This window comes from Oncorhynchus mykiss, chromosome 15, assembly GCF_057628025.1.
Source record: "Oncorhynchus mykiss isolate SJ-2025 chromosome 15, ASM5762802v1, whole genome shotgun sequence".
In the NCBI taxonomy this organism is placed as follows: domain Eukaryota; kingdom Metazoa; phylum Chordata; class Actinopteri; order Salmoniformes; family Salmonidae; genus Oncorhynchus; species Oncorhynchus mykiss.
In genome coordinates, this window is record NC_143036.1 from 43,716,142 (window position 1) to 44,004,499 (window position 288,358).

General features: G+C 42.4%; 5 protein-coding genes across 49 annotated transcripts; 3 read left to right on the forward strand and 2 right to left on the reverse strand.

Moving 5' to 3' along the window:
* Window positions 1-55,529: 55,529 nt before the first annotated feature.
* On the forward strand, window positions 55,530-115,787 carry tfdp2 (transcription factor Dp-2). 36 transcript variants are annotated; one of them, XR_016486690.1, is made up of 13 exons: window positions 55,544-55,683; window positions 76,964-77,052; window positions 87,440-87,561; window positions 87,806-87,853; window positions 89,755-89,787; window positions 106,354-106,513; window positions 108,595-108,741; window positions 109,018-109,289; window positions 110,635-110,703; window positions 111,498-111,649; window positions 114,010-114,176; window positions 114,281-114,308; window positions 114,650-115,787. XR_016486690.1 is itself a non-coding variant. In XM_021563197.3 (12 exons), the coding sequence occupies exons 2-12, from the start codon at window positions 76,981-76,983 to the stop codon at window positions 114,801-114,803; spliced, it is 1,149 nt and encodes a 382-aa protein (XP_021418872.2). In that variant the 5' UTR covers window positions 55,530-55,683; window positions 76,964-76,980; the 3' UTR covers window positions 114,804-115,787. The 36 variants fall into 36 exon arrangements, 30 of the variants coding, with proteins under 30 accessions (XP_021418872.2, XP_021418871.2, XP_090056252.1 ...); XR_016486691.1 differs by having other exon boundaries at window positions 108,598-108,741; XR_016486692.1 differs by having other exon boundaries at window positions 108,598-108,741; window positions 114,661-115,787.
* A 4,732-nt stretch (window positions 115,788-120,519) lies between these two features.
* On the forward strand, window positions 120,520-183,935 carry LOC110490065 (sodium/potassium-transporting ATPase subunit beta-3). The gene is made up of 7 exons (XM_021563201.3): window positions 120,520-121,034; window positions 174,841-174,969; window positions 179,329-179,427; window positions 179,975-180,162; window positions 180,964-181,014; window positions 182,787-182,873; window positions 183,140-183,935. Exons 1-7 carry the CDS (start codon window positions 120,914-120,916, stop codon window positions 183,305-183,307), a joined length of 843 nt encoding a protein of 280 aa, XP_021418876.2. The 5' UTR covers window positions 120,520-120,913; the 3' UTR covers window positions 183,308-183,935.
* An 8,010-nt stretch (window positions 183,936-191,945) lies between these two features.
* LOC149977465 (E3 ubiquitin-protein ligase TRIM50-like) lies at window positions 191,946-192,389 on the forward strand. The gene has a single exon (XM_090199019.1). The coding sequence runs from the start codon at window positions 191,946-191,948 to the stop codon at window positions 192,387-192,389; it is 444 nt and encodes a 147-aa protein (XP_090055145.1).
* A 5,658-nt stretch (window positions 192,390-198,047) lies between these two features.
* Window positions 198,048-222,793, reverse strand: LOC110490066 (E3 ubiquitin-protein ligase rififylin). 7 transcript variants are annotated; one of them, XM_090199094.1, is made up of 7 exons: window positions 222,682-222,793; window positions 211,295-211,515; window positions 208,611-209,012; window positions 208,305-208,391; window positions 203,452-203,665; window positions 201,501-201,524; window positions 198,048-201,356 (listed from the first exon to the last, which is right to left on the reverse strand). In XM_090199094.1, the coding sequence occupies exons 2-7, from the start codon at window positions 211,469-211,471 to the stop codon at window positions 201,175-201,177; spliced, it is 1,086 nt and encodes a 361-aa protein (XP_090055220.1). In that variant the 5' UTR covers window positions 211,472-211,515; window positions 222,682-222,793; the 3' UTR covers window positions 198,048-201,174. The 7 variants fall into 7 exon arrangements, with proteins under 7 accessions (XP_090055220.1, XP_021418877.1, XP_021418878.1 ...); XM_021563202.3 differs by lacking the exon at window positions 222,682-222,793 and adding an exon at window positions 218,174-218,417 and having other exon boundaries at window positions 211,295-211,480; XM_021563203.3 differs by lacking the exon at window positions 222,682-222,793 and adding an exon at window positions 218,174-218,376.
* A 4,787-nt stretch (window positions 222,794-227,580) lies between these two features.
* eif4h (eukaryotic translation initiation factor 4h) lies at window positions 227,581-237,687 on the reverse strand. 4 transcript variants are annotated; one of them, XM_021563208.3, is made up of 8 exons: window positions 237,308-237,687; window positions 234,826-235,007; window positions 234,676-234,740; window positions 233,793-233,889; window positions 232,911-232,970; window positions 231,599-231,754; window positions 229,819-229,934; window positions 227,581-228,789 (listed from the first exon to the last, which is right to left on the reverse strand). In XM_021563208.3, exons 1-8 carry the CDS (start codon window positions 237,370-237,372, stop codon window positions 228,763-228,765), a joined length of 768 nt encoding a protein of 255 aa, XP_021418883.1. In that variant the 5' UTR covers window positions 237,373-237,687; the 3' UTR covers window positions 227,581-228,762. The 4 variants fall into 4 exon arrangements, with proteins under 4 accessions (XP_021418883.1, XP_021418882.1, XP_090055225.1 ...); XM_021563207.3 differs by having other exon boundaries at window positions 234,826-235,013; window positions 237,308-237,686; XM_090199099.1 differs by lacking the exon at window positions 232,911-232,970 and having other exon boundaries at window positions 237,308-237,483.
* Between the last annotated feature and the right edge of the window lie 50,671 nt (window positions 237,688-288,358).

Sequence of the window (288,358 nt, forward strand, 5' to 3'; positions counted from 1 at the left end):
TGTTTGCCTGCCCCCTCGTGTTTTTAATACACTTTTGTGAATTAGAAACTGTCTGGGTCTTCTCCTGAGCCTTGACAGTACGAACTGGCCATGACGGACACAGCAAACTCGGACCAGCTCCGCAACGCCATCTCCTCCCAAGGAGCCACCATTGGAAGGCATGGAGTTGCTTTGTGGTCTTATGGAAGGGTTCCAGACCTTGGCCGAACACCATGACCGCGCATTGAACACTTTACCGGAGCAATTCCGTGGGTTGTCTGTCAGACAGCCTACCATGACAGTAACCTCCCAGCCTCTCAGTAACCCTGCTGTTAGCAGCGCGGCCTCCTTGATTTTTCAAGAGCCACGCTTACTTCCCCCGGAACACTTCGCTGGAGAGTCAGGAACCTGTTGGGCAATTCTCGTGTAGTGTTCTCTCATCGAGCTGCAGCCCTGCTCCTTCCCCTCGGACAGGTCGACGATAGCGTACCTCATCACGCTGATGTCCAGGAGGGCCCGGAGCCCGGAACTTACTGACGGATCTCGACTCGCTCATTGCCTTAACCCCGGGGAAGACTGTACTCTCTGTCGGGTCCGGAGACCAAGGCTATGGAGACCGACATCGACAACACCCTAGCTACAGGGTGTATCCATCCTTCCGCCTCCCCTGCCATTGCAGGGTTCTTTTGTGGAGGACAAAACCTTCTCCACAGCTTGGGATTGGGTCCTGGTGGAGGCACGAAGAAGAGCAGCCCGGGCCCTCCTCGAGGTGCAATGAAAACGGCGCATGTGGTCCTGGACCGAGGGCACTGCTACCTCGGTCATGAGGTAGTGGTGACTGACTGAACGGAGATTACGATCTGACCGAGTGGGAGCGGCAAGACTGAGTATTTGTAGAGGTCTTGATTATGGAACGGATTGCAGCTGGTGGGGATCTGCTCTGACTCCAGCACACCTTTCTCCAATCACATGCACAGAGGGAGAGAGAGAGTGTACTGGGGGAATGGTTGCAGGTCAAGGATACACCAGATGTCCACTATGGGGTGTGGCAGGAGCAGATTTGACATAATGACAGTGTTATGACCAATGACAAATTATGCCAGCTGTTATGACATATTATGACCGTGTCATAATGTGTTATGACACTGGGGGTCAAGTAAAGTGTTACCAGTGATGGTAAGGTTACTGGCTGATAAGACAATTATAAATGACAGTATCAAGAATCAATGAGTAATATATATCATCAATCGAAACAACGATTGAGCAGCTGTAAATCGTACATACTGTGCCTACAATATATCACTGATCTATGTCCTGTAAGGGACCCCTGCCCTCAACTTCCGGATTTGTCTCCATGCTGTTGTGATATTTGTTGCTACATGGCTAACTTTTCAGTTTTTACTTTTAATACATTTACCAACGTCTTAGTTTTTTCCTCGCTCAACTTTTTCACCCCGGATGCTTTATCTGGACATGGTTCCACAGGATCTCCACCAGCCAAAAAAGCTAAGCAGTAACATTAACACTATGCCATCTAATTACAGTCGCTGTACTCATAATTTACAGGAGAACTATTGCCTAATGGTGAGGATAGTCGTGTTGCAAGCAGCGTCTGTGCCACCAGTTAGTACAGATAGTAGTATGAATTCCCCCTGCACAGTCCCCACAGACAGACAATTTTTCTTAAGGCTTCTGGAAAGAAATGCTGTCAGCATGCTCAACCGGTGTCGCTCGTTCAGCCTACAGACACTTTCATCCAGTTCTCCCCATTAAGCAACGAGTCGGAGTCAGAGGCCGAGCCTTCTCAGGTCTCTCCTCTGCCCGTTACAGGGTATGAGCCGCCGAAGCCTCACAATATTAGCTCTGACAAATTGAATACCCTAGTCATTGGCGACTCCATTGCTCACAATATTAGAGTTAAAAAGACTCATCCAGCAATCATACTGTTTACCTGGGGGCAGGGCTACGTAAAGGCTGATCTGAAGATGGTGCTGGGTAAGGCTAAAACTGGCACGTGTAGAGAGTATAGGGATGTTGTTATCCACGTCAGCACCAACGATGTTAGGATGAAACAGTCAGAGGTCACCAAGCGCAACATAGCTTCAGCGTAAATCAGCTACAAAGATGTGTCAGCATCAAGTAATTGTCTTTGGCCCCCTCCCAGTTAAGGGGAGTGATGAGCTCTATAGCAGTCTCACAACTCAATCGCTGGTTAAACTGCACCTCCCAAAATAATTTGTAGATAATTGACCCTCTTTCTGGGACTCACCCACAAACAAGACCAAGCCTGGCCTGCTGAGGAGTGACGGACTCCATCCTAGCTGGAGGGGTGCTCTCATCTTATCTATAAACATAGACAGGGCTCTAACTCCTCTAGCTCCACAATGATATAGGGTGCAGGCCAGGCAGCAGGCTGTTAGCCAGCCTGACAGCTCGGTGGAGTGTGCCACTAGTACAGTCAATGTAGTCAGCTCAGGTATCCCCATTGAGTCCGTGTCTGTACCTCGATCTAGGTTGACAAAACAAATCATGGTGTTCACTTTAGCAATCTCACTGGAATAAAGACATCCTCCATTCCTGTCATTATTGAAAAAGATTGTGATATCTCAAAATAGGGTTAGTTGACATTAGATCCCTCACTTCCAAGGCAGTCATTGTCAATGAACTAATCACTGATCATAATCTTGATGTGATTGACCTGACTGAAACATGGCTCAAGCCTGATACATTTGTGTTAATTCTTAGGGATAGGGGGCAGTATTTTCACGCCCGGATGAAAAGTGTGTCCAAAGTAAACTGCCCAGAAGCTAGGATATGCATATTATTAGTAGATCTGGATAGAAAACACTGAAGTTTCTAAAACCGTTTGAATAATGTCTGTGAGTATAACAGAACTGATTTGGCAGGCGAAACCCAGAGCACAATCCATCCAGGAAAAACATTTGAGGACAATCTGTTTTCCATTAGTTTTATATGGTATTCCCTTTTTAATAGGAATCTGGTTGCAGTTCCTATGGCTACCACTAGATGTCAACAGTCTTAGAAATTGGTTGATGTTTTTCTTTTGAGAAATGAAGTAGCCTTGTTCTTTCCATGTGTCACTCCAGGTGGACCGCGCTTCACTTTGTTTCCGTCCGGTATTGAACACAGTTTATCCCGTCTTAAATTGTATCGATTATTTATGTTTTACAATGCCTACATTTGGATTACGTTGTTTGAAATGTTTGGACCAAGTTTACAGGAAATGTATTAGATACTTTGTAGTCATGTTGGGCGATTTGGAACCACTGTATTTTCTGAATCAAATGCACCAAATAAATTGACATTTTGGGGATATAAAGAAGAAATTTATCGAACAAAAGGACCATTTGTGATGTTTCTGGGACATTTTTGGAGTGCCAACAGAAGGAGATCTTCAAAGGTAAGGCATGAATTATATAGTTACTTCTGAGTTCTGTGTCGCACCTGGCTGGTTGAAATCTGATTTTCATGTGTATGTATACTGTCACAGTTTTCTGTACGTGAAAGAGAGTCAGACCAAAATGCGGCGTGGCTATTGCGATCCATGTTTAATAAAACAAGGTAAACACGAATCAAATACAAAAACAATAAACGAAACACGAAAACCTAAACAGCCTAATACTGGTGCAAAGTAACACAGAGACAGGAACATGGACAATCACCCACAAAACCCAACACCAAACAGGCTACCTAAATATGGTTCCCAATCAGAGACAATGACGAACACCTGCCTCTGATTGAGAACCATATCAGGCCAAACATAGAACTAGACAAACTAGACATGTAACATAGAATGCCCACTCAGCTCACACCCTGACCAACCAAAACATAGAAACATACAAAGCAAAACATGGTCAGGGTGTGACATATACGGTGTGCTGTCCTCAGATAATCGCATGGTCTGCTTTCGCCATAAAGCCTTTTTGAAATCTGACACTGTGGCTTGGTTAACAAGAAGTTAAGCTTTATATTTATGTATTATACATGTATGTTTTATGAATTTTTACTATGAGTATTTTTGTTTTTGAATTTGGCACGCTGCAATTTCACTGGATGTTGTCAAATCAATTACCGGGGTCTGAGCGGAAAGGGATCACTAAGAAGGTAAATGAGGCATCTCCTCCAGGTTACAGTAGTGGCCATATTCCATGCACATTCCGCAAATGCGGAGGTGTTGCTTACATTTATGACAGCAAATTTCAATTTATAATATATTGAATCTCCCATTCCTCTCAAATATTTTATAAAAAGCTGTTGCTCAGCAACCCACTGCCTTCCTGAAGACAAATGATGTATATGAAATGATTCAGTCTGGTTTTAGACCCCATCATAGCACTGAGACTGCACTCATGAAGGTGGTAAATTACCTTTTAATGGTGTCAGACCAAGGCTGCATCTGTCCTCGTGCTCCTTGACCTTAGATCTGCTTTTGACACCATCGATTACCACATTCTTTTGGAAAGATTAGAAACCCTAATTGGTCTTATCTGTCGGGAAGATATCAATTCGTCTCTGTGGATGGTTTGTCCTCTGACAAATCAATTGTAAGTTTCGGCATTCCTCAAGTTTCCGTGTTAGGACCAGTATTGTTTTCACTATATATTCTACCTCTTGGGGATGTCATTCGGAAACACAATGTCAACTTTCACTGCTATGCGAACGACACACAGCTGTACATTTCGATGAAACATGGTGAAGCCCCCAAATTGCCTACCCTGGAAGTCTGTGTTTCAGACATAAAGAAGTGGATGGGTGCTAGTGTTTTACTTTTAAACTTGGACAAAACAGAGATGCTAGTTCTTGGTCCCAAGAAACAAAGAGATCTGCTGTTGGATCTGCCAATGAATCCTGATGGTTGTACAGTCGTCTCCAATAAAACTGTGATGAACCTACTGCGTTACTCTGGAGCCTGACCTCTCTTGACGAGGCCAGCTTTTTTTCCATCTTCGTAACATTGCAAAAATGTGAAACCTTTTGCCCAAAAATGATGCAGAAAAGTTAATCCATGCTTTTGTCACTTCTAGATTAGACTACTGCAATGCTCTACTCTCCGGCTACCTGGATAAAGTGTTTAAGTAAATGTTACGTTCCCCAGTTTCTGCGTTGTTTGGGGGTTGTATGTGTGTATTTCAGGAAATGGCTTCCTGGATTCTAAGCAGCTGATTGGTCGGCCCCATCAACGATTGGAGCTCTGAACCCTCCCTCTCGTCAGGGGAAACAGCTGTTTTCAATTACAAACTCCTTCTACAGCTTGACAAGCCAGTGTTTCTTTGAGGAAGAGAGAGCTTCTTTGATGTCCTGTGTTGGTTGTTGCGCAGAGACAGTTTTTGTCAAGTATTTTGTAGCTGGTCCTGCTGAGGTATGTGTATGCTAAAAGGACTGTGTTTGGGGTTATTGAAATTGTTCACTTGAAGTTAGTAATTAGTCAGTTTTTGTTCCCAGGGGGGAAGGGGAAGGCACCTTGGGAGTGTTTAGGCAAGAGGCCTGCAGGCATACATATACCCGTAGTATGTACTCTGTCTATGCACACTAGGGAAGACCTGGGTGGATCACCCCCTGCATTTGTTTAGCGCGCCAGGTGGCGTTACAAATAAGTAAGCATTGGGTAGGTAAGGTAGGAGAGGGGGCTCTTTAACTTTTACGTTCTTTGCTTTGGTTCCGTCCAGACCCTTTTCCCCAAATTACCATGTAAAGGAAAAATAAATTCCCTGTTAAAGGTAATATTCTCTGCAACTGTCATCCTTACCCTCACCTACAGTCACATACCCTTTTCACTCCACGGGGAGTTGAGTGTAGCAGGGTGTTGCATTCACTCCAAGAGGCAGGCCTAACAAACTTCAGTTAGTGCTAAACACAGCTGATAGAATCCTGACTAGAACCCAAAAATGTGTCTTCTTGTTAAGGCAAGGGCTGATTTCAAGGTTTTACTGCTAACCTACAAAACATTACATGAGCTTGCTACTACCTAGCTCTCCGACTTAGTCCTGCCATACATACATACATACATACATACACGTATGCTACGGTCACGATGCAGGCCTCCTTATTGACCCTAGAATTTCTAAGCAAACAGTTGGAGGCAGGGCTTTCTCCTATAGAGATCCATTTTTATGGAATGATCTGTATATCCATGTGAGAGACGCAGACTCAGTCTTGACCTTTAAGTCCATACTGAAGACTCAAGTGAACGGTAAGGCACTGGAGTGGTGAACTGTCCTTGCTGTTTCTGCCTGGCCGGCTCCCCTCTCTCCACTGACATTCTCTGCCTCTGACCCTATTTAGGGGGCTGAGTTACTGGCTTCCTGGTGCTCTTCCATACTGTCCCTAGTTTTATGCCCCCACAGGCTCGTGCAGTGGAGGAGATCTTTGTGGGCTAAACTCAGCCTTGTCTCAGGGTAGTAAGTTGGTGGTCTGTTGATATCCCTCTAGTTGTGTGGGGGCTGTGCTTTGACAAAGTGGGTGGGGTCATATCCTAAATGGCTGGCCCTGTCCAGGGGTATCGTCGGACAGGGTCAGAGTGTCCCCTGACCCACCCCTGTCTCAGTCTCCAGTATCTATACTGCAGTGGTCTATGTGCCGGGGGTCTAGGGTCAATTTTATATCTGGAGTAATTCTTCTGTCTTCTCTGGTGTCCTGTGTGAATCTAAGTACGCTCCCTCTAATTCTCTTTCTCCCTCCCCTCCCGGAGGACCTGAGCCCTAGGATCATGCCTCGGGACTACCTGGCCTGATGACTCCTGGCTGTCCCCAGTCCACCTGGTCGTGCTGCTGCTCCAGTTTCAACTGTTCTGCTTGTGGCTAGGGAACCCTGACCTGTTCACCAGATGTGCTACCTTGTCTCAGACCTGTTTTCAACTCTCTCCCTACCGCACCTGCTGTCTCGACCTCTGAATGCTCGGCTATGAGGAGCCAACTGACATTTACTCCTGAGTTACTGACCTGTTGCAGCCTCTACAACCACTGATTATTATTTGACCCTGCTGGTCCTCGATGACTGTATGAACATCTTGAAGATCAATCTGGCATTAAATGGTCATGTACTCTTATAATCTCCACCCAGCATAGCCAGAAGAGTGGCCAACCCTCAGAGCCTGTTTCTTCCTAGATCCTGCCTTTGAAGGAGTTCTTCCTAGCCACTGTGTTTCTACATCTGCATTGCTTGTGGTTTGGGGTTTTAGACTGGGTTTCTGTATAGCACTGTGTGACATCTGCTGATGTGAAAAGAGCTTTATAAATACATTTGATTGACTACTTGAATGCAATTCAATATAATGTGGTGAGCCTACATTCAATGTTTTTAAAACACATTTTTTGTTTATTTATTCATATAAAGGCTCTCTCCTGTAAGGCTACTGCTCTCTGTAATTTCTTGGGGTTTACAGTAAAGTATTGAAGCCAACCTTTGCCAGCAGCCAAACCCAAATGTCACAAATTGCAGTCCTGTCAATCATTCAGCCTCCATGGCTTTGCGTGTTCTATTATTAAAAACACAGACAAGCCTTAAGTGCCATAAACTACTGCGGAAAACAAAATAATGGTTTTACCTCTGATATATAATTGACCTACCTATACCATGACCTATATTTGAGTTTGGTTGGTGGCGAAGTTTAACATTATTGCATGTATGTTTTAAGGTACTGTACAATCTATAGTGAGAAAAACAAAACATTTTTATAGGTCTACATATAAAATAACCTCATCTTGAGGGTATATACATTTCTGTTGTAAAACATTCATGGCTAAACTAGTACGTCAATTTATTATACAATTTTATACTACATGCAACTTCCTCAACAGTCTGCAGTATGATACAGCCATATTCCATTCACACTTCTTGTTCAAGTTGATGATCAATTTGCTTATCAGTGGTAAAAATAATTTAAAAAATCATATTTTATTGGTCATATACACATGGTTAGCAGATGTTATTGGGAGTGTAGTGAAATGCTTGTGCTTGTAGTTCCGACAGTGCGGCAATTTCTAACAATTCCGCAACAAATACCTACTACACACATGTAAAGGAATGGAATAAGAATATCTAAATACAGAGCACTGTCAGGCTAAGATGCAAAAGATAGGATAGAATACAGTATATACATATGAGATGAGTAATGCAAGACATGCAAACATTAAGGTGACTAATGTTGCATTTATGTACGCAGCAGTATCTCTGAGCTAGTGATGGCTGTTTAACAGTCTGATGGCTTTCAGATAGAAGCTGTTTTCAGTCTCTCAGTCCCAGCTTTGATGCACTTGTACTGACCTCGCCTTCTGGATGGTAGCAGGGTGAACAGGCAATCTAAGTTAGATGCCCTCAATCTACCAGGTACAACCCTAAATCCGTAACCATGGGCACCCTCTTAGATATCATCCAGACCAACTTGCCCTCTAAATACACCTCTGATGTCTTCAACCAGGATCTCAGCGATCACGGACTCATTGCCTGCGTGTGTAATGGGTCCGTGGTCAAACGACCACCCCTCATCACTGTCAAACGCTCCTTAAAACACTTCAGATATCAGGCCTTTCTAATCGACCTGGCCCATGTATCCTGGAAGAATATTGACATCATCCCGTCAGTACAAGATGACTGTTTGCTCTTCAAAGTGCTTTCCTCTCCATCTTAAATAAGCATGCCCCATTCAAAAAATGTTCAACTAAGAACAGATTTAGCCCTTGGTTCACCCCAGACTTGACTGGCCTTGACCAGCACAAAAACATCATGTGGCGTTCCGCATTAGCATCAAATAGCCCCCGTGATATGCAACTTTTCAGGGAAGTCAGGAACCAATATACTCCGTCAGTTAGGAAAGCTAAGGCTAGCTTTTTCGAACAGAAATGTGCTTCCTGTAGCACTATCCCCCCCCCCCCCCCCCCCTCCAACCAATTCCCCTTCTCCCAAATCCTGACAGCTGATGTTCTGAAAGAGGTGCAAAATCTGGATCCCTACAAATCAGCTGGGCTAGACAATCTGGACCATCTCTTTCTAAAATTATCCATTGAAATTGTTGTGACCCCTATTACTAGCCTATTCAACCTCTCTTTCTGAGATACCCAAAGAATGGAAAGCTGCCGCGGTCATTCCCCTGTTCAAAAGGGGAGACACTCTAGGCCCAAACTGTTATAGACCTACATCCATTCTGCCCTGCCTTTCTAAAATCTTCAAAAGCCAAGTTAATAAACAGGTCACCGACCATTTCGAATCCCACTGTACCTTCTGAACTATGCAATCTGGTTTCCGAGCTGGTCATGGATGCACCTCAGCCACGCTCAAGGTCCTAAATGATATCAAAACAGCCATCGATAAAAGACAGTACTGTGCAGCCGTCTTCATCAACCTGGCCAAGGCTTTCAACTTTGTCAATCACCGCATTCTTATCGGTAGACTCAATAGCCTTCGCTTCTCAATTGACTGCCTCGCCTGGTTCACCAACTACTTCTCAGATAGAGTTCAGTGTGTCAAATCAGAGGGCCTGTTGTCCGGACCTCTGGCAGTCTCTATGGGAGTGCCACAGTGTTTAATTTTCGGGCCGACTCTTTTCTCGGTATATATCAATGATGTCACTCTTGCAGCAGCAAGGCGCTGGTGATTCTCTAATCCGACAAAACCATTCTGTATACATCTGGCCCTACTTTGGACACTGTGCTAACAAACCTCCAAGCGAGCTTCAACGCCATACAACCCTTTTTCCGTGGGCTCCAACTGCTTTTAAATGCTAGTAAAACTAAGTACATGCTCTTCAACCGATTGCTGCCCGCACCCACCCTAGACTGTAACCACACCTTCAAAACTCACATTAAGTATCTCCAATCCAAAATTAAATTTAGAATTGGCTTCCTATTTCGCAACAAAGACTCCTGCACTCATGCCACCAAACATATCCTCGTAAAACTGACAATCCTATTGATCCTTGACTTTGGTGATGTCATTTACCAAATAGCCCCCAACACTCTACTCAGCAAGCTGGATGTAGTCTATAACAGTGTCATCCGTTTTATCACCAAAGCCCCATATACTACCCACCACTGTGACCTGTATGCTCTCGTTGGATGGCCCTCACTACATATCCGTCGCCAAACCCACTGGCTCCAGGTCACCTATAAGTCTTTGCTAGGTAAAGCCCCGCCTTATCTAGGCTCACTGGTCACCATAGCAACACCCACCCATAGCATGCGCTCCAGCAGGTATATTGTACTGGTCATCCCCAAAGCCAACACTTGCTTTGGCCGCCTTTCCTTCCAGTTCTCTGCTGCGAATGATTGGAACGAATTACAAAAATCTCTGAAGCTGGAGTCTTATATCTCCCTCTCTAACTTTAAGCATCAGCTGTCAGAGCAGCTTACCGATCACTGTACCTGTACACAGCCTATCTGTAAATAGCACACCCGACTACCTCGTCCTCATATTATTACTTACCTTCTTGCTCTTTTGCTCCCCGGTATCTCTACTTGCACATCATCTATCAATCTATGGCATATATATTGCCTACCCCCCTACTCTTCTACATTTGCACACACTGTACATATATTTTTAGAAAAAAATATATATTTTTATTTTGTGTTATTGACTGTATGTTTGTTTTTGTGTAACTCTGTGTTGTTGTTTTTGTCACACTGCTTTGATCTTGGCCAGGTCTCAGTTGTAAATGAGAACTTGTTCTCAACTGGCCTACCTGGTTAAGTAAAGGTGAAATAAAAATAAATAAATTGAATATGTCCGTAAATACACCAGCCAGCTGGTCTGCGAATGCTCTGAGGACGCGGCTAGGAATATTGTCTGGGCCGGCAGCCTTACGAGGGTTAACACGTTTAAATGTCTTACTCACTTTGGCCACGGAGAAGGAGAGCCCACAGTCCTTGGGAGCTGGCCGCGTCACTGTCACTGTGTTATCCTCGAAGTGGGAAAAGAACGTGTTTAGCTTGTTTGGCAGCAAGACGCAGGTGTCCACGACATGGCTGGTTTTCCTTTTGTAGTCCATGATTGTCTGTAAACCCTGCCAAATACGTCTTGAATCTGAGCCGTTGAATTGCGACTCCACTTCGTCTCACTATTGACGTTTTGCCTGTTTGATTGCCTTGCAGAGGGAACGACTACTCTGATTTTATCCTGCCATATTCCCTGTCCCTTTGCCATGGTTAAATGCGGTGCTTCGTGCTTTCAGTTTTGCGTGAGTCTGTCCACAGTCCACCCTCTCTATTTAGCTCGGGCTGACTAGACAGTGGTTGTCTGGGCTCCCGAATGGTGAAGTTGTTTAAGGCAATGCATCTCAGTGCTAGAGGTGTCACTCTAGACATCCTGGTTCAAATCCAGGCTGTATCACAACTGGTTTTAATTGGTAGTCCCATAGGGCGTGCACAATTGACCCAGAGTTGTCTGGATATGGCCGGTATAGTCCTTCATTGTAGATAGGAAGTTGTTATTAACTGATTTACCTAGTTAAATATATACATATTTTAAACTGTTGATATTGGCAAAGAGCAATCTCTAGTGGATATCAATGTGTATTCTTTTTCATTCCCACCCCCTTCACCTTTACAATGAAAAGAGTCCTGAACATGCCATGAGACCTCGTAATAGGGTTAAACCGTGGATTCTTTCCCAGCATTCCCTCACAGAAAATATTACAGTAGTGCAGTAACTGCAGTGTACTGTGTTATTTTGGATGCAGTACTTGCTGAATAACTTCAGAAAACGGCATTGTACTGCATAGTTATTAGTGCACTACAAATAACTGTTGTTTTGTCCGCCGTACTTGGAGCCTAACTACAGTTATACTGTACTGTGTACTACAGCTATGCTGCACTGTAACCGCAATCCTCTTTTGTAAACTGCCGCTGCATTATGTCATTATGTGTGCAGAAACTCGCCACAATGCTTTTTCAAATAAGTCCTTATTGATCCTTCATAATTCTGGTGAAGGTAAATGGCTGGCCTTTGATGCTAGATTTGATATTGAGAATTGAAAATGTCACTCTGAACGTGGGTTCACTCAACAAAGATAGGTATCTTAAGCTTTTCTGCTAAAATGTTATTATGCAAGACTGTAATTGGGTAAAAGTTTAAAGACTGTCAGTCAGTTAAGACCATTGTGATACAGACTAACCCAGCTGCGAAGCCTTTTTTTAGCACTGTTATTGATTCGTTGTATATTTTTTTGGTCTTTGCTGGTTTTTTCTTTCCTCTGTTTTGAAAAGTGCTATACAAATTAAATGTATTATTATTATTATTATTAATCAAAGTGATGCTACAGAGGCTTTGTATAATTTCAGCCAGTGGTTTCGAAAGCAGCGCTCATGAGCAAAAACGGGCAGTAGGACTCTGACCACAAATCTATCACACTGGTGACCAACTAATCTCTTGGACAACAAGGCAAGAGTAAACATGTCATCCCACACAACTGATGCAGCGAGGAATTTACAGAGGCATAAATATCATACCACCCCAAAAATGCTATCGTCCCCTGTTTTTGTAATGCTGAAAGGTTTGAATGTCTTGGAGGTAAGATATTTGTGCGTCTGTAACTTTCTCACCTCATCATTATTCACAATTCATTCAGGACTATCCATGATCATGGTAGCATACACAATAATCTAGAATTGTTTAGAAACATATTCTATTCTTATTTACAATAAAAATGACTCCAAAATGACTAGCCGCGTCCTCAGAGCATGCGCAGACCAGCTGGCTGGTGTGTTTTACGGACATATTCAATCAAACCTTATCCCAGTCCCCATATGCTTCAAGAGGGCCACCATTGTTCCTGTTCTCAAGAAAGCTAAGGTAACTGAGCTAAACGACTCACTTCCGTCATCATGAAGTGCTTTGAGAGACTAGTCAAGGACCATATCACCTCCACCCTACCTGACACCCTAGACCCACTCAAATTTGCTTACCGCCCCAATAGGTCCACAGACGACGCAATCGCAACCACACTGCACACTGCCCTAACCCATCTGGGCAAGAGGAATTCCTATGCGAATGCTGTTCATCGACTACAGCTCAGTATTTAACACCATAGTACCCTCCAAACTCGTCATCAAGCTCGAGACCCTGGGTCTCGACCCTGCCCTGTGTAACTGGGTACTGGACTTCCTTACGGGCCACCCCCAGGTGGTGAGGGTAGTGAGGTCTGCACAACGCATCACCGGGGGCAAACTACCTGCCCTCCAGGACACCTACACCACCCGATGTCACAGGAATGCCATAAAGATCATCAAGGACAACAACTATCCGAGCCACTGCCTGTTCACCCCGCTATCATCCAGAAGGCGAGGTCAGTACAGGTGCATCAAAGCAGGGACCGAGAGACTGAAAAACAGCTTCTGTCTCAAGGCCATCAGACTGTTAAACAGTCACCACTGTTGCTGCCAACATACTGACTCAACTCCAGCCACTTGAACAATGTACAAATTGATGAAAATAATATATCACTAGCCACTTTAAACAATGCCACTTTATATAATGTTTACATACCCTACATTACTCATCTCATATGTATATACTGTACTCGATACCATCTACTGCATGTTGCTGTTCTGTACCATAACTAATTCATATATTTTTATGTACATATTCTTCATTCCTTTACACTTGTGTGTATAAGGTAGTTGTTGTGAAATTGGTAGGTTAGATTACTCGTTGGTTATTACTGCATTGTCGGAACTAGAAGCACAAGCATTTCGCTACACTCGCATTAACATCTGCTAACCATGTGTATGTGACAAATAACATTTGATTTGATTTGATGTCTGCAACCATATCTACAATAAGCACAACACAGATTGTTTTAAGGTCTCCACAACATAAAAAGCAATCATCAAAGTTCTTCACTTTTATAAAGAGACTTCCAGGGACATATTTTAACAAATGCAACTGATGTTAGGATTTACTCCACTTCAGTACATTCAGGAGATCTATCAATCTATCAATTGATTCTTACTGTGGAGAACCTATGTGCCTCTGGGTAGCAGATGCTGTTTAACAGACTCTTGGATGAGTTGTTAGTATCATTACTGACTTCAGTTTGGAGGCAGTGGTGTTCCTGACTTGCTGTTTTGGACTTGGACTGGCTTCTTGTCTCCTCTAGTGAATTGATTTTGTTTTCAGTAATTTAGTTTAGTTTATCCGACAAGTAATTTAGATTGCTAGCTAGCGTTTGTTTTTATTTGAAACTGGAGATGGCACAGGCTTGGACATCACAGAGGTTTGTTGGAGTTTTGAGTGGATCTCTCACTCCAAAGTGGACTATCCTAATAATTGATTTGTAGTGAACCTCTGTCACCCTAGCGAAATCTAGCGAACGCCAGCTCAGCCTCTGTTGAAGACCATTGTCCAACCCAAGAACTGCATGTACTTGCGTCTTTGAGATGATCTGTATAATGAAAAGCGCTATATAAAATAAATCTATTGTTATTATATTGTGCACAACCGATGTTATAGGTTGTCGACAGTAGTAGAGTCATCAACTGCACAGCCCATAATGGAGGGTGGAAGTGCTTCTGTTGTTGACTTGGGCACAAAGCCTGTGTAATGTAGGCCTACATTTTATCACGTTATCGTATGTAATCCATGAATTCTGGCCTCAAAGCGGAACATATCAAATGCTTGCTGTTGCATTTTTGACAATTAGAATGGGCAAATATATCTACTAGGGACAAAGTTCAATTAAGAATAATAAAGCAATGATTTTTGGAGCATTTTGTTTGAGATTGTTTTATTAGTAATTTTGTTCTGTCATCTACTCACAACAGATAGATATTCAGGGATGATGTTGCCTGCTCCATTGTACAACCTGCCTGGTTCATCCTCCTCTTCTTAACATTTGCTGAGAAATTGATGTGCTGGTATTGGGCTACTGGTAACTGTGGATAGTAGGGGTGCAACTTTCACTGGGGACATTTACATGTTTTATTTGACCTTTATTTAACTAGGCAAATCAGTTAATCAGTTATTTAAAATGACCTACGACACTGGGCCAATTGTGCACCGCCCTATGGGACTCCCAATCACAGCTGGATGTGATGCAGCCTGGACTCGAACCTGGGACCTCTTGCACTGAGATGCAGTGACTTAGACAGCTGCGCCACTCCGGTGTCCTGACATGCCCCTTCCACATTCTGAAATTGTATTTTTGTCCCCACCAGTTTTATCATTGCACTGTGATACGAAATGCTTTATGGCTTGAGTACAATAATAAGGTGGTAAATTGCTGCGTGCTGCTTCGGGCCGCCCAGAACGGCTCACTTGTGAGCATGCTAGGAGCATATGGCTGGATATAGCAGCAGTCTGGTTGTGCATCAAGAATTCAGCATAGGAAGTGTGTGTGAAGGAAATGGGTAAATAGTTTGATCCATTCTCTATTTCATGAATTTATTCACAGGTAAATAGTAATATGCTCGAAACCGCTCTGGTGACAAACAAACGTTGCTGCCCTGTTTCCAATCGTCCACATGGCTGCGAGAACCTACTGTATTCAAGTAAGTACATTTTGAAAATGTAAAAAAAAAAACATGTTTTATTATTAGCTAACTAGCTACAGTGCAGGCTAACTCAAATGAGCTGCTAACGTAGCTAGCTAGCTATCTAGCCAACTGTACATACTTATAGCTAGCTAGCTAAGTTAATTAAATATCACCAGCTACCTAACTTCATATTAGCTAGCTATCTTTATGTATTTATCACTGTAAAAAAAAACTCTAAACTCAAAACTGTCAAAGAAGGGAGAGAGTAGGCTATCATGGACAGGGCAGGTTGTTTTGTGTAGTTCCAGTCCCTAAAACGTGAGGACAGAGATAATAGTAACATAATATACAGTGCTGTCTAATTTGAGTATAATGAAGTCTGTTTCTAGTGATGTTTAATGTACTCAGATACAGAGAGCTGTGAAAGCAGATACAGCTGAAGATCAGTGGTTCTCAGTCCTGGTCCTGGGGACTCAAAGGGGTGCCATTTTTGTTTTTGCCTTAGCTGATTCAGATTATCAACTCATCATCAAGTTTCAAGTGGTATTTATGTATTAATTTGTGATGCTATCCTTGATATGATCCTGCTGTTGTCACATAATACACATTAACACGCATCTATCTATCAAATGTTATCATTATTTGTTCCAAGAGATATTATACTTTAGTAATCCACAATGACCTGGTGATGTAAAAGTCTTCATTTTAGTTTTGCAGAACACTGACAAGCAGCTTTTGATTGCGGTCACCAGCACAGATCCACAGATGATGCATTCTCTATTGTACTCCACACTGCCCTTTCCCACCTGTACAAAAGGAACACCTATGTGAGAGTGCTGTTTATTGACTACAGCTCAGCGTTCAACACATAAGTGCCCTCCAAGATCATCACTAAGCTAACAACCCTGGGACTGAAGACTTCCCTCTGCAACTGGATCCTGGACTTCCTGACGGGCCGTCCTCAGGTGATAAGGGTAGGTAACAGCACTTCTCCCACGCTGACCCCCAACAAGGGCCCGTCAGGGGTGCATGCTCAGTCCCCTCCTGTACTCCTTGTTCACCCATGACTGCGTGGCAGCGCATTAATCCAATACCTCCATTAAGTTTACCAACGATGATGATACAGCCAATAGGAAGGTACCAGGACCACAACCTCTCCCTCAGCGTGGGCAAGACGAAGGAGCTTATCGTGGACTACAGGAAATGGAGGGCCAAACACGTTGCCATTCACATCGACGGAGCTTCAAGTTCCTCGGTGTCCATATCACTAAGGACCTATTATGGTCAAACACACCAACACAGTTGTGAAGAGGGCACGACAATGCCTCTTCCCCCTCAGGAGGCTGAAAAGATTTGGCATGGGCCCTCAGATCCTCAAACGGTTGTACAGCTGCACCGATGAGAGCATCTTGACTGGCTGCATCACCGCTTGTTATGGCAACTGCCTGCCATCCAGGACCTCAATACAAGGCAGTGTCAGAGGAAGGCAAAGGTGTCAAACACTCCAGCCATGACCATTTTCTTTTTTATTTAGCAAATCTTTTTCTTACTTTTTAACTCTTCATTATTGGGAACGGGCTCGTAGGTAAGCATTTCACTGTAAAATCTACACCTGTTGTATTCGTAAAATTATTTTTGATTCAAGTGAGGCGCCAAGGGTTGAGGAATTGAACCTCTCCAAAGTCCTCTCCAAATACCCTCCGCATAAGCATTAAAACCATCTGTCCTTCTAAAGTACTATCCTTACATTGACTTGTCAAGGTGCGGACTCCCGGCCGCACACCTAAACCCATAGGGGAGGGTCCGGGTGGGCGTCTGTCCACGGTGGCGGCCCCGGCGCGGGACGTGGACCCCACTCCAACAAAGTCTTAGTCCGCTTAATTCGCATCCTTAGATTGGCGACCCTCGCCGCCAACCTTGGCCTAGTAACCCTAACATAGGGCCCCACTGGACTGAGGGGCAGCTCTGGGCTCAGGACTGAGAGGAAGCTCAGGAAGGTTGATGGCTCTGGTAGATCCTGGCTGACTGGTGGTTTTGGCAGATCCTGGCTGACTGGCGGTTCTGGCAGACCCTGGCTGACTGGCAGTTCTGGCAGATCCTGGCTGACTAGCGGATCCTGGCTGAATGGCGGATCCTGGCTGAATGGCGGATCCTGGCTGACTGGCGGATCCTGGCAGACTGGCGGCTCTGGCGGCTCTGGCGGATCCTGGCAGACTGGCGGCTCTGGCGGATCCTGGCAGACTGGCGGCTCTGGCGGATCCTTGCAGACTGGCGGCTCTGGCGGATCCTGGCAGACTGGCGGCTCTGGCGGATCCTGGCAGACTGGCGGCTCTAAGGCGGATCCTGGCAGATCCTGGCAGACTGGCGGATCTGGCGGATCCTGACTGACTGGCGGCTCTGGCTGCTCCATGCTGACTGGCGGCTCTGGCTGCTCCATGCTGACTGGCGGCTCTGGCTGCTCCATGCTGACTGGCGGCTCTGACTGCTCCATGCTGACTGGCGGCTCTGGCGGCTCCTTGCAGACTGGCAGCTCTGGCGGCTCCTTGCAGACTGGCAGCTCTGGCGGCTCCTTGCAGACTGGCAGCTCTGGCGGCTCCTTGCAGACTGGCAGCTCTGGCGGCTCCTTGCAGACTGGCAGCTCTGGCGGCTCCTTGCAGACTGGCAGCTCTGGCGGCTCCTTGCAGACTGGCAGCTCTGGCGGCTCCTTGCAGACTGGCAGCTCTGGCGGCTCCTTGCAGACTGGCAGCTCTGGCGGCTCCTTGCAGACTGGCAGCTCTGGCGGCTCCTTGCAGACTGGCAGCTCTGGCAGCGCTGAACAGGCGGGAGACTCCGGCAGCGCTGTAGAGGAGGAAGGCTCTGACTGCGCTGGACAGGAGAACACGCTCCACAGCATAACACGGTGCCTGCCCGGTCTCTCTAGCCCCCCGGTAAGCACAGGAAGTTGGCGCAGGTCTCCTACCTGGCTTCGCCATACTCCCTGTGTGCCTCCCCAATACATTTTTGGGGCTGACTCTCGGGCTTCCATCTGCGTCGCCGTGCTGCCTCTTCATACCAGCGCCTCTCCGCCTTCGCCGCCTCCAGCTCTTCTTTGGGGCGGCGATATTCTCCTGGCTGTGCCCAGGGTCCTTTACCGTCCAAGATTTCCTCCCATGTCCAGAAATCTGGATTTCACTGCTCCTGCTGCCGCTGCCTGTCACCACGCCGCTTGGTCCTGTTGTGGTGTGTGATTATGTTAAGGATTTCTTCTTCCTCTTCCTCTGAAGAGGGGGTGTAGCAGGGATCAGACCAAAATGCAGCGTGGTTATCTTCATATATCTTTAATAAAGATAATGATGATACAATACAAAACAATAAACGTAACGTGAAAAAACCTAAACAGCCTTATCTAGTGCAAACAAACACAGAGACAGGAACAATCACCCACGAAACACTCAAAGAATATGGCTGCCTAAATATGGTTCCCAATCAGAGACAACGATAAACACCTGCCTCTGATTGAGAACCACTCTAGGCAACCATAGACTTACCTAGACAACTATACTACACCACAATCCCATAACCTACAAAAACCCCAATACAAAACACACCACATAAATAACCCATGTCACATCCTGGCCTGACCAAAATAATAAAGAAAACACAAAATACTAAGACCAGGGCGTGACAGCATCAGCTATTACTCAGGAGGTGGTTGTGGATACTATGCTCCTGGCAGAGCCCTTTGACCTTTGTGATACATGCAAAACACTGTTGTACATCTTCAGGGAACTCAGTAGGAATAAAACCTGCCGATTTCCATGTATGTACAGGACATATTCGAGAATGAATGTGACCTCTCCATTTTAGGCTCATACCAATCAGCATGGTCATTAAACTTTTCCTCTTCAGAAAATAGCATTTGCACAGAATTATGAAACTCTGAATTTGTTATTTATTTGTGCATTTTGTCCACTTGGCCAACACACTCCACCCTTGTTAATTGATTTCATTCATTTTTCTTGTCAATACACCAAGCTCAGTTCTTCGAGAGCCAATCAGCTTTGTACATTTTTGTTCAGCAATCATGACATCATCAATTTCGTTTTCCACAGCCTTAACTGGCTCAACATCAGTTTGTCCACTCTCAGATCACGCTTTTCGCCTGTTTTGTCTGCCATTCCGATAGACGGGGGCACTTCAGTGCAATAGGTGGCATTAATGCACAGCCGATAAAACCCACAGAAGAAGGGGCGGGGAAGGGCGGGGGCGACAACTAGCTAACTGGCCTATTGTAGAGAATGGAACCACTATCAGCCCAAGCCTGTGTGCATTCCATGTTGCTGAGCACCGCACCTCCTGCTGGGTGGACCTGACAGGTAATCCTTTACCTGATGATTCCTGAGATGGCTCTGTGGAAAGATCAGGTCTCAGGTGGATGCCTTATAATTCGTTTTTTTCTTGATTTTGTTTTGAAACTATTAAAGTTATTCGAACCATACCATTATTGATGTAGTTTTGAAATTATCAAAGGTATTTTAAAATGTTACTTTCATTTTTTTTTACAATTAGTGTTTTATTGCCTGTTGGCCTAACAAATCACCATCAGCTATTGTGTCCAGAATAGTGAATAATGGCCTTTATTGGGTCAAGAGTTTGAGTTTGGTCAAGAGTTTGAGTCTCTTATTACTGAATGGAGACTGGCTTAGAAAAGTGGTATGATTGTTTTAAAAGAAAATCTAAGTGTAAAATGTATATTCATGATATCTTCTATAAAATTTTACTGAATAAGATGCTACAGTAAGCCTACATTTGATGCTGCTTTGAATTCTCATGTGTCTGAACATCTTCCCAGGGGCAGGAGTGCAGGTGTGTCGACTACATCTGCCTGTATGTTCTGTGAATCTTCTTTCCTCTCTGCTTACTTATCAGAGTGCATGATCTGTCCAGAAAGAGCTTAGAGTTGAACAATACATTCTCATATAATTATAGTAGAGCAGACTTTGAGCGAAGGAACAAATCCAAATATAATTTTGTGCCATTTGCATTTTAAGTGAGTATTTCCGCTCACTGACACAGCTTTAGATGTTTTTTAGTAAGCCTATTCAAATACAGGAAATGAATCACTGGAAACCATTTTTTTTACAGGGCATTAGAAAAGTATTCCGACCCCTTCACTTTTTCCAAAATCCTTATTCTAAAATGGGTTGACATTGTTTTGTCCCCTCATCAATCTACACACAATACCCCTTAATGACAAAGCAAAAACAGTTTTTTAGAAAATGTTCACATTTACATATCACATTTACGAAATTATTCAGCCCCTTTACTCAGTACTTTGTCGAAGCACCTCAAGTCTTCTTGGCACACCTGTATTTGGTGAGTTTCTCCCTTCTTCTCTGCAGATTCTCTCAAGCTCTGTCAGCTTGGATGGGGAGCGTCGCTGCACAGCTATTTTTAGGTTTCTCCAGAGATGTTCGATTGGGTTCAAGTACGGGTTCTGGATTGGACATTAAGGGACTTGTCCCAAAGACAAGCCTGCATTGTCTTGGCTGCGTGCTTAGGTTCATTGTCCTGTTGGAAGGTGAACCTTCGCTCACGTCTGAGGTCCTGAGCTCTCTGGGGTAGGTTTTCATCAACGATCTCTCTTTACTTTTCTCCGTTAATCTTTCCCTCAATCCTGACTAGTCCGCTGAAAAACATCCCCACAGCATGATGCTGCCACCACCATGATTCACCATAGGGATGGTGCCAGGTTTTCTCCAGAAGTGACGCTTGGCATTCAGGCCAAAGAGTTCACTCTTCGCTTCATCAGACCAGAGAATCTTGTTGCCCATGGTCTGAGAGTCTTTAGGTGCTTTTTGGCAAACTCCAAGCGGGATGTCACTAGCCTTTTACTGAGGAGTGGCTTCTGCCTGGCCATTACCATAAAGGCCAGATTGGTGGAGCGCTGCATGGCTGGTTGTCCTCTGGAAGGTTATTTTTCCTCCACAGAGGAACTCTGGAGATCTGTCAGAGTGATCATCGGGTTCTTGGTTACACTCCTGACCAAGGCCCTTCTCCAGCTCTAGGAAGAGTCTTGGTGGTTCCAAACTTCTTCCATTTAAGAATGATGGAAGCCACTGTGTTCTTGGGGACCTTCAATGCTGGAGAAATGTTTTGGTACCCTTCCTCAGATCTGTGCATCGACAAAACCCTGTCTCGGAGCTCTAGGGACAATTCCTTCTACCTCATAGCTTAGTTTTTTGCTCAGACATGCACTGTTAATCGTGGGACCTAATATGTGGCTGACTGGCTCGATTCGCTCACTTATAGTGAAATTTGAAATGGTGTTTTTTACTCTGGATAAAAGTAGAGACTGGGAGCTAGAACATAATATATATTACACTACAGTTGAGGAACAATGGAATAGTAATTCTGCATTGAAAGTTGATAAACTTGGAACCTCATTTTTTAGAAAATGGCTCTTGAATGTTTCGGTAAACCTACTTGAGAGCTCTTCTTTGTCTACACCCATTCAGCATTGTTCACACCCTCATAACTCTTAGCCCCACCCATCTCTTTAAGGATTCACGTGAGGCCATGTACTAAACAACCAAAGATTTCAAGACTAAAGGCTGGTTTGTACTACGTCTATCGACAGTTGTCGCAGAAACATCATGAACATTCTATTTTCGTCCAACATCAAACTAATCATTATGAAAAAGTATAAAGGCAAAATACACAGGCAGCATGACATCAGTAGCCTGGTGGTCCAAAATAACATAACTACTGTATTTTAATTAAAGAGGCTGCGAATTTTTGCAGCTTTTTGTTAAAAATCACGCAACATTTCAACGTCCTGCTACTCATGCCAGGAATATAGTATATGCATATGATTAGTATGTGTGGATAGAAAACACTCTGAAGTTTAACAAACTTTTTAAATCATGTCTGTGACTATAACAGAACGTGTTTAGCAGGAAAAATTCCAAGGAAAACTGTTCACAAAAAAAAAATATATCCCTCCGCCAGTCTCTGTATTGTCTATGGCAAGGGAAAATAGATAGGGCCCAGTGTAATGCCTACAGCTTCCACACGATGTCGCCAGTACTGTCAATTGATTTTAAATTTATCCTTGGTAAAATGAGGAATAGGCACTTCCTGTCGTTGAGTACACCAGAGGAAGTTATGAGAGAGAGAATGTGGACCATGGTTTCAAAACGTGCTGCTATTGAATACAGATTGCCCCGTGATCAATTTGATCGATTATTAATGTTTACTAATACCTAAAGTTGGATTACAAAAGTAGTTTGAAGTGTTTTGTCAAAGTTTATAGGTAACTTTTTTAATTTAAAAAAATGACTGTGCGTTTTGGAATGGTGCTTTTTTTTTTCACGGATCAGACGGGCTTCATAAATGGACATTTTGGGTATACATGGACGGATTTAATCGAAAAAAAGACCCAATTGTGATGTTTATGGGACATATAGGAGAGCCAACAAAGAAGCTCGTCAAAGGTAATGAATGTTTTATATTTTATTTCTGTGTTTTGTGTAGCGCCGGCTACACTGATTATTTTGTTTACTTTGGGTATTTCGGGGGTTGCATGCTATCAGATAATAGCTTCTCATGCTTTTGCCGAAAAGCATTTTAAAAATCTGACATGTTGGCTAGATTCACAACGAGTGTAGCTTTAATTGAGTACCCTGCATGTGTGTTTTAATGAAAGTTTGAGTTGTATCGAGTACTATTAGTTGTCACTCTGAAATTTCCGCTGATGTTGATCCCTGTACAGGGACAGCAGCCTTAAAAGGTTTTAACACCAATAAACCCACCTGTTTAAAAATGAATTCAGCATGTGTCAATCTAGCAAACCAGGCAACTAAAATAAACTTTCTAAACAATGTTTTGGTTAGTTTCTAGCTTGTTAGCTAGCTAATGTTAAATTAACTGGCTAGCGGGTTCAAATAATGACCATATCATATAGCTGACAACGTCTTCACTTTAGCTAATTTTTCATTATTACAAGAAAGTAACAAGATCATTATTTACAATTTAATGTTGGACCAATTACAGAAAATAGCCTATGGTTTTGAGTGTAACGAAATTAAAGCAGGGCAATCTACCGGAGAATTTTAGAACTCGTACCCTGTACCATTGGCCTAGTGTTATATCCTATATTACCGTCTCTGGTAAACACATATAATACACACATAATATATCATATAAAACAGTTCATTTGTCACAGGCACAGGATACATAAAAAGTAGTGAAATGGTTACTTGCATAGTGGAGTCTTGTTTAGACATGTAATCTTGCTAGCTAGCTAGCTAGCTAAACCATAATCGCAACTCATAGCATTACCACTGTCAATCTGCAGCTAACCAACCTGGTTCAATGTTAGCTAGCTAGCTAACATTTGGGAATAACTAGCAAATCAAATGGCTCTGAGATACTAATAATAATACTAGATAGATCATACACGTAAACGTTAGCTAGCGAGCTAGCCAGATAATGTTAGCTAGCTATCTAACAGTACGATTTCATTTACAATGAAAACAACTTTCTGACAAAATTTGAAATGTTTAATATCTGAAAATGTAGTTAGCTAGACTATCTCACCTCTATATATGGATGGATGCTTTTCCTTCTCTGTCACGGATGCCATGGTTGCCCTTAGTTTGAAGATGTATCCCGGAGACAGGTGTTTTATACAACAGCCTTCTCTGTGTTCTCTTTTTGACTCCCTCTGCATATTTGCAATCAAACGCCAGAAATGTATACATCTGCTTAAGCTATCATACTCTAATTCCACCGGGCATTCCACTGATTTCAAAACACGGTCCTCCAGAAAGTGGAGAGTAACTCTTTTGCAGTTCTACTACATGATATCTTTCATAAAAGCCACGTTAGAAAGGATTTCCTACACATACTGACCAGCTCATGTTATAGACAGATGCGTGCTACATGACAGACCAATCTGAACTCATCTCTCGGCATGTCCAGCCTACCCATTATCCTAGCCAATCATGGCTAACGGGAAGGTTCCTACCTTTTTCCGTGGCAAAACAAACTAGGCTTGTAATTTAACAATTGTATTTGTATTTAAAGATGACATACACATTTGTTATTATGAATGTTCACATGTCCCAGAAGGCATTTCTGCCAAAAGTTTTGATTTAAAAAAAGTTTATGTTCAAAATGTTTTTTTTTTTTTGCAACAATTTCAAAAACCTATTTTCAAATTTTTCACGTGCGCCGAATACAACAGGACCTTACTTACAGGCTCTAACCAATAGTGCAAAAAAGGTAATAGGTGAACAATAGGTAGGTAAAGAAATTAAACAACAGAAAAAAAAGACAGGATATATACAGTAGCTAGGCTATAAAAGTAGTGATGCAACATACAGACACCGGTTAGTCAGGCTGATTGAGGTAGTATGTACATGTAGATATGGTTAACGTGACTTTGCATATACAGTATAATGAACAGAGAGTAGCAGTAGCATAAAAGAGGGGGTGGTGGGTGGGACACAATGCAGATAGCTTGGTTAGCCAATGTGCGGGAGCACTGGTTGGTCAGCCCAATTGAGGTAGTATGTACAAGAATGTATAGTTAAAATGACTATGCATATATGATGAACAGAGAGTAGCAGCAGTGTAAAAAATAGGGGTTGGGGGGGGGGACACAACGCAAATAGTCCGGGTAGCCATTTGATTACCTGTTCAGGAGTCTTATGGCTTGGGGGTAAAAACTGTTGAGAAGCCTTTTTGTCCTAGAGTTCGCACTCCGGTAGCGCTTGCCATGAGGTAGTAGAGAGAACATTCTATGACTGGGGTGGCTGGGATCTTTGACCATTTTTAGGGCCTTCCTCTGACACCGCCTGGTGTAGAGGTCCTGGATGGCAGGTAGCTTAGCCCCAGCAATATACTGGGCCGCACGCACTACCCCCTGTAGTGCCTTGAGGTCAGAGGCTGAGCAATTGCCATACCAGGCAGTGATGCAACCTTTCAGGATGCTCTCGATGTTGCAGGTGTAGAACCTTTTGAGGATCTCAGAACCCATGCCAAATCTTTTTAGTCTCCTGAGTGGGAATAGGCTTTGTCGTACCCTCTTCACAACTGTCTTGGTGTGTTTGGACCATTCTAGTTTGTTGTTGATGTGGACACCAAGGAACCTGAAGCTCTCAACCTGCTCCATTACAGCCCCGTCGATGAGAATGGAGGTGTGCTCGGTCCTCCTTTTCCTATTGTCCACAATCATCTCCTTAGTCTTGGTTACATTGAGGGATAGGTTGTTATTCTGGCACCACCTGACCAGGTCTCTGACCTCCTCCCTATAGCCTGTCTCGTCGTTGTCGGTGATCAGGCCTACCACTGTTGTGTCGTCTGCAAACTTAATGATGGTGTTGGAGTCGTGCCTGTCCATGCAGTTGTGGGTGAACAGGGTGTACAAGAGGGGACTGAGCACGCACCCCTAAGGAGCTCCAGTGTTGAGGATCAGTGTGGCAGATGTGTTGCTACCTACCCTCACCATCTGGGTGAGGCCCGTCAGGAAGTCCAGGATCCAGTTGCAGAGGGAGGTGTTTAGTCCCAGAATCCTTAGCTTAGTGATGAGGTTTGAGGGTACTATGGTGTTGAACGCTGAGCTGTGTTCAATGAATAGCATTCTCACATAAGTGTTCCTTTTGTCCAGATGAGAAAGGGCAGTGTGGAGTGCAACAGAGATTGCATCATCTGTGGATCTGTTGGGGCGGTTTGCAAATTGGAGTGGGCCTAGGGTTTTTGGGATAATGGTGTTGATGTGAGCCATTACCAACCTTTCAAAGCACTTCATGGCTACGGATCTGTGTGCTACGGGTCGGTAGTCATTTAGGCAGGTTGCCTTTGTATTCTTGAGCTCAGGGACTATAGTGGTCTGCTTGAAACATGTTGGTATTACAGACTCAATCAGGGACATGTTGAAAATGTCAGTGAAGACACCTGTCAGTTGGTCAGCACTTGCCCGGAGCACACGTCCTGGTAATCCATCTGGCCCCGCAGCCTTGTCTATGTTGAACTGTTTAAAGGTCTTACTCACGTCGGCTACGGAGAGCATGATCACACAGTCGTCCGGAACAACTGATGCTCTCAAGTATGCCTCAGTGTTGCTTGCCTCGAAGAGAGCATAGAACTGATTTAGCTCGTCTGGTAGGCTATTGTCACTGGGCAGCTCGCGGCTGTGCTTCCCTTTGTAGTCTGTAATAGTTTGCACGCCCTGCCACATAAGATGAGCGTCAGAGCCGGTGTAGTATGATTCAATCTTAGTCCTGTATTGACGCTTTGGCTGTTTGATGGTTCATCGCAGGGCATAGCAGAATTTCTTGTAAGCTTTCGGGTTAGAGTCCCGCACCTTGAAAGCGGCAGCTCTGCCCTTTAGCTCATTGCGAATGTTGCCTGTAATACATGGCTTCTGGTTTGGGTTTGTACGTACAGTCACTGTGGGGACAATGTCCTCGATGCACTTATTGATGAAGCCAGTGACTGATGTTGTGTACTCCTCAATGCCATCGGAAGAATCCCGGAACATGTTCCAGTCTGTGATAGCAAAAATGTCCTGTAGTTTATCATCTGCTTCATCTGACCACTTTTTTATAGAGTCACTGGTGCTTCCTGCTTTAATTTTAGCTTGTAAGCAGGAATCAAGAGGATAGAGTTGTGGTCTGATTTCCAAATGGAAGGTGAGGGAGAGCATTGTACTCGTCTCTGTGTGTGGAGTACTGGTGGTCTAGAATTTATTTTCCCTCTGGTTGCACATTTAACATGTTGATGGAAATTTGGTAGAACTGATTTAAGTTTCCCTGCATTTCACTTTGTTATTATGGGCTACTTTGTGTAGATTGATGAGAAAAAGGTAATTAATACATTTTAGAATATGGCTTTAATGTAACAAAATGTACAAAAATGTACAGGTCTGTATACTTTCTGAATGCAATGAATGCAATGTATGTATACACTAGATGACTGACAGGGGGCGCTGTTTTGAAGCCACCACAGTAGCCGGTGGGTGAACCCTGATACACAATGCCTTCGGAAAGCATTCACACCCTTTTACTTTTTTCACATGTACAAATTGATCTTTTTTTTGTCACTGGCCTACACACACTACCCTATCATGTCAAAGTGGAATTATATTTGTCCTTTCTTTTTTAAATTACAAAAGAATGTCAACCTGATTTGAGTAAATAAGTACTCAAACTATTTCTTATAAATAAAAATTCTAAATAAGGTCAGCAGTAAACAATACGTTGCATGGACTTACTCTGTGTGCAATAATAGATTTTAACCAGATTTTTGAATGACAACCTCATGTCTGTACCCCACACATACAATTATCTGTTAGATCCCTCAGTCGAGCAATGAATTTCAAACACAAATTCAATGACAAAGACCAGGGAGTTTATCCAATGCCTTGCAAAGAAGGGCACGTATTGGTAGATACATTCATATTTAAAGCAGATATTGAATATCCCTTTGAGCATATTGAAGTTATTAATTACACTTTGAATGGTCTATCAATGCACCCAGTCACTAAAGACAGTGGGGCAAAAAAGTATTTAGTCAGCCACCAATTGTGCAAGTTCTCCCACTTAAAAAGATGAGAGAGGCCTGTAATTTTCATCATAGGTACACTTCAACTATGACAGACAAAATGAGAAAAAAAATCCAGAAAATCACATTGTAGGATTTTTAATGAATTTATTTGCAAATTATGGTGGAAAATAAGTATTTGGTCACCTACAAACAAGCAAGATGTATGGCTCTCACAGACCTGTAACTTCTTCTTTAAGAGGCTCCTCTGTCCTCCGCTCGTTACCTGTATTAATGGCACCTGTTTGAACTTGTTATCAGTATAAAAGACACCTGTCCACAACCTCAAACAGTCACACTCCAAACTCCACTATGGCCAAGACCAAAGAGCTGTCAAAGGACACCAGAAACAAAATTGTAGACCTGCACCCGGCTGGGAAGACTAAATCTGCAATAGGCAGCTTGGTTTGAAGTAAGCAGTAAGCAGCTTGGTTTGAAGAAATCAACTGTGGGAGCAATTATTAGGAAATGGAAGACATACAAGACCATTGATAATCTCCCTCGATCTTTGGCTCCACGCAAGATCTCACCCCGTGGGGTCAAAATGATCACAAGAACGGTCAGCAAAAATCCCAGAACCACACGGGGGGACCTAGTGAATGACCTGCAGAGAGCTGGGACCAAAGTAACAAAGCCTATCATCAGTAACACACTACGCCGCCAGGGACTCAAATCCTGCAGTGCCAGATGTGTCCCCCTGCTTTAGCCAGTACATGTCCAGGCCCGTCTGAAGTTTGCTAGAGAGCATTTGGATGATCCACAAGAAGATTGGGAGAATGTCATATGGTCAGATGAAACCAAAATATAACTTTTTGGTAAAAACTCGTCGTGTTTGGAGGACAAAGAATGCTGAGTTGCATCCAAAGAACACCATACCTACTGTGAAGCATGGGGGTGGAAACATCATGCGTTGGGGCTGTTTTTCTGCAAAGGGACCAGGACGACTGATCCGTGTAAAGGAAAGAATGAATGGGGCCATGTATCGTGAGATTTTGAGTGAAAACCTCCTTCCATCAGCAAGGACATTGAAGATGAAACGTGGCTGGCTCTTTCAGCATGACAATGATCCCAAACACACCACCCGGGCAACGAAGTTAAAGGAGCTCCTTTAGCACCTTGGACTCAGTGACTGCCTGCAGGCAGAAACTTTGTAGCAGCGCAGGGGAAAAAGAGGGAGGAGCATTGGGGCTAGTCACGTTAGAAGGGGTGGGAGATGAGGAAATGTTGGACGGTCAAGGAGGCATGGCTGAGTCAAATAGGAATCCTGACTTAATGAAGTGGTGATTAAAAACCTCAGCCATGTGCTTCTTGTCAGTAACAACCACATCATCAACTTTAAGGGACATGGGCTGCTGTGAGGAGGAGGGTTTATTATCCAGGTCTTTAACCGTTTTATAGAACTTCTTAGGGTTAGACACACAGAGAGAGAACTTCTCCTTCAAGTAACTACCTTTGGCCTTCTGGATAGCCTGCGTGCACTTATTTCTCATTTGCCTGAAGGAGAACCAGTCACAGGCTGTAAAACAGTTATCACTAAGGTCATTGCAGAAAACACCAGACTGATACCTATCAGAATTATTTGTGAGGAGAGAGCTTAGGGCAGGTAAGGTACAGGCCGGTGCTGATGAAGGACGATAACACCCAGTTACACAGTCGACAAAGAGCTATTTGAAAGTGTAATGGTTACAACCAGCAAATCAAATTGTATGGGGACAGACTTGGTGGAGAACACTGAGCACTGAAGGTGATCCTTGGTAAAGATTGCCACTCCCCCACCTTTGGAAGATCTGTCTTGCCGAAAAAGGTTATAACCAGAAAGGTTAACATCAGAATTCAAAACACTCTTTCTTAACCACATCTTCGCAGTGATAAACACATCTGGATTGGAGCTGTGAACCCACACATTCAATTGATCCATTTTAGGTAATAAGCTTCTAGTGTTAACGTGCAGAAAACCCTGGCTTTTACGAGAGCAGAAATGAGTGAAACAGAAATCAGAGCACAAATCAGAATTTGGGCTAGCAACAGCAGATGGGCCAGGGTGTACATGCACATTTCCAGATATCATCAACAGTAATACAATCAATGCACGTTAGAGGACAGGGAGAGAGCTCTGCTGTGTTGATTTATGACATTTGAATGTGCATTAGATGGCAACAAGATCATATTTCATCAGGTAACATGAATACAAAGCCGGCGAGTGGTGGTTTGAATAGGATGGGAGGCCAAGAGTCTGTGTAACCAGTAGAGAGAGAGTCAGAGTCCCGAGTGTGTGAACAAACATAGACTGTCCCACGGTTGGGTAAACAAGAAGGTTCATAGTCAACAAAGCACTCAAGAGTCATGAGTCAAATAGGAAAATGCACAAGAACAAAATGTAACTACCTGGGGCTAGCCATTGTAAGTTCAGAGTCACTCGCCCCAACAGTGCCTGTGTGCTGGAGGTGAGTGAAAAGCTTGGGAGAGAGGGGGGAGTGTGGTGGTACTGTACCAGACAGGGGGAGAAAACCAGGGCAGACGGTCATACTATTGTCACACTATCCAGGTCTGTGCTCAAACAATTTGAGATTTTACTTTTAAAAATCCACCTTTCCAGAAACAAGTCTCTCACCGTTGCCGCTTGTTATGGACCCCGTCAGCCCCCAGCTGTGCCCATATGTGAATTGATCGCCCCACATCTATCTGCAGAATTTGTACTGTTAGGTGACCTAAACTGGGACATGCTTAACACCCCGGCCGTCCTACAATCTAAGTTAGATGCCCTCAATCTCACACAAATTATCAGAGAACCTACCAGGTACAACCCTAAATCGGTAACCATGGGCACCCTCTTAGATATCATCCTGACCAACTTGCCCTCTAAATACACCTCTGATGTCTTCAACCAGGATCTCAGCGATCACTGACTCATTGCCTGCGTGTGTACTGGGTCAGTGGTCAAACGACCACCCCCTCATCACTGTCAAACGCTCCTTAAAACACTTCAGAGAGCAGACCTTTCTAATCAACCTGGCCCATGTATCCTGGAAGGATATTGACCTCATCCCGTCAGTAGAAGATGACTGGTTGCTCTTCAAAAGTGCCTTTCTCTCCATCTTAAATAAGCATGCCCCATTCAAAAAATGTAGAACTAAGAATAGATATAGACCTTGGGTCACCCCAGACTTGACTGACCAGCACAAAAACATCATGTGGCGTTCTGCATTAGCATCGAATAGCCCACGCGATATGCAACTTTTCAGGGAAGTCAGGAACCAATATGCTCAGTCAGTTAGGAAAGCTAAGGCTAGCTTTTTCAAACATAAATTTGCTTCCTGTAGCACTAATTCCAAAAAGTTTTGGGACACTCTAAAGTCAATGGAGAATAAGCACACCTCCTCCGAGCTGCCCACTGCACTGAGGATAGGAAACACTGTCACTACAGATAAATCTGCAATAATCGATCATTTCAACAAGCGTTTTTCTACGGCTGGCCGTGCTTTCCACCTGTCTACCTTTACCCCGGCCAACATCTCAGAACCCCCTGCAGCAACTTGTAAGTGCATGTAAGTGCAGAAGTAAGTGCATGTTCTTCAACCGATTGCTGCCCGCACTCTCTAACATCACTAATCTGGACGGTTCTGACCTAGAATACGTGGACGACTACAAATACCTAGGTGTCTGGTTAGACTGTAAACTCTCCTTCCAAACTCACATCAAGCATCTCCAATCTAAAATTAAATCTAGAATTGGCTCCCTATTTCCCAACAAAGCCTCCTTCACTCACGCTGCCAAACATACCCTCGTAAAATTGAATATCCTGCCGATCCTTGACTTCGGCGATGTCATTTACAAAATAGCCCCCAACACTCTACTCAGCAAACTGGATGTAGTCTACCACAGTGCCATCTGTTTTGTCACCAAAGCCCAATATACTACCCCCCACTGCGACCTGTATGCTCTCGTTGGATGGCCCTCACTACATATCCGTCGCCAAACTCACTGGCTCCAGGTCATCTATAAGTCTTTGCTAGGTAAAGCCCCGCCTTATCTCAGCTCACTGGTCACCATAGTAACACCCACCTGTAGCACATTCTCCAGCAGGTATATTGTACTGGTCATCCCCAAAACCAACACTTGCTTTGGCCACCTTTCCTTCCAGTTCTCTGCTGCTTCTATTTTTATTTTATTTTGTGTTATTGACTGTACAGTACGTTTGTTTATGTGTAACTCTGTGTTGTTGTTTTTGTCGCACTGCTTTGCTTTATATTGGCCAGGTCGCAGTTGTAAATGAGAACTGGCCTACCTGGTTAAATAAAGGTGAAATTAAATAAAATTTATAAAAGACGGTGAACTGATCACCAGATGAAATCCAAGCAGCAGTGCAGCAGGCAACTGGAGTTGGTGTCACCCACTTGGGATAAGCTTTTTTCTGGAGACAGATTTCTTGTAGAGTAGAATGTCTCTGAACAGCAGGAGGGGGCTTCAAGGCCTCTGGATTTGGGTGAGGTAGTCTGCCGTTTGTTGAGCTCAAAGGCTTCGACACCTTTCACTTCACAAGTCAGTGCTAATTGATGTTGTATCTGGTCTGTCTGGTCTGTCTCAGTTCCAGGTTGGATGGTGTCCTTGCTAGTAAAAATCATCCAAGGACATTTTGTCCAAAAGGATTCTATAAGGAAATAAATTATAAAGTGCAAAACTGGAGGGATGAGAGTTGCAGGCTCATGTCTATCAGACCAGAGAGATCTTAGAAAGTGAATCTCATTCTAGTTGTGTGAGAGATACAGGAGCACTTCTCACACAGCCATGGTCACCAGTTTGTCTCTCACATACAGGTGGTTACAATGTTGCGCAAACGATTAACCAGGCCGGTCCAATCCCAATCAACTCTTAGAATATAGGCCCAGGTTGAAATCTACTTTTTCACATGATGTTTTTTGTGGGGGCAGGAGAATTAAGAGGCAACTCGAATGAACTTTATTAAGAATTTTTACATTGCAAAAATTGAAAACAATGTTCATGCCATGCAGTGGCGATTTTAGCATGTAAATCTTTGTGGGGCAAATAAAATATATGAAAGTAGGATGCATGCCAGCAAAGCCACTACACAACACAAGACAAAACAATACAGGAATTGCACTATAATGCCCCGTGTTCACTAGTACGTAGTGTCACCAGGTAAAACACCGCTTCCCATTCATTTCAATGGACGGAAAGCGGAGAGGGTGGAGACCTTTGTGGGAGGCGGTGAAACTTTTGACCAAAGGTTGGGCGATGACCAATCATATAAAGTGTATCCCTTGACGAATTTGACGGGATGGGACCCAACGCTGGAGACATTCTTCAGCAAAGATGGCTGTCAAAAATACTAGGGTGGAGGCAAATGTATGTAATTATCACGTCATAACAAATCATGCAACACTTTACAGTAGAGATGAATATGTTAGTTAATGTAGAGACAAATGATTATGCATATTATTTTGTCATGAAGTTAATTTCCGAAAATCGATATTTACCAAGCTAGCTGACTAGCTAACATGCGGCCAGCTTTATGGGTGTTGTGACATGAGTATGAAATTGTTAAACTGGTTGTTTAATTTTTTTAGGGACTCCTGAAACAACCAGCAAACCAGGCTGTCATTTTGTGAAACAGTGGATGTAAAGAATATAGCCAGCTAATGTATAATTTTGTAAGCTTGCCTTGCTGATATTTGCCATGCAATGCAGATGAAGCAATGTAAAGTAACGTTAGCTAGCTAACTATTTTCTTGCTTATTGTGCAGCGGAGGGTAAAAAGACCCGTATACCTATGGATGTGTAGCTAGCTATGTAGCTGATCTTTGTATGTACCCGAAAACATTTGGTATACATATTAATTCAGAATCTAGCTATGAACCTCAACTATCATAGCCAGCAACTTCAAAACAGTATGAATTACATTAATGAAACCTATGGATTGAGTAGAATATAATTTAACTTTGTGCTAAGGATGCAAGTTGTATATACATGTAGTTATTACCATGCATGAGATCCCCACATTGTAGCCTGTACTGTACATTTAATAAACTCAACAAAAAAATAAATGTCCCTTTATCAGGACCTTGTCTTTCAAAGATAATTAGTAAAAATCAAAATAACTTCACATCTTCATTGTCAAGGGTTTAAACACTGTTTCCCATCCTTATTCAATGAACCATAAACAATTAATGAACATGCACGGTCGTTAAGACACTAACAACTTAGAGATGGTAGGCAATTAAAGTCACAGTTATGAAAACCTAGGACACTAAAAAGAGGCCTTTCTACTGACTCTGAAAAACACCAAAAGAAAGATGCCCAGGGTCCCTGCTCATCTCTGTGAATGTGCCTTAGGCATGCTGCAAGGACGCATGAGGACTGCAGATGTGGCCAGGGCAATAAATTGCAATGTCCGTACTGTGAGATGCCTAAGACAGAGCTACAGGGAGACAGGACGGACAGCTGATCGTCATCGAAGTGGCAGACCACGTGTAACAACACCTGCACAGGATCGGTACGTCCAAACATCACACTTGCAGGACAGGTACAGGATGGCAACAACAACTGCCCGAGTTACACCAGGAACGCACAATCCCTCCATCAGTGCTCAGACTGTCCACAATAGGCTTAGAGAGGCTGGACTGAGGGCTTGTAGGCCTGTTGTAATGCAGGTCCTCACCAGACATCGCCAGCAACAACGTCGCATATGGGCACAAACCCACCGTCCCTGAAACAGACGGGACTGGCAAAAAGTGCTCTTCACTGACGAGTCACGGTTATGTCTCACCAGGGGTGATGGTCGGATTCACGTTTATTGTCAAAGGAATTAGCGTTACACCGAGGTCTGTACTCTGGACCAGGATCGATTTGGAGGTGGAGGGTCCGTCATGGTCTGGGACGATGTGTCACAGCATTATCGGACCTAGCTTGTTGTCATTGCAGGAAATCTCAATGCTGTGCGTTACAGGGAAAACATCCTCCCTCATGTGGTACCCTTCCTGCAGGTTCATCCTGACATGACCCTCCATCATGACAATGCTACCAGCCATACTGCTCGTTCTGTGCGTGATTTCTTGCAAGACAGAAATATCAGTGTTCTGCCATGGCCAGCGAAGAGCCCAGATCTCAATCCCATTGAGCATGCCTGAGACCTATTCCCCCCAGAAATGTCTGGGTACTTGCAGGTGCCTTGGTGGAAGAGTGGGGTAACATCTCACAGCAAGAACTGGCAAATCTGGTGCAGTCCATGAGGAGAAGATGCACTGCAGTACTTAATGCAGCTGGTTAATGCAGCAGCTTAATGCAGCCACACCGTATACTAACTGTTACTTTAGATTTTTGACCCCCCTCTTGTTCAGGGATACATTATTCAATTTCTGTTAGTCACATGTCTATGAACTTGTTCAGTTTATGTGTCAGTTGTTGAATCTTTTTATATTCATACAAATATTTACACATGTTAAGTTGCTGTAAATAAATGCAGTTGCCAGTGAGAGGACATTTATTTTTTTGCTGAGTTTAGAATCACTGATAATGTACTCTACCGTGGCAAATAAAGGTGTAGTTTAAGGTATGTCTTTGAGATAATTTTTCAGTCATATCCAATACCAGGAGTATCAAATTCCAGTCTTTGAATGATGCTGTGTCAGCATGTACAATTATACACTTCAATAGTGTATCACGTTTTGGGGAAGACCCAGATGCAGACAGTGTTGAAGTAACAAAGGTTTATTACTAGAACAAGGGGCAGGCAAAATTACAGGTCAAGGGCAGGCAGTCATCAGTAATCCAGATCAGAGTCCAAAAGGTACAGAACAGAAGGCAGTCTAATGGTCAGGGCAGGTAGAGGTCAATAATCCAGTGTAGTGGTGCAACGTACAGGACAGCAGGCAGGCAGAATGGTCAAAACGGGAAAACAGGAACTATAGAAAAGACAGGAGCAAGGGGAAAACCGCTGGAAGTCTTGACGAACAAAATTAACTGGCAACAGACAGAGAACCCAGGTATAAATACACAGGTGATAATGAGGAGAGATGGGAGACAGCTGGTGGGGGGTGGAGACCAACACAAAGACAGGTGAAACAGATCAGAGTGTGACTGTGTTTACCAATCTTGGTCCTGGGACATCAATCGTAGTAACACATTGTGACTATGCAGTAGACTAGATACATGCTTTATCTAGTTAAAGGCGGATTTGTAATTCATATATACAGAAATATAATTTAAAAACAGTACACTACACTTCCTATGCATGTAAATACCCTAAAACCGGTTCATCTCAATATCTAATTTCCTTCATCTGCATTGATCTGATAAACACAGGATAGGTGTAGTATTTCATTAAATGAGAGACTTAATTTCAACCAGTAGATAATGTGAAACACTTTGTTGAAAGAAGTTCATTATCCAAGTGCTATAAATACATAATACATGCATTATAATATTGTAATTGTAATCTGCACTTCACTGCACATTTGGTGAGTATTATAAAAACAGAGGAAGAAAGAGGTGGCGAGAGGTGTTAAAGACAAAAAAGGAAAGAGGTAAGAACAGGAGCAGGGAAGACAGCATATGATTAATGAATCACAGTGCTATGCTAATATTCTCTCAGTTCATCAGAATTACATAGTGTCTCTAATGGTGTCGTCTAACCAGCCTTGGGCTGCCAGTCGGCCCGAAGGTTATCTTAAGAGCGGGTGAGGTGGAGAAGAGGAGACTTGGGTTGGCATCCTCTCTCACATCAAAATATACCTGCAGACAAAAGACAGATACCATGTTTAAACCTATTTTTTTTTATTCTAACACTGTCAGTCATCATAATCATCAGGAGATGAAATGCATAACTGATCTTGGATCATTAACTTGTTATGGCTGCAATCCCGATATCGGGATAAGTGTCACCAACAACCGCTGAATAGCATAGCGCTACATTCAATAAATATTACTATACATATTTATATTCATCAAATCACAAGTGCAATATAGGAAAACACAGCTTAGCCTTTTGTTAATCCACCTGTCATGTCAGATTTTGAAATTATGCTTTACAGTGAAAGCAATCCAAGCGTTTGTGTAAGTTTATCGATCGCACGATAAAACATTAAGTACACTTAGCATCAGGTAGCTCACTCAAAAATTAGAAAAGCAATCAAATTAATAGTTTACCTTTGATGATCTTCGGATGATTTCACTCACGAGACTCCCAGTTACACAACAAATGTTCATTTTGTTCCATAAAGATTATTTTTAGATCCAAAATACCTCTGTTTGCTTGTCGCGTTATGTTCAGAAATCCACAGGAAAGAGCGGTCACGACAATGTAGACAAATTCCAAATAGTTTCCATAATGTCCACAGAAACATGTAAAACATTTTTTATAATCAATCTTCAGGTTGTTTTTAAAATATATAATCGATAATATATGAACTGCAAATGTCTTTCACAGTAGGAGAGGGAAAAGCAATACCTACCCAAACTCTGTTGCGCAAGCAAAACTCATGTGACCACTTGACGCGATGTTATCGTTCTGGCTCATTTTTCAAAATAAAAGCCTGAAACTATGTCTGAAGACTGTTGACACCTTGAGGAAGCGATAGGAAAGGGAATCTGGTTCATATCCCTTTAAATGGACAAAGGGAGGCTATGGAACATGGAGTTTTCAAAATAGAAGCCACTTCCTGGTTTGATTTTCCTCAGGGTTTCACCTGCAATATCAGTTATGTTATACTCACAGACAATATTTTGACAGTTTTGGAAACTTTAGAGTGTTTTCTATCCAATACTAATAATAATATATTAGCAACTGCGACTGAGGAGCTGGCCGTTTACAATGGGCACCTTTTCATCCAAGCTACTCAATACTCCCCCTGCAGCCATAAAACAGCTGTGTAGTAATAAGGCAAAAACAAAAATGTGCACCCCTTTGAGTCCCCAGGACTGAGAACCACTGCTCTTCATTGGGACCTCTTCATCTGTAGAATGGCTTTCATAGTGCTCTTTATCTGAGGACAGAAAACCTCACAAGAAACGTACTTCATTATACTCAAATTAGACCACACTGAATATTATGTTACTATTATCTCTGTTCTCATTTCCTAGGGAATGGAACTACACAAAAGTACCTGGCCTATCCAGAATAGCTTTCTCTCTCACTTTGACAGTTGGGGCTATCCTTTCACCCTCCTCTATGGCTGTTAGCTAGCTACCTACTGTAATGAACACTAGGGGAGACAGAGAGCTGGTTTCAAGCGCAGGGCACAGTAGGTGTTTATTGCAAAGCACCACAGGAGGAGGCAGGTAGCTGGATCCAGGGGCAGGCAGAAGGTCTTACACAGGGGGTCCAAAAGGGCAACAGTACAGACAGGAAGAAGGCTAGTAACATAGTCCAGGAGATCAGACAATAGGCTGAAGTTCAAGCAGGGAATATGCAAAAGGCGTCACTACAGAGGCAGGCAAAAACTATCATACGTGGGAGGAGTAAATTTAAAATATATATATATATATATATATATATATATATATATATATATATATATATATATATATATATATATATATATATATATATATATATATATCACATTTATTTAACCAGGTAGGCTCGTTGAGAACAAGTTCTCATTTGCAACTGCGACCTGGCCAAGATAAAGCAAAGCAGTTCGACACATACAACAACACAGTTACACATGGAACAAACAAACATACAATCAATTATACAGTAGAAAAAGTCTATATACAGCATGTGCAAATGAGGTAGGATAAGGTAGGTAAGGCAATAAATAGGCCATGGTGGCGAAGTAATTACAATATAGCAATTAAACACTGGAATGGTAGAATGTGCATGAGATGAATGTGCATGTAGAGATACTGGGGTGCAAAGGAGCAAGATAAATAAATAAATACATACAGTATGGGGATAAGGTAGTTGGATGGGCAATGACAGGTGCAGTGATCTGTGAGTTGCTCTGACATCTGGTGCTTAAAGCATGTGAGGGAGATAAGAGTCTCCAGCTTTAGTGATTTTTGCAGTACGTCCAGTCATTGGCAGCAGAGAACTGGAAGGAGAGGTGGCCAAAGGAAGAATTGGCTTTGGGGGTGACCAATGAGATATACCTGCTGGAGCGCGTGCTACGGGTGGGTGCTGCTATGGGACCAGTGAGCTGAGATAAGGCGTTTCTTTGCCAAGCAGAGACTTGAAGATGACCTGGAGCCAGTAGGTTTGGCGACGAGTATGAAGCCAGGGCCAGCCAACGAGAGCATACAGGTCTCAGTGGTGGGTAGTATATGGGGCTTTGGTGACAAAACGGATGGCGCTGTGATAGACTGCATCCAATTTGTTGAGTAGAGTGTTGGATTCTATTTTGTAAATGACATTGCCGAAGTCGAGGATTGGTAGGATGGTCGGTTTTACGAGGGTATGTTTGGCAGCATGAGTGAAGGATGCTTTGTTGCGAAATAGGAAGCCAATTCTAGATTTAACTTTGGATTGGAGTTGTTTGATGTGAGTTTGGAAGGAGAGTTTACAGTCTAGCCAGACACCTAAGTATTTGTATTTTTTTAGTCCACGTATTCTAAGTCAGAGCCGTCCAGAGTAGTGATGCTGGACGGGCGGGCAGGTGCAGGCAGTGATTGATTGAATAGCATGCATTTAGTTTTACTTGCATTTAAGAGCAGTTGGAGGCCACGGAAGGAGAGTTGTATGGCATTGAAGCTCGTCTGGAGGTTAGTTAACACAGTGTCCAAAGGGGGGCCAGAGGTATACAGAATGGTGTCATCTGCGTAGAGGTGGATCAGAGAATCACCAGCAGCAAGAGCGACATCATTGATATATACAGAGAAGAGAGTCGGTCCGAGATTTAAACCCTGTGGCACCTCCATAGAGACTGCCAGAGGCCCGGACAACAGGCCCTCCGATTTGACACACTGAATTCGATCAGAGAAGTAGTTGGTGATCCAGTCGAGGCAATCATTTGAGAAACCAAGGCTGTTGAGTCTGCCAATAAGAATGTTGTGATTGACAGTCGAAAGCCTTAGCCAGGTTGATGAATACGGCTGCACAGTAATGTCTCTTATCGATGGCGGTTATGATATTGTTTAGGACCTTGAGCGTGGCTGAGGTGCACCCATGCCAGCTCTGAAACCAGATTGCATAGTGGAGAAGGTACAGTGGGATTCGAAATGGTCCGAAATCTGTTTGTTATCAAATCAAATCAAATTTTATTTGTCACATACACATGGTTAGCAGATGTTAATGCGAGTGTAGCGAAATGCTTGTGCTTCTAGTTCCGACAATGCAGTAATAACCAGCAAGTAATCTAACTAACAATTCCAAAACTACTGTCTTGTACACAGTGTAAGGGGATAAAGAATATGTACATAAGGATATATGAATGAGTGATGGTACAGAGCTGCATAGGCAAGATACAGTAGATGGTATCGAGTACAGTATATACATATGAGATGAGTATGTAAACAAAGTGGCATAGTTAAAGTGGCTAGTGATACATGTATTACATAAGGATACAGTCGATGATATAGAGTACAGTATATACGTAAGCATATGAGATGAATAATGTAGGGTAAGTAACATTATATAAGGTAGCATTGTTTAAAGTGGCTAGTGATATATTTACATCATTTCCCATCAATTCCCATTATTAAAGTGGCTGGAGTTGAGTCAGTGTCAGTGTGTTGGCAGCAGCCAATGTTAGTGGTGGCTGTTTAACAGTCTGACGGCCTTGAGATAGAAGCTGTTTTTCAGTCTCTCGGTCCCAGCTTTGATGCACCTGTACTGACCTCGCCTTCTGGATGATAGCGGGGTGAACAGGCAGTGGCTCGGGTGGTTGATGTCCTTGATGATCTTTATGGCCTTCCTGTGACATCGGGTGGTGTAGGTGTCCTGGAGGGCAGGTAGTTTGCCCCCGGTGATGCGTTGTGCAGACCTCACTACCATCTGGAGAGCCTTACGGTTGAGGGCGGAGCAGTTGCCGTACCAGGCGGTGATACAGCCCGCCAGGATGCTCTCGATTGTCCATCTGTAGAAGTTTGTGAGTGCTTTTGGTGACAAGCCAAATTTCTTCAGCCTCCTGAGGTTGAAGAGGCGCTGCTGCGCCTTCTTCACAATGCTGTCTGTGTGAGTGGACCAATTCAGTTTGTCTGTGATGTGTATGCCGAGGAACTTAAAACTTGCTACCCTCTCCACTACTGTTCCATCGATGTGGATAGGGGGGTGTTCCCTCTGCTGTTTCCTGAAGTCCACAATCATCTCCTTAGTTTTGTTGACGTTGAGTGTGAGGTTATTTTCCTGACACCACACTCCGAGGGCCCTCACCTCCTCCCTGTAGGCCGTCTCGTCGTTGTTGGTAATCAAGCCTACCACTGTTGTGTCGTCCGCAAACTTGATGATTGAGTTGGAGGCGTGCGTGGCCACGCAGTCGTGGGTGAACAGGGAGTACAGGAGAGGGCTCAGAACGCACCCTTGTGGGGCCCCAGTGTTGAGGATCAGCGGGGAGGAGATGTTGTTGCCTACCCTCACCACCTGGGGGCGGCCCGTCAGGAAGTCCAGTACCCAGTTGCACAGGGCGGGGTCGAGACCCAGGGTCTCAATCTTGATGACGAGCTTGGAGGGTACTATGGTGTTAACTTGGCTTTCGAAGACCTTAGAAAGGCAGTGCAGGATAGATATAGGTTTGTAGCAGTTTTGGTCTAAAGTGTCTCCCCCTTTGAAGAGGGGATGACCGCAGCAGCTTTTCAATCTATGGGAATCTCAGATGATACGAAAGAGAGGTTGAACAGGCTAGTAATAGGGGTTGCAAGAATTTCTGCAGATAGTTTTAGAAATATAATGTCCAGATTGTCTATCCCAGCTGATTTGGGGGGGTTCACATTTTGCAGCTCTTTGAGAACATCAGCTGACTGGATTTGGTTGAAGGAGAAATGGGGGAGGCTGGAGCGAGTTGCTGTGGGGGGTGGAGGTGCTCTTATTCTTCATGGACTTTACAGTGTCCCAGAACTTTTTTGAGTTTGTGCTACAGGATGCAAATTTCTGTTTGAAAAAGCTAGCCTTAGCTGCCTGTGTATATTTGTTCCTAACTTCCCTCTAAAGTTGCATATCATGGTTCGATGCTAATGCAGGGCAAGTTGGTTATGATATCTTTGAGGGTGCCCGTGTTTATGATTTGAGGTTGTACCTGGTGGGTTCCTTGATCATTTGTGTGAGATTGAGGGTATCAAGTTTAGATTGTAGGATGGCCAGGGTGTTAAGCAGTTTAGGTCACCTAGCAGCACGAGCTCTGAAGATAGATGGGGGGCAATCAATTCACATATGGTATCCAGGGCACAGCTAGCGGCAGAGGGTGGTCTATAGCAAGCGGCAACAGTGAGAGACTTGTTTTTGAAAAGGTGGATTTTTAAAGTATATGCTCGAATTGCTTGGGTACCTGGATAGTAAGACAGAACTCTGCAGGCTATCTGCAGTAGATTGAAACCTTGCCTTTGGCAGGTCTATCTTATTGGAAAATGTTATAGTTAGGGATGGAAATTTCAGGGTTTTTGGTGGTCTTCCTAAGCCAGGATTCAGACATGGCTAGGACATCCGGGTTGGCAGAGAATAAAACAGCAGTGAATAAAACAAACTTAGGGAGGAGGCTTCTAACATTAACATGCATGAAACCAATGCTATTACGGTTACAGAAGTCATCAAATGAGAGCACCTGGGGAGTAGGAGTGGAGCTAGGCACTGCAGGGCCTGGATTAACCTCAACGTCACCAGAGGAACAGAGGAGGAGTAGGATACGGGTACGGCTAAAGGCTATCAGAACTGGTCGTCTATTACGTTCAGAACAGAGAGTAAAAGGAGCAGGTTTCTGGGCACGATAGAATAGATCAAGGCATAATGTATGGTAGGATGTGAGTACATTGGAAGTAAACCTAGGCATTGAGTAATGACAAGAGAGATATTGTCTCTAGAGACGTTTAAACCAGGTGAAGTCACCGCATATTGTTGGCTAGCGGGCCGTGGCTAGCAGATGGGCATTCAGGGGATTTTGCGATGTAGAGACCAGTTGAGTACTCCCTCGTAGTCCAGTCATGAAGGATTGGCGGGGTTCCATGCCCCATACCGGCAGTAGTGTTGGACTAGTAACCGGAAGGTTGCAAGTTCAAACCCCGAGCCGACAAGTTACAAATCTGTCGTTCTGCCCCTGAACAAGGCAGTTAACCCACTGTTCCTAGGCCGTAATTGAAAATAAGAATTTGTTCTTAACTGACTTGCCTGGTTAAATAAAGATTAAAAAACATTTTTTTTTTAAATATGTGGGAGGTGGAACTAAATGGTGGTTTAAGGCATATTGAGCAGGGCTAGAGGCTCTACAGTGAAATTAGACAGTAATCACTAACCAGGACAGTAATGGACAAGGCATATTGATATTAGAGAGAGGCATGCATAGCCGGGTGATCAATAGGGAACCAATTGGCAAAATAGGTATAGTGGCCCAAGAAATTGGCTGATGGATCTATACAACTAACAGTCCAATATGCTCTAGACAGCTAGCGGGCCACGGCTAGCGGCCCGTGGCTAGCAGATGGGCATTCAGGGGATTTCGCGATGTAGAGGCCAGTTGAGTACTCCCTCGTAGTCCAGTCATGAAGGATCGGCGGGGTTCCATGCCCCATACCGGCAGTAGAAGGGGTCCGGATATTGTAGCCCAGGAGTGGCTGATGGGCCTCTTTAGCTAGCCGGGAGAAAGAGCATAGCATGGGCTAGCTCTAGGCTAATTTGTGCTTGCATCGGGACCGACGTTAGCCGGAGTAGTCACTCAGATATCAGCTAGCTAGCTGCTATGATCCTTGACCTTAGTTATCTTTGTTTCCTTTATTATTTTGGTTAGGGCAGGGTGTGACGAGGGTGATAAATGTGTTTTTGGCCTGTCTAGGGTTTTTGTATATTTATGGGGTTTCCTGTCTAGGTGTTTTCATGTCTATGGTTGCCTAGATTGGTTCCCAATCAGAGGCAGCTGTTTATCGTTGTCTCTGATTGGGGACCATATTTAGGTAGCCATATTCCTTGGGTATTTTGTGGGTTATTGTCTATGTGTAGTTGCCTGTGTCTGCACTCATTGTTCATAGCGTCGCGTTCGTTTTGTTGTTTTGGTTAGTTTAAGTGTTCTTTGTGTTCTTCCTTCATTAAAAGGAGAATGTATTCTAGTCACGCTGCGCTTTGGTCTCCTCGACGAGACGGCCTACAGGGAGGAGGTGAGGGCCCTCGGAGTGTTGTGTCAGGAAAATAACCTCACACTCAACGTCACAAAACAAAGGAGATGATTGTGGACTTCAGGAAACAGCAGAGGGAGCACCCCCCTATCCACGTCGATGGGACAGTAGTGGAGAGGGTAGTAAGTTTTAAGTTCTCGGCGTACACATCATGGACAAACTGAATTGGTCCACCCACACAGACAGCGTTGTGAAGGCGCAGCAGCGTCTCTTCAACCCCAGGAGGCTGAAGAAATTTGGCTTGTCACCAAAAGCACTCACAAACTTCCTCAGATACACAATCGAGAGCATCCTGTCGGGCTGTATCACCGCCTGGTACGGCAACTGCTCTGCCCACAACCGTAAGGCTCTCCAGGGGGTAGTGAGGTCTGCACAACGCATCACCGGGGGCAAACTACCTGCCCTCCAGGACACCTACACCACCCAATGTCACAGGAAGGCCATAAAGATCATCAAGGACAACAACCACCCGAGGCACTGCCTGTTCACTTTCTATCATCCAGAAGGTGAGGTCAGTACAGGTGCATCAAAGCAGGGACCGAGAGACTGAAAAACAGCTTCTATCTCAAGGCAATCAGACTGTTAAACAGCCACCACTAACATTGAGTGGCTGCTGCCAACACAATGACTCAACTCCAGCCACTTTAATAATGGGAATTGATGGAAATTGATGTGTTCTTGATGTGCTACTTAATATAATGTTTACATACCCTACATTACTCATCTCATATGTATATGTATTTTCTGTACTCTATATCATCTTGTTACGGTGCGTGAATGAGGACCCAAAAGCGAATTAACGTAAACAGAGCTTCTTTAATAACAAAACAAAACTTAGGCTCAGATGGACCGGCAGGTTCCGACAGGACAGGACAAGGTTGCAGCAAACATGACGATAGTCTGGTTCAGGCATGAACAACACAAACAAGAATCCGACAAAGACAGGAGCAGAAACAGAGAGAGATATAGAGGACTAATCAGAGGGAAAAAGGGAACAGGTGGGAAAAGGGGTGACGAGGTAGTTAGGAGGAGACAAGGCACAGCTGGGGGAAAGAGGGGGAGAAAAGGTAACCTAACAACGACCAGCAGAGGGAGACAGGGTGAAGGGAAAGGACAGAAACAAGACACAACATGACAGTACATGACAGTACCCCCCCACTCACCGAGCGCCTCCTGGCGCACTCGAGGAGGAAACCTGGCGGCAACGGAGGAAATCATCGATCAGCGCACGGTCCAGCACGTCCCGAGAGGGAACCCAACTCCTCTCCTCAGGACCGTACCCCTCCCAATCTACTAGGTACTGATGACCACGGCCCCGAGGACGCATGTCCAAAATCCTACGGACCCTGTAGATGGGTGCGCCCTCGACAAGGATGGGGGGGGGGGGGGGGAAGACGAGCGGGGGCGCGAAGAACGGGCTTGACACAGGAGACATGGAAGACCGGGTGGACGCGACGAAGATATCGCGGAAGAAGAAGTTGAACTGCGACAGGATTAATGATCCGAGAAATACGGAACGGACCAATGAACCGCGGGGTCAACTTGCGAGAAGTGGTCTTAAGGGGAAGGTTCTGAGTGGAGAGCCAAACTCTCTGACCGCGACAATATCTAGGACTCTTAGTTCTACGCTTATTAGCAGCCCTCACAGTCTGCGCCCTATAACGGCAAAGTGCAGACCTGACCCTCTTCCAGGTGCGCTCGCAACGTTGGACAAAAGCCTGAGCGGAGGGGACGCTGGACTCGGCGAACTGAGATGAGAACAGCGGAGGCTGGTACCCGAGGCTACTCTGAAAAGGAGATAGCCCGGTCGCAGACGAAGGAAGCGAGTTGTGGGCGTATTCTGCCCAGGGGAGCTGTTCTGACCAAGACGCAGGGTTGCGAAAAGAAAGACTGCGTAAGATGCGACCAATAGTCTGATTGGCCCGTTCTGCTTGACCGTTAGACTGGGGGTGAAAGCCGGAAGAGAGACTGACGGAAGCCCCAATCAAACGGCAAAACTCCCTCCAAAATTGAGACGTGAATTGCGGACCTCTGTCCGAAACGACGTCTGACGGAAGGCCATGAATTCTGAAAACATTCTCGATGATGATTTGTGCCGTCTCTTTAGCAGAAGGAAGCTTAGCAAGGGGAATAAAATGAGCCGCCTTAGAGAACCTGTCGACAACCGTAAGAATAACAGTCTTCCCCGCTGACGAAGGCAGTCCGGTGACAAAATCTAAGGCGATGTGAGACCACGGTCGAGAGGGAATGGGAAGCGGCCTGAGACGGCCGGCAGGAGGAGAGTTACCGGACTTAGTCTGCGCGCAGACCGAACAAGCAGCCACGAAGCGACGCGTGTCATGCTCCCGGGTGGGCCACCAAAAGCGCTGGCGAATGGAAGCAAGCGTACCCCGAACGCCAGGGTGGCCGGCTAACTTGGCAGAGTGAGCCCACTGAAGAACGGCCAGACGAGTAGGAACGGGAACGAAAAGAAGGTTCCTGGGACAAGCGCGCGGCGACGGAGTTTGAGTGAGTGCTTGCTTTACCTGCCTCTCAATTCCCCAGACAGTCAACCCGACAACACGCCCCTCAGGGAGAATCCCCTCGGGGTCAGTGGAGGCTACTGAAGAACTGAAGAGACGAGATAAAGCATCAGGCTTGGTGTTCTTAGAGCCCGGACGATAAGAAATCACGAACTCGAAACGAGCGAAAAACAGCGCCCAGCGCGCCTGACGCGCATTAAGTCGTTTGGCAGAACGGATGTACTCAAGGTTCCTATGGTCAGTCCAAACGACAAAAGGAACGGTCGCCCCCTCCAACCACTGTCGCCATTCGCCTAGGGCTAAGCGGATGGCGAGCAGTTCGCGGTTTCCCACATCATAGTTACGTTCCGACGGCGACAGGCGATGAGAAAAATACGCGCAAGGGTGGACCTTGTCGTCAGAGAAGGAGCGCTGAGAAAGAATGGCTCCCACGCCCACCTCTGACGCGTCAACCTCGACAATGAACTGTCTAGAGACGTCAGGTGTAACAAGGATAGGTGCGGATGTAAAACGATTCTTGAGGAGATCAAAAGCTCCCTGGGCGGAAACGGACCACTTAAAGCACGTCTTGACAGAAGTAAGGGCTGTGAGAGGGGCTGCCACCTGACCGAAATTACGGATGAAACGACGATAGAAGTTCGCGAAGCCGAGAAAGCGCTGCAACTCGACGCGTGACTTAGGGACGGGCCAATCAATGACAGCTTGGACCTTAGCGGGATCCATCTTAATGCCTTCAGCGGAAATAACAGAACCGAGAAATGTGACGGAGGAGGCATGAAAAGAGCACTTCTCAGCCTTCACAAAAAGACAATTCTCTAAAAGGCGCTGGAGGACACGTCGAACGTGCTGAACATGAATCTGGAGTGACGGTGAAAAAATCAGGATATCGTCAAGGTAAACGAAAACAAAGATGTTCAGCATGTCTCTCAGGACATCATTGACTAATGCCTGAAAGACAGCTGGAGCGTTAGCGAGGCCGAAAGGAAGAACCCGGTATTCAAAGTGCCCTAACGGAGTGTTAAACGCCGTCTTCCACTCGTCCCCCTCCCTGATGCGCACGAGATGGTAAGCGTTACGAAGGTCCAACTTAGTGAAAAACCTGGCTCCCTGCAGGATCTCGAAGGCTGAAGACATAAGAGGAAGCGGATAACGATTCTTCACTGTTATGTCATTCAGCCCTCGATAATCTATGCAGGGGCGCAGGGACCCGTCCTTCTTCTTAACAAAAAAAAACCCCGCTCCGGCGGGAGAGGAGGAGGGGACTATGGTACCGGCGGCAAGAGCTACAGACAAATAATCTTCGAGAGCCTTACGTTCGGGAGCCGACAGAGAGTATAGTCTACCCCGGGGGGGGAGTGGTTCCCGGAAGGAGATCAATACTACAATCATACGACCGGTGTGGAGGAAGAGAGGTGGCCCTGGACCGACTGAACACCGTGCGCAGATCGTGATATTCCTCCGGCACCCCTGTCAAATCACCAGGCTCCTCCTGTGAAGAAGAGACAGAGGAAACAGGAGGGATAGCAGACATTAAACATTTCACATGACAAGAGACGTTCCAGGAGAGGATAGAATTACTAGACCAATTAATGGAATGATTATGACAAACTAGCCAGGGATGGCCCAAAACAACAGGTGTAAAAGGTGAACGAAAAATTAAAAAAGAAATGGTTTCGCTATGATTACCAGAAACAGTGAGGGTTAAAGGTAGCGTCTCACGCTGAATCCTGGGGAGAGGACTACCATCCAGGGCGAACAAGGCCGTGGACTCCCTTAACTGTCTGAGAGGAATGTCATGTTCCCGAGCCCAGGTCTCGTCCATAAAACAGCCCTCCGCCCCAGAGTCTATTAAGGCACTGCAGGAAGCTGACGAACCGGTCCAGCGTAGATGGACCGACAAGGTAGTACAGGATCTTGAAGGAGAGACAGGAGTAGTAGCGCTCACCAGTAGCCCTCCGCTTACTGATGAGCTCTGGCTTTTACTGGACATGAAGTGACAAAATGACCAGCAGAACCGCAATAGAGACAGAGGCGGTTGGTGATTCTCCGTTCCCTCTCCTTAGTCGAGATGCGGATACCTCCCAGCTGCATAGGCTCAGCACCCGAGCCGGCAGAGGAAGATGGTAGTGATGCGGAGAGGGGGGCAACGGAGAACGCGAGCTCCTTTCCACGAGCTCGGTGACGAAGATCAACCCGTCGCTCAATGCGAATAGCGAGTTCAATCAAGGAATCCACGCTGGAAGGAACCTCCCGGGAGAGAATCTCATCCTTTACCTCTGCGCGGAGACCCTCCAGAAAACGAGCGAGCAAAGCCGGCTCGTTCCAGCCACTGGAGGCAGCAAGAGTGCGAAACTCAATAGAGTAGTCTGTTATGGATCGATTACCCTGACATAGGGAAGACAGGGCCCTGGAAGCCTCCTCCCCAAAAACAGATCGATCAAAAACCCGTATCATCTCCTCCTTAAAGTCCTGATACTGGTTAGTACACTCAGCCCTTGCCTCCCAGATTGCCGTGCCCCACTCACGAGCCCGTCCAGTAAGGAGAGATATGACGTAGGCGACACGAGCAGTGCTCCTGGAGTAAGTGTTGGGCTGGAGAGAAAACACAATATCACACTGGGTGAGGAACGAGCGGCATTCAGTGGGCTCCCCAGAGTAACACGGCGGGTTATTGATTCTGGGCTCCGGAGATTCGAAAGCCCTGGAAGTGGCTGGTGGATCGAGGCGGAGATGGTGAACCTGTTCTGTGAGGTTGGAGACTTGGGTGGCCAGGGTCTCAACGGCATGTCGAGCAGCAGACAATTCCTGCTTGTGTCTGCCTAGCATCGCTCCCTGGATCTCGACGGCTGAGTGGAGAGGATCCGAAGTCGCTGGGTCCATTCTTGGTCGGATTCTTCTGTTACGGTGCGTGAATGAGGACCCAAAAGCGAATGAACGTAAACAGAGCTTCTTTAATAACAAAACAAAACTTAGGCTCAGATGGACCGGCAGGTTCCGACAGGACAGGACAAGGTTGCAGCAAACATGACGATAGTCTGGTTCAGGCATGAACAACACAAACAAGAATCCGACAAAGACAGGAGCAGAAACAGAGAGAGATATAGAGGACTAATCAGAGGGAAAAAGGGAACAGGTGGGAAAAGGGGTGACGAGGTAGTTAGGAGGAGACAAGGCACAGCTGGGGGAAAGAGGGGGAGAAAAGGTAACCTAACAACGACCAGCAGAGGGAGACAGGGTGAAGGGAAAGGACAGAAACAAGACACAACATGACAGTACATGACACATCTACTGCATCTTTATGTAATACATGTATCACTAGCCACTTTAAACTATGTCACTTTGTTTACATACCCTACATTACTCATCTCATATGTGTATATACTGTACTCGATACCATCTACTGCATCTTACCTATGCCATTCTGTACCATCACGCATTCATATATCTTTATGTACATATTCTTTATCCCTTTACACTTGTGTGTGTTTATAAGGTAGTAGTTTTGGAATTGTTAGGTTAGATTACTCGTTGGTTATTACTGCACTGTCGGAACTAGAAGCACAAGCATTTCGCTACACTCGCATTAACATCTGCTAACCATGTGTATGTGACAAATCAATTTGATTTGATTTTGACTATGACGAACGTGACATCCAGGTGAAAATGTCCAGAGCTTGTGGTAGGAATCCGGGGATATGGAGAGAAAATAGGTCCGGTATGCTCTGGTTTGAGTTGCGTTGTACAAACTGCCGTGAGCTTTCAGAGCTAAAGGTTAGCTGGTGACCGCTAGCAATGGTTAGCTGACTACTAATGGTTAGCTGATTCCAGATTCAAGGTAAATAAAAATACTTTCAAAAAAAACAGATCCACACCACATTTGGTGAGGCGTGTTGCAGGAGAGTATTTTGATATTTAGAAAAAAATATTTTTTAAAAGATGCGAAGAAAAATATATACATGGCACACGACAATTTGAAGGACAAAGACGTTTGACTGCTACACCATCTTGGAATCACAGGAAAAACAACACTCCAAAAGACGTGTCACAAATCAAACAATACCTCACGGTGATGGGGTGCAAAGAAATTAAATAAATAGTGTGTGATAATGACATACAGGTGTGTGAACAGGTGATTAGAATTCGGGTGATTGGGATCTGGAGAGTGAGCTGTATTCAGGGGATCTAGGTGTTTGAGAGTGTGAGTTGGAAAGTGGGCTAGAAAGTGAGCTGCGTTCAAGTTTTCTACGTGTTTGAGGGTGTGAGTTGGAAGCAGACATTACACCTACAAATGCATTTTTTTACATTGATAAATACATCAAGTTAGTTAGCCTCCCCATTATCCCCAACCCGCGTTTTTGTGTCTCAGCTAGGCTAGCGGTCACTACGAGTATCTGGTCATGCCTTACCAACGCACCTGCTGTGTTCCAGGCCCTGGTCAATTGATGTTCTCCGCAACATGTTGAACTGGTTCGTCTTTGTCTACATAGATGACATCCTCATAGTCTCCTGTTCCACCCAAGAACATGTGACCCACGTCCTGGAGAACCAACTGTTTGTAAAAGCAGAGAAGTGCGAGTTCCATCGTTCCACCATCCCTTTTCTGGGTTTCACCATCACCACAGGGAGTGTGCAAATGGATCCCGGGAAGGTGAGAGCGGTGGTGGATTGGCCCCAGCGCTTCCTGGGATTCGCCAACTTCTATCGCCGCTTTATCCGGGGTGACAGCACCCAGGCTTCCCCCCTGTCTACGCTCACCTCGCCCAAGGTTTCTTTCACGTGGTCTCCAGCTGCTGACCGGGCATTCCGGGACCTCAAACATCACTTCACCACAGTTCCCATCTTGGTTCATCCGGACCCTTCCCATCTGTTCGTGGTGGAGGTCGATGCTTCTGATGCCCGGGACCTCAAGCTACACCGCTGCGCCTTCTTCTCTCACCGCCTCAATGCGGAAAAGAACTATGATGTGGGGAATCGTGAGCTTCTCGCGGTGAAGATGGCGGAAGGGAAGCACTGGCTGGAGGGGGTGGAACACCCATTCATCGTGTGGACTGATGCACAGTTCCACCGCTATAGCCCCATGGGTACCACCCCGGAGCCCGAGATCATCCTTCCCACCTCGCAGAGGTCCCAGCCAAACCTTGGGGGGGGGGGGGGCTGATAATCGGATCCTTGTTTCCCGACACTGTCCACTCTGTGGTCTTGGAGTGGGTCCATTCCTCCAGGCTTGCATGCCACCCGGGCTCCTGTCGGACCCTGGCCTTCGTGCGACAACGCTTTTGGTGGCCTACAATGGTTCCGGATGTCGCCGCGTTTGTCTCCGCCTGCACGGTCTGTGCACAGAGTAAGACCTGTCCCTCACCGTCCCTGGTCCCACATATCTCTGAATTACGTCATGGGTCTTCCCCCCCATCTGAGGGCAACACTGCCATCCTGACTGTGGTCAACCAGTTTTCCAAGGCCACTCACTTCATTCCTCTTCCCAAACTAACCACAGTCAAGGAGACGGCCCAGCTCATGGTGTAGCACGTCTTCCGGATCCATGGACTGCCCATGGACATGATCTCCGACCGGGGGGCTCAGTTCTCGTCCCAGTTCTGGAAGGCGTTCTGCGCCCTCTTTGCGTCGTCAGCCAGCCTGTCCTCTGGGTTCCACCCCCAGTCCAATGGCCAGTCGGGGCGAGCAAACCAGGATCTTGAGACTACTTTGCGCAGCCTGGTCTCCGCCAACCCCACCTCCTGGACCTAGCAGCTGGTGTGGGTCGAGTACGCCCGCAACACCCTTCCCTGCCCAGCCAGGGGCCATTCTCTGTCTGAGTGTTCCCTGGGGTATCAGCCCCCACACTTCCCTGAGCAGGAGAAAGAGGTTGGCGTACCTTCTTCCCATGTCACACCCTGATCTGTTTCACCTGTCCTTGTTATTGTCTCCACCCTCTCCAGGTGTCACTTGTTTTCCCCAGTGTGTTTATCCCTGTGTTTCCTGTCTCTCTGTGCCAGTTCGTCTTGTATGTCCAAGTCAACCAGCGTGTTTTCCCGTTCTCCTGCTTTTGCTATTTTTCCTTTTTCTAGTCTTCCCGGATTTGAGTCTTGCCTGTTTCTAGACTCTGTACCCGGCTGCCTGACCATTCTGCATGCCTTGACATCGAGCCTGCCTGCCACTCTGTACCTGCTGGACTCTGATCTGGTTTTGACCTTTTGCCTGTCCATGACCATTCTCTTGCCTCCTTTTTGGATTATTAAACATCTAAGACTCCAACCATCTGCCTCCTGTGTCTGCATCTGGGTCTCGCCTTGAGTTATGATATCCCAGATGTTTGTACGGCGCTGTCGTCATACCTGGAGGAGAGCCCGGTCGGCCTTCCTCAAGACCCCCTCCATGTATCGACGACATGTGGATCGCCATCGGACCCCGGCATCATCATCAGGTGTCGCCCATCTTCCTCATTATCCTCTGTGCATTTATACCTGCGTTCTGTTTGTCCATTGCCAGTTCATCTTGTTTTTCAAGTCAACCAGTGTTTTTGTTATCAGCTCCTGCTTTTCCCAGGCTCCATTATTCTCGCCCTCCTGGTTTTGACCCTTGCCTGTCCTGAGTCTGAGCCCACCTGCATTACCATTCTGCCTGCCCTGAATTTACTGCCTCTTTAAAAAACATAGCTGATATGGCTGACTTGCATGAACAAATGTGGTTTCTAATAATAATGGAGATGTACAAACTATGGAACAAGGGGACGACAAGCGGATGAGAGGCAATCTGTGATTTCTATTAAAACATTAATGAGCAAGCTAGGACGGACGTAGTCAATATAACTATTTGTTTAGCACTTCTGAAATGTACAGAGACTGAATTCACAACATGGGCCATTCTTACAGTGTTCTCCCTGTACACCAAGTCAAAATAATGGGGGCATATAAGCAGACAATGAAAGCTCTTACAAAATTTGATGATTACATTTCTCTAAAACAGGTTATAAACTACATGTGCACCACCAAGTCAGAACATTGGGCGAAATTAAGAAGGGAAAATAGACCAAATTATTAGCGTGAGGCACATGGGCTACTAACAGCTTTCTACACAACATACACTTAGTATACATTTCTTAGCTACAGTATACATATCTACCTGGCATAGTACATTTTTTATGCAGCATACAAGAAATGTTTGGACTCACCTTGTTGTGTTGTGCTCACTTGAACAGGAAGGTGGCACGGCAGTCTTTCATGGGCAAATTTTGCCATCAAAGTCTGGCATTCTCTGGATTTATGGTGCTTTCAAGACAACTTGGGAACTCTGAAAAAAACAAGTTCCAGTCATGAGGACGTCATTGATCTTCAGGTCATAGCTCTAGAAAGAGGCCTGAGTTCCCGAGTTTGATGACCGGTCAAAACGTATTCCCAGTCAGAGCTCGTTTTTTTTATGGAATTCCCAGTTGTCTTGAACTCACTGAAGTCAAGTTTTCACAGTTCAGAGTTAAGTTGTTTTGAGTAAGGCACAAGTCACGCTTCATTGACAGCGTGGCCAATGTTGAATGTTTATCATTTTAAACTTGGAAAAGAGACACTTAATCCCAGATTTGCGACACACAGCCACTCCACTGAATAGCAGGCTAGTGATTGCTTTGCAATGCTTGCAGTTAGCCACTGTCACTGATTCCTTCCAAACCACTCATTGTTGAATTTGTGTATTGTGTAATGTTTATGTCCAATGGCCGATGAGCACCGATATGTTTTATCTATAATTTATATTCATTATTTCTCTACATATGACAAGGATTAAAAAGGATTTGCAGCCGGCCGCGACCGGGAGACTCATGGGGCGGTGCACAATTGGCCCAGCTTCGTCCGGGTTAGGGGAGTGTTTCTTCGGCAGGGATGTCCTTCTCCCATCGCGCACTAGTGACTCTTGTGGCGGGTCGGGCGCCAGGTGTGGTGTTTCCTCCAACACATTGGTGCAGCTGGCTTCCTGGTTAAGTGGGCATTGTGTCAAGAAGCAGTCCGGCTTGGTTGGGTTGTGTTTCTGAGGACGATCAGCTTTCGACCTACGCCTCTCCCGAGTCCGTACGGGAGTTACAGTGATGAGACAAGACTGTAACTACCAATTGGATACCACGAAATTGGGGAGAAAAAGGGGTAAAAAAAATTCAACAATCACAAATGGCACCCAGTTGTCAATGGTTTTAATGGAGCTGTGGGTCTCCTTGCTCCCCAGCAGGCAAATTGAACACTACACCTTATTGTGACGTTTTATTGAACACTATTGACTTAGGGGTGTGAATGCTTATGTATATGAGATATTTCTGTATTTCATTTTCAATAAATGTGCACCATTTGCAATAAATGTGCACCAGTCATGGGGTATTGTGTGTAGATGGGTAAGAAAAAAAATCGAATCCATTTTAAATTCAGGCTGTAACACAACAGAATGTGTAAAAAGTAAAACGGTATGAATACTTTGAGGGCAGTGCACTGTACATCATTGCTGGAGTGTGCATGGTTACTGGCTAATGAATTCGATGGGCTGTGCTAGACTTTAAGTAGCGCATAATAAGAAAATATATATGATTCCTCCTAAATACAGTTTTCATTGTAGACTCGTTTTTTTTTAGTGGCTTGCGTTTGCTGTTTACATCGGTCGGGGGACATCCAATCTGCTTCCATCTGGTGTCTCGCATCACAAGCGGGTGTAACCAATCAGAGACGACAGCTGGCTGCCGCCGCCAAGCTTGTGTACTGCGAAAAGGGGTCCGACTAGTTCTGTCGCTTCCATTGACAGAAAGTAGAGCGATTTTCGCTCGGTCCTGGTTATCTTTTTATTTTTTACTTTTTGTTCCCCGGCAGTACATGTAAAAGGTAAATACATATTTTGTTTTACACATTTCCCTAACGAAATTAGCTACTATAGATAAGACTTCGTGTACTTTCTATCTAGTTAGCCAGCTAATGTAATGGTAGCCAGTCAGCAGCTAGCTAGTAAGCTAACGTTAGGTAGCCTAGCTATTAGCCTAACGTTACTTTCTAGCCAACACTTGTTTTTTTAGCCAGTGTTTACGATAATTATACTGTAATTTATGATAAATGTATGAAGCCTCAACACTACGTAATATCTTAGCTCAATAGCCATGTACAATTTGCGTTGCGAATAAATAAATTGTACATAATTGCCTTCGAGGCTAAACAACGTTTAGCATTAACTCTATCTGCTATTTTGTATATAAATTATACTTTTGGTCATGTAGTGTATGTAACGTTATGTGGACACCTGCTCGTCGAACATCAAATTCCAAAATCATGTGCATTAATATGGAATTGGTCCACCCTTTGCGGCTATACCGATACCCCCGCTATTGTTAATTTACTGCTGCTCTTTAATTATGTTACTTTTTATTTATTTGTATTTTTTACTTATCTTTTATGTAACACATTTTTCTTAACTGCATTGTTGGTTAAGGGCTTGTAAGCATTTCACTGTAAGGTCTACTACACCTGTTGTATTCGGTGCATGTGACAAATATCATTTTATTTGATTTTGATGATAGCCTCCACTCTTTTGGGAAGGCTTTTCACTAGATGTTGAAACATTGCTGCAGGGACTTAGTGAGGTCGGATGATTAGGCATTTCAATTAATTCCAAAGGTGTTTAAAGGGGTTGAGGTCAGGGCTCTGTGCAGGCCAGTCAAGTTCTTCCACATCGATCCCGACAAACCATTTATGAATGGATCTGTCATTGTGCATGGGGGCATTGTCATGCTTAAAAGTGAAAGAGCCTTCCCCAAACTGTAGCCACAAACTTGGAATCACAGAATCATCTGGAATGTCGTTGTAAGATTTCCCTTCACTGGAACTAAGGGGCCTAGCCTGAACCATGAGAAACAAACCCAGATTCTTCGTCAGACTGCCAGATGGTGAAGCGTGATTCGTCACTGCTCCAGAGGCCAATAGCGGCGAGCTTTACATCACTCCAGCTGACACTTGGCATTGCGCATGGTGATATTAGGCATGTGTGCAGCTGCTCGGCCATGGAAACCCATTTCATGAATCTCGAGTCCCATTCTGTGAGCTTGTGTGGCCTACCACTTCACGGCTGAGCCGTTGTTGCTCCTAGACATTTCCACTTTACAATAACACCACTTGACCCGGGCAGCTCTAGCAGGGCAGAAATTTGACGAACTGACTTGTTGGAAGGATGGCATCCTATGATGGTGCCACGTTGAAAGTCACTGAGCTCTTCAGTAAGGCCATTCCACTGCCAATGTTTGTCTATGGTTGATTGCATGTCTGTGTGCTCGATTTTATACACCAGTCGGCAACTGGTGTGGCTGAAATAGTGAAATCCAGTAATTTGAAAGGGGTGTCCACACGATACCGATTATTGGAGGACCAAAAAAAGCCGATACCGATTAATCGGCCAATTTTATATGTATATATTTTTTTAAATTTTTGTGTATGTGTGTAATAGAGGTCGACCGATTAATCGGAATGGCCGATTTCAAGTTTTCATAACAATCGGAAGTCGGTATTTTTGGGTGCCGATTTTAATTTTTTAATTTATTTTAATTTTTAAATTTATTTTAATTTTTTATACCTTTAACTAGGCAAGTCAGTTAAGAACACATTCTTATTTTCAATGACGGCCTAGGAACGGTGGGTTAACTGCCTTGTTCAGGGGCAGAACGACAGATTTTCGACACGTCATGGCTGGTATAACCGAAGTGAAATGGCTAGCTAGTTAGCGCGCGCTAATAGAGTTTCAAACGTCACTCCCTCTGAGCCTTCTAGTAGTTGTTCCCCTTACTCTGCATGGGTAACGCTGCTTCGATGGTGGTAGTTGTCGTTGTGTTGCTGGTTCGAGCCCAGGGAAGAGCGAGGAGAGGGACGGAAGCTATACTGTTACACTGGCAATACTAAAGTGCCTATAAGAACATCCAATAGTCAAAGGTTAATGAAATACAAATGGTATAGAGGGAAATAGTCCTATAATTCCTATAATAACTACAACCTAAAACTTCTTACCTGGGAATATTCAAGACTCGTGTTAAAAGTAACCACCAGCTTTCATATGTTCTGAGCAAGGAACTGAAACGTTAGCTTTCTTACATAGCACATATTGCACTTTTACTTTCTTCTCCAACACTTTGTTTTTGCATTATTGAAACCAAATTGAACATGTTTCATTATTTACTTGAGGCTAAATTGATTTTATGATTTATGATTAATATGATTTAATGTATTAAGTTAAAATAAGTGTTCATTCAGTATTGTTGTAATTGTCATTATTAAAAAAATAAAAAAAACGGCCGATTTAATCGGTATCTCAAATAAATCATTAAACATGTTCGATTTGGTTGAAGTAATGCAAAAACAGTGTTGGAGAAAAAGTGAAAGTGCAATATGTGCCATGTAAAAAAATTAAATAAAAGCTAACATTTAAGTTTCTTGCTCATAACAAGAACATATGAAAGCTGGTGGTTCAATATTCCCAGTTAAGTTTTAGGTTGTAGTTATTATTGGAGTCATGACGCGTCGACTATTTCTCTCTCTACCATTTGTATTTCATATACTTTTGATTATTGGATGTTCTTATAGGCACTTTAGTATTGCCAGGCTAATCTCGGGAGTTGATTGGCTTGAAGTCATAAACAGCGCTGTGCTTCAAGCATTGCTAAGAGCTGCTGGCAAAATGCAGTAAAGTGCTGTTTGAATGAATGCTTACGAGTTTGCTGCTGCCTTCCACCACGCAGTCAGATTGCTCTATCAAATATCAAATCATAGAATTAATTATATAATTAACACAGAAATACGAGCCTTTGGTCATTAAAATGGTCAAATCTGGAAACTATCATTTGGAAAAGAAAACATTTATTCTTTCAGTGAAATACTGAACCGTTCCATATTTTGTCGAACGGGTGGCAACCCTATGTCTAAATATTGCTGTTACATTGCACAACCTTCAATGTTATGTCATAATTATGTAAAATTCTGGCAAATTTACTTACGGTCTTTGTTAGGAAGAAATGGTCGTCACACAGTTCGCAAAGAGCCAGGTGGCCCAAACTGCTGCATATACCCTGACTGCTTGTACACAACGCAAGAGAAGTGACACAATTTCCCTAGTTAATATTGCCTGCTAGCATGAATTTATTCTAACTAAATATGCCATTTTAAAAATATATACTTGTGTATTGATTTTAAAGGCATTGATTATGGTTAGGTACATTGGTGCAACGACAGTGCTTTTTTTTCACGAATGCGCTTGTTAAATCATCACCCGTTTGGCAAAGTAGGCTGTGATTCGATGATAAATTAACAGGCACCGCATTGATTATTTGCAACGCAGGACAAGCTAGTTAACTACACATGGTTGATGATATTACTAATTTAACTAGTGATCATGATAAGATTGATCGTTTTTTTTTATAAGCTAAGTTTAATGCTAGCTAGCAACTTACCATGGCTCTTGCTGCACTCGCGTAAAAGGTAGTCGGTCTGCCACGCAGTCTCCTCGTGGAGTGCAATGTAATTGGCCATAATCGGTGTCCAAAAATACCGATTGTTATGATAACTTGAAAACGGCCCTAATTAAATCGGCCATGCCGATTAATCAGTCAACCTCTAGTTGTAAATGACTATTGTAGCTGGAAACGGCAGATTTTTTAATGTTATATCTACATAGGCGTTGAGGCCCATTATCAGCGACCATCACTCCTGTTCCAATGGCACGTTGTGTTAGCTAATCCAAGTTGATCATTTTCAAAGGCTAATTGATCGTTAGAAAACCCTTTTGCAATTATGTTAGCACAGCTGAAAATTGTTGTTCTGATTTAAAGAAGCAATAAAACTGGCTGCCTTTAGACTAGTTGAGTATCTGGGGCATCAGCATTTGTGGGTTAGATTACAGGCTCAAAATGGCCAGAAACAAAATAACTTTCCTCTGAAACTTGTCAGTCTATTCTTGTTATGAGAAATGTAGGCTATTCCATTGGACTGGCCATCACAAAGCCCTGACCTCAATCCTATAGAACATGTGTGGGCAGAACTGAAGAAGTGTGTGCGAGCAAGGAGGCCTACAAACCTGACTCGGTTACACCAGCTCTGATCCTAACTGACCTAAAACAGGGAATGTTTACTAGGATTAAATGTCAGGAATTGTTTAAAACTGAGTTTAAATGTATTTGGCTAAGGTGTATGTAAAACTTCTGACTTCAACTGTATGTATGTATGTATTTATGTCTGTATGCATGTATATAATTTATAGACGTGTGTGTGTGTGTGTTTTGGGTCACTTAGAAATGACCTTGTTTTTGAAAGAAAATCACTTTTTGTCCATTACAATAACATCAAATTGATCAGAAATGTTGTAAATGACTATTGTAGCTGAAAACAGCTGATTTTAAAAAAAAAATGGAATATCTATATAGGTGTACAGAGGATTGATTTGCACTTTTTGCACCGAAGTACGTTCATCTCTAGGAGACAGAAAGAGTCTCCTTCCTGAGCAGTATGACGGCTGCGTGGTCCTATGGTGTTTATCCTTGAGTACTATTGTTTGTACAGATGAACGTGGTACCTTCAGGCGTTTGGAAATTGCTCCCATGGATGAACAATTTTTTTTCTGAGGTCTTGGCTGATTTATTTAGATTTTTCCCATGATGTCAAGCATAAAGGCACTATGTTTGAAGGTAGGCCTTGAAATACATCCACAGGTACACCTCCAATTGACTCAAATGATGTCAATTAGCCTATCAGAGGCTTCTAAAGCCATGACAATTTTATGGAATTTTCCAAGCTGTTTAAAGGAACAGTCAACTTAGTGTATGTAAACTTCTGACCCACTGGAATTATGATACAGTGAATTAATAGTTAAATTATCCATCTGTAAACAATTGTTGGAAAAATTACTTGTCATGCACAAAGTTGATAAAGTAGTCCTAACCTACTTGCCAAAACTATAGTTTGTTAACAAGACATTTGTGGATTGGTTGAAAAACTAGTTTTAATGACTCCAACCTAAGTGTATGTGAACTTCCGACTTCAGCTATATATATTATATCTCTATCTGGCTAGATGGATAACGTTGGTTAGCCTGCACACTTATACAAACCAATCAATTGTGTTCATTTGGTAGCCATGAAGAAGTTGACGTACATTCACGTGAAGTCAAAATAGCCCTTCACTAACAACAGTTGCTCATTTATGTCAGAGGGGCTAGTTGGACAGCAAAGTTGTCGTTTTGTTAGCCTGGGCCTACTCTACTGAGATTGAAGCGACAAGCTTTCAGATTTCAGTGTGACATCTGTTCCTGCACAAGCAGCCTGGACATTTCATCTTGTAGCAGAGGGGAGGGGGATAGGCGACTATCACCTGTGAGGTCGTCGCATGTGGGACAAGTATCACCTTTAATATTCAGGTCTTTGGGTAGTGCTGTTTGTCTGAGTTTACTACAGTGCTATATGAATTTCTGAGTGTGTTTATGCTTCTTTGTCACCAGACATGTTCTCTCGTCACAGACTGACGCTTGGTGCTCATTTGACTGTTTAACTTGCTTTGTTATTAAAATTAATATTAGGCCTTTATTTGATTATGGTTCCTTCCATGTGACTGGACTTAAAACTGAGGGCGCACCCACCCGCATTTGCTAATGACCCATCTGCAGCCTCTGTGAAAAAGTGAATCTGAGGCCCGCACCCAACCCTAACCCGCTAATAGAGAATTTGTGCTGTAGGCTACAGCCAGAGATGGGGGAATCATTTTTTTGACAGGGGATGCAGGATTTTCTTTGCCTGATTTAGATATGTTTCTGCTTATAATTTGGGACCCTTTGGTAGGATATTTGTAAAAAAAAAAAAAAAAAAAAAAAAAAAAATATATATATATATATATATATATATATATATATATATATATATATATATATATATATATAACTGCAAATATCACATTTACATAAGTATTCAGACCATTTACCTGTGGTGCAATTACATCCTCAGGTCTTCTTGGGTATGACGTTACAAGCTTGGCACTTGTATTTGGAGAGTTATTCTCTGCAGATCCTCTCAAGCTCTGTGAGGTTGGATAGGGAGCGTTACTGCACAGCTTTTCTCCGGTCTCTCCAGAGATGCTCGTCGCGTTCAAGTCCAGGCTCTGGCAGGGCCACTCAAGGATCTTCAGAGACTTGTCCCGAAACCACTCATTCATTGTCTTGGGTGTGTGCTTAGGGCCATTGTCCTGTTGGAAGGTCAACCTTCACCCCAGTCTGAGAACCAGCTCCAGAGCACTCAGGACTTCATCAGTGATCCCTCTGTACGTTGCTCCATTCATCTTTCCCTTGATCCTGACTAATCTCCCAGTTTCTTCCAAATGTTACACTTGACATTCAGGCCAAAGAGTTCAATCTTGGTTTCATCAGACCAGAGAATTTTGTTTCTCATGGTATGAGAGTCCTTTAGGTGCCTTTTGGCAAACTCCAAATGGGCTGTCGTGCCTTTTTACTGAGGAATGGCTTCTGTCTGACCACTCTGCCATAAAGGCCTGATTTGTGGAGTGCTGCAGAGATGGTTGTACTTCTGGAAGGTTCTCCCATCTCCACAGAGAAGTTCTAGAGCTCTGTCAGTGACCATTGGGTTCTTGCTTACCTCCCTGACCAAGGCCCTTCTCCCCCGATTGCTCAGTTTGGCTGGGGGGCCAGGTCCAGGAAGAGTCTTGGTGGTTCCAAACTACTTCCATTTAAGAATGATTGAGGCCACTGTTCTTGGGGACATACAATGCTGCAAAGTGTTTTGTTACCTTTTCCCAGATCTTTACATCAACACAATCCTGTCTTGGAGCTATATGGACAATTCCTTCGACCTCATTGCTTGGTTTTTGCTCTGACATGCGCTGTCAACTGTCGGACCTTAAATAGATAGTGTGCCTTTCCAAATCATGTCCAATCAATTTGAATTTACCACAGGTGGACTTTAATCAAGTTGTAGAAACATCTCAAGGATGATACATGGAAACAGGATCCACCTGAGCTCAATTTCGAGTCTCATAGCAAAGGGTCTGAATACTTATGGAAATAAGGTGTTTTGTTTTATTTTTTATGAATGTGCTAAAATGTCAACCTGTTTTCGCTTTAGATTGATATGGGGGGGAAAAAAAATATTGAATCAATTTTTGACTAAGGCTGTAATGTAACTATGTTGAAAAGGTAAAGGGGCCTGAATACTTTCCTAAGGCACTGTAAATATTGCAAGAGTTATCTTCAGTGTGTAATTGTATTTCTGCATTTCAAAAATTGTGTTCCATGTATGAAATACAGCCTGCCAGAGGTTTCACACAGTGCTCACTCCATGAAAATATTAACACACAAACAATACTTTTGAGAAAATGGTTGTTCAATCTGAAAATGCATTGCATATCATTCAAACGCGAGTTGCAGTATTCAAGTATCCAGACTCTCATTGGTGTATATTAGATATATTACAGTTAAGATGGGAAGTTTGCTAACTTTTTTTACACATGCAAATTGGAGCCCATAGGCGGTTAACATTCAAATATATGTTTAATAGAGATCCAGACTTTTATTTGATGTGAAAAATAAACAATGTCATTGTATATTAAGCAACATAAATGTGGTTTGCATCACTTAACACCCAATGTTAAATACTGTATTTGAAATGTGATGTTTTTTTCAAGTGGCAAAGAAAAATTGTAGAAAAATTACGTGTTTCTATACTGTGGCTTCTCTTGACATCTGCTAATTTTGCATCCATTGCATTTTGGAAATGCACCTTTTTTTCAAATCTTACGAGACTGTTTCGTAAGAGCAGAACTGCTGTGTTTACAAGCTGCGGAGGCGTGCCACTTACTGACGATTTCCGGTTTGGTAATTACAAAGATGGGCCACCAGATGGTATCAAGTGTTTAAAAATGTTTTTAAAAAATGATGATCTCATCTAGAAGAGTGGTGTTACTTTATGTTTTGATCGTGTACAGACTTACCAAGTGTTTAAAGACACTGTTACACTTTAATGCCTGATGTTGCATAAATCTAATGTTTCCATCATCTCATCAGAGGGAGAGGTGGGGGAGAGAGATGGAGAGTTGCAAGTGCAGAGAAAGTGAGAGAGACCTCCAGCCACTTTGGAGCTTCTCTGGTTCTTCTATAGGTTCTGTCCATGTTGGACAAAAGCCCATTATCTGAAGTGCCCTCTGGGGCCCACGGGGGAGCTATTGTTTGGCAGGAATGTGGGCGCCACCTCCTTTCTATCTGCCATTGATCCTTTGAATGGAATCTCCCTCTCCGGCCCTTCTAGGCTCACCAGCTGTTCGCTTCTTTGAGCCTCCCGGGGTCCTCAACAAGCTTTGAGCACAAAGGCTGAGGCACTCCCATTCCTGTACCATACAGGGGTTTACGGTATTACTGGCATTGCACACAGGGCCACTTGCTTTCCAAATGTAAAAAAACAAAAGGCTAACAAAGTACTAGGGAATTGCCTTAGTGGATGCTAGCTGAATGCTAAGAAGCAGAGGCGAACAAACTAATTGCAAGGACAGATACTAATTGCAAGGACAGATAGCCCAGCTCAAAATGTTTGCTGCATGCACAAATCAAATTTGAGATAACAGGGATCTTGACACAGGGGGGAATGGATTCTCTGCTGTAACCAAGAAGCTTGATCTTGCAATATAGCCACTAGCTAGCAAGTTAGCAAACCAAATGCATAGCTGGAGCCATGTGATGGGAAGAATGTATTTGGCACATCTTACATTTTTTAACTTATAAGATATTTAGCTGGCAAACAGTAGTGAATTTCAAGTCTAAGTTGATCACCTCTTGCACTGCACAACAGCGTATCGTCATGTCATGAAAGCTACGTTTACTCCGTGAGCTCTTTGAAAAAATACTAGGCCTTATACCGGGGTATTTGGAAAATGTCCACGGGATGGTTTTTCAATACAGTCGCTATTGCTGAAACTAGGTTAGATGCAACACATCTGAATCCAACCGACCCAAATCCTCCAACGTTGTTCAACTCCACAGAAGGGTGTGAAACTACTGTTGTGTGTGTGTGTTTTAACTATACTTGAGTGGAGCAGAAGTCAACACACTTTTGGGACATTCAGGGGAATGATGGATGCTACATATATGGATGGATGGATGATTGGTCGACTGATTTATGATTTTTCAACGCCGATACCGATTTATTTGAGGACCATAAAAAGCCGATGCCAATTTTTATATATATTTGCAATATTGACAATTATCACAATACTGAATGAACACTTATTTTAAGTTAATACATCAATGAAATCTATTTGGTCTCAAATAATGAAATATTCAATTTGGTTTAAATAATGCAAAAACAAAGTGTTGGAGTAGAAAGTTCAAGTGCAATATTTGCCATGTAAAAAAGCTAATGTTTAAGTTCCTGCTCAGAACATGAGAACATATGAAAGCTGGTGGTTCCTTTTAACATGAGTCTTCAATATTCCCAGCTAAGAACTTTTAGGTTGTAGTTATTATAGGAATTATAGGACTATTTCTCTCTATACTATTTGTATTTCATATATATTTGACTATTGTATGTTCTTATAGGCACTTTAGTATTGCCAGCCTAATCTCGGGAGTTGATAGGCTTGAAGTCATAAACAGCGCTGTGCTTGAAGCACAACGAAGAGCTGCTGGCAAATGCAGGAAAGGGCTGTTTGAATGAATGCTTACAAGCCTACTGCTGCCTACCACCGCTCAAGTCAGACTGCTCTATCAAATCATAGACTTAATTATAATATTACACACAGAAATACGAGCGTTACGTCATTAATATGGTCAAATCCGGAAACTATCATTTAGAAGAAAAAAAAAAGTTGATTCTTTCAGTGAAATACGGAACCGTTACGCATTTTCTAATGGGTGGCATCCCTAATTCTAAATATTGCTGTTACATTGCACAACCTTCAACGTTATGTCATAATTATTTACAATTTCGGCAAATTAATCACGGTCTTTGTTACGAAGAAATCGTCTTCACCCAGTTCGCTACGAGCCAGGCAGCCTGAACTGCTGCATATACCCTGACTCTGCTTGCACAGAATGCAAGAGAAATGACACAATTTCCCTAGTTAAAAGAAATTCATGTTAACAGGCAATATTAACTAAATTTGCAGGTTAAAAAATATATACATGTGTATTGATTTTAAGAAAGACTTTGTTTATGGTTAGGTACACATTGATGCTACGACAGTGCTTTTTTCGCAAATATGCTTGTTAAATCATCACCCGTTTTGGCGAAGTAGGCTATGATTCGATGATAAATTAACAGGTACCGCATCGATTATATACGCAGGACAAGCTAGATAAACTAGTAATATCAACCATGTGTAGTTAACTAGTGATTATGTTAAGATTGATCGTTTTTTTTACCAGATACGTTTAATGCTAGCTAGCAACTTACCTTGGCTCTTGCTGCACTCGCGTAAAAGGTAGTCGGTCTGCCGCGTAGTCTCCTCGTGGAGTGCAATGTAATTGGCCGTAATCGGTGTCCAAAAATGCTGATTACCGGTTGTTATGAAAACTTTAAAATCGGCCCTAATTAAATCGGCCATGCCGGTCGACCTCTAATATATAGATATATATATAGATTTCTCAGCGAAAAAATAAACGTCTCTTTTTTCAGGACCCCTGTTAATTCATAAAAATCCAAATTACTTCACAGATCTTCATTGTAAAGTTTTTAAACACTGTTTTCCATGCTTGTTCAATGAACCATAAACCATTAATGAGCATGCACTTGTGGTGCGGAACGGTCGTTAAGACACTAACAGCTTACAGACGGTAGGCAATTAGGGTCACAGTTATGAAAACTTAGGACACTAAAGAGGCCTTTCTATTGACTCTGAAAAACATGCCTTAGGCATGCTGCAAGGAGGCATGAAGACTGCAGATGTGGCCAGGGCAATAAATTGCAATGTCCGTACTGTGAGACAACTAAGACAGCGTTACAGGATGGACAGCTGATCGTCCTCGCAGTGGCAGACCACGTGTAACAACACTTGCACAGGATCGGTACATCCGAACACACCTGCGGGACAGGTACAGGATGGCAACAACAACTGCCTGAGTTACACCAAGAATGCACAATCCTTCCATCAGTGCTCAGACTGCCTGCAATAGGCTGAGAGAGGCTGGACTGAGGGTTTGTAGGCCTGTTGTAAGGCAGGACCTCACCAGACATCCCCGGCAACAACGTCGCCCAATCCCACCGTCAGACAGGACTGGCAAAAACTGCGCTTCTCTGACGAGTCGCGGTTTTGTCTCACCAGGGGTGATGGTCGGATTCACGTTTATCGTCGAAGGAATGAGCGTTACACCGAGGCCTGTACTCTGGAGCAGAATCGATTTGGAGGTGGAGGGTCTGTCATGGTCTGGAGCGGTGTATGACAGCATCATCGGACTGAGCTTGTTGTCATTGCAGGCAATCTCAACGCTGTGCGTTACAGGGAAGACATCCTCCTCCCTCATGTGGTACCCTTCCTGCAGGCTCATCCTGACATGACCCTCCAGAATGACAATGTCACCAGCCATACTGCTCGTTCTGTGCATGATTTCCTGCAAGACAGGAATGTCAGTGTTCTACCATGGCCAGCGACGAGCCCGGAGCTCAATCCCATTGAGCACATCTGGGACTTGTTGGATCGGAGGGTGAGGGCTAGGGCCGTTCCCACAGAAATGTCTGGGAACTTGCAGGTGCCTTGGTGAGAGTGGGGTAACATCTCACAGCAAATATGGTGCAGTCCATGAGGAGGAGATGCACTGCAGTACTTAATGCAGTGACCACACCAGATACTGACAGTTACTTTTGATTTTGACTAGAGGTCAACCGATTTTAATCAGAATGAATCAGAAATAGTCCTATAATTCCTATAATAACTACAACCTAAAACTTCTTACCTGGGAATATTGAAGAAGGAACCACCAGCTTTCATATGTTCTCATGTTCTGAGCAAGGAACTGAAACGTTAGCTTTCTTACATAGCACATATTGCACTTTTACTTTCTTCTCCAACACTTGCATTATTTAAACCAAATTGAACATGTTTCATTATTTACTTGAGGCTAAATGTATTATATTATATTAAGTTAAAATAAGTGTTAATTCAGTATTGTTGTAATTGTCATTATTACAAATAAAATATTACAAATTTAAATCGGCCGAATAATCGGTATCGGCTTTTTTGGTCTTCCAATAATCGGTATCGGTATTGGCGTTGAAAAATAATAATCGGTCGACCTCTATTTTTGACCCCCCCTCCCCTTTTGTTCAGGGACACATTATTCAATTTCTGTTCGTCACATGTCTGTGGCTCTTGCTCAGTTCATGTCTGTTGTTGAATCTTATGGTCATACAAATATTTACACATGTTAACTTTGCTGAAAATAAACGCAGTTGACAGTGAGAGGACATTTCTTTTTTTTTTTTTGCTGAGTTTAGTTAGCATATGGGAACAAGTTTATACAAATGTGTCCTACCCTGTCGGAAAACGGTATAATACAAAATTCTCCAGACTTTCAAGGGAGACGTGACAGTGACATGATTTTGGAGATATGGCAACGCAAGACTGTGCAAATGTTAACATTGCTTTCTTGTGCTAAAAACACATCAGCGGTGTATTCATTAGTGCAAACTGTAGAAAAACATTTTGGAACAGAATGCTGCAATGAAAACTGCAGTTTCTCATTAGACAAACTCAGGTGGGGCCCTCTCCATTTTGTCCCGTTTGCTTTTGTTTGGTTCCTAGTGAATACACTACTGGCAAAATGTTAGATTACAGGTGTAATATGGGTTAATTATGCAACTCAAATTCTGTGATTAGGTTTCAAAGTCAAACATTTCAGTATTCTGAACGACCTCTATTCAGGACTGAGGTCCTACTGTACTTTGGATTTGCATTGTGTAGATTTGAAGCTAGTGTGTGTAAATGCTCTGATTGGCCACAAAATGTGGAAATATACCTTTGGAAATGTGCACAGTATGACTCAATTCAATTAATTTAATATTGTGCAGCCTACATAGGCTATTATTTGCATCCACAGTTTGCCTGGTTTTAGTTTAGGTATTCTTTTGAACAGTGACTTATTTTTTTGTTAGCCTACATTTGATACAAGACAGACTACAGACGCTGACTGGAGGCGTTCTCTGTTCAACCCCCTTCCCAGACCAGGCAGGCTAGAACAAGCAATCACCCATCCACACAGTGTCTCTCCCTGTCAACCAGAGAGCAGCATTACATGGAGATGGTCATGCCTTTGGGGAGGGTGTGTGTGTGTGTATCGATGGCGGTCTTCCTAGGCCAGGCGTTCGCTCAGTGAAATGTGGTGTTCCCACATTGTCTGGAGGGAAGGCAGGTGGACTTCCTCTGCACTCGCCTGGCAGGGGCTTTCAAGTTTTCATTGGCTGGTAACAAAATAGGGAGAGCGCATTTGTGAGGGGGGCACTGGATCCCAGGCTACACGAGGTGCTGAGAGGCACGTGCTCTTCAAGTAAATGAATGTGCCTTTTTCCTTCTCTTCTCTCTACGTCTTGTTTAGACGTAATGGGATTGGTTGTGTGTCGCGGATTAGCCAACTTGCCAAGAGCAGGGGAAGGGGAGGGTCGAGACGCTGTTCTGGGCCAGTAAAGAGACTCAGTACCTCTCTCCTCTGTCCTACTGGAAGTTGCTCGCTAGCTTAATGTCTGTGGGGGTTAGGCAAGACTGGTCGGCACACTCGAGCTGGGACTGAGAAACGGGGAGAGGGAGCCATGGAGGTCTTGCTGGTTCCCTTCTGCAGAGAGACAGGTAAACAAGAGTTGCTGGTTCCAACGGTAATGGCAAGATGATTTTTAGCAACTTTTAGTGACTTAACGCACTTGCCTCCTGTTCTCCCAATTGTTAGTCTGGAGTCTTACACAAATATGTAGTTTGCTAGTTCTGCCGATGTGGTTAGGCTGTGTTCCTTTCTGAGTAAACAACGTGTTCATTTATCATAGCTTAATTTTAAGGTTTGATTGCGGTTATTGAGTTTTTTTCTGAATCTCTGATTACTGGGCACTTAATGTGATGTTTTATGTTTTGTTGCCCTCTGGGGTTTGCTTGAATGTAGTTGCACAAAGTGTGTGCATTTTTGTTTTTATATTAGTTTAGCCTGTAATGGCAGTTTTCTGTTGTATTAAAATGTGGATGTTGATTAAGGCAGCCCTTTCACCTCTGATTCAGAGGGGTTGGGTTAAATGCGGAAGACACATTTCAGTTGAAGGCATTCTGACTAGGTATTTCCCTTTATAATAACCAAAACAATTGAGTAATGTATCGCACGAGAAGGGACGGTGCACCAGCAAGAACGTCAATAATATTGAAGAAAAGCATGAGATCGTTGATTTAAAAATCCTCAGGAAAGTGGTGTTTTTGCATTTTGAGATACAAGCCCAAGTTCCAAAGATAACTCCCCTCTACATTTAATCTTTAAATGGACCTTGCATTCTACCTGGAAGCACCTTATCAGGTCATTATAATATACGAAGGCCTAAGTGACTCTAGGTGAGTCTGATGTTTCTCTCCTAGCACCACTGAAATCTGCTTTTTTTAAATTCATTTTAAAGCAATCCATGAAAACTCATGTTTTTAGTAAGTCTGTTGCGCGTGTGTTCCCAATCATTTTTTTAGTCAAAAAGGGGGAGAGTGACAGCTGCTCAGCTTTATTCTAATGAAGCAGCCCTTCCTCATTGTTGTGCCTTAAAGGAGAGAGTGGTGGCCACATTCCAGTGTTGAGACTGGGAGAGGTTGGGGCCCGCCTTTCTGTTGGGCCTGATGAAGGCACAAGGCACCACCGACACACTCTGACCCTGCTGCCTGGCACTGGACCAGCCCGCCTCCAGCCTGGACCTCACTGGATGAAGCTAGTAGGGCCTGGGGTGTTTCAAATATAATTGCCTATAACCAGGGGCCCAGAGTTGTTCCTTGTCAGGTGGTCAAATTTTATCGTTGCTTACATATATTTTGCAGATGTTATTGCAGTGCAGTGCAGTAATACCTAACAATACAAAAAAATACACGCAAACCCGAAAAGACAAAGAAGGGAATTAAGAAATATATAAATATTAGAACAAGCAATGTCGGAGTTCAGAACATAAATATATTGTATGTATATAATTTGTGTATATACAGTGCCTTGCGAAAGTATTCGGCCCCCTTGAACTTTGCGACCGTTTGCCACATTTCAGGCTTCAAACATAAAGATATAAAACTGTATTTTGTTGTGAAGAATCAACAACAAGTGGGACACAATCATGAAGTGGAACGACATTTATTGGATATTTCAAACTTTTTTAACAAATCAAAAACTGAAAAATTGGGCGTGCAAAATTATTCAGCCCCCTTACGTTAATACTTTGTAGCGCCACCTTTTGCTGCGATTACAGCTGTAAGTCGCTTGGGGTATGTCTCTATCAGTTTTGCACATCGAGAGACTGACATTTTTTCCCATTCCTCCTTGCAAAACAGCTCGAGCTCAGTGAGGTTGGATGGAGAGCATTTGTGAACAGCAGTTTTCAGTTCTTTCCACAGATTCTCGATTGGATTCAGGTCTGGACTTTGACTTGGCCATTCTAACACCTGGATATGTTTATTTTTGAACCATTCCATTGTAGATTTTGCTTTATGTTTTGGATCATTGTCTTGTTGGAAGACAAATCTCCGTCCCAGTCTCAGGTCTTTTGCAGACTCCATCAGGTTTTCTTCCAGAATGGTCCTGTATTTGGCTTCATCCATCTTCCCATAAATTTTAACCATCTTCCCTGTCCCTGCTGAAGAAAAGCAGGCCCGAACCATGATGCTGCCACCACCATGTTTGACAGTGGGGATGGTGTGTTCAGCTGTGTTGCTTTTACGCCAAACATAACGTTTTGCATTGTTGCCAAAAAGTTCAATTTTGGTTTCATCTGACCAGAGCACCTTCTTCCACATGTTTGGTGTGTCTCCCAGGTGGCTTGTGGCAAACTTTAAACAACACTTTTTATGGATATCTTTAAGAAATGGCTTTCTTCTTGCCACTCTTTCATAAAGGCCAGATTTGTGCAATATACGACTGATTGTTGTCCTATGGACAGAGTCTCCCACCTCAGCTGTAGATCTCTGCAGTTCATCCAGAGTGATCATGGGCCTCTTGGCTGCATCTCTGATCAGTCTTCTCCTTGTATGAGCTGAAAGTTTAGAGGGACGGCCAGGTCTTGGTAGATTTGCAGTGGTCTGATACTCCTTCCACTTCAATATTATCGCTTGCACAGTGGTCCTTGGGATGTTTAAAGCTTGGGAAATCTTTTTGTATCCAAATCCGGCTTTAAACTTCTTCACAACAGTATCTCGGACCTGCCTGGTGTGTTCCTTGTTCTTCATGATGCTCTCTGCGCTTTTAACGGACCTCTGAGACTATCACAGTGCAGGTGCATTTATACGGAGACTTGATTACACACAGGTGGATTGTAATTATCATCATTAGTCATTTAGGTCAACATTGGATCATTCAGAGATCCTCACTGAACTTCTGGAGAGAGTTTGCTGCACTGAAAGTAAAGGGGCTGAATAATTTTGCACGCCCAATTTTTCAGTTTTTGATTTGTTAAAAAAGTTTGAAATATCCAATAAATGTCGTTCCACTTCATGATTGTGTCCCACTTGTTGTTGATTCTTCACAAAAAAATACAGTTTTATATCTTTATGTTTGAAGCCTGAAATGTGGCAAAAGGTCGCAAAGTTCAAGGGGGCCGAATACTTTCGCAAGGCACTGTAGACATTATGGCCAGTATGTGGTCTTTCTATGACACTGGGTGCTATAGATGTCCTGTAGGGCAGGCAGTGTGCCCCCAGTGATGCGTTGGGCAAACCTCACCACCCTCTGGACTGCCCTGCGGTTGTGGACTGTGCAATTGCCGTACCAGGCAGTGATACAGCCCGACTGGATGCTCTCAGTGGTGCAGGTTGAAGAGACGCTTTGCGCCTTCGTCACCACACTGTCTGCGTGGATGGACCATTTTCATTTTGTCAGTGATGTGTACACCGAAGAACTTGAAGCTTTTCACCCTCCACTGTGGCCTCGTTGATGGGGTCATGCTCCCTCTGCTGTCTCCTGAATTCCATGATCAGCTCCTTTGTTTTGTTGACTTTAAGAGAGGTTATTTTCCCGGCACCACTCCGCCAGGACCTTCAACTTCTCCCTGTATGCGTTCTTGTCATTGTTGGTAATCAGGCCAACCACTGTTGTCGTCTGCAAACTTGATTGTGTTAGAGACGTGCGTGGCCATGCAGTCATGGGTGAACACTGAACAGGGAGTTCAGGAGGGAGCGGAGTACACACCCTTGTGAGGCCCCCGTGCTGAGGATCAGCGTGGTGGATTTGTTATTACCTCGCTTTTTCAGCACACCAGGAAGTCCAGGACCCAGTTGCACAGGGCGGGGTTCTGACCCAGTCCCCCGAGGTTAGCCCAAAGAATCAGGCCCTGCTCGATATCCCAGAAAAACAGAACCGCTCAAAGTCCTAGGCTGTAGTGCTAGCCCCACTTCTAATAATGGAAGGCTGTAGGTGGTGGGGCATTCACGGTGTACACTAGTTGAGGATTGTTTGTGTGGGTAGGAGTCGTATGATTGGGGAGGGGTTTCATCCACATCCTGCCAAAAATCTTCTCTACTTAGTGTGTTTGTTAATCTTTCTTTACTCTGTCATCAGTACAACCTTTGTGCACATGTACATACACATCATGACCAAAAATATGTGGACACCTGCTCATCGAACTTCTCATTACAAAATCATGGGCATTGACATGGAGTTACTGCTATAACAGCCTCCATTCTTCTGGGAAGGCTTTCCCTAGATGTTGGAACATTGCTACAGGGACTTGATTCCATCCAGTCACGAGCATTAGTGAGGTCAGACTCTGATGTTAGGCGATTAGGCCTGGCTCACAGTCGGGAGTTCCAATTCATCCCAAAAGGGTGTTGAGGTCACGGCTCTGTGCAGACCAGTCAAGTTCTTCCACACCGATCTCAATAAACCATTTCTGTATGGGTCTCGCTTTTTTGCATGAGGGCATTGTCATGCTTAAACAGGAAAGGGCCTTCCCCAAACTGATGCCACAAAGTTGGAAGCACAGAATAATCTAGAATGTCACTGTATGTTGTAGCATTAACAGTTCCCTTCACTGGAACTAAGGAGCCTAGCCCGAACCATGAAAAACTGGGCCAGACTATTATTCTTCCTCCACCAAAATTTACAGTTGGCACTATGCATTGGAGCAGGTAGTGTTCTCCTGGCGTCTGTCAGACTGCCAGTTGGTGAAGCGTGATTCGTCACTCCAGAGAACGCGTTTCCACTACCCCCATATCGAATGGCGGCGGGCTTTACACATCTCCAGCCGATGCTTGGCATTGTGCATGGTGACCTTAGGCTTGTGTGCGGCCGCGCGGCCATGGAAACCCGTTTCATGAAGCTCTCGAACAGTTCTTGTGCCGATATTGCTTCCAGAGGCAGTTTGGAACTCGGCAGTGAGTGTTGCAACCAAGAACAGATGATTTGAACACGCTGCGCGCTTCAGCAGTCGGCAGTCCCGTTCTGTTCTCTTGTGTGGCCTACCACTTCGCTACTGAGCCTTTTGCTGCACCTAGATGTTTCCACATCACAATAACAGCGCTTACAGTTGACCGGGGAAGCTCTAGCAGAGCAAAAATTTTACGAACTGACTTGTTGGAAAGGTGGCGTTATGACGGTGCCATGTTGAAAGTCACTGAGCTCTTCAGTAAGGCCATTCTACTGCAAATGTTTGTCTATGGAGATTGCATGGCTGTGTCCACGATTTTATACATCTGTCAACAGCGGGCGTGGCTCAAATAGCCGACTCCACTAATTTGAAGGGGCGTCCACATACTTTTGTATATACAGTGCATTCGGAAATTATTCAGACCCCTTGAGGTTTTTCAACATTTTGTTATGTTAACCTTACTCTAAAAAGCAATTGAATCAATCTGCACACACCACCTCATAATGACCAAGCAAAAATAGGTTTTTAGAAATTTTTGCATATGTATAAAACAGAAACTGATAACACATTTATTATTTAGACCCTTTACTCAGTACATTTGTTGAAACACCTTTTGGCAGAGATTACAGCCTCGAATCTTCTTGGCACACTTGTATTTGGGGAGTCTCTGCAGATCCTCTCAAGCTCTGTCAGGTTGGATGGGGAGCATCGCTGCTCTCTCCAGAGATGTTGAATCCGGTTTCAAGTCCGGGCTCTGGCTGGGCCACTCAAGGACATTCAGAGACTTGTCCTGAAGCCACTCCTGCATTGTCTTGGCTGTGTGCTTAGGGTTGTTGTCCTGTTGGAATGTGAACATTCTGGAGCAGGTTTTCATCAAGGATCTCTGTTTTTTGCTCTGTTTATCTTTCCCTCGATCCTGACTAGTCTCCCAGTCCCTGCCGCTATAAAACATTCCCACGGCATGATGCTGCCACCACCATGCCTCACCATGGGGATGGTGCCCGGTTTCCTTCAGACGCGATGCTTGGGATTCAGACCAAAGAGTTCAATCTTGGTTTCATCAGACCAGGGAATCTTGTTCTTCGTGGTCTGAGAGTGCTTTAGGTGCCTTTTGGCAAACTCCCAAGTGGTCTGTCGTGCCTTTTACGGAGGAGTGGCTTCTGTCTGGCAACTCTACCATAAAGGCCTGATGGGTGGAGTATTGCAGAGATGGTTGTCCTTCTGGAAGGTTCTCCCATCTCCACAGAGGAACTCTAGAGCTCTGTCAGTGACAACCGGGTTCTTGGTCACCTCCCTGACCAAGGCCCTTTTCCCCCGATTGCTGTTTGTCTGGGTGTCCAGCTCTAGGAAGAGTCTTGGTGGTTCCAAACTTCTACCGTTTAAGAATGATGGAGGCCACTGTGTTCTTGGCGACCTTCAATGCTGCAGAGATGTTTTGGTACCTTTCCCTAGATCTGTGCCTCAACACAATCCTGTCTCGGGGCTCTACAGACAATTCCTTCAACCTCATGGTGGGACCTTATATGGACAGGTGTGTGCCTTTCCAAATCATGTCCAATCAATTGATTTTTACCACAGGTGGACTTCAATTAAGTTATAAAAACAAGGACCATCAATGGAAACAGGATGCACGTGATCTCAATTTTGAATCTCATAGCAAAGTGTCTGAATACTTATGTAAATAAGGTACTTCTGTTTTTCTTTTCTTTCTTTTTATAATTTTGCTAAAATTTCTAACCTGTCATTATGGGATATTGTGTGTGTCTGTATATTGATGAGGAAATGCTTTATTTAATACATTTTAGAGTAAGGCTGCAAAGTAACACACTGCTTTTTCAACATTTTATGTCACGCTCCAAGTTATTAACATGTTAATTCAAATCACTGCCCTATGGAGAGAAAAAAAAGCTACATTTACCGATCAGGTCATGTGGTTAGGAACAACTCCTTACAACTGTGTGAATGTGCACTCTTCCGTTCACTTCCACGGCTCTGACTTTCAAGACCGTTGGGCCAGGTGTGAATGAAACCTACTAAACCAGTTTGAATTTAATTGCATTGGAAAGTGGCAACCATCCACAAAGTTCCATCAGTGGCTAATTTAAAGATACACTATACAGAAATCGACAAACAAGTGTAGTGTAGAGAATCATTGTACCGTCTAAACTTCTGTGAAACTTCCATAACCAAAAATATTGTATTTTCAGCAGTTTGAAGCTGGTGTACAAAACCACATTTTTGTGCATGCAGGAAGAGTCATGTATGTGGGTTTTTACATAATGTTGTAGGTTAACAGGAAGGACACCAATATCACAAATGCCTTGCTGATATTGATATAATAATATAATGATGCTTTTATCCAAAGCAACTTAGTCATGAATGCATAATTTTTTTCGTATGGTTGCCCTCAGTGGGAATGGAACCCACAAACCAGGCATAAAACAATGCTTCTTTAAAACCTTACTAAACCAATTAGAAAATATTTCTTTATCAATTGGTGAAATATACATTTGTGTAGGCAGACATTGGATATTTTTTGCCCAATGAGGAACACTTCAAATAGTTTATCCCTTTACCATGTTTTTCAGGCAATATATCACTTGTGATGCCGTCCGACTACAGCCCAGCAACAAATATCACACTAGGAGCAGTCAATGCCAATGTGAGGACCCAGATGGTGAGTGTTTTGTACAAATGTACAGTGCCTTGCGAAAGTATTCGGCCCCCTTGAACTTTGCGACCTTTTGCCACATTTCAGGCTTCAAACATAAAGATATAAAACTGTATTTTTTTTGTGAAGAATCAACGACAAGTGGGACACAATCATGAAGTGGAACGACATTTATTGGATATTTCAAACTTTTTTAACAAATCAAAAACTGAAAAATTGGGCGTGCAAAATTATTCAGCCCCCTTAAGTTAATACTTTGTAGCGCCACCTTTTGCTGCGATTACAGCTGTAAGTCGCTTGGGGTATGTCTCTATCAGTTTTGCACATCGAGAGACTGACATTTTTTCCCATTCCTCCTTGCAAAACAGCTCGAGCTCAGTGAGGTTGGATGGAGAGCATTTGTGAACAGCAGTTTTCAGTTCTTTCCACAGATTCTCAATTGGATTCAGGTCTGGACTTTGACTTGGCCATTCTAACACCTGGATATGTTTATTTTTGAACCATTCCATTGTAGATTTTGCTTTATGTTTTGGATCATTGTCTTGTTGGAAGACAAATCTCCGTCCCAGTCTCAGGTCTTTTGCAGACTCCATCAGGTTTTCTTCCAGAATGGTCCTGTATTTGGCTCCATCCATCTTCCCATCAATTTTAACCATCTTCCCTGTCCCTGCTGAAGAAAAGCAGGCCCAAACCATGATGCTGCCACCACCATGTTTGACAGTGGGGATGGTGTGTTCAGCTGTGTTGCTTTTACGCCAAACATAACGTTTTGCATTGTTGCCAAAAAGTTCAATTTTGGTTTCATCTGACCAGAGCACCTTCTTCCACATGTTTGGTGTGTCTCCCAGGTGGCTTGTGGCAAACTTTAAACGACACTTTTTATGGATATCTTTAAGAAATGGCTTTCTTCTTGCCACTCTTCCATAAAGGCCAGATTTGTGCAATATACGACTGATTGTTGTCCTATGGACAGAGTCTCCCACCTCAGCTGTAGATCTCTGCAGTTCATCCAGAGTGGTCATGGGCCTCTTGGCTGCATCTCTGATCAGTCTTCTCCTTGTATGAGCTGAAAGTTTAGAGGGACGGCCAGGTCTTGGTAGATTTGCAGTGGTCTGATACTCCTTCCATTTCAATATTATCGCTTGCACAGTGCTCCTTGGGATGTTTAAAGCTTGGGAAATCTTTTTGTATCCAAATCCGGCTTTAAACTTCTTCACAACAGTATCTCGGACCTGCCTGGTGTGTTCCTTGTTCTTCATGATGCTCTCTGCGCTTTTAACGGACCTCTGAGACTATCACAGTGCAGGTGCATTTATACGGAGACTTGATTACACACAGGTGGATTGTATTTATCATCATTAGTCATTTAGGTCAACATTGGATCATCCAGAGATCCTCACTGAACTTCTGGAGAGAGTTTGCTGCACTGAAAGTAAAGGGGCTGAATAATTTTGCACGCCCAATTTTTCAGTTTTTGATTTGTTAAAAAAGTTTGAAATATCCAATAAATGTCGTTCCACTTCATGATTGTGTCCCACTTGTTGTTGATTCTTCACAAAAAAAATACAGTTTTATATCTTTATGTTTGAAGCCTGAAATGTGGCAAAAGGTCGCAAAGTTCAAGGGGGCCGAACACTTTCGCAAGGCACTGTATTAATCAAATCTATTTTATAAAGCCCTTTTTTTTGTCTCAGCGCGTTAAGTATACCCAGCCTACACAGTCAAAAGTTTGGACACACCTACTCATTCCAGGGTTTTTCTTTATTTTGTACTATTTTCTACATTGTAGCATAGTTGTGAAGACATCAAAACTATGAAATAACACATGTGGAATCATGTAGTAACCAAAAAAGTGTTAAACAAATCAAAATATATTCGTCATTGAAGAGCACTTTTTCCCAGTCTGGTCCATCGACAGTGGGTTTGTGCCAATAGGTGACTTTGTTGCTGGTGATGTCTGGTGAGGACCTGCCTTACAACAAGCCCTCAGTCCAGCCTCTCTCAGCCTATTGCGGACAGTCTGAGCACTGATGGAAGGATTGTGCGTTCCTGGGGTAACTTGGGCAGTTGTTGTTGCCATCCTGTACCTGTCCTGCAGGTGTGATGTTCAGATGTACTGATCCTGTGCAGGTGTTAAATGTGGTCTGCCACTGCGAGGACGATAAGCTGTCTGTCCTGTCTCCCTGTAGCGTTGTCTTAGGGGTCTCACAGTACGGACATTGCAATTTATTGCCCTGGCCACATCTGCAGTCCTCATGCCTCCTTGCAGCATGCCTCAGGCATGTTCACGCAGATGAGCAGGGACCCTGGGCATCTTTCTTTTGGTGTTTTTCAGAGTCAGTAGAAAGGCCTCTTTAGTGTCCTAAGTTTTCATTACTGTGATATTTAATTGCTGTCTGGTACGCTAGCTTCCCACCTCGACAACAGCCAGTGAAATTGCAGGGCACCAAATTCAAAACAGAAATCCCATAATTAAAATTCCTCAAACATACAAGTATTATACACCATTTTAAAGATAAACTTCTTGTAAATCCAACCACAGTGTCCAATTTCAAAAAGGCTTTACGGAGAAAGCACACCATGCGATTAAGTCAGCGCCTAGTCACAGAAAACCATACAGCCATTTTCCAACCAAGGAGAGGTGTTTAACTAGTTAAGTCTATAGGGGCGCTATTTCATTATTGGATAAAAAAACGTTCCCGTTTTAAGCGCAATATTTTGTCACGAAAAGATGCTCGACTATGCATATTATTGATAGTTTTGGAAAGAAAACACTCTGACATTTCAGAATCTGCAAAGATATTGTCTGTGAGTGCCCCAGAACTCATTCTACAGGCGAAACCAAGATGAAACGTCAAACAGGAAATTAGCAGAATTTCTGAAGCTCTGTTTTCTTTTTTTTCAATTTAAAGTTTAAGTTTTCTTGTTTTTCAATCAACCAACAAAACACATTCCACATTCACAGATGTGACAGGCTTTAAAAAAAATAAAATAATAATAATACTTTTGAAAAAAATAAAAATACAATTAAAATGAATGATAAAGTCAAAATAAATAAATAATAAAAAAATATTTTTCTTAATCTATATATTTTCCTTGGTACATATATATATATATACGTACGTACGTACGTACGTACGTATACATACACACACACACACACACACATATACGCACACGTACTCAAAAACGAAATTAAAATAAAAACACAAAAAAAAAAAAAAAACATATAACACTTGCAGCAGCACTATCAAGGTTCTTATCAGCTATTTCAAGCATTCGCTGAGACGACGGGCCAATAATTCGTTTTTAGGTTTTACAGTACCTTACACAACATGTATCTGCGCATTTCCCTAGTCACCCCGTTCACTCTGTCCAGTTTGAAATATAGTTGAATAGTGGAGACCAGAGTCTATCAAACTTGGGCTGTCTCTTGTGGAGGTCATAAGTGAGCTTTTCAAGAGGAAGAAAGTCAACAATCTGGTCAATCCACATTTTAAATGTAGGAGGGGTATTAGAGGCCCACAATAGAAGAATACATTTCTTAGCAAAGTATGTAATAGTCATAAGCAAATTTTCTCTGTCAGGATCAAGAACAAAGTCCTGCTGGGCATTAAGAAGATAGATACACGGGGTCATATCAAACTGTACCTCTAGTATTTTCTGTGCAGCAGTATGTACAGATTGCCAGATTCTGGCAATCTCCCTACAGCTCCAAAATACATGCATATAGGTTCCGCTTTCAGAGGTACATCTTTTACAGTTAGGAGACATATCTGTTTTCATTCTATGGAGTCTCAAAGGAGTATAATACAATTTGTACAAAAATGTGTAATTAGATTATTTCATTTTTACACTGGTAGAGGAGCAGTATACCCTGTCGCAAACCTCCGCCCATAACTCATCACTGATAGTCAGACCAAGGTCCTTTTCCCAGATTATTTTCAAAGGAGTAAAGGAGGAGCTTCCTTTCTCAGAAAGGAGTCTATAGATGTAAGATATTTAGCCTTTAATGGATTGTGCTGTGACAAGAAGGGTTTCAACTTCATTCAACTGAGTTCTAAACCTCCTCTTGGAGGTAAATGAGGAAATTACATGTCTAATTTGAAGATATTTAAAAAAAATGGGATCTTGGCACATCGAATTCACTGCAGAGCTCTTGAAAGGATTTCAGTGTAGTGGTTTTCTGATGAAATAGGTCTGAAAAGGTCCTGATTCCTAGAGTATGCCAAAGATTAAAGTTGGCATCCCTCATGGCTTTTGGCAAGTCTGGGTTGCCTACTATAGGTGAGTGAGAACATATTTGGGAGGAAATGCCCAGGTATTTCTTAGTCCCTCCATGCTAGTAGGGTGCTGTAAATCGCAAAGGTTTTGGCTATGTTGCCCACTTCACTAAAGTTATTAATGAATATAATTGAGCTTAAGGGCAATGAACCACAGGATTGGGCTTATATCTGAATCCACGTTGACTCTTGTCTGTTTGTGATCCATGTTAGCATGTTGCGGATTTTGGCAGACCAGTAGTACAGTTGAAGGGAGGGAAGGGCAAGACCACCTTTAGATTCAGGTTTTGATAAAGTGGAAAACTTGATCCTAGGTTTTTTATTGCCCCATATAAATTTGGTGATGCTTTGGTTAGTTGTTTTGAAGAAGGAAACTTGGAGATAGCATGGGAGCATCTGAAATAAGTAGTTTAGTCTAGGGAGGACGTTCATACGGATTACATTAATTCTTCCTACTAAGCTAATTGGGAGGGAGATCCAGGTTTTCCATTGGAAAGGACAAAGTGTCTTCATAGAGCTGGTGAGTGTAATATTGAGAGGGCAGACAGTGGATTTGTTCAAATTGATCTTATAACCTGAAAACTTGCCATACTGAGCAATTGTGTCTAAAATGAGAGGGAGGGATTTCTCAGGGTTGGATATGTAGAGCAATCATCCGCGTAAAGCGAAATCTTGTGCTGCAGGCCACCTGCAGAAACACCCATAATACTTGGATTGCTCCTTATCAGCTCTGCCAGAGGCTCCGCCCCCAACAAGTAGAGCAGCGGGGACAGCGAGCACCCTTGTCTTGTGCCCCGTTCCAGAGGGAATCTGTCAGAGTTCAGTCCATTAGTAGTCACCATGGAATTTGGATGAGAGTATAGTGATTTGATCCATTTAATAAAATTTGGGCCCATATTGAACTTTTCTAAGACTGAAAACAGAAAGCTCCATCCTGTCAAACGCCTTCTCAGCATCCAGTGAAGCCAGCAGGACAAGGGTCTTTTGTGCATTTACTTGATCAATAATATCAAAAAGACGGCGAATGTTATCAGATTAGTATCTGTCTCTAATAAATCCAGTTTGGTCCGCTTTTATTATTTTGGGAAGAAGAGTGTTTAGTCTTTTGGCGAGCAATTTGGTAATTATTTTATAGTCGAAATCCAACAAGCTTATGGGCCGGAAGGACGAGCAGGATAGGGGGTCCTTGTCCTTTTTTAGCAACACTGTAATGCGAGCTGTGTGCATTGAGTCTGGGAGAACTCCGTTTTTGCAAAAATCCTCCAGCATTGGCATGAAGATAGGGCTGAGCTGGGGCCAAAAAGCTTTGTAGAACTCTCTGGGGAATCCATCTGGGATTGGATCTATTACCCCCCCCGCTCAGTCTCAATTCTGTGTTCCGATAAAACAAAAACCGGGAACAGTTAGCAACGCACAACGTCTCCCTCTCCCCACCAAAGAAATGCCTCATCCTCTCCACCCCGCATTGAGTAAATAACACAGTTGCCCTCGTCCAGACCACAGTAAAAGAGGGGGGAAAAATAAAATCAATAGCCCAGCCTACATATGCCTCCCCCAAGGGACATAGGGAACCCCAGGTAATAATAGCAACAACAAAAAAAACAGGGAAATAAAAGTAGGCTGAAACATTAGTAGGCCTAGGTTAGGCTATACAGCCCATCCCTCTCAGTTAAAGGACAATAAATATAAATTGGACGGCTATAATGACATTTAGGGGGTGGATCTCTGGATATCGGCTATATTTCGTCTTACCTCCTTTAGTAATGGCATTAATCGCATTTAGTCATTGGTCTGTTTCTCATTGGCCAGGATTGTCTTTCAAAAAACGTTTTGCCTCTTCGGGAGTTTTGAAGTGTCGCAAGGCTCCTTGGTGAAGAATCCTGAGCTCGTTTGGGTATTTGAATCCCCTGAAGATGCCTCGGTCAATGGAGTATTTCTTCACTTCGTCAAATTCTCGGCGCTTTCGGCGTATTCCAGCTGACAGGTCCTGGTGTAAAGCGAGTTTGGCGTTTCCCACTGTGATGGTGTTGTTTTTCGCCGCCTGTAGGACTCGTTCCTTGTCGGTGAATCTCAGGAAACGAATGGTGATTGGGCGCGCTGGTTGTCTGGCTGCTGGTGGGGGCCTCAGTGCTCGGTGAGCTCTCTCGAGTTCTATGGGCCTGTCGGTGGGCAGGTGGAGCCACTCGGGAAGTTTGTCTTGCAGGTAGCGGATCAGTGGCATGTTTCCCTCTTCTTTTTCGCCCAGATTGAATAGAACACAATTATTCCTTCGCCCCCTGTTTTCCAGGTCCTCTGTTTTCTCTTCCAGATGCTCGATTTTCTTTTTAGCATATGCTATTGTTTCCATGGCATCTATCAATAAGTTTTCCATGGATAGGATTCGCCCCTCTGCCTCGTCCAGGCGCCCCGCGTTTATGGTTATCTTGTTGTTGATGTCAGGCAAAGCGTTTTCCAGGATTGTCACCTTGCCCCCTATCGCACTGAGCTGAGAATTAATGGCATCTAATTTAGTGTTTAGTTCTGTACGTTGGGATCTCAACTCAGAAAGGATGTCTTCGACAGAGTGCGAGGTTGGCATTCGTTGTGCCTCGTGGGGGAGCGCGTTCTCTTGCTCCTGGCTAATGGCACTAGTTTTTTCTGAAGCTAGCTTCTTGTTGGAGGCCTTTTCCGTCGCTAATACTCGAGTCCGGGTAAAAATGTCACCTGTAGTGTCGCCTTTTGTAGCCGCCATGATTTTTTTCTTACTAAAGCTAAATGAGTGTGAACTTGGAGTGGAGGTAAGATTAGGAATTGGAAACTACTTGTGCGGAGCTCATAGTTCATGCGGCCATCTCGTTCAAGGGTCACGTGATCCCCCCCGAAGCTCTGTTTTCTAATGTCTCCTTATATGGCTGTGAATGCGACAGGAATAAGCTTAGACCTTCTGCCGTTTCCCCAAGATGTCGGCAGCATTGTGACGTATTTGTAGGCATATCATTGGAAGATTGACCATAAGAGACTACATTTTCCAAGTGTCCGCCTGGTGTCCTGCGTCGAAATTGGTGCGCAATAGCCAGGTGCAAGTATTTTTCCATTTGATAGAGAGGAGAAACCAGGCTTCCACTAACGATATATCATCGAAGAGATATGTGAAAAACACCTTGAGGATTGATTCTAAACAACGTTTGCCATGTTTCAGTCGATATTATGGAGTTCATTTGGAAAAAAGTTCGCGTTTTGAGGACTGAATTTTCAGGTTTTTTTGGTAGCCAAATGTGATGTACAAAACGGAGCTATTTCTAATACACAAAGAATCTTTTTTGGAAAAACTGAGCATTTGCTATCTAACTGAGAGTCTCCTCATTGAAAACATCCGAAGTTCTTCAAAGGTAAATTATTTTTCTTGTTTTTGTTGAAATGTTGCCTGCTGGATGCTAATGCTAACGCTAAATGCTACGCTAGCTAGCTACTGTTACACAAATGATTGTTTTCCTATGGTTGAGAAGCATATTTTGAAAATCTGAGCTGAAAGTGTTGTTTACAAAAGGCTAAGCTTGAGAGATGGCATATTTATTTTATTTCATTTGCGATTTTCATGAATAGTTAACGTTGCGTTATGGTAATGAGCTTGAGTCTGTATTCACGATCCCGGATCCGGGATGGGGAGATCAGAGAAGTTAAAGTCAGTAATAGCGTTAAAATTAATCACTTACCTTTGATCTTCATCTGGTGGCACTCCCAGATCTCCATGTTAGACTATAAATGTTTGTTTTGTTCGATAATGTCCCTCTTTATGTCCAAAAACCTCTGTGTTGTTGGTGCGTTTAGTTCAGAAATCTAAAGGCACTGATATGGCAGGAGAAAACCCGAGGAAAATCCAACCAGGAAGTACTATCAGGCTGCTTTTCCATTGAAAGCCTATCCACCATACAAAGTTCACGATCTCTGTGGCTTCCTCTACATGTGGCAAGTCTTTAGGCATTGTTTCAGGCTTTTACTCTGAGAAATGAGGGAGATACAGCCCTTTCAATGAGAGGCCAGTGGAAATTTCCAGACATGAGCCCAGCGTGTGATCGAGAGCGCGCATTTCTTGTTTACCTTTTCTATTGACAAAGCTTTTGTCCGGTTGAAATATTGATTATTTATGGGAAAAAAACAACCTGAGAATTGATTATGTTAGTGTCCAGACGGAAGCCACTCCTCAGTAAAAGGCACATGACAGCCCGCTTGGAGTTTGCCAAAAGATTCTCCGACCATGAGAAACCAAGATTGAACTCTTTGACCTGAATGCCAAGCGTCATGTCTGAAGGAAACCTGGCACCATCCCTACGGTCAAGCATGGTGGTGGCAGCATCATGCTGTGGGGATGTTTGTCAGCGGCAGGGAGACAAGTCAGGATCGAGGCAAAGATGAAAGGAGCATACCCCGAGAGATCCTTGATGAAAACCTGCTTCAGAGTGCTCAGAACCTCAGACTGTGTCGAAGGTTCACCTTGTAACAGGACAACGACCCTAAGCACATAGCCAAGACAATGTCATTGAATGGCCCAGCCAGAGTTCGGACTTGAACCCGATCAAACATCTCTGGAGAGACTTGAAAATAGCTGTGCAGCGACACTCTCATCCAACCTGACAGAGCTTGAGAGGATCTGCAGAGAAGAATGGGAGAAGCTCCCCAAATACAGGTGTACCAGGCTTGTAGCGTCATACTCAAGAAGACTTGAGGCTGTAATTGCTGTCAAAGGGGCTTCAATAAAGTACTGAGTGAAGGGTCTGAATAGTTATGTAAATGTGATATTGCCGTTTTTGCAACAAAAAAAATCTAAACCTAATTTTGCTTTGTCTTTATGGGATATAGTGTGTTGATTGATGAGGTGAGAAAAACTATTTAAGAATACGGCTGTAACGTAAAACAAAATGTATAAATATTCAATGGGTCTGGGCCTCCTGAGAGGTGTCACTACAGACCCAGGTTCGATCCCTGTGATGTCCTTGGTCCATTGCGCTCTAGCGACTGCTTGTGGCGGGCCGGGTGCATGCACGCTGACCAAGGTCCCCACTTGTATGGCGTTTCTTCTGACACATTGGTGCGGCTGGCTTCCGGGTTAAGCAAGCAGTGTGTCAAGAAATAATGCAGCTTGGCAGAGTCATGTTTCGGAGGACACATGACTCTAGACCTTCGCCACTCACGAGTCCGTACAGGAGTTGCAGCGATGAGGCAAGACTAACTACCAATTTGGATATAACGATATAGGGGAGAAAAAGGGGTAAAAACGAACAAAAGAAGAATACAACTAAATATTTAAGTCAAGGGGTCGGAATACTTTCCGAATGCACTGTAAGTGTGATTGAGTTGAGCCTTTAGACTAGTAAATTGGCCTTTTTCTTATCAACTTACTATAATTTTAAGTTCACGGAAATTGAGCCCTGCTGCAGGTTTTTTTATTCATGAAAGCCCTCTGTTGGGATTCTTTTTTTCTTCGTAGTTAAGAGTCGATGATCAGAGGTATATTCCCCAGGTACCAAAGAAAACATTTGTGCCGACTGTCTGAATTTGTCCAATTTCAAATTCTCGTTTTCAATTCAAAACGTTTTCCATTGCAAAGTGTTTTGCTACGGTGGGTGTTAATGAATACACCCCAGGTCTCCCATCCTCTTGCATTTGTGGCAGCCAGTGTGGTGAAGTGTAAAAGAAAGGCCTGGCCGGGAGGAGAAGAAGGAACGGTGTGTGGGGGGCTACAGACTGTGACTAGCTTGCTATATATATATAGCTTGCTATACTTCTGCATAGCAGGACTCTCAAATATTACACCCAACCTGCTCCATGCTCAGTCACCACACAAGAGAATCGCCCACTTCTTGGCAAAGAATCTGTTCTCAATGACTCACCTGGATAGTGTTCATTAGGGCGTCAAACAGAATATGTTTTGAAACTGAAAACGAAAATAAGCTCTTCAAATTGGATGAGTCCAGGTTGCCCTTTCCTTTTTTCTTTATTTGGTGCGTAATGAACAGTACCCTGGCTACCAATATTCTTTGAATCACCTGACATCCTTGCAACATTTTGCTACGATGTTCCCAAATGAACATGAGCCTGCAATCTTATGCACCCCTTATTTATTTTCTGTGTAGATCATCAGCACAGCAGAGAGAGTTTCTCACACAGGGAATGTCCTCATAGGTACCCCCTGCACACACACGCCAACTATGGTTGACCAGGGACGCAACCAGGATGCCAACAAGTGGACCCCAGGGTGAGCTGTTACACACACTTTTTTTCAGTTTGCTCAAGTACATACACATTTTCTCACACACACACAACTGCATTGTTTGCTCGAGTACACACACACCACTGCTCTGTTTTGTTGCACATTATCATTGTTGTAAAGAGGTATTTTATTTGATCTTTTTCCAGAACATGACAAGAATTTAAGTAAAGTACCATCCACTGTATTTATTTTTTATTAGCTAACATCACTTTTTGTTTTTTATTCCCAGGGTCAAGAAGCGAACGCATGATTTCATTGACTCATATTTCTCTGACCGGTGGGTTGATTCTGTTATTCTGGCTACTGTTGTTAATATTCACACACACACACACCCAGCAGGGATTGCTAGGTAGAGATTTCCAATCTAATGTATTTATTGCGGCCTGTAAGTTAGCCTATGGATTTACAGATAATATACACTGCATTCAGTAAGTATTCAGACCCATTGACTTTTTCCACATTTTGATACGTTTCAGCCTTATTTGAAAATTTATTACAAATAAATCCACATCAATCTACACACAACACTCCATAATGACAAAGCGAAAACATTTTTTTAAATGTTTGCTAATTTATAAAAACAGAAATACCTTATTGACATAAGTATTCAGGCCCTTTGATATGACACTGGAAATTGAGCTCAGGTTCATCCTGTTTTCATTGATCATCCTTGAAATGTTTCTACAACTTGATTGGAGTCCCACCTGTGGTACATTCAATTGATTGGAAATTATTTGGAAAGGCACAAACCTGTCTAAGGTCCCAGACTTGAAGAATGTCAGAAGCAAAACCAGGCCATGAGGTCGAAGGAATTGCCCGTAGAGCTCAGGGACAGGATTGTGTCGGGGTACAGATCTGGGGAAGGGTACCAAAAAAATTCTGCAACATTGAAACTTCCCAAAAACACAGTTGCCTCCATCATTCTTAAATGGGAGGTTTGAAACCACCAAGACTCTTCCTAGAGCCGGCCGCCAGGCCAAACTGAGCAATCGGGGGAGAAGGGCCTTGGTCAGAGAGGTGACCAAGAACCCGATGGTCACTCTGACAGAGCTCCAGAGTTCCTCTGGAGATGGGAGAACCTTCCAGAAGGACAACCATCTCTGCAACATTCCACCAATCAGGCCTTTATGGTAGAGTGGACAGACGAAAGCCACTCCTCAGTAAAAGGTACAACAGCCCGCTTTGAGTTTGCAAAAGGCACCTTCAAGGACTCTCACACCATGAGAAACAAGATTCTCTGGTCAATGAAACCAAGATTGAACTCTTTGGCATGAATGACAAGTGTCACGTCTGGAGGAAACAGGGCACCATCCCTACGGTTAAGCGTGGTGGCAGCATCATTATGTGGCAGGTACTAGGAGACTGGTCAGGATTGAGGGAAAGATGAACTGAGAAAAGTACAGAGATCCTTGATGAAAACCTGCTCCAGAGTGCTCAGGACCTCAGACTGGGCCAAATGTTCATCTTCCAACACGACATCAACCCTAAGCACACAGCCAAAACAATGCAGGAGTTTTATTTTACCTATTTAACTAGGCAAGTCAGTTAAGAACAAGTTCTTATTTTCAATGAAGGCTTAGGAACAGTGGGTTAACTGCCTTGTTCAGGGGCAGAACGACAGATTTTTACCTTGTACTGAGTATGATTACTTCCGTGTTTTTTTTAAAATGCATTCGCTAATATTTCTAAAAACCTGTTTTCACTTTGTCATTATGGGGTATTGTGTGTGTGTGTATATTGATGAATTGTTGTCATATCTTAATCTATTTTAGAATAAGGCTGTAACAAAATTTTGAAAAAGTTAAGGGGTCTGAATACTTTCCGAATACACTGTATAAAGTAACAGCATATAGAGGAATAATATAAAAATAGTAAATGACAGGAAGAGTGCAGGAAGACTATCCAGTCAAACAAGTCGCAGATAGTGAGATGGCGTTAGAAAGTGGGATAGAGGTAGGAGAATTGGCGAAAAAGGGAGTAACAGAGGGCGAGAGAAACTGAGTCAGAGAGACGCTTTGTCATTCTCTCACAGCATCTCATTGAGCTGAAGCGTCTCATTACTTCCAAAGCATACCAGTTCATTAGGCAATGGAATTAGTTTTAATCTAGGAGGACTGACTACTGACACACACACAGTAACATTGTCTTGTATATTGAATTAATCTGTCTGTGTTGCAGGGATGGGCTGTGCTCAGGAGACTCTTCAGCCAGGTAACTGCCTGGCTCAGAATGTAGATGGAGGTGAAATGGTGCAATTGTAGGAAGGGGGGGCTGCTGCTCAAGAGCTCAGCTGCAGTCTGGCATTTTTTTGTTGTTAGTCCAGAATGCATCTGTCTGACCCCCACACCCGAAAGATCACGCAACTGCTGACTCACTACAGCAGAACACTGACTCTCTCTCACCATGCCTACCCCTCTCTCCTGCCTTTTGTTCCCTTCCTGTCATCTCCTCTGGATACAATTTATATTTCATTGTCCCATTTTCTTCTCCTGTGCGGTCTCTTTTTCTCTCGTACATGCCCACCCAGAGCTCTTTTTTTTTTTTATCTTTCTCTCGTTTGCTTTCGCGCTCTCACAGTACAGTTTAGTAAGAACTGCAGTGGATTTGTGGAAGTAGCGACCATGACTGCCAATTCACTAGTGACTGCAGGTTTTTTGTGTGTGTTCAGGTGAGCAGATTATGTAACCATCAGAGACTGTGTAGGTACTGTATGTTTGTATGTACATGTGTAGTATGTACATTGCCAGTCAAGAGTTTGGACACAACTACTAATTTCAGAGTTTTATTTATTTTTACTGTTTTCTACATTGTCAAATAATAGTGAAGACATTAAAACTATGAAAAAACACAAATGGAATCATGTAGTAACCAAAAAAATGTTAAAACAAAATATATTTGAGATTCTTCAATGTAGCCACCTTCATGACAGGTTTGCACACTTGGAATTCTCTCAACCAGCTACATTAGGTAGTCACCTGGAATGCATTTCAATTAACAGTTATGCCTTGTTATTGGTATTGTGGAATTTCTTTCATTCTTAATGCATTTGAGACAATCAGTTGTGTTGTGACAAGGTAGGGATTTTATTACAAAAGATAATTTGGTAAAAGACCAAGTCCATATTATGGCGAGAACAGCTCAAATAACCAAAGAGAAACAACAGTCCAACATTTCAAGAACTTTGAAAGTTTCTTCAAGTGCAGTCGCAAAAACCAAGCGCTATGATGAAACTGGCTCTCATGAGGATTGCCACAGGAAAGGAAAACACAGAGTTACCTCTGCAGCAGAAGATAAGATCATTAGATTTAACTGCACCTCAGATTGCAGGCCAAATAAATGCTTCACAGAGTTCAAGTAACAGACACATCTCAACATCAACTGTTCAGAAGAGACGGCGTGAATCAGGCCTTCATGGTCGAATTTCTGAGAAGAAACCTCTACTAAAGGACACCAATAGTAACAAGAGACTTGCTTGGGCCAAGAAACACAAGCAGTGGACTTTAGACCAGTGGAAATATGTTCTTTGGTCTGTTTAGTCCAAATTTTTGATTTGTTTCCAACCACCATGTCTTTGTGAGACGCAGAGTAGGTGAGTGGATGATCTCCACATGTGTGGTTCCAAACTTGAAGCATGGAGGAGGTGTGGGGGTGCTTTGCTGGTGACACTGTCTGTGATTCATTTAGAATTCAAGGCACACTTAACCAGCATGGCTACCACAGCATTCTGCAGCGATACGCCAGGGTGAAGGATACACTGCAGAGTAAAGGAAAAGTAGCTAACAAGTGCTCAGCATATGTGGGAACTTCTTCAAGACTGTTGGAAAACCATTCCAGGTGAAGCTGGTTGAGAGAATGCCAAGAGTGTGCAAAGCTGTCATCAAGGCTGTATCGCAACAGGCTGTGATTGCGAGTCACATAGGGCGGCGCACAATTGACCCAGCGTCATCCGGGTTAGGGTTTGGCTGGGGTAGGCCGTCATTGTAAATAAGAATTTGTTCTTAACTAACCTGCCTCGTTAAATAAAAGGCAAAGGTTGGATACTTAGAATATAAAATATATTTAGATTGAACACTTTTTTTGGTTACTACATTGTTCCATGTGTTATTTCATAGTTTTGATGTATTCACTATTATTCTACAATGCAGAAAATAGTAAAAATAAAGTAAACCCCTTATGAGTATTTGTATCCAAATTTTTGACTGGAACTGTACGTGTGTCAGGGCCAGAGCGTGTTAGCGCCGCACCATTCATCGAATTCAGATTTGAAATTGTAATATTGACGTGCAATATCCATATTGCAAGAGGCTGCAATTTTCTCATTTCTTTGACACTGTTAATACAACAAAAACTGGACTACGGTACCTACTCCAATTAGAAGCGCTAGACTCCGTACATTCACTCTCTAGATGTACAGAGAATGCTGACGAATCACAAGCAGGCTCTCTCACTCTGCATGGCATGCACATGCTGGCCAATAAGTGTCCTCACTTAGTGTGCAGTTAGATGCTGGTGAGGAGAGAAAGGGTATTTAATCCTTTGAAGACTATCCATCCCCTTCTTTGACGATTGCATGGTAAAAAAAAATTAAAAAGCGCAGACAGCAGAAAAGCCCCTCAGTCACCTGCAACCAGCCATCAAGTGTAATGGCCTACGGAAAATAAATCCTGACCAGTGGAGGCTGCTGAAGGGTGGACGGCCCATAATGGTTGGAATGGAGCGAATGGCATGAAACCCATCGAAATCATGAATCAGCTGGCATCATTTGTATGGATATATACAGTGATGATTTTAGCATGTAAATCTAAAAAAAAGTGGGATGCTTGCCAGCAAAAAAAGTGGGATGCATGCCAGCAAAGCCACTACACAACACTAAACAATACATTATTGCACTATAACGGTGACAAATGGTGCCAACAAAATGTTAGGGCCTACATAAAGCTGTCCCAACAGCAGTCCCAACATCTTACCACTGCTACACTTGGCTATAAGCAGAGCCTTGTCTTGCAGTGAAACAGTTAATTCAGCCTCATGTACTGCCTTAAAAAAAAACAGCTGATATGGCTGACTTGCTTAAACAAATGTGGTTTCTAATGACAATTTAGATGTACAAACTATGGCATAAGGGAACGACAAGCGTATTAGGTGCAATCTGTAATTTCGATTAAGACATTAATGAGCGAGCTAGAACGGACATAATCAACTATTTGTTTAGCACTTTTGAAATATACAGCGACAGAACATTCAGAACATGGGCTGTTCTTACAGTATTCTCCCTGTACACCAAGTCAGAACCGTAGGATAAATAAAGGGGGCATACAAGCAGACAATGAAAGCTCTTACAATATTTAATGATTACATTTCTCTAAAACAGGTTATAGGCTACATGTGCACCACCATGTCAGAACAGTAGACAACATTTAAGAGGGGTAAATAGACTAAATTATTAGGGTGAGGCACATGGGCTACTAACATCGTATTACACAACATACACTTAGTATTACTTTCTTAGCTACAGTATGCATATCTCTCTGGCATATTACATAATTTATGCAGCAGCATATAATACATTTTTGGACTCCCCTTATGCTGTGCTGACTTGAACAGGAAGGTGGCGCGGCGGGCAAGTTTTGTCATCAAAGTCCGGCATTCTCTTGATTTATGGTGCTTTCAAAAGAACGGACAACTCGGGGGGGGGGGGGGGGGGGTTGAATCATGATGACGTCATTGATCTTCAGGTCGTAGCTATAGAAAGAGGCCAAATTTACAATTCTGAGTTGAATGACCGTTCAAAACATTTTCCCAGTGAGAGTTCATCCTGAACTCAACTCAGAACTGCGAAAACTTCTGTAAGTTGTTTTGATCGCTGCACAAATCATGCTTCATTGACAGCATGGTCAATGTTGAATGTTTATCATTTTAAAATTGGAAAAGAGACCCTTACTCCCAGATTTGGGACCACTGTTGAATTTGCGATTTCCAACTTGTCTAATGTTTATGGCCGATGAGCACCAGTACGTTTTATCTATAATTTCTCTTCATATGACAAGGATTAAAAAGGATTTGCAAGTAGATTGTCGACTTGATTCATGATTTTTAAAGTATGATGTTGACATGATCAGTTCAATCAAAGATGCTGTACATATAACTTGATTTGATGTAATTTTATCTGTGGCCAATGACCTTGAGCCTTCTTGGATGGGCACTTCTAATGTCACTCTATGGCAGCACCCAAGGGGCAGCACCCAAGGTTTACCTTTAGACTTGGTGGTGATGTCGTGTCCCCATGAGTGGCAGAACACTGAGCCAATCACGACATAACACTTCGTATTTTCTACTGGCCCCACCACTGAAAGCATTGAACCAGGCTGGAACACCTGCATTTTGGAGCTGCCTTACTCCAGAAAACAAAAAAGAGACCATGTTTGTATTAACTCAATTATGTATTTTTTTGTTGTTAGTGAAACTGATATGCTGGTATTAATCAAATCAAGTTATTCGTTACATGCGCCGAATACAACACAGTGAAATGCTTACTTACAAAGCCCATAACCTCTCTGGGATATGTGGGACGCTAGCATCCCACCTGGCCAAAAGCCAGTGAAAATGCAGAGCGCCAAAATCAAATAAATTACTATAAAAATCAAACTTTCGTGAAATCACACTTAAGATACCAAATTAAAGCTACACTTGTTGTGAATCCAGCCAACATGTCAGATTTCAAGAAGACTTTTCGTCGAAAGCAAACGATGCTATTATCTGAGGGTAGCACCTCCGTAAACAAAGAGAGAAAGCATATTTCAGAAATAAAAATATAAATCATGCCTTACCTTTGACAAGCTTCTTTTGTTGGCACTCCAATATGTCCCATAAACATCACAAATGGTCATTTTGTTCGATTAATTCTGTCGATATAATATATATATATATATCCAAAATGTCAATTTATTTGGTGCGTTTGATTCAGAAAAACACCGGTTCCAACTTGTGCAACGTGACTACAAAATATCTCAAAAGTTACCTGTAAGCTTTGCCAAAACATTTCAAACTACTTTTGTAATACAACTTTAGGTATCTTTTAACATGAATAATTGATACAATTGAAGACGGGATGATCTGTGTTCAATACAGGAGGAACACAAACTGAGGCTAGCTTTCTGGTCACGCACCTCTAACAGTACACTTGACGTGACCCTCGTTTTGAACAGGGCTACTTCTTCAGTACACAAAGGAAAAACCTCAACCAATTTCTAAAGACTGGTGACATCCAGTGGAAGCGGTATGAACTGGATTCCCAATGAAAACTCATTGAAAAGAGTGACCTAAAAAAGAAAAATGGTTTGTCCTCGGTTTCGCCTGCTAAATAAGTTCTGTTATACTCACAGACATGATTGAAACAGTTTTAGAAACGTCAGTGTTTTCTATCCAAATCTACTAATAATATGCATATCTTATCTTTTGGTGATGAGTAGCAGGCAGTTGAATTTGGGCATACATTTCATCTGGATGTAAAAATACTGCCCCCTGTCACCAAGAAGAGAATGTTTTATTTCAGCTTTTATTTATTTCATTACATTCCCAGTGGGTCAGAAGTTTACATTCACTCTATTAGTATTTGGTAGCATTGCCTTTAAATTGTTTAACTTGGGTCAAATGTTTTTGGTAGCCATCCACAAGCTTCCCACAATAAGTTGGGTGAATTTTGCCCCATTCCTCCTGACAGAGCTGGTGTAACTGAGTCAGGTTTGTAGGCCTCCTTACTCGCACATGCTTTTCCAGTTCTGCCCACACATTTTCTATAGGATTGAGGTCAGGGCTTTGTGATGGCCACTCCAATACCTCGATTTTGTTGTCCTTAAGCCATTTTGCGACAACTTTGGAAGTATGCTTGGGGTCAATGTCCATTTGGAAGACCCATTTGCAACCAATCTTTAACTTCCTGACTGATGTCTTGAGGTGTTTCGTCAATATATCCACATGATTTTCCGTTCTCATGATGCCATCTATTTTGTAAAGTGCACCAGGCCCTCCTGCAGCAAAGCACCCCCACAACATGATGCTGCCACCCCGTGCTTCACGGTTGGGATGATGTTCTTTGGCTTGCAAGCCTCCCCCTTTTTCCTCCAAACATAACAATGGTCATTATGGCCAAACAGTTCTATTTTTGTTTCATCAGACGAGAGGACATTTCTCCAAAAAGTACAATCTTTGTCCCAATGTGCAGTTGCGAACCGTAGTCTGGCTTTTTTATGGCGGTTTTGGAGCAGTGGCTTCTTCCTTGCTGAGAGGCCTTTCAGGTTATGTCGATATAGGACTCGTTTTACAGTGGATATAGATACTTTTGTAGCTGTGTCCTCCAGCATCTTCACAAGGTCCTTTGCTGTTTTTCTGGGATTGATTTGCGCTTTTTGCACCAAAGTATGTTCATCTCTAGGAGACAGAACGCGCCTCCTTCCTGAGCAGTATGGTCCAATGGTGTTTATACTTGTGTACTATTGATTGTACAGATGAACGTGGTACCTTCAGGTGTTTGGAAGTTGCTCCCAAGGATTTATTTTTATTTTCCCATGATGTCAAGCAAGGAGGCACTGAGTTTGAAGGTAGGCCTTGAAATACATCCACAGGTACACCTCCAATTGACTCAAACGATGTCAATTAGCCTATCAGAAGCTTCTAAAGCCATTACATAATTTTCTGGAGGTTTCCAAGCTGTTTAACCCCCCTACTTTGTGCAATTTCTGCCTGAAGACATACCCAAATCTAACAGCCTGTAGCTCAGGCACAGAACCAAGGATATGCATATTCTTGGCACCATTTTGAAAGAAAACACTCTGAAGTTTGTGTAAATGTGAATTGAATGTAGGAGGATATAACACAATATATCTGGTTTAGATACAAAAATAAAAAACATGTTTTTTTTCATTGTTTTATCATCTTTAAAATGAACAAGATAAAACAAACATTCAGATAGGATGATGGGGACAATTTCAGTGAAAAATATAAGAGGGCAACAGTACTTGTGCAAAGTTTCAGAATGATAACTTCCAAAATGAGTGTGCTACATGAAGTCACCCAGGTGTCCCACACAAGTAGCGCAAATGTACCCAAGTGACCAAATTGGTGAAGGTATACATTTTGAAACAAATAACTATATACAAAATGCCAAAATGGTATTCTAACACCCCCCCCCCCCCCCCCCCCAAAAAAAAATAATAAAAAAGAATGTTTAAAAAAAATTGGGGAAAAATATAATTATTGATTAAAAAAAATATATGAATAAATATATATACATTTACAAAATAACATGGGTAACTATTTGCACACTTTCAATATTTGGAAGACCCTCAGGCCTCTATCAAATATATATATATATATATATATATATAAGCAATGCAGGTGTAGAAGCACGGTGGCTAGGAAAAACTCCCTAGAAAGGCAAAAACCTAGGAAGAAACCTAGAGAGGGACCAGGCTATGAGGGGTGGCCAGTCCTCTTCTGGCTGTGCCGGGTGGAGATCAGTGGTTGTAGAGGGTGCAGCAGGACAGCACCTCGAGTAAAAATGAACAGTTTAGGGTTCCATAGCCGCAGACAGAACAGTTGAAACTGGAACAGCAGCAAGGCCGGTTGGACTAGGGACAGCAAGGAGTCATCATGGCTGGTAGTCCTGAAGCATGGTCCAAGGGCTCAGATCCTCTGAGAGAAAGAAGGAGAGAAAGAGAGCAGACTTAAATTCACACAGGACACCGGATAAGACAGAAGAAGTACTCCAGATATAACAAACTGACCCTAGCCCCCACCCACTTTGCCATATAACCCCACCAACTTTGCCAAAACTCTAGACAATATTCTGCTGCTGATGCCAGATGCCATAGCAGTATCTTTCTGATGTAAAGCAGAGGGTCACTGAGCATGTTGTGCATGTAAAGGGGGACTTCATCTTGCAAACAACACAGCAACGCCGCCATGCTGTGCCCTTTTGGCCCTTAGGCACATCCATGCCTGCACAAATATATTTGGGCAGATGAACACTTGTGGCAGGAGCAGAAGGGACAGGGCTTGGTGCAGTGGTGCTGTAGCCAGCAAGCTCCTTGATGCTCCCTCTAATGTAGACTGATTGGAGGAAGCATGCTGCCTGTGTTGAGATGTATGGGTTTACATTCTACACCATATATATACATACACACACACACACACACACACAGTGGGGCAAAAAACGATTTAGTCAGCCACCAATTGTGCAAGTTCTCCCACTTAAAAAGATGAGAGGCCTGTAATTTTCATCATAGGTACACTTCAACTATGACAGACAAAATGAGAATTTTTTTTAGGATTTTTTATTAATTTATTTGCAAATTATGGTGGAAAATAAGAATTTGGTCAATAACAAAAGTTTATCTCAATACTTTGTTATATACCCTTTGTTGGCAATGACGGAGGTGAAGACTTACAGAAAACGTTTGACAAGTTTTTCACACACTGTTGCTGATATTTTGGCCCATTCCTCCATGCAGATCTCCTCTAGAGCAGTAATGTTTTGGGACTGTTGCCTGGCAAAACGGACTTTCAACTCCCTCCAAAGATGTTCTATGGGGTTGAGATCTGGAGACTGGCAGTCGGGCCTGGACATGTACTGGCTTAAGCAGGGGGACACATCTGGCACTGCAGGATTTGAGTCCCTGGCGGTGTGGGGTGTTACTGATGATCGGCTTTGTTACTTTGGTCCCAGCTCTCTGCAGGTCATTCACTAGGTCCCCCCATGTGGTTCTGGGATTTTTGCTCACCGTTCTTGTGATCATTTTGACCCCACGGGGTGAGATCTTGCGTGGAGCCCCAGATCGAGGGAGATTATCAATGGTCTTGTATGTCTTCCATTTCCTAATAATTGCTCCCACAGTTGATTTCTTCAAACCAAGCTGCTTACCTATTGCAGATCTACAATTTTGTTTCTGGTGTCCTTTGACAGCTCTTTGGTCTTGGCCATAGTGGAGTTTGAAGTGTGAGCAGTGTATACACACACACACACACACACACACACACACACAGACATAGGCTATCGTCGTTCTCATACAAACAAACAGACCCTCACTCACTAGCTAACATGTACTTTACCCATTTTCATTACATCTTTATATATTGCAAATAAAATGTAAAAACAGGTATAATAAACTTTCACTGCTCAAAAAAATAAAGGGAACGCTAAAATAACACATCCTAGATCTGAATGAATGAAATATTCTTATTAAATACTTTTTTGAATGTGCTGACAACAAAATCACACAAAAATGATCAATGGAAACTTAAATTTATCAACCCATGGAGGTCTGGATTTCGAGTCACACTCAACAGACCTCCGGTTGTTGTATTCGGTCACAGTATGTTTGCATTTTTCTAAGGAGAAAAGGTGCCTCTGTGGTTTCGGCGTCACTGAGTGTGAGCGTGTTCCTCACACCATGACTACTCTCCCTGTACCCATTATCGCACATTCACCACCATTTTTCCAGCCTGTTTCTCGTCTTCTCTCTCTCTAATTCTTCCCAAATTATCCAAGCTACAGTAGCTGCGGTTCTGGAACTAATTTGTCCTGACAACTGTAACCCTAAGCTTCCACCACGCAGCGGCTTGCCATCCCCACCTCCTACCTCATACACTACACACATACACGGTCTTCCTATTTGCGTGTGTGTGTGCTCCAGTTATGTAATGAGCGGCTCTGCAGTCGCCTACTCTCTACTCTACTGCGTGTTAGAAGGAACTGTACTGTGCCTATAGTTTGAGGGTTGGGGGATGTTTGTGAATGGACATTTTGATTGCTCACTCACTTAGGCGCACACACGCAGCTATATCTTTACATGTCTCTGTCCTGTCCACTTACATAGTCTTCCTCGTCTTCATCTATATCTATTCTCTCGCTCTCCTCTTCTCTCTGTTCTTCTCTCTCTGTGTTCTCTTTCTCTCACGCCTACAGTACAAGTCAAAAGTTTGGACAGCTATTCATTCAAGGGTTTTTCTTTATTTTTACTATTTTCTACATTGTTGAATAATAGTGAAGACATCAAAGCTGAAATAACACATAGGGAATCATGTAGTAACCACAAGTGTTAAACGAGTCAAAATATTTTATAGATTCTTCCAAGTAGCCACCCTTTGCCTTGATGACAGCTTTGCACACTGTTGACATTCTCTCAACCAGCTTCATGAGGTAGTCAGTCGCCTGGAATGTTTTTCCAAAACTCTTAAAGGAGTTCCCACATATGCTGAGCACTTGTTGGCTGCTTTTCCTTCACTCTGCGGTCCATCTCATCCCAAACCATCTCAATTGGGTTGAGTTCAGGTGGTTGTGGAGGCCAGGTCATCTGATGCAGCACTCCATCACTCTCCTACTTGGTCAGATAGCCCTTACACAGCCTGGAGGTGTGTTTTGGGTCATTGTCCTATTGAAAAACAAATTATAGTCCCACTAAGTGCAACCAGATGGGATTGCGTATCGCTGCAGAATGGTGTGGTAGACATGCTGGTTGAATTCTAAATAAATCACTGATGGTGTCACCAGCAAAGCACCATCACACCACCACCACCATGCTTCGCGAATGGAACCACACATGCGGAGATCATCCGTTCGCCTACTTTGCGTCTCACAAAGACAGCGTTTGGATCCAAAAATCTCAAATTTGGACTAAACAGACCAAAGGACAGATTTCCACTGGTCTCATGTCCATTGCTCATGTTTCTTGGCCCAAGCAAGTGTCTTCTTATTGATGTCCTTTAGTAGTGGTTTCTTCTCAGCAATTTGACCGTGAAGGCCTGGCTTCGGAGTCTCATCTGAACAGTTGATGTTGAGATGTCTGTTACTTGAACTCTGAAGCATTTTTTTGGCCTGCTATTTCTGAGGCTGGTAACTCTAATGAAGTTATCCTCTGCAGCAGAGGTAACTCTTGGTATTTTTCTGTGGCGGTCCTCATGAGAGCCAGTTTCTTCATCAGCGCTTGATGGTGTTTGTGACTGCACTTGAAGACACTTTCAAAGTTCTTGACATTTTACTGATTGACTGACCTTCATATCTTTAAGTAATGATGGACTGTCATTTCTCTTTGCTTATTTGAGTTGTTCTTGCCATAATATGGACTTGGTCTTTTATCTATTAGGGCTATCTTCTGTTTACCAGCCCCACCTTGTCACAATAGACCTGATTGGCTCAAACGCATTAGGAAGGAAAGAAATTCCACAAATGTACATTTTAACAAGGCACACCTGTTGATTTGAAATGCATTCCAGGTGACTACCGCATGAATCTGGTTGAGAATGTCAATTGTGCAAAGCTGTCAAGGCAAAGGGTGGCTACTTTGAAGAATCTCAAATATAAAATATATTTTGATCTGTTTAACACTTTATGGTTACTACATGATTCCATATGTGTTGATGTCTTCACCATTATTCTGAAATGTATAAAATAGTAAAAATAAAGAAAAACACTGCAATGAGTAGGTGTGTCCAAACTTTTGACTTGACATGCGCTCATGCATATGCACATTCTGCCTGCGCCTCTTGCCCTGTGTGACATTTTCTACATCATAGTTGGTTTTACCAATTGCACGTTGCCAAATGTAACGCATCTGTGTTGTGCTCTACGACTAACAACCCTAATGTTACATAATCCACTCACCTGAACACACACACAAAATGTCTGTATATCAACCCCCCCCTCTCTCCCTCTGTTTTCTTTGTGGCGATATCTCTTTTTAGCCTGATTTCTCTTCTTTTTCTCCATGCCCCACTACCGCCCTTTCGGTTTCCCTTGGTGTGTAAATCACAGAGTGCGAGCCCCTGATTTAAACAAGCGATTTTTATCACTGCTGTGTGGGCGGAGCGTCATGCGTAGCTTAACGGTTCATCAGTCAATCATCCATTTTATCCCGTTTTGGATTCACATTCGCCAAAAGTTAACCATGTTTCTGCTGATTTGAGAATGAGATGACTATACGTGCGTGCATGCACACGCGCACACAGCGATCCTTGTGAAATGATAAACAATAGTGCTTCCCCTGCATGTGGAGGTGGTGGTTTGTAATGAAATGCAAGAATCCCTCTCTTCCCTCTCCCTGGGCTAGTGAGCTAGAGAAACCACATTACACTGGAACTGTTGTGAGAAAGAGGACATGTGTGCCTAAAACACAGCATATGCCAGAGGACTTGTGTGGCAGCATGCAATGACTCCTGACATAGAGCACATCAGCATTCGACAGACAGTGCTTTGTTTTTTGTACTGTCCTGAATGGCTGGGGCTATGAGCACATACATAGCTAATTCTTTCCATTGAGGTCTATCAGCAAGGTGTGTGTGTGTGCCTCGCTGATCCTCAACACGGGGGCACCTCAGGGGTGCCTGCTCAGTCCCCTCCTACTCCCTGTCACTCATCTCTGCACGGCCAGACATGACTCCAACACATCACGTTTTTGCCGATGAAACAGTGGTAGGCCTGATCACCAACGATGAGACGGCCTATAGGGAGAAAGTCAGAGACCTGGCCGTGTGGTGCCAGAACAACAACATATCCCTCAATGTGATCAAGACCAAGGAGATGATTGTGGAGTAGAGGAAAAGGAGGACAGAGCACGCCCCCAATTGCAATTGACGGGGCTGTAGTTGAGCAGGTTGAGAGCTTCAAGTTCCTTGGTGTCCACATCACCAACAAACTATCACGGTCCAAACATACCAAGACAGTCGTGAAGAGGGCACGACAATGGCTATTGCCCCTCAGGAAGTGGAAAAAGTTTCGTCATGGATCCTCTGATCCTCAAAATGTTCTACAGCTGCACCATCAAGAGCAGGTTGCATCACCACCTGGTATGGCAACTGTGCCGCCTCCGACCGCACTACAGAGTGTGTATGGCCCAGTACATCACCAAGCTTCCTGCCATCCAGGACCTCTACACCAGGCGGTGTCAGAGGAAGGCCCTAAAATTTGTCAGACTCCAGCCACCCTAGTCAGACTATTCTCACTGCTACCACACGACAAGCGGTGCCGGCGCACCAAGTCTAGGCCCAAAACGCTTCTTAACCTGTTGCGACGAGCAATCCCGTATCCGGGAGCGTAATTATAGCCTCAAGCTCATTACCATAACGCAACGTTAACTATTCATGAAAATCGCAAATGAAATGAAATAAAAATATTGGCTCACAAGCTTAGCCTTTTGTTAACAACGCTGTCATCTCAGATTTTCAAAAAAATGCTTTTCAACCATAGCTACACAAGCATTTGTGTAAGAGTATTGATAGCTAGCATAGCAAGAAAAAAAGAAAAGCATTCAAATAAAATAATTTACCTTTGAAGAACTTCGGATGTTTTCAATGAGGAGACTGTTAGATAGCAAATGTTCAGTTTTTCCAAAAATATTATTTGTGTAGGAGAAATCGCTCCGTTTTGTTCATCACATTTGGCTAAGAAAAAACCCAGAAAATTCAGTCATTACAACGCAAACTTTTTTCCAAATTAACTCCATAATATCGACAGAAACATGGCAAACGTTGTTTAGAATCAATCCTCAAGGTGTTTTTCACATACCTATTCGATGATAAATCACTCGTGGCAGTTTGGTTTCTCCTCTGTTCAAAATGGAAAAATGCACGCACCTGGAGATTACGCAGTAGTTTCGACGGAGGACACCGAGCGGACACCTGGTAAATGTAGTCTCTTATGGTCAATTTTCCAATGATATGCCTACAAATACGTCACAATGCTGCAAACACCTTGGGGAAACGACAGAAAGTGTAGGCTCATTCCTTGCGCATTGACAGCCATATAAGGAGACATTGGAACACAGCGCATTCAAAATCTGGCTCACTTCCTGTATGAAATGTAATCTTGGTTTCGCCTGTAGCAATAGTTCTGTGGCACTCACAGACAATATCTTTGCAGTTTTGGAAACGTCAGTGTTTTCTTTCCAAAGCTGTCAATTATATGCATAGTCGAGCATCTTTTCGTGACAAAATATCTTGTTTAAAACGGGAACGTTTTTCATCCAAAAATGAAATACTGCCCCCAGAGGTTCAAGAGGTTAACAGCTTCTACCCGCAAGCCATAAGACTCCTGAACAGCTAATCAAAGGGCTACCCAGACCCCTCTTTCACGCTGCTGCTACTCTGTTTATCTATTCATAGTCACTAAGTCTACCTACATGTACAGTTGAAGTCGGAAGTTTACATACATTTAGGTTGGAGTCATTAAAACTTGTTTTTCAACCACTCCACAAATTTCTTGTTAACAAACTATAGTTTTGGCATGTCTTTTAGGATATCTACTTTGTGCATGACACAAGTCATTTTTCCAACAATTGTATACAGACATTATTTCACTTATTCACTGTATCACAATTCCAGTGGGTCAGAAGTTTACATACACTAAGTTGACTGTGCCTTTAAACCGCTTGGAAAATTCCAGAAAATTATGTCATAGCTTATCAGAAGCTTCTAAAGCCAACTGATGTCATTTGAGTGAATTGGAGGTGTACCTGTGGATGTATTTCAAGGCCTTACCTTCAAACTCAGTGCCTCTTTGCTTGACATCATGGGAAAATCAAAAAGAAATCAGCCAAGACCTCAGAAATTAAATTGTAGACCCCCACACGTCTGGTTCATCCTTGGGAGCAATTTCCAAACCCCTGAAGGTACCACATTGATGTGTACTATTGTTTGTACAGAAGTATAAACACCATGGGACAACGCAGCCGTCATACCACTCAGGAAGGAGACGCTTTCTGTCTCCTAGAGATGAACGTACTTTGGTGCGAAAAGTGGGAATCAATCCCAGAACAACAGCAAAGGACCTTGTAAAGATGCTGGAGGAAACCGGTACAAAAGTACCTTTTTCCACAGTAAAACGAGTCCTATATTGACACAAACTGAAAGGCCGCTCAGCAAGGAAGTTGCCACTGCTCCAAAACTGCACATTGGGACAAAGATTGTACTTTTTGGAGAAATGTCCTCTCGCCTGCTTAAACAAAAATATAACTGTTTTGCCATACTGACCATCGTTATGTTTGGAGGAAAAAGGGGGAGGCTTGCAAGCCAAAGAACACCATCCCAACCGTGAAGCATGGGGGTGGCAGCATCATGTTGTGGGGGTGCTTTGCTGCAGGAGGGACTGGTGCACTTAACAAAATAGATGGCCTCATGAGGAAGGAAAATCATGTGGATATATTGAAGCAACATCTCAAAACATCAGTCAGGAAGTTAAAGCTTGGTCGCAAAAGGGTCTTCCAAATGGACAATGTCCCCAAGCATACTTCCAAAGTTGTGGCAAAATGGCTTAATGACAACAAAGTCAAGGTATTGGAGTGGCCATCACAAAGCCCTGACCTCAATCCCATAGAACATTTCTGGGCAGAACTGAAAAAACAAGTGCGAGCAAGGTGTCCTACAAAACTGACTCAGTTACACCAGCTCTTTCAGGAGGAATGGGCCAACATTCACCTAACATGCTGTGGGAAGCTTGAGGAAGGCTACCCAAAACATTTGACCCAAGTTAAACAATTTATAGGCAATGCTACCAAACACTCAATTAGTATATGTAAACTTCTGACCAACTGGGAATGTGATGAAAGAAATAAAAGCTGAAATCTCATTCTCTCTACTATTATTCTGACAGTTCACATTCTTAAAATAAAGTGCTGATCCTAACTGACCTAAGACAGGGAATGTTTACTAGGATTAAATGTCAGGAATTGTGAAACTGAGTTTAAATGTATTTGGCTAAGGTGTATGTAAACTTCCGACTTCAACCCGTACATATTACCTCGTCTAACCAGTGTCCCCAGACATTGACTCTGTACTGGTACTCCCAGAGAGAGAGAGAGACACACACACATTCTCAAGAATTGAGTCGGCCTTCAAATCTGCACTCATTTGATATAAATGTCTCACTGGAGGATAAAAATGTCTGGTGTGGGGGTTCTCGATGAAACCCAAGTCAATTCTTTAGGAGTGTAGGGGCAGAAAATGTTGCTCCAACCACAACCATGAATCTGTCCCAAATGGCACCATGTTCCCTGAATAGTGCACTACTTTTGATCCTCATGGGGTAGTGCACTATATAGGGAATAGGATGCCATTTGGAACGCAGATATTACTATTGTCTATTCCCAATAGTGCTATTACCCTTCTGCATTGTTTTAAATACACTTTAAATACACTTGAAATATAAGTACACATCGACAGAATTGCGCTGAATGTGTACCGAGTATAAAACCATACACTAATTTGAAGCATCAACGAGCAGTGCGTCTAATGAGCGCATGTCACGTGATTGTGTGACCGCACATTGGAGGAGAGCGTCAAAGCGTGCACTATGGTCTTCACATACATGCCAAGCTCCATCATGCATATGTTAATGTGTCATGGTTTTCACAAGTGTGCTTTTGCTTGTGAAAGTGTTGGAGAGAAATTAATCGTTTTACATTAGTATGGAATTATTGTATACATTGTTTTGTCTGATCCACTGAGTCCATTGAGTGTTTATATTGTTTGATTGTGAGGTGAGATTTGACAAGTAAGTGTGGAGTTGGAGGTGTAGCATGTGTGTATCGAGTTTAGAGTGTGTGTGTGCTTTTGCACAAGTTGTGTGTGCCGTGTCATCTTTTGTAAGCATTTCACTTTACTGTTTTACACCTACTGTATCCTGTACATGTGACAAATAAACTATTTAATTTGTGTAACAGCTAGTTCTAGATGTTGTGACCGTCTGGTCATTAATGTGTCGGTTGCTTCTTTGTGATCTCTCCACCACAGCAAGCGATTGAAGGGCGATAAGAACGGGAAGGGCCTGAGGCATTTCTCCATGAAGGTGTGTGAGAAGGTGCAGAAGAAAGGCACCACGTCCTACAACGAGGTGGCCGACGAACTGGTGGCTGAGTTCACCCACTCCACCAACGTCATGGCCACAGACTCGGTGAGTCCGTAAATAATATGGTAATTTAGCAGATGCTTTCATCCAAAACCACTTACGGTTGACAGTGACACATATTCAGTATATGTGGCCCATGCAGGAATCAAACATACATCCCTGGGTTGTGTTCATTAGGCACCAAACAGAAGAAAATGGAATGAAATGGGGGGGACTACCTGGACTTGTGCAATGAGAAACGGTGCTTGGCTTCAGTCTGGACTTGTGCAATGAGAAACGGTGCCAGGCTTCAGGCTCTGGAGCAACGAACCGCCCTTGCTGTCTCTGCCTGGCCGGTTCCCCTCTTTCCACTGGGATTCTCTGCCTCTAACCCTATTACAGGGGCTGAGTCACTGGCTTACTGGGGCTCTCTCATGCCGTCCCTGGAGGGGGTGCGTCACCTGAGTGGGTTGATTCACTGATGTGGTCATCCTGTCTGGGTTGGCGCCCAACCCCTTGGGTTGTGCCGTGGTGGAGGTCTTTGTGGGCTATACTCAGCCTTGTCTCAGGATGGTAAGTTGGTGGTTGAAGATATCCCTCTAGTGGTGTGGGGGCTGTGCTTTGGCAAAGTGGGTGGGGTTATATCCTTCCTGTTTGGCCCTGTCTGGGGGTGTCCTCGGATGGGGCCACAGTGTCTCCTGACCCATCCTGTCTCAGCCTCCAGTATTTATGCTGCAGTAGTTTATGTGTCGGGGGGCTAGGGTCAGTTTGTTATATCTGGAGTACTTCTCCTGTCCTATTCGGTGTCCTGTGTGAATCTAAGTGTGCGTTCTCTAATTCTCTCCTTCTCTCTTTCTTTCTCTCTCTCGGGGGACCTGAGCCCTAGGACCATGCCCCAGGAATACCTGACATGATGACTCCTTGCTGTCCCCAGTCCACCTGACTGTGCTGCTGCTCCAGTTTCAACTGTTCTGCCTTATTATTATTTGACCATGCTGGTCATTTATGAACATTTGAACATCTTGGCCATGTTCTGTTATAATCTCCACCCGGCACAGCCAGAAGAGGACTGGCCACCCCACATAGCCTGGTTCCTCTCTAGGTTTCTTCCTATGTTTTGGCCTTTCTAGGGAGTTTTTCCTAGCCACCGTGCTTCTACACCTGCATTGCTTGCTGTTTGGGGTTTTAGGCTGGGTTTCTGTACAGCACTTTGAGATATCAGCTGATGTACGAAGGGCTATATAAATAAATTTGATTTGATTTGATTCAGTTATATTTTCCATTGCGTGCCCTAATGAACATAACCCTGGTGTTGCTAGAACCGTGGTCATCTAACCCATTGTGCCAATAGAATGATAAAGTATTGTAGGGGGTTGTTGAGCGGATCAAGCCAGGTGGCCAGATTTCTGACTATACTTTAGCCAATGCCTCTAACGTCCCTTTTCATGCATAACTAAAGAACAAACCGATCTGGACAACAGGCTAGCCTGTTGGTTATTTTAATTCTTACATTTTTTATGTACATTTTTCTTTCTGTTTTTGAGAAAATTGTTGTACTCAGGGCACTATTGGGAATGAGACCCTGGTCTCAATTGGGCTACCCTGAATAAATAAGATAAGTTTGTTTTTCCATTCATAAACTGTTCAAGATAAGCAATTAACGAATTACACATTTGAGCTCGTAGAGACTATGGAATGTTGTTTATGTTGCAAACGGTTCCCTTGCGTCCTAAAGCATTGTGTTGGAGAAGTCCAACTGAAAGTTAGGCTGTTTTAATAGTGGGGAGGGGGCCAACCGCTGAATACTTTCCGGCATTAATAATGACATGGCCCCTTTAAAAATAGCTTGGCCCCAGACCTAATCTGCTTACTTCCTGTGGAATGTTAAACAGTATCATTCATTAAAAACAGATTAACCATGAGGGCTAGCAGTTAGTGCGCCGCAGGAGGGGTAGCGAGTAGTCCTGGCCAGGGACACACACACCATGGGACAGTTACTAATGAGATGCCCCTTGACCCCCCCAAGACAAGCTTAGAATCATAACCTCTTCTCTGCTATTATCTGTTTCCTTGCTCTTCTCTTATGTCATCTCTTTTCTTTACTCGCTTCTTTTCTCTTTCCTCACGCTATCCCTCTCCCTCCCCAGCAGGTGTATGACCAGAAGAACATCCGCAGGCGTGTGTATGATGCTCTCAACGTGCTGATGGCCATGAACATCATATCCAAGGAGAAGAAGGAGATCCGCTGGATCGGCCTGCCCACCAACTCGGCCCAGGAGTGTCAAAACCTGGAGGTGATCACACACACACACACAGACATACTTTAAACCAGCAGAGCTCTCTGGGAGCTGAACGTGAGCCTTGACAGCCACTCCTTGACATCTGTCACTGTCACCTCTCTAGATATACACACAATACCCTATAATTACAAAACTTTTTTTTCTCACATTTTTGTAGATTTATTAAAAATAAACAACTACCTTATTTATTCAGACCCTTTGCTATGTGACTTGATATTGAGCTCAGATGCATCCTGTTTCCATTGATCATCCTTGATGTTTCTCCCCAAGAACACAGTGGCCTCCATTCTTAGAAGGAAGATGTTTGGAACCACCAAGACTCTTCCTAGAGCTGGCCGCCCAGCTAAACTGAGCAATTGGGGGAGAAGGGCCAGGGTCAGGGTCAGGGAGGCAACCATGAACCAGATGGTTACTCTGACAGAGCTCCAGAGATCCTCTGTGGAGATGAGAGAACCTTCCAGAAGGACAACCATCTCTGCAACAATCCACCAATCAGGCCTTTATGGTAGAGTGGCCAGACGGAAGCCACTCCTCAGTAAAAGGTACATGACAGCCCATGAGAAACAAGATTATCTGATCTGATGAAACCAAGATTGAATTCTTTGGCCTGAATGCTAAGCGTCACGTCTGGAGGAAACCTGACACCATCCCTACGGTTAAGAATGCTGGTTGCAGCATCATGCTGTAGGGATGTTTTTCAGCGACAGGGACTGGGAGACTAGTCAGGATCAAGGGAAAGATGAACAGAGAAAAGTACTGAGAGATCCTTGAAGAAAACCTTCTCTATAGCGCTCAGGACCTCAGACTGGAGTGAAGGTTCACCTCCCAACAGGATAACGACCCTAAGCAAACAGCCAAGACAATGCAGGAGTAGCTTCGGGACAAGTCTCTGAATGTCCTTGAGTGACCCAGCCAGAGCCCGGACTTGAACCCAATCAAACTCTCTGATCTCTGGAGAGACCTGACAATAGCGGTGCACGCTCCCCATCCATCCTGACAGAGCTTGAGAGGATCTGCAGAGAAGAATGGGAGAAACTCCCCAAATACAGGTGTAATCCCTGTCAAAGGTGCTTCAACAAAGTACTGATTTAAAGGGTCTGAATATTTATGTAGATGTTATATTTCAGTTTATATATATAAAGAAATTTGCTAACACTTCTAAAAACCTGTTTTTGCTTTGGCAAATTGATGATGGGGGGGAAAAACCAATTGAATCCATTTTAGAATTTAGGTTGTGACGTAGCAAATTGTGGAAAAAGTCAAGGGGCCTGAATAATTTCCGAATGCACTATATATCATGTGTCAACTTTCTGCAGAGCATAGATTTGTACGATAAAACAGAGACCCATTCTGGTGGAGGACTGGGCATGATGGTGACAATGAGAAAGAGGGGTAGTGGGGAGACAGAGTGGAGTACTCCTACCGCTGGGCTCTTTTGACAGAAGAGCATTTTAGCATGCCATCACTACTGTCTGACAATACAAATAGTAATTGTCTTGCTTTACACTGGTCAGTTACTTAAATAACGATAGTCTGAGTGGTTGATATGGGTAGGGCTCTTTTGGAGCAAGGGGTGAAGTGGGGTTTGGATGGAAGAAGGGCAAAGACAGTACACCGACCACCACCCCCGCTGACCATCTACATCTAGTCATTAATTTCCAGACCATGTCATGACCGTGGCTGCCATCTGGAGCCTTCAAGAAGCACTCAAAAATAACTATATGCTGATCTAGATACTGTTGAAGCCGATGTTTCTTTTTAAATTGCTTGTTTGTTTTGCATTAGGAATGCTTTGAGATTCTTTATGTAATGTATTATTTTTATTACTGTTAGACAGTTATGTTATACCAGTCCTTTCTAAAATACTTCAACTGTTTCCCCAATCAGGTGGAGAAACAGAAACGCCTGAAGAGGATCAGACAGAAGAGAACTCAGCTGGAAGAACTCATACTGCAGGTACGGAGCAGTCTCTGGTGTGTGTGTGTGTTTTGAAGGCATTCGTGGGTGTGCACATGCTTATCTTTTTTCGGATACCTTGGTCGTGAGTGATAAGCTAGGCAGCTGTCCATCTATAAATCCATTGAAAAACACCACACTTGTTAGCATCTCATTAGCATATGACAGGGAACCTTTGTGTGACCCCGTGGAGTTCCCAGAAGGCCAGAGAGTGTGGGAGGGGTCGAAGATCTCTTGATTGATTACTTCTCCCTGAGAGAAGGACTCTGCGATCACCAAATTTTATTTGCAGTCTTTTTCTTTAAATGTACCGCACCACGGATAGTTTTCATTCATTCATTGTATCTCTGATTGATTGGTGTGTTGGCTCCCTACTGCTCTGACCTGGTGACGGTAATTTACTCTAAAGCTAGATTTAAGCTTCAACCTAAGCTCCGATTCCTCTGAGGTTTTCACTTAGCATTGATTTAGCCATGATATGCTACAGCCAGGCGTTTTTCCTGAACACATAACCTGACCAGGATAGACTTGTTGCCCCATGACGTATGATGATGGAGTTCCACTCATGAACCATACACTCTCAACCTTCAGAGAATGAAAATGTGTGTTTGTGTATGTGGGGATAGATGTTTTTAGAGTATGTATCGATAGGATTAGCTGTAGTTGTAGTGACAATGTGTCTGTGTGGATAGTTGTGTTCGAAAGTTCAGGACCAATGGAAGATTAATGAAATACCATAGCAAGACGAACTAAATCGATGTGTTTCTGAATATTGCTCATCTCTTCTCAAACAGCAAATCGCATTCAAGAACCTGGTGCAGAGAAACAAAGTCAGTGAGACTTCCTCCCTGGCCCCTCCCCCTTCCGGCTCTGTCATCCAGCTCCCCTTCATCATCCTCAACACAGACGTACGCACCGTCATAGACTGCTCCATCTCCAGTGACAAGTATGTGTCACTGCAATGTCTTCACCCTAATGCAAAGACAACTCTAGGTCACTCACTACTGAATTGCTACTCTAATTGCCACTGTAGTATAATACACATGTTCATTGCGCATTTATCATTGAAACGCCAACATTTCTCCTACAGTGCTGAAAGTAAATTCAGGTTGGATCACAAGGTTTTACCATGATTATCATTACATGTCATTTATACAGATGGCTACAATACAAACCTGCTTTCTCACAGTAATCCTCCAACTCTCTGTAGGTAACCAGTACAAACATATTGTCACAATTTCATCAAAATCAATGTCATTGCACGTTTTTACCTGATAAAGTAGAATCCTGTTGAACATTTTTAAAAGTACCATTTATATTCCTAAAACATAGATTGAAAATTATGCTTTTGCTGCCTTCCTGGCTTTTTGATTTATGGCCGAGTGTCAAAACACCGATTTTATATGATTGTATGTCATGGTTACAGTTGAATAAAATGAGAAAAAAGAAGGAACCAGCACACTGCTCTTGATAGTATCACTGCTCTTTAATAACCTTTACATATCGGCCTCACGGCCTTCATCGGAGACCAATACATAAAAGTACACATTGTGTTCAGATTACTTGTATTTTGCTATATTAGTACCTTCATAAACTGCACACACACCAATATTTACCAAGCAGTCACTCAACTGGAATTGATTAGCTTGTTCTGTGTTACTGTAATCAATAGCATGTGCAAATGAATCACTCACATCGATGTTGTATAGAAACCAATGGAAAAATATTCAGCTTCATATCTCCAGCATCAACATATGTGAAAATGGCATGTTTGTTTTTTAGTAAAAAATAATGACATCAACCAATTAGTAAGCGATGTCTACTCACAATTGGTCAAACTCAAACTCCCCCCCCCCCCCCCCAGAACAGTCTCAATTAATCGGGGCATGGACTCTACAAGGTGTAGAAAGCATTCCACAGGGATGCTGGCCCATGTTGACTCAAATGTGTCCCACATTTGTGTGAAATTGTCTGGATGTCCTTTGGGTGTTGGACCATTCTTAATACGCATGGGAAACTGTTTGAAAAACCCAGCAGCGTTGCAGTTTTTGACACAATCAAACAGGTGTGCTTGGCACCTACTACCATACCTCGTTCAAAGGCATTTGAATATTTTGTCTTGCCCATTCACCCTCTGAATGGCACACATACACAATCCATGTCTCAATTGTCTCAAGGCTTGCAAATCCTTCTTTAACCTGCCTCCTCCCCTTCATCTACACTGATTTGAACTGGATTTAACAACTGACATCAAAAAGGGATCCTAGCTTTCACCTGGATTCACCTGCTCAGTCTGTCATGGAAAGAGTAGGTGTTGATAATGTTTTGTACACTCAGTGTATATCTCTCAGAGAAAATCATTTTGTTAGATGGCGAATACGGAAAAGGAAACTACACTTTTTTTGACAGAATAATTTCAACGAATCACCACCTCACATCGGTTTCTAAATAGCGAAAGGGTTTGTCTTTAATTTGAAAGATAGTGTAACCCTCAAATCCATTAATTAATGTTGAGACCGAGACATTTATGGGAGGAGCGCCCTTTTTTTTCCCCCCCTAGCCACCGTGGTCTGAAAATGGCAAACAGATATTGATCTGTTTTTAAGCAATTGATTTTGTGAGATTGTGATGATTATAAACATTAATACTAACATCACCAATCTGAGGTAAAAGGATATGTATTTCCTGTAATTCTTGTGTTGAAAACTTGAGTCTGTAATGTAGTAACGCATTCTGTCCACCATAGAGAAATTAGCATAATATACCATAATTAAATAAGAAATTCAATTGTTTTCTATTTTATCTATTATGTCCTAATTTAACCATGGAGAGTAAAATAAATCAAATCAAACTTTATTTGCCACATGCGCAGAATACAACAAGTGTAGACTTTACTGTGAAATGCTTACTTACAAGCCCTTAACCAACAGTGCAGTTCAAGAATAAAATATTTACCAAGTAGGCAAAAATAAAAAGTAATAATAAAAAGTAACACAATAACGAGGCTATATACAGGGGGCACCGGTACTGAGTCAATGTGCAGGGGTACAGGCTAGTTGAGGTAATCTGTACATGTAGGTGGGGGTGAAGTGACTATGCATAGGTAACAAACAAACAGCGAGTAGTAGCAGTGTACAGGGGGGGGGGGTGGTGTCGATGTAAATTGTCCGGTGGAGATTTCTATGAATTGTTCAGCTGTCTAATGGCTTGGGGGTAGAAGCTCCTAAGCACAATTTAACAATGCACTCTAGACTAGAGTCCATAGGTTCTGTGCAGCAGTCTGAACATTTGACGTCCTTACTGTAGATGCGAATACCTTTTCAACTTTGACAACACCTTTGAGATCCATGACGACATAGAGATTCTGAAGCGCATGGGGATGTCCCTGGGCCTGGAGAGTGGGAAGTGCACCGCAGACAATCTCATTGTTGCCAAGTCCCTCATCCCCAGGTCTCTGGAGACATACGTCATAGGTGAGAGTGGGAAAATGGCCTTCATTGACAAGCTTTTTTGACATGTGTGAGCGTGTGCAGGCCATTTCTTTAATTTCAATCTGTCCTCATCTCCCCTTCCACAGGCATAGCAAGAGGCACCAGTCAAACAAGGTAGATTACCTCTCATAACTTTTAAATCAAAACGTGATTTAAACACAATCCACTACCACACAGGAACATCCTTTTCCCTTTATAGTGCACTACTTTTGACTAGGGCCCAGAGGGCTCTGTTCAAAAGTATTGCACTATATAGGGAAAATTGTGCCATTTGGGATGTATCCAGGAAGTGATCCTGTTTTTGTGTGGCAAAATGTGTCTTTACACACCTTACTGATAACAGAAAATCTCAAGCCACACAGGGATCATAAAATATAAATTACTTAAGGTGACATGATTGATTTTAATTTGAGAACTGAAGTGACTGACCAGTGGTGTGGGTTGTCATGCTTCAGCTCTTTCCCAGGTGACCTAGACTCCGCCTCTTTGAATGGAAGGCGGAGCTTCAGCCACAGTTGCACCGCCCTCTCAGAGTCTCGAGGCCAGACGCCCAGCTCCTTCAACGAGGAAGAGGAGGACGATGATGATGAACCCTCTTCCCCAGAGTGACTGACGGACAAACAGACAGCCGGGCAGGCATCAGTGATACATCATACCGCTCCCTCTCTGGGACAGGACACTTGTCTCCCACTCTGTTCACAGGGGGAATGTAAGTTCTCTGGGGATGTGGCCAGATATACAGGAAATAAGCTGCCAATCATTCAGGTCTATAATAAGATATTTTAGAAGCATTTATATCTCTGTCTCCCTCTTAAGTTCTCCATTGTAGTTATTTTTTGTAAATTACTTCCATGTCGCTTTCTGCCAAGAGAGGGGATAGCTGCGTAATCTCAACTCCTCGAAAAATGGTTTGTTGTTTTTAGATGGAGTGCAATGTTTTGTAGGTGTTTTCTACTAGACGTAAGCACTAGGAGCAGTGCGGCTATGCATCAAAACGCTCACACTGTCTCGACGCACCAGACTCAGCAACTGAATATTTTTTGTGATTATTAAAGATGTCTAAAACATTTATTTTCTTTTTACATTGAAACATGTCAAACGTATATGAATAGTATGCGTGTTGATGTAGGCTAGTGGTTTTGCGTTCTGTTCTAACTTTAACGCAACAACAAACAAACGTTACTTATGATACTCCTTTATTCTTTTTGCAGTTTACTGTTAGCCACTTGATGCAACTGTATGGAAAGATACCAGCAGCAAACTTTTGCCCAGGAATTAGCTCTACCTTGTCTAGAAACAAGGCTACATTATGAGTAAATGTAGTTCTCTTTTAAGTGTGAACCATTATTAGTCTGTCTCTCATCAATGCCTTTTTTAATATAATCCTTGAGCCAACAAGTAATGGCCTATTCCGTTAAATGCGTTGCACCCTCCTGAATGCGTCCTTGATATGTTGTCATGACCCTTGAGCTCGTTAGGCCCTACACTCCACTTGGGGAAACGTGTGTACTCTCTTTTAGGAGGTTATGCTATGTAGTTACAGAAATGACTGGGTCTGTAAATATACATAAATAAACATCCATTTTGGTTAAACCTGTATTTTCAAGGAGTATTTTCTCCAAGTGAAGTATTTATCTCATGGACACCACATTTCCTTGGATCAGTGAGCCTTCTATTTAGGACAGTGTTTCTTAGTCCTGGTCCTGGGGACCCAAAGGGGTGCACATTTTTATCTTACACACCTGATTCCACTAATCAAAGATTTGATATTGAGTTGATTAGTGGAGCTACTGCCCAAAACATTTTTTGCAGCCTTTGGGTCCCCAAGACCAGGATTAAGAAACACTGATTTAGAAAATGTTCTCTTGGTCTAATGGTTAAGCTGTCGGTTAGTGTCTAAATTATGTGGGTACACATAATGAAGAGTTCTTTAATCCTTGAGTTTTATCCTTGTAGAGTAGAAATCACCTCTCAACCTTGCCAAAGCCCTCTGTTTTAGAGATGGGTGCACCTCAATCGTCTCCTCTTGATCTGCATCGATCTGAAATCATGGGATAGGTGAAAACATCAGTGCAGATTGAGTAGGCATAGAGACTGGAGGGGAAACCACTTTAGACTATTTGAATATACCCATTGAGAAACTTCACACTTGCATCTGGGACCCGGCAGCTGCATCACAAAAATCACAAGTTGAAGAATTTTGCACAATAAGTTTGAGGAATGATGCCAACATTGCAAAATTAGTGCAATTAGTCCTAGGTTATGAGAAGAAAGTTCAAAAAGGAAACCTCTGGGCAACTTGCCACAAGCCCGCCAGACTCCTCAGCAGTGGCGTGAATTCATAAATGCCAAAAGAAACATCCATGATCCAACCATAAATTCATAGATTATGCCCCTGGAATAAGAAGATGGCAGTTCAATGTGTAGCTAGATGTAAAAGGCTAATGTTAACTAGTTAGCATTGCCCTTGAAAGGAAGTTAGGCTAGCGAGCAAGCATTTTAGCCAGGTAGCCTGGGACAACAAAAAATAAAAGTGTGTACTGTGTGACAGAGTCATAGACCATTTCGTCAGCATGAAAGAACAGAGGATGGCATTGGCGTTTCTCTACAAGTAGGGTGAGTCAACATGCTCTTTTATGCGCGCACACACACACACATCAGAACCATGGACAGCCACATATTTAGCTTACATTGTTTTTGGTATCTTTTAGTTGTCACTGTATTAGACTAAGCATTTGGTGATTTGATGATGAAATAGTGCTGGAATAGTGGAGGCAGCTCCTGTTTTCTTTGCGACTTGTGGTAACTCTGTGGTTCAAAATTAATAGTTTAGTAGTTAGAAATGTCAGAAACATTAACTTGCTTGACCATTCTGTAGGTTATGTAACTGTTTGTTACATGCCATATGCTTTGTGATGAAAAAAAGGTGTGGTTGAATTTATTCTGCCACTGTGTCTGTCTTATTGTCTCTGCCTTCGGCCTACATATCACGGTTGTAAGGCATATGAACTAACAGGCTATAGAGCAAACAATGCAATTACCACACACTACCGGTCAAAAGTTTTAGAACACCTAGTCATTAAAGGGTTTTTCTTTATTTTTACAATTTTCAACATAATTATTCTACAGTGAAATCATCAAAACTATGAAATAACACATGGAATCATGTAGTAACCAGGCGAGCTAAACTACTTCTATGCTCGCTTCAAGGCAAATGGCACTGAAACGTGCATGAGAGCACCAGCTGTTCCAGAAGACTGTGATCATGCTCTCCGCAGCCGATGTGAGTAAGACCTTTAAACAGGTCAACATTCACAAGCCAGCAGGGTCAGACAGATTACCAAGACGTGTACTGCGAGCATGCTCTGACCAACTGGAGTGTCTTCACTGACATTTTCAACCTCTCCCTGTCCGAGTCTGTAATACCAACGTGTTTTAAGCAGACCACCATAGTCCCTGTGCCCAAGAACACTAAGGTAACCTGCTTAAATGACTACCGACCCGAACTGCTCACGTCTGTAGCCATGAAGTGCTTTGAAAGGCTGGTCATGAATCACAATCAACACCATTATCCCAGGAGCCCTAGACCCACTCCAATTTACATACCGCACCAACAGATCCACAGATGCAGCAATCTATATTGCACTCCACACTGCCCTTTCGCACCTGGATAAAAGGAACACCTATGTGAGAATGCTATTCATTGACTACAGCTCAGCGTTCAACACCATAGTGTCCTCAAAGCTCATAAATAAGCTAAGGACCCTGGGACTAAACACCTCCCTCTGCAACTGGATCCTGGACTTCCTGACGGGCCGCCCCCAGGTGGCAAGGGTAGGTAACAACACATCTGCCACGCTGATCCTCAACACAGGGGCCCCTCAGGGGTGCATGCTCAGTCCCCTCCTGTACTCCCTGTTCACTTATGACTGCACGGACAGGCACGACTCCAACACCATCATTAAGTTTGCCGATGACACAACAGTGGTAGAACCTGATCACAGACAATGGCGAGACAGCCTATAGGGAGGATATCAGAAACCTTGCCGTTTGGTGCCAGGACAACAACCTCTCCCTCAACGTGATCAAGACAAAGGAGATGATTGTGGACTACAGGAAAAGGACGACCGAGCACACCCCCATTCTCATCGACAGGGGATTAGGTTGAGATTTTAAAGTTCCTTGGTGTCCACATCACCAACAAACGAATGTGGTCCAAGCACACCAAGACAGTTGTGAAGAGGGCATGACAAAACCTATTCCCTGTCAGGAGACTGAAAAGATTTTGCATGGGTCCTCAGATTCCCAAAAGGTTCTACAGCTGCACCATCCAGAGTATCCTGATTTGTTGCAAAACTGCCTGGTATGGCAACTGCTCGGCCTCTGACCGCAAGGCACTACAGAGGGTAGTGCGAACAGCCCAGTACATCACTGGGGCCAAGCTCCCTGTCTTCCAGGACCTCTATACCAGGCGGTGTCAGAGGAAGGCCCTAAAAATTGTCAGACTAATCACCCTAGTCAAAGACTGTTCTCTCTGCTACCGCACGGCAAGCGCTACCGGAGCGCCAAGTCTAGGTCCAAGAGGCTTCTAAACAGCTTCTAGCCCCAAGCCATAAGACTCCTGAACACCTAATCAAATGGCTACCCAGACTATTTGCATTGACCCCCCTCTTTTACACCGCTGCTACTCTCTGTTATCATCTATGCATAGTCACTTTAATAACTCTACCCACATGTACATATTACCTCCACCAACCGGTGCCCCTGCATATTGACTCTGCACCGGTACTCCTCTGTATATATAGTCTCGCTATTGTTATTTTACTGCTGCTCTTTAATTACTTGTTACTTTTATTTCTTATTGTTATCTGTATTTTTTTATTTGATCACATACTGTAGGTTGTAATATGCACCGCTACTGCTCATCAGAGACTTCTCTATCGGAGTCTCAGAATACCCACATTGTGTAAATCCGTTCCTAATCCAGAGCAGCTTCATTGATTGAACTGCCCTGTAATACTGAAACACTCTACTTTACCCTAGCTTGTGTGCTAGTTCAAAACTATACAATACAGCCTTTTATTATCCATTGAACCTGAAATGTATTTTGCCATCAGTTATTTCATTCCTGACCTCTGGACACCACACACACACACACGAGACTGGAAGCAAGCACGCGTCAGCTGCATTGCAGTTCCCTGGAGCAGGTTAGTGGTAAAGTGCTTTTGTCAAGGGCACAAAAGGCACCTGAGATTCTGATACCAGCATTTTTTGGGGAGAGAACCAAAATTATTTATTTTTGTTTGATCAGCCCAACCTACCTGAGTCACACGCACGCTGAGGGGTTGGAAGTACAGGATCAGCCACAGTTCAGCATCCCTGGAGCAGTTGGTGGGTTAAGGGCATTGCTCAAGTGCAAAATGGCAGGAGATTGTAACCCCTGCAAACCGGCTCCATGAGATTTTTTTCCATTCGACCCATCCAGCTTAGAGTTTCTCGGCTCATGCCGGCTCTAACGGAACATAACAAATACTGACAAAATGAAGAACCAGCATCATTAAATTATGATATGAATGTGGCACTGCCATCACTGAATATTTATCAAATATTGATCACAAAACACTTGGTTAATCATTGGTCATATGCCTACAGCCTTCTCGATCCTCACTAGAAAGTTATATATAAATCAGCCCCCCTTTTTTAGGCCAGTGGACCAATTTTACTGAAAAACTCGGTAAAAAGTTGTGAAAATACTTTTTTACTGTCTGCCAGTTCACTTAGAAGTAACCACTTGGCAGGCAGATGCAGTTTCAACTGACTCTTTTTTTTCTACTATTGAGATTTAGAATAAATTACACAGGGTGCAATTTCTAAATGTGGTTGTGCATCAGCAGTCACTCAATAAGCCAATGTCAGCAAAAAAAAGAGATCGGTAAATAAGTCTAGTGGCCAACTATTTAAACTTGTAAATAAGTATGGACGAATTACTGTCCGAGTGGGGGCACATATTAAAAACTGCAAACATTTGCCTCCACCCTATGGCAAAATGTGTAGAATTGCAGGAAATTAGCTGTGCAACTGTCTTTTTTTCTGTCTGCGCCATGGCAAAATAAGTAGAATTGTAGCAAACTTGCTTTAAAATGCCAACATTTTCTCTATGTCCCATGGACAAAATGTGCAGAATTGCAGAAAATGACATTTAAAACATGATTTCTTTATCTTAGATTTCACAAGGAGGGCTGATAAAATGTTTTGCTGTTAAGGTTGGGGGGGGGGGGGGGGGTATTGACGTGGAGACAAACGCGCCACTGCAGCAACCCATGATGAGTTGCGTGTTTTTGTGTCCCCCAACACCATCAAAGTTGCCCGTCCCTGCTCGAAATCAATCTAGCCCACTTAAATACAATAGAACCTTAAGATGATGAATAACAAATAAAAAAAACATTCCTCTGAGTTTTGAATACCTCTTCTGGAGCCTGAATGCCGAAAATGCGCATGCGCTGAGATGATTCAAATGCGAATTTTCTTTCAGCTCAGTTGCTGCGGTACTGTATCCGTGTGGAGAGGGTAACTTGAAGAGACTAGGCTGTATTGGCTCGGAAATAACACTCCATTTTTTTTTATTTCATAAAACTGGCAATCCATCGTTTATAGACCTTTTGGGCATTATAACATTCTTACCATCTACGGTCATCAATTTGAACAACTCAAAGCCAACCATGTCGACCAAGGAGGAGACACCCGTAGCCGACGGAGACAAACCGCAGACTTCCTCCTGGAAAGATTCTATCTACAACCCACGAACAGGAGAGTTTATTGGCCGAACCGCTAAAAGCTGGGGTAAGAAACCGGTTTGGGACACGATCAGATCGGGTTTGCATATTAAAACAATGATATCTCATTGATATGACATTTCAGAGCCATAGTACAAAGTATCGTTTGTCGGCTTTAATCAGTTACCAATGTGAATGCAGCCTGGGATACAAATTTGCATGTACATTTTAATAATTCAATAGCCTTGTGTTTTTTTCGACTGGGCCTACATAACGGAGACGTTTGTTCATCATGATTTGCACCCCAATAATGTCAACAGCCAATCAAAGCTGATCAAACGGTATCGGATGTGTTCTTCCCCTCTGTTGGCACCTTTACCCCCCATTATAACATTATACTTACGGTCAATGATCTACTGAATTTATTTTAATAAACTGTGATGGTTTTAGCCTATAATAGATGGTTGCCATATGTCCCCGCAATTAAAATAGGCTATTGGAATTAAAATGTCTCTAAAGATCCACAGATTCCTCGAAATAGGCTTTTTTTCAGGGGATTGCGAGTGATTAGCTTTTAGGTCACTAGTGTAGCGGGGTAAATTAAAATTTTAGACCGATTTGTCATTAAGAAAATCTTGACGGAGCCCAACAGGCCGAATCGAGGCTGCCTTAACCGGGTCCGTAGGCTAATGTATCGAAATTAATTGCAATGGGATTAATGTAAACTGGGATTACAGTATACTAGATTTATGCTAAAAAAATAATCGGCCTGTGGCCTTATCAACACTTCCCCAATTTCGTCCCTCTAATCAGTGCAATTAAACTGTTCTTAGAATAACCTGTAAAGCACGTTGTATCGTCTCGAGAATCAGTTTTGCACGAGGCTGGCGAGTGTTATGGGGCATGCATACAGAGTTTCCCCTGTCATATTGCCCTCATTTTATTAATGTCATTTTTTAAAATCCATATTCATGCAAGCACACGAGTAGGTTTATTTGAAATTATGTTGCTAAAAATGTCGATAGATTACAATTACAGTGATACTTTGTTTCCGCAATACAGTGACGCTATTTCTCGGCCATTACTCGCATGCCGTCCGTCACTCTATTTAAATATAACATTATTATCATCTGTCATAGAGTTCTACATCCTATTCTCCTCAAATTCCAATGATTTAAAACGGAATTGGGAAGTTGGTTGGTCATATTTGCATAGGGCCTACAATAAATGCATACAATAGGTTTATACTAGGGTACAAAATGCATTGACTTTATGCATGTTGAAAAAAACATTTCTAACCCAATTTTCTATAGGCCTAGAACTCCTCCCATAGTTGCCAAGCTACTGTCTGTGGGAATAGTGTAGGCCTACCAGTTTGTGTTCTGTTATGGCAATACAAGCTCACTAATTCACAGTCCTAGCCCAGATCACAAATTCTGCTGTCATGACAGTAGGCTACTGTCTTTCCATGATGTTACTATAGAGCTCTTTCTCTGTCGCTGTCTCTCGCTCTCTATCAAGGTCAAATCAGTTCTCTCTCATATTGCACAGCAGGCACACAATTTGTAGCCTGTTGTCAATGATTTTTTTTTTCTCTCTCTCTCTCTGCTGGTCTTGTGTTGCAGGGAGCATAAATCAGTTTTAGATTTGAGAGAAGTGGGCCCTGAAATGCAGGCCTGCCATAGCTCTGTTTTAGAGCAGAAAATTGTGTGTGTGTGCATGTGTTGGTGGGCGTCTTGCGTGATTGTAATCGTGCAAGTTAACTTGCAGCATTGTGCTTAGTTGATTCCTTCTCAACACATGGGCTTGAATATGGTTTATACTCCAGTAGGCTACAGACATGGAAAAATTATAGGCTTACTGATTTTGCGGGGGAGGTAGAGATGGGCAACTCCCATGGTCTTCTAACAGGTGTCTGGCAATTAGGAACAGGAGCAATGACACTAGGCTTCAGTCAACACCTGCCATCCAGGACTTCTATGAGTTAGAGAGTTGGACTAGTAACTGGAAGGTTGCAAGTTCAAACCCCCGATCTGACAAGGTACAAATCTGTCGTTCTGCCCCTGAACAGGCAGTTAACCCACTGTTCCTAGGCCGTCATTGAAAATAAGAATTTGTTCTTAACTGACTTGCCTAGTTAAATAAAGGTAAAAAAATAAAATAACAGGCGGTGTCAGAGGAAGTCCCCAAAAATGGTCAAATACTCCAGCCATCCAAGCCGTAGACTGTATTCTCTGCTACCACACGGCAAGCGGAATCAGTGCATCAAATCTGGAACCAACAGGACCCTGAACAGCTTCTACACCCAAGCCATAAGACTGCTATACAAGACTGCTATATAGCTAATCAAATGGCTACCCAGACTGCCTGTATGATCCTTTTTTTTTGCGCTCAGTCTCTTGCACTGACTATGCACACACACTGGACTCTACCCACACACTCACACATAGTTACACTGACACTCCAACACACACATACATACGCACACACACATACACTACATATGCATACTGACACCACACACCACAAATGCTGTTGCTAATGTCTTATCTATCCTGTTGCCTAGTCACTCTACCTATATGTACAGTGGGGCAAAAAAGTATTTAGTCAGTCACCAATTGTGCAAGTTCTCCCACTTAAAAAGATGAGAGGCCTGTAATTTTCATCATAGGTACACTTCAACTATGACAGACAAAATGAGAAAAAAAATCCAGAAAATCACATTGTAGGATGTTTTATGAATTTATTTGCAAATTATGGTGGAAAATAAGTATTTGGTCAATAACAAAAGTTTATCCCAATACTTTGTTATATACCCTTTGTTGGCAATGACAGAGGTCAAACATTTTCTGTAAATCTTCACAGGGTTTTCACACACTATTGCTGGTATTTTGGCCCATTCCTCCATGCAGATCTCCTCCAGAGCAGTGATGTTTTGGGGCTGTTGCTGGGCAACACAGACTTTCAACTCCCTTCAAAGATCTTCTATGGGGTTGAGATCTGGAGACTGGCTAGGCCACTCCAGGACCTTGAAATGCTTCTTACGAAGCCACTCCTTCGTTGCCCGGGCGGTGTGTTTGGGATCATTGTCATGCTGAAAGACCCAGCCACGTTTCATCTTCAATGTCCTTGCTGATGGACGGAGGTTTTCACTCAAAATCTCACGATACAAGGCCACATTCATTCTTTCCTTTACATGGATCAGTCGTCCTGGTCCCTTTGCATTGAAACAGCCCCAAAGCATGATGTTTCCACCCCCATGCTTCACAGTAGGTATGGTGTTCTTTGGATGCAACTCAGCATTCTTTGTCCTCCAAACACGACGAGTTTAGTTTTTACCAAAAAGTTATATTTTGGTTTGATCTGACCATATGACATTCTCCCAATCTTCTTCTGGATCATCCAAATGCTCTCTAGCTAACTTCAGACGGGCCTGGACATGTACTGGCTTAAGCAGGGGGACATGTCTGGCACTGGCGGGGTAGTGTGTTACTGATGGTAGGCTTTGTTACTTTGGTCCCAGCTCTCTGCAGGTCATTCACTAGGTCCCCCCGTGTGGTTCTGGGATTTTTGCTGACCGTTCTTGTGATCATTTTCACCCCACGGGGTGAGATCTTGCGTGGAGCCCCAGATCGAGGGAGATTATCAGTGGTCTTGTATGTCTTCCATTTCCTGATAATTTCTCCCACAGTTGATTTCTTCAAACCAAGCTGCTTACCTATTGCAGATTGTCTTCCCAGCCTGGTGCAGGTCTACAATTTTGTTTCTGGTTTCTTTTGACAGCTCTTTTGTCTTGGCCATAGTGGAGTTTGGAGTGTGACTGTTTGAGGTTGTGGACAGGTGTCTTTTATACTGATAACAAGTTCAAACAGGTGCCATTAATACAGGTAATGAGTGATGGACAGAGGAGCCTCTTAAAGAAGTTGTTACAGGTCTGTGAGAGCCAGAAATCCTGCTTGTTTGTAGGTGACCAAATACTTATTTTCCACCATAATTTGCAAATAAATTCATTAAAAATGCTACCATTTTTTCTCATTTTGTCTGTCATAGTTGAAGTGTACCTATGATGAAAATTACAGGCCTCTCATCTTTTTAAGTGGGAGTTCTTGCACAATTGGTGGCTGACTAAATACTTTTTTGCCCCACTGTACATACAGTTGAAGTCGGAAGTTTACATACACTTAGGTTAGAGTCATTTAAAACTAGTTTTTCAACCACTCCACAAATTTCTTGGTAACAAACTATAGTTTTGGCAAGTCAGTTAGGACATCTACTTTGTGCATGACACAAGTAATTTTTCCAACAATTGTTTCCAGACAGATTATTTCACTTATAACTCACTGTATCACAATTCCAGTGGGTCAGAAGTTTACATACACTAAGTTGACTCTGCCTGTAAACAGCTTGGAAAATTCCAGAAAATTGTCATGGCTTTAGAAGCTTCTGATAGGCTAATTGACATCATTTGAGTCAATTGGAGGTGTACCTGTGGATGTATTTCAAGGCCTACCTTCAAACTCAGTGCCTCTTTGCTTGACATCATGGGAAAATCAAAAGAAATCAGACAAGACCTCAGAAAATAGATTGTAGACCCCCACAAGTCTGGTTCAACCTTTGGAGCAAATTCCAAACGCCTGAAGGTACCACGTTCATCTGTACAAACAATAGTACGCAAATATAAACACCATGGGACCCCGCAGCCGTCATACTGCTCAAGAAGGAAACGCGTTCTGTGTCCTAGAGATTAACGTACTTTTGTGCGAAAAGTGCAAATCAATCCCAGAACAACAGCAAAGGACCTTGTGAAGATGCTGCAGGAAACAGGTACAAAATGATCTATATCCACAGTAAAACGAGTCCTATATCGACATAACCTGAAAGGCCGCTCAGCAGAAGAAGCCACTGCTCCAAAACCACCATTACAAAAACCAGACTATGGTTTGCAACTGCACATGGGACAAAGATCGTACTTTTTGGAGAAAGGTCCTCTGGTCTGATGAAACAAAAATAGAACTGTTTGACCATAATCACCATTGGTATGTTTGGAGGAAAAGGGGGAGGATTGCAGGCCAAAGAACACCATCCCAACCGTGAAGCACGGGGTAGCATCATGTTGTGGGTGTGCTTTGCTTCAGGAGGGACTGGTGCACTTCACAAAATAGATGGCATCTCGAGACAGGAAAATTATGTGGATATTTTGAAGCAACAACTCAAGACATCTGTCAGGAAGTTAAAGCTTGGTCGCAAAGGGGTCTTCCAAATAGACAATGACCCCAAGCGTACTTCCAAAGTTGTGGCAAAATAGCTTAAGGACAACAAAGTCAAGGTATTGGAGTGGCCATCACAAAGCCCTGACTTCAATCTCATAGAAAATGTGTGGGCAGAACTGAAAAAGCTTGTGCAAGCAAGAAGCCCTACAAACCTGACTCGGATACATCAGCTCTGTCAGGAGGAATGGACCAAAATTCACCCAACTTATTGTGGGAAGCTTGTGGATGGCTACCCAAAACATTTGACCCAAGTTAAACAATTTACCAAGTACTAATTAAGTGTATGTAAACGTCTGACCCACTGGGAATGTGATGAAAGAAATAAAAGCTGAAATAAATCATTCTCTCTACTATTATTCTGGCATTTCACATTCTTAAAATAGTGGTGATCTAACTGACCTAAGACGGGGCATTTTTACTAGGATTAAATGTAAGGAATTGTTATAAACTGAGTTTAAATGTATTTGGCTAAGGTGTATGTAAACTTACGACTTCAACTGTAACCACCTCAATTACCTCGTACCCCCTGCACATTGACACGGCACTGTTACTCCCTGTATATAGCCATCCCACTGTGCACAGACGTCAATTCAATGTCTATTCCACATTTGTTCAATGTAATTTCATTGAAATGATGTGGAAACAACGTTGATTCAACCTGTGCGTTCCCAGTCGAACACACAGGTTAATCCCTGTGTATTTATTTTTTGTCACTATTTCCCTTCAAAAATATACTCTGCATTGTTGGAAAGGGACTTGTAAGCAAGCATTTCACTGTTTGTCTACACCTGTTTACAAAGCATGTGACAAATAAATGGAATTTTTATTTGAACATGACAAATGGATGGAGAAGAACCATGGAGTAGTTTTCGCAACTTTGTTCCTGAAGACCTTGATAGTCAATGCTCATTAATCAGGCTTAAAATAGCTAAACATTTGAATGTGCAATGACACCAACACTCACTCACTCACTCACACACAGCTGAGGCTGGCAGAAGGCCCAACCAAAGCAAAAAGCCAATGATGCAGACACTCTCTGTTACTACATATGTGCCTAGTGAATGTGTGCGTCATGACTGGTAAAAACAATGAAACTATACTGTAGAAGCATGTGTATCAGAATCTAAAGGAATAAGACCCATGTAGTGCTAATAGTTCATTCTCATCCCTTTTTTTTACCAATAGTCACCTCTTAGAGGAATTTCACCCTGGGAAAATCTGGGCTTGGTTTCATCATGTCTGAGGCATTTCTAGGACAGTGAGATGTGTTTCACACGCAGTTGCCGTGTAGCAAAGCAGGTCAGGGCTTCACACGCTGAATGATGCACCCTATGGCGGCTTCCAGTGTATTGATGGAGCGGGGGGTTGAGATCTAAAAATACATGTAGTCCTGCTTTGTGGCATTTCGCAAAGGCTCTATGTTATACTGATCATTGTTGTGGGTGTTCCTATTGGCGGATTCATCGCTAAATATACAAGCAGACCATTTTTTCCCAGTCTCTGCAAGACTACAACTTGTGTTGTGCAGTGCTTTGTGCTCTAGCCCCCGTCACTCCCCCAAGGCGGGCTTAAATTAAAAGGAAGTGGACACTAACCACAATCCTTTGGGCAAAACTGAATGACCTCACCAAGACACAATGGCTTCAAGTGATTCCTCTCATCAACATGAATTTGATGATGGAGCTATCTATTAGCTACATGGTGACATTCAAGCATACATGTTTCAATCGGAAGATAGCGAAGAGGATTCGAATGAGAGTTGGATTTAGCTAACATTAGAAGCTCAGCTAAAGCCGATGCCAGCACCTAGAGGGCAGATGACAAATACGGTGCTTAGCTAAGTAAGTTATTTTTCCTGCAAGCCACCTAGCTAACTTTTAGTTTATCTACTGAAACTCTTGTGTATTGCTGGCTAACCTACTACTTCATTACAGTGGGGAGAAACCAAATAATTAGCTATGCAGCTAGCTAGCCAAACATCTACCGGTAGCCATATCTAAGACTAAAAATAGATATGTTGTATCTCGATTGTAAAATCTCTTCTCTTTTTAGTCGTAAATATGGCCAGCTACCTAAAGCTTGGTTTACCACAAGCATAAGCGCATGACTGGAGTTAGCAGATGCCAGGCTAACGAGCTAGCCAACTTGTTATGCGACACGCCTCGCAATTGTAACTTTTTAGCAACTGTAACTAATTTACTAGCTAGCTATGTAACGTAATTGATGAGGGTTGTAATTGGTTATGATTATGACAATGGATGCATTAAAATCACAAAATGATAAGCATGATGCAAGATAGGATTCCCAACAGATGTAAATAACACGTATTGCATATCCAGCTAGCTAGCTAAGTTAACTAGCAAACAGTGAGGAGAAAACAATAATACAACAACTTACTGTTGTAAAACTGAATCTGGTTTCACTATGAAAATATTTGCCTAAGCATGCCTGATAGACATGACTGTAGGTAGATACTCTCTGCCTACATACCTAGGCTCATTTGTACGGCCTCGTCCCTGTGCAAAGGTTGAGGGTTATGCCCTAATTATTTATATTCGGCTAGATATTGTTGCAAATGTAATCTCTGTGCCTGTGCACATGTTCAACTGTTGTTCAAACTGTACAATGGAGTATAATTTTGTTTGTTTTTTGTCTTGCAGACAATACCGTATGGTGCCTGGGCATCTTCCTGGAGTGGATTCTAGATATAGAAACAGAATTCCTTTGCCTGCATGCTTCATTGTAGCAGAACTGTATCCCGTGAACTGTATCCCTCTCGAGGGATTAGACATTATGCTCAATTTCACGCAGATGACTCATGAGGAGCTGAATGGCAGTTTGATCATGATCCTTCTCCCACATCTTTACAAGTATTCCCTGAATTTACTGTATGTTTCTTTGGAATGGAAATTTCATCCTGACCACCTCTCCCATCTGCTGACCACCAGTTCTGTTAGCTACAGATTGTTAAATAATGTGATTTAACCAAAGATTTTTGGTATCTATTACTGTGTGTTACAGGATAGGTACTGTTTGGTGTAGCAGAGAATTTTCAAACAACCTTAGCAATTCTGTCTTCATCCTCGATTTGGGGGATAAAGGAGTTTCACAAAATGTCATTGTCCGTTTGCAGTGGGTCAGGTTGAATTTAGAAAATGCTCTGTTATGAAAATACTTCTTTGCTCCATGAAGTAATTCAACAATATCTGCGCTGCCATCATGTCTTCTCACTCATTGATCGAGACAGGTCTCTGTCACATGACTTGCAGCACTTTGGGGTGGACACCTGTTTTGATCAATGAAAGAAGACTTATTATCATCAAGATGTGTGCAAAAATCTGTGGGTAAATCACATCTGGTGTAACAATCTGTAGCTACAGTTCTCTGCACTTGTGTGTCTCTACACCTGAGACGCACTCGGGCACACTGAACTGTACTCCACTGTTCATAACAAAAAGTGTTACTTTTACCAAATAACATTGTTGTTGAATACCCAGTTGTTTTGAGTTAGCATTAAAGAGTGTACATCCCTATATTTTAGACATCCAAAGAACGTTTGACAAATAAACAATCTGAATGTCTAGGATCTGTTTGATGCTACAGAGCCATGTACAGCTTATATAAATATCAGATGTTCAACAGATGTTGAACATTGATAGAAAATGTCCATATTTATTCATGGTCGTTCCATATCAGGGCTCTCCAACCCTGTTACTGGAGAGCTACCGTCCTGTAGGATTTTACTCCCACCCTAATCTAGCACACCTGATTCTGGTAATTAGCTGGTTGATAAACTGAACCTAGTTTGTTAACTGTTATTGGAGCTAAAACCTACAGGAGGGTAACTCTCTAGGAACAAGGTTGGAGACCCCTGTCCTACATGGTCTTATGCCAGGGTTTCCCAAACTTGGTCCTGGAGACTCCAAGGGGTGAACATTTTGGTTTTTGCCCTAGCCCATCACAGCTGATTCAAATAATCAACAAATCATCAAGCTTTGGTTATTGAGGGTGGGGGACAAGATGGCGGAGTGAGTGGTTCAACTGAACTGCTCATTAAATAGAATGCAATCCCAAATTTGAGTACGATGATGAACACAGTTAAAGTTACGTATTTTTAATTATGAAAACGTTGTTTAGGGTGTAGATCAGCTTTAATATTGCAGATTGTAGCTTCCATCAATGTAATTGTCCGCATCATTTCCAATCCCCCATGTATTTTTTGGGATATACAGTGCCTTGCGAAAGTATTCGGCCCCCTTGAACTTTGCGACCTTTTGCCACATTTCAGGCTTCAAACATAAAGATATATAACTGTATTTTTTTTTGTGAAGAATCAACAACAAGTGGGACACAATCATGAAGTGGAACGACATTTATTGGATATTTCAAACTTTTTTAACAAATCAAAAACTGAAAAATTGGGTGTGCAAAATTATTCAGCCCCTTTACTTTCAGTGCAGCAAACTCTCTCCAGAAGTTCAGTGAGGATCTCTGAATGATCCAATGTTGACCTAAATGACTAATGATGATAAATACAATCCACCTGTGTGTAATCAAGTCTCCGTATAAATGCACCTGCACTGTGATAGTCTCAGAGGTCCGTTAAAAGCGCAGAGAGCATCATGAAGAACAAGGAACACACCAGGCAGGTCCGAGATACTGTTGTGAAGAAGTTTAAAGCCGGATTTGGATACAAAAAGATTTCCCAAGCTTTAAACATCCCAAGGACCACTGTGCAAGCGATAATATTGAAATGGAAGGAGTATCAGACCACTGCAAATCTACCAAGACCTGGCCGTCCCTCTAAACTTTCAGCTCATACAAGGAGAAGACTGATCAGAAATGCAGCCAAGAGGCCCATGATCACTCTGGATGAACTGCAGAGATCTACAGCTGAGGTGGGAGACTCTGTCCATAGGACAACAATCAGTCGTATATTGCACAAATCTGGCCTTTATGGAAGAGTGGCAAGAAGAAAGCCATTTCTTAAAGATATCCATAAAAAGTGTCGTTTAAAGTTTGCCACAAGCCACCTAGGAGACACACCAAACATGTGGAAGAAGGTGCTCTGGTCAGATGAAACCAAAATTGAACTTTTTGGCAACAATGCAAATGTTATGTTTGGCGTAAAAGCAACACAGCTGAACACACCATCCCCATTGTCAAACATGGTGGTGGCAGCATCATGGTTTGGGCCTGCTTTTCTTCAGCAAGGACAGGGAAGATGGTTAAAATTGATGGGAAGATGGATGGAGCCAAATACAGGACCATTCTGGAAGAAACCCTGATGCAGTCTGCAAAAGACCTGAGACTGGGACGGAGATTTGTCTTCCAACAAGACAATGATCCAAAAGATAAAGCAAAATCTACAATGGAATGGTTCAAAAATAAACATATCCAGGTGTTAGAATGGCCAAGTCAAAGTCCAGACCTGAATCCAATCGAGAATCTGTGGAAAGAACTGAAAACTGCTGTTCACAAATGCTCTCCATCCAACCTCACTGAGCTCGAGCTGTTTTGCAAGGAGGAATGGGAAAAGATTACAGTCTCTCGATGTGCAAAACTGAGAGACATACCCCAAGCGACTTACAGCTGTAATCGCAGCAAAAGGTGGCGCTACAAAGTATTTAACTTAAGGGGGCTGAATAATTTTGCACGCCCAATTTTTCAGTTTTTGATTTGTTAAAAAAGTTTGAAATATCCAATAAATGTCGTTCCACTTCATGATTGTGTCCCACTTGTTGTTGATTCTTCACAAAAAAATACAGTTTTATATCTTTATGTTTGAAGCCTGAAATGTGGCAAAAGGTCGCAAAGTTCAAGGGGGCCGAATACTTTCGCAAGGCACTGTATATATATTAATAGCAAGGGCATTGAAGATGAAACGTGGCTGGGTCTTTCAGCATGACAATGATCCCAAGGGCATATATATATATATATATATATATATATATATATATATATATATATATATATATTACAGTGGGCAAAAAAGTATTTAGTCAGCCACCAATTGTGCAAGTTCTCCCACTTAAAAAGATGAGAGGCCTGTAAATTTCATCATAGGTACACTTCAATTTCAATTCAATTTATTTGCAAATTATGGTGGAAAATAAGTATTTGGTCAATAACAAAAGTTTCTCAATACTTTGTTATATACCCTTTGTTGGCAATGACAGAGGTCAAACGGTTTCTGTAAGTCTTCACAGGGTTTTCACACACTGTTGCTGGTATTTTGGGCCATTCCTCCATGCAGATCTCCTCTAGAGCAGTGATGTTTTGGGGCTGTTGCTGGGCAACACGGACTTTCAACTCCCTCCAAAGATATTCTATGGGGTTGAGATCTGGAGACTGGCTAGGCCACTCCGGGACCTTGAAATGCTTCTTACGAAGCCACTCCTTCGTTGCCCGGGTGGTGTGTTTGGGATCATTGTCATGCTGAAAGACCCAGCGACGTTTCATCTTCAATGCCCTTGCTGATGGAAGGAGGTTTTCACTCAAAATCTCACGATACATGGCCACATTCATTCTTTCCTTTACACAGATCAGTCGTCCTGGTCCCTTTGCATTGAAACAGCCCCAAAGCATGATGTTTCCACCCCCATGCTTCACAGTAGGTATGGTGTTCTTTGGATGCAACTCAGCATTCTTTGTCCTCCAAACACGACGAGTTGAGTTTTTACCAAAAAGTTATATTTTGGTTTGATCTGACCATATGACATTCTCCCAATCTTCTTCTGGATCATCCAAATGCTCTCTAGCAAACTTCAGACGGGCCTGGACATGTACTGGCTTAAGCAGGGGGACACGTCTGGCACTGCAGGATTTGAGTCCCTGGCGGGGTAGTGTGTTACTGATGGTAGGCTTTGTTACTTTGGTCCCAGCTCTCTGCAGGTCATTCACTAGGTCCCCCCGTATTGTTCTGGGATTTTTGCTGACCGTTCTTGTGATCATTTTGACCCCACGGGGTGAGATCTTGCGTGGAGCCCCAGATCGAGGGAGATTATCAGTGGTCTTGTATGTCTTCCATTTCCTAATAATTACTCCCACAGTTGATTTCTTCAAACCAAGCTGCTTACCTATTGCAGATTCCATCTTCCCAGCCTGGTGCAGGTCTACAATTTTGTTTCTGGTGTCTTTTAACAGCTCTTTGGTCTTGGCCATAGTGGAGTTTGGAGTGTGACTGTTTGAGGTTGTGGACAGGTGTCTTTTATACTGATAACAAGTTCAAACAGGTGCCATTAATACAGGTAACGAGTGGAGGACAGTGGAGCCTCTTATAGAAGAAGTTACAGGTCTGTGAGAGCCAGAAATCTTGCTTGTTTGTAGGTGACCAAATACTTATTTTCCACCATAATTTGCAAATAAATTCATTAAAAATCCTACAATGTGATTTTCTGGATTTTTTTTCTTCTAATTTTGTCTGTCATAGTTGAAGTGTACCTAAGATGAAAATTACAAGTGGGAGAACTTGCACAATTGGTGGCTGACTAAATACTTTTTTTGCCCCACTATGTATATTCATTATATAAATAGGCCTATTTAATTTTGTCTGGCTTGCTATTCCAATCAAATTTATATAATTTTTGTTCATAATTAAAAAAACAGGTCGCTATAGAGTTAATCAGGGAGATTTTTCCACAAATAGACAAGTATTTTCCTTTCCTTGGTAGCAAGATCTTAGCAAAAATAACTTTCTATAAAAATGTATTAGTGACATCATTTATTTATTTGGGGATATGTATTTTGGGATATGTATACCGAGTATGTCCACATCCCGTCAGACCATTTTATAGGTAAACTACACAGTAATGGAAAAGTATTTTTTAGTGATCCAATATGTAATATAGTACACATAATTTGGTTTTAATCCAGAGAGGTTAGAAAAAGTGTCTAGATCTTCTTGAGGTTGTGGAGGGATTCTAATTGTGGATTTAAAAGAAAACAACATGAATAATCAACGTACAATGACACCTTTGTTTTTAAACCCTGGATTTCTAATCCCTTAATATCATTGTTAGATCTGATTTTAACAGCTAACATTTCGATGGCAATATGTCAATAGTGGACAACCTTGTTTTTCTCTTCTTAACAGTTTAAAACTTTCTGAGATGTAGCCATTATTTACTATTTTACACCGAGGGTTAGTATACATAACTTTAACCCATTTTATAAGAAATTCTCCAAAATTGGAAAATTCCAGGCATTTATATATAAACGCCAGTCATACTTTATCAAAGGCCTTTTCAAAGTCAGCTATGAATACCAGGCCTGGATTCCCAGATATTTCATAGGGTTCTGTTGCTTCCAGTATTATTCTCTCCAATGTATCATCCATGTAAAAAGCATGTCTGACTAGGATGAATAATATCTGACAAAACCTTTTTAATTAAGCATTTAATTTAAGCATTTAGTTAGAATTTTTGTATCACAACACTGAAGTGTAAGAGGCTTCCACTTTTTTTAAATGGACTGGATCTTTATATTTACCACTTGGATCCTGTTTCAGTAATAATGAAATCAGACCTTGTTGAGTGTCCGGTAATCTATTTATATAGGATTGGTTAAAACATGCTAATAACGGTCCTCTGAGAATATAAAAAAAAGTGTATTCACCTCCACTGGTATGCCATCCATCCCTGGTATTTTCCCGGACTTAACGGCTTTAATTGCATCAAGAAGTTCCTCCTTTGTATTGTGCTGCTTGTAGGGTTGATAAATTATTATATACACTACCGTTCAAAAGTTTGGGTTCACTTAGAAATGTCCTTGTTTTTGAAAGAAAAGCTATTTTTTTTGTTCTTTTAAAAAAACATTACATTTATCAGAAATACATTGTAAACATTGTTAATGCTGTAAATGACTATTGTAGCTGGAAACGGCAGTTTTTTAATGGAATATCTACATAGGCGTACAGAGGCCCATTATCAGCAACCATCACTCCTGTGTTCCAATGGCATGTTGTATTAGCTAATCCAAGTTTATCATTTTAAAAGGCTAATTGATCAGCGGAGAACTGGAAGGAGAGACGGCTAAAGGAAGAATTGGTTTTGGGGGTGACCAGCTAGATATACCTGCTGGAGCGCGAGCTACAGGTGGGTGCTGCTATGGTGACCAGCTAGCTGAGTTAAGGGGGGACTTTACCTAGCAGGGTCTTGTAGATGACCTGGAGCCAGTGGGTTTGGTGACAAGTATGAAGCGAGGGCCAGCCAACGAGAGCGTTCAGGTCGCAGTGGTGGGTAGTATATGGGGCTTTGGTGACGAAACGGATGGCACTGTGATAGACTGCATCCAATTTATTGAGTAGGGTATTGGAGGGTATATTGTAGATGACATCGCCGAAGTCGAGGATCGATAGGATGGTCCGTTTTACAATGGTAATGTTTGGCAGCATGTGTGAAGGATGCTTTGTTCCGAAATAGGAAGCCAATTCTAGATTTAACTTTGGATTGGAGATGTTTGATGCGAGTCTGGAAGGAGAGTTTACAGTCTAACCGGACACCTAGGTATTTGTAGTTGTCCACATATTCTAAGTCAGAACCGAGTAGTGATGTTGGACGGGCGGGCAGGTGCAGGCAGCGATCGGTTGAAGAGCATGCATTTAGTTTTACTTGTATTTAATAGCAGTTGGAGGCCACGGAAGGAGTGTTGTATGGCATTGAAACTCGTCTGGAGCGCTGTTAACAGTGTCCAAAGAAGGGCCAGAAGCATACAGAATGGTGTCGTCTGTGTAGAGGTGGACCAGAGACTCACCAGCAGCAAGAGCGACATCATTGATGTATACAGAGAAGAGAGCCTGGTCCAATAATTGAACCCTGTGGCACCCCCATAGAGACTGCCAGAGGCCCGGACAACAGGCCCTCCGATTTGATACACTGAACTCTATCAGAGAAGTAGTTGGTGAACCAGGCGAGGCAATCGTTTGAGAAACCAAGGCTATCGAGTCTGCCGATGAGGATGTGGTGATTGACAGTCGAAAGCCTTGGCCAGGTCAATGAATACTGCTGCACAGTATTGTTCTTCGATGGCGGTTAAGATATCATTCTGGACCTTGAGCGTGGCTAAGTTGCACCCATGACCAGCTCTGAAACCAGATTGCATAGCGGAAAAGGTATGGTGGGATTCGAAATGGTCGGTAATCTATTTGTTGACTTGGCTTTCAAATACCTTCGAAAGGCAGGGTAGGATAGATATAGGTCTGTAGCAGTTTGGGTCAAGAGTGTCCCCCCCTTTGAAGAGGGGGATAACCGCAGCTGCTTTCCAATCTTTGGGAATCTCAGATGACACGAAAGAGCAGGCTAGAAATAGGGGTTGCAACAATTTCGGCAGATAATTGTAGAAAGAGAGGGTCCAGATTGTCTAGCCCGGCTGATTTGCAGGGGTCCAGATTTTGCAGCTCTTTCAGAACATCAGCTGACTGGATTTGGGAGAAGGAGAAATGGGGAAGGCTTGGGCAAGTTGCTGTGTGGTGTGCAGTGCTGTTGACCGGGGTAGGGGTAGCCAGGTGGAAAGCATGGCCAGCCGTAGAGAAATGCTTCTTGAAATTCTCAATTATAGTGGATTTATCGGTGGTGACATTGTTTACTATCCTCAGTGCAGTGGGCAGCTGGGAGGAGGTGTTCTTATTCTCCATGGACTTTACAGTGTCCCAGAACTTTTTTGAGTTTGTGTTGCAGGAAGCAAATTTCTGCTTGAAAAAGCTAGCCTTCGCTTTTCTAACTGCCTGTATATATTGGTTTCTAGCTTCGTTGAATAGTTGCATATCTCAAGGGCTGTTCAATGCTAATGCAGAACGCCATAGGATGTTTTTGTGTTGGTTAAGAGCAGTCCGGTCTGGAGAGATACACGGGCTATATCTGTTCCTGGTTCTACATTTCTTGAATGGGGTATGCTTATTTAAGATGGTGAGGAAGGCTTTTTTGTAATAACCAGGCATCCTTTACTGACGGGATGAGATTAATATCCTTCCAGGATACCCCGGCCAGGTCGATTAGAAAGGCCTGCTTGCTGAAGTGTTTCAGGGAGCGTTTGACAGTGATGAGCGGAGGTCGTTTGACCGCTGACCCATTATGGATGCAGGCAATGAGGCAGTGATCGCTGAGATCTTGGTTGAAAACATCAGAGGTGTATTTAGAGGGCAAGTTGGTTAGGATGATATCTATGAGGGTGCCCGTGTTTACGACTTTGGGATGGTACCTGGTAGGTTCATTGATAATTTGTGTGAGATTGAGGGCACCAAGCTTAGATTGTAGGATGGCTGGGGTGTTAAGCATGCTCCAGTGTAGGTCGCCTTGCAGCACGAGCTTTGAAGATAGATGGGGGGGGCAATCAGTTCACATATGGTGTCCAGAGCACAGCTGGGGGCAGAGGGTGGTCTATAGCAGGCGGCAACAGTGAGAGACTTGTTTTTAGAGAGGTTGATTTTTAAAAGTAGAAGTTCAAATTGTTTGAGTACAGACCTGGATAGTAGGACAGAACTCTGCAGGCTATCTTTGCAGTAGATTGCAACACCGCCCCCTTTGGCTGTTCTATCTTGTCTGAAAATGTTGTAGTTAGGGATGAAGATTTCAGAATTTTTGGTGGTCTTCCTAAGCCAGGATTCAGACACGGCTTGAACATCCAGGTTGGCAGAGTGTGCAGTGTGCAGTGAATAAAACAAACTTAGGGAGGAGGCTTCTAATGTTAACAGTCATGAAACCAAGTCTATAACGGTTACAGAAGTGATCAAAAGAGAGCGCCTGGGAAATAGAAGTGGAGCTAGGCACTGCAGGGCCTGGATTCACCTCTACATCACCAGATGAAGAGAGGAGGAGTGGTTGTCTAGGACGTCTGGAACAGAGAGTAAAAGGAGCAGGTTTCTGGGGGCGATAAAATATCTTCAAGGTAAAATGTACAGACAATGGTATGGTAGGATGTGAATACAGTGGAGGTAAACCTAGGCATTGAGAGAGATATTGTCTCTAGAAACATAATTGAAACCAGGTGATGTCATTGCATGTGTGAGTGGTGGAACTGAAAGGTTGGATAAGGTATAATGAGCAGGGCTAGAGGCTCTACAGTGAAATAAGCCAATAAACACTAACCAGAACAGCAATGGACAAGGCATATTGACATTAAGGAGAGGTATGCTTAGTCGAGTGATCATAAGGTTACAGTGAGTAGTGAGGTTGGTTGGGGTCACGGCGATTCCGACAGCTAGCCGGGCCATCGGTAGCAAGCTAGCATAGGATGGAGGTCTGTTTCTAGACACCTCGTGCGTTTCTGTCGGTAGATTAGTGGGGTTCCGTGTGGTAGAGGGGATCAATCCAATTGGCAAAATAGATAAAGTTCTAGTGACCCAAGAAAAATGGTCCGATAGACCTATTCAGATAGCAGCCGATAAGACAGCTAACGATTAGCGGGCCGCAGATGGACGTTCAGGTAACATCGTGACGGAGGGGCCAGTTGGATAACTTCCTCGGGCAGATAACGTCAGTAGTCCAGTCCTGAAGTCCCGGTGGGGCTCCGCATCGGCAGTAAAACGAGTCCGGATAGGTGATTGTAGCCCAGGAGTGGCTGATGGAACTCTTCAGCTGGCTACCTCCGGAATAATTTATGTTTGTTCCGGGATCGACGTAAGCCAATAGTCACACAGATAGCAGCTAGTTAGCTGCGAGATCCAGGTGTAAATGTCCAGAGCTTGCGGTTGAAATCCGGGGATATGGAGAGAAAAATAGGTCCGGTATGTTCTGGTCTGAGTCGCGTTGTACAAAACTGGTAATAGCTTTTCGAGCTAAAGGATAGCTGATGACCACAAACCGTGGTTAGCTGAATACTAACGTTAGCCAGTAAACTGGCTAGCTTCTGGCTTGCTTTTGGTTAAATACAGATGTGTGCCAAGCTTGTAGCGTCATACCCAAGAAGATTCGAGGCTGTAATCGCTGCCAAAGGTGCTTCAACTGGGTAAAGGGTCTGAGTACTTATGTAAATGTGATTTTTTTTTTTTACCTGTTTTTGCTTTGTCATTATGAGGTATTGTGTGTGGATAGTTTTTTCCCCTCATCAATGTAATACCTATTAGAATAAGGCTGTAACGCTATATACAGGGGGTACCAGTACCAAATCAATGTAAAGCGGTACAAGGTATTCGAGGTAGATATATACATGAAGGCAGGGTAAAGTGACTTGGCATTAGGATAGACAATAATAAGCGTGAATTAAAGAACAGTGTAGCAGCCCCATTTTAGTTTAAAAGTGTGATTGTGTTGTGTTATGTGAATGTGTGTAGGTTTTGTGGCGGAGTGTCAATGTACAGTGTGTGAGTGAAGTGTGTGTATATGGTTTGTGTATATATAGTCTATTGAGTATGCATAGGGTCAGTGCAGATAGTTCGGGTACCATTCATTTAATATTTAGCAGTCTGGCTATTTGGGAGTCTTATGACTTGGGGGTGCAAGTATTTCGCTACACCCGCAATAACATCTGCTAAATATGTGTATGTGACAAATACATTTTTATTTGATTTAGAAGCTGTCTCGGAGTCTGTTGGTTCGAGAGCCGATGCTCCCGTACCGTTTGCCAGACAGTATCATAATTAACAGTCTATGGCTTTGGTGGCTGGAGTCTTTGGCACCGCCTGATACGCAAATTTTGCAACACCCTCAATAACATATTATAAGTATGTGGATGTGACCAATACATTTGATTTGATTTTGTGGTCCTGGATGGCAGGAAGCTCTGCCCTAGTGATGTACTGGGCTGTCCTCACCACCCTCTGTAGAACTTTGCAGTCAAGGGCGGTGCATTTCCTATTCCCAAGCGGTGATGCAGTGTCAAGATGCTCTTGATGGTGCAGCTGTAACTTTTTGACGATCCGAGGGCCCATGCCAAATATTTTCAGCCTCCTGAGGGGGAAGAGGCGCTGCCATGCCCTCTTCACGACTGTGCGGGTGTGTATGGACCATGTGCACACCAAGTCCTTAGTGATGTGGATGCCAAGGGGAGAGAATGATGGCATCATCCTGAAATGAAACCATCGACCTTAGAATGATTGCCTAGCTGTATTTGACCATTTACCCTTTCATTAGTGTTATTGTAATTGACACACATCAGTGTCATAAGGTTTACCAATCAGAGATTATTCAGTCTGGACTACTCAAAGCAGTAGTGTCTCATTACTAGGGCTGTGGCGGTCACAAAATTGTCAGCTGGTGATTGTCAAGCAAATAACTGTTGGTCTCATGGTAATTAACAAACACATTTAGCATCTCCTGGCTTCCACGCATAGCCTACAAGCCACTGATGCAGACATTTTGAAACATCTACATTTCAACAGGTCTAATAAATAAATGTAATATAGCCTACACCATCACAACAAATCCATTATTTATTTTAGACAGGTCTAAACAAACATGATATGAGGTTGAGTTGTCCTTATGTTAGGCCCTAATCTGGCTATGGCTGTGGGCTACCCTAGTTCATTTAGCAAACAAGATTTGCTTGGAATTCCGTGGCATTATTTTATATTATTTTATAGTATCAAGAATACAATTGAGCAAAGCTGAATAAAATAGAAAGGACATTATCTCTAAATGACTTGAGGGAGTCACGCACATACAGCTAACAGGCCCTCCGATATGCTTAATTTAGAGTTATTTATGCAACTTTAGTTGTGATACAAACGTTGGGATATATGTTTTTATTTTTATCACATTCTAAGGCAGCATGATGTGACTAAGGATGATTTGAAAAAAGTTGCATGAAAGGCTTTGCTCTGTTTTTTTGCATAGGCTGCACACACTTCATCAGTCTCTCATTCACAATTTGCCTTGAATTTCCTGGCGGCATCCCCTTTGTGTTGCCGTAATGCCTACTAAAAAAAATCCATGCCTTTTGCGGCCGTTGTCCGTTGTTCCTCTTGGGCTGAATATAATAATTACAATTCCCTTCTCCCGGCTGCATCCCCAGAAGGGCCTCTCACTCACATGGCTCTCTCAGATATCTCAATTCTTATTAGCCAATGCCCATCATGTGATCAGGTCCTTCTCACAGGGATGCAGCTGCGCGTGTGCATCCTTATCAAATGCCGAGGAGCATATTGAAGATGTTGGAAGAACTGGACACATTTACTTTTTGTCAGCCAGCAAGGTGAGTAGGCCTAACGTACATTAAAATCACTAGCCCATGTCAATCTATTGTCCCCCATATAAATATTCCAAGCATAGTCTGGGACAGTTGTGGAAGGGAATAGATTCCATATTAATACAACCACTAGTATCAACAAATATTTTTAAAATATTGAGGCTGATGCAACCGATCAGAACGTTTAGCTTAAAATGTTAAGAAACTATTTGGCGATTACTTCACATTATAAGCACAGCAATGCACGAACGGCAGTAGGCTATAAGCATGAATGTTCCATAATGCAATCAATTAGCAGGAAAGCACCATTCTCAAAAGTGACCGCAAATGCAATTGTTCATGTAATGCTTTTATTATAAAGGTGAATTTTTATGGTGAAAATGAACTTCCCCAAACTTGAAACTCACACAGTGCGTATGGATGCCAGTTAGGCTCTATTTCTCCCACTTTAGTTGTGATTCGAATAATTATATATTTTTTACCATCTTCTACCCAATTTCGTGATTACAATCTTGTCTCATCGCTGCAACTCCCCAACGGGCTCAGGAGAGGTGAAGGTCAGGTCATGCGTCCTCCGAAACATGACCCGTCAAGCTGCGCTGCTTAACATCTGCTTGCTTAATCCGAAGTCAGCCTGCAGGCATCCGGCCCGCCACAAGGAGTCTCTAGAGCACGATGAGCCAAGTACAGCCCCCCCGGCCAAACCCTCTCCTAACCCGGACAATGCTAGGCCAATTGTGCGCCTCCCTATGGGACTCCTGCCTGGTTGTAACACAGTATGGGAACGAACCCCAGGCTGTACTGACGCAGCAACACTGCGATGCAGTGACTTACACCGCTGCGCCACTCGGAAGGCCCTGTGATACAAACCTTATAGGCCACATGAGGTAGGTGTGCGACTGATTTGAAAAAGTCGCAAAAAAAGGCAGGCGCTGTTTCTTGCCTTACAAGCTGGGCATCATTCACATGTGACAGGCTGATATGGTCACCAATCCAGACTATTCTTGATTTAATCTTGTCTATACATACATTATTTAGTTTGTGTGAAATTTGTTTTGATTTCGAATGGACCACTATCATGCACCTATCTTGAAACTGGGGCAGGGGCAAAAAATACGTAATCTATGCTTTTAACTAGTGAATGGAGGATGCCTTTCCCATGGTTTATTTTCATGCCAGCCAGGTAGGCTACTCCTGTTGTAAAGAGAAGCAATGTGCTTAATATAAGAGAAGTTGATAAATAAATATAGTAGGCCTAGCCTATAGAATGCTGATGAGATCCTTTTTTTAATAGAGGCCATCAACTCTGTTTTCTCACACAATTACATAGCCTATAGAAATGTTGTGCAACATGAGCTCATGGGCTCTCATGAAGTGTTTGATTAGATGTTCAATTACATTTGCATTGATGTCAGAGTGATTAGAGGGACAATAGAGTCCTGAATACCAGGCAGTTAGCAAGTTTGGTAGGCTACTAAAGACCATCAGCAGTATCAGAGCTTGGGGAAGTCTAATTACCGTGACTAAACGGTCACATGGAATTTGACTGCTGTCATGACTGATATAGGCCTTTTTTAAAATACATGTTTTTTGGGAGGGACTCAATATACTTTAAAATGACTCAAGTAAAATCAAAACTGTCGAAATTATAAATTATAGTTTTCCTACATTCATACAGTTTCTTGACTGTGTCCAGCTTGCTAATAATCACTGAAATGACTTTCTGGGTACAATTTGACTGTGAGGATATACAGCACATTTACTATATAAGTAATCAGGTAATCTGCGAACAAACGACTACCCCTCATCACTTTCAAAAACTCCCTAAAAAACTTCTGCGAGCAGGCCTTTCTAATCGACCCGGCCGGTGTATCCTGGAATGACATTGACCTCATCCCGTCAGAAGAGGATGCCTGGTTATTCTTTAAAAGTGCCTTCCTCACCATCTTAAATAAGCATGCCCCATTCAAAAAAAATTGAACTAGGAACAGATAGGTCTGGAGTGAACCAAGGACTATGTCTGCCCATGACCAGCACAAAAACATACTGTGGCGTTCTGCATTAGCATCGAATAGCCCCTGTGATATGCAACTTTTCAGGGAAGTTAGGAACAAATATACACAGGCAGTTAGGAAAGCTAAGGCTAGCTTTTTCAAACAGAAATTTGCATCCTGTAGTACAAACTCAAAAAGGTTCTGGGACACTGTAAAGTCCATGAGCAACTCCTCCCAGCTGCCCACTGCTCTGAGGCTAGGAAATAATGTTACCACCGATAAAACCACTATAATTGAGAATTTGAATTAGCATTTCTCTACGGCTGGCCATGCTTTTCACCTGGCTACCCCTACCCCGGTCAACTGTCCAGCACCCTCCAACCCGCCAAAGCCCCCACCATTTCTCCTTCACCCAAATCCAGATAGCTGATGTTCTGAAAGAGCTGCAAAATTTGGACCCCTCCAAATCAGCCTGGCTAGACAATCTGTACCCTCTCTTTCTAAAATGATCTTCCAAAATTCTTGCAACCCCTATAACTAGCTTGTTCAACCTCTCTTTCGTATCGTCTGAGATTCCCAAAGATTGGAAAGTTGCTGCGGTCATCCCCCTCTTCAAAGGGGGTGACACTCTAGACCCAAACTGCTACAGACCTATATCTATCCTATCCTGTCTTTCTAAGGTCTTTGAAAGCCAAGTAAACAAACAGATTATGGATCATTTCGAATCCTACCATACCTTCTCCGCTATGCAATCTGGTTTCAGAGCTGGTCATGGGTGCACCTCAGCCACACTCAAGGTCCTAAATGACATCATGACCGCCATTGATAAGAGACATTACTGTGCAGCCGTATTCATCGACCTGGCCAAAGCTTTTGACTGTCAATCACCACATTCTTATTGGCAGACTCGACAGGCTTGGTTCCTCAAATGATTGCCTCGCCTGGTTTACCAACTACTTCTCTGTCCGGAACTCTGGCAGACTCTATGGGGGTGCCACAGGGTTCAGTTCTTGGGCCGACTCTCTTCTCTGTATACAGTGCCTTGCGAAAGTATTCGGCCCCCTTGAACTTTGCGACCTTTTGCCACATTTCAGGCTTCAAACATAAAGATATAAAACTGTATTTTTTTGTGAAGAATCAACAAGTGGGACACAATCATGAAGTGGAACGACATTTATTGGATATTTCAAACTTTTTTAACAAATCAAAAACTGAAAAATTGGGCGTGCAAAATTATTCAGCCCCTTTACTTTCAGTGCAGCAAACTCTCTCCAGAAGTTCAGTGAGGATCTCTGAATGATCCAATGTTGACCTAAATGACTAATGATGATAAATACAATCCACCTGTGTGTAATCAAGTCTCCGTATAAATGCACCTGCACTGTGATAGTCTCAGAGGTCCGTTAAAAGCGCAGAGAGCATCATGAAGAACAAGGAACACACCAGGCAGGTCCGAGATACTGTTGTGAAGAAGTTTAAAGCCGGATTTGGATACAAAAAGATTTCCCAAGCTTTAAACATCCCAAGGAGCACTGTGCAAGCGATAATATTGAAATGGAAGGAGTATCAGACCCCTGCAAATCTACCAAGACCTGGCCGTCCCTCTAAACTTTCAGCTCATACAAGGAGAAGACTGATCACAGATGCAGCCAAGAGGCCCATGATCACTCTGGATGAACTGCAGAGATCTACAGCTGAGGTGGGAGACTCTGTCCATAGGACAACAATCAGTCGTATATTGCACAAATCTGGCCTTTATGGAAGAGTGGCAAGAAGAAAGCCATTTCTTAAAGATATCCATAAAAAGTGTCGTTTAAAGTTTGCCACAAGCCACCTAGGAGACACACCAAACATGTGGAAGAAGGTGCTCTGGTCAGATGAAACCAAAATGGAACTTTTTGGCAACAATGCAAAACGTTATGTTTGGCATAAAAGCAACACAGCTCATCACCCTGAACACACCATCCCCACTGTCAAACATGGTGGTGGCAGCATCATGGTTTGGGCATGCTTTTCTTCAGCAGGGACAGGGAAGATGGTTAAAATTGATGGGAAGATGGATGGAGCCAAATACAGGACCATTCTGGAAGAAAACCTGATGGAGTCTGCAAAAGACCTGAGACTGGGACGGAGATTTGTCTTCCAACAAGACAATGATCCAAAACATAAAGCAAAATCTACAATGGAATGGTTCAAAAATAAACATATCCAGGTGTTAGAATGGCCAAGTCAAAGTCTAGACCTGAATCCAATCGAGAATCTGTGGAAAGAACTGAAAACTGCTGTTCACAAATGCTCTCCATCCAACCTCACTGAGCTCGAGCTGTTTTGCAAGGAGGAATGGGAAAAGATTTCAGTCTCTCAATGTGCAAAACTGATAGAGACATACCCCAAGCGACTTACAGCTGTTATCGCAGCAAAAGGTGGTGCTACAAAGTATTTAACTTAAGGGGGCTGAATAATTTTGCTGCACTGAAAGTAAAGGGGCTAAATAATTTTGCACGCCCAATTTTTCAGTTTTTGATTTGTTAAAAAAGTTTGAAATATCCAATAAATGTCGTTCCACTTCATGATTGTGTCCCACTTGTTGTTGATTCTTCACAAAAAAATACAGTTTTATATCTTTATGTTTGAAGCCTGAAATGTGGCAAAAGGTCGCAAAGTTCAAGGGGGCCGAATACTTTCGCAAGGCACTGTAACTAAGAATGAGTTAGTCCAAGTAAGGATTACAATCACATTGATGTTTAATAATGTGATTGTATCTATCACTCCCTAAAAACACAATCCTATGGAACAGTCCTTGAATAGCTATTCAGAATTCACCGATAAATTGGTACACATAGAAAACTAAAGGTATAGAAACTGTAAATGACTTGGTCATAAGAAATACATTTATTTCCATGACAGCATGCAAAAGCAATTTTAGATGGACCAAAGTAGATATTTTTAAAATACATGCAACTTAAAAGTTTTATCACGAAATTTAGATTTGCTCGGATGTCCAAAAGATTTCCAATCTTAAGGGAATCCTATTTGAATCAGAAAAGGATATTCATTCATATGATAGATAAGCTTTTGAAAACCTTAGAGACCCTATCCAACTGACATTATCTTAGAAAAAAATATACTAGTGGAACCAAGACTTAAAAATAACTGATATTGGCACAAAATGGAGGAAATATTGGAACGTAACTAACAAAATTACAGTTAACGAAAATGTACGCTTGATCCAATGATCCAAAAATGTACACACAGTAGCCTAGACTCAGTGTCCAGTCCGAGATTCTTCCATCGTTTTCCTGCGCTGGCTGTTTTTGCATGGTGTGCTTATAGGCCTATCACAGCATTTGTTTGTTAAAAAAATATTTCCTGGATCAGCTGATGATGGTTGACAATATCACTAGGCCTAACTATCTCATACAGTGCCTTCAGAAATGATTCATAAGTTTGACTTTTTTCACATTTTGTTGTGTTACAGTTTGAATTTAAAATTACTTAAATTGAGATTTGTTTTATCACTGGCTTACACATAATACCCCATAATGTCAAAGTGGAATTATGATTTTAGAGATGTTTACAAATTAATAAAAAATGAAAAGATGAAATGTCTTGAGTCAGTAAGTATTCAACCCCTTTGTTATGGCAAGCCTAAATCAGTTAAGGAGTAAAAATGTGCGTAACTAGTCAAATAATAAGTTGCACGGACTCACTCTTTCTGCGATAATAGTGTTTAACATGAGAGGTTTTCCAATGCCTCGCAAAGAATGGCACCTATTGGAAGATAGCGAAAACGACAGAAACAGCAGACATTGAATATCTCTTTAAGCATGGTGAAGTTGTTAATTACACTTTGGATTGTGTATCAATACACCCAGTTACTACAAAGATACAGGAGTCCTTCCTAACTCAGTTGTCGGAGAGAAAGAAAACCGCTCAGGGATTTCGCCATGAGGCCAATTGTGACTTTAAAACAGTTAGTTTAATGGCTGTGATGGGAAAAACTGAGGATGGATCAACAACATTGTAGTTATTACTCCACAATAATAACCTAAATGACACCGTGAAAAGGAGGAAGCCTGCACAGACTACAAATATTCCAAAACATGTGTCTTGTTTGCAGTAAGGCACTAAAGTAAAACTGCAGAAAACGTGGCAAAGAACTAAAAATTATGTCCTGAATACAAAGTGTTATTTTTGGGGCAAATCCAACACAACGCATCACTGGGTACCACTGTATAGATTTTTAAGCATGGTGGTGGCTGCATCATGTTATGGGTATGGTTGTCATCGGCAAGGACTAGGGAGTTTTTTAAATAAAAAATAAATGGAATAGAGCTTAGCACAGGCAAAATCTTAGAGGAGAACCTGGAGTTCAGTCTGCTTTCCAACAGATACTGGGAGATTAATTTACCTTTCAGCAGAACAATAACCTAAAACACAAGGTCAAACATACACTGGACTTGCTTAACAAAACGACATTGAATGTTCCTGAGTGGCCTAGTTACAGTTTTGACTTAAATCGGCATGAAAATCTATGGCAAGTCTTGAAAATGGCTGTCTAGCAGTGATCAACAAACAACTTGACAGAGCTTTAAGAATTACAAAATAATAATGTGCAAATATTGTACAATCCAGATGTGCAAAGCTCTTAGAGCTGTAATTGCTGCCAAAGGGGTGTGAATACTTCTGTATTTAATTTTCAATAAATTGGCAACATTTTCAAAAAACATGATTTGACTTTTTCGTTTTGTGTAGATGGGTGAGTAATCTATTTTGAATTCAGGCTGTAACACAACAAAATGTGGAATACGTCAAGTTGAATGATTACTTTATGAAGGCACTTCCCATTGATGGGAAGTATTTAGATGATAAGGCTTTCAAAAAAATTCACACCTACTGTAGCTTGCTGGTCAATCAGCTCACAGTCACCCAGACACTTTCCTAAAAGTGGTATTGATACAGACTTTACAAAGGCTATTAGTGCCAATCACCATAGCCTGATACTCCTCCAATCGATATACATACAGTGGGGCAAAAAAGTATTTAGTCAGCCACCAATTCTGCAAGTTCTCCCACTTAAAAAGATGAGAGAGGCCTGTAATTTTCATCATAGGTACACTTCAACTATGACAGACAAAATGAGAAAAAAAAATCACATTGTAGGATTTTTAATGACTTTATTTGCAAATTATGGTGGAAAATAAGTATTTGGTCACCTACAAACAAGCAAGATTTCTGGCTCTCACAGACTTATAACTTCTTCTTTAAGAGGCTCCTCTGTCCTCCACTCGTTACCTGTAATAATGGCACCTGTTTGAACTTGTTATCAGTATAAAAGACACCTGTCCACAACCTCAAACAGTCACACTCCAAACTCCACTATGGCCAAGACCAAAGAGCTGTCAAAGGACACCAGAAACAAACAATTGTAGACCTGCACCAGGCTGGGAAGACTGAATCTGCAATAGGTAAGCAGCTTGGTTTGAGGAAATTAACTGTGGGAGCAATTATTAGGAAATGTAAGACATACAAGACCACTGATAATCTCCCTCGATCTGGGGCTCCATGCAAGATCTCACCCCGTGGGGTCAAAATGATCACAAGAACGGTCAGCAAAAATCCCAGAACCACACGGGGGGACCTAGTGAATGACCTGCAGAGAGCTGGGACCAAAGTAACAAAGCCTATCATCAGTAACACACTACGCTGCCAGGGACTCAAATCCTGCAGTGCCAGACGTGTCCCCCTGCTTAAGCCAGTACATGTCCAGGCCCGTCTGAACTTCTGGATGATCCAGAAGAAGATTGGGAGAATGCCATATGGTCAGATGAAACTAAAATATAACTTTTTGGTAAAAACTCAACTCGTCGTGTTTGGAGGAAAAAGAATGCTGAGTTGCATACAAAGAACACCATTCCTACTGTGAAACATCATGCTTTGGGGCTGTTTTTCTGCAAAGGGACCAGGACGACTGATCCGTGTAAAGGAACGAATGAATGTGGCCATGTATCGTGAGATTTTGAGTGAAAACCTCCTTCCATCAGCAAGGGCATTGAAGATGAAACGTGGCTGGGTCTTTCAGCATGACAATGATCCCAAACACACCACCCGGGCAACGAAGGAGTGGCTTCGTAAGAAGCATTTCAAGGTCCCGGAGTGGCCTAGCCAGTCTCCACATCTCAACCCCATAGAAAATCTTTGGAGGGAGTTGAAAGTCCGTGTTGCCCAGCAACAGCCCCAAAACATCACTGCTCTAGAGGAGATCTGCATGGAGGAATGAGCCAAAATACCAGCAACAGTGTGTGAAAACCTTGTGAAGACTTACAGAAAACATTTGACCTCTGTCATTGCCAACAAAGGGTATATAACAAAGTATTGTGATAAACTTTTGTTATTGACCAAATACTTATTTTCCACCATAATTTGCAAATAAATTTATTAAAAATCCTACAATGTGATTTTCTGGATTTTTTTTCTCATTTTGTCTGTCATAGTTGAAGTGTGCCTATGATGAAAATTACAGGCCTCTCTCATCTTTTTAAGTGAGAGAACTTGCACAATTGGTGGCTGACTAAATACTTTTTTGCCCCACTGTATTTATTGTGCTGCGAAACAGAGTGGTGCAGAACTCTAAAAAAACTTGAAAATGATTCCTATAAATCTCCATGTTCTAAAAATGAATGAATCTACACAGCCCTTGTTAAGCCAATTATGATGTTTGAGTAGGTTAGGCCTATTCAAGGAAATATCATAGGCCTAGTTTTATTATATTGATAATTAGATTCTATACAGCAAATTAAAGAAAATGTATTATTATTAGGATGAAATAACCTTTATATGTGCACGTAATATATGTGCTAAGTCATTGATGTATGTAGGCTTATGGATTACATTTTTAAATGTATTCGCCAAACACTTATTTGATTTATTTATGTCTAAGGGACATTTAAAAATGTACTGATCCAAAATAGGGGAGGGTTGTCTAACTTTATATATTTTTTTGCTTTAGGGAGGTTTGTGTTTGTTTTTATTGGGCACAGGGAAGGGTAGTGTGTTTTTTCCCTGATATACATTCAAAATTTTGCAGGTTTTACTATATAGGCCTAATGTCCTCATCTGCTTACAATCGCCTCCCCTACTAAGGTGTTTTGGTACTTCCCTTATGCACTATGCTTCTGCACACGTATTATAACATAGGTCAATATAGCTCTACCAGTCAATTGTCTATCCTGCCCTCTATCCATAGTGACAATACTGCAGGGTTTCCGTTAGCCGGTAATAGCCGGCTTTTGGCCGTCAAAAAATGAAAAGCCAATAAATTAAATTGTTGCAGGTCAATTGTCTGGGAGAAGAAAACAAATTAATTGCAGAATAATCATTTTTAACCTATTCATTGATCAAATATTAATTGATGTAAATACATTTGACTGGTCATGCTTAGCGGTCTGTGAGTAGTTTGCATAATTTAGTGGAATTAAAATGGCACATGTCTACTTTCTAGGGGTTTGCTGAGTAGTAGGACAAAATGAGTATTGTAATGGATGTGGGCAATTTTCTGGATCCTCATTTAATTTTTTATTATCTGTGATCGAGAAGAAAAATAAATTCAGGTGCCAGCACGCATATTTCTCATTATTCAAGGTTCTACGTGGTCTATATAACTCAACTGGCTGTCTTTAAAGAGGAGGGCGGGCTGTACGTTGATCCTGCTGCTCTGATTGGATAGAGGGAAGCTGTATTTCTCAATCCACTCGCTTCATAATTTCCTTGCATTTTTTTGGTCTGATCATTTAGATTGCTGCTATCTGCTACTATGATAAATAACATGGCGAGGGAAACACACACACACCCCTCCTAGCACTGTTTCTAATCTGAAGCTATTTTGCACTGAGAATGTGCAGTGAGGTATTTTGCCAACATCGGACTCTTTTTTTCCAATTTTCGCCTAAAATAACATCTAACTGCCTGTAGCTCAGGACCTGAAGCAAGGATATGCATATTTTTGAAAGGGAACATGTTGAAGGTTGTGGAATTGTGAAATGAATGTAGGGGAATATAACACATTAGATCTGGTAAAAGATAATACAAAGATAATACAACTGTTTTTTCAGCCAGTTTAAAGTTGGAGCCAGAGAGGAAGGCACGTTTTACGTGTCCCCAACCTATTGTGTTTTTTGGTTTGTTTATTTGCTTTGTTTGTAGCTTATGGTTTTACTTATTTTGTACATAATGTGCTGCTACCGTCACTTATGACCGAAAATAACTTCAAGATATCAGGACTGAGATTACTCACCACAGACTAGCAGAATCCTTTTTTTCCTTTCGCGACTGATGAGCCCGATGCGAAGGATATACTGCTTTCTCGGGAATAGGCCCAGATCCCCGCGATTTGCGTGAAGATGAGGCAGAGAAAAAGGGGCCAAAGGGCGGGCTGCCTTCTGAGAATTCGTAGGCGATCGAATAAACCCCCACTTCCCTCCATTCTGCTAGCAAACGTGCAATCTTTGGAGAATAAAATCGACGAGCTACGCGGAAGATTAAACTACCATTGGGACAATAAAAACTGTAACATCTTATGCTTCACGGAGGTGTGGCTGAACGACGACCCTATCAACATACAGCTGGCTGGTTATACGCTGTATCGGCAGGATAGAACAGCGGCATCTGGTAAGACAAGGGGTGGTGGACTATGTATTTTTGTAAATAACAGCTGGTGCACTATATCTAAGGAAGTCTCGAGCTATTGCTCCCCTGAGGTAGAGTATCTAATGATAAACTCTAATTAGTTTTCATCTGTATTTTTCGTAGCTGGTTACATACCACCACAGTCATGGGCTGGCACTAAGACAGCATTGAATGAGCTGTATTCCGCCATAAGCAAACAAGATGACGCTCACTCAGACGGCGCTCCTATTGGCCGGGGACTTCAATGCAGGGAAACTTAAATCCATTTTTACCAAATTTCTATCAGCATGTTAAATGTGCAACCAGAGGAGAGAAAAAACTCTGGACCACCTATACTCCACACACAGAGACGCATACAAAGCTCTCCCTCGCCCTCCATTTGGCAAATCTGACCATAATTCTATCTTCCTGATTCCTACTTACAAGAAAAAATTCAAGCAGGATGCACCAGTGACTAGATCAATAAAAAAAGTGGTCAGATGAAGCAGATGCTAAGCGACAGGACTGTTTTGCTAGCACAGACTGGAATATGTTCCGGGATTCTTCCTATGGCATTGAAGAGTACAACACATCAGTCATTGACTTCATCAATATGTGCATCGATGACGTCGTCCCCACAGTGATCGCACGTACATACCCCAACCAGAAGCCATGGATTACAGGCATCATCCGCACTGAGGTAAAGGCTAGAGCTGCCGCTTTCAAGGAGTGGGACTCTAACCTAGAAACTTAAAAGAAATCCCGATATGCCCACCGACGAACCATGACTAATCATACTACACCGGCTCTGACGCTCGTCGAATGTGGCAGGGCTTGCAAACCATTACAGACTACAAAGGGAAGCACAGCCGAGCGCTGCCCAGTGACACGTGCCTAACAGTCGAGCTAAACTACTTCTATGCTCGCTTCGAGGCAAATAACACTGAAACATGCATGAGAGCACAAGCTGTTCCGGAAGACTGTGATCACGTTCTCCGCAGATGATGTGAGTAAGACCTTTAAACAGATCAACATTCACAAGGCTGCAGGGCTAGACAGATTACCAAGACGTGTACTGTAAGCATGCGCTGACCAACTGGCAAGTGTCTTCACTGACATTTTCAACCTCTCCCTGTCCGAGTCTGTAATACCAACATCTTTTAAGCAGACCACTACAGTGCCTGTGCCCAAGAACATTAAGGTAACCTGCCTAAATGACTACCGACCCGTAGCACTCACGTCTGTAGCCATGAAGTGCTTTGAAAGGCTGGTCATGGCTCACATCAACACCATTATACCAGAAACCCTAGATACACTACAATTTGCATACCGCCCCCACAGATCCACAAATGATGCTATCTCTATTGCGCTCCACACTGCCCTTTCCCACCGGGACAAAAGGAACACCTATGTGAGAAAGCTATTCATTGACTACAGCTCAGTATTCAACACCATAGTGCCCTCAAAGCTCATCAATAAGATAAGGACCCTGGGGCTAAACACCTCCCTCTGCAACTGACTCCTAGACTTCCTGCCGCCCCCAGGTGGTAAGGATAGGTAACAACACAAAGTTCTACAGCTGAACCATCGAGAGCATACTGATGGGTTGCATCATTGCCTGGTATGGCAACTGCTCGGCCTCTGACCGCAAGGCACTACAGAAGGTACATCACTGGGGCCAAGCTTCCTGCCATCCAGGACCTCTTTTACCAGGCGGTGTCAGAGGAAGGCCTTAAAAATTGTCAAAGACTCCAGCCACCTTAGTCATAGACTGTTCTCTCTGCTCAACTCGCTGTGTTTGGAGGAGGAGGATTACTTTTTTCCTCACTGTAGGTCCAAGAAGCTTCTAAACAGCGTCTACCCCCAAGCCGTAAGACTCCTGAACATCTAATCAAATGGCTACCCAGACTATTTGCATTGCCCCCCCCTCCCCCTCTTTACTACGCTGCTACTCTCTGTTGTGGTCATCTATGCATAGTCACTTCAATAGCTCTATGTACATACTACCTCAACTAACCGGAGCCCCCGCACATTGACTCTGTACTGGTACCCCCCTGTATATAGTCTCGCTATTGTTGTTTTACTGCTGCTCTTTAATTACTTGTTACTTTTATCTCTTATTTTTGGGATACGGGACACCAATCCTGTAGAGGTTTTAAGCATATTAATACATTTACGTTTTTTCAGAGCACAAGTATCATCCGATCCGACTATTGACTGTCAATTTACTGATATGATTACGAATAAGAGTATTGCCATATCGGCACACCCCTAGTATTTTCGTTAGCCTCTGATTCTTATTTATCACATGCACGCACACAGCTTACAGATATGAGCCTAGTTTAAGCAGAAAATCTGTCAGAGTGTGAGAGTTGCTGGTAGAGCTTGCTGTTTGACTGAAACATGCTTTTATAAGCCCAATCATTGCGTAACAAATCTTTTTATTTTTTTTATATTTTTTTATTTGACCCCTTTTTCTCCCCAATTTTCGTGGTATCCAATTGTTGTAGTAGCTACTATCTTGTCTCATTGCTACAACTCCCGTACGGGCTCGGGAGAGACGAAGGTTGAATGTCATGCGTCCTCCGATACACAACCCAACCAGCCGTACTGCTTCTTAACACAGCGCGCGTCCAACCCGGAAGCCAGCCGCACCAATGTGTCGGAGGCTACACCGTGCACCCGGCAACCTTGGCTAGCGCGCACTGCGCCCGGTCCGCCACAGGAGTCGCTGGTGCGCGATGAGACAAGGAGATCCCTACCGACCAATCCCTCCCTAACCCGGACGACGCTAGGCCAATTGTGCGTCGCCCCACGGACCTCCTGGTCGCGGCCGGTTACGACAGAGCCTGGGCGCGAACCCTTAACCACTGCGCCACCCGGGAGGCCTCATTGCGTAACAATTCTAAATGAAATAACGTGCTAACTGTTTTGATAGCCACAATTAAAAATTGCTATTTTTATTTCTCAACTGGTAATTGAAGCACACTTCCCATTCACCATTCAAGTGCATATAATGGTAGGCAGGCTACAACACATCACACACCACTTTGTAATTGGCTGGAGGCAGTATGCATTTTGAAAACATTAACTTATACTGAACCAAAATATAAATGCAACATTCAAGATTTTACTGAGTTACAGTTCATATAAGGAAGTCAGTCAATTGAAATAAATTCATTAGGCCCTCATCTATGGATTTAATATGACTGGGCAGGGATGGCCCACCCACTTGGTATAGGCCCACCCACTTGGCAGCCAGGCCCAGCCAATCAGAATGAGTTTTTCCCCACAAAAGGGTTTCACGTGGCCTGCGGTTGTGAGGCAGGTTGGACTTAATGCCAAATGCTCTAAAACAACATTGGAGGCAGCTTATGGTAATTTAATGTTAATTTCTCTATCTGGCAACTGCTATGGTGGATATTCCTGCAGTCAGCTTGCCTATTGCATGCTGACTTAACACTTGAGACATCTGTGGCATTGTGTTGTGTAAACAAAACTGCACATTTTAAAGTGGCCTTTATTGTCCCCAGTACAAGGTGCACCTGTGTAATAATCAGGCTGCGTTAACAGCTTCTTGATATGCCACACTTGTCAGGTGGATGGATTATCTTGGCAAAGGAGAAATGCTCACTAACAGGGATGTAAATAAATGCACAACATTTTTGAGAAATAGCTTTTTGTGCATATGGAACATTTCAGCGATAAAAAAATAATAATAATAATAAAAATAAAAAAAGTTTAATTTTTTAAATATTTTTTTTTTAAATTTCAGTTCATTAAACACGGGACCAACACTTTACAAGTTGCGTTTATATTTTTGTTCAGTGTAATTGTTTGAAACATGAATGTTTTACTACATATTATGAGGCATGTTTACCCTGGTTCAAAGTAGGCTAACCAAAATACAACCAAACGTGGAGGCAATTATTTTATTAAGACTTCCATATGCCATTGAAACCAGTAGTGTATTCCACTCTTGTTCTATTGGTTATCAAATATCCAGATTTCTTTCATTGTCCATTAGCCAAAATGCACAATCCTAGTCATATTAGCAACCCTTCTTAGTTGTTGCATCTTTAGATCTCCCCTCTTTCAAAATGTCAAATTGATATTTTCATCTATGTCTCGTGAAAATGCTTGCTGTGAGGTGAGCTTTTGACAATGGTGTTTTCCCGCTAATTGCATTATGGAACGAGCATTCGCTCATAGCCTAACGTAAACTAACTCACTTTTGTATATCTCTATGGTCCGTACAATTTACCTTATTTTACAGGCCAAAACATTTAATACTTCCAGATCAACTGTAATATCAATACCATTGTAAAGCACAATTTCTCCCCTTTCCAACAAAATCAATGACGAGACCTTCATGCTGCCCGTCTCTGCATTATTCAAGAAGGCAATGAGCTCCATCGGGTCTTTTTAAAAATGGCAGGTGGGGAATCGAAACCTATTGCGTGATTGTGAGAAGGAGAGATGTCATGTGGGGAAATGGCTTTTTTCACTCAATCTGTCCAATTTATCACCTTATCGCCTCTAAAATGTAAATAAAACACCATAAAAAGTTTATATAATATGTCATTACATACCTATTTGAAGGTTTGTGTCGAATTTGAATCTGGTTTTTAGGACGGTGCTAAAGTGATCTTCAGAAGTAAACAGCTGCATTTGAGAGTCATGATAGCTTGCAGTGATGATGCAAAAAATGACTAGGTATCCCCCCTTACCCTGTCCCTGTCCCTTTCTTGTTTTTAAACGGTGAGAGAAGTGCTGCACCTGGTGGAGAGTGGCTGTAAGACAGAATTAGTTGCTTTATGCGTGCTGTAGTTACGCCATAACACGTTATGATGTATTGTACAGCGTCAGAGAGGTCCGCTTTTTCTCCAATACTTCAACTTTTCTCCAATACTATAGAGCCATTATCATGTCAATCAACGCTTGAATAGAAACACAGTTCACACCCCAAATGTTGATGTCAACACAGTTGCTACAGTCCTATTAGTTTTCTTTGCATCCTCATTTGAATGTCAAGGTTGCGCACATTTGTACGGAATGGTGTTAGCGTAAATTACTGCCTTGTGTGCATTGCTGCGCTTATGTGAATACATAATAGTTCACCAACATTTTAAGCTAAACGTTCTGATCTTTTTCATAGCCCTCATTGCTTTAAAAAACAATATATGTAGCCTAGGCCTACTGGTAGTATGAATTGTCATTTTTGCACAGAATGACAAGCTGACCACTAAAATAGGTAAACTTTCCTACCATGGGGAATAGCAGATTGATAGACCAGGGGTGTCAAACTCATTCCAAGAAGGGCCGAATGTCTGCGGGTTTTGGGGTTTTACTTTCAATTAAGACCAAGACAATCAGGTGAGGGGAGTTCCTTACTAGTTAGTTACCTTAATTCATTAATCAAGTACAAGGGTGGAGCGAAAACCCGCAGACACTTGGCCCTCTGTGGAATGAGTTTGACACGTGATATTGACAAGTGATTTGACGCCTTTTTACCGAGCTCCGTACCAAACTTCAGAAAGATTGTGAAAAAAAAAAGTTTAGTCATTATTATTTTTATTTGTTCAAGATATAAGACCTTTCCTGTGACTGGAATGATAATTGGATCATTTATTTCAACATGCCCAAGCAAAGTCGTGACAAAAAAAGAAAGGAAGAAGTTAGCCGTTCTATTGCTAATCAACAAGAGAGAAACGTGCTTATAGACAACTGCCATAACTACGCTTCGCCTATGGATAATAGCATGCTTTCGAATGCTGAAGATGACGAATTCCCCTCTTTACCGGTTACTCCGTGCAAACCTCCACCCTCCAAAAAACCCAACATGAACTCTGACATCGTGGCTACCCTCTCCTTACTCATCAACTCCAGGTGTGACGCCATTGAGAAAATGGTAGGCGCGAACACCATGGTTATCGAAGGCTTGAAAAAGACTGTGGAGTTTGCATGTGGTGAAATTAATGATGTGAAAACGAGAGTGGCAAAAGTTGAAAAAATGTGGAAAGGGTGGAAAAGAATAACAATGTCTACCATAGACGTCTCACTGATCTGGAACAATACACAAGAAAATGGAACCTGAGACTCTACGGCTTGCCAGAGGTGGAGAATGAAGATGTGCGAGGAGAGGCTATCCGTATCTGCCAAGAAGTTTTGCCTGCAGAGAAGAACAAAGTTGGTGATACCATCGACGTTGTACATCGCCTCGGCAAGAAGCAACAGCAAAACGATTCAAGACCCAGGGGTATCATCATCCTATTCACTACCAGATTCTACAGGGATGCTGTCTGGAAAGCTGCTAGGAAGAACGCCTTCCTTCAGAGCCATGGTATGCGTTTCGCCGAGCATCTCAGCCCGGAAGACATAGAAAGAAGGAACAAGTTGTGGCCAACGATCAAGATAGCACGAAGTGAGGGGAAGGCTGCTTACTTCGTCGGAGGACGAGGTTTCATCAACGGTTCAAAAATCCATATTCCTCCCTAAAATCTCACCAGAAGAAACAGGTTGATGGTTTCAGCCATGGTATTCTCATTTTCCTTATGTGGTTTACCTAACAAGCATCAGGTGACTATTTTACAGGAATACTCAGGAATTTCAATTCATTAGTTTGTTCTTGTATGACCAGAAGTCCTATTTTGTTTACAAAATTACGAAGAAGATTGAAAGCTGAATTTATGTTTTATGTATACAGTAACCAAGATACTGTTTTAAATGGCATACAGGTCTGCTCTGACTTTACACGGTTATTGTTCTATTTAGTTATTAATACTTATTTCCAAAAAAGGTCTTAGGAACGTTTATATGTAAAACATTTTGTTATTCAATTATTTTATGATCAGTTTTCATATGTACTTAAAATAGTAGGTACCCTTTTATTTAAATTATTATTTGTTGTTTTATTTCTCAGAATAGTTCCTGATTACACTAAAGAGGGTTTTTAGTCTCTCTTACTACAAGAACCCTTGGTTTGGTCTTGAACATAATTTCCAGTTGAGTTGAATTTCAAAGGTTATGGAATAAGCTATTTTCACTTTAAATTGACTTAAATGGTGCAGATCTCGGTTCCTTATCGTTTACGTTCACTGCTCCTACGTCTTTGACTCATCCTACTACAGTTTATACTTTTATATAATCTTTGCTGTTTTGTCTTTGTCTATATTATCTCTTAATGCTAGGGGGTTACGAAACAGTGTGAAGCGCAAGGTCTTATTTTTATTTGCTAAACAATTTCGAACAGATTTTTGCTTTTTTCAAGAGTCTCACTCAATTTTGGCTGATGCCACTTCTGGAGGTCACAGTGGGGCAACGATATTTGGCTTTCCCATGGATCTGAATGCTCTGCTGGTGTCACTACAATGAAAAATTCCTTTGGTGGTAATATTCTACACTCGGAATGTGACCCCTTTGGTCACTTTATTTGTCTTGTGATCAGTTACAATGACATTACACTCATTACTGTAAACTTCTACGGGTACAACACCAAACATGAGAATGATGAGTTGCTTGAATCTATAGAGAAACATATACTTCATTGGTTATCTAAATTTCCCAATTCGTTATTATTGATAGGAGGGGACTTTAATATTACAATAGATAATTCAACTGATAGATGGCCCCCAGGTAGGCCAACCAATCAGAATTTGGGTTTAATACTTTTTATGGAAAAGTTTGATCTTACTGATATATGGAGAGAGAGGTTTCCGGCTGACAGATCATTCATTCACTTGGAGTAACAAAACAGGTTCCAGACAATCCAGAATAGATTTTTGGCTTATATCCAAATGTATTGATAGTGAGTGTGTTACTACAAATATTTGTACTACTCCCCTCACAGACCATAAGGCTATTTACATTGATATCAAAATATTTACCCCTGATACGAACCTTGGTAGAGCATCCTACTGGAAGCTAAATAGCTCATTATTAAATAATGATATAGTTACATTTGAGGTTAAAGATCTGCTCTCACACTTTTGGGGAAAGGCTTGTGAAGAAAAATCTTATTGCAAGAACTGGGAGCTCTTTAAATTTGAGGTGTCCAAATATCTTAGAAAATATGGTAGTAATCTTGCTAAGAGCTGAGGAGGAAAAGGTGATCATTAAGATAACTTTCCTTTCTCAGAGGTCCCCAGCTGGCCTCTCGGGGGAGGAGAAGATGGAACTAATTGAGTTACAAAATAAACTGGATAACATATATAAATTAAAAGCAGAAGGAGCCTTTATTAGATCTAGGAAAAAATGGATTGAGGAGGGAGAACAGAATTCATCCTATTTCTTTAGACTTGAGAAATTTCACTTTAAAAATAACACTATCCATAAGTTAAACATTGATGGTGTTATTACAGATGACCAAAAATTAATCGCTAAATACTGCAGCAATTTTTACAGAAAATTGTATAGCTCTACGTACTGTCAGGAATCCACAGATATGTTTTTTAACTCACTGAATAATGTTCACTCTATCAGTGATATAGAATCTAAACAGTGTGATGAACCCATCAAAGTTGAAGAGATTATAGAGTCTATCAAACATCTAAAGAACAATAAATCACCAGGTGTTGATGGAATTACATCAGAATTTTACAATTTATTTTCTGAACAAGTAGCTCCCTTCCTATTTGAAGTCTTTTTAGAGAGTATTAAAAACAATGTTCTCCCTCCTACAATGAGTCAGGGGTTAATAACACTGATACCTAAACCCAAAAAATAAGTGCTGCTCATCGATAACTGGCGTCCAATTTGTCTTCTTATTAATAATGACTATAAGAAATTAGCCTCACTACTTGCAAAAAGAATTAAAGAAGTCCTGGATGCAATCATTGATGAAACACAGTCTGGCTTCATGAGGAACAGACATATTTCTAACAATGTCAGACTAGTATTAGACGTACTTGACTACTCAGACCTAATAACTGAGGATAGCTTCATATTATTTTTAGATTTTTATAAAGCATTTGACACAGTAGAGCATCAGTTTCTCTTTCACTCCCTTGAGAGACTTGGCTTTGGGGATTTTTTCTGTAAGGCTATTAAGACTCTCTATGCAAATGGTAACAGCTCTATCAAATTGAAATATGGCACCTCACCTAGATTTGAGTTAAAGAGAGGAATTAGGCAAGGTTGTCCTATCTCTCCGTACCTGTTTTTATTAATCACCCAACTTCTTGCAAATTCTTTAAATAATAGTCCTGTACAAGGTATTTCCATAGCTGATAAAGAAATTATTATAAGCCAGCTGGCTGACGATACTACACTTTTTCTGAAAGACGCTAACCAAATTCCCATATCGATCAATGTGATACAATCCCTTTCCAAAGCGTCTGGTCTATATCTTAACATTAAGAAATGTGAACTCATGGCTGTCAAAGATTGTGTGACACCTTCATATTATGGTATTCCAGTAAAAGAAGAACTTACATATTTAGGCATACCCATTACAAAGGATCAGAAGTCTAGAAGCTTACTAAATTTTAACCCTCTTATTAAAAAAACCCAGAAGAAAATAAATCAATGGCTACAGAGGGACCTATCTTTAAAAGGTAGAGTCCTAATAACCAAGGCTGAAGGTATCTCTAGACTAACATATGGTGCGCTATCTTTATATCTTGACCGTAAAATAAGCAAGGAGATAGACCAGATGCTTTTCAACTTTCTTTGGAGAAACCTTACCCATTACATTAGGAAAACTGTTGTAATGAACACTTATGAGAATGGAGGACTGAATTTTCTGGATTTTACTACTTTAAATAATACTTTTAAGATCAATTGGATAAAACAATTCCTAAGAAGACCCACTTCTATCTGGAATTGTATTCCTCATCATGTCTTCTCTACTTTTGGTGGCCTTAACTTCATGTTGTTTTGCAATTATAATATTGACAAAGTTCCAGTGAAACTTTCTGCTTTTCATCGGCAGGTTTTCTTGTCATGGTCCTTAATATATAAACACAATTTTTCTCCACACAGATATTATATATGGAATAATCGGGATATATTGTATAAAAATACCTCTGTTTTTAGAATATTGGTTCTGAAATAATATCCTATTGGTGAGCCAACTGGTAAATGCAGAGGGTCTTTTACTCAGTTATAAAGAATTCTTATCACTTTACAAGGTCCCTGTAACACCTAAAGATTTTGCAATTGTTTTAGATGCCATTCCCTCAGGTGTTGCTATGTTATTCAGGAACGTGTCAAGACCTGACCCTCAGAGCCTACCTTCTATTGACCCTGTTGACTCATCAGTAGGAAAGATTTGTTTCTCTTTTGGTCCATTCAACAACAGAGCGATACGATCCTTGTTTCAGCAGGATGTTGTATCTATACCTTATGTCATGCCTTATTGGAATGGATTTATTGATAATATGTGTTGGAAAAAAGTTTGGATGTTGCCACACACTTACCTACTTGTTAACAAAATTAAGGAAGTTTCTTTTAAAATTATTCATAAATATTATCCTGCCAACCACTATATGAAGAAGTTTAAGGAAAACATCAACTCAAATTGCTCCTTTTGTAATGACCACCCAGAAACTGTGGCAAGACATCAGTAGGTTTATAATTGAACACATTTATGAAGATTTTACACTATTGTGGAGAGATGTACTGTTTGGATTCTTTACATACAATAGAAATAAGCGGAATAATTTTTATGTAATTAATTTCATTATTCTTTTGGCCAAATTTCATATACACAAATGTAAATTTACAAACAGAAAAACACATTTTCGTACCATACAAAAAGAAATTTAACTGTATTTTAAGACAGTTAAATACTCTACTAACAAAAAAGCTGTTAGAATTGTAAGTATATGCATGTCCCTTAAGGTCATTGTGTAATTGTAATGTGATATTGTACCCCCTAGCTCGATTGTCTATTGTTTGTAATCTATGTATGCTTGTGTTCCCTCATGTGCTTTATGTATTGATTTGAAATTAATACAAATAAAAAATAAAAATAAAATACTTGTCTTGCTGAGGAAGTACATGTGAACAGTTATTCTAACATCTTCAAATGCGCATTGGAGTTCGGTAAAAAGGATGCATGCCGTTGCATCCCCGATTTTGCATGTTCTGTTGAGCTGAATTACCATAATATAAATGTGATTTCTGTCATTCTGAGCACTGTGTGTTATAAATTAAAATGCTGCTGTTCCTACTCCACATTTTCCTAATGGAAACCCTGCAATATGGTATTTGGATCGTTTGTACAGATTTACAATAAATTAACTAGCGATCATACCACTCATAAAATCATTCAAATATTTACCAATTTTCTATATAAATCCACAAGATAGAGGAGTACAGTAGCTGATAGTCCAGCTGTGTCATTGCACATGAAACAACACACAGCTCAAAAAGCTCCCCTATTGATCTTGCTTAGGGACACTACAATTGTCCTACATACTGTAGACTAGCCTATAAGGGGGATACCTAGTCAGTTGTCCAATTGAATGCATTCAACTTCTGCATTTAACCCAACCACTCTCAATCAGAGAGGTGCAGGGGGCTGCCTTAATCAACATCCACATCACCCAGGGAACAGTGGGTTAACTGCCTTGCTCAGGGGCAGAACAACAGAGTTTTACCTTGTCAGCTCGGGGAGTCGATCCAGCAACCTTTTTGTTTACTGGCCCAATGCCCTAAACCAACACTCTAACCACTAGGCTACCTGCCGCCCAGCACAATCCAATTAATAATTGCATTATTGTTTTCAAGTGAGTACAATTCTACTCTGGCCTGTAAACTGCAGCGAAAATATCATTTGAATAATGGCTTAAACGTTTCATTCCATTTGGATCAGTTATGTGTCCACTCAACATAATATAGAAAGGCACAGTTGCATGAGTCTGACTGTATTTTTACTTCTGATACTGATGCACTGTCTGTTGCCCATCATCATTCTCCCAAGTAGTCACATAGGCCTATGTTCCTAAATATTTGTCATTTAACTTTTAAAATGGATTGCCTTTTAATGTGTGGCATAAACACAACTTGTCACAATGTTTTATTCTGATTAGACTACTTCAAAAGTCTGCTTTAGGCTACCTGTGCATGTTCATCCACTCCAATGTAATTCCAGCATCCAAACAGCCATTTGATTAATGGAAATAGACATCTGTTACAAAACTCAAACGTTTAATGGCATTAGGAGATTGTTAGACCAAGCCTTCGATACTGAGTAGGGAGAGATGTATTTTCTGTTTGTCAAGATTGACACACATGATTGTGGTATTGAAAACGCAAACTATGATGATAAACTCCAAAAGTCAGAAATCTGTATGTAGGTATGTGTAACGCTACTTATTGGTTTAGTGGAAAATGTATTGCATGTATTTTATATAATTATAAATATAGCATGAAAATGTTAAATCTGATTTCCCCCTAACTGATCATTGTTTGCAGCCTGCTCTGATCGTAGGGTAATGAGAGAGTGAGCTTGTCCATCCGTGGTGGTTGGCAAATGTGACTCTGTCCTGGACTGGGATTAGATTTATGGTTAAAAGGAAATGGCTGGTTTGAGTCACAGGTAATTTATTTCCATGTTCATACCAGGCCCATGATGCATTAACCAGGCTGGTGTGTGTAATTGCATATTTGTGTTCCTCCACGTGCGTGTGAATGTTGACATGGGTGCATGGAAAAAGTAAGGACAGCGCCAAGGCCTGTGGTCTCATGCTGTCAGTTTAGAGAAGATACAAAACGTTCCCAAAGAGCTGTCTGATTGCCCACCACGTGTTCTTGGCATTCTTTGGGCTCTGTAATGTACACCTCCATAGCCCTGGTCATCACTACCCCAGGGATACATTCAAACAACGTACCCGTAGTCCTCACACACACATACACACACTCACTCCTCTGATCCTCACTCCTCCTGACACACACACACACACACACACACCCCACCCCTAGTCTTCACTTTCCCTGGGACACCCACCACACCCCTAGTCCCCAGCCCCTCTGACCCTCTCCCTTTGGTATTAATAACCCCCAAGGCACATCACTGAAGGGGGTCACACCCACACAAAGTATGTGGTTGACAAGGTTAGGTTACAGCCGACCAAGTAAAGAACATGAGCAGTTGAAAAGATGAGATGAAGGGTCTGGACCCATTGGCCCGGACAAAGATGAATTAACACATAAAAAATGCACTAATTTCAACTTTTGACATGTATGAAATGTCACACAAATTACAGATAGCCCACCTGGAGTCTCTGTGGTCCATCAATGTATGACCCCCTAATAGAGAAGCGAAAGGCTCAATCCGTTTTTGGCGAAATACAAAAAGTACAGTACCAGTCAAATGTTTGGACACACCACCTACTCATTTAAGGGTTTTTCTTTATTGTTATTTTTTTCTCCATTGTCAAATAATATTGAAGACCTCAATACTATGAAATAACACATATGGAATCATGTAGTAACCAAAAAAGTGAAAAACAAATCAAAATATATTTTATATTCATCAAAGTAGCCACCCTTTGCCTTGATGACAGCTTTGCACACTCGTGGCATTCTCTCAACCAGCTTCACCTGGAATGCTTTTCCAACAGTCTTGAGGGAGTTCCCACATATGCTGAGCACTTGTTGGCAGCATTTACTTCACTCTGCAGTCCAACTGATCCCAAACCATCTACATTGGGTTAAGGTCGGGTGATTGTGGAGGACAGGTCATCCGATGCAACACTCCATCACTCTCCTTCTTGGTCAAATAGCCCTTACACAGCCTGGAGGTATGTTGGGTCATTGTCCTGTTGAAAAACAAATGATGGTCCCACTAAGTACTAACCAGATGGGATGGCGTATCACTGAAGAAGGCTGTGGTATCAATGCTGGTTAAGTGTGCATTGAATTCTAAATAAATCACAGACCGTGTCAGACCGGCTCCATCTTGAATCCCACCGTACCTTCTCCGCTGTGCAATCTGGTTTCCGAGCCGGTCACGGGTGTACCTCAGCCACGCTCAAGGTACTAAACGATATCATAACCGCCATCGATAAAAGACAGTACTGTGCAGCCGTCTTCATAGACCTTGCCAAGGCTTTCGACTCTGTCAATCACCGTATTCTTATTGGCAGACTCAGTAGCCTCGGTTTTTCGGATGACTGCCTTGCCTGGTTCACCAATTACTTTGCAGACAGAGTTCAGTGTGTCAAATCGGAGGGCATGCTGTCCGGTCCTCTGGCAGTCTCTATGGGGGTGCCACAGGGTTCAATTCTCGGGCCGACTCTTTTCTCTGTATATATCAATGATGTTTCTCATGCTGCGGGCGATTCCCTGATCCACCTCTACGCAGACGACACCATTCTATATACTTCCGGCCCGTCCTTGGACACTGTGCTATCTAACCTCCAAACGAGCTTCAATGCCATACAGCACTCCTTCCGTGGCCTCCAACTGCTCTTAAACGCTAGTAAAACCAAATGCATGCTTTTCAACCGTTCGCTGCCTGCACCCGCACGCCTGACCAGCATCACCACCCTGGATGGTTCCGACCTTGAATATGTGGACATCTATAAGTACCTAGGTGTCTGGCTAGACTCTAAACTCTCCTTCCAGACCCATATCAAACATCTCCAATCGAAAATCAAATCAAGAGTCGGCTTTCTATTCCGCAACAAAGCCTCCTTTACTCACGCCGCCAAACTTACCCTAGTAAAACTGACTATCCTACCGATCCTCGACTTCGGCGATGTCATCTACAAAATTGCTTCCAACACTCTACTCAGCAAACTGGATGCAGTTTATCACAGTGCCATCCGTTTTGTCACTAAAGCACCTTATACCACCCACCACTGCGACTTGTATGCTCTAGTCGGCTGGCCCTCGCTACATATTCGTCGCCAGACCCACTGGCTCCAGGTCATCTACAAGTCCATGCTAGGTAAAGCTCCGCCTTATCTCAGTTCACTGGTTACGATGGCAACACCCATCCGTAGCACGCGCTCCAGCAGGTGTATCTCACTGATCATCCCTAAAGCCAACACCTCATTTGGCCGCCTTTCGTTCCAGTTCTCTGCTGCCTGTGATTGGAACGAATTGCAAAAATCGCTGAAGTTGGAGACTTTTATCTCCCTCACCAACTTCAAACATCTGCTATCTGAGCAGCTAACCGATCGCTGCAGCTGTACATAGTCTATTGGTAAATAGCCCACCCATTTTCACCTACCTCATCCCCATACTGTTTTTATTTATTTATTTTTCTGCTCTTTTGCACACCAATATCTCTACCTTTACATAACCATCTGATCATTTATCACTCCAGTGTTAATCTGCATAATTGTAATTATTTGCCTACCTTCTCATGCCTTTTGCACACAATGTATATATAGACTCCCCTTTTTTCTACTGTGTTATTGACTTGTTAATTGTTTACTCCATGTGTAACTCTGTGTTGTCTGTTCACACTGCTTTGCTTTATCTTGGCCAGGTCGCAGTTGCAAATGAGAACTTGTTCTCAACTAGCCTACCTGGTTAAATAAAGGTGAAATAATTTTTTTTTTTTTTTTAAACCAGCAGAGCACCATCACACCTCCTCCTCCATGCTTCACGGTGGAAACCACACATGCAGAGATCATCCGTTCACATTCTCTACGTCTCACAAAGACACGGCAGTTGGAACCAAAAATCGCAGATTTTGACTCATCAGACCAAAGGACAGATTTTGACTGGTCTAATATTCATTGCTCGGGTTTCTTAGCCAAAGCAAGTATCTTCTTATTATTGGTGTCCTTCGGTAGTGTTCTTTGCAGCAATTCGACCATGAAGGCTGAACAGTTGATGTTGAGATGTGTCTGTTACTTGAACTCTGAAGCATTTATCTGTGCTGCAATTTCTGAGGCTTGTAACTCTAATGAACTTAAGCTCTGCAGCAGTCTTCCTTTCCTGTGGCCCTCATGACCAGTTTCATCATAGTGCTTGATTGTTTTTGCGATTACACTTGAAGAAACTTTCAAAGTTCTTTACATTTTCTGGATTGACTGACCTTCATGTCTTAAAGTAATGATGGACTGTCGTTTCTCTTTGCTTATTTGAGCTGTTCCTGCCCTAATATGGACTTGGTCTTTTACCAAATAGGGCTATCTTCTGTATACGACCCTACCTTTTCACAACACAACTGATTGGCTCAAACACATTAAGAAGGAAAGAATTTCCACAAATGTACTTTTAACAAGGCATACCTGTTAATTGAAATGCATTCCAGGTGACTACCTCATGAAGCTGGTTGAGAGAATGCCAAGAGTTTGCAAAGCTGTCAACAATGCAAATGGTGGCTACTTTGAAAAAATCTCAAATCTCAAATATTTTTTGATTTGTTTCAATACTTTTTTGGTTACTTCATGATTCCATATGTGTTATTTCATAGTTTTGATGTCTTCAAGGCAGTAGGGTTGAACATTTTCCTGGTATTTTACAAATGTTCCATCCCAAGAATAAATCACTTTTCTTTCCGGTAAGCCAGTATTTTGCGCCAAAACCTGAAGTGTCATTTAAAAGCATTATAAATCATGGATTTCATTGGAGCTTTGATCAGCATGAAAAATCTAATCTGATGATACCTGAGCCTGATGAGCCATATATTGAATACATTTTATAGTCCCTACATTAGCGGCATTTAATGCCCAAATGATTGTGCCGTTATCCAATTCGATATAGGCTACTGCACAGTACGCATGACAGAAAGGCTAATATTTTACCTTTATTTAACTAGGCAAGTCAGTTAAGAACAAATTCTTATTTTCAATGACGGTTCAGGGGCAGAACAACAGATTTGTACCTTGTCAGCTCGGGGGTTTGAACTTGCAACCTTCTGGTTACTAGTTCAACTCTCTATCCACTAGGCTACCCTGCCGCTCTCTTGGGTAAGTAAATTAAACTAACTCCAGTAGGCTAATCTTTTTGAGTGTGAATTGTATTACTGCACTGTATTGTATTATACTGTATTATATGAACTGGAATTACACACATCGTTCAAACCATGATGAAGCAGAAGAGAACATTCGATTCTGGTGCAGCACATGCGGCCTACAAATGTACAATTTAAGGCTCAAGAATTTGATTTTAATTTGAAATATAGTATAATTTGTTGGCTGACGCATTTATACAGTACCTTTCATGATATTTCCCTAATGTTATTAGCCTACCTCCTCTTTCCCTCTCTCTATCGTTGCTTCATTCCTTCCTCGCTTTCAATGTTTAAATTAAATATATTTTGTTGTCCTTATCTTCATCATTCTAATGACATCCTTAAGTATTATAGGACTAGAATTAGATGCAGAAGGCTTACACTTCTCTTCACGAAGATTGAATGATTATAAACTTCTTCAGGCTAGGGTCTATTTTCCTGAATTTCCACCTGACTGACGTTCCCAAAGTAAACTGCCTGTTACTCCGGCCCAGAAGCCAGGATATGCATATAATTGGTAGCATTGGATAGAAAACACTTTGAAGTTTGTAGAAATGTTTTTGGGATATAAAGGATTTTATCTAACAAAACTACCATTCATGTTGTAGCTGGAATCCTTGGGATTGCAAACAGAGGAAGATTTTCAAAAGAAAGTGATTTATTTAATCGCTATTTGTGATTTTATGAAGCCTGTGCTGATTGAAAAATATGCTGATGTGGGGGTGCCATCCTCAAACAAACGCATGGTAAACTTTTGCTGTAAAGCCTATTGTAAATCGGACAATGCAGTTAGATTAACAAGAATTTAAGCTTTTAATCGATATAAGATAAATGTTTAATATTACGATTATTTATTTGAATTGCGCGCACTCCAATTTCACCGGATGTTGTCGACAGACTTAATTAGATTTATGGGTCTGAATAAATAACTGCTATAGCCTACTGCCATTGCACGTTCGCTCTTCTTTCAAACTTTGATGTTTTGGGGCTGTTGCTGGGCAACACGGACTTTCAACTCCCTCCAAAGATTTTCTATGGGGTTGAGATCTGGAGACTGGCTAGGCCACTCCAGGACCTTGAAATGCTTCTTACGAAGCCACTCCTTCGTTGCCCGGGCGGTGTGTTTGGGATCATTGTCATGCTGAAAGACCCAGCCACGTTTCATCTTCAATGCCCTTGCTGATGGAAGGAGGTTTTCACTCAAAATCTCACGATACATGACCCCATTCATTCTTTTCTTTACAGGGATCAGTCGTCCTGGTCCCTTTGCAGAAAAACAGCCCCAAAGCATGATGTTTCCACCCTCATGCTTCACAGTAGGTATGGTGTTCTTTGGATGCAACTCATTATTCTTTGTCCTCCAAACACGACGAGTTTAGTTTTTACCAAAAAGTTATATTTTGGTTTGATCTGACCATATGACATTCTCCCAATCTTCTTGTGGATCATCCAAATGCTCTCTAGCAAACTTCAGACGGGCCTGGACATGTACTGGCTTAAGCAGGGGGACACGTCTGGCACTGCAGGATATGAGTCCCTGGCGGCGTAGTGTGTTACTGATGATAGGCTTTGTTACTTTGGTCCCAGCTCTCTGCAGGTCATTCACTAGGTGTGGTTCTGGGATTTTTGCTGACCGATCTTGTGATCATTTTGACCCCACGGGGTGAGATCTTGCGTGGAGCCCCAGATTATCAGTGGTCTTGTATGTCTTCCATTTCCTAATAATTGCTCCCACAGTTGATTTCTTCAAACCAAGCTGCTAACCTATTGCAGATTCAGTCTTCCCAGCCTGGTGCAGGTCTACAATTGTTTGTTTCTGGTGTCCTTTGACAGCTCTTTGGTCTTGGCCATAGTGGAGTTTGGAGTGTGACTGTTTGAGGTTGTGGACAGGTGTCTTTTATACTGATAACATGTTCAAACAGGTGCCATTAATACAGGTAACGAGTGGAGGACAGAGGAGCCTCTTAAAGAAGAAGTTACAGGTCTGTGAGAGCCAGAAATCTTGCTTGTTTGTAGGTGACCAAATACTTATTTTCCACCATAATTTGCAAATAAATTCATAAAAAATCCTACAATGTGATTTTCTGCATTTTTTTCCCTCATTTTGTCTGTCATAGTTGAAATGTACCTATGATGAAAATTACAGGCCTCTCTCATATTTTTACGTGGGAGAACTTGCAGAATTGGTGGCTGACTAAATACTTTTTTGCCCCACTGTAGGTCTTCATGCATTGTGAACTGAGCTCCATCCTGAGATGGTCTGTCCCTTCCCTGAGCGTTGATTCATCATGCCGAGGCCGTAGAGAAGCCTGATTTAGACATCGCATATAATTTAAGAAGCACGGTGGCTAGGAAAAACTCCCTAGAAAGGCCAGAATCTAGGAAGAAACCTAGAGAGGAACCAGGCTATGAGGGGAGGCCAGTCCTCTTTTGGCTGTGCCGGGTGGAGATTATAACAGAGCATGGCAAAGATGTTCAAATGTTCATAAATGATCAGCAGGGTCAAATAATAATAATCACAGTGGTTGTCGAGGGTGCAACAGGTCAGCACCTCAGGAGTAAATGTCAGTTGGCTTTTCATAGCCGATCCTTCAGAGTATCTCTACCGCTCCTGCTGTCTAATCCAGAGAGTCCTTTCTCCCAAAGTGTGCACTTGTTCACTTCCCATCATTGATTTAAAAATAATGGATCTGGTATAAGAAATGTCCTGCAGGCTGATGGTTGATTGAGTCGAGCCCAGGATCGATGCTTTAACAACTGCAGAGCAGACGCTAGGCCACGGCAGCCCAGCCTCTCCCTCCCTGACTCCAAAGAGCAGGGTTGCGTCCCAAAAGGCCCCCTATTCCCTACATATATATAGTACACTACTTTTGATCTGGGTTCAGGCTCTGGTAAAAAAAAAAAGAAGTGCACTATATAAGAATAGGGTTCCATTTGGGACATTGCCCAGGCTTCCTGAAAGGTCACACTCAGCTATTCTGAGGAGATAAAAGCACTTGGCATCCCAGTACTGTTTCTCAGTCCTAATGACCAATGATTGTTCGATGGAAATGGCTTTCTAATGCTGGCTGTTTTTTGGGGGTGTGGTGAGACTGGCTACATCCCGACTGTGCTCCAAGAGGATGTGTTGGAGTGTCAATCCTAATTCCAGTTATAGATTCACAAGTGGTCGAATGGATAAAAAAGACAGGTCTGTCTGATTTAACCAGGGTGGATTCTACATTTATCTTACATGAGCCTGCCATCTAAAGATGTGCATGCATGCCTTTGTCAGTCTAGCACTAATGCTGTGATAGATGATGGATGGGATTGTGTGTGCGTGTGTGTGTGTGTGTGTGTGTGTGTGTGTGTAGCTCTGATCAATCTGACACATCCTACCCAGTTCTTCTCTTCCTCAGGCCAGTGCTGTGCCATCACTTATCTGTCCTCCCCCACACTCTATTTATAGACGCACAGTTTACCTCAGAGGCTTCAGGAAATAAGCAATGCATCTATTATTATACTGAAGCACTCTCTAGCTCTATTTTTTTCTCTCACATACCATTTCTCTCCATCCATATATTGTTTTCCCTGCATCATCCTGTCTTCTCTTTATGCGATATCTCGTCATGTGTATTTAAATGTGTTTTTTTTTGTCTATCTAGGCTACATCTCTCTCTGTCCTATGTAAGCACTTTATCGATGCACATCCTTATGAAGATCTCTCTGTAGCTCATTCAACCATTTCGTGCCTTTCTCACCCCCCTATTTTCACCTGTTTATTTCATTTTGTATCTCTCTCTCTCCTCTTTCTTTTATATTCCCCTCTCTCTTTCTTTCTTTGTAACTCTATTGCCCTGTAATATCAATCAATCAAATGTATTTATAAAGCCTTTTTACATCAGCAGATGTCACAAAATGCTATACAGAAAACCCAGCCTAAAACGCCACACAGCAAGCAATGCAGATGTTGAAGCATGGTGGCTAGGAAAAATAGCTGTGAGTGGGCTCTTCCCTGAACCTCAGTGTTTCTGTAGAGATGTCATGCATGGTGTAATAGTGACTCTCTACCATAGAGATATGGTATATACGGTGTCTATATATAATGTATCTCTAAGCAAGCTCTCTATTCTTCATCCATTAGACACCAGGGAAATCCCCCTGAAGCTAGGACAGCAGAGTCCCTTCCCATCTTCTGAAAGCACCTGAAACCCTACCTCTTCAAAGAGTATCTTAAATACTCACCTGAAATCCTGAACCAACACAATTGCACTTGTCTTTGCTGATAGCTACTTTATTGAGGAAAATTGTACTTACTATGCCTGTGATATGTGGGAGACCCACGTAGTTATTTTAAGATGAATGCACTAAGTCGCTCTGGGTAAGAGCGCCTGCTAAATGACTAAAATGTAATATCACCGTCTTGTCATCTACACGATATCCCAGCCTGCTCCCAGATCTGTACAGACCTTTTTTTAACACCTCTGACTGGCAATGTCCATTTTCTTTTAAATAATACAGCTTCGTGTGTGTGTGTGTGTGTGTGTGTGTGTGTGTGTGTGTGTGTGTGTGTGTGTGTGTACGTACTTTGTTGACTGAAACACTGGTTTAAATTGAAATCTACATTGGTTTGTATTGTGGAACTTAATAAGAATACCTGTGTGCTGGAAAAAAAGACAACTGTCTTTTCTGTCACTGTCATGATGTCACACGTCCTTAGCTGATCTTTCTTTCTTTTTTTTCTCTCTCTCTCTCTCTCTTCTCTCTCTCTCTCTTCTCTCTCTCTCTCTCTCTCTTCTCTCTCTTCTCTCTCTCTCTTCTCTCTCTCTCTTTCTCTCTCAATTCAATTCAAAGGGCTTTATTGGCATGGGAAACATATGTTTACATTGCCAAAGCAAATGGTTTTGACAATAAACAAAAGGGAAATAAACAATAAGTCAACATTAAAAGAATATAGACATTTAAAATGTTATAGTATTGGCTATGTACGCAGTTGTAACAATGTGCAAATAGTTGCAGTATGAAAGGGAAAATAGCTGAACAGATTGTATTTATTGTATTTACAGTGTTGTCTGTGCTCCACTGGTTGCCCTTTTCTCATGGCAACAAGCCACAAATTTTGCTGATGTGATGGCACACTGTGAAATTTTGCCTAACAGATATGGGAGTTTATCAATGTTTGATTTGGTCTGTGGGAAACATATGTCCCTAATGTGGTCATACATTTGGCAGGAGGTTAGGAAGTGTAGCTCAGTTTCCACATTATTTTGTGCACATAGGCAGACTTGGCTCTCAAGAGAAGACGGGCTATGGCGACCTCTCTAAATAGCAAGGCTCTGCTCACTGAATCTGTACATAGTCAAGGATTGTTTTTAAATTGGGGTCAGTCACAGTGGTCAAGCTCTCTCTCTCTGTCTCTCCGTACTGTGCTGGCCCTGATATTTATACAATATTTGGAGGCAAACTCAAAATGTAATACATTTAATCTCTATATCTGACATGGTACAGGTGTCTTCTTCTTTGTTTTAAGCCCATAACCATGTGTGTGAGGTGTATAGTTTTTGTTTCAAAGAAGATTTATTAAAGACTACCAAGAAACACTGTGATTTAGCCCACTGTAGTAAAATGTTAACCTTAAACCTCTAAGACTTGACAAGTGAGGACTGGAAACGTGTCCTCACTTTGTATTTTTGTTGGTTTACTCTTCTTGTGAAGAGTTCTTCTGGACTTCTGGACTTCTGGTACTCACAAGTCTAGTAAAACATGTACAAACACACACTGTCGAACTTGCAAAAGATTTAAGGGGACAAAAAATCAAGACATATGACTTACACTGATGGGAAGAATCATTTTGATCTGTTGAGCCAAGATTGTGTGATTAACAGAGAGTAATTATTCTCTCTTTCTCTCTCTCTCTTTCCTCAGCCCTGATATTGCTTTTCTACCTGGTCTTCTATGGGTTCCTGGCAGGGATGTTCACGCTCACCATGTGGGTCATGCTACAGACACTGGACGACAACATTCCTACGTACCGTGACCGAGTGGCCAGTCCAGGTGACTTATTACGCTGCAGAAAAACAGACACTCAACCTAAACAGAATAGTGCTCATATTAAAATTCAACCATTCACTCACTCTATCTCTCTCTCTCTCTCGCTCTTTTTCTTTCTCTCTCTCTCTCAATCTTCCTTTCTTTCGCTCTCTCTCTTCACACACGTAAAATATGAATATGTTCACTCTTTCTCAAACATGTCATTGTCTCTCACGGACTGCGTCGCTTTCTTTTCTTGCTGCATCTGGACTGCTGTTGACACATAGACAAGGCTCCTGCAGAATGGGAGCATGCTCACTCACTAACACCAGAGCTGTCTCTGCTTGCGCCTGGCATGCACAGTGTCTCGGACTCTGCTGCCAAGACCCACTGAAGCCCTGACTGGCTTGACAAATCAAATCAAATTGTTTTTGTCACATGCACCAAATACAACAGGTGTAGACCTTACAGTGAAATACTTACAAGTACTTAAACAATAATGCAGTTTTAAGAAAAGTAAGTGTTAAGTAAAAAATAGATGAGTAAAAGATATAATAAAAATAACAAATAATTATGGCGCAGCAGTAAAATAATAGTAGCGAGCCTATATACAAGGATACCAGTACAGAGTCCATGTGCGGGGGCACAGGATAGTCAAGGTAATTGAGGTAATATGGACGTGTAGGTAGAGTTAAAGTGCCTATGCATAGATAAATAACAGAGGGTAGCAGCAGCGTAAAAGAGGGGGTTGGACAATGCAAATAGTCTGGGTAGCTGTTTGATTAGCTGTTCTGGAGTCTTATGGCTTGGGGGTAGAATCAGTTAAGTAGCATTTTGGACCTAGCTTGGCGCTCCAGTACCGCTTGCCATGCAGTAGCAGAGAGAACAGTCTATGACTAGGGTTGCTGGAGTCTTTGACAATTTTTTGTGCCTTCCTCTGACACCACCTAGAATATAGGTCCTGGATGTTAGCAAGCTTGGCTCCAGTGATGTACCCTCTGTAGTGCCTTGTGGTTGGTGGCAGAGCAGTTGAAATACCAGGCAGTGATGCAACCATGCTCTCGATGGTGCAGCTGTATAACTTTTTGAAGATCTGAGGACCAATGCCAAAACATTTCAGTCTCCTGAGAGGGAATAGGCTTTGTCGTGCCCTCTTTACGACTGTCTTAGTGTGGCTGGACCATGTTAGTTTGTTGGTGATGTAGACACCAAAAAACTTGAAGCTCTCAACCTGCTCTAACTGCAGCCCGTCGATGAGAATGGGGGCATGCTCGGTCCTCCTTTTCCTGTAGTCCACAATCATCTCCTTTGTCTTGATCACGTTGAGGGAGAGGTTGTTATCCTGGCACCACATGGCCAGGTCTCTGACCTCCTCCCTATATGCTGTCTCATCATTGTCGGTGATCAGGCCTACCACTGCTGTGTCGTCGGCAAACTTAATGATGGTGTTGGAGTCGTGTCTGGCAATGCGGTCATGGGTGAACAGGGAGTACAGGAGGGGACTGAGCACGCACCCCTGAGGGGCCACAGAGTTGAGGATCAGCGTGGCAGGTGTGTTGTATCGAGTTGATGAGGGAGGTGTTTGGTCCCAGGATCCTTAGCTTAGTGATTAGCTTTGAGGGCACTATGGTGTTGAACGTTGACGCAGTCAATGAATAGCATTCTCACGTAGGTGTTCCTTTTGTCCAGGTGGGAAAGGGCAGTGTAGAGTGCAATAGAGAATGCATCATCTGTGGATCTGTTGGGGCAGTATGCAAATTGGAGTGGGTCTAGGGTATTACATGTTGGTATTACAGACTCAGCCAGGGACAGGTTGAAAATGTCAGTGAAGACACTTGCCAGTTGGTCAGCGCATGCTCAGAGTACACGTCCTGGTAATCCATCTTGTCCTGCTGCCATGTGAATGTTGACCTGTTTAAAGGTCTTACTCACATCGGTGTGATCTTACTCACATGGAGGTCTTACTCACATGGAGAGCATGATCACAGTTGTCCAGAACAGCTGATGCTCTCATGCATGTTTCTGTGTTGCTTGCCTCGACGCGAGCATAGATATAATTTATCTCGTCTGGTAGGCTATTGTCACTGGGCAGCTCTCGGCTGTGACTCTCGTTGTAGCATGTAATAGTTTGCAAGCCCTGCCACATCCATCGAGCGTTGGAGCCGATGCAGTAAGATTCAATCTTAGTCCTGTATTGACGCTTTGCCTGTTTGATGGTTCATCGGAGGGCATAGCGGGATTTCTTATAAGCGTCTTTTTAAGCGGCAGCTCTAACCTTTAGCTCAGTGCGGATGTTGCCCGTAATCCATGACTTCTGTTTGGGGTATGTACGTACGGTCACTGTGGGGACGATGTCATTGATGCACTTATTGATGATGCCAGTGACTGATGTGGTGTACTCCACAATGCCATCAGAAGAATCTCGGAACATATTCCAGTCTTTGCTAGCAAAACAGTCCTGTAGCTTAGCATCTGCTTCATCTAACCACTTTTTTTATAGCACCAGAGTCGCTGGTGCTTCCTGCTTTAGTTTTTTCTTGTAAGCAGGAATCAGGAGGATATAATTATGGTCAGATTTGGCAAATGGAGGGCGAGGGAGAGCTTTGTATGTGTCTCTATGTGGAGTAAAGTTGGTGTCAAGTTTTTTTTCTTCCTCTGGTTTCATATTTAACATGCTGGTCGAAATGATATAAAACAGATTTAAGTTTCCATGCAATAAAGTTTCCCTGCATACATTGGCTAATAGGACTGATGGTAGAGGCAGATTACCCACTCGCCGTCGGATCCTTACAAGGCACCCCGACCTATGTCCCTTTCTCATGCGAATGACGGGGATTTGGGCCTTGTTGGGTGTCTGAAGTAAATCCTTCGCATCTGACTTGTTAAAGAAAAATCTTTGTCCATTACGAGGTGAGTAATTGCTGTTCTGATATCCAGAAGCTCTTTTTTGTCATAAGAGACGGTGGCAGAAACAATATGTACAAAATAAGTTACAAATAACGCAAAAAAACACACACAATTGCACAATTGGTTAGGAGCCCAGCGCCATTCATTTCTTTTTCAGAGGAGCTGACTGCCGCTGCCAAAACACGCAAGCAATCAGCGAATTAACAGATCAGTCAAACACTGACTGACTGCTGTTGGCATTTTAGAAATTAAAAATTCAAATACTGTGCCAGTGTAACAAAAAAAATAGAAGAGTTAGAAATATGATCCTGTGAATTATGGAGCAGAGTTGTGTGTGTGCATGTGTGTAGGAGTTAGAGAGTCTGTCTCCCAGGCTGTGCAGGTATCCTCCCGCTGGTCTACCAGTATAGCACCCATCTGTTCCCCACAGCCTCTCTCCAACTCCATGGCTCTGACAGAGAGGCCATCATGAAACTAACTCCCCTCCTTTAGGCCAACAAGTCCTAATACTGTATATTATAATAATAATAATATATTCCATTTAGCAGATGCTTTTCTCCAAAGAGACTCACAGTCATGCATTTTTGTAAGGGTGGCCCCAGCAGGAATCAAACCCGTGATATTGCCTTTGCAAGCACCATGTTCTACCAGTTGAGCCATACTACGCATTTATGCCCTCTCCCATTCGCAGCCAAACCTCTCGAATGGGATTCTGTCTTATAACTCTTCCTGTTCTTGTATAACTCTTCCTGCTCTTGTATACATTTCTAAGGCTGTGTAGCAGAACCTGCAGAGTTGCAGCTAAAATGCAAATCTTCTGACCAGCTTCTTTTTGGGGTTTGGCAAAAAATGTGTAGAATGCAGTTATAGTATAGTATCACAGTGTCCTGATAATATGGCCTCCTCTGCCTCTCCGTTTGCAGACGGCCTGACTGAGTCCCAAATGGCACCCTATTCCCTACATAGTGCAATACTTTTGACCAGGACCCAAAGGCCTCAGGTCATAAAGTAGTGCAACCCCTGTCTTGACGGTCAGTCACCTGCTGACCCTCTTTGCCAGAAGGTTTTCACCTGGCGAGTGTTAATATCATTGGTGGTTTTGAAAACTTAGCTAATTAAACTTTTTTTTTTAACAACTCTCCCCGCAACCCCTTCGAACAGTGTCAGGCAGCCTAAGCAATACATGTGGCTTATTGTAAGTATAAGATTTTGATAAAAATGTATATATCTCTCATTTGCTATATGAATAGCATTAATTAATGTGACAAGCTGGATTTGAATTGGGGTCATTTGCATGCCACCAGAATTGAGTTAGCCTGCTGAGCTAAAGCCCAGGCATTCCCTCAGGGATCTAACACAAATCTTCAGGTCTCATGCAAGGATACTCGTCATGTGAGCGAGGTTCACTGGTCCATCTCCATAACATTAGTAGGTGCAGACAGTTGACGTGACATGTTTCCCCCTACCTGTCCTCAGGTTTGGTGATCAGGCCCCGGTCCTTGGACATCGTCTTCAACCGCACCGACACTAAGCAGTACGGCCAGTATGTCCAGCATCTGGAGAACTTCCTTCAGCGTGAGTGATAGAATCCCACTTTCAGACCCATTCATTTTTTTCTAAAGAATGTGTACATTTGACTCCAATGGACAAATACAGTATTAGTGTTGGGCCACCATGGTAAAGCAAATTTGAGATTGAGTAGTTACAGTTGATTCCACTTTGTATACATGACTAAGGAGTATTCTACCTGACTTGAAAGTGCACTGTAATCCTTGGCAGATGCACTGGAATATGCATATGCCACAGGAGTTTAGTGGCCCCTCAATTGGGGAGGATGGGCTCGTGGTAATGCCTGGAATGGAATAACACTTGGCTTGATGCTATTCCATTCGCTCCGTTCCAGCCATTGTTATGAGCCGTCCTACCCTCAGCAGCCTCCACTGATTATGTAATATGTATCCCAAACAAACAAACAAACAAGTAATGCATACGTTATTGTGAAATAATTATTAGCTACAATGTTGACATGTAATATTTAGGTGAATACTGTCTGTACCAGGTAAATAGCAGGCTGTCAAATACAGTGGAACTTGAGTCTGTGCCCTATGTTGGGACCCCTCAGAATACAACGACACTGTGCAGGAGAGGAACGAGCTGTGTATGGTGGGAGAGTACTATGAGCAGGATGATCAGGAGGAGAAGAAGGTGTGTCAGTTCAAGCGCAGTCTGCTCCGGCAGTGCTCTGGCCTGTCTGACACCACCTTTGGCTACACCGAGGGGAAACCCTGCGTCCTGGTCAAGATGAACAGGGTGAGTGCCCCGACTGGAGGTTGTCGGTTCTGCTCTTCTGAAAATGCATTGGGCAGCGTTAGCCCACTGAGCTAAAGCCTATAGACTGGAGCTTAAGCCTTAAAGCTATTAGCTCTGGGAGGTAACACAAGTCTTCAGGTCTCAGGCAAGGTCACTTATCACACAAGCGTGGTTCACTGAACTACCTCCCCTACACGAGTACCTCCCTGTCTTTGATCCATTGCCTTTGATCTACAGCTTTTCAGTGTATCCTCTCTCTGTCTTCATGCAGACGTAGAGTTTGTTCAAATTCATATTGAAAAGTGCATATTCTCTGTCCTTTCCACTGCACTTGTTTTTTAATCACTGTTTGGAATATCCTCTGACGACAGGGCATCCTGTGTCAGCATCTCTGTTTGCAGGGATTGAGGTCAGAGTGAATTGATTGGCCTCTGTGTAGCCTGATTGGTATTCAGTTCAATCCAACTTAATAAATCCAGTCAGGGGCAATTAAGAAGATTCTTAGGCATCTCTGAGAACACTATGTCTATGACAGTCAAAATCCCTGGCCCTTCAGTAAGCAGGCAGCACACATGTGCCCCATCTACAGACTTGGCCAGCTCATATCAAATGACCTCATTGTGTCACTAACTGAGCTACTTCTTAACATATCTCAAATCAGTGCGTCCATTTCTGAGACCATTCTGAAATCTGGTGTCTCGATCATTTTTACATGTAAACAAGCTTGTGGAATGGATATAGAACACATGTAAAGAAAGGTTGCTATAATAGTATTTTAATGTATTCTTCTCACTCCTGCAGATCATTGGACTGAAACCGCGAGGGGACCCCTACATTAACTGCACAGCTAAGGTAAGCAAACAAACAGTTAATTGTGTGTGTGTTCCAGGTTGTGTCTTTGTGTGCTAGGACTTTTAGAGACAGGTTATGTGTCTATGTTTTTTTGTATTTTGTATTTTGTGTGTGTGTGTGTGTGTGTGTGTGTGTGTGTGTGTGTGTGTGTGTGTGTGTGCATTATGTAGATATGCACATGTATGTTTCAGTCTGTGTTTTCACACACGTGTCTGTATTTGATTTCTCTCCACGCTGCCTGTAGGGCCAGCAGTTCACTGGTGGGTAAGAAATTGGGTCATAGCCCCCTATGTTTTCCCATGGTCCTAGCCCTAGCCTTTCCCCATTACCTTTCTGCGCTGCTTCTGTCCAACTCTGTGATGTGGCGCTTTGACCTCTGCTGCTTTAAACAGCATTCATGGCGTTCATATTGTTGAGCTTTCTACTCTAACCCCTATATACATTACCTAATCACCTCAGAGACTAAATAGACTGAGGAATAGTCAATGTTAAAGCATTGATCTTTTTAGTAATTATTGTCACTGACTGTATATAACTGCAGTTGGTGTATATATCTGGATGGTAAGCTGAAAAGGTTAATTCCATTGATTTTAGAACCCTGCTCCGCTGCACCATGGCTCCCACTAACAATGTTTCCCTGGTTTTTGTCTGGCTCTGACATGACTTTTACCCCCTTTTCTCCACAATTTCATGGTATGCATTTGGTAGTTACGGTCTTGTCTCACCACTGCAACTCCCATACTGACTCAGGAGAGACGAAGGTTGAGAGCCGTGCGTACTTCAAAACACGACCCAACCAAGCCACGCTGCTTCTTGACACAATGCCCACTTAACCCGGAAGCCAGCCACACCAATGTGCTGGAGGAAACACCATACAGCTGGCGACCATGTCAGCGTGTATGCGCACGGGCCCGCCACAGGAATTGCTAGAGCGCGATGGGACAAGGACATCCCTGCCGGCCAAACCCTCCCCTAACCAGGACGATGCTGGGCCAATTGCGCGCAGCCCCATGGGTGTCCCGGTCGTGGCCGGCTGCGACAGAGCCTAAACTCAAACCAGGATCTCTAGTAGCACAGCTAGCACTGTGATGCAGTGCCTTAGACCACTGCGCCACTCGGGAGGCCCTGGCTCTGACATTCTAACAACTTCTCTCTCTCAGCGCGCGTGATCTGGGTTTCATCTCTCCCTCACCAAGACTGTCAACTCTGGACTTTGTGACCTGTTTGCAAATGTTTAAAGGTGAACAGAGAAACACTGATGCTGTACTCTGCTTTTCAGCAAACGAAAAGGCTCTTTTAAATACTTCACTGGTGTTTTAACTCCCATCTGTCCTCCTCTCGTTCTCTCTAAATTCATTTGAATTTCTCCTCTCCACCGTAGACCATTCTGCTAACCATAGAGAACCATCTGGTGGCAGATTGTATGTGTGTGCGTGCGCGTGTTTGTACGGGTATGTGTGAGTGGATGGTAGCTATATTATGCGTCCGTGCGCATGTGTGGTAACTGTTGTGTACTGTGAGAGTGTGTGGTGGTTTACACTATGTTGTGTGGTCCATGCCGTGTGCACATGTGTAAAGCTACAGTGTGTGTGTGTGTGTGTCTGTTTGTCCACTACAGGGTTGTTGTTTACAGAGTTAGTCAGATTGTTGTTCTGAGAGTCATTTGTTCCAAGGGTCTTCATATGTATAGTTCTGTGATCTCACACCTCTTCCTCCTCCTCCTCCTCTTCTTCACCCCCTCCTTCCTCTTCATCCTCCTCTTCCTCCCACAGAGAGAAAGCCCCCTGCAGATGCAGTACTTCCCATCCGAGGGGCGGTTCGATAAGATGTACTTCCCTTATTACGGGAAAAATTTACATGTAAGTACATTACGTTACATATTTATATTGAGAAGGAAACTGTTCATGAATAGAATAATTTAACTTAATTACAAGTAGTTAATGTTACCATTGTCAAGGCAGTCTGGCGAGAAGAGAATGCTAGGAAATGTATGGGAGTGAACTAAGACTACATTAATGCCAGTGTATTGTCATGACAATGACTGTTATGTGTGTGGATATGCGCACATCTGTGCATATATGAATAAACAGTGGTTTATCTCCATCTCTTCCTGTGTGTTTGCCAGTCAACCTACGTTCAGCCACTGGTCGCGGTCAAGCTTCTGCTGACCAAGGAGGACTACAACAATGAGCTGACCGTGGAGTGTAAGATCGAGGGCTCCGACCTGCGGAACAGTGACGACCGTGACAAGTTCCTTGGGCGCGTCACGTTCAGGGTCAAAGTGGTCGAGTAGTGGTTCAGGAAAACCACCAGCGTTGCACAATGCCGCCTTTGAGTATAATCAATGCCCTCACCCACCTCCACCTCTTCCTCCATCCACTTCCCTCCCTCCAACTGGTGGATCAGGGGAAGCTACGGTAGCAGGGTTGTGTGCTCCTTATAAACTAACAACATGAACCCCCCCTGAAACACACACAAATACACACCTCTCACCCCCACCTCCATTAAAGTTAGTGGTAATGTAGCAACAACGTGCCATAGTAGGGACCTGTATATAGCTGTATTTGGAGCATTGAGTTGTGGTATTTCTCCCGTAGTGCTGTGCAGTCTGCTATGTGTGATGTGTTGTTTCTGTATGTACATACTTGATGGCTATAAACACTGTTTTTCTTTAGCTCACTATGTCTGAACGCTGTAAGAGATCAAACTAAGAAATAGATGAATAGCTGTAATTTAAGATTATTGATTAAGAGAATACATGAAGGATGAAAAATGCCCCAAAATATATCTGCTTATAATTCAACCTACCTGTCCAACATCTAAGGGAAGAGATTTTTACACCCCTATGGGAACTGTGCTTTGTACAGATGCCTTATGGTCGGTATGAGAACAAATCTTAAATAAAGATGATTTTAAAGATATTTGCATTAAAGATATTTGTGTCCATTTACTTTTAGTGCCATGGCTGGGATAAATTAAAGGACAAGTGTACTGCACTTCTGGCAATACGCCTTTTAATGGCAATTGCCCTGACATTCGCAGAGATCCCACACGGTACACGCTGCGGATGTCAGCCCTTGTTAACAATGCAACTTTAAATCTGAGCCCAGGATTTGAATGTGGAGTTGAATGCTCTGTAGTATTGTGTTGACCTGCTGCCCTCACATGGTGGTCCTATGGAAATAACCCTGATGAAGGTCTATTGACCCATTAAAACATGACCATAATTATATCCTGATTCCTGCTTACAAGCAAAAACTAAATCAGGAAGTACCAGTGACTCACTCTATACGGAAGTGGTCAGATGACCTGGATGCTACGCTACAGGACTGTTTTGCTAGCACAGACTGGAATATGTTCCGGGATTCATCCAATGGCATTAAGGAGTATACAACCTCAATCATCGGCTTCATCAACAAGTGCATCGACGACGTTGTCTCCACAGTGACAGTATGTACATATCCCAAACAGGTAACATCCGCATCGAGCTAAAGGCTAGAGCTGCCGCTTTCAAGGAGCGAGACACTAATCCGGATGCTTATAAGAAATCCCGTTATGCCCTTAAACAAACTACACTGGTTTCTCCTTTAAAAGTTGTATCATACTGCAAACACACCTTCCGTGCTGCTGCAGAATTCTATGGCACGTTATTTAATTGTCAGACATTTTTATCATTAATGCTAGTTAAAGCTAGTTTGACCACCAGAGGGCATCTTTGAGAAGCATTTGATAGTCTTCAATATTGGCATTACTAGAGAATTTAAAACTTTTTTGTAAGAACATAGTATATGGGATTGATTTGAAGAAATATAGCTTAATTATTTTGATTAATATTATGGGGTTTCTATTCCAAGAAAAACAAAAAGCGAAACCCTCAGGGTTTCCGTTAGGATGGAAAGGAAAATATGACTCTGTACAATGTGGTGGTCGGGAGTAGGCTACAGTACTAAGAGCATAAGAGGATTGGAGGATTCTAAATTAATCTAAGGGACATTTTTCGTTAGGGCAAATCTGATATGTGAAAATATCTAAGGGGCTTTTATATCATTCTAAATTAATAATAATAATAATCTCTTTGATTAAAAAATAACGATATTTTGGAGATGTTTTCGTTTTAATTTAACCTAGAGTGAGCGAGGAAAAAGGCCATTCTTGAACATGGGGTGAGACATTCTCACAAATTTGTAAATAAAGTCAGTTTGTTATTTATAATTATTTATTTCTGTTTTTAGAAGGAGAGAAACCAAAAGCTGCCTCATGGGTTTCCCGGTGGCGGCCGGCACAGGTATCGAACAAGCATCTGTAGCAACGCAGTTTGTAATCTGAATAAAAGCCAAAATAATATTTATAGATATATGTAAAATAATTTCATATGGGTCTCCCGGTGGCTGTCGGCACAGGTATCAAACCAGCATCTGTAGCAACGGGATGCCCCAGCCAAAGTTTTTAATTCTGATCAATTGCTTTGCACAAAGTATCAAAATACAGAGAGGTGTTGGTAAAGGTATATTGTCCTGCTAATAGCCCATGATGGGCTATTATAATACTGTACATGGTGTCCAGGTCAGGATAACCAAAATATTTCTTTATTAGAGACTATCAGAAATAATGTTGGTACTTATTTTGATCAAAAAGCCATGAATGAGTCAGTCAGCTTTATGTATGTGCCGAGGCTAAACTGTGCCATCAATTTGATTATTTAGCAGACATAACTTGCTTATATTCAGTTAACACATACAGTTGAAGTCGGAAGTTTACATGCACCTTAGCCAAATACATTTAAACTCAGTTTTTCACAATTCCTGACATTTAATCCTAGTAAAAAAAAATCCCTGTTTTAGGTCAGTTAGGATCACCACTTTATTTTAAGAATTTGAAATGTCAGAATAATAGTAGAGAGAAATATTTATTTCAGCTTTTATTTATTTCATCACATTCCCAGTGGGTCCAAAGTTTACATACATTCAATTAGTATTTGGTAGCATTGCCTTTAAATTGTTTAACTTGGGTCAAACGTTTCAGGTAGCCTTCCAAAAGCTTACCACAATAAATTGGGTGAATTTTTGCCCATTCCTCCTGACAGAGCTGGTGTAACTGAGTCAGGTTTGTAGGCCTTTTTTCTTTGTACATGCTTTTTCAGTTCTGCCCACAAATTTTCTATAGGATTGAGGTCAGGGCTTTGTGATGGCCACTCCAATATCTTGACTTTGTTGTCCTTAAGCCATTTTGCCACAACTTTGGAAGTACGCTTGGGGTCATTGTCCATTTGGAAGTCCCATTTGCTACCAAGCTTTAACTTCCTGACTGGTGTCTTGAGTTGTTGCTTCAAAATATCCACATCATTTTCTTTCCTCATGATGTCATCTATTTTGTGAAGTGCACCAGTCCCAACTGCAGCAAAGCACCCCCACAACATGATACTGCCACCCCCGTGTCTCACGGTTGGGTTGGTGTTCTTCAGCTTGCAAGCCTCCCCCTTTTTCCTCCAAACATAACGATGGTCATTATGGCCAAACAGTTCTATTTTTGTTTCATCAGACCAGAGGACATTTCTCCAAAAAGTACGATCTTTGTCCCCAAGTGAAGTTGCAAAACATAGTCTGGCTTTTCTATGGTGGTTTTGGAGCAGTGGCTTCTTCCTTGCTGAGCGGCCTTTCAAGTTATGTCGCTGTTGGACTCGTTTAACTGTGGATAAAGATAATTTTGTACCTGTTTCCTCCAGCATCTTCACAAGGTCCTTTGCTGTTGTTCTGGGATTGGTTCCCACTTTTCGCACCAAAGCACATTCATCTCTAGGAGACAGAACATGTCTCCTTCCTGAGCGGTATGACGACTGCGTGGTCCCATGGTGTTTATACTTGCATACTATTGTTTATACAGATGGACGTGGCACCTTCAGGAGTTTGGAAATTTCTCCCAAGGTTGAACCAGACTTGTGGAGGTCTACATTTTCTTTTTTGAGGTCTGAGGTCTTGGCTGATTTCTTTTGATTTTCCCATGATGTCAAGCAAAGAGGCACTGAGCCTGAAGGTAGGCCTTGAAATATATCCACAGGTACACCTCCAATTGACTCAAATGATATCAATTAGCCAGAAGCTCAATCAGAAGCTTCTAAAGCCATGACATAATGTTCTGGAATGTTCCATGCTGTTTAAAGGCACAGTCAACTTAGTGTATGTAAACTTCTGACCCACTGGAATTGTGATACAGGGAATTGTAAGTGAAATAATCTGTCTGTAAACAATTGTTGGAAAATTACTTGTGTCATGCATAAAGTAGACATTCTAACCGACTTGCCAAAAGTATAGTTTGTTAACAAGACATTTGTGGAGTGGTTGAAAAACGAGTTTTAATGACTCCAGCCTAAGTGTATGTAAACTTCTGACTTCAACTGTATATCTTAAGAATGTCATGGAATATAATTGAACATTTTCGTTTATCCATTCTTGTCTCAGAGCAGCACGATTGGGTGCTGAAATAGTTGACCACAGTGGGTAGGCTATATATAACAATATTTTTGAGATTATTTTGTTTTCAAAAAAAGAAAAGTGAGCGATAGTAATCTGAATAAAGGCCAAAATAATATTTATTTATGCTTTTAGAGGGAGAGAAACCAAGGACATCCCGGCCAGCCAAACCCTCTCCTAACCCCGATGACACTGTCACACCCTGATCTGTTTCACCTGTCCTTGTTATTGTCTCCACCCCCTCCAGGTGTTGCTTGTTTTCCCCACTGTATTTATCCCCGTGTTTCCTGTCTCTCTGCCAGTTCGTCTTGTATCTTCCAAGTCAACCAGCGGTTTTTTTCCCATTCTCCTTTTTCTAGTCCTCCCGGTTTTGGCCCTTGCCTGTTTCTGTTCCATTCTCTTGCCTACCCCTTTTTGGATTATTAAACATTATAGACTCCAACCATCTGCCTCCTGTGTCTGCATCTGGGTCTCGCCTTGTGTCACAATAGTACGAACTGGCCATGACAGACCCAGCAGACTTGGACCAGCTTCGCCACGCTGTCTCCCTGCAGGGATCCACCATTGGGAGACATGATGATCTGTTACAGGACCTTCTGGAAGGGCTTCGTTCTCTGACAGAACGCCACGACCAAGGGTTTACGACTACTATGGAGCTTATTAAGGAGTTAACCCATAGGCTGTCTGCCATCCCTGAGAGACCCCAACCTCCTGGTACATTTTTTTCCTTTTAGTGGTGAGTTTGTCTAGCCTACCCCGGTTCCTGAGAACCCTGCTTACCACCTCCGGAGCGATATTCTGGAGATCCTGGTATCTGTAGGGACTTTCTTTCTCAGTGCTTGCTTATTTTTGAGCTACAGCCATCTTCGTTCCCTTCAGACCGATCGAAGATAGCGTATATTATTACGCTAATGTTGGGAAGGGGGCTGTTGGGAAGTCTGTCTTGGATACCTTTCTTCACGGATTATCTGAGGTGGTAAAAGATGAGCTATCTGCTCGGGAATTGCTGGTGGATCTCGACTCCCTCATCACCCTAACCATTAAAATTGATGGACGCTTAAGGGAACGCAGGAGTGAGAGGAGGTCGCCTCGGGCACACTCGTTCACCCGCTATGGCTTGCTCACCTTCGGAGGAATCCAGAAGTTCACGAAAGGCAGTTTTCCCAAGAGGATCCAAAGCCACCCGAGCTCCCTCGTAAATTATCAACGAACAACGGGTGAGTTGGATTCTCCTGAGCCTATGCAATTGGGAAGAGCAAGGTTATCGGTTGGGGAACGCTCATGTAGGCTGAATTCTAACTGTTGTCTGTACTGTGGAGTGGCATGACATTACATAGCTATAGTTGAAGTCGGAAGATTACATAGACTTAGGTTGGAGTCATTAAAACTCATTTTTCAACCACTCCACAAATGTCTTGTTAATTATCAAACTTTAGTTTTGGCAAGTCGGTTAGGGCATCTACCTTGTGCATGACACAAGGTTTACAGACAGATTATTTCACTTATAATTCACTGTATCACAATTCCAGTGGGTCAGAAGTTTACATACTGTGCCTTTAAACAGCTTGGAAAATTCCAGAAAATGTCATGGCTTTAGAAGCTTCTGATAGGCTAATTGACATAATTTGAGTCAATTGGAGGTGTACCTGTGGATGTCTTTCAAGGCCTACCTTCAGTGCCTCTTTGATGTCCTAACCGACTTGCCAAAACTATAGTTTGTTAGCAAGACATTTGTGGAGTGGTTAAAAAACAAGTTTTAATGACTCCAACCTAAGTGTATGTAAACTTCCGAATTCAACTGTAATAGGCTATGTCATAGGAAAGCCAATAAATTGTCAAAGACTCCAGTCACCCAAGTCCGACTGTTTTCTCTGCTACCACATGGCAAGCGGTTCCGGAGTGCCAAGTCTAGGACCAAAAGGCTCCTTAACATTTGACTCCCCCCATTTGTTTTGTACACTGCTGCTACTCAATATTTATTATCTATGCATAGTCACTTCACCCCTACCTACATTTACAAATTCCCTCAACTAACCTGTACCCCTGAACACTGACTCGGTACCTGTACCCCCGTATGTATATAGCCTCGTTATTGTGTTACTTTTTATTTAAAAAATATATTTGGTAAATATTTTCTTAACTCTTGTTGAACTGCACTGTTGGTTAAGGGCTTGTAAGTAAGCATTTCATGGTAAGGTCTACACTGTATTTTGAGCACGTGTCAAATAAAGTTTGATTTGATCTTGGAGACTGGGCCTGCAAGAACACTAGGATTCTGGGATCTTTTACCAATGTTTTTTTTCTCTCTCCATGTACCTGGAACAGGTGTATATACTGTGTACAGTTTTATATATATATATATATAACTGAACAAAATATAAAAGCAACATTTAAAGTGTTGGTCCCATGTTTCATGAGCTGAAATAAAAGATCCCAGAAATGTTCCATATGCACAAAAAGCTTATTTCTCTAAAATGTTGTGCACAAATTTGTTTACACCCCTGTTAGTGAGCATTTCTCCTTTGCCAATACAATACGTTGATTATACAGCATGATCATGACACAGGTGCACCTTGTACTGGGGAAAATAAACGGCCACTCTAAAATGTGCAGTTTTGTCACACAACACAATGCCACAGATGTATCAAGTTTTGAGGGAGTGCGCAATTGGCATGCTGACTTCAGGAATGTCCACCAAAGTTGTTGCCAGATTTGTATTTTTATACCATAAGCTCCCTTCAATATTGTTTTAGAGAGGTACAAGGTACTAGGACCTTCACATCCTGCTTCTTCACCTGCGGGATTGTTTGAGACCAGCCACCCGGACAGCTGATGAAACTGAGTTTGCACAACCAAAGAATTTCTGCACAAACTGTCAGAAACCGTCTCAGGGAAGTTCATCTGCGTGAACAGAGTGCCCTATGGTGGTGGTGGGGTTATGGTATGGGCAGGCATAATCTACGGAAAATGAACACAGTTGCATTTTATTGATTGCAATTTGAGATACCATGACGAGATCCTGAGGCTCAAGGTCGTGCCATTCATCCGCCGCCATTACCTCATGTTTCAGCATGATAATGCACGGCCCCATGTCGCAAGGATCTGCACACAATTCCTGGAAGCTGAAAATGTCCCAGTTCTTCGATGGCATGCATACTCACCAGACATGCCGATAATTGAGCATATTTGGGATGTTCTGAATCGACTGCGTGTTCCAGTTCTCAACATTATCTAGCAACTTCGCACAGCCATTGAAGAAGATTGGGACAACATTCCACAGGCCACAACCAACAGCCTGATCAACTCTATGTGAAGGAGATGTGCAGCGCCTCATGAGGCAAATTATGGTCACACCTGATGCTGACTGGTTTTTTGATCCATGCCCCTTTTTTACTGTTACCAACAGATGCATCTTTATTCCCAGTCATGTGAAATCCATAGATTAGGTCCTAATGAATTTATTTCAATTTCCTTACTGTATTTGAACTGTAAAATCTTTGAAATTGTTTTTATATTTGTTCAGTGTCATTTTTTCAATTGTCTCTCATTGGAATACTTTTGATTGGTCTCTATTTTCAAGAATAGCTGGGCATTGATAAGGATAATTATCTGAGGAATTCCTCGGGTTGGGATCACCCCAAAGAGCAGTCTAAAAGCCAAGACCAGATCATCTTTAGTATTATCATTCACATTTTATGTTAAATTAACCAAATACATGAGTTCCTTTGACATCATTTCAGTTCATTTCTTCCTAGAATATCTAAGGGCTCCATTCAATCTGTAGAGCCGAAGAGCTGCGATTCAGCGCAATAGACATTTAAAGGCAATGTTCCTGAGTTAGCAGAGACTGCATTCAAGGGAAACGCTGCATATGGCAGCTCAATCGGAAATGAAATGGTGTTATAGCTCTGAACTTCAGCGATACAGATTGAATCGAGCCCTAAATTACTTTAATGCCTCTCCCTTATTCCAGGCATGATGTTTAGTGTGTTTGACTTCAGAGTGGCCATGTCTCTGGGCAATCAGCTTCTTAAAGTGAAGTGGTCTACACTTAGCAGCAGGGGGAGCTGTGAGAAACTGGGCCTCAAGGTGACCCATAACTGTGTGTGTGTGAGTGCATGTGTGCATGCGTGCAAGTCTGGGTGTGCATGTATGTGCATGTGTACGTTATCATGTGTCTCTGTGTACGTTTCTGTCTGTTTGTGTGTGTGTGTGTGCGAGTGTAGAGGCATCTGTGTGTTCACATGGTTGACCTCACTGGCACCAGAGCAGGATAATATCAGCTCTTATCTCCCAGTACGGTAGACGCTTGAGAGGCTGAGGACAGTTTCTCTAATCTCAAGGAGAGCCTACTGTGAAGGGTCGGTCCATGTTCAATTCATTGAAACTTCATAGGTTGAAGATAATTTGAGATGTATCAGGTGACAGAGTTTCTTGCCTTCTTTCTGTTCTTTATTGGTACCGATGGACGGTAGAGAGAGCCTTCTTTCCCTGGAGTACCAGCTGAGGTGTCTGGATGTCTTTGCCGAGCCTCTGATGTTACAGTGCGGCTACTCCTACTGCTGGTGCTGTGTGCGTTCTATGACCATGGACCCCAAGGGCCAACTGCAAGAGTGCCGCTGTGCCGTGGATGGGAACAGCCCTCCATCCAATGTTAGCCTGGCCAGGATCGTGGATGTGCTGCAGGAGATGAGTGGGCAAAAGAGGGCTCAGCCAGAGACATACCCCAAGCACAAAAACCCCCTGATCCTCTACTGTGAGGAGGACAAGATGGTCATCTGTGGGCTGTGTGGAAGCATCGGGGCTCACCACGGCCTCAAGATCACCCCGGTCAGCAGCGTCTACAGCCGCATGAAGGTAAGCACTCACACCTTGGCTGATCACTATCACTTGACCACTCACACCTGACTGATCATACTTGAACATTTACTCTTGACCACTTACACTTCACCACTCAGTAGTAGGGGTTCGATAAACCAACCTAATTTATCACATCTGTTGAATCTTGAATTAGAATTTACAACATCAATCAACATCTCTCATCTCTCAATTCGCTAAATTTCTAAGAACATTTTGATGGGAACAAATCTATCGTAATTGTCTCCATTATTATTTAGAATTCATTAGATTTAAGTAACTGTCTCGTCTTTGATTCAGCATTTTTAATTACGACTCTATTCCCAATACATTATTCAAACAGATAATTTAGTGAACAGACATCGTCTTGCATCAAAATTAGCTTCGTTATTATTTTTAGTTCCATGAATTAGTCTATCAATTTGAACTAAACAAGCTATTAAAACGTTCAGTTTATATCTTATACAAACACTAATCACTATAACTTTCTAGGCAATACTAACAAACAGTTCAATTCCAATCAAAAACTCAGATTATTATAGTTAAAGCCTTGGCTGGGAACCAAACCCTGCTTGGAAGGCCGCTATGCTCACCACTATACCACCAACGCTATGTAAATGTCTAAGATTCTCCGCAAATATACCCATTTTACAGTTCTCTGTATTCGTAACTCCGAAATTGGGACAACAGAAAATAGCCCTAATTTAAAAGCCCAAACTTTTCCTCAGCGAGGATTCTCATTAATCTCGCTCTCTTTGTATCTGACCCCTTTTTCCCCACGATTGTCACCTCTGATCTTCCCCTCAGTTAATTAAATTACAATCTTCGTGGTGACGTGTGCAGGGAGTGTTACACTCCCGGGCAAAATGTCCAAGTTTCATTACAATTAAAACATTTAATATTTTTCTTTTGACTCACCCTATCCACTTTTCTCGACTTTTTTCCTTTTTCTACCTCTATTATCTCTCCCTCAGCTTCAGCAGGCTTCACATATATGGGTGGTGATATTGCAGGTAGCTCCTGCAGCCGTATTCTCACAACCTCTATTTCATCGATAAGATTACCTCTGTATTCTTGGTATACTTGGGAAGGATATAGTTTGTTACCCTCACCCCCGCCCAATTGGCTAACTTTTTCATCTGCGGGAGCGGAGGGCAGCGCATCTTGGCTCTTTTTGGGTTTCGTCCTATTTTCACCCTCAACTCTCTTTTTTGCTTCTGAAAGCCAAACTCTGGCTGTGTATAACCCCTGTTTATTCTGCTTTTTTTTTTTAAAATCCACATTCCTTATGTATCTGTTTTATAAGTGATTCCAGCTTTTCTACATTTAGACGGCCATCAAAATCATATTTCTTTCTCCATTTTAAACCGAAATCAATGTTTCTTTGGTCTCTCTGTTCCATATATCGGTCGTCTCCCATTAGTTCCGGGACCTCCTTTGAAGATTACTAGTAGCTATGGTATTTAATCACTTATCTATGCCTTTCTACGTTTTACCTTCTATGTGTGTGTATTTACCGTTACACAGTTACTTTAGTTGCTCTCCTGTCTGACTGTGTGTGTCTCTTTAATGATAATCAATGTGTATGGGTTTCTATATTTATTTCACCTTTCTGGAAACTTCCTCTATAGCTTTGACTTTTGATCGGACATTAAATTTCACCCGTATACAATTATAAGCTCATTATAAACTATTGTTCCTTGGGACTGTCAACGTTAATATCTCATATCTCACTTCTCTAGACTAGGTTTCCCTCTCCACCTCCTTTGGGTATTATTTACTTGAGTAATTGAATAGGTACAGTTATTACGTTCGCCTAGAATTACCCTGCCTTCTCACCAAGCCTAATTTATCCTCACCTATTTTAATATATCTATCAGCTACTTTTCATAGTCAGACTACTTCCCATATACAGATAGACTACTTAGGTTAACTTTATTTAGGTATGTCTTTTGAATTAATGGCTATCCTATTTTTACAGAACGACCGTCCTAACAAAACTTACTATATCCCACCCTTAATAACCCTTCGGCTTGCAAAACCAGGATTTATTAAGTTCTCTTTTATTTACGGTAGTGCACCATACCACAGGTAATTTCAGACCTGTATTCCTTCCTTCCTATGGATCTTGGTTAAAACACAAAGTAGAAACCCATTGTATTTGTTTAGAATATTCAAGCACCTATCATTGATTAATTCCAAGCTCCTTTAGAACATTCAATCAAAAATACCTTAAATAATTCCTCCCAAATTCGAGAATAAAGACTATTTACCATCGTCTTGTAGACTGGGAAAAGCAATGCCGGTTCGATTCCGTCACCTTCTCTGTCGCCTTCAGAAAACCTAGGAATGCACTCACTGTCTTATCTAAAACACCCCAGAGCTCAGTTTCGTCGGTTCAACCATAGGTTAACTACCTTATCTGCTTACTTAATCCACAACTCATTCCTTTCTGCCTAGTTGGAATGGTGTTCATTAACTTTAATTACTCCTTGTCCGTGTCACACAATCCCTTCTTATGAACTCATATTGTTAATCAGATATAATAAAACAGAGTATAAGTTTACTTAGTTACAGTTCCATTTAAAATGAGAATATTGTTCAGTCATTTAATCATAATATTCCTAACAGTCAGTTTGTTATATCTGGAGTATTTCTCCTGTCTTATCCGGTGTCCTGTGTGAATTTAGATATGCTCCCTCTATTTCTCTCGCTCTCTCTTTCTTTCTTTCTCTCTCTCTCTCTCTCTCTCTCTCTTTCTCTCTCTCTCTCTCAGAGGACCTAAGCCCTAGGACCATGCCTCAGGACTACTCCTTGCATCCCCAGTCCACCTGGTCGTGCTGCTGCTCCAGTTTCAACTGTTCTGTCTGCAGCTATGGAACCCTGACCTGTTCACCGGACGTGCTACCTTGTTCCAGACCTGCTGTCTCTGAATGTTTGGCTATGAAAAGCCAACTGACATTTACTCCAGAGGTGCTGACCTGTTGCACCCTCTACAGCCACTGTGATTATTATTATCTGACCCTGCTGGTCATCTATGAACGTTTGAACATCTTGGCCACGTACTGTGATAATCTCCACCCGGTTCAGCCAGAAGAGGACTGGCCACACCTCAGAACCTGGTTCTTCTCTAGGTTTCTTCCTAGGTTCCGGCCTTTCTAGGGAGTTTTTCCTAGCCACCGTGCTTCTACATCTCAATTGCTTGCTGTTTGTAAAAAGGGCTTTATAAAAACATTTGATTGATTGATTGGATTTGATTTGATTTCAGTGCAGCCTTTGATATTATTGACTGTAACCTGTTGTTGAAAAAACGTATGTGTTCTGGCTTTTCAACCTCTGCCATATCATTGATTCAGAGCTATCTATCTAATAGAATACAGAAGGTTTTCCTTAATGGAAGCTTTTCTAATGTTCCGCAGTGCAGTTGACTTTGCCCTTTACTATTTTCTATTTTTACCAATGACCTGCAACTGGCATTAAACAAAGCCTGTGTGTCCATGCATGCTGATGATTCAACCCTATACGCACGCATCAGCAACCACAGCTAGTGAAATCATTGAAAACCTTAACAAAGAGTTGCAGTGAGTTTTAGAACGGGTGGCCAGTAATAAACTGGTGTTGAACATCTCTAAACCTAAGAGCATTGTATTTGGTACAAATCATCCCCTAAATTCTAGACCACAGCTAAATCTGGTAATAAATGGTGTGGCTGTTGAGCAAGTTGAGGAAACTAAATTACTTGGTGTTACCTGGTCAAAACATATTGATTCAATGGTTGTGAAGATGAGGAGGTCTATCTGTGATAAAGAAATAATGAGCTTTTTTTTTCACCACACTCCACTCCAAGTCCTGCAGGCTCTAGTTTAAATGTTACATTTCTTGGGATAAGTGTCCATTCATATGGTGAAGTGCTGCAAAGAAGGACCTAGTTAAGCTGCAGCTGGCCCAGAACAGAGTGGCCTGTTTTTGGTCTTCATTGTAGTCAGAGGGCTAATGTCGATACTATGCATGTCAGTCTCTCTTGGCTAAGAGTTGAGGAAAGACTGACTGTATCACATCTTTTATAAGAAACAATGTTAAATTCCAAATTGTTTGCATAGTCAACTTACACACAGCACTGAAACACACACTTACCCCACCAGACATGCCACCAGTGGTCTTTTCACAGTCCCCAGGTCCAGAACAAATTCAAGGAAATGTACAGTATTATACAGAGCCATGTGGAACTCCCTTCCATCTCATATAGCGCAAGTGAACAGCAAACCTGGTTTAAAAACAAAGCAACACCTCATGGCACAACGCCTCTCCCCCATGTGACCTACTTTTTTGTGTGTATGTACTGAAATGTATGTACACGCACGCAGGTTAATGCTTTTTAAATGTTTGTGAATTGTAAAGTCTTTTGTCTGTAATATACTATTTGTTATCGGATCCCAGTAAGTCTAGCTGTCGCCATTGGCATCAGCTAATGGTGATCCTAATAAAATAATGGGGATCCTAAAGCACCTCCCCTCCCAAAAAAACAAACAAAAACACTTACACCCTTGCCTTTCCTGCACTAACAGTCATACTTGTTTTGTCTTACTGGCACTGACTTTGCTGAGGAAAAGCTTTACTTACTATGATTGTGATATGTGGTTCTCTCACCTAGCTACCTTAAGATGAATGCACTAACTGTTAGTAAGGATATGCTGGAAAATCTTTATACTTTATACTCTCTTTGGATAATTCATTCCAATCATTTAAAAGTTAACAGCAGGTATTTTGCATGTAAGTTTAAGTATTTTGATATGTTCACAAATCTACAAAACAGACGTTTTATACCAAATGACTAAAATGTAAATCATTGATACCATAAAGTGGGACTACAGTCTAAAATTCCCTCAATGTACCAGGATGTGGTTCACTCACTGTAACCTTGCATTCATTGCAAATTGAAAGTTTAGTATTTGTCCCTCTGTCCACAAAATTATTTGTCGTTAAGACCAAATTGAGTGTTACATTTTGTGTTGAAAATGCATTACTGTTTGAATGAGTGAAAATGAAACCAGTCGCTGTCTGTCAAATCAAACAAAATACAAGTACTTCAAATGATGTATGGTTACTCTGGCATGTCCTTGAGGGGCATAATAATGTGCATGACGTACTTGAGATCTGTAATAATCAATTGTATATTCAAATATAAAAACGCTAAATCTAAGTTTGAATGCATTCCCAGAAAAAAAGCATAGTTCAAACTGTGAAACACTGGGACTGAATAACTTATCCAAGTCAAGTCCATTGAAATACCTGATGGACTGCTTATGGGGCATCCAGCAACCTGCTCCACCCTCTCAAAGAGCACTACATTATAGTCAAGATCATTATAGGAATTTAAGATGTTCCCTTTAAGTGAGGTGAATTCCTGGGATTCCATCTTACCTAACATGCGCACACCACACCCCTAGCCATCAGACTGGATAAACCAGTTACCACTATTCATAATTGAATCTACTGTGAAACTCTCTGGATAAATAATAGGCCTCACATGAAGACAATGTGGAAATGTTTTTATCAGAAAAAATGTCAGAATAATGCACACAAACGTATTAGGTAGTTTTTATACTTAAGAGTCTTTCAGAGATGTATCTAAGCAGTTTAGAAAATAGACTGTTTGGCTAAAATGCTGTTAAGAGATCTGGTGGAAAATAAAGACAACAGTCACATTGGTAAATTCAAGGTCCATAATTTCAATGGTATTTATAAATTCTTTATTTTGCAGTCGCTAGAAATATAATCTAAACCTAAAAATCTAACAATGGTCAAGTAAATATATATTAAAACGCCTCATTTATCAGAAAGAAAAATACGTCAAGTACACTTCCTTTCATCATACAATGCAGGTGTCCCAAATGGCACCCTATCCCCTATATAGTGCACTATATGGGGGATAGGGTAGAATTTGGGACACAAGGGCGCCATCTCAATTCCAGACTCCTTACTTATTCAATACAAAGCTACATTTTTTTAATGTAGCTTAGTGCAATGTACACAGCTCTATCATCTCGACAATACACATTTTCCATCTAACCGAGCAAGCACACGATTTCACAAAGCTGCATTATTTTCTAAAGTACAGTGTGTGCTCACTGTCATGAGTAAAGGTGCTGGTTTTTGAAGGCCACTTATTAAGAGTCAAACAATCTTTCATTATGTTCAGCTGGGATGGGAGGCACTGGAGGTTTAGCACCGGAGTATGCAAAAACACTCAACTACCTGTCATTAATCGGAGAGTTATACTACCTATAGCTGATAATGGACAATGGATTGTTCAAGATACTTTCGCCATTGTTGAGCCTTTAGACTCATGCCATACGGTTGCCAAGTTCCTCAACTCCACAATGATTTCATCCAGTTGAGCGCAGACTAGTTTAAATGAACCTCCTACTATGCAGTTGATACTTCAATTTTTTTTTCAATTATTTAACCTCTTACCATGTACATGTTTGTCTGTTGTTACATGCCTTTGTGTAAATCCCTTTGTGTACATTTTTTATAAAACGTTAATCAAATTCAACCACCGACTGTTTCCACATTGCTGTTGCTCTAAGATGGCAACTCAGCGTGATGACGCATGTGCCAATTGAATCTCAAAAAGGAAAGTCAGTTGTTGTATTTGGTTTTATTAAAAAGTATTCAGCAAACAATGAAAGGCATGCAACAGAGGACAAACATAGGTACACGGTAAGGGTTTAATGATTTTAAAAATTATCGACCTCATAGCAACTCAAAAGAGTCGGAGGTTAGTTTAAAAAACGATAGTCTCATTGTGGAGTTAAGGTACTTGGCTAGCCAAACGGATGATATGTCTTTAAGAGTTTTAACTTTCATCTTGGGCAATGCCAAAGATCTGCTTGTGCTTTCGACAACTCATCTTTTATGTATGTGTGTCATGACAATGCATATAGTGCACAACTAGTGAATTATATGCTTATGCACGACTAGATTTAGCTGAACACCAGGCTATTCTGACATGGTTTATTTTGGTTTATTAAAAAAAATACAAATACAATAGCAAGTGTAAAGGCCTTTGGTCAATGTTGATGCTGAAAAATACAATGAGCAGTTGAGTATTGGAAGGATAAAGCACTTGTATATAGTTGGAATAGTGAAGGACCACTGATCCTCTTCCACTGTCAGCATAAGTAGCCTGGTCCCCAGATCGGTTTGTGCTGTATAACCATGCAGGTCCTATGGTCGATGTCATGCAAAACCCTTGGTCGGAAGCCTCTGGTAGTAGTTCTGCCTTTGTGGTTTGTTGCGCTGGTCAGGACCTCTCTGTCCCTCGTCACCTTCGCGGTCATCTCTCCTTGTGGTGTGTTGGTGTACGGCCCCCGTAGTGTCTTTCTACAAAGTATGGCAGATAGTGCCGTTTGCAGTGGGAAAAGGGCCTCTCCTTCAGGGAACTCTCGGTTTGACGTGACAATAACCATAGGAGTTGGCTATACAGCAAACAGATCTGAGACCAGGGTAAAACGTAAGCACTAAAACTGCGTGTCCACCAGATTCTACAGCAGAGGGATTGAGTGAACATCTGCCAGCTTTGCTTCATTGATAAACAATGTATGCAGTGTCTATGGGTTGGCTTTTACACTATACCACCACAGGGGGTTCCTGCTTTGCTAAGCGCAGAGTAACGACAAGACACATAGGGAAATCCTATGGATGTGTTCTCAGCTGAACCACTAATGTAAATGCTTTCCCTTTTACTGGGGTTCAACTCTTAACAGTTACATCAATCTAATCCATTATTAAGAGCACTTGGGGCTTATATATACACTGAACAAAAATATAAGCGCAACATGTTTCGTGTTGGTCCCATGTTTCATGAGCTGATTAAAAGATCCCAGAAATGTTCTCTCAAAGTGTGTGCATAAATTTGTTTACATCCCTGAGGGTGAGCATTTTTGCCTTTTTCAAACTAATCCATCCACCTGACAGGTGTGGCATATCAAGAAGCTGATTATACAGCATGATCAATACACAGGCGCACCTTGTGCTGGGGACAATAAAAGGCCACTAACATTTGAGGAGTATTTCTGTCTGTAATAAAGCCCTTGATGGGGACAAACTCATTCTGATTGGCTGGGCCTTGCTCTCCATCGGGTGGGCCTATGCCAACCCATGGCGGCGCCCCTTCCCAGTAATTTGAAATCTATGGTTTAGGGCCCAATGAATTTATTTCAGTAGACCAATTTATTTATATGAACTGTAACTCAGCAAAATCTTTGGAATTTTTGTGTTTATATGCAGGTCGCCAAAGGAAAAATAAATAAATATGGTATTGCCTGTTTAATACAGGCGCTCTCTTATTCTAATAATAAGACATATCCTTATCAGCTTGGAGATATGAGCTATAGAAGTCCAGTCAATAACAGTAGGAAGTGCCCATGTCCAGTCATTGGGTTTGTGTGGTTTATCAAAGGGATAATGAGGTTCACCTCACCTGTTCGTCCCTCCAACAGGAGGAACCACTACTCAGGGTCTCAAGGACCATCTGAGCAGTGGAGATCTGGAGGGAGAGGTGGTTAGTCTAGTCCCCTTAAACTCACCTCTGGATCTCAAAGCCAGTTCCACTGCTTTTTTAAATGGTTCCCCTCTAAATCTCAGACTGATTTAGACCTTGGATACCAGGTAGGTGCAATTAAGTATCAGGTAGAACAGAAAACCAGCTGGCTCCGGACCCCATAGGGTAAGAGTTTAATACCCCTCGTCTAGTCTATGGGTGGTAAGGCCACAAGAAGGAAGTCCCTTGTTTTTTACAGGAGGTGGGGGTGGGGTTCCCAAGGCTTGGGTCTCAGGATCTAAAGACGTGAACGGCCCGCACCACATACTGCCTGCAGACGGGGCACTCGTTCATCCGCTTGCCACACTTGGTGCAGGTGACCATGTGGCCACACTCCAGCAGGACACAGTCAATGGGAGAGTCCATGCAGATCTTACACAGGTTCTCCTCCTGGCCAGGGGTACCGCTGGGGTCTGGGAGAAAGAAACAAGGGACAAAACACCATTACACACACACACCTCATTAAATATTAGCTTAACCAGAGAGAGCTATAATACCTATAGCTGATCATTGGGGAGCTTTGTATTGCATGAAGCACGGAGAGAAAAGAAACTCACCTGTGCCGTCGTTTGTACTTGAAACTGGAGGGGAAAAAGGAAAAAAAGCATGTTAAAAATGTCCTTGAATGATGCAATTCATTTTTAAAAATGTAATAAGCAAGATATTAAAATTAAGAAATTACCAGTTGTTTTACTAGATGTGAACCTTAGTAACAGTAAAACATTTCATTCGAGAGGTATTTCATTTGTTGCATGTGTCAAGCCTTGAAATCAGACATATCATTAGCCATATCATTAGATGCCTTTCCATGACTTTTTATGAAGTTGTGAAAACCTCAAATATATTGCTGTGCGGGTTGGGATAGCACTTCGCCATGGTGCCTGCAGTGTTGCTGCCTCGGTTGAAGTGGGTATCGGAGGGTCTAATAATTATATATGTAATATAATTAGCCCCTACCCCCTAAATTTTCCCTCAGTTTTGGGACACCTGTGAATATGGCGGAGGCGTGCGTGAACGAGCAAATCGAGGACTAAGGGACGACACTGGTTAGGGATTCAGCAAATGTTATTGACATTCATTCACTGTGGCGGGGACTGTATGTACTGAATGTCTTATGTGACATCCCCAAACGCAGTCTCATACCAGACCTCCATTATTGAATTGTAATAGGGTCTCACCATATTCCCTTGTTTGAGTACATTGTTTAAATTTAGAGGACAATCTCTATTTTTAAAGCAAAAGGCATTTTATAGAAGGGCCCAGACACTCATTTTTCATACTTACCCCAACCAGAAAATCCCTTCTTCATCCTCGTTGTGCAGTACAGGGGCTCTGAAAACAAACAAAAGCTCCAGAAACACCCAAATACGTCCTTTTAGAAACTGAAAATCTCTCAGTATAATGATGCAAGTCTTTAGATGTTGTACACATAAAATTGTGTCATTCCGAACATTATCTGCAATGCTATATTCCATTTGCGACTCGAGTGATACCTCTCTGTCTATTCTAGCAGCAAGCTACACGGAAAATGGAACAGATGGATAGGGGAAACAGCTTGAGTCACACAAAACGGACATCTAATGAACTGCATCATTGCGTTGCTGTTTCTAAAAGGACGTATTTGGGTGTTATTGGAACATTTGTTCATGTTTTTCAGAGCCCCTAGTACTGCACAGCGAGGGTGAGGAAGTGAATCGCTGGTTGGGGTAAGTTTCTCAAAAACAAGTGAAATCTCAAAAAGTGCCTGGGCCCTTCTATAACATTTATATCAAAAATAGAGATTTGGTTGTAAAAAAGCTAACTTCTCCTTTAATTATCAGGTTCATCTGAGTGGCCAAGATGTTCGCTGACTTAGAAGGTATACCTCTACCATATCCACAAATTCATAACCAGCTCAGTGGCCTTGTGGTTAGAGTGTTCGCCCTGAGATTGGAAGGTTCAATCCCCGCCCGAGTCATAGGCTATAAAATTTACCCGATGTCTCTCTGCTTGGCACTCAGCATTTGGGAGAAGTATTTGCGTTAAGGCCTAGCGATACACTAGCCTCCTGTCCAGGGGTCTACTTGTACATTAAGCTGTCTCACACTAGAGACACAGGATCCTGCCCAATGGGCCGTTCAGACATACAGTAGGTGTTATTCACTAATCGATTGGGAAAGTGTTGGTGGTCATACAGGTGTAAAATATCTCACAGGATTCAATTGGCTTCAACCTAGCTAAGTGAAAACAGTCCAAATAGGTGCCTCCTTTACATTTGAGTAATTTAGCAGACACTTATCCAGAACAAGTTACTATCTGGGGTGTATTTATTCGTGCAAACCGTTTTCCAACATAATTGTTTTTCTTCAACAAAAACAAGAGTTATTTATTGGACAAATTCAGGTATATTCCTCTCTGTTTCGTACTAGATCCCTCCAAGTTACGTCCTGTTTGATTCCCAGTTCAACTATGATGCCGGTAATGAAAACAACCATTTATCACAAATATTGCAGGTAAAACCTCCTTTACCCAGATGATTCTGGAGGTCCTTCTGGTCGTGGTAGAGGCGGGTGACCCTCTCCATTAGCTCCCACTTTTCGCAGCAGCCCTTGTAGTTGACAAAGTTACGGGCCAGGATCTCCTTGAGCTGCCGGACGCTGAGGGCCTCGATGTCCTCTGCCACGGCCAGGTCGGACAGCGACGCCCTGCGGCCTGGCACCAGCACCTCCTCTGTGTCTGAGGACTGAGCAACAGCACAACAAATCAAGGTTGCGTTCAATAGGGAAAAATGTTGTGGAACGTTCAGATACATTGTGTTAAGTACCTGTAAAACAGACATGCATTGATCTATAACTAACACGTGCATCTAAGAGTATGGTATCAAGTCAGCTCGATGACATTTTAACAGCAATGTTCAGTACGTTGCACCCGCCTGAACGGGCCCCAGTACTTGATGATTGGTATAACAGAACATCTGGTGAAAAAGGTTACAGAACGGAATGACACAAATTGTAGGCTATTCCTGATTTTCTAAGGTCAGACAAAAATCGTGAACAATCACATCACATTGACAGCCATCATGTATGAATGTCAGAATGATTGATTAAAGGGATCCACTAACTGGCAATAGGGCCCATATTCACAAAGTGCTGATCTAGTATCAGTTTAGCCTTTTACCCCTTTTTCATGATATCAAAATTTGTAGTCTTCTCCCATCGCTGCAACTCCAGCACTTACTCGTGAGAGGCGAAGGTCGAGAGCCGTGCGTCCTCTGAAACACGACCCTGCCAAGCCGCACTGAAACTGATCATAGATCAGCACTCCTGCTCTGAGACGCTTTATGAATACAGGGCTAGAACCTATAGCACAAGATTGATTATGGTTCTTTGAGATCTATCTCTAGGTCAACAACTAGTGTCATCGCGTGACAACACTAACTATCTTGTTTAGCTATCCCAACCCAAACTGTTTTAAGAGGAACCGTGTCAGTCACATGGGGCTTTCACAGACAGTGCAGGGAATGACAAACCGCCACATTACATGCCAAAGCTGATATCCATCAGTGGGGATAAGAATATATTACTGCTCAACTACAAGGGGAACATTCTGACAGACAGGTGAATAATGGGACACACCATGCAGACATGGGCAGCCAGCCATCAAACAATAACACACGGCTTTACAATGGGACTCTGTCTGAGCACAAAGGCACTGGAAGGTCTAAAACAGTCACTAGCCGTATGTCCTACAGTATGATTAAACTAAGTATATTGAGTAGGCTTCTACGCCAAAAAGTAAGCCAGTTTGACTCAAAAATAAACTCAAATCTATGTAGATACTGAATGCTCCTTTTCCTTTATTATCCTGGATAGTTACAAGGAATACTTTTTTTATATTGATAATTGTATTTTCAACCAATCATTGAAAAATAGATATACAGTGCATTCAGCATTTGGAAAAAGCCCCTCGACTTCTTCCACATTTCGTTATAGCCTTATTCTAAAAAGGATTCAAATATTTTTTCCCCCTCATCAATCTACACACAATACCCAATGATGACAAAGCAAAAAGAGGGTTTTAGAAGTTTTTGCAAATGTATACATATACATTTTTTTTTTTTAAACGCAAACATCACAAGTATTCAGACCCTTTACTCAGTACTTTGTAGAAGCACCTTTGGCAGTGATTACAGCCTCAAGTCTTATTGGCTCTGGCTGGGCCACTCAAGGACATTTAGAGACTTGTCCCGAAGCCACTCCTGCGTTGTCTTGGCTGTGTGCTTAGGATCATTGTCCTGTTGGGAGGGTGAACCGTCACCCCCATTCCGAGGTTCTGAGCACACTGGAGCAGGTTTTCATCAAGGATCTCTCTGTACTTTGCTCTGTTCATCTTCCCCTCAATCCTGACTAGTCTCCCAGTCCCTACCGCTGAAAAACATCCCCACAGCATGATGCTGCCATAACCATGCTTCACCGTAGTGCCAGGTTTCCTCCAGACGTGACGCTTGGTATTCAGGTCAAAGAATTCAATCTTGCTTTCATCAGACCAGAGAATCTTGTTTCTCATGGTCTGAGATTCTTTAGGTGACTTTTGGCAAACTCCAAGTGGGCTGTAATGTGCCTTTTACTGTGGAGTGGCTTCCGTCTGGCCACTCTACCTTAAAGGCCTGATTGATGGAGTTCTGCAGAGATGGTTGTCCTTCTGGAAGGAACTGTGGAGCTCTGTCAGAGTGACCATCAGGTTCTTGGTCACCTCCCTGACCAAGGCCCTTCTCCCTTGATTGCTCAGTTTGGCCGGGCGACCAGCTCTAGGAAGGGTCTTGGTGGTTCCAAACATCTTCCTTTTAAGAATGATGGAGGCCACTGTGTTCTTGGGGACGTTCAATGGTGTAGAAATGTTTTAGTACCTTCCCCAGATCTGTGCCTCGACACAATCCTGTCTTGGAGCTCTACGGACAATTCCTTCAACCTCATGGCTTGGTTTTCGATCTGACATGCACTGTCAACTTTGGGACCTTGCATAGACAGGTGTGTGCCTTTCCAAAATCATATCCAAAATATTTAATTTACCACAGGTGACCTCCAATCAAGTTGTAGAAACATCTCAAGGATGATCAATGGAAACAGGATGGACTTGAGCTCAGTTTTGAGTCTTTTAGTAAAGGAATGAATACTTAAGTAAATACGGTATGTGTTTTTATTTTTTTTTAATACATTTGCAAACATTTAAAAAAAACTGTTTTCACATTGTCATTATTGGGTATTGTGTGTAGATTGATGAGGAAAAAATATATAATTTAATACATTTTAGAATAAGGCTGTAACATAAGAAAATGTGAAATGTGCAGATTTGCTAAAAAAGGTCAACTTGCTTAATTTAGTTAATATTTAATTAACATAAGTCGTAGTAAAAAAACGTTACCTTTTCTCAGAAGGCTAGCCTTAAGAACTTCCTGCCAAATCAGATTATGGCCATCATAGTTAAAACACCTCTTGCATCAATGGAGGTCAAATCTGGTACATGTCATAGGCCTGTTCCACATAAAGTTTGCTCTCATTCTGTGTAGGGCGCACATAACAACAACAAAAAAACTATCTAGCAACCTAAGCAGGTTCTGAGACCCACCTGAGCTCAGGACCTGTATTCATGAAGTGTCTCAGAGTAGGAGCCAAGAAGTGTGAAATACTTAGGTTGTGAAGTGGCGAGATTCCTGACAGAGGTAAGCATAGGGCAGAAAGTAATTGACTAGGTCAACCAGAAAATCACATTTCTGACCAGAAAAGACACATTTCTAGATAAAAGGACCACCAGTCTTAGATTCAAACACTTCTACAAGGCATGGTTAATGTTGAGAGCCAAGTGTAAACCCCTCAGGTATGGACTTTGACTTGGCCATTCTAACACCTGGATATGTTTATTTTTGAACCATTCCATTGTAGATTTTGCTTTATGTTTTGGATTATTGTCTTGTTGGAAGACAAATCTCCATCCCAGTCTCAGGTCTTTTGCAGACTCCATCAGGTTTTCTTCCAGAATGGTCCTGTATTTGGCTCCATCCATCTTCCCATCAATTTTAACCATCTTCCTTCCCTGTCCCTGCTGAAGAAAAGCAGGCCCAAACCATGATGCTGCCACCACCATGTTTGACAGTGGGGATGGTGTGTTTAGCTGTGTTGCTTTTACGCCAAACATAACGTTTTGCATTGTTGCCAAAAAGTTCCATTTTGGTTTCATCTGACCAGAGCACCTTCTTCCACATGTTTGGTGTGTCTCCCAGGTGGCTTGTGGCAAACTTTAAACGACACTTTTTATGGATATCTTTAAGAAATGGCTTTCTTCTTGCCACTCTTCCATAAAGGCCAGATTTGTGCAATATACGACTGATTGTTGTCCTATGGACAGAGTCTCCCACCTCAGCTGTAGATCTCTGCAGTTCATCCAGAGTGATCATGGGCCTCTTGGCTGCATCTCTGATCAGTCTTCTCCTTGTATGAGCTGAAGGTTTGGAGGGACGGCCAGGTCTTGGTAGATTTGCAGTGGTCTGATACTCCTTCCATTTCAATATTATCGCTTGCACAGTGCTCCTTGGGATGTTTAAAGCTTGGGAAATCTTTTTGTATCCAAATCCGGCTTTAAACTTCTTCACAACAGTATCTCGGACCTGCCTGGTGTGTTCCTTGTTCTTCATGATGCGCTTTTAACGGACCTCTGAGACTATCACAGTGCAGGTGCATTTATACGGAGACTTGATTACACACAGGTGGATTGTATTTATCATCATTAGCCATTTAGGTCAACATTGGATCATTCAGAGATCCTCACTGAACTTCTGGAGAGAGTTTGCTGCACTGAAAGTAAAGGGGCTGAATAATTTTGCACGCCCAATTTTTCAGTTTTTGATTTGTTAAAAAAGTTTGAAATATCCAATAATTGTCGTTCCACTTCATGATTGTGTCCCACTTGTTGTTGATTCTTCACAAAAAAATACAGTTTTATATCTTTATGTTTGAAGCCTGAAATGTGGCAAAAGGTCGCAAAGTTCAAGGGGGCCGAATACTTTCGCAAGGCACTGTATGTATCTGTTGCTTGGTGTAACATTTTTATGCATTTTAACATCAAATAAAATCAAGTGCTGATCTAAAAATCAGCTATTGTTTTGTATTTTAGACTAATGAATCAGGGGGGAGCTGATCCTAGATCAGCACTCCTACGCTGAGATGCTTTATGAATACAAGCCCAGAACTAATGAGAGGAAGCCCATCGCTGCTATAGTAGTACCATGGCTAGGGCCAAGAGTTTTTCTTCACCATGTGACCCAACCAGGAACAACTCCTGGCCCTAACAATGGCAACGCTTTCAAGATCAGGGTCAGTCTGTAGTACCTGCAGCTCTTGCTCTCCCTGCAGCTCTGTATCTCCCTCAGTGTCCAGTGGCTCCTCAAGACCCGAGGACACCAACACAGACACGGTCTACGAGCAGAAACCCACCACACACCCAAAACACTACATTAGCAAGCTAGAGTTAGCCATACTCTAACTAGGAGAAGCCACACCGAAGGTTAGTTATCCATTCTCAAGCTATTGCTACGCAACACAAAAGGTGAGGTTATGGACAAAACTGTAAATTAATGGTTGACAGAAACAGGAGTAAGGGGTGGTATGGCGGGTTCTCCTGGGTTCGGGCCTCACCTGACTGTCCTCCTGAGTGGGTGGCAGCTGTGAAGGGGCATGGTCTGTGGAGGTGGATTCGGGGTGTGTAGAGGGTGTGGTGGTGGTGGGGTGTGCTGGAGGAGGAGTTGTCTCATGCTGGGTGGCGGTTTGGGTCAGAGGGTTTACGATTGGGCCAGAGAGTGACTGTGTCTGCTGTCCCAGGACCAGCTCCACAAGTTCCTCTTTCTCACGGCACATCTGCGTTGAGACCTCGTGCAGGTGGAGGTAGTCGCGCAGGTCCTTCACCTTGAGCTTCATCAGCTCGGTGCGATCGAAAAGTGTGCCGTGGAACCGCTGGCAGGTGTGGCAAAGGCGAGGACGGGGCTCAAGCTGGGCCGAACACCTGCCGCAGTAGTTATTCTTGCAGTCCATGCAGACATGCTGCGGGGGAGAGGAGACCGACACACAATGACTGTCAATCATGTGTCTGCTAGCTTATTTTCCCTCCCTGGCCGTAAAAATTCAACTTTCACAAACCAGTACATTACTGGACCAGAAGAGTTCCTTTTAAAATTTGTCCCAGATTATGCTCCGACCTGACACTGACAACGTAATGCCTGTCATGACGTGGCCCTTTTTGGGTATAGATTTTGGCTTCCCCCTCTCTCCTACACCCAGGTTCTGTTATCTCAGGTCATAAATTCCTGGAGGAGACTCTCTCTCTCTTGGCCATGCAGTATGGAGAGAGACCACAGAGTGAACAAACGATTTCACGTGGCCAAACTCCTAAATCCCCAAAATGGGAAAATGAAACAAAATGTCCACTTGTGAGGAGGTGGGAATGGTCCGTAGACACTTAAAGGATGGGTATGATAAGTGTGTTTCATTTGGTGACCTCAGAGGACAGGAAACACACATAACTATATCTCTGAATGTGTACATTTCTCAATTATGGGGTTTGCATTTAATTAATTGTATAAAATGAATGAGTAAAGATGAAACTATTTATGAAATTATGTAATGTGATGTTAAACCTTGAATGTGAGAGAATTGTATTCCCTTTAAAGTTTAACTAAGTCATTGGCCCGCCCCCGTGAGCACAGACATGATCAGGCGACATGATCAGGCGACATGATCAGGCATCCTAAGAAAATCCTCTTAAGACTGAGGAAATCCACAGTGTGAGCTGTGATTGCGAATAGTTGGGACCACGCGTACCTCGGTGGAAACTGAGGTGGCACAAGTTTGAATTTAGACTAAGCAAACCTACAGCGTGAGCTGTGATTGCGAATAGTTATTGAATTCCTAACCATACTACGTGGAGCATTGGCTACACAGCTGGAAATGGTTCAACTCTGAGACTATCGATCCCTACAGAATAAGAGCAAATCTTAGATACTAATTACTAGTCTGCAGCCAGAAATTACATCAACCTGGGATGCAAAGACAGACAACTGCCGAAACATCTATGCTATGAGAACATTTCTGAATGGTACTCTGAAGTATCCATTCTAACCATGAAAGACTGATCTTCAGGAAAGCTGAGAGAGAGAAAGAGACAAGGATGAACTGACTCTCCAGCAGACGGACCGGATTCCAACAGAAAAGATCACAAAACATGGGCGTAAATATATATAATTGATTGCAGTTATTCCCAAATGAGTGAGCGTTCATGTGCAAAGGATTAGCATTTCAACTAATATAATTATATTAGTACTGTGTGTAATGATCCCTCTGGTCTTTTCCGCTTCCACACCCAATTCCCTTTGTCCACCAAGCCATCATATCGGCTTGGCCCACTAGAGAATCTTCCCTATCATTTGTTAGTAACAGATCTAATGTTTGTTTGCTTATGCATTTCTGTGATTATTTAGTTAGTTAGTAAATAAATGATTAAGCCAAATGGTATATGGATGATTTATAGTAAAGGCTGGGTTTGTGCAGATAACAAACAATTTACGATGTTTGAAATGAGACGGACGTGAGGTAAATAATAATTCATTAAAAAGAAGACTAATTGATCAGATATTGAAATATCTGAAGAGTTATATTAGGAAAATTATAACTTTGTAATCTGAAGATTTTCCTTGGTGCCCCGACTTCCTAGTTAATTACATTTACACGATTCGTTTTAATCATGTACTAATAATTGATTTGATAAAATAAGTCTTCACTTTCAATGATGCCAAAGACACGACTCCTAGATATTGAAGACCAAGAAGCATACATGCTCTTCTTGTTCAAATCTTGCCTTGAGGGCGGTTCAGGTACAGAAAAGTACATAACCATTGCATTAGTTTCACCCTTTTCATGCATCCACCAGATAATAGAGGTATTGAAAGTTGTGGGAAAATCTAAGAGCTGGATACTCAAGAGTCAAGCCTTGAGGTCTGGCATATTGCTGGTTCTCTTTTCTCTGCAAGCTATCTATTCAGGTAGACTTCTAGTCATTGTGCTAACGCTAGTTTAGTATGGGCTCACAAAACTAACCCTAACTTCATTCATACTGGACAGAGAGACATACAAATGCTATCAATGCGTTCACCTGACTCTTGGTAAGTATAAATTGCCAGAATCTTGCAAAATCCCTTTAATCAATGTTGATCAATTTCTAATTGGCCAGGTCTGAATCAACCACTGATTACAGAGGATGAAAAACCTGCAGTGCTATAGATCTCAAAGTCCGGATTTGGGAAAGGGTGGGCTAAGAGGGTTTTAGGTACCTTTCTGGCTAGGGTGACGAAGCGGCTTCCGCAGGCTTTGCACGTGTGGTCCGGGAGTGGGGGCGACGGGTAGTTGCTGTAGCCTGAGTTAGTATAAGCCTGGTGACGCGTGCGGCTGTTGCTCTCCTCCACCGTGGCAGTGTCCAAACATAACCAGTTACAGCAGGACGCCCACATGCTCCACACCTGGAAACACAACGACTCTTAGATGGGCTCCCCACCTGGACACACACACACACACACACACGTGTTAAGCGTTAAGATGTTTAGAGTGGGTTAGGGAAGACAGACCAGACTAAAGAGTTTTGGGGAGAAAAATAAAAGAATAAGGAGTGTAGAGGTTTTGAATAGCTAAGACCATGAACAGAGTGAGTGACTAAAGAGTCAGAGTATGTTTGAGTGGGACAAACTTGAGAGAAATTTGAAGGGCATGAGCCAGGGCTGGGGTGGTGCAGTGAAGAAAGAGCTGTAAGAGGGGTTGAAGAGCTAGGCTATAAGAAAAACACCTGAAGTGCTGATGTTACAGTGCAGTGGTGCGGCGGTATTATGTTGGGATGCCCAACGTCGTATAGGGCTCAATCAATGTCACTGGAATTGAAATGAGAGATGTGCAGTGAATGGCGGTTGCCTCAAACTTTTGTCAGTAAGGAGACCAGGCAGCTGAATTTGGCTACCAGAAGTAGGGCTCCCATCATTAATTCAGAGCTTGTTCGCAGTCAGAGCTGCAGGAGCACAGGCTGGCAACACTGTTCTTGATGGAGTGACATCCTATCTCCCAAACATGAACAAAGGAAGCCAAACTGTAGTCTCCACTCCAGGGCCCATAAAATGTTATTTGTCACATGCCTCGTAAACAACAGGTGTCGACTACCAGTGAAATGCTTACTCACGGGCCCTTACAAACAACACAGAGAGAAAAAAATTGAGAAATAATAGAAAAGTAAAACATGTAATAATAAATACACAATGAGTAACGATAACTTGGCTATATACATGGGGTACCTGTACCGAGTCAATGTGCATGGGTATGAGGTAATTGAGGTAGATATGTACATATAACTAGGAATAGTGACAGATAAAAACAGTAGCAGCATTGGTGAGGAGTCAAAAGTGCAAAAAGTGCCAATGCCGATAATCCGGGTAGCTAGTTGTTTAACTATTTAACTAACTGTTTAGCAGTTTTATGGCTTGGGGGTAGAAGCTGTTTAGGTTCCGTAGGTTCCAGACTTTCCATGCAATAGCAGAGCGAATAGTCTATGACTAGGGTGGCTGGAGTCTGACAATTTTTTGGGGACTTCCTTTGACATTGCCTGGTATAGAGGTCCTGGATGGCAGGGAGCCTGGCCCGTGATGTACTGGGCCATACGCACTAGCCTCTGTAGAGCCTTGCGGTCAGATGCCAAGCAGTAGCCATACCAAGTGGTGATGCAGCCAGTCAAGATGCACTCAATAGCGCAGCTGTAAAACTTTGAGGATCTGAGGGTCCATGCCAAATCTTTTCAGCCTCCTGGGGAGGGGGCATTGTAGTTCCCTCTTCACAACTGTGTTGGTGTGTGTGGACCAAGATAGATCCTTAGTAATGTGGACACTACAGCCCAGTCGATGTGAATGGGGGCGTGCTCGGCCCTCCGTTTCCTGTAGTCCGCAATCAGCTCCTTGGTCTTGCTGACATCGAGGGAGAGGTTGTTGTCCTGGCAGTGTCTCTGACCTCCTCCCTTAAGGCTGACATCGTCATCAATGATCAGGCTTGCCACCATCGTGTGGTCGGCAAACTTAATGATGGTGTTCGAGTCGTGCCCGGCCACGCAGTTGTGGGTGAACAGGGAGTACTGGAGGGGACTTGGGTTAGGGGAAAATGTGCAAGTTTTAAAGTGACACAATAACTGTTAGCCACGGTGCCAGCTAAAGATGACATGCAGGAGCTTGCAGGGATTTGTAGTCTTGCATGATGTCTACATTGACGCTAATTAGTATTTTCGAATCAGGGTAAATAGAGACGAAAATATTGATAAAAGTCACCTTGTCCGAGAGAGATTTACATGGTAATTAAAACGTCACGCCAGGGTAAGCCTACACAAAACACAGCCTAAAAGACGTCAGGAAGTCCAGGATCCAGTTGCAAAGGGAGGTGTTCAGTCCCAGGGTACTTATTTTAGTGATGAGCTTGGAGGGCACTACGGTGTTGAATGCTGAGCTGTAGTCAATGAACAGCATTCTCACATAGTTGTTCCTCTTGTCCAGGTGGGATAGGGCAGTGTGGAGTGCAATAGAGATTGCATCATCTGTGGATCTGTTGGGGCGGTACGCAAATTGGGAGAGGGTGTAGAGGGTCTGGGATAAAGGTGTTGATGTGAGCCATGACCAGCCTTTCAAAGCATTTCATTGCAACAGTTGTGAGTGCTTCGGGGCGATAGTCATTTAGACAAGTTACCTTGGCGTTCAGCAGGAGTGCTGATCTGGGATCAGGTCCCACTGTCCATGCAATATTTAAGCAATAAGGCCAGAGGAAGTGTGATATATGCCCAATATACCACAGCTAAGAGCTGTTATTAGGCACGCTGCAACACAGTGTGCCTGGATACAGCAATTAGCCGTGGTATATTGGCCAAATACCACAAACCCCAGAGGTGCCGTACTGCTATTATCAACTAGTTAGCAACGCAATTAGAACAGTTAAAAGTAATTTGTTGTCATACACGTAGTATACGGTCTGATATACCATGGCTTTCAGCCAATCAGGTCTGATATACCATGGCTTTCAGCCAATCAGCATTCAGGACGCAAACCACCTGTTTTACAATATTCATTATGATCTAAAAGGTCAAACAGATCCTAGATCAGCACTCCTACTCTAAGACACTTTATAAACACATACAGACCCATACAGTAAGTAAGGTGAGGTCTACTAACTAGGCTTTGGCAACACCCTCAATCTCTCATGAATTTACGATAGGATTTATATGTTTTTTCTGAGGCGTAGGTCAGGGTAGCCCAAGATGGACCGTAACTAGGCTAAGAGTACAACGGCCTTATGTTATTTTCAGGTAGACTGGCTCTGGCAGCCAAAACAGCCAAATACTCCATCTAAACACCCTGTCATTTCAGATTTTCAAAATATGCTTTACAGCCAAAGCTAGACAAGTATTTGTGTAAGTTTATCGATAGCCTAGCATAGCATTTTGTCCAGCTAGCTGCAGGTAACTTGGTCACGGAAATCAGAAAAGCAATCAAATTAAATTGTTTACCTTTGATGAGCTTCGGATGTTTTCACTCGCGAGACTCCCAGTTAGATAGCAAATGTTCCTTTTTCCCCAAAATATTATTTTTCGCCTGGAAATTGCAGTCATGAAAACGGCGAAAAATATTCCAAATTAGCTCCATAATATCGACAGAAACATGGCAAACGTTGTTTATAATCAATCCTCAAGGTGTTTTTCAAATGTCTATTCAATAATATATCCATCAGGACAATTATTTTTTCAGTAGGACCGATTGGAGTAATGGCTACCTCTTTATTTTACGCGAGAATCTCTCCGGGAGCATCAGGTGACCACTTGCGCAATGTAGCCGCTTACGGGTATTCTTCAACATAAATGTGTAAAACTACGTCACAATGCTGTAAACACCTTCGGGAATACGGAGAAAGAGTAATCTGGTTGATAGCCCATTCACTGCTCAATAGGGACGCATAGGAACGCAGCGGTTTCAAAACATGAGGAACTTCCGGATTGGATTTTTCTCAGGCTTTCGCCTGCAACATCAGTTCTGTTATACTCACAGACAATATTTTTACAGTTTTGGAAACTTTAGAGTGTTTTCTATCCTAAGCTGTCAATTATATGCATATTCTAGCATCTTGTCCTGACAAAATATCCCGTTTACTACGGGAACGTTTTTTTTCCAAAAAATTAAAATACTGCCCCCTAGTCACAACAGGTTTTAATGAGTCCGACATGAAGGATATACTGCTTTCCGGGGAACAGGCCCAAATCCCAGTCATTTGCGTGAAGAGAAGACAGAGAAAAAGGGGGTGAAGGTCAGGCTGCCTTCTGAGAATTCGTAGGCAAGCGAGTAAACCCCCACTAGCATCCGTTCTATTGGCCAACGTGCAATCATTGGAAACTAAAAATCAATGACTGTAATATCTTATGTTTGGCTGGACGACATGAATAACATACAGCTGTGGGGTTTTACACTGTATTGGCAGGATAGAACAGCAGCCTCTAGTAAGACAAGGGCAGGAGGTCTATGTATATTTATAAACAACAGCTGGTGCACAATATCTAAGGAAGTCTCAAGGTTTTGCTCGCCTGAGTTAGAGTATCTCACGATAAGCAGTAGACCACACTATCTGTATTTTCCGTAGCTATCTACATACCATCACAGACCGATGCTGGCACTAAGACTCACTCAATGAGCTGTACACCGCCATAAGCAAACAGGAAAATGCTCATCCAGAGGAGGCGCTCCTAGTGGCCGGGGACTTTAATGCAGGGAAACTTAAATCTGTTTTACCTCATTTCTAAATGTTAAATGCTGGCAAAGCATCAATACAGGACTAAGATTGAATCATACTACATCAGCACCGACACTCGCCGTGGCAGGGCTTGCAAACTATTACAGACTACAAAGGGAAGCACAGGTGAGAGCTGCCCAGTGACACAAGCCTACCAGATGAGCTAAATTACTTCCATTCTCGATTCGAGGCAAGTAACACTGAAACATGCATGACAGCATCAGCTGTGCCGGACGAATGCACGATCATGCCCGCCACAGCCGATGTAAATAAGACCTTTAAACAGGTCAACATTCACAAGGCCGCAGGACAAGACAGATTATCAGGACATGTACTCCGAGCATGCGCTGACCAACTGGCAAGTGTCTTCACTGACATTTTCAACCTCTCCCTGTCTGTCTGTAATACCAACATGTTTCAAGCAGACCACCATAGACCAACATAGGTTGTTATGAAAACTTGAAATCAGCCCTAATTAATAGGCCATGACGATTAATTGGTCGACCTCTAGCCAGGACAACAACCTCTCCCTCAACGTGATCAAGACAGAGGAGATGATTGTGAACTACAGGAAAAGGAGGACCGAGCACACCCCTATTCTCATCGACGGGGCTGTAGTGGAGCAGGTTGAGAGCTTCAAGTTCCTTGGTGTCCACATCACCAACAAACTAACATGGTCTAAGCACACCAAGACAGTCGTGAAGAGGGCACAACCAAACCTATTCCCCCTCAGGAGACTCAAAAGATTTGGCATGGGTCCTCAGACCCTCAAAAGGTTCTGCAGCTGCACCATCCAGAACATATGACTGGTTGTATAACTGCCTGGTATGGCAACTGCTTGGCCTCTGACCGCAAGGCACTACAGAGGGTATTGCGTACGGCCCAGTACATCACTGGGGGGCTTCTAAACAGCTTCTACCCCCAAGCCATAAGACTCCTGAACAGCTAATCAAATGGCTACCCAGACTATTTGCTTTGCCCCCCCCTCCTTTACGCCACTGCTACTCTCTGTTATTATCTATGCATAGTCACTTTAATAACTCCACCTACATGTCCATATTACCTCAATTACCCCGCACATTGACTCTGTACCAGTACCCCGTATATAGCCTCACTATTATTACTTTACTACTGCTTTTTATTTCTGTGTTACTTTTATTTCTTTAAACTTATAATTTGGGATCAAATATGCTCTGAAAGCAAACATGTTGACATGAGTACCCTGATATCGGGGAATTTGTGCCATTCTGAAAAAATTGTTAGATTTGGTTAAGGGATTGTAAGTTAGACCTTACAGTGAAATGCTTACCTGTTGTATTTGGCGCATGTAACAAATACAATTTGATTTGACTCTCATTTGCAATACAGTTCTAGTGACATTAAGCCCAATTACTTTCATATCACATCAAAATAATTTCACAGACGCAAAATAGACACACTGTAATTTGTTTTAACCGGCTTTATCACAGTTGCTGCAGACAGTAGTTTTCAGTGACTATTGGGTATCGAGAATCCCATACATGTGTAAACACAGGTAGTCCCTCTTTCTTCCAAACACGCGCTATAACGCGGATATATGGCGGTATGGGAACACTAACCATATATTAAAAAAAAAAAAAAGGTGTAACGTTTTTTAAAAACATTTTCTCGCCGATATGAACGATAAGTTATTTATGCTTCCGTGACGCACGCAAGCGAAGCGTCCGACCGAGCGTCGGGGCTCTTAACAAACCCCGCATGGTAGGTAGAAGACGCATCGACCAACGACTAGTGCAATGTAATGGAACTTCGAGTTAGAAGTAGACTTCTCACAAATCCACACAGCAAGTTTGTCTCAACAGTCACAGTTTACACTACAATATGCTTTACGTATACAGTTCAAATACCTAGTCAGTTAGGTTCACTGGACACTTTCATTACACTGTCAGAAAAAAATACAGGGTCTCAAGGTCCAAAATAAAAGGCATAACGTTACAGTAATACGGTCCAAAATCAAAACCAATATAGCCACCCATATGTAGTTAACGTTAGCCACGACACTCAGAACGTGGCACATAACTAAAACACTCAAAACAGTGGTGGGGGTGTGCCCGTACATATGGACACGCCGTCATCTTCGCAAGTAAATATTCAGCAAGACCGGAAAAAAAGCAGACTCGAAATCAACGTAAGGTTAGCTATTCATCTGATGTCGTCAGCACTTTGGTTCACTGCCTTGCGTTAGCAATACATTTGAGCTGTACAGATACTAGCGAACGCATAACCTTTGCCCATAATAGCTGGCTAGCAAACTTAACGTTAGTAGCTAGCCAGCTGCTGCTAACTGGAAGTCTTTGAGTGGAAATGATCAACATTATAGCTACCTGGTTCAGGTAGCCCGGGCTCGTAAGCGCCTGCTAGAAGCAGCTGGCAAGTAGCTCGCTAGCGGTTGGATGACTTTAGTGGAGCTAATGTTCCCCGACATTCACACAATTACAAGGAATAACTCCCAAGTTCGTTGAAGTGAAACAGGAAGAAAGTGCTTCTAGCCAGTGACACTCCCCCGGACAGTTTCAATTGCGGATGTGGGTGCACGTACATTTCGAATCATTGCTAGTTGAAGAGGTTGAACGCATACACGCGCACGAAAGTTTTTAATCAGTTTTGCATTTTATTTCCAAGGAAGTGGCGTCCTCTGGTGGACACTAATAAAACGATGGGGAATAATTATTAAAGCGTCCCCAACAACTTCAATGTATTACATGCTATCAATTACATTGCAAATCAACATCAAACCTCGTAAACCAATGTGTTTATCCGGAATGTATCTGCCACTATTTGATTGTAGCAGTAAAACATAGAACTGTAAAGGATGATTATTACATCATATGATGGCGATATACATGTGATAATCATCCTTTACAGTTCATGAAGTATTCATACCCCTTGACTTATTCCTTCCATATTTTATTTTTACAGCCTGAATTCAACATTTATTAAATTGATTTGATTCTCACCATCTACACACAATACCCCATAATGACAAAGTGAAAACATGTTTTGAGGAAATTTTAGCATTTACCAAAATATCTAATTTATTTAAGTATTCACACGCCCTGAGTCAATACTTTGTAGAAGCATCTTTGGCAGCGATTACAGCTGTGAATCTTTCTGGGTAAATCTCTAAGAGCTTTACACACTTTACAACATGTAACTATTATTATTTTCAATTCTTCAAGCTCTGTCAAATTGGTTGTTGATCATTACTAGACAACCATTTTGAGGTCTTGCCATAGATTGTCAAGTAGATTTAAGTCAAAACTATAACTTGGCCACATTTACTGTCTCCTTGGTAAGCACCTCCAGTGTAGATTTGGCCTTGTGTTTTAGGTTATTGTTCTGTTGAAGGTGAATTCATCTCCCAGTGTCTGGTGGAAAGCTAACTGAACCAGGATTTCCTTTAGGATTTTTGCCTGTGCTTAGCTCCATTCCGCTTATTTTTTATCCTGAAAAGCTCCCCTGTCCTTTACAATTGTAAGCATACCCGTAACATGATGCAACCACCATTATTCTGGAAAATATTGAGAGTGGTACTGGAGAGAGGTATTTTCCCCCAAACGTATATTTGTATTCAGGTCAAAAAGTTAATGCTTTGCCACATTTTCTACAGCATTGCTTTAGTGCCTGGTTGCAAACAGGATGCATGTTTTGGATGTCACAAAGTGCTTCTACATCTGCATTACTTGCTGTTTGGGGTTTTAAGCTGGTTTTCTGTATAAGCACTTTGTGACATCTCTTGTAAAAAGGGCTTTATAAATATAATTGATTGATTTGGAATATTTTGTATTCTGTACATGCTTCCTTCTTTTCACTGTCAAGTAGGTTAGTATTTTGGAGTAACTACAATGTTGTTGATCCCATCCTCAGTTTTTCTCCTATCACAGCCATTAAACTTTGTAACTGTTTTAAAGTCACCATTGGGCTATTGGTGAAATGGTGAAATCACTGAGTGGTTTCCTTCCTCTCTGGCAACGGAGTTAGGAAGGACGGCTGTATATTTGTAGTTACTGGGTGTACTGTATAATTAATAGCTTCATGCTCAAGGGGATATTCAATGTCTGCTTTTTAAATGTTTTACCCATCTACCAATACTGTAGGTGCCTTTCCATGCTCGACTGAGGGACGTTACAGATAATGTATGTGGGGTACTGAGATGAGGTAGCCATTCAACAATCATGTTAAACACTATTGCACACAGAGTAAGTCCATGCAAACTTTTGTGACTTGTTAAGCACATTTTTACTCCTGAAAATGTAGGCTTGCCATAACAAAGGGGTTGAATACTTATTGACTCAAGACACTTCAGCTTTTCGTTTTTTATTAATTTGTCAAATTTGAGAAACATAATTCCACTTTGACATTGTGTGTAGCCAGTGACAAAACATCTCAATTTAATCTGTTTTAAATGAATTCTGTAAACACAACAAAATGTGGAGGAAAAAGTCAAGGGGTGTGAATACTTTCTGAAGGCACTGTATGCAGTGTTTCTAAGTAAGCCTGAACGTATATATGTGGTCTGGATAGTTTTCCCCTTGATCTCCTGTCACCACAGTTGGAGAGTTGGTGGTGACTTTTCTCCAACTGCAAAGGGGGATAAACCGATTTGTGTATAAGTCATCATAGCCAACTATAACAGAGGATGTCAATGTACTGAACATAATTTGGCTGCAAGCACTCACCCTCTTTCACATTCTCACCCGCTTTCACATTCTCTATTTGGCTCGCTTTTGTGTCAGGAATTCTGAGTTGGTGTAAACTATGAAGTAAAAGAGAGATGGTTTCTAAGGTATTTATGGTCTATCTATTGTTTAGATAACCCTTGTTTCCAATATTTCTTAAGGTGTCATTGTTAAATTGCTTCATTACTGCCATGAATATTGCGGAAACACTGTAAAAAAGGTATAGTATTCTCAGTAAATCAGGTGATGCAACCGTGAGCAATGTTGAGTATGCCGCCCTAAAATGTAAGCCTAATGCAAGGAGGGTTACTAGTTACCCCAGCCTTCAATACCCATAGCAACTACGTGAGATAATTAAAAAGCAAAACTTCTGATGGAGTAAAATAAAATGTGTAGAAAATAAAGAAAAACTAAAACACCATGGCATGGTCATGTTTCTTATAGCATGAATACAAAAGGTATCTTGTGCCAAGTTTGAGTACACTGAATTCAAAGTAATACAAACTCTCATCCATTTGTATATTGGTTAAGTGTTAATTTAAGACATCTCATTAATTGAAAACATCCTGAACCAACTGGTCAAACCCTCCACTGACACAGTCATTAACCACAGTCAAAGTGAAAAGCTGATCAGTGCTGACATTTCCATGATTTATCTGGATCCTGACAGATTGGGGTTGGGTGAACACGCGGTAAAGTTGCATATACAGTTGAAGTCGGAAGTTTACATACCCTTTAGTCAAATACATTTAAACTATCACAATTCCTGACATTTAATCATAGTAAAAAGTCCCTGTCTTAGGTCTGTTGGGATCACCACTTTATTTTAAGAATATGAAATTACAGAATAATTGTAGAGAGAATGATTTATTAAGCTTTTGTTTCATTCATCACATTCTCAGTGGGTAAGAAGTTTACATACACTTATTTAGTATTTGGTAGCATTGCCTTTAAATTGTTTAACTTGGGTCAAACGTTTTGGGGAGCCTTCCACAAGCTTCCCACAATAAGTTCGGTGAATTTTGGCCCATTCCCCCTGACAGAGCTGGTGTAACTGAGTCAGGTTTGTAGGCCTCCTTGATTGCACACGCTTTTTCAGTTCTGCCAACAAATTCTCTATAGGATTGAGGTCAGGGTTTTGTGATGGCCACTCCAATACCTTGACTTTGTTGTCCTTAAGCCATTTTGTCACAACTTTGGAAGTATGCTTGGGGTCATTGTCCATTTGGAAGACCCATTTGCGACCAAGCTTTAACTTCCTGACTGATGTCTTGAGTTGTTGCTTCAATATATCCAGATCATTTTCCTGTCTCATGATGCCATCTATTTTGTACCAAATATTCTAATTTTGCACCAAATGACCTGCAACCAAAGATATAAAGGGTGTTCACTGAACTGACCCAGTAAGAGCAAAACTTTTAGTCATTGTACTTACCATTTTTTTTATTTTGCAGCAAAGACACAAGGAAATTGCAATCGTAAGAGACATCAGTGATGTCACGGTGAGAATGACCACTGGCTGTTTGGGAACTCAGCCAGGAAAGGAGCTGGAACAGGTAACACAAACATGTTTAATCAAAAAGTAAATTACAGTGATTGCTTCCTGGTATGAAACATTAGGCACATTTTCTGAAGAAAGGGACTGGACTTACTCAACATGTACTTTGAAACACCAACAGATTGTAAACTAAATTGTAATTAAGAACAGGAAATGTTGGGTTTTCAGAAGTCTGGCAGAAACGTCTAGCCACAGCTGATATGTCGTTGGTTCAGAATCAAGTATTTTGGGGGAAATGTAATTAATTGATACCGATTCCATAGCACCAAGATGATTGTGGTGCACCAGAAGTGCAACCTCTTCTATTAGTTACTAAAATGAATGTCAACTGTATGAAATTTGCAGATAATTGGAAAACAACCAGTACAGTTCCTATATGGTCTGTTAATCACTCATAAGGTGTATATTGTCTAAACATGAGTCAGCTTCCCTAGCCCAGATCAACCCTAGTCCTGGACTAAAAAAAGACTGCTAAATAGAGCATTTCTATTGAAAGTGCTATATCCAGGATTATTTACTCTAGTTACAGGAAACCATGCACCAAAACCTTCAGGTTAAAATAAATAGTGATATGTGGTCAGATGGTCCTTCTTACCTCTGGCTGTGTCTGGGTCCATCTTGGTATCCATGCCTGCCTGATCAAAGTGACAGCAAATAGGAGCCGAACACACTTCCTCTCTAACACAGAACTCCACGCTACATCCGCCGTCCACTACACAGCTGTCTCTCTCAGGTACTTCATCAACTGTATGTGTACCTGCCTACTTTGATTTACCAAAGGACCTGCAAGTTGATCACTGCACCTGTAGGCTATATAACTCCCTGCACTTTATTCAAACACACTGTTGTGGGGTTTACCTAGAGGTTGTAGTGCATTCCCCCACATCTCATTAGAAATGTAGTGTGGGATCTGCCTTTAACAACATTTTCAATTCCAGTCTGTCCACCATACCATTTTTGTAGTTGTCCAGATGAATAACGCGTTGCGTTCAGCAGGACACAGCGTTGTGCGACGTTCAGATGGAAATACAGCATGTACAAGAAACATCGTGTCAGATCGATTCATGACATTTGTATCTGCAACATTCCACGTTTGGCTATTTATGTGGCCCTGGTATTATGCATAGAAGTGTGTAGTTGGTGAGAGTTTCACATGGGGTAGGCCTATATTCACCATAGGTTTATTCAAAGGGTTGAAACTAGCATAAATGACTTCTCATGCAAAATATCAATGTCAGACATTTTCATCTAACATGGTCCCAGATTGTTTTGTGCTCTTGCCAATGCCAACTCCATTGCTGTGTTATGACAGCACATACTGGCACTCAGGCTAATTTCTGAAATATTTTACACTAAAAAAACATTAGGGATGCATTTTACAGAACATTGTAGACAGGGATAAAAAATAAATATTGCAAGAGAAATGTATTTGTGATACTACCTTCTGGACGTCCATGGGATCCTCTTTCGGGCAGCCATTCGGTCAGACAGAATATATTCAATATTAACATGAACATCTCAGGATGGTCCTCATTCAGACATTATCATGAACACAATGACATTATGCATGATAATCCATGTGGGTTATTGGACAGAGTCAGCAGACAATGAAATATGCTGTACTTGACACACCAAAATGTGTTTAGTGAAGATTTATTGACAAATGTGGTCAACCCAATGGCCTAATACTTTGAACTTTTAGTTTTACAAGATCGTTTCCCAAAGGACTATATGTGAAATTAATATTAATGCTGGAAAGTTTCATCAGGAATTTTTTTTTCAGTTGAAAGTCAGAAGTTTACATACACCTTAGCCAAATAGTTCCTGACATTTAATCCTAGTAATAGTTCCCTGTTTTCGGTCAGTTAGGATCACCACTTTATTTTAAGAATGTGAAATGTCAAAATAATAGTAAAGAGAATGATTTATTTCAGTTTTTATTTATTTCATCACATTCCCAGTGGGTTCGAAGTTTACATACACTCAATTAGTATTCGGGAGCATTGCCTTTAAATTGTTTAAATTGGGTCAAATGTTTCGGGTAGCTTTCCACAAGCTTCCCACAATAAATTGGGTGAATTTTGGCCCATTCCTCCTGACAGAGCTGGTGTAACTGAGTCAGGTTTGTAGGCCTCCTTGCTCGCATACGCTTTTTCAATTCTGCCCACAAAATTTCTATAGGCTTGAGGTCAGGGTTTTGTGATGGCCACTCCAATACCGTGACTTTATTGTCCTTAAGCCATTTTGCCACTACTTTGGAAGTACGCTTGGGTTTATTGTCCATTTGGAAAACCCATTTGCAACCAAGATCTATCTTCCTGACTGATGTCTTGAGATGTTGCTTCAATATATGCACGTCATTTTCATACCTCATGATGCCATCTATTTTGTGAAGTGCACCAGTCCCTCCTGCAGCAAAGCACCTCCACAACATGATGCTGCCACCCCCGTGCTTCACGGTTGGGATGGTGTTCTTCGGCTTGCAAGCATCCCCCTTTTTCCTCCAAACATAACGATGGTCATTATGGCCAAACAGTTCTATTTTTGTTTCATTAGACCAGGACATACAGTGCCTTGCGAAAGTATTCGGCCCCCTTGAACTTTGCGACCTTTTGCCACATTTCAGGCTTCAAACATAAAGATATAAAACTGTATTTTTTTGTGAAGAATCAACAACAAGTGGGACACAATCATGAAGTGGAACGACATTTATTGGATATTTCAAACTTTTTTAACAAATCAAAAACTGAAAAATTGGGCGTGCTAAATTATTCAGCCCCTTTACTTTCAGTGCAGCAAACTCTCTCCAGAAGTTCAGTGAGGATCTCTGAATGATCCAATGTTGACCTAAATGACTAATGATGATAAATACAATCCACCTGTGTGTAATCAAGTCTCCGTATAAATGCACCTGCACTGTGATAGTCTCAGAGGTCCGTTAAAAGCGCAGAGAGCATCATGAAGAACAAGGAACACACCAGGCAGGTCCGAGATACTGTTGTGAAGAAGTTTAAAGCCGGATTTGGATACAAAAAGATTTCCCAAGCTTTAAACATCCCAAGGAGCACTGTGCAAGCGATAATATTGAAATGGAAGGAGTATCAGACCACTGCAAATCTACCAAGACCTGGCCGTCCCTCTAAAATTTCAGCTCATACAAGGAGAAGACTGATCACAGATGCAGCCAAGAGGCCCATGATCACTCTGGATGAACTGCAGAGATCTACAGCTGAGGTGGGAGACTCTGTCCATAGGACAACAATCAGTCGTATATTGCACAAATCTGGCCTTTATGGAAGAGTGGCAAGAAGAAAGCCATTTCTTAAAGATATCCATAAAAAGTGTCATTTAAAGTTTGCCACAAGCCACCTGGGAGACACACCAAACATGTGGAAGAAGGTGCTCTGGTCAGATGAAACCAAAATTGAACTTTTTGGCAACAATGCAAAACGTTATGTTTGGCGTAAAAGCAACACAGCTGAACACACCATCCCCACTGTCAAACATGGTGGTGGCAGCATCATGGTTTGGGCCTGCTTTTCTTCAGCAGGGACAGGGAAGATGGTTAAAATTGATGGGAAGATGGATGGAGCCAAATACAGGACCATTCTGGAAGAAAACCTGATGGAGTCTGCAAAAGACCTGAGACTGGGACGGAGATTTGTCTTCCAACAAGACAATAATCCAAAACATAAAGCAAAATCTACAATGGAATGGTTCAAAAATAAACATATCCAGGTGTTAGAATGGCCAAGTCAAAGTCCAGACCTGAATCCAATCGAGAATCTGTGGAAAGAACTGAAAACTGCTGTTCACAAATGCTCTCCATCCAACCTCACTGAGCTCGAGCTGTTTTGCAAGGAGGAATTGGAAAAAATGTCAGTCTCTTGATGTGCAAAACTGATAGAGACATACCCCAAGCGACTTACAGCTGTAATCGCAGCAAAAGGTGGCGCTGCAAAGTATTAACTTAAGGGGGCTGAATAATTTTGCACGCCCAATTTTTCAGTTTTTGATTTGTTAAAAAAGTTTGAAATATCCAATAAATGTCGTTCCACTTCATGATTGTGTCCCACTTGTTGTTGATTCTTCACAAAAAAATACAGTTTTATATCTTTATGTTTGAAGCCTGAAATGTGGCAAAAGGTCGCAAAGTTCAAGGGGGCCGAATACTTTCACAAGGCACTGAATCTCCAAAAAGTATGACCTCTGCCCCCATGTGCAGTTGCAAACCGTAGTCTGGCTTTTTTATGGCGGTTTTGGAGTAGTGGTTTCTTCCTTGCTGTGCGGCCTTTCAGGTTATGTCGATATGGGACTCATTTTACTGTGGATAAAGATACTTTTGTACCTGTTTCCTCCAGCATCTTCACAAGGTCCTTTGCTGTTGTTCTGGGATTGATTTGTACTTTTTGCAGCAAAGTTCGTTCATCTCTAGGAGACAGAACATGTCTACTTCCTGAGCAGTATGGCGGCTGCCTGGTCCCATAGTGTTTATATTTGCGTACTATTGGTTGTACAGATGAACGTGGTACCTTCAGGCATTTGGAAATTGTTCCCAAGGATGAACCAGACTTGTGGAGGTCAACAGTTATTATTTTTCTTTGCTGATTTCTTATGATTTTCCCATGATGTCAAGCAAAGAGGCACTGAGTTTGAAGGTAGGCCTTGAAATACACACCCAGGTACACCTCCAATTGACTCAAATTATGTCAATTTGCCAGAAGCTTCTAAAGCCATGGCATAATTTTCTGGAATTGTCCAAGCTATTTAAAAAGGCAGTCAACTTAGTGTATGTAAACTTCTGACCCACTGGAATTGTGATAGTGAATTAAAAGTGAATTAAATCAAGTCTGTAAACAATTGTTGGAAAAATTACTTGTAGATGTCCTAACCGACTTGCCAAAACTATAGCTTGTGAACAAGACATTTGTGGTGATTGAAAAATGAGTCAATGACTCCAACCTAAGTATATGTAAACTTCAACTGTATATACTTTTCATGTAAGTAGTAACAGAAAATTCAATAATTTTATTTTAAATGTTCAAAATACCCAAAACCTGTGTGTATATATATATCTATATTCAGCCCCATCTACCCTCTGCAAAACAAACAGCCAATTTAGAACTAATATTGGGTGCTTCAATCAAAATAAAAGCAAAAGTTCTTGCTCAGGGGCATATTCATTACACCGATTCTGTTGCAAAACATTTCTTAAACAGAAGCAAACAATACAGGACCCACCTAAAATGTGTCCAATAGAAACAATAATTTTGTCAAAATGAATACACACGGGGTAGTGTTGAGGATGAGGAACTAGGCTCTCTGCATGCGATGCCTGGGGATGAGAGACCTAGTTGTTTCTGATGTATGCAGAAAGACACTTGAACAGAACTTTTAGGGAATAATAAAGAATAACTTAGAAATGGCCTGAACCTGGATATGTATGCATGTTCCTTACAGCGTTCTTTTTCAAAGCAATGCCTGCCCCGTTCCATTAAATTTAAATGTTTTTATTCCATGTTCACATTGGTTCATGTGTTCTCAGAGAACTACTTCATTGCCTTGACTCATTCACCCATCCCACTTAAAACACATTCATAATAAATTTCTGTAAGATTATACATTTTATTGCCATAAACAGTGTAGGAAAATGAACAAAAAAATGAATAAAAACAGCAGATCTTTCTATAGTACAGTAAGAACAAGGTATCACTAAATTTCATAACCAGTAAAATGTAAATAAAAATGGTAGCGCAACAAATTCTCAAAAGCATCCTACACCATCTACTGGTAGGCAGACTAGATTTAGCCAGTCTCCATGGGACAAATGAGCAGATTATTATTTTTTTCATTTTTTTTTTCAGTTAACAGTTTCCTATGTTAAAGTTGTATATTTTGCAGTGTTTAGGTGATACATTTTTTTGTTGATAAAATGCATATAACTATCAAGCTGTGGAAGTAGAAAGTTGCCAGACAAAGACCGTTGCAATAACCCATGTTTCTGATTTAATCTAGTGAGCGCTTCAGCTTCTCCTCTAAACAAACACTTTCGGCATCGCTCCATTATTGCAGGAAGCCATTTTTTCCTGGATTGAACAGACTAAGATCAAAAATCTTTCAAAATCAGGTTCCAGAATTACACATTGAGACAACATTAAGGATTCAGTTCTATTGGCAATGTTATCATTTAATATTTAAGACAGTGGAAATTTGAAGCTGAAATGATAATCATTTCACAAATAGAGCAGAAATTTAGGAGGAAAATGTAAAAAGACACCAAAGGAACAGCTTTTTACAGCTGTATGTCTAAAACTGCAAATCATTTGGTGAACACAAAGGATGCCTTGGGAAAGGTAAGAGAAATTACACAGCAAAGTCCTTACCCAAAGGCAACAGAACCAAACTGAAGCCACTGTCCAGAGTTCCTTTTGATGTGTGTGGGGTACGGGTCAGGTTGACATAGGCCTGGCCCCTGCCCCTCACAGCAGCCTTGGGTCCAACTGCTCTTTTTTTCCAATTAGATGAAGGCCTGCTTTGTGTTAGCGAGCAGAAAGAGGAACCCAGCGCCTGACTCCCCATCGAGCTTTCTTTGGGAGAAGTCTTTGAAAGATTTTTGGTAAACAAAGCCAGTAGATCCAGAGTAGACTTCCAGAATAATGCAGCCACGTGGATATATCTATTCCTTTTCTGCCTCTTTTTCAAGCTTTGAGAATGGGAAACAAAAAAAACATTATGGTTAGACAGGTTCAATGCCAGAGGAAATGTTAAATAATTTAATTAGAGAAATGATAAAATAGTTTAAAGAACTTCTACACTACAACTGGATAGTTAAGCAGATACAAAGACCTTAAAAGCTCCACTAATGAAAATTGTTCTCTTTTTTTTGCACTGGTCCCAAACTGAACACTGACCATACGGCTGAACAATGTGTTTTAACGTAACGGCAATTTACATTGGAAGTCATAGGGGCTAAACCGAAACAAAAGCAGCACATTTCTGACCAAGCTTTCTTGTTGGTGTCTGTGGGAGGGGAGCATATTCTCTTAAGACAATGGTGTTGTGTTGACCAACTGAGATGATAAAACCTTCATGACCCCCTACAGAAGCTCAGCCACAACTGCCATGAACCAAACCATCAGAGCAAACCGTTCTATTCTAACAATTCATGTTATACTGATTTTGTAAATGGGGTCAGAATTCTAGTAGGGTTCCATGCCTATCCACTTCAGAGTTAGGGTCGAGAGACACTTCAATTCCAACACAGAGGGTCGAATATAGTAGTTAATTACACTACTAAATAACCGTTGAAAAGTTGTTACTTTTCAGGTCAATTGTATTAATCTTTAACTGCAATCAACATGAATGGACCTTCTCCCAACAGAACTAGACAAAGCAGGCACTAATCACAGGGAAGCAGAGGTGTACATAAAAACCATGTTAACAGTTTGACATGCATTCACAAGCTGCTCTTTGGGTCTTGGTGGGCAGGTGTGTTGTATTATTTTTCCAAGAGTGTGTGTGTTCTCAATCTTGTTTTTATTCTGTCTCAATGAAATACTTAACTCAAACTGAACTCAGAGGGTTTTGTTCAGTTTGTCATCTCCAACAGACAGGGATACTAACAGAAGGCGTTAATGTATCCCATTGGCATCGTTTCATTTTTCTACACCGTCCCTGCCCTCCTAGGCTCTCAGGCCTGGTCAATATCTTAAGGTTTGTCTTTGGGAATTACCTCCTCCCTGGGCTTGGCTCCGCCAAATATGGCAGAGTTGGGGTTGGCGACTTGGTTCAGTGGGGCAGCCACCGTGCGTGGCTTCAGCTGAAGCCGTGGTCTCTGCGCCCTCTCCTCTGCAGAAAGCGAAGGGAAAAAAAGACAAACATGATTAACTAGTCAAGTCAAATGTTATGTCAACAAGGTGGCCACTGGGTTCAGGATTTTTCAGTGTTTTAACCTTTTTGGGATAGGGGGCAGCACTTTCACTTTTGGATGAATAGTGTGCCCAGAGTGAACTGCCTCCTACTCTGTCCCAGATGCTAATATATGCATATTAATATCAGTATTGGGTAGAAAACACACTGAAGTTTCTAAAACTGTTTGAATGATGTCTGTGAGTATAACAGAACTCATATGGCAGGCGAAAACCTGAGAAAAATCCAACCAGGAAGTGGGACATTGAGGTTTGTAGTTTTTCAAAGCTCAGCCTACCGAATACACATTGAGATATGGATACAGTTGCACTTCCTATGGCTTCCACTAGATGTCAACCATCTTTAGAAACTTGAATGAGGCTTCTACTATAAAGGAGGGGCTCATGAAACCTCTGAGTCAGTGGTCTGGCAGAGTGCCTTGGTCTCATGACTCACGCTCCCGACAGAGTAACCTCTCGTTCCAGTGCTTTCCTTCAGACAAAGGAATTCTCCGGTTGGAACATTATTGATGTTTTATGTTAAAAACATCCTAAAGATTGATTCCATACATCGTTTGACATGTTTCTAAATATTTATGGTGCAATTTCTAACTTCTGTTGACTCCAAAATGGCAGATATTCCTCCGGCTGTTTTGGGTTCTGAGCACCGTTCTCAGATTATGCTTTTTCCGTAAAGTTTTTTTGAAATCTGACACAGCGGTTGCATTAAGGAGAAGTATCTTTAATTCTGTGAATAACAGTTATATCTTTTATCAATGTTTATTATGAGTATTTCTTCAAAATCACCAGATATTTTGGAATCAAAACATTACTGCACGTAACGCGACAATGTAAACTGAGATTTTTGGATATAAATATGCACATTATCGAACAAAACATCTATTGTGCAACATGATGTCCTATGAGTGTCATCTGATGAAGATCAAAGGTTAGTGATTAATTTGATCTATATTTCTGCTTTTTGTGACTCCTATCTTTGGCTGGAAAAATGGCTGTGGTTTTTTTGACTTGGCTATGACCTAACAATCATATGTTGTGCTTTCGCTGTAAAGCATTTTTGAAATCGGACACAATGGGTAGATTAAGATGTTTATCTTTCATTTGCTGTATTGGACTAGCTAATGTGTGAAAGTTACATATTTCTAAAAAATATTTTTGAATTTCGCGTGCTGCCTTTTCAGCGGAATGTTGTCGAGGGGTTCCGCCTGCCCTAGAAAGGTTAAAGGAGGGGTCAATATCAACACCTTCCCATTATCTTTACAAAAGCTCTACTGTAACAATACACAAAGCCATCAGAAATCCAGCTAAACTGATCTGTTCTTCCATGACTAAACATTGCCTAGAATAATTTCTCAAATGCGGACCTCGATTCCAGAAGTACTGCTGATTTGAATTATTCTCCTCTAATCAGGGACTAGTTCAGGCGTATGACACCAGTGGAGTGTCTGACCAATCAGTCAAATCTATAGATCAATTAACCAACTACGGTTGAGAAAACAAAACCAGCATTACTTCGGACCTCCACACGTTAATTGGAGTACCTCTGGTCTAGTGTTTTATATGAGATAAGAGAGATTGTGACACCGTCAGAGGGTTCTCTGAAGTCTTCCGCGCCGGCGCGCGGTGGTGGTCCGCCGTCCCTGTAGCGTCCCCCCATGCCTGCTCCTCCACCACCTCCCCTTCTGTCACCACCGCGGCTGCCTCCTCGACCCCGCCCGAAGTCGTCATCTCCTCTGTAGCCTACACAAGGAGATACAGAAAGGAAAGGACAGGTTAGACAGTCTTGGGCTCATTTAGGATTGCAATGTTATAGAACGTTCAGATAAAGTATTGTGTAGAACAGACACGATTCTCTCATGAGGAATAAAAGATAAGAAATCTTGTCAGCTCTAAACACCACATTCCTTTCTGTAACATTCTAAACATTAAATCTGTTATTTCCCAGCACCTGGAGCAGCCCTGTAAGTTGACGAATGAGTGAGGTGAACCTCCTGTATGAGTGATGACAGAGGGATCAAACAAAATGCACCAAGGGACAGAAAAAAAAACTTGTGCAAATCGTAAAGTAAAAATCTCTATGAGAACCCATTAGAATTCCTATGGGGGGGGGGGGATCAAATACTGCTTATATTACACTATTCTGCAGATTTAGAGGTGTTTAGACTAAAAAGATTTGGCATGGGTCCTCAAAATGTTCTACAGCTGCACCATCGAGAGCTTGGTTGCGTCACTGCCTGGTATGGCAACTGCTCAGCCTCCAACCGCAAGGCACTACAGAGGGTAGTGCATACAGACCAGTACATCACTGGGGCCAAGCTTCCTGCCATCCAGGACCTCTATACCAAGCAGTGTCAGAGGAAGGCCCTAAACATTGTCAAAGACTCCAGTCACCCCAATCATAGACTGTTCTATGCTGCCACACGGCAAGCCGTACCGGAGCGCCAAGTCTAAAAGGCTTCTTAACAGCCTCTACCCCCAAGCCATAAGACTCCTGAACAGCTAATCAAATGGCTACCTAGACTATTTGCATTGTCCCCCCTCTCTTTTACACTGCTGCTACTCAGTTATTATCTACGCATAGTCACTTTAATAACTCTACCTACATATACAAATTACCTCGACTAACCTGTACCCCCGAACATTGACTCTACTGGTACCCCCTTACTGCTGCTTACTACTTAACAGTAAGCATTTCACTGTAAATCTACACCTGTTGTAGTCAAATGTGACAAATAAAATTTGATTCACAGCAAAAACGATGTAACAATTGGCTTGCTTCTTTAGCTTGGTGCTCACTACCAACTACACTGCTTGGATCTTAAATTGCAGCGGTCAAACTGGGTCCGCTCTAATGACCGGCTGGGGACCGGCTAAGTCAGCTGAACGCTCATCCCACCTCCTTCGTAGTCGTCTCTGGAACCTCCCCTGGGACCACCTCCACGAGAGCCCCCTCGGCCTGCAGGGGACAGGGCTCAGTTTTAACAACAGGGGTGAGTGGTGCTTTGAGCTGAGGCAGGGGTGTGGAACCCACTTGCTGGTTAGCCAATGGCCTAGGTTAGTAGTACTACTTCTAGAGACAGCTAGTTGAAGTATTTGGTTGAGAAAGAGACAAAATTAGGCTTAGCTGCTCAGTTTTTAGCACCATTTACTACAGAAAAGGAAGCAGGAGAGAAGGGAGTAAGATGTAGAATGGATACATTATGAAAAGTGCCAGGTATTCTGAAATGTCAGTATGTAGTGAAATAAAACAAGAATAAGGTCACAGAGACAACAGTGGTAGTGGAACTTGTGCAATGCACTCCTCTTATAAGGACTGATACTGTGATTATAGAGGATTACATAATCCGTTGATCTATAAAAGTACAAGCATCTTGTCTAATTTTTATGACCACACAACAAATGATTGATTATTCCATTATTCTTATAAGTGAAATGCACTGTATGCTTAGATAGTAGCAAAGTCAAACAGAACAGCAAAGCTTTTGATTATTTAAAGATTTTAAGACGGCCTTGATTTGAGTATGGTGAAAGATGAGTCTCAGGTCAATGTTAAAGACGCGTAATTCTTCAAATCTAGGCCAAGAGGTATTGCTACTTCATATTAATATTTACAATTAAGACAATCTACAAATCAATATCACGACTCATTAGAGCATGTAATAGAAACACTGAATCAGTTTACATTTCTTTGTAGTTGTAATGATAAGTAATAAATATGCTAAGCAGTAGTAGTAAGAGGAACAAACAAGTTAGTATTCCAGTGAGCACAAGCGGGTACCTCCTCTGTCGTTCCCCCGGAAGCCGAATCCTCCGGCGCCCCTCTCTTGTTTTCGGCCCTCTGCTATGTCAACCCTGAGTGACCGGTCTCCAAGGAGCTGGAGATGGGGGCAAAAGTCAGCACTAGGAAGAAATGAAACAATGTGGTCCGCTTCTCTGATAATGCTTCCAACAGTGTTTATGTCCTACAAGTTGGTTGTCCAACCTACACTGTTGGTTGGACGTGTCACTGCATTCAATTGTCCCTTTTATAAAATGACAGTCGGTTGTCACTACACATTTAATCATTTTGGACTGCAATCTATTTTATGGAAGGTGCAAAACAAAATAAGTTTATATCAATGTTGGGGACAGTTTTATTTGTTTTATGCAAAAAAAGCATAGATTTATATCTTTGTCACGATGCCCATATCACAATACTTAGATTTTCCATACAAAGCAGATTATACCTTTTTAAAGGACTATGAAGTTCACTCAGTGATGCAAGCATAAACAGGATCGGGCCACTTTCCAAAACAACAAAGAGGACAATACCAGCAGCTAATCTCCTCTGCAGTTGTTACGCAGCCATCACGTTGTATGAGAGTGAAGCGAACTTAAGCAGATGCTCTGTGTGAATGTTCACAAATGCAGCCCCTTGCATCAGTGTCACTCTACAATATATTTGGTTCACATAGTTGCTCATCGTCACGTCAAAACGCTGAGTATCAGTTTAAGAACCTGTGTTAAGTTAAATAGTATGTGCTACAGCTTTTTTTTAAAGACTGAGTAACATACAGCTGTTTGTTTTCATAATTTTGACACTAAACCACAGCATCCCTTTGTTTTACATTTATGAGCCAGATACAAATGAGGATCTGAGAAAACTAATTGTGGGTACTCACAGCACCATCATACGTCAAAGCTTCTTTAAGGGATTCCAAGTCATCAAACTCCACATAACAAAAACCTGAAAGGAGAAAAATAACAAAACTGTGTTGCCATGGCTTGTGAGGTTGTGTGAGGTTATGCTAAGCCAATGGATGCTTGCTCACCTTTAAATTTGTCTGTTTCTTTGTCTCTAACTAGTCGAACACTCCTGACGTTGAGGTCTTTGAAAATGGCGTCTATGTCTCCTTGTACTGTGTTGAAGGGCAGGTTGCCCACATATGCTGTGTATGGGGGATCTGTTGGTAGATCCTTCTGCTTGCGGGGTCCACCAGGTCCACTGCCACCTCTGGGTCTACCAGAAACGAACACCTCCATGAGAGAACAGACTACAACAGACTACAACAGATACAAGGACTCGGGGTCCTGTACGGGGAGTGGCTAATGGTCAATGACTTGAGCAGGAGATTATGGTTGATATTTGGGACATTAACGGAGTCACAAGCAAAACCTAACGTCCCAGGAAAAAGTGGCAAATAGGTAGCGCAGTCACTTTTCAGCTGACTCTCTGAGCCTTTGATAAATGATGTACACTTGGACAGATCCATTACCAATCAAATTACCAAAGATCTACAGCTCAAATCCCATAGGAAAATACATAATGTGGCACATACAATACAGGAAATAGGACTAGGCTCTCTGGAAACTGGAGAAAGAATTGAGACAGAAAAATAATGTTTTTTTTCTATTTAATTGTCAATAGTGTCAGCAGCGCACAGAAAAATATGGCATCCCTGTTGGGCTAAATACAGGTAAACAATACTACAGAGCTGCCATTTGTGTCATTTTTCTCAATGAACAGCAGAAGTTCATGTGCACTGATAAGTCATTTTGAAGAAGGGTTTACTTGTAATGACTGTGCCACGTAATTGGTTTTCCCTACTGAACTTCGATAAATGCACTGGATATAAGAGTGTCGGCTAAAATTATTTAAATGCAAAATATGTATGCTCCTCATGAGGAGTTACGGGGCCTTGCCAAAACTGCAAGGAACCTGTTCCCTTGCTGGCAACAGCACTCCAATCTGACAGTGCAGAGAAATGCAGATTGGGTCCTGCATGCCTGCAGCATCCCTCCGGTGTCAAGCAAACTGGGCGACCTGGCAGAATCAAGAGGTACCGCCACCAACCAGGGAAAGGGGATATCTATTCAGTTGCACAACAATGCATTCAACTGAAATGTCTTCTAAGAAAGGGACGTTGGGCATGCATGCATTTATCTTTCCCACAATTAGCAAGGAGAGCAATTGTAAAATAACCAAGATGACTGTTGTGATCTTACATAGCATTTGATAAGACAAGGTGATAATGTGGTTATTTGGCCAAATTAATGTATGACAAACAGCCCAATAGATACAGGACTAGTTTAGGTATTTCATGATCAGGGGCTCCAACTCCTTTCCTGTGTGAATAAAGCAAAGCAGAATATGATTATAACAATTAATGTTATGACAGTCACAAGGGTGGAAGATATAACTCCCTGATTTTCGAAATTATCATAGTTACGTTGATCCCATCCAAGAGAGCACGTTTTAACTGCAGTAATACCGTTAGCTAGCTTGTTAAATGTATAGTGTTTTCGTTGATTAGGCTATTTTGAAGTTCTGGCTAGCTGGCTATCTAGCTAGGACTGAGTTTCAGAAATAATTTCAGTATCGCCGCAACATCGTTAGCACGTAACGTTTACATTTTCCTGGTAGTGATTGTCTAAGGCGTCAATGGCAATGCTCGAGTTAGCCCACGTTATGTTAGTTAAATGCATTGCAAACCTAGCTAACTACCTGAGCAAAGCGCAAATCGGCAATCATTGCTACTATAGTTAACGTTAGCTAACGTTCTGCAAATCATAAAGACCTAGCTAGCTAACTGACATGTGAGCCCTCCTCAAACTAGCTAGTAATGGATGCAGGGTGCACTGGGCCAAACTAGGCTAGCTAGCAGAGTTAGCATACTAGCTAGCTAGTCCTCCGCATAAATCTTCATGCAATTAGAACAAGCTAGTCTAGCTAGCTGTCTAGCTAACGTTACCACTAAACAAGGCATCAAAAGGCTTGTGCATTGAATAATGATTACTTGGTAACTAGTTGCTAAACATGCCATGTATTGATAATGATGTCGGGGAATGGTGCATGTTGACATCTCGAGCTGTTATTACCCGATTTGGCCATTCGACGCAGTCCCTGACTTGCTAGCACAACATGCAGCCCATGAGATGCTGGCGCCAAGTGCCATGCTGGCAGTCTGTGAAGATAGAATGACTTGCAATCATAACCATGTCATAATATGTATTGTCAAATCGACATGAATAAGTCGATAACATTATGTAATGGAAAATCTCACACGCACATCTGGAAGTAGCTAGCTATGGTCAATCCACGAGTTTTCCCCGCCCTCAATACCGGCTTCCCATTCATCAAAGCGGCCGTGAGAGGCTAACCACACTGACACTGTCTGGCCAGAGTTCTGAACCCGGGCCTATCTTTCAGAAGAATTTCGAACAAGCCCCTGTATATACTAAGGCATCAGTGCATTTTCTCGCATCACCATACGTTGATACTGATACATTCTATTCGTCCAGGTATTTTCTTACCCTCTGCCTCCACCAAAACTACCGTAAGCCCGATCCCGGTCATCGTAGTTATCGTAATCCGCCATTGCCGAGATTGCTGTTGGAGAAAGCAGTCGTTTGTCGAAGGACCTGCAATATAGGGGTACTCAATTTTAGTTGTCCTCTCAGTGCCTGAACCATAACGAACACTTTTTGCACAGTTAAGTAAAGTTACTACAGATGCCCTCAAATCCCCTAACTAAATTAAATATTAGTAAACTAACAAGATCCAACCCCAGTATCATCTAGATATTGGTATTTATCCTGGCTGGGCAATTACAACAACTGTAAGAAAAAGGTGCACATGATGTTAGGCAATTCATGAAGTAGTACAGTCCTTTAGCCAACACTATTTTCCCACAGGAATATCAATGTAGCTCATTTGATCAAATTGCCTCCCTCCACCCCAGTTGGAGTTACACCATGCCAACCTGGTCTCAGAGCATTTCTTATTATTGTGTTTGTAAATCCAAGACGCCCCATTTAGTTTGATCATATGTTACGTTTTGTATGGTATTCATTTGTGAACGTCCACCGATTTCATAGGATATGTTACGAATTCTAATTCGTATTTTATGTTACGAATTTGCAAATGTACACTATGTTAGGAATTTGAAAAATGTACAATATATTAGCATTTGCAAAACGAATGATCTCTACATGGGCAAAATGATGTAGACACTTGTGTTTGAATGTTATGACGAGACAGAGGCATTGATGCGAGTAACCAGTCTTGTCCCCGAACAGGCAGTTAACCCACTGTTCCTAGGCCATCATTGAAAAAAATAATTTGTTCTTAACTCACTTGCCTAGTTAAATAAAGGGAAAAAAGGACAGGAGGTGTCAATTCACTAACAAAACAAACCTAGTAATAATTTCCAACATGAACAGTTTAGAATTTTAAAAAATATATTATTATTTTTATCAGGTAACAACAACACATTCTTATATTCTCTTCACTTTTATCTCTCTGTCAACAATCCCTGATGGGAAACCTACAGATTAAGTATTTTTGGTGGCTGGGACAGACGCAGCGTGAAAAGACAGGGGGCTTGTCTGCGAGGACTGCGGGTTCCCGCACAGGCGTGTCATCTGACTGTCTAAGGGTAGTATTGATGGGCGAGGGAGCGTCCGACCTGTGATCCCCTGGCTCTTCGCACAGTGCCTCGGGCCCCATGTGACTTGCTGGGGTTCCGTCTTTTGTCATGCGACCCCTTTGACCATCAGGGTTCTGAGTAGGTGCTGGCTCAGCAATCCGAAGGTCAACCCTGTTACGACGGTACAGTGATCCATTCACTTCGACCAAGTAGGAGCGTGGTGCCACTTTCTATACACAGGATCCGAGTCTCCAGAGGCCCGTCCGGTCCCCTGGTAGTGGCTTCATTCGGACCGTTTCACCCACCCTGAGCTCAGGGAAAGTCTGTAGTGGAAATTTCCTGTATTTACCAAATCATGAGAGCAAACCACACGCAAGTCAGAGTTATCATAAAGTCCATCTTTAATTATATGAGCTCCATCACAACGCTGTGACTCTCAGATCAATTCAGTGTCTGTAAATGAATTCTCTGAGAGTCCTTACACATTGCAACTGAGATCCTTTATAGCAAAGACACACATAGCCAGACAGCATTGGCTATAAACTATCGTTCAGCTTTGTCTCCTAAACTATGTTCTTATCTCGCTCTCAGGACCATAAAACAAAACCTCATCAACAGGCATATATCAAATACACCCCTCCTGGACAAGATCACAGATACACAGTGACTGGCACACAGACATTGTGGAGCCAAGAAATAATTGGTTTAAAAGATATGTTTACATATGATGACAAGCTTGACCTCTCCCCTTTCTGCGGCCCAAGTAACTGAAACCTGACAGAGAACAGATAACTGCAACCGGTCAACAGTATTATCCAAAAATAGACATTCTGATGAGAAGTAACTCACAAGCATATAATGAAAATAAAACATCTTATCTATGTTACCCAACTAATTCTGATTATTCCCCAACAAGTCTTTTGCTGATTTTTTCGTAGATGAACTTGGAGACCTGTCTTCTGTGACGTAGCTTCACCAGCACCTCTGTCACCACACATGGCTCCAGGAGAGTGCTGGCTACTGGCAGAGCTGCTTTTAAGCACCGTGCCATGAGGCGCTGGGCCGGGCTGCTATCCATGCCTTCTGTCGGGGTATTGCGCCACTGCAAGATTGCTTTCCAGGCATCTTTGCCCTCTCACAGAGCCTTTTTGCAGAGGTTCTTTGCCATTTTAACTGCGGACTCCGCCTTCCCATTAGCTTTTGGGTGTCGTTGTGATGAAGTGACGTGCTCGAATTCCCATCCTGCAGCAAATTTTCGGAACTCAACTCCGGAGAACTGGGGTCCATTGTCTGAAATTACCCTATCTGGCTGGCCATAGCGGGCATACTGAGCCTTGCAGCGTTTGATCGTTGTCTCTGCTGAGAGGTCGGGGAGGAGGTCAATCTCCCAAAAGTCTGAGTAATGATCGACTACGAGCAGAAAGTCTTTGCCACTGTGCTGGAAGAGATCTAGACTTACTATCTGTCAGGGGCGCATCGATAGCTCGTGGGACATCATCGTCTCTCTCTGTTGCTCAATGGCATATTCATTGCAGACTGTGTATTTACTGACATAGTCTTTGATTTCAATCTGCAGTCCTGGCCAATAGTGTGTCACGTGCTTGTTTGTAACAGGCCTCACCTCCTATGTGACTTGAGTGCACGCGCGCCAACATCTCAGGGCGCAGAGACCGGGGAATAATGACTCTCTGACACTTGAATATTACTGAACACTGAGCTCCTCTTTGACTGGCCACTATTCTCTGACGGCTAAAGCAGTTTCTTCCTTGCAGTCGGGCCAGCCCATCAGAATCACAGACCTCAATGCCTGGAGTTGCTCGTCCCTGTCTGTGTGCTGCCTGATTTGTATAAGGCGCTTGTCCGTAACATTGAGGTAGTCAGCCTGGTTGATGTGTTCAACATCCACTTGCTCTGTTTGTAAGCTGCACACTGCGTGTTGTTCATGCATGGAGCGTGTGTGAGTGCCTGATGCAGTAGCCCTGCTGAGCGTGTCACTCACATACATCTCTGGCCCTGGCTTACACACCACCATGAGGTTGTAGTTTTGTAGGGCCAGTAGCATGCTCTGCAGTCGTTTTGGGGCATTCAGAAGAGGCTTGCTGAATATAGCAATAAGGGGCTTGTGATCTGTCTCTGCGGTAATATTGTCGCGCCCGTACAGGTAGTGGGTGGAAGCGTTGGCATGCAAACACAATGCTGAAGCACTCCTTCTCTATCTGGGCATAGTTCTGCTCTGTTGGGGTGAGTGCCCTAGAAGCGAATGCCACAGGCTGGCCCTCCTGCATGAGGCAACAGCCAAGTCTATACTGGCTTGAGTCACTCTGAATCGTGACAGGTTTTGACACATTGTAGTATCGCAGTACGGGTGTCTGGGTGACCAGTTGTTTTATTTCCCTCACCTCTGCGTCATGTTTTGGGAGCCAATGCCAGATGGTGTCCTTGTCCATGAGCCTCCTTAGCGGCTCACACTCTTCAGAGAGCCGCAGTAGGTATTTGGCCAGGTAGGTGACGAATCCGACGAAGCGCTGCACTCCCTTCACGTCAGATGGGTGGAGCATTTCCAAGACAGCCTTCACTTTTTCAGGATCCGCCTTCAATCCGGTGGAGGACAAGATGTGCCCATGACAGCGGACCTCTGGCACTTTAAACTGAAGCCTTTTTATGCTTAGTCTTAGCTTGACCTGTCTGCATCTGACCATCAAGGCCAGCAGCTTGGCGCCATGGTCACATTCTGCCTCCTCATCACTGTCCCCACAGCCCACTATGAGGAAGTCATCTGCTATGGGTTTCACGCTACTGAGTCTCATCAACAGCTCATGCTGTTTCCGCTGATACACCTCTGGAGCCACGGAGACACCAAACGGAAGCTTCAAGCACCTCTTCCTGCCCCAGGGTGTCCAAAAGGTGGTCATGTAGCTGCTGGGCTCGTCGAGCTTGCACTGCAGGAAGGCATCTCTGGCATCCACGAGCGTGAAGACTCTGGCCTTTGGGAGCTTGTAAAGAACATCCTCCAACGTGGGCATAATGTAATGTGAACGTCGCAGAGCCCGGTTGAGGTGTTTAGGATCAATGCATATCCGTAGCTTGTCTGGTTTCTTGATGATAACCATATTACCTATCCAGTCTGTAGGCTCGGTGATGGGTATGATGTGGCCATCTGCTTCGTATTTGTCAAGCTGAGCCTTTGTAGCTGCTTTCATGGCCACTGGTACATTGCGGGGTGCACACTGGACAGGCTGGATTGCTGCGTCCAACTCAAAGTGGACTTCCCCGTCCTCCTGTTTGCAACAACTGAAAACATAACGCTCGTAGATTACGTTCTTTGCTGGCTTAAAGTAATGTTGAAGAGCATCAAGAATAGCTATAGCGTTACCTTGCTGAGCTGCTGTTAGGTTCAGGTTGTGTTTATATACGTGTCGGCATTCAGTTCCCATTATAGTCCTCAAAGTGGCAGCCACTACCTCATCGTCCTTTTCCAGAAGTCCCATTGCTAGCGCACAGTCCTCCCATTCACCTCTAAACGTATCCCAGTTCGTGCTCCAATCCCCGCTGAGCTTCATAACAGCGGGAGGGGGAATGTTTGCTGCCATGTCTAACCAGTGCTAACAACACTGAAGCTAACTAGCAAACTCACTCTAGCTAAGGCCAATTCTGGCTAAATTTTACTCAAATAAGCATTTGTTTGGTAAACCAGAACAGGTGACTCTAATTTGCGGAAAGCATGTTTAGTTATCTCACTTCTGACACCATGTTTGAATGTTAAATGACGAGACAGAGGCATTGATGCGAGTAACCAGTCTTGTTCAGTACATCACAATACATCCGGGTATCTCAAGCACACCGGTAAAACACATGAGTTGCAGTAATGAACATTTACAAACAGATGGCATCACTGTGCCATCTTACACCTATAACAACTTGCTACTTGAACATTTCATTCCAAAATCATGGCCATTAATATGGACTTGGTCCTCCCTTTGCTGCTATAACAGCCTCCACTCTTCTGGGAAGAGCATTAGTGAGGTCGGGCACTGATGTTCGGCGATTAGGCCTGGCTCGCAGTCGGTGTTCGCATTTCATCCCAAAGTTGTTAGGTGGGTTTGAGGTCAGGCAATTGAGGTACATGCCATTTAAGTTCTTCCACACCGATCTCAACAAACCATTTCTGTATGAACCTCGCTTTGTGCACTGGGGCATTGTCATGCTGAAACAGGAAAGGACCTTCCCCAAACTGTTGGAAGCAGAGAATTGTCTAGAACGTATCTTGTAACTTTAAGATTTCCCTTCACTGCAACTAAGGAGCCTAGCCTGAACCATTATTCAACCTCTACCAAACTTTACAGTTGGCACAATGCAATGGGGCAGGTAGCGTTCTCATGGTGTCCACCAAACCCAGATTCGTCCTCCGGATTGCCAGATGATAAAGCATGATTCATCACTCCAGAGTTTCCACTGCTCCAGAGTCCAATAGCAGTGAGCTTTACACCACTCCAGCCGATGTTTGGGATTGCGCATGGTGATCTTAGGGTTGTGTGCGGCTGCTCGTCCATGGAAACCCATTTCAGGAAGTTCCGGACAAACAGTTATTGTGCTGACGTTGCTTCCAGAGGCCGTTTGGAACTTGCTAGGGAGTGTATGCGCTACGCACTTCTGTGAGCTTGTGTGGCCTACCACTTTACACCCGAGCCGTTGTTGCTCCTAGACGTTTCTACTTCACAATAACAGCACTTACAGTTGACTGGGGCAGCTCTAGCAGGGCAGAAATTTGACAAACTGACTTGTTGGAAAGGTGGCATCCTATGACAGTGTCACGTTGAACGTCACTGAGCTCTCTTCGGGAAGGCCATTATACTGCAAATATTTGTAGACAGAGATTGCAGTGTGCTGTGTGCTCGATTTTATACATCTCTCAACATCGGGTGTGGCAGAAAAACGTGAATCCACTAATTTAAAGGGGTATCCACATACTTTTGTATACATAGGGTATGTTACAAATTACAATTTGTATTATATGTTACACATTTGCAAAACCAATATATTAAGAATTTGCAAAACTTATAATATGTTATGAATTCCAGCTAGAAGACAAACGTTAGCTAGCTGGCTAACGTTAGCTAGGCTAGGAGTTAAGGTTAGGGTTAAGTTTAGGAGTTTGATTAAAGGGTTAAGGTTAGGTTAGGCACAGAAGGCAATCTGTAGCATAGTGGCCCTCTTAAAGAATTGTGTGATTGGTCAGATGCAGTGAAGATAATCAGGACATTAAAACTGTATCAATTTGAGAATTGAAATAAAACTAGAAAATAACATTCCTGATGAAGCTTTGTGGACTCAGCTGGCTAAAAGTATTTCCATGTTACTAGTTGAAGAAGTTTGTGAAAGTTTAGAGATTTCTTTAAAAAATAGCAACTTGCTCATACATACTTTGTGTCCTCCTCCACCACAGAGGTCAGGGACATTTCTTGGAATTTCCAGAGGGCCCGCAACACATGAACCTTATGTTTTTTCTGGCTTTTCATGGCACTTACAGTAAGCATAAAAAGAGAAAATAAATTGATAATTTGCATAATATGGGCATGCCGGACACGACAGAACAGTAACGCACTGTAAAATATATTTAAGAGTCAGAATTTACTGAAAATATCTCGTTGTCTTTGTCAAGTGTCTCAACTGCTCACATTTACAATACTTACCAACTACAATGGAGCACACATGAGTGATAGCAAAGGCATGTTGACATGGAACCCTTTTTGGGGTTTTCTATACATGGAACCCAAAAGAGTTCTATCTGGAACCAAAAAGGGTTCTTCAAAGGGTACTCCTATGGGGAGAGCCGATGAACTCTTTTAGGTTATTTATAGCACTTTTTTTTCTAAGAGTATAACGATGCACTATGTAGAAATCGCAAAGCCATTTCCTGGTTGATAAAATTATAATAGTTTGCCTAATTTCAGTTTATAAGACAAAACAAGCAAGGTATAGTGTTGAGAATCATTGCACCATTTAAACCGCTGTGAAATATATTTTCCATAACCCAAAATATTGTATTTTCAGGTGTTGTAAACTGGTGTGCAAAACCAAAAGTAAAAGATGCAAAAACGAAACGTAAGAACGGGAAGCCTAGAATAACGCACATAGAAGAAATCTACCGCTTCTAAGACTTGCTTTCATTGACACACATTTCTATGTGAATTTGTCAGGTCGCCCCAAAAAGTTATATTTTGCAGCTACGTAAGATCATACGATCATAGATATGTTTAAAAGTTCATGGGCAGCTGAATAGCATGTCTCTTGAGGAATCCAGTCTCAGTGAGACCTGATGCAAAGAAAAAACATTAAGGATCAGCATAGCTAGTACAAATCTACCTCTTACAAAGCTGGCTAGTAGGAATCAATACACATTGAAGATGAGTATCATCCCCATGGGGATGTAGATACGCTCTGGAGGTCAGGTAGCAGGAGCTGGTTCCCTCTCCAGAGCCTGGTAGAGGTCCACATCTACGTCCCAAAACACATGGCCAACGATACGGGAGGACCGAGTGATGGGTTGTAGGACCCTTCACTGACGTGGAACCACAGGGTGTAGGAAAGCAGGTCCTCTGGCATTTTGGTCCTCAGGCGGGGATTCTCATCCTTACCAGGAGATGGTGGAGTTATGAAGTTGGAGCCACGGGAGATGAGGAGGAAGGTAAAGGCTTTCCTGGTGCTGTGATGTGCGTATTTGTGCCGGATCCCAATTGTCACTATCCAGGGCTTGGACAGAAAAAAGAAGAGTAGAGCGGGTAGGAAGTTATGTTCAGGGAGGAGGCGAGGGCCTGGTCAATTAAATTCCCTGCGGCACCGGAGTCCACTAGAGCTGTAGAAACAACACCTGAGGGACAGCCAGCCGTGAAATGGGAACCAGAAGGGTTTGGCGGAAAACGATGATGGAATACTCTCGCCTACCCGGGGAATACTCACGCCTATCACGGGATCGCACCTCTGCTTTAGGGGACCCCTGGTTAGGAAGCACTGGACACCGCTGAAGCTTGTGCCCCTCCAGGCCGCAATAGGGACAGAGCCCCAGCTGTCTGCTGTGGAGAGGTGTGTGGCCCCTACCTCCACAGTTTCAGGCTCTAACTCATGACAGCCAAAATAGGGAGGTAAGTTGCGAGGTGGGCACCGGCGCTCCCGAAGAAGGTTATCCAGACAGATGGCCATCGTGTTGAGTGTGTCCAAGGATAGGTTGTCATCCTGACATGTCAACTCCGTCTGAACCTCTTCGCACAATCCTCTCCGGAATAGAGTGCGGAGCGCCAGCTCATTCCATCCAATGGAGGCTGCCACAGTCCAAAATGTGAACATGTGTACGTAATGATGGGGAGCAGGTGTGGATAATCATAGTTGCCAGGGCCGGTGTTCAGTAGATCGGCGACATTGTGCGCCGGAGGGAGGCGTGACAAGAACCACCAAGTCTCTTCCTAGAGCTGGCCGCTCGGCCAAACTGAGCAGTCAGAGGAGAAGGGCCTTGGTCCGGGAGGTGACTAAGAACCCAATGGTCACTCTGACAGAGCCCCAGAGTTCCTCTTTGTAGATGGGAGAACCTTCCAGAAGGACAACCACCTCTGCAGCTCTCCACCAATCAGGCCTTTCTGGTAGAGTGGCCACGTTCTCCACCCCCCCATCCAAATCATCTTGGCTCCTGGACTCTGTCGATGCATTTCAAGGCTGCGTTGAAACAATGACTGGTCAATGATCAGAGACCAGCTCAGTTGATCCCTTCCATTGTGACAATGAGTCATCATAATGCTGCATCAAGTGTACATGATCCTAGGGGCATTGGCAAACACAATGTAAGCCGTTTAATTTAGGTACCCCTAATTGCACCGAATACTATGAACCAGAGTTACACTGTTAGCACTGAGGCAATGTGCCCTAGTAGGAAGACCACTTTGTGCAGCTCACCCTGCACTATCAACTCTGTTGCAAATAACATGAATAAGTCTACTTCTGATAATCTTCCCAGTAAAGCATTAAAACCAATCAAGCAACCCAGAAAAGTGATACAAATAGCCCATATTAACATATGAAACAAGGTCCATGAAATCAATAACTTGTTTGTAACAGATGAAATTCTTATTCTGACTCTGAAACGCACATAGATAATACCTTTGATGATACAGTGGTAGCAATACATGGTCATAACATACACCGAAAAGACAGAAATGCCAACGGGGGCGGTGTTGCGGTCTATATTCAGAGCCACATTCCAGTAAAGCTTAGAGACAATCTAATGTTAAATACTGTTGAAGTAATATGGCTACAGGTTCATCTACCTCACCTAAAGCCCATTCTTGTGGGAAGCTGGTATAGACCACCAAGTGCTAACAGTCAGTATCTTGATAATGTGTGTGAAATGCTTTATAATGTATGTTTTATCAACAGAGAAGTATATTTTCTGGGTGATTTAAATATTGACTGGCTATCATCAAGCTGCTCACTCAATAAAGACCTTCAAACTGTAAGCAGTGCCTCCAACCTGGTTCAGGTTGTCAGTCAACCTGCCAGTGTAGTTACAAACAGCACAGGAATTAAATCATAAACATGAATTGATCACATCTTTACTAATGCTGCAGAAATGTGTTTCAAAGCAGTATCCAAATCCGTAGGATGTAGTGATCACAATATAATAGCCATATCTAGGAAAATCACAGTTCCAAAGGCTGGGCCTAATATAGTGAATACAATAAGTTTTGTGGTGATTCATATGTTGATGATGTAAATCATATTTGCTGGTCTGTGGTGTGTAATGAGGAGCAACCAGATGCTGCACTTGACACATTTATGAAATTGCTTATTCCAGTTACTAATAAGCACGCATCATAAAGAAAATTACTGTAAAAACTGTTGTATCTCCTTGGATTGATGAGGAATTGGTTGAGAGGGATGATGCAAAAAGTATGGCAAATAAGTCTGGCAGCCCAACAGATTGGCAAATGTCCTGCAAATTAAGAAATTGTCACATTCTGACCTTAGTCCTTTTATTTCTGTCTTTGTTTTAGTATAGTCAGGGCGTGAGTTGGGTGCGTTGTCTATGTTCCGTTTTCTATGTTGTGTTTGCGTTTGGCCTGGTATGGTTCTCAATCAGAGGCAGGTGTCGTTAGTTGTCTCTGACTGAGAATCATACTTAGGTAGCCTTTTCCCACTTGTGTTTCGTGGGTGTTTATTTTCTGTTCTGTATTTTATGTATGCACCATACAGGACTGTTTCGGTTTCATTTCGTAAAAATAAACTATACCATGAAACAAAGATCAATTATATAAGGAATGATATAAGGAATAAAAAGCTTTGGGGCACCATAAATTACATTTTGGGAAAAAAAGCCAAATATGTTCCATCATTCATTGAATCAGATGGCTGATTCATCACAAAGCCCACTGATTTTGCCAACTACTTTATTGACTTTTTAATTGGCAAGATTAGCAAACTTAGGGATGGCATGCCAGCAACAAATGCTGACACTACACATCCAAGTATATCGGACCAAATTATGAAAGACAATAATTGTACTTTTGAATTCCGTAAAGTCAGTGTGGAAGAGGTGAAACAATATTATTGTTGTCTATCAACAATGACAAGCCACCGGGGTCTGACATTCTGGATGGAAAATTACTGTGGATAATAGCAGACTATTTTGCCACTCCTATTTGCCACATCTTCAATTTAAGCCAACTAGAAAAAAAGTCAATAATATACACTCAACAATATACACGTCAGCTACTACAGTGACTGAAATGACTGCAACACGTAACAAAGAGCTGCAGTTAGTTTTAGAGTGGGTGGCAAGAAATAAATTAGCCCTAAATATTTATAAAACTAAAAGCATTGTATTTGGGACAAAACATTCACTAAACCCCAAACCTCAACTACATCTTGTAATAAATAATGTAGAAAGTGAGCATGTTGAGATGACTAAAATGCTTGGAGTAACCCTAGATTGGAAGCTGTCATGGTCAAAACATATTGATACAATAGTAGCTAAGATGGGGAGAAGTCTGTCCATAATAAAGCAATGCTCTGCCTTCTTAACAACACTATCAACAAGGCAGGTCCTACAAGCCCTAGTTTTGTCACACCTTAACTACTGTTCAGTCGTATGATCAGGTGCCACAAAAAAGGACTTAGGAAAATTGTAATTGTCTCAGAACAGGGAAGCACGGCTTGCCCTTGGATGTACACAGAGAGCTAATATTAATAATATGCATGCAATCTCTCCTGGCTCAAAGTGGAGGAGAGATTGACTTCATCTCTACTGGCACACAGCTCAGACACCCATGCATACCCCACAAGACATGCCACAAGAGGTCTTTTCACAGTCACTGAGTCCAGAACAGACAATGGGAGGCGCACAGTACTACATAGAGCCATGACTACATGGAACTCTATTCCACATCAAGTAACTGATGCAGCAGTAAAATTAGATTTTAAAAACAGATTAAAAAAAACGTATGGAACAGCGGGGACTGTGAAGCAATACAAACATAGGCACAGACAAATGCATACACACACGATAACATATGCACTTGTCACGACGTCTACCGAAGGTAACTCCTCACCCTGTTCCGGCGGCACTCGGCGTCACCGGTTTACTAGCCGCTACCGATCCCTTTTTCCTTTTCTGGTTGTTTTGTCTGTGCTCCTTTTCACACCTGGTTTCAATTGCTTTTATTTCTGTGTGTATATAGGGCACCTGTTGCCTGCCTTAATTCGTGCATACGTGTATGTAGTGTCGGAACTGTGGTTGTTCCTCCGTGTATTGACACAAGTTTCTGTTCCTTCGAGAGCGTAGTTTTGGATTTTCATTTGTGCCAATTTTGTATTGGTGGACTATGTGTGTATATATATACTGTATGTATACATATATCTATATTAAACACGCTTCTCAGAAATCCCTGCTCTCCTGCGCCTGACTCCTACATCTCTCACCGAGACGCACCTTATCACAGCCCTATACACACACATACACATGGATTTAGTATTGTAGATATGTGGTAGTGGTGGAGTAGGGGCCTGAGGGTACACGAGTATCTGCCACCTTGGCAGCAGCTAATGGGGATCCATAATAAATACAAATACACTCCTCAGTAAAGGCACATGACAGACCTCTTGGAGTTTGCCAAAAGGCACCTAAAGGACTCTCAAACCACGAGAAACTGTCACGACTTCCGCCGAAGTCGGTCCCTCTCCTTATTCGAGTGACGTTCTGCGGTCGACGTCACCGGTCTTCTAGCCATTGCCGCTCCACTTTTCATTTTCCATTTGTTTTGTCTTGCTTTTCTGCACACCTGGTTCACATTCCCTCATCTGACTAATTTATATTACCCTCTGTTCCTCCCATATCTGTGTGTGGAATTGTTTGTTTATTACGTATGGTTCGCATCAGGCTGGTTTGCGCCGGGTATGTGTTTGACCCGTGTGTTTTGTTTATCTCACCGTTTGTGTACTTTGGGCGTTATCGCTGTTTTCCTTGGGCATGAATAAAGTGCGCCTGTTATCACCCATCTCTGCTCTCCTGCACCTGACTGACCTTCAACCAGTTGAGCACATTGTGACAGAAACAAGATTCTTTGGTCTGATGAAACCAAGATTGAACTGTTTGGCCTGAATGCCAAGCGTCACGTCTGGAGGTGGGGATGCTGAGGAGATGTTTTTCAGTGGCAGGAACTGGGAGACTAGTCAGGATCAAGGGAAAGATGAACAGAGCAACGTACAGAGAGATCCTTGATGAAAACCTGCTCCAGCACTCAGGACCTCAGACTGGGGTGAAAGGTTCACCTTCCATCAGGACAACGACCCTAAGCATACAGCCAAGATAACACAGGAGTGTCTTCGAATGTCTCTGAATGTCTTTGAGTGGCTCTTGAGAGACCTGAAAATAGCTATGCAGCAACGCTCCCCATCCAACCTGACAGAGCTTGAGAAGATCTGAAGAGAAGAATTGGAGAAACTCCCCAAATACAGGTGTGCCATGCTTGTAGCATCATACCCAAGAAGACTTGAGGCTGTAATCGGTGCCCAAGGTGCTTCATCAAAGTACTGAGTAAAGGGTCTGAATACTTATATATTCATAATATTTCAGTTTTTTATTATTAGTACATTTGCAAAAATGTCTAAAAAATGGTTTTTTCTTTGTCATTATGGTGTATTGTGTGTAGATTGATGAGGGGAAAAAATTATTTTATCCGTTTTGTTATAAGGCTGTAACATAACAAAATGTGGAAAAAGCCAAGGGGCCTGAATACTTTCCAAATGCACTGTATATGGCCAATATACCACAGCTATGGGCTGTTCTTTCGCATGATGCAATGCGGAGTGCCTGGATACACCTGTTAGCCATGGTATATTGGCCATACACCACAAATCCCCTGGGTGCCTTATTGCTATTATAAACTGGTCACCAACATAATTAGAACAGTAAAAAGTAATGTTTTGTCATACCTGTGGTATACCATGGCTTTCAGCCAATCAGCATTCAAGGCTTAATTTTTATAATTGTAATATAATTGTAAATAAATCACCTTTGCTCATGTGCATAACTATGGAAAAATCCGACAAGAGTTTGAAAGTTGGACAGAGGATCTCGAAATCTCTTAGCAAGAAACACTTGGACGAACATTCAAAAAAAGAATGTTAGGCTATTTTCTGGCAATTGTGCTGTTATTATGTGCCAAGTGTTAAGACAACAAATCGTTATGAATGACCCATTTGCGAGATTGACTTGTCATTTCAATAGGAATAGGCTACAGTCTAAAATCTGGGTTTATGATTGTAATTCAATTTTGCCATGGTTTGCTTAAATAAAAGCAGGTAGCATATAGCCCCTGATAGGCCTACATCTCATGTCAGATAGTCTACATTAGCCTTGACAAGATGTAGGGAAGATAAAGATAAACTGAATGATTTAGTATCTTACTTAGTTCAAATTAACAGACACATTTATTAAGGTAAGAAGTGGTTGTGTTTCCCATTAGCCTGCTGGAATAGGATGGGGTCATGAATATACCTTTTGCCTAATGTTAGTTTCATTGAGGACTTTTCCCCATAACAATAACCACGTGAGGCAGTTCCATAACTTTCATTTCAAATTTCCACTCGGACAGACCCTGAGACCCAAGAACTGAGGATACATAAAGCACTTCGCTTGATACCGTTTTCTTTAAGCAAAGTCAACATTAAAATGCAGTTGAAACCACCAACAAAATTTATGTAATGTTCTTTATGTGATGTTATTTGCATATTGTGTTCTGATTGGCCATATGCTAATGAGGGCCTGTGGGAATGTAGGGGTTCATAAGGAAGCAGCTCTCTCTCTTGTGGTTTGTTATGTGAAGCAACATCTAGTTACTGATAAATATGCTTTCTTAAAGATACAATGTTAGTAGTTATTTTACTCACACACATACATGTTTGATTACACGACATGGTGTGAGAAGTGGACAAGAACGAGTGTATTTGCTAACATAGTTTAGCTTACAGTACCAGGTTGAAAAGTTGTGTGAAGAAAATCGAGGAAGTTAAAGGCTCTCTACCAAAGGGATCGTCCAGGATTTGAACCCGGCACCTCTCACAGCCAAAGCAAGAATCATACACCTAGACCAACGAGCCATTTTATTCTAGACATTGTTTTTCAGTCACCAGCAATGACGGTGAGGATATGGGTTGACGGGTCGATGCTGCCAGGCCACAGTGAATCACGTGAGTGTTGGTGATATACTTGTGAGCATATCTGTCTTCCAAGGAGTTGACCAGGTTTCAGTTCAAATCCTCTGTAATTCATCTACTGAGTCTTTCAGATTCAATCTTCATTAGCTGTAACAGCAAGAAACAAATGAAGAAAGAGCTAAATGTAGATTTAAAAAGAAAAGTAGACATCAAAATCAATTGGATCTCATTTCATTTGAGCCGACTGACACATTGGTACGTGAATAAAATAAAAAATCCCCATTGGAATCTGTCAGTTTTAAACTAGAGATTATTATTTTGCACTTATTTTGCACTGGATGCTTCTCAAACCTCCATAACCGCTGAAGAGAGAATAAAGTAGACGGCACGGGTAAAAACTTTGATTGATGACCCTGTGTCCATGATGACGTGTACATGTCCAAATATGGGCCTCCGGCCAGGACATCCTGTTCCTGTGGTCACGTGTTAGAGGGTGTGTTATTTTATATCTATATTGCATCCTTTGAAGTTGTCATGCTGATTGATGTGTAGATGTGATGTCTTGATGTGATCATTGAGAAAACGGGACATGTATCATGCAACGAATTCTGAATTGTCTGTATACGTAATACATAATGTTTTCTTGAAAATAAAAATCCCAAAAATGAAAATGAAATGTTGTCTTTATTTGAAAGTGGCTCATTAACGTTATTGTACATCAGAGAGGCAAGAAGGATGGCGGAGCAGATGTTGAAAAACATTTATTATAATCCCTCTAACCCTGGGTCTTATGGGGGTAAGGAACGTTTACAGAGAGCTATAGCCGAAGAAACAGGTAGCCGGTTAAGCGATGCTAAAGTGAATGAGTGGTTATCAGAGCAGGATGCGCACACTCTACATAAACCCGTAAGAAAACAATTTCCACAATTTCCACAATTTCTACCCAACCATTGTCCCAATTTCAGGCGGATCTATGTGACATGCAGGCCCTTGCAGATAAAAATGATGGAAATCGCTACATGCTAACGGTTATAGATATTTTCTCTAAAATAGCTTTTGTCAGGGTCTTAAAAAATAAGAGCGGGGCAGAGGTAACCCGGGCCTTTGACTCTATCTTGAAGGAAGGAGGAGCCCCCAAGAAAGTGCAGACTGATGGCGTAAAATAATTTTTTAATAATACTTTTCAGAAACTCATGAAGAAGCACAATATAGTACATTTTGCTACAGGCTCAGATTTGAAAGCTTCAGTTGTTGAACGCTTTAACAGAACTCTGAAGGAGCGGAACCCTCCGAGGTATCTTCTGAAAACTCTTTTCAAGTCTTTAAAAATCTGTATGGTTTGTTCCCCCTTCGCCGTAAGAAAAAAAATACATTTTATATTCATTGTGGGGGACTTGGTGCGTATATCCAAGTTGAGGAGTGTTTTCGACAAAAAATATGAGCAAGGCTACAGCGATGAGTTGTTCACGGTTACCGAATGTCTGCAGCGCATACCCCAGGTCTACAAATTAAAATATTATGACAGGGAATTTATAGAGGGATCTTTTTATGAGAAGGAATTACAGAAGGTACAGTTGGGTAAAGACAAAGTATTTCACATGGAGGAGATTCTAGATCAAAAGAGAGAAAAGGGTCAAAATTGGGTGCTGGTCCACTGGAAAAACTGGCCCCAAAAGTTCAACAGTTGGTTACTAGAGCACGATGGGGTGGAGGCATCGGGGGTTAACTTAAACCCTCATGCATGATAAAATACACCATAATTTGCGTGTACACAGGTGTGCATCATGGAACACAGCGACTTCTACCTGACTCTCCCAGGAATGCGTCCGCACATGTATATCGTAATAATCAAAGTTCGAATTATACAACCAATTTTCCAAAGCCTATGGAGTTATCAGAGGCCTGGGAAGTAGGTCTCAGCGAGATTACATACCCCCATAGCTGGTATAATATCAAAGATAAGGACCGTGATTTTTATTGCAAAGAGTTATCGGAACCTGCTAAACTTATTAAGGTTAAAAAAGGGTTCTATAGAACCGTCGACAGGATTGTCTCCGAGTTGAATGAACGCCTATCACTGAACAATATGGAAATATTCCTGATGTACAATCCTATAGCCAAACCGCATTTAAAATCAGCGGGCAAAAAATATAGTAAGTGAGGTTGTAGCCAATGCTATGACCAGAAGGGCATCACCAGATGTCGAGCGTCAAGAAGGCTCGGGGCTGATGATGTTGTCTCGAAGACCAAAAAAGAGACCTCTGGACCAAAAACGGTAAAAAGAATACTCTGAAGTATTTTCTAAAAGAACAAGCACCATGGCTCTTTTACACCGCATGTCCTCTGAAGCAATAAAGACAGAGCTCGATCTTTTCACGGCCCCCTTAACCCAACATTCAGTAGAGAGGTCCAGTTACGATGGTTAATTGGAAACGGATGATGGTCAGGGCTAACCGGACCCTTTATCTGTAAGAAATAGTAAAAATGTTGAATTATAACGTGTGTTAAAAAGTATGTACTAAATATTTTGAATTAAATCATTGGTTTTAAAAATGAATCTCACCCTTTAACGAAAGGGGAAGATGTCTTTTCGCTCATGCCCTGGTCTGTCGCATGCAATGTTTCATAAAAAATAATGTATTATTTTATAGTCTTTCCTACAATGGTATGTTATAAACATTACTGGTTATTAAAGTTTGTAATAATGTACAACTATAGGCCTCCAATGTTTTTACATAAAACACTCGTGATGCATGTTTAAATATTAGTCAAATTTGGTAATTAATTCTAACACGTCTTAAAAAAGTTTGTACTAAATATTTTGGAATTAAATAAAAGGAATTTAAAACTGTATCTCACCCTTTAATGATAGGAAAATGTATTTTACATCATCCCCCCGGTCTGTCGCGAAGGAAAAACGGGGCAGCAGGAGTGTGTGTGCGTTTCAAAAACAAAAGGGGCGGGTGTGTGTTCAACAGGGCCCAGGCATCTGCACTTTATCTCTGTAGAGAATCGTTTGAAACCAAGGTTTGCACTATCATACATACGGCATGTCCAGATATCTGCCGACCCCCCGGGGTTAAACATTGATATCTCTAATCAGCGCCCGGTGCCCCCCACCCCGGTTGTAGACAAAATGTCTCAACATCCCCTCCTGTTGTTTGAATTCACCGCCTTTTGTTATCTAAACCAAATATACAGGGTGTTGCATACATGATATCTCCCGAAAAAATGCCACCACGGCCCTGTAAACTCATTCCGTACTTTCGCTAGTTAGGGACAGAACGCAGAGCGAGTCTAGTGGAGCATATACTTTAACACTAGGTTAGCACAAATTTAGCGCAAACCCGCAGCCCCGAATATTTAGCTGCCAGGACAGATTAAAAAATATATTCTGAATCTCTCCGAATGGATATTTCTGAAGGCTACTGGACATAAGTGATTGGGAAGCGACTGTTAGACGGGGATTCTCAGAAGCAAACTGCGCCCTGTCCTTATGTAGCCCTTCACGATCACACAATTTTCGGCGTATGTCCAAATAATCACATACCGAAGAATATTTAAATATTAAAAAACGAAAAGTGTGCACTCTGAACGACTTCGTAAGACACCAGGCAGCAGTCCCAGGACAGATAACATAGTCTGTGAAGCCCTCCTAATGGATATTTCTGGAGGTGAGTAAGTGAAAAATATATTTAAAGTTTTGTTTGAATATTATCGTGATATTATTGTAATATTAAACACGAGTTATTTGTGTATTTCAGTCCAAATGCACATATAAGTTAAAGTGTATATATTTCGTAACGTTTTAATGTATATCGTATAACAGTTAATATTCTCTAACGTTTGTAGGGTCCTCATCATTTACGCAGCTTTAAGATTTGGACTCGCTAAATTGTCTGGATATTATTGTAATATTAAACACGAGTTATTTGTGTTTAAAACAGGGGGGACAACAATTTTTAGGAATGATGGACGACTGACACAATGGGTGACTTGAATGCATTAGGGACTCAGAACGACATCGGAGGAACCGATGAAACAGACAGTATTCTGCCTTTTTGTATGAAAGGTTTTCCAAACACTCCAAGAACCGAGGCTATAACCAGCAGATCCACACCCCTGGAACCTCAAGCCAATCGCTCCATAATCTGGCATTTATGACGCTTCATAGTCCTTCACGACTCCGCACAACTCTGGCCCAAGTGCATTGCGCAGAATCACCCCGGCCCAAGAAGGGCTACAGGGCTGAAAATGTATTCAACGGATTCAAGAACTGGCGCTCTATGGATACGGTATGAAGTCATTATATATATATTATTATTAGTTATACATAGTTTTATGACAATAAAAATCAAGTTTGTTGAAGGAATACCTGAATCCCTGTCTGATGATGAACTTTTACCTCCTCATAAAAACAATTTGCTGGTTTTGGACGATATGGTATTTGCAGGTAGCGAACATCCCGAAATTGCCCGAGCGTTTACCCAATATACTCATCATAGAAACCTGTCCGTGCTTTACTTGGTGCAGAATGTGTTTCACCAAGGTAAAAATAGCCGCACCATCAGTTTGAACGCCAATTACATGGTTTTGTTCAAAAATCCTAGAGACAAACTACAAATGAACACTCTAGCTCAGCAGACGTAGCCTGGAATGAAATCCTACTTTATGGAGAGCTATAAGGACGCTACCAAAGCGCCATTTTCTTATTTAATCGTGGATTTAAAAGCAAATACTCCAGAACACCAGAGGCTACGAACAGGTCTGTTCCCGTGGGAGTGGCCAGCTGCGTACATTCCTAAAAAGTAACCGCTATGTCTCTGCGTTTGAAAAATAAACCTGCCCCTCTTGAGAAGCCTAGTTGGGGCTACAGCTAATGAACGGAACGCCATCTTGGGTCACTGTTCTTCAGATCTCATATTATCCCTATGTGAGATTGCTTTGAATCTTCTCCAAGGACGCATTCCACTCACCCTGACCCAATTGAAAAAATTTAAGAGACAAAGGACCGCGATCAAACGCGGGCCAGTCTTCAAAAGAAAATACATAGCACACAACAGTCTGGCGGTTTTATTCTACCTTTACTAAGTATAGCCGTGCCCTTCATCACCAGCCTTTTTGCTGCCAGACGTGGGGGTTGAACACAGAGGGTGATGGCCAATAAAATGTATCTGGTGCCACAACAAGAGTTGGATAGACTTAAAAAACAAGTGCAGGGTCCTGAAAATATCAGAAAAAACAGCGGAAAATGATTTGGTTACGGCCATGAAGGATATTTTGAATCAAAAAGGATTGAAACCCTATGATAAGGTCCAAAAATACACAAAACTCTTGCAAAGGTATTTGGCCTTGGTGAAACAAGGGGAGAGAGAGACCGGCCATTTAACTATTTCCCTACCGGACCCTTTAAAAGATGACGAGCCTAGCGAGAGCCAAGCCCCTGTAATGCCTGTACCTGCGAGCTTACCGTCTGAAGATCAAATGCCTGTTGAAGATAAAGTTATGCATGACATGTTAACCCATGTTCCGGCACGTAACAGGAAAAATGTTAGATACATTATGAACAAGATAAAAGACTCAAATGGGGCCGCTACTTGGAACGACAAAGGAGAGTTTATCCTTCAGGGTTCTGTTGTCAGGGGTTTACATATGCATGACTTGCTTAAAAGTACCACATCGGCCCACAAGGTTGCTGATGACAGAAGACCTCCAGGGTGGCTTCAGTTTCTTAAGGCCCTGGCCATCCTCAAAATTCCTTTCTCGGTATACCCAACTATAAGCTTCGTCAACAGATTCACGCGTTAAAACAAAAACCTTCAACGAGATACAGCACCCCTAAAGATGCCCCAACAACCCTGCATCCCTATGAAATGAATGATGATAACTCATTTACCCCCCTGAACGCCTCCGGACCTTTCCCTAATCCCGATCTCTCAGGGTGGTTAGACTTTTGAATGACTTTTGAATGACCATGATTAAATTCAATAAATTTTATTTGAAAAATTAAGCAATTTAACATTTGTGGCATTCTTTAAACATTTGACGTGAGCATACGCCTTGATTACACGGTCTTAAAGGATACACATTTGAACACATTTTCTAACAAAATCAAATCAAATCAAATCAAATTTATTTATATAGCCCTTCGTACATCAGCTGATATCTCAAAGTGCTGTACAGAAACCCAGCCTAAAACCCCAAACAGCAAGCAATGCAGGTGTAGAAGCACGGTGGCTAGGAAAAACTCCCTAGAAAGGCCAAAACCTAGGAAGAAACCTAGAGAGGAACCAGGCTATGTGGGGTGGCCAGTACTCTTCTGGCTGTGCCGGGTGGAGATTATAACAGAACATGGCCAAGATGTTCAAATGTTCATAAATGACCAGCATGGTTGAATAATAGTAAGGCAGAACAGTTGAAACTGGAGCAGCAGCACGGCCAGGTGGACCGGGGACAGCAAGGAGTCATCATGTCAGGTAGTCCTGGGGCATGGTCCTAGGGCTCAGGTCCTCCGAGAGAGAGAAAGAAAGAGAGAAGGAGAGAATTAGAGGAACGCACACTTAGATTCACACAGGACACCGAATAGGACAGGAGAAGTACTCCAGATATAACAAACTGACCCTAGCCCCCCTGACACATAAACTACTGCAGCTTAAATACTGGAGGCTACAACGTTATCATTACTTCTTAAATCATCCTTATAAAGAGACATAACATCTTCAAAAGAAACTCCCCGGGCTCTTTGGCATAGGTAGAATACACAGTGGTGACCGCATGTAGTGGAAAGGTTATCTTGCACTTGTTTGATACTGTAGTATATCTTTGAGCCGTTTTTGGTCAAAAATTCTTTAATAGATTTGGGGAAATGTGAAAAACCGTTTAGATGCTTCTTCCTCCTTCCTCTTCTAATGTCACAGCTAGCCAATGTTCACCCGGCATGTGTTTAGGATGGGTATTGACAATAAACATGGCAGGCCGCTCCGTCCATTTCTCAATAGGTAATTCATCACAAGCCAACACTCCACAAAATTGTTTTCCAATCAGTCAGCTCATGAGCCCTTCCAACTCTTTGCTCAACGATCCTTAATAATAATCTACGAAAACCTGTCTTCGGCTATTCACTTCCAAGATTGAATCAGAGCATGCATAAACAATCATGCTAACGGTACAGGCTAAAGGTGTACGGAAACGCATTCCAGCCTCAGGTTACCTTGGGACACCACCGAAAGACTTCCTGAGGTGTCATCATCAGGTGATAAATTGAAAGCATACATTGTGTAACCCTCTGCAAAATCATTTCTGTCAATAGGTAAAGAGAGATCTTTTAGATGCCTCCCGGTAGCCAGGAATAGATTGTAAAATTCTCGCACAGATACAGTGCCTTGCGAAAGTATTCGGCCCCCTTGAACTTTGCGACCTTTTGCCACATTTCAGGCTTCAAACATAAAGATATAAAACTGTATTTTTTTGTGAAGAATCAACAACAAGTGGGACACAATCATGAAGTGGAACGACATTTATTGGATATTTCAAACTTTTTTAACAAATCAAAAACTGAAAAATTGGGCGTGCAAAATTATTCAGCCCTCTTAAGTTAATACTTTGTAGTGCCACCTTTTGCTGCGATTACAGCTGTAAGTCGCTTGGGGTATGTCTCTATCAGTTTTGCACATCGAGAGACTGACATTTTTTCCCATTCCTCCTTGCAAAACAGCTCGAGCTCAGTGAGGTTGGATGGAGAGCATTTGTGAACAGCAGTTTTCAGTTCTTTCCACAGATTCTCGATTGGATTCAGGTCTGGACTTTGACTTGGCCATTCTAACACCTGGATATGTTTATTTTTTAACCATTCCATTGTAGATTTTGCTTTATGTTTTGGATCATTGTCTTGTTGGAAGACAAATCTCCGTCCCAGTCTCAGGTCTTTTGCAGACTCCATCAGGTTTTCTTCCAGAATGGTCCTGTATTTGGCTCCATCCATCTTCCCATCAATTTTAACCATCTTCCCTGTCCCTGCTGAAGAAAAGCAGGCCCAAACCATGATGCTGCCACCACCATGTTTGACAGTGGGGATGGTGTGTTCAGCTGTGTTGCTTTTACGCCAAACATAACGTTTTGCATTGTTGCCAAAAAGTTCAATTTTGTTTTCATCTGACCAGAGCAGCTTCTTCCACATGTTTGGTGTGTCTCCCAGGTGGCTTGTGGCAAACTTTAAACAACACTTTTTATGGATATCTTTAAGAAATGGCTTTCTTCTTGCCACTCTTCCATAAAGGCCAGATTTGTGCAATATAGGACTGATTGTTGTCCTATGGACAGAGTCTCCCAACTCAGCTGTAGATCTCTGCAGTTCATCCAGAGTGATCATGGGCCTCTTGGCTGCATCTCTGATCAGTCTTCTCCTTGTATGAGCTGAAAGTTTAGAGGGACGGCCAGGTCTTGGTAGATTTGCAGTGGTCTGATACTCCTTCCATTTCAATATTATCGCTTGCACAGTGCTCCTTGGGATGTTTAAAGCTTGGGAAATCTTTTTGTATCCAAATCTGGCTTTACACTTCTTCACAACAGTATCTCGGACCTGCCTGGTGTGTTCCTTGTTCTTCATGATGCTCTCTGCGCTTTTAACGGACCTCTGAGACTATCACAGTGCAGGTGCATTTATACGGAGACTTGATTACACACAGGTGGATTGTATTTATCATCATTAGTCATTTAGGTCAACATTGGATCATTCAGAGATCCTCACTGAACTTCTGGAGAGAGTTTGCTGCACTGAAAGTAAAGGGGCTGAATAATTTTGCACGCCCAATTTTTCAGTTTTTGATTTGTTAAAAAAGTTTGAAATATCCAATAAATGTCGTTCCACTTCATGATTGTGTCCCACTTGTTGTTGATTCTTCACAAAAAAATACAGTTTTATATCTTTATGTTTGAAGCCTGAAATGTGGCAAAAGGTCACAAAGTTCAAGGGGGCCGAATACTTTCGCAAGGCACTGTATGTTGTTATTAAATTGCGGTTGGAAAGCCTTAGCAGGGACCTGACGTCCGTCCTGACACAGAGCTACATACTCTGCATTGAAGTGTTGAAAATTAAATGGGTTTTTATTTAAGCTGCCCGTATTAGAGGCGTTATCAACCAAACCTATGACCACGTATCGTGGTAAAGGGCCTAGAAATAGGTTTTCTTGACTGCAGATTCTGCTGCCCACAGGTATGCTAAAGGTTTTCATGGTAATTCTTTGGAGAGGGTAAAGGGCATTTCCTTTCATCAAAGCCTGTGAGTGACCCAGACAAACTGCCGGAGATACAGACAATTTTTTTATAAAAAGCTTGGCCCCCAACACTTTTAAACTAAAGTCCCCACCCTGGGCAGACATTAGGCAAAACTCATCCTTGGCCCTGGTTGACGCTCGACATCTGGTGATGCCCTTCTGGTCATAGCATTGGCTACAACCTCACTTACTATATTTTTTGCCCGCTGATTTTAAATGCGGTTTGGCTATGCTGAGGCCTCTCTTCATAAACAGTAAAACCATCCTAAAGAGGTTACGAAATATACCTCCTATCCCCGAACTGTAAATGGTTGGGGATCCATAATAGCCGGGTAACCCATTACACACTTGATCAACATAGTATGAGACATAACGGTTAGGGTCGAGATGTCGGTGTTCCATAACCCTTTTTAATTTATTTGTATTATGTATATAAAATATATAATACTAATATTATATATGTAGAGAGGTTTTGGTGGGTCTAAAGTGGATTTTTACAATCAATCCATTTTAAGCTCAACAAGAATGTTTTCAATATATTTCTTGCTTACAGGTACGTAGTGTGGCTTGTCGTAGGTGACAGTGACTACTGTCAGTGACATCCTTTCCGTCTATATGAACCGTTCTCAGGAGTGGCACACAGCTGTCTCCGACCCTTTGATAGGATATGATGTCGGTATACACAAATATGTTGTAAAATCCTGCATGTATATCCGCAGGGAATGGGAATAATTTATCTTTCACATACGTCCATTTATTGGGACCCATCCCCAACATGTAGGCTAAATTACCTCCGGTCTTTATTCCCCAGGCAGCATCTCCTGAGATTTGTACACGTTTATGTATAGGGTTGTACATCAGGAATATTTCCATATTGTTCAGTGATAGGCGTTCATTCAACTCGGAGACGATCCTGTCGACGGTTATATAGAACCCTTTTTTAACCTTAATAAGTTTTGCAGGTTCTGATAACTTTAAGCAATAAAAATCACGGTCCTTATCTTTGATATTATACCAGCTATGGGGGTATGTCATCTCGCTGAGACCTACTTCCCAGGCCTCTGATAACTCTATAGGCTTTGGAAAATTGGTTGTATAATTCGAACTCTGATTATTACGATATACATGTGCGGACGCATTCCTGGGAGAGTCAGGTAGAAGTCGCTGTGTTCCATGATGCACACCTGTGTACACACAAATTATGGTGTATTTTATCATGCATGAGAGTTTAGGTTAACCCCCGATGCCTCCACCACATCGTGCTCTAATACCCAACTGTTGGGGCCAGTTTGTCCCGCGGACCAGCACCCATTTTTGGCCCTTTTCTCTCTTTTGATCTAGAATCTCCTCCACGTGAAATATTTTGTCTTTACCTAACTGTACCTTCTGTAATTCCTTCTCATAAAAAGATCCCTCTATAAATTCCCCGTCATAATCTTTTAATTTGTAGACCTGGGGTATGCGCGGCAGACATTCGGTAACCGTGAACAACTCATCGCTGTAGCCTTGCTCATATTTTTTGTCGAAAACACTCCTCAACTTGGATATACGCACCAAGTCCCCCACAATGAATATAAAATGTATTTTTTTTCTTACGGCGAAGGGGGAACAAACCATACAGATTTTTAAAGACTTGAAAAGAGTTTTCAGAAGATACCTCTGAGGGTTCCGCTCCTTCAGAGTTCTGTTAAAGCGTTCAACAACTGAAGCTTTCAAATCTGAGCCTGTAGCAAAATGTACTATATTGTGCTTCTTCATAAGTTTCTGAAAAGTATTATTAAAAAATTATTTTACGCCATCAGTCTGCACTTTCTTGGGGGCTCCTCCTTCCTTCAAGATAGAGTCAAAGGCCCGGGTTACCTCTGCCCCGCTCTTATTTTTTAAGACCCTGACAAAAGCTATTTTAGAGAAAATATCTATAACCGTTAGCATGTAGCGATTTCCATCATTTTTATCTGCAAGGGCCTGCATGTCACATAGATCCGCCTGAAATTGGGACAATGGTTGGGTAGAAAAAACTATATTTCTTGGAAATTGTTTTCTTACGGGTTTATGTAGAGTGTGCGCATCCTGCTCTGATAACCACTCATTCACTTTAGCATCGCTTAACCGGCTACCTGTTTCTTCGGCTATAGCTCTCTGTAAACGTTCCTTACCCCCATAAGACCCAGGGTTAGAGGGATTATAATAAATGTTTTTCAACATCTGCTCCGCCATCCTTCTTGCCTCTCTGAGGTACAATAACGTTAATGAGCCACTTTCAAATAAAGACAACATTTCATTTTCATTTTTGGGATTTTTATTTTCAAGAAAACATTATGTATTACGTATACAGACAATTCAGAATTCATTGCAGGATACATGTCCCCGTTTTCTCAATGATCACATCATGCAACACCCTGTATATTTGGTTTAGATTAACAGGCTTGTGTCGCTGAATTTTTAAAACACACACATCCGCTATATAAGTATATAAACAACAAATATGATACAAACCAGCCAGAGAAACCAGCCAGAGAAATATCTGCCATGTTGGGTAGTCAACATTAGTCATAAATAGCATTATAAATATTCACTTACCTTTGATGATCTTCATCAGAATAGACTCCTAGGAATCGCAGTTCCACAATAAATGCTTGTTTTGTTCAATAATGTCCATCATTTATGTCCATTTATGTCCAAATAGCTTCTTTTGTTAGGGCTTTTGGTAAACAAATCCAAAAGCGCTTTCTGGTCCAGTCGGACGAAAAGTTCAAAAAGTTATATTACAGGTCGAAGAAACTTGTCAAACTAAGTATAGAATCAATCTTTAGGATGTTTTTATCAGAAATGTTCAATAATGTCCAACCGGAGAATTCCATTGTCTGTAGAAAAGCAATGGAACTAGAGATACCTCTCATGTGAAAGTGCGTGACTGAGAACGAGGCTGCAGGCAGACCCCTTAGTCAAACAGCTCTCATCCGGCTCCCTTCACAGGAGCAGCCTGAAACAACGTTCTAAAGAAGGTTGACGCAGAACAGCATTGTGTTTGTGAGAGTCTCCCCTTTCCAAAGAATGGGCAAACTATTTTGTAGGTCAAACCGTTCTGAAGCTATAGACATTTGTATGAGAAGACAGATTTTAGGGATGTGTCATGTTTTGACAAACATTGCTCTCGCTCTGCCACATTTCACCAAAAATGCAGAGGTGTAACATCAGCAGATATGGTAGGACTGAGAAGCATCCAGTGCAAAATGTGTGACATTTCTAATTTAAAACTGAGAGATTCCAATGTTTTTTTGTTTTTTTATTCACATACCGGTGCGTCAATCGGATCAAATGAAATTAGATCCAATTGATTTTGATGTCTACTTTTTAATTGTTAAAATCTACATTTAGTTCTTTCTTCATTTGTTTCTTGCTGTTACAGCTAATGAAGATTGAATCTGAAAGACTCAGCAGATGAATTACAGAGTATTTGAACTGAAACCTGGTCAACTGCTTGGAAGATAGCTATGCTCACAAGTATACCACCAACACTCACGTGATCCACTGTGGCCTGGCAACATCGACCTGTCAATGCATATTCTCACCGTCATTGCTGGCGACGGCAAAACAATGTCTTGAAATAAATGGCTCGTTGGTCTCGGGGTATGATTCTCGCTTTGGGTGCGAGAGGTCCCGGGTTCAAATCCCGGACGAGCCCTTTTGAAGAGCCTTTAACAATGTGAGACAGGCGGATCTTGGGCAACTGGTTGGAGGGGCGACTGCTACCACTGGAGCGCAGGACCAGGTGGACAAGTGATTAAGGCAATGGACTGCTAATCCATTGTGCTCTGCACTAGTGGGTTCAGCATCGCACAACATGTATTAATTTCTTCCTTGGTTAAAAAACCTGTCCTTTTACCGGGACATAGGTTACCTTCAGACGAGTCCCTTGACACTTGTGGGGGTCGTAGAGCAAAACTGAGAACAGCATTGTGTTTGTGAGAGTCTCCCCTTTCCAAAGAATGGGCAAACTATTTTGTAGGTCAAACCGTTCTGAAGCTATAGACATTTGTATGAGAAGACAGATTTTAGGGATGTGTCATGTTTTGACAAACATTGCTCTCGCTCTGCCACATTTCACCAAAAATGCAGAGGTGTAACATCAGCAGTTATGGTAGGACTGAGAAGCATCCAGTGCAAAATGTGTGACATTTCTAATTTAAAACTGAGAGATTCCAATGTTTTTTTGTTTTTTTATTCACATACCGGTGCGTCAATCGGATCAAATGAAATTAGATCCAATTGATTTTGATGTCTACTTTTTAATTGTTAAAATCTACATTTAGCTCTTTCTTCATTTGTTTCTTGCTGTTACAGCTAATGAAGATTGAATCTGAAAGACTCAGGAGATGAATTACAGAGTATTTGAACTGAAACCTGGTCAACTGCTTGGAAGATAGCTATGCTAACAAGTATACCACCAACACTCACGTGATCCACTGTGGCCTGGCAACATCGACCTGTCAATGCATATTCTCACCGTCATTGCTGGCGACTGCAAAACAAGGTCTTGAAATAAATGGCTCTTTGGTCTAGGGGTATGATTCTCGCTTAGGGTGCGAGAGGTCCTGGTTTCAAATCCCGGACGAGCCCTTGTGAAGAGCCTTTAACAATGTGAGACAGGCGGATCTTGGGCAACTGGTTGGAGGGGCGACTGCTACCACTGGAGCGCAGGACCAGGTGGACAAGTGATTAAGGCAATGGACTGCTAATCCATTGTGCTCTGCACTAGTGGGTTCAGCATCGCACAATATGTATTAATTTCTTCCTTGGTTAAAAAACCTGTCCTTTTACCGGGACATAGGTTACCTTCAGACGAGTCCCTTGACACTTGTGGGGGTCGTAGAGCAAAACTGAGAACAGCATTGTGTTTGTGAGAGTCTCCCCTTTCCAAAGAATGGGCAAACTATTTTGTAGGTCAAACCGTTCTGAAGCTATAGACATTTGTATGAGAAGACAGATTTTAGGGATGTGTCATGTTTTGACAAACATTGCTCTCGCTCTGCCACATTTCACCAAAAATGCAGAGGTGTAACATCAGCAGTTATGGTAGGACTGAGAAGCATCCAGTGCAAAATGTGTGACATTTCTAATTTAAAACTGAGAGATTCCAATGTTTTTTTGTTTTTTTATTCACATACCGGTGCGTCAATCGGATCAAATGAAATGAGATCCAATTGATTTTGATGTCTACTTTTTAATTGTTAAAATCTACATTTAGCTCTTTCTTCATTTGTTTCTTGCTGTTACAGCTAATGAAGATTGAATCTGAAAGACTCAGCAGATGAATTACAGAGTATTTGAACTGAAACCTGGTCAACTGCTTGGAAGATAGCTATGCTCACAAGTATACCACCAACACTCACGTGATCCACTGTGGCCTGGCAACATCGACCTGTCAATGCATATTCTCACCGTCATTGCTGGAGACGGCAAAACAATGCCTTGAAATAAATGGCTCGTTGGTCTCAGGGTATGATTCTCGCTTTGGGTGCGAGAGGTCCCGGGTTCAAATCCCGGACGAGCCCTTTTGAAGAGCCTTTAACAATGTGAGACAGGCGGATCTTGGGCAACTGGTTGGAGGGGCGACTGCTACCACTGGAGCGCAGGACCAGGTGGACAAGTGATTAACCTCTTAGAGCTCTAGGGGCGCTATTTCATTTTTGGATAAAAAACGTTCCCGTTTTAAGCGCGATATTTTGTCACGAAAAGATGCTCGACTATGCATATTCTTGACAGTTTTGGAAAGAAAACACTCTGAAGTTTCAGAATCTGCAAAGGTTTTGTCTGTAAGTGCCCCAGAACTCATTCTACAGGCGAAACCAAGATGATGCATCACCCAGGAATTAGCAGAATTTCTGAAGCTCTGTTTTCCATTCTCTCCTTATATGGCTGTGATTGCGCAAGGAATGAGCCTACACTTTCTGTCGTTCGCCCAAGGTCTTAGCAGCATTGTGACGTATTTGTAGGCATATCATTGGAAGATTGGCCATAAGAGACTACATTTTCCAGAGGTCCGCCCGGTGTCCTTTGTCTAAATTTGTGCGTAATCTTCAGGTGCGGTCATTTTCTCCTGGGATTCAGGAGAGAAAGCATGTGTCCAAGAACGATGTATCAATGAAGAGATATGTGAAAAACACCTTGAGGATTGATTCTAAACAACGTTTGCCATGTTTTCAGTCGATATTATGGAGTTAATTTGGAAAAAAGTTTGCGTTTTGAGGACTGAATTTATGGATTTTTTTTGGTAGCCAAATGTGATGTATAAAACGGAGCTATTTCTAATACACAAGGAATCTTTTTGGAAAAACTGAGCATCTGCTATCTAACTGAGAGTATCCTCATTGAAAACATCAGAAGTTCTTCAAAGGTAAATGATTTTATTTGAAGGCTTTTATGTTTTTGTTAATGTTGCGTGCTGGATGCTAACGCTAATGCTAACGCTAAATGCTAACGCGAAATGCTAACTCTAGCTAGCTACTTTTACACAAATGATTGTTTTCCTATGGTTGAGAAGCATATTTTGAAAATCTGAGATGACAGTGTTGTTTACAAAAGGCTAAGCTTGAGAGATGGCATATTTATTTCATTTCATTTGCGATTTTCATAAATAGTTAACGTTGTGTTATGCTAATGAGCTTGCTGATAGATTTACACAATCCTGGATACAGGGGTTTTTTCATAGCTAAACGTGACGCAGAAAACGGAGCGATTTGTCCTAAACAAATAATCTTTCAGGAAAAACTGAACATTTGCTATCTGAGAGTCTCCTCATTGAAAACATCTGAAGTTCTTCAAAGGTAAATGATTTTTTTGAATGCTTTTCTGTTTTTTTGTGTAAATGTTGCCAGCTGAATGCTAATGCTAAATGCTACGTTAGCCATCAATACTGTTACACAAATGCTTGTTTTGCAATGGTTGAGAAGCATATTTTGAAAATCTGAGATGACAGTGTTGTTAACAAAAGGCTAAGCTTGAGAGCTAGCATATTTATTTCATTTCATTTGCGATTTTCATGAATAGTTAACGTTGCGTTATGGTAATGAGCTTGAGTCTGTATTCACGAACCCGGATCCGGGATGGGGAGATCAGAAAGGTTAAGGTAATGGATTGCTAATCCATTGTGCTCTGCACTAGTGGGTTCAGCATCGCACAACATGTATTAATTTCTTCCTTGGTTAAAAAACCTGTCCTTTTACCGGGACATAGGTTACCTTCAGACAAGTCCCTTGACACTTGTGGGGGTCGTAGAGCAAAACTGAGAACAGCATTGTGTTTGTGAGAGTCTCCCCTTTCCAAAGAATGGGCAAACTATTTTGTAGGTCAAACCGTTCTGAAGCTATAGACATTTGTATGAGAAGACAGATTTTAGGGATGTGTCATGTTTTGACAAACATTGCTCTCGCTCTGCCACATTTCACCAAAAATGCAGAGGTGTAACATCAGCAGTTATGGTAGGACTGAGAAGCATCCAGTGCAAAATGTGTGACATTTCTAATTTAAAACTGAGAGATTCCAATGTTTTTTTGTTTTTTTATTCACATACCGGTGCGTCAATCGGATCAAATGAAATGAGATCCAATTGATTTTGATGTCTACTTTTTAATTGTTAAAATCTACATTTAGCTCTTTCTTCATTTGTTTCTTGCTGTTACAGCTAATGAAGATTGAATCTGAAAGACTCAGCAGATGAATTACAGAGTATTTGAACTGAAACCTGGTCAACTGCTTGGAAGATAGCTATGCTCACAAGTATACCACCAACACTCACGTGATCCACTGTGGCCTGGCAACATCGACCTGTCAATGCATATTCTCACCGTCATTGCTGGAGACGGCAAAACAATGCCTTGAAATAAATGGCTCGTTGGTCTCGGGGTATGATTCTCGCTTTGGGTGCGAGAGGTCCCGGGTTCAAATCCCGGACGAGCCCTTTTGAAGAGCCTTTAACAATGTGAGACAGGCGGATCTTGGGCAACTGGTTGGAGGGGCGACTGCTACCACTGGAGCGCAGGACCAGGTGGACAAGTGATTAACCTCTTAGAGCTCTAGGGGCGCTATTTCATTTTTGGATAAAAAACGTTCCCGTTTTAAGCGCGATATTTTGTCACGAAAAGATGCTCGACTATGCATATTCTTGACAGTTTTGGAAAGAAAACACTCTGAAGTTTCAGAATCTGCAAAGGTTTTGTCTGTAAGTGCCCCAGAACTCATTCTACAGGCGAAACCAAGATGATGCATCACCCAGGAATTAGCAGAATTTCTGAAGCTCTGTTTTCCATTCTCTCCTTATATGGCTGTGATTGCGCAAGGAATGAGCCTACACTTTCTGTCGTTCGCCCAAGGTCTTAGCAGCATTGTGACGTATTTGTAGGCATATCATTGGAAGATTGGCCATAAGAGACTACATTTTCCAGAGGTCCGCCCGGTGTCCTTTGTCTAAATTTGTGCGTAATCTTCAGGTGCGGTCATTTTCTCCTGGGATTCAGGAGAGAAAGCATGTGTCCAAGAACGATGTATCAATGAAGAGATATGTGAAAAACACCTTGAGGATTGATTCTAAACAACGTTTGCCATGTTTTCAGTCGATATTATGGAGTTAATTTGGAAAAAAGTTTGCGTTTTGAGGACTGAATTTATGGATTTTTTTTGGTAGCCAAATGTGATGTATAAAACGGAGCTATTTCTAATACACAAGGAATCTTTTTGGAAAAACTGAGCATCTGCTATCTAACTGAGAGTATCCTCATTGAAAACATCAGAAGTTCTTCAAAGGTAAATGATTTTATTTGAAGGCTTTTATGTTTTTGTTAATGTTGCGTGCTGGATGCTAACGCTAATGCTAACGCTAAATGCTAACGCGAAATGCTAACTCTAGCTAGCTACTTTTACACAAATGATTGTTTTCCTATGGTTGAGAAGCATATTTTGAAAATCTGAGATGACAGTGTTGTTTACAAAAGGCTAAGCTTGAGAGATGGCATATTTATTTCATTTCATTTGCGATTTTCATAAATAGTTAACGTTGTGTTATGCTAATGAGCTTGCTGATAGATTTACACAATCCTGGATACAGGGGTTTTTTCATAGCTAAACGTGACGCAGAAAACGGAGCGATTTGTCCTAAACAAATAATCTTTCAGGAAAAACTGAACATTTGCTATCTGAGAGTCTCCTCATTGAAAACATCTGAAGTTCTTCAAAGGTAAATGATTTTTTTGAATGCTTTTCTGTTTTTTTGTGTAAATGTTGCCAGCTGAATGCTAATGCTAAATGCTACGTTAGCCATCAATACTGTTACACAAATGCTTGTTTTGCAATGGTTGAGAAGCATATTTTGAAAATCTGAGATGACAGTGTTGTTAACAAAAGGCTAAGCTTGAGAGCTAGCATATTTATTTCATTTCATTTGCGATTTTCATGAATAGTTAACGTTGCGTTATGGTAATGAGCTTGAGTCTGTATTCACGAACCCGGATCCGGGATGGGGAGATCAGAAAGGTTAAGGTAATGGATTGCTAATCCATTGTGCTCTGCACTAGTGGGTTCAGCATCGCACAACATGTATTAATTTCTTCCTTGGTTAAAAAACCTGTCCTTTTACCGGGACATAGGTTACCTTCAGACAAGTCCCTTGACACTTGTGGGGGTCGTAGAGCAAAACTGAGAACAGCATTGTGTTTGTGAGAGTCTCCCCTTTCCAAAGAATGGGCAAACTATTTTGTAGGTCAAACCGTTCTGAAGCTATAGACATTTGTATGAGAAGACAGATTTTAGGGATGTGTCATGTTTTGACAAACATTGCTCTCGCTCTGCCACATTTCACCAAAAATGCAGAGGTGTAACATCAGCAGTTATGGTAGGACTGAGAAGCATCCAGTGCAAAATGTGTGACATTTCTAATTTAAAACTGAGAGATTCCAATGTTTTTTTGTTTTTTTATTCACATACCGGTGCGTCAATCGGATCAAATGAAATTAGATCCAATTGATTTTGATGTCTACTTTTTAATTGTTAAAATCTACATTTAGCTCTTTCTTCATTTGTTTCTTGCTGTTACAGCTAATGAAGATTGAATCTGAAAGACTCAGGAGATGAATTACAGAGTATTTGAACTGAAACCTGGTCAACTGCTTGGAAGATAGCTATGCTAACAAGTATACCACCAACACTCACGTGATCCGCTGTGGCCTGGCAACATCGACCTGTCAATGCATATTCTCACCGTCATTGCTGGCGACTGCAAAACAAGGTCTTGAAATAAATGGCTCTTTGGTCTAGGGGTATGATTCTCGCTTTGGGTGCGAGAGGTCCCGGTTTCAAATCCCGGACGAGCCCTTTTGAAGAGCCTTTAACAATGTGAGACAGGCGGATCTTGGGCAACTGGTTGGAGGGGCGACTGCTACCACTGGAGCACAGGACCAGGTGGACAAGTGATTAAGGTAATGGATTGCTAATCCATTGTGCTCTGCACTAGTGGGTTCAGCATCGCACAACATGTATTAATTTCTTCCTTGGTTAAAAAACCTGTCCTTTTACCGGGACATAGGTTACCTTCAGACAAGTCCCTTGACACTTGTGGGGGTCGTAGAGCAAACTGAGAACAGCATTGTGTTTGTGAGAGTCTCCCCTTTCCAAAGAATGGGCAAACCATTTTGTAGGTCAAACCGTTCTGAAGCTATAGACATTTGTATGAGAAGACAGATTTTAGGGATGTGTCATGTTTTGACAAACATTGCTCTCGCTCTGCCACATTTCACCAAAAATGCAGAGGTGTAACATCAGCAGTTATGGTAGGACTGAGAAGCATCCAGTGCAAAATGTGTGACATTTCTAATTTAAAACTGAGAGATTCCAATGTTTTTTTGTTTTTTTATTCACATACCGGTGCGTCAATCGGATCAAATGAAATGAGATCCAATTGATTTTGATGTCTACTTTTTAATTGTTAAAATCTACATTTAGCTCTTTCTTCATTTGTTTCTTGCTGTTACAGCTAATGAAGATTGAATCTGAAAGACTCAGGAGATGAATTACAGAGTATTTGAACTGAAACCTGGTCAACTGCTTGGAAGATAGCTATGCTCACAAGTATACCACCAACACTCACGTGATCCACTGTGGCCTGGCAACATCGACCTGTCAATGCACATTCTCACCGTCATTGCTGGCGACTGCAAAACAATGTCTTGAAATAAATGGCTCTTTGGTCTAGGGGTATGATTCTCGCTTTGGGTGCGAGAGGTCCCGGGTTCAAATCCCGGACGAGCCCTTTTGAAGAGCCTTTAACAATGTGAGACAGGCGGATCTTGGGCAACTGGTTGGAGGGGCGACTGCTACCACTGGAGCGCAGGACCAGGTGGACAAGTGATTAAGGCAATGGACTGCTAATCCATTGTGCTCGGCACTAGTGGGTTCAGCATCGCACAACATGTATTAATTTCTTCCTTGGTTAAAAAACCTGTCCTTTTACCGGGACATAGGTTACCTTCAGACGAGTCCCTTGACACTTGTGGGGGTCGTAGAGCAAAACTGCGAACAGCATTGTGTTTGTGAGAGTCTCCCCGTTCCAAAGAATGGGAAAACTATTTTGTAGGTCAAACCGTTCTGAAGCTATAGACATTTGTATGAGAAGACAGATTTTAGGGATGTGTCATGTTTTGACAAACATTGCTCTCGCTCTGCCACATTTCACCAAAAATGCAGAGGTGTAACATCAGCAGTTATGGTAGGACTGAGAAGCATCCAGTGCAAAATGTGTGACATTTCTAATTTAAAACTGAGAGATTCCAATGTTTTTTAGTTTTTTTATTCACATACCGGTGCGTCAATCGGATCAAATGAAATGAGATCCAATTGATTTTGATGTCTACTTTTTAATTGTTAAAATCTACATTTAGCTCTTTCTTCATTTGTTTCTTGCTGTTACAGCTAATGAAGATTGAATCTGAAAGACTCAGGAGATGAATTACAGAGTATTTGAACTGAAACCTGGTCAACTGCTTGGAAGATAGCTATGCTCACAAGTATACCACCAACACTCACGTGATCCACTGTGGCCTGGCAACATCGACCTGTCAATGCACATTCTCACCGTCATTGCTGGCGACTGCAAAACAATGTCTTGAAATAAATGGCTCTTTGGTCTAGGGGTATGATTCTCGCTTTGGGTGCGAGAGGTCCCGGGTTCAAATCCCGGACGAGCCCTTTTGAAGAGCCTTTAACAATGTGAGACAGGCGGATCTTGGGCAACTGGTTGGAGGGGCGACTGCTACCACTGGAGCGCAGGACCAGGTGGACAAGTGATTAAGGCAATGGACTGCTAATCCATTGTGCTCGGCACTAGTGGGTTCAGCATCGCACAACATGTATTAATTTCTTCCTTGGTTAAAAAACCTGTCCTTTTACCGGGACATAGGTTACCTTCAGACGAGTCCCTTGACACTTGTGGGGGTCGTAGAGCAAAACTGCGAACAGCATTGTGTTTGTGAGAGTCTCCCCTTTCCAAAGAATGGGCAAACTATTTTGTAGGTCAAACCGTTCTGAAGCTATAGACATTTGTATGAGAAGACAGATTTTAGGGATGTGTCATGTTTTGACAAACATTGCTCTCGCTCTGCCACATTTCACCAAAAATGCAGAGGTGTAACATCAGCAGTTATGGTAGGACTGAGAAGCATCCAGTGCAAAATGTGTGACATTTCTAATTTAAAACTGAGAGATTCCAATGTTTTTTTGTTTTTTTATTCACATACCGGTGCGTCAATCGGATCAAATGAAATGAGATCCAATTGATTTTGATGTCTACTTTTTAATTGTTAAAATCTACATTTAGCTCTTTCTTCATTTGTTTCTTGCTGTTACAGCTAATGAAGATTGAATCTGAAAGACTCAGGAGATGAATTACAGAGTATTTGAACTGAAACCTGGTCAACTGCTTGGAAGATAGCTATGCTCACAAGTATACCACCAACACTCACGTGATCCACTGTGGCCTGGCAACATCGACCTGTCAATGCACATTCTCACCGTCATTGCTGGCGACTGCAAAACAATGTCTTGAAATAAATGGCTCTTTGGTCTAGGGGTATGATTCTCGCTTTGGGTGCGAGAGGTCCCGGGTTCAAATCCCGGACGAGCCCTTTTGAAGAGCCTTTAACAATGTGAGACAGGCGGATCTTGGGCAACTGGTTGGAGGGGCGACTGCTACCACTGGAGCGCAGGACCAGGTGGACAAGTGATTAAGGCAATGGACTGCTAATCCATTGTGCTCGGCACTAGTGGGTTCAGCATCGCACAACATGTATTAATTTCTTCCTTGGTTAAAAAACCTGTCCTTTTACCGGGACATAGGTTACCTTCAGACGAGTCCCTTGACACTTGTGGGGGTCGTAGAGCAAAACTGCGAACAGCATTGTGTTTGTGAGAGTCTCCCCGTTCCAAAGAATGGGCAAACTATTTTGTAGGTCAAACCGTTCTGAAGCTATAGACATTTGTATGAGAAGACAGATTTTAGGGATGTGTCATGTTTTGACAAACATTGCTCTCGCTCTGCCACATTTCACCAAAAATGCAGAGGTGTAACATCAGCAGTTATGGTAGGACTGAGAAGCATCCAGTGCAAAATGTGTGACATTTCTAATTTAAAACTGAGAGATTCCAATGTTTTTTTGTTTTTTTATTCACATACCGGTGCGTCAATCGGATCAAATGAAATGAGATCCAATTGATTTTGATGTCTACTTTTTAATTGTTAAAATCTACATTTAGCTCTTTCTTCATTTGTTTCTTGCTGTTACAGCTAATGAAGATTGAATCTGAAAGACTCAGGAGATGAATTACAGAGTATTTGAACTGAAACCTGGTCAACTGCTTGGAAGATAGCTATGCTCACAAGTATACCACCAACACTCACGTGATCCACTGTGGCCTGGCAACATCGACCTGTCAATGCACATTCTCACCGTCATTGCTGGCGACTGCAAAACAATGTCTTGAAATAAATGGCTCTTTGGTCTAGGGGTATGATTCTCGCTTTGGGTGCGAGAGGTCCCGGGTTCAAATCCCGGACGAGCCCTTTTGAAGAGCCTTTAACAATGTGAGACAGGCGGATCTTGGGCAACTGGTTGGAGGGGCGACTGCTACCACTGGAGCGCAGGACCAGGTGGACAAGTGATTAAGGCAATGGACTGCTAATCCATTGTGCTCGGCACTAGTGGGTTCAGCATCGCACAACATGTATTAATTTCTTCCTTGGTTAAAAAACCTGTCCTTTTACCGGGACATAGGTTACCTTCAGACGAGTCCCTTGACACTTGTGGGGGTCGTAGAGCAAAACTGCGAACAGCATTGTGTTTGTGAGAGTCTCCCCTTTCCAAAGAATGGGCAAACTATTTTGTAGGTCAAACCGTTCTGAAGCTATAGACATTTGTATGAGAAGACAGATTTTAGGGATGTGTCATGTTTTGACAAACATTGCTCTCGCTCTGCCACATTTCACCAAAAATGCAGAGGTGTAACATCAGCAGTTATGGTAGGACTGAGAAGCATCCAGTGCAAAATGTGTGACATTTCTAATTTAAAACTGAGAGATTCCAATGTTTTTTAGTTTTTTTATTCACATACCGGTGCGTCAATCGGATCAAATGAAATGAGATCCAATTGATTTTGATGTCTACTTTTTAATTGTTAAAATCTACATTTAGCTCTTTCTTCATTTGTTTCTTGCTGTTACAGCTAATGAAGATTGAATCTGAAAGACTCAGGAGATGAATTACAGAGTATTTGAACTGAAACCTGGTCAACTGCTTGGAAGATAGCTATGCTCACAAGTATACCACCAACACTCACGTGATCCACTGTGGCCTGGCAACATCGACCTGTCAATGCACATTCTCACCGTCATTGCTGGCGACTGCAAAACAATGTCTTGAAATAAATGGCTCTTTGGTCTAGGGGTATGATTCTCGCTTTGGGTGCGAGAGGTCCCGGGTTCAAATCCCGGACGAGCCCTTTTGAAGAGCCTTTAACAATGTGAGACAGGCGGATCTTGGGCAACTGGTTGGAGGGGCGACTGCTACCACTGGAGCGCAGGACCAGGTGGACAAGTGATTAAGGCAATGGACTGCTAATCCATTGTGCTCGGCACTAGTGGGTTCAGCATCGCACAACATGTATTAATTTCTTCCTTGGTTAAAAAACCTGTCCTTTTACCGGGACATAGGTTACCTTCAGACGAGTCCCTTGACACTTGTGGGGGTCGTAGAGCAAAACTGCGAACAGCATTGTGTTTGTGAGAGTCTCCCCTTTCCAAAGAATGGGCAAACTATTTTGTAGGTCAAACCGTTCTGAAGCTATAGACATTTGTATGAGAAGACAGATTTTAGGGATGTGTCATGTTTTGACAAACATTGCTCTCGCTCTGCCACATTTCACCAAAAATGCAGAGGTGTAACATCAGCAGTTATGGTAGGACTGAGAAGCATCCAGTGCAAAATGTGTGACATTTCTAATTTAAAACTGAGAGATTCCAATGTTTTTTAGTTTTTTTATTCACATACCGGTGCGTCAATCGGATCAAATGAAATGAGATCCAATTGATTTTGATGTCTACTTTTTAATTGTTAAAATCTACATTTAGCTCTTTCTTCATTTGTTTCTTGCTGTTACAGCTAATGAAGATTGAATCTGAAAGACTCAGGAGATGAATTACAGAGTATTTGAACTGAAACCTGGTCAACTGCTTGGAAGATAGCTATGCTCACAAGTATACCACCAACACTCACGTGATCCACTGTGGCCTGGCAACATCGACCTGTCAATGCACATTCTCACCGTCATTGCTGGCGACTGCAAAACAATGTCTTGAAATAAATGGCTCTTTGGTCTAGGGGTATGATTCTCGCTTTGGGTGCGAGAGGTCCCGGGTTCAAATCCCGGACGAGCCCTTTTGAAGAGCCTTTAACAATGTGAGACAGGCGGATCTTGGGCAACTGGTTGGAGGGGCGACTGCTACCACTGGAGCGCAGGACCAGGTGGACAAGTGATTAAGGCAATGGACTGCTAATCCATTGTGCTCGGCACTAGTGGGTTCAGCATCGCACAACATGTATTAATTTCTTCCTTGGTTAAAAAACCTGTCCTTTTACCGGGACATAGGTTACCTTCAGACGAGTCCCTTGACACTTGTGGGGGTCGTAGAGCAAAACTGCGAACAGCATTGTGTTTGTGAGAGTCTCCCCTTTCCAAAGAATGGGCAAACTATTTTGTAGGTCAAACCGTTCTGAAGCTATAGACATTTGTATGAGAAGACAGATTTTAGGGATGTGTCATGTTTTGACAAACATTGCTCTCGCTCTGCCACATTTCACCAAAAATGCAGAGGTGTAACATCAGCAGTTATGGTAGGACTGAGAAGCATCCAGTGCAAAATGTGTGACATTTCTAATTTAAAACTGAGAGATTCCAATGTTTTTTTGTTTTTTTATTCACATACCGGTGCGTCAATCGGATCAAATGAAATGAGATCCAATTGATTTTGATGTCTACTTTTTAATTGTTAAAATCTACATTTAGCTCTTTCTTCATTTGTTTCTTGCTGTTACAGCTAATGAAGATTGAATCTGAAAGACTCAGGAGATGAATTACAGAGTATTTGAACTGAAACCTGGTCAACTGCTTGGAAGATAGCTATGCTCACAAGTATACCACCAACACTCACGTGATCCACTGTGGCCTGGCAACATCGACCTGTCAATGCACATTCTCACCGTCATTGCTGGCGACTGCAAAACAATGTCTTGAAATAAATGGCTCTTTGGTCTAGGGGTATGATTCTCGCTTTGGGTGCGAGAGGTCCCGGGTTCAAATCCCGGACGAGCCCTTTTGAAGAGCCTTTAACAATGTGAGACAGGCGGATCTTGGGCAACTGGTTGGAGGGGCGACTGCTACCACTGGAGCGCAGGACCAGGTGGACAAGTGATTAAGGCAATGGACTGCTAATCCATTGTGCTCGGCACTAGTGGGTTCAGCATCGCACAACATGTATTAATTTCTTCCTTGGTTAAAAAACCTGTCCTTTTACCGGGACATAGGTTACCTTCAGACGAGTCCCTTGACACTTGTGGGGGTCGTAGAGCAAAACTGCGAACAGCATTGTGTTTGTGAGAGTCTCCCCTTTCCAAAGAATGGGCAAACTATTTTGTAGGTCAAACCGTTCTGAAGCTATAGACATTTGTATGAGAAGACAGATTTTAGGGATGTGTCATGTTTTGACAAACATTGCTCTCGCTCTGCCACATTTCACCAAAAATGCAGAGGTGTAACATCAGCAGTTATGGTAGGACTGAGAAGCATCCAGTGCAAAATGTGTGACATTTCTAATTTAAAACTGAGAGATTCCAATGTTTTTTTGTTTTTTTATTCACATACCGGTGCGTCAATCGGATCAAATGAAATGAGATCCAATTGATTTTGATGTCTACTTTTTAATTGTTAAAATCTACATTTAGTTCTTTCTTCATTTGTTTCTTGCTGTTACAGCTAATGAAGATTGAATCTGAAAGACTCAGCAGATGAATTACAGAGTATTTGAACTGAAACCTGGTCAACTGCTTGGAAGATAGCTATGCTCACAAGTATACCACCAACACTCACGTGATCCACTGTGGCCTGGCAACATCGACCTGTCAATGCATATTCTCACCGTCATTGCTGGCGACTGCAAAACAAGGTCTTGAAATAAATGGCTCTTTGGTCTAGGGGTATGATTCTCGCTTTGGGTGCGAGAGGTCCCGGGTTCAAATCCCGGACGAGCCCTTTTGAAGAGCCTTTAACAATGTGAGACAGGCGGATCTTGGGCAACTGGTTGGAGGGGCGACTGCTACCACTGGAGCGCAGGACCAGGTGGACAAGTGATTAAGGCAATGGACTGCTAATCCATTGTGCTCTGCACTAGTGGGTTCAGCATCGCACAACATGTATTAATTTCTTCCTTGGTTAAAAAACCTGTCCTTTTACCGGGACATAGGTTACCTTCAGACGAGTCCCTTGACACTTGTGGGGGTCGTAGAGCAAAACTGCGAACAGCATTGTGTTTGTGAGAGTCTCCCCTTTCCAAAGAATGGGCAAACTATTTTGTAGGTCAAACCGTTCTGAAGCTATAGACATTTGTATGAGAAGACAGATTTTAGGGATGTGTCATGTTTTGACAAACATTGCTCTCGCTCTGCCACATTTCACCAAAAATGCAGAGGTGTAACATCAGCAGTTATGGTAGGACTGAGAAGCATCCAGTGCAAAATGTGTGACATTTCTAATTTAAAACTGAGAGATTCCAATGTTTTTTTGTTTTTTTATTCACATACCGGTGCGTCAATCGGATCAAATGAAATGAGATCCAATTGATTTTGATGTCTACTTTTTAATTGTTAAAATCTACATTTAGTTCTTTCTTCATTTGTTTCTTGCTGTTACAGCTAACGAAGATTGAATCTGAAAGACTCAGGAGATGAATTACAGAGTATTTGAACTGAAACCTGGTCAACTGCTTGGAAGATAGCTATGCTCACAAGTATACCACCAACACTCACGTGATCCACTGTGGCCTGGCAACATCGACCTGTCAATGCATATTCTCACCGTCATTGCTGGCGACTGCAAAACAAGGTCTTGAAATAAATGGCTCTTTGGTCTAGGGGTATGATTCTCGCTTTGGGTGCGAGAGGTCCCGGGTTCAAATCCCGGACGAGCCCTTTTGAAGAGCCTTTAACAATGTGAGACAGGCGGATCTTGGGCAACTGGTTGGAGGGGCGACTGCTACCACTGGAGCGCAGGACCAGGTGGACAAGTGATTAAGGCAATGGACTGCTAATCCATTGTGCTCTGCACTAGTGGGTTCAGCATCGCACAACATGTATTAATTTCTTCCTTGGTTAAAAAACCTGTCCTTTTACCGGGACATAGGTTACCTTCAGACGAGTCCCTTGACACTTGTGGGGGTCGTAGAGCAAAACTGCGAACAGCATTGTGTTTGTGAGAGTCTCCCCTTTCCAAAGAATGGGCAAACTATTTTGTAGGTCAAACCGTTCTGAAGCTATAGACATTTGTATGAGAAGACAGATTTTAGGGATGTGTCATGTTTTGACAAACATTGCTCTCGCTCTGCCACATTTCACCAAAAATGCAGAGGTGTAACATCAGCAGTTATGGTAGGACTGAGAAGCATCCAGTGCAAAATGTGTGACATTTCTAATTTAAAACTGAGAGATTCCAATGTTTTTTTGTTTTTTTATTCACATACCGGTGCGTCAATCGGATCAAATGAAATGAGATCCAATTGATTTTGATGTCTACTTTTTAATTGTTAAAATCTACATTTAGGTCTTTCTTCATTTGTTTCTTGCTGTTACAGCTAATGAAGATTGAATCTGAAAGACTCAGGAGATGAATTACAGAGTATTTGAACTGAAACCTGGTCAACTGCTTGGAAGATAGCTATGCTCACAAGTATACCACCAACACTCACGTGATCCACTGTGGCCTGGCAACATCGACCTGTCAATGCATATTCTCACCGTCATTGCTGGCGACTGCAAAACAAGGTCTTGAAATAAATGGCTCTTTGGTCTAGGGGTATGATTCTCGCTTTGGGTGCGAGAGGTCCCGGGTTCAAATCCCGGACGAGCCCTTTTGAAGAGCCTTTAACAATGTGAGACAGGCGGATCTTGGGCAACTGGTTGGAGGGGCGACTGCTACCACTGGAGCGCAGGACCAGGTGGACAAGTGATTAAGGCAATGGACTGCTAATCCATTGTGCTCGGCACTAGTGGGTTCAGCATCGCACAACATGTATTAATTTCTTCCTTGGTTAAAAAACCTGTCCTTTTACCGGGACATAGGTTACCTTCAGACGAGTCCCTTGACACTTGTGGGGGTCGTAGAGCAAAACTGCGAACAGCATTGTGTTTGTGAGAGTCTCCCCTTTCCAAAGAATGGGCAAACTATTTTGTAGGTCAAACCGTTCTGAAGCTATAGACATTTGTATGAGAAGACAGATTTTAGGGATGTGTCATGTTTTGACAAACATTGCTCTCGCTCTGCCACATTTCACCAAAAATGCAGAGGTGTAACATCAGCAGTTATGGTAGGACTGAGAAGCATCCAGTGCAAAATGTGTGACATTTCTAATTTAAAACTGAGAGATTCCAATGTTTTTTTGTTTTTTTATTCACATACCGGTGCGTCAATCGGATCAAATGAAATGAGATCCAATTGATTTTGATGTCTACTTTTTAATTGTTAAAATCTACATTTAGTTCTTTCTTCATTTGTTTCTTGCTGTTACAGCTAACGAAGATTGAATCTGAAAGACTCAGGAGATGAATTACAGAGTATTTGAACTGAAACCTGGTCAACTGCTTGGAAGATAGCTATGCTCACAAGTATACCACCAACACTCACGTGATCCACTGTGGCCTGGCAACATCGACCTGTCAATGCATATTCTCACCGTCATTGCTGGCGACTGCAAAACAAGGTCTTGAAATAAATGGCTCTTTGGTCTAGGGGTATGATTCTCGCTTTGGGTGCGAGAGGTCCCGGGTTCAAATCCCGGACGAGCCCTTTTGAAGAGCCTTTAACAATGTGAGACAGGCGGATCTTGGGCAACTGGTTGGAGGGGCGACTGCTACCACTGGAGCGCAGGACCAGGTGGACAAGTGATTAAGGCAATGGACTGCTAATCCATTGTGCTCTGCACTAGTGGGTTCAGCATCGCACAACATGTATTAATTTCTTCCTTGGTTAAAAAACCTGTCCTTTTACCGGGACATAGGTTACCTTCAGACGAGTCCCTTGACACTTGTGGGGGTCGTAGAGCAAAACTGCGAACAGCATTGTGTTTGTGAGAGTCTCCCCTTTCCAAAGAATGGGCAAACTATTTTGTAGGTCAAACCGTTCTGAAGCTATAGACATTTGTATGAGAAGACAGATTTTAGGGATGTGTCATGTTTTGACAAACATTGCTCTCGCTCTGCCACATTTCACCAAAAATGCAGAGGTGTAACATCAGCAGTTATGGTAGGACTGAGAAGCATCCAGTGCAAAATGTGTGACATTTCTAATTTAAAACTGAGAGATTCCAATGTTTTTTTGTTTTTTTATTCACATACCGGTGCGTCAATCGGATCAAATGAAATGAGATCCAATTGATTTTGATGTCTACTTTTTAATTGTTAAAATCTACATTTAGGTCTTTCTTCATTTGTTTCTTGCTGTTACAGCTAATGAAGATTGAATCTGAAAGACTCAGGAGATGAATTACAGAGTATTTGAACTGAAACCTGGTCAACTGCTTGGAAGATAGCTATGCTCACAAGTATACCACCAACACTCACGTGATCCACTGTGGCCTGGCAACATCGACCTGTCAATGCATATTCTCACCGTCATTGCTGGCGACTGCAAAACAAGGTCTTGAAATAAATGGCTCTTTGGTCTAGGGGTATGATTCTCGCTTTGGGTGCGAGAGGTCCCGGGTTCAAATCCCGGACGAGCCCTTTTGAAGAGCCTTTAACAATGTGAGACAGGCGGATCTTGGGCAACTGGTTGGAGGGGCGACTGCTACCACTGGAGCGCAGGACCAGGTGGACAAGTGATTAAGGCAATGGACTGCTAATCCATTGTGCTCTGCACTAGTGGGTTCAGCATCGCACAACATGTATTAATTTCTTCCTTGGTTAAAAAACCTGTCCTTTTACCGGGACATAGGTTACCTTCAGACGAGTCCCTTGACACTTGTGGGGGTCGTAGAGCAAAACTGCGAACAGCATTGTGTTTGTGAGAGTCTCCCCTTTCCAAAGAATGGGCAAACTATTTTGTAGGTCAAACCGTTCTGAAGCTATAGACATTTGTATGAGAAGACAGATTTTAGGGATGTGTCATGTTTTGACAAACATTGCTCTCGCTCTGCCACATTTCACCAAAAATGCAGAGGTGTAACATCAGCAGTTATGGTAGGACTGAGAAGCATCCAGTGCAAAATGTGTGACATTTCTAATTTAAAACTGAGAGATTCCAATGTTTTTTTGTTTTTTTATTCACATACCGGTGCGTCAATCGGATCAAATGAAATGAGATCCAATTGATTTTGATGTCTACTTTTTAATTGTTAAAATCTACATTTAGTTCTTTCTTCATTTGTTTCTTGCTGTTACAGCTAATGAAGATTGAATCTGAAAGACTCAGCAGATGAATTACAGAGTATTTGAACTGAAACCTGGTCAACTGCTTGGAAGATAGCTATGCTCACAAGTATACCACCAACACTCACGTGATCCACTGTGGCCTGGCAACATCGACCTGTCAATGCATATTCTCACCGTCATTGCTGGCGACTGCAAAACAAGGTCTTGAAATAAATGGCTCTTTGGTCTAGGGGTATGATTCTCGCTTTGGGTGCGAGAGGTCCCGGGTTCAAATCCCGGACGAGCCCTTTTGAAGAGCCTTTAACAATGTGAGACAGGCGGATCTTGGGCAACTGGTTGGAGGGGCGACTGCTACCACTGGAGCGCAGGACCAGGTGGACAAGTGATTAAGGCAATGGACTGCTAATCCATTGTGCTCTGCACTAGTGGGTTCAGCATCGCACAACATGTATTAATTTCTTCCTTGGTTAAAAAACCTGTCCTTTTACCGGGACATAGGTTACCTTCAGACGAGTCCCTTGACACTTGTGGGGGTCGTAGAGCAAAACTGCGAACAGCATTGTGTTTGTGAGAGTCTCCCCTTTCCAAAGAATGGGCAAACTATTTTGTAGGTCAAACCGTTCTGAAGCTATAGACATTTGTATGAGAAGACAGATTTTAGGGATGTGTCATGTTTTGACAAACATTGCTCTCGCTCTGCCACATTTCACCAAAAATGCAGAGGTGTAACATCAGCAGTTATGGTAGGACTGAGAAGCATCCAGTGCAAAATGTGTGACATTTCTAATTTAAAACTGAGAGATTCCAATGTTTTTTTGTTTTTTTATTCACATACCGGTGCGTCAATCGGATCAAATGAAATGAGATCCAATTGATTTTGATGTCTACTTTTTAATTGTTAAAATCTACATTTAGTTCTTTCTTCATTTGTTTCTTGCTGTTACAGCTAATGAAGATTGAATCTGAAAGACTCAGCAGATGAATTACAGAGTATTTGAACTGAAACCTGGTCAACTGCTTGGAAGATAGCTATGCTCACAAGTATACCACCAACACTCACGTGATCCACTGTGGCCTGGCAACATCGACCTGTCAATGCATATTCTCACCGTCATTGCTGGCGACTGCAAAACAAGGTCTTGAAATAAATGGCTCTTTGGTCTAGGGGTATGATTCTCGCTTTGGGTGCGAGAGGTCCCGGGTTCAAATCCCGGACGAGCCCTTTTGAAGAGCCTTTAACAATGTGAGACAGGCGGATCTTGGGCAACTGGTTGGAGGGGCGACTGCTACCACTGGAGCGCAGGACCAGGTGGACAAGTGATTAAGGCAATGGACTGCTAATCCATTGTGCTCTGCACTAGTGGGTTCAGCATCGCACAACATGTATTAATTTCTTCCTTGGTTAAAAAACCTGTCCTTTTACCGGGACATAGGTTACCTTCAGACGAGTCCCTTGACACTTGTGGGGGTCGTAGAGCAAAACTGCGAACAGCATTGTGTTTGTGAGAGTCTCCCCTTTCCAAAGAATGGGCAAACTATTTTGTAGGTCAAACCGTTCTGAAGCTATAGACATTTGTATGAGAAGACAGATTTTAGGGATGTGTCATGTTTTGACAAACATTGCTCTCGTTCTGCCACATTTCACCAAAAATGCAGAGGTGTAACATCAGCAGTTATGGTAGGACTGAGAAGCATCCAGTGCAAAATGTGTGACATTTCTAATTTAAAACTGAGAGATTCCAATGTTTTTTAGTTTTTTTATTCACATACCGGTGCGTCAATCGGATCAAATGAAATGAGATCCAATTGATTTTGATGTCTACTTTTTAATTGTTAAAATCTACATTTAGCTCTTTCTTCATTTGTTTCTTGCTGTTACAGCTAATGAAGATTGAATCTGAAAGACTCAGGAGATGAATTACAGAGTATTTGAACTGAAACCTGGTCAACTGCTTGGAAGATAGCTATGCTCACAAGTATACCACCAACACTCACGTGATCCACTGTGGCCTGGCAACATCGACCTGTCAATGCACATTCTCACCGTCATTGCTGGCGACTGCAAAACAATGTCTTGAAATAAATGGCTCTTTGGTCTAGGGGTATGATTCTCGCTTTGGGTGCGAGAGGTCCCGGGTTCAAATCCTGGACGAACCCTTTTGAAGAGCCTTTAACAATGTGAGACAGGCGGATCTTGGGCAACTGGTTGGAGGGGCGACTGCTACCACTGGAGCGCAGGACCAGGTGGACAAGTGATTAAGGCAATGGACTGCTAATCCATTGTGCTCGGCACTAGTGGGTTCAGCATCGCACAACATGTATTAATTTCTTCCTTGGTTAAAAAACCTGTCCTTTTACCGGGACATAGGTTACCTTCAGACGAGTCCCTTGACACTTGTGGGGGTCGTAGAGCAAAACTGCGAACAGCATTGTGTTTGTGAGAGTCTCCCCTTTCCAAAGAATGGGCAAACTATTTTGTAGGTCAAACCGTTCTGAAGCTATAGACATTTGTATGAGAAGACAGATTTTAGGGATGTGTCATGTTTTGACAAACATTGCTCTCGCTCTGCCACATTTCACCAAAAATGCAGAGGTGTAACATCAGCAGTTATGGTAGGACTGAGAAGCATCCAGTGCAAAATGTGTGACATTTCTAATTTAAAACTGAGAGATTCCAATGTTTTTTTGTTTTTTTATTCACATACCGGTGCGTCAATCGGATCAAATGAAATGAGATCCAATTGATTTTGATGTCTACTTTTTAATTGTTAAAATCTACATTTAGCTCTTTCTTCATTTGTTTCTTGCTGTTACAGCTAATGAAGATTGAATCTGAAAGACTCAGGAGATGAATTACAGAGTATTTGAACTGAAACCTGGTCAACTGCTTGGAAGATAGCTATGCTCACAAGTATACCACCAACACTCACGTGATCCACTGTGGCCTGGCAACATCGACCTGTCAATGCACATTCTCACCGTCATTGCTGGAGACTGCAAAACAATGTCTTGAAATAAATGGCTCTTTGGTCTAGGGGTATGATTCTCGCTTTGGGTGCGAGAGGTCCCGGGTTCAAATCCCGGACGAGCCCTTTTGAAGAGCCTTTAACAATGTGAGACAGGCGGATCTTGGGCAACTGGTTGGAGGGGCGACTGCTACCACTGGAGCGCAGGACCAGGTGGACAAGTGATTAAGGCAATGGACTGCTAATCCATTGTGCTCGGCACTAGTGGGTTCAGCATCGCACAACATGTATTAATTTCTTCCTTGGTTAAAAAACCTGTCCTTTTACCGGGACATAGGTTACCTTCAGACGAGTCCCTTGACACTTGTGGGGGTCGTAGAGCAAAACTGCGAACAGCATTGTGTTTGTGAGAGTCTCCCCTTTCCAAAGAATGGGAAAACTATTTTGTAGGTCAAACCGTTCTGAAGCTATAGACATTTGTATGAGAAGACAGATTTTAGGGATGTGTCATGTTTTGACAAACATTGCTCTCGCTCTGCCACATTTCACCAAAAATGCAGAGGTGTAACATCAGCAGTTATGGTAGGACTGAGAAGCATCCAGTACAAAATGTGTGACATTTCTAATTTAAAACTGAGAGATTCCAATGTTTTTTTGTTTTTTTATTCACATACCGGTGCGTCAATCGGATCAAATGAAATGAGATCCAATTGATTTTGATGTCTACTTTTTAATTGTTAAAATCTACATTTAGTTCTTTCTTCATTTGTTTCTTGCTGTTACAGCTAATGAAGATTGAATCTGAAAGACTCAGCAGATGAATTACAGAGTATTTGAACTGAAACCTGGTCAACTGCTTGGAAGATAGCTATGCTCACAAGTATACCACCAACACTCACGTGATCCACTGTGGCCTGGCAACATCGACCTGTCAATGCATATTCTCACCGTCATTGCTGGCGACTGCAAAACAAGGTCTTGAAATAAATGGCTCTTTGGTCTAGGGGTATGATTCTCGCTTTGGGTGCGAGAGGTCCTGGGTTCAAATCCCGGACGAGCCCTTTTGAAGAGCCTTTAACAATGTGAGACAGGCGGATCTTGGGCAACTGGTTGGAGGGGCGACTGCTACCACTGGAGCGCAGGACCAGGTGGACAAGTGATTAAGGCAATGGACTGCTAATCCATTGTGCTCTGCACTAGTGGGTTCAGCATCGCACAACATGTATTAATTTCTTCCTTGGTTAAAAAACCTGTCCTTTTACCGGGACATAGGTTACCTTCAGACGAGTCCCTTGACACTTGTGGGGGTCGTAGAGCAAAACTGCGAACAGCATTGTGTTTGTGAGAGTCTCCCCTTTCCAAAGAATGGGCAAACTATTTTGTAGGTCAAACCGTTCTGAAGCTATAGACATTTGTATGAGAAGACAGATTTTAGGGATGTGTCATGTTTTGACAAACATTGCTCTCGCTCTGCCACATTTCACCAAAAATGCAGAGGTGTAACATCAGCAGTTATGGTAGGACTGAGAAGCATCCAGTGCAAAATGTGTGACATTTCTAATTTAAAACTGAGAGATTCCAATGTTTTTTTGTTTTTTTATTCACATACCGGTGCGTCAATCGGATCAAATGAAATGAGATCCAATTGATTTTGATGTCTACTTTTTAATTGTTAAAATCTACATTTAGTTCTTTCTTCATTTGTTTCTTGCTGTTACAGCTAATGAAGATTGAATCTGAAAGACTCAGGAGATGAATTACAGAGTAT

Bases quoted from the DNA above. Each gene is read 5' to 3' on its own strand.
- tfdp2 (XM_021563194.3), top strand. From the start codon at position 69,612: ATGGAGGTCTTGCTGGTTCCCTTCTGCAGAGAGACAG. The intron at 77,053-87,439 runs GTGAGTGTTTTG...TTTTCTGTGTAG, and splicing joins CCAATGTGAGGACCCAGATG to ATCATCAGCACAGCAGAGAG. The intron at 87,854-89,754 runs GTGGGTTGATTC...TCTGTGTTGCAG, and splicing joins GACTCATATTTCTCTGACCG to GGATGGGCTGTGCTCAGGAG.
- LOC110490065 (XM_021563201.3), top strand. From the start codon at position 120,914: ATGTCGACCAAGGAGGAGACACCCGTAGCCGACGGAGACAAACCGCAG. The intron at 174,970-179,328 runs GTGACTTATTAC...ACCTGTCCTCAG, and splicing joins TGACCGAGTGGCCAGTCCAG to GTTTGGTGATCAGGCCCCGG. The intron at 182,874-183,139 runs GTAAGTACATTA...TGTGTTTGCCAG, and splicing joins ATTACGGGAAAAATTTACAT to TCAACCTACGTTCAGCCACT.
- LOC149977465 (XM_090199019.1), top strand. From the start codon at position 191,946: ATGGACGGTAGAGAGAGCCTTCTTTCCCTGGAGTACCAGCTGAGGTGT.
- LOC110490066 (XM_090199094.1), bottom strand. From the start codon at position 211,471: ATGTGGGCGTCCTGCTGTAACTGGTTATGTTTGGACACTGCCACGGTG. The intron at 208,392-208,610 runs GTGAGGCCCGAA...TTCTGCTCGTAG, and splicing joins CCACTCAGGAGGACAGTCAG to ACCGTGTCTGTGTTGGTGTC. The intron at 201,357-201,500 runs GTGAGTTTCTTT...TCTTTCTCCCAG, and splicing joins AAGTACAAACGACGGCACAG to ACCCCAGCGGTACCCCTGGC.
- eif4h (XM_021563207.3), bottom strand. From the start codon at position 237,372: ATGGCGGATTACGATAACTACGATGACCGGGATCGGGCTTACGGTAGT. The intron at 235,014-237,307 runs GTAAGAAAATAC...CGTTTCTGGTAG, and splicing joins AGTTTTGGTGGAGGCAGAGG to ACCCAGAGGTGGCAGTGGAC. The intron at 234,741-234,825 runs GTGAGCAAGCAT...TTCTCCTTTCAG, and splicing joins AGAAACAGACAAATTTAAAG to GTTTTTGTTATGTGGAGTTT.